This window comes from Scleropages formosus, chromosome 10, assembly GCF_900964775.1.
Source record: "Scleropages formosus chromosome 10, fSclFor1.1, whole genome shotgun sequence".
Taxonomy (NCBI): Eukaryota; Metazoa; Chordata; class Actinopteri; order Osteoglossiformes; family Osteoglossidae; genus Scleropages; species Scleropages formosus.
Window position 1 is genome coordinate 531,847 of NC_041815.1, and position 246,725 is coordinate 778,571.

At 42.7% G+C, this 246,725-nt stretch overlaps 7 protein-coding genes across 16 annotated transcripts; 5 read left to right on the forward strand and 2 right to left on the reverse strand.

Moving 5' to 3' along the window:
- The first annotated feature begins 2,973 nt into the window (after positions 1-2,973).
- Positions 2,974-11,025, forward strand: rhbdd1 (rhomboid domain containing 1). 5 transcript variants are annotated; one of them, XM_018732070.2, is made up of 7 exons: positions 2,974-4,002; positions 6,322-6,769; positions 6,963-7,095; positions 8,351-8,439; positions 9,831-9,884; positions 10,024-10,140; positions 10,701-11,025. In XM_018732070.2, the coding sequence occupies exons 2-7, from the start codon at positions 6,340-6,342 to the stop codon at positions 10,820-10,822; spliced, it is 945 nt and encodes a 314-aa protein (XP_018587586.1). In that variant the 5' UTR covers positions 2,974-4,002; positions 6,322-6,339; the 3' UTR covers positions 10,823-11,025. The 5 variants fall into 5 exon arrangements, with proteins under 5 accessions (XP_018587586.1, XP_018587585.1, XP_018587589.1 ...); XM_018732069.2 differs by having other exon boundaries at positions 2,974-3,576; XM_018732073.2 differs by having other exon boundaries at positions 2,974-3,576; positions 10,728-11,025.
- A 4,278-nt stretch (positions 11,026-15,303) lies between these two features.
- Positions 15,304-84,963, reverse strand: col4a4 (collagen, type IV, alpha 4). 5 transcript variants are annotated; one of them, XM_029255914.1, is made up of 47 exons: positions 84,745-84,963; positions 83,941-84,137; positions 83,656-83,698; positions 71,590-71,661; positions 64,778-64,912; positions 64,612-64,656; positions 64,107-64,223; positions 58,089-58,157; positions 57,909-57,944; positions 57,640-57,702; positions 57,520-57,555; positions 51,846-51,887; positions 51,608-51,688; positions 51,483-51,527; positions 48,036-48,098; positions 47,734-47,778; positions 47,395-47,448; positions 47,217-47,277; positions 46,888-46,992; positions 46,559-46,714; positions 45,811-45,819; positions 45,088-45,338; positions 43,801-43,870; positions 43,610-43,716; positions 43,146-43,329; positions 42,816-42,884; positions 42,619-42,726; positions 42,315-42,533; positions 42,017-42,178; positions 41,611-41,778; positions 41,364-41,507; positions 40,429-40,536; positions 37,712-37,893; positions 37,405-37,468; positions 37,117-37,191; positions 36,162-36,269; positions 33,292-33,399; positions 32,094-32,165; positions 29,698-29,826; positions 22,347-22,454; positions 21,516-21,671; positions 21,192-21,299; positions 18,894-19,031; positions 17,355-17,471; positions 16,589-16,777; positions 16,043-16,326; positions 15,304-15,899 (listed from the first exon to the last, which is right to left on the reverse strand). In XM_029255914.1, exons 2-47 carry the CDS (start codon positions 83,985-83,987, stop codon positions 15,642-15,644), a joined length of 5,010 nt encoding a protein of 1,669 aa, XP_029111747.1. In that variant the 5' UTR covers positions 83,988-84,137; positions 84,745-84,963; the 3' UTR covers positions 15,304-15,641. The 5 variants fall into 5 exon arrangements, with proteins under 5 accessions (XP_029111747.1, XP_029111745.1, XP_029111744.1 ...); XM_029255912.1 differs by having other exon boundaries at positions 84,659-84,963; XM_029255911.1 differs by having other exon boundaries at positions 83,941-84,140; positions 84,659-84,963.
- Positions 84,964-86,597: 1,634 nt separating this feature from the next.
- On the forward strand, positions 86,598-146,904 carry col4a3 (collagen, type IV, alpha 3). The gene is made up of 52 exons (XM_018732119.2): positions 86,598-86,999; positions 103,083-103,139; positions 106,658-106,747; positions 107,027-107,071; positions 107,289-107,333; positions 107,477-107,539; positions 107,661-107,714; positions 107,907-107,933; positions 108,073-108,147; positions 108,260-108,322; positions 108,408-108,443; positions 108,640-108,687; positions 110,250-110,324; positions 110,888-110,932; positions 111,105-111,167; positions 116,624-116,668; positions 116,788-116,841; positions 116,933-116,974; positions 117,175-117,256; positions 117,357-117,392; positions 117,588-117,752; positions 117,870-117,962; positions 119,525-119,620; positions 119,814-119,884; positions 121,218-121,406; positions 121,506-121,674; positions 122,030-122,122; positions 122,293-122,397; positions 122,477-122,571; positions 122,675-122,825; positions 122,900-123,013; positions 125,913-126,080; positions 127,429-127,518; positions 127,649-127,783; positions 127,949-128,047; positions 128,348-128,437; positions 128,992-129,128; positions 131,284-131,410; positions 131,928-132,008; positions 132,996-133,097; positions 133,197-133,244; positions 133,478-133,663; positions 135,108-135,238; positions 136,829-136,901; positions 138,329-138,400; positions 138,521-138,643; positions 139,284-139,382; positions 139,545-139,757; positions 140,445-140,622; positions 140,746-140,860; positions 141,189-141,361; positions 143,905-146,904. The coding sequence occupies exons 1-52, from the start codon at positions 86,913-86,915 to the stop codon at positions 143,981-143,983; spliced, it is 4,992 nt and encodes a 1,663-aa protein (XP_018587635.1). The 5' UTR covers positions 86,598-86,912; the 3' UTR covers positions 143,984-146,904.
- Positions 146,905-148,098: 1,194 nt separating this feature from the next.
- Positions 148,099-149,569, forward strand: sst1.2 (somatostatin 1, tandem duplicate 2). The gene is made up of 2 exons (XM_018732112.2): positions 148,099-148,239; positions 149,363-149,569. The coding sequence occupies exons 1-2, from the start codon at positions 148,099-148,101 to the stop codon at positions 149,567-149,569; spliced, it is 348 nt and encodes a 115-aa protein (XP_018587628.1).
- A 7,991-nt stretch (positions 149,570-157,560) lies between these two features.
- On the forward strand, positions 157,561-159,707 carry sst1.1 (somatostatin 1, tandem duplicate 1). Its single transcript, XM_018732111.2, has 2 exons — positions 157,561-157,809; positions 159,155-159,707. Exons 1-2 carry the CDS (start codon positions 157,672-157,674, stop codon positions 159,359-159,361), a joined length of 345 nt encoding a protein of 114 aa, XP_018587627.1. The 5' UTR covers positions 157,561-157,671; the 3' UTR covers positions 159,362-159,707.
- A 38,550-nt stretch (positions 159,708-198,257) lies between these two features.
- Positions 198,258-213,334, forward strand: masp1 (MBL associated serine protease 1). Of its 2 annotated transcripts, none has more exons than XM_018732089.2 (12): positions 198,258-198,380; positions 198,751-198,850; positions 199,188-199,469; positions 202,059-202,236; positions 202,338-202,469; positions 204,893-205,089; positions 206,424-206,571; positions 206,668-206,786; positions 208,739-208,817; positions 211,578-211,715; positions 211,785-211,859; positions 212,199-213,334. In XM_018732089.2, the coding sequence occupies exons 3-12, from the start codon at positions 199,311-199,313 to the stop codon at positions 213,065-213,067; spliced, it is 2,094 nt and encodes a 697-aa protein (XP_018587605.1). In that variant the 5' UTR covers positions 198,258-198,380; positions 198,751-198,850; positions 199,188-199,310; the 3' UTR covers positions 213,068-213,334. The 2 variants fall into 2 exon arrangements, with proteins under 2 accessions (XP_018587605.1, XP_018587603.1); XM_018732087.2 differs by having other exon boundaries at positions 199,247-199,469.
- Positions 213,335-216,883: 3,549 nt separating this feature from the next.
- ostn (osteocrin) lies at positions 216,884-222,096 on the reverse strand. The gene is made up of 5 exons (XM_018732105.1): positions 222,028-222,096; positions 219,143-219,241; positions 218,082-218,323; positions 217,288-217,399; positions 216,884-217,125 (listed from the first exon to the last, which is right to left on the reverse strand). The coding sequence occupies exons 2-4, from the start codon at positions 219,239-219,241 to the stop codon at positions 217,315-217,317; spliced, it is 426 nt and encodes a 141-aa protein (XP_018587621.1). The 5' UTR covers positions 222,028-222,096; the 3' UTR covers positions 216,884-217,125; positions 217,288-217,314.
- Between the last annotated feature and the right edge of the window lie 24,629 nt (positions 222,097-246,725).

Here is a 246,725-nt window from a genome sequence, read left to right on the forward strand (position 1 = left end):
TTTTAGGTCAAAATTCAATGCGCTATGTATGGTGCAAACCTACCGCTGCCCATGCCTCAAAAAACACCATCCCTATACTGAAGTGTGGTGGTAGCAGCATAATGCTGTGGGGAAGCTTTTCATCTGCCGGGACTAAGAATCCTGTCAAGAATGATGGAAGAATGGAGGGATGTAAATACAAGGAAATACTGGAAGAGAACCTGTTCCAGTTAGCTCAGAAACTGAGGCTTGGGAGAAGATTTACCTTTCAGCAACGGGACGATCCAAACCACAACGGAAAGACAACCCTGGAGCAGCTCAAAATCAAAAGTGAATGTCCTGCAATGGCCTAGTCAAAGTCCATTGTCCCACGTTGTGTGCCCACTGAGAATCTGTGGCACTTTCTTTTTCTGATTGCACTCCAGAAGCAGCATCCAACCAATCTGAATGATCCGCAGATAGTCTGCCTGGGAAAATGGTATAAAATCACTCCTGAGCAGTGTACAAAGCTGGTTCAGACTTACCCCAAAAATCTGTTATTTTGAATTAAGGTGGCTCTGTGCTGACCAGCTGGCCCCTATCTTCACAAAGATCTTCAACAGATCACTGGAGCTGTGCGTAGTCCCTTCTTGCTTCAAACGTTCCACCATCATCCCCATTCTGAAGAAACCTAAAATCACAGGACTTAATGACTACAGACCTGTCGCCTTAACTTTGTGGTCATGAAGTCATTTGAAAGACTGGTGTTGGCTTATCTGAAGGACATCACTGGACCCTTGCTGGACCCCCTGCAGTTTACTTATCGAGCAAACAGGTCTGTGGATGATGCAGTCAACATGGGACTGCACTACATCCTGCAACATCTGGACAAACCAGAGACTTATGTGAGGATCCTGTTTGTGGACTTCAGCTCGGACTTCAACAGCATCATCCCATACCTCCTCCTGTCCAAATTAATCCAACTCTCTGTGCCCACCTCCATCTGTCGGTGGATCACCAACTTCCTGACAGACAGGCGGCAGCTAGTGAGGCTGGGAAAATTCTCATCCAAGACTCGCACGATCAGTACTGGCGCCCCCCAGGGATGTGTGCTCTCCCCACTGCTCTTCTCCCTGTACACCAACGACTGCACCGCTAAAGACCCCTCTGTCAAACTCCTGAAGTTTGCAGACACCACACTCATTGGCCTCATCCGGGATGGTGACGAGTCTGCTTACAGACAGGAGGTCCAAGAGCTGGCTGTCTGGTGCAGTCATAACAACCTGGAGCTGAACACACTCAAAACAGTGGAGATGAACGTAGACTTTAGGAGAAACACCTCAGCATTATCCCCACTCACCATCATGAATAGCACTGTGGCAACAGTGGAGTCATTCAGGTTCCTGGGCACTACCATCTCACAGGACCTGAAGTGGGAGTTCCACATAGACTCCATTGTGAAGAAGGCCCAGCAGAGGTTATACTTCCTTCGCCAGCTGAGGAAGTTCAACCTGCCACAGGAGCTACTGCTGCAATTCTACTCCGCAGTCATTGAGTCTGTCCTCTGCACCTCTATAACTGTCTGGTTCGGCTCAGCTACGAAGTCAGACATCAGAAGATTACAGCAGATAGTTTGGACTGCTGGAATAATCATCGGCACATCCCCCCCCCAGCTCTCCAACAACTGTACTCGTCCAGAGTCAGTAAAAGGGCTAGCAAAATCATTGTAGACCCCTCACATCCAGGCCACTTCCTCTTCGAACCTTTGCCATCTGGCCGGCGCTGCAGAGCACTGAGCACCAGGACAGCCAGGCACAAGAAAAGTTTCTTTCCTCAGGCCATCTACCTCATGAACAGCTAAATCCCCCCTAGAGAATAAAGCAGTGCAATACACAACGCTATTTATATTTATAATTATATCTATTTATCACATCATATGTCTTACTCACATTCCCTTGCATTTGTATAGAACATACCTGTACATACATATAATGTCTAGTGACTATTTTTGTATATTGTGTACTTTATTTTTTTATATATATTTTTTACCTTTTATTCGCATATTCTATCTTCTCATCTGTGTCTTGTCACTGTCATTCTGTCTGGGCTGCGGAAGTTTCTGTCATCAAGACAAATTCCTTGTATGTGTGAACATACTTGGCAATAAAGCTCGTTCTGATTCTGATTCTGATTCTCTACCACATAATAATGTGTCGGGGTTAAATACTTATGTAAGCAGCGTTTTTCCAGAATTATTTCTTTTAAATCCTTTTCACAAACTATTTTTGCTCTGAAAATAAAATGTTAGAACAGCAAGGTGTAAAAGAAAAATACAGTATGTGTTTGTATCTTTTGAAATCCAGAGAATGGTGCTAACATTCAATACTTTTGCAAGGCACTCTTTATTTTTGTTGATTTTATCATTACAGTTTGGTTTTATCATAAGGATTTAATGAGGGATGATCGGTTTTAAATTATTTTTTGAAGAAGGCAAATTGTCATGGATGACGAATGGAAATCTGGTTAAGTGTTGCACAGTTAAGGCATACTGGACTCTGTCCTGGTATGTCCATTCTGACCCACAGATTTAAAATTATACCTGGAAGACACAGCACATTTCGGCACACTCAGTGCCAACAAGGTGTTGTGATAAAAAAGTCCAGAAAGGACCCTGGTGATCTAACACATGCTTAGTATTGTCCCTTGCAAACTATTTAAAACAGGTGCTATTGAGAAAGCCAGAAACAGCTACTCCGGGAAAATTAGTAAGGTTTGACAATTGCTTTATCATGTATACAAAAAAGAGACACAACTTTTCTTGTAGATGGATTTCCATGATGCTTTATTGATATATAATAACAGCAACAATAATAATTATTATTAAAACTGTAGTTAACTGAGAAAGTGTCGCTCTCCATCACAATTTCTAACGCTTCACACGCTTATTTATATCTAAATATACTTAGGGAACTTGTGCTCGCAGCATGTTGATGACGTTGTGATGACGTACATTAACCGGGTCTCCTAAACCTTTCCAGTGTAATGTTAATGGAGGTGTTGCGGTGCTTTGATTTAGGCGCTTGACGTGTATTTTTTTTTTTTTTTTTTTTTGCATACACTCTGTGTGTTTGTTACTTTTGCGCACCACTGCTAAACTTTACTGGAATTCCACTGACGAATGTGGACTACTACTGGCCGTTGTGTGTGTGCATGATCTGTGTAGACCTGCTGCTTATATTTTGGCACATTACTTCTTTACGAGCAGAGTTAGTTATTAGTTTACATAACTGCGATGCAGATAGATCCGGTTTTACATTTCAATGATCCAGTTGTGATCCACTGTTTAACAGTATATTTTGTCGACCGCCGCACTCGTGATGTCAGTTACGGTCACGTGACGCCGTATCAGTTTAACTGGGAAGAAGGAATGACGAAGTTGCTTGCAATTTACTTTTAGTTTTAAAGCGACGCGTGGGACAGGTGCGCTGTGTGTCTTATTGTCGCTGCTTCTAACAACCGAGTGTGTAGCGCTTTAGTTTCCGAGGAAAACAAGAGGAAAGAAGACTTTTTAGCTCGTGAGGCAAGATAAAACAGTCCCGGTCGCGGATCTGTCGTAAGGTATTTTTTCTTTCAGTGTAAATACATACACTGTCAGTGTAATATTTTTACGAGAATCCGCGTTAGTTAAGTGGCCTAGACTAAGCTGAAAGGCGGACGCAACAGAGACTTGTGAGTTGTTGAGCAATCGGAGAGAATACTCAACTGGCGGGACTCACAGCGTCTAGGTGGACAAGCGAGACATGTCACATGCCGTGTGTCCCTGTGTGAGACTTCTCTCTATGTGGACCGACGTTTGTCGCTATGAAACGTCTTTCTATGTGGACTCGTGTCCCTGCGAGACATGTGGATGTGTATCTCTGTGAGACACATGCCTCGTTTACAGGACAGATGGGCTAATCTCGACACACCGATGCCGCGAATTGTTGACCCGAACATATGGACTGAAACGGATGCCATCGCTGTTTCAAAAGTACCAATAAGCAAGTAAATGGCAATTAATGCTGTTGCGGCACAAAGTGATCTGCTTGCGTGGGAATTTATGTGGACTTGCTGAGAATGAGCCCATTGACTGCGCTCAATTATTTCAGGGTCCGCATCCAAATCTCTTCTGTTCTGTTGTGTTGGTATAACGGACTCTTTGTTTTTCCCGGAGATCTATGTTGCTTTGGAGAAAAGTGTCTCTAAATGAATAAATGTAAATGATGGAGACTCTGCTGCCATTGCGTGAAGTCAGTGAATGATGTCAAAGAAAGGAAAATTATGTTTCGCATCTGTCTCAGTTCTGAACGATGGCGATAATGCGCCAAGCTGTGTAGCTTCGTATACTGTGCCATGAAAAAGTTCGGCAAACCTCTTATTTTCTAGATTATTGAACAATTTTTTTTTTTTTTTTAACCGATTTGGTCAGAATTCCAACCAAACGGATAAAAGAAGCCCTTGTATGCAATGGGAAAAAAAACTTATTTTTTCTACAGCCATACCAAAGCACCACCAAATTCTTTCTTTAGTATGAAATGGTTATTTCCCCTTTACAGGTAGTAGCTATTTGCACCACCTTTAGCTGCAGTGAAACACTTGCTACAGCTGTTGACCAGGTTGGAGGAATTGCAACCCACTGCTCCTTAAAAACAGCTTTAGGGCTCAAAATGCTCGGGTTCGAGAGGGAGGGACTGGGAGAAAGGAATCCAGTCCACTGCGACGCTCTGTTTCTGTCCAAAAAACACCAGCTGTTGCCTCCCGCCCAGCCCGCAAAGCTGTCCAGCATTTTCTGGCATTTACGTTTATTAATTTAACAAATTCCCTTCTCCAAAGTGATGTTCAACACAGTAAACAAAAACGCTTTTCACCAACAGAGAGACTCAGACCTGTGATTCTCAAATTAAAGTCACTTAGTCCAATAGCACTGTTTTTGCCTGCATACATTATACAAGTATCTGCATATAGAATCAATGAGGAGCCCCTACTGCCCCATAATTTACAAGCTTTTCCGGTAGCAAACCATCTCTTGGTTCCAATGAAGTGTGTAATTAAGGGAGCTGCTGTACTGTAATCGGTGGTTGTGATTGGTTGAGATTTTGCATGTGGAAGTAAGTGCTTATTATATACAATTGTTGGTTTTGTCATCGAAGAAGTGTGATAGTGTGAAACTGTACAATGTCTATATTAAAGGAGAGGAGTCCATCCATCACCACTGAAACCCTACTTGCACATCAGAGGTCATTATTATCAGGGTAATGTGGAGATTAATGCAGTACCTTTAGACAGAAAGTAGCCAGGCATGTACCCCTGAGTAACAGGAACCTTTTGAGTTTGAGCCACCAAGATTGTCACTCAGAATGTCTGATACAAGCATCTGGTAAAAGATATTGTGCAGAATGAAGTACCTGTTGTGGAAGTAAAATGACAGAATGAATAAAACTGCTGTTGTACTGAACCATAAATGCAGAACAATGGCATTTTTCATTGTATGTCACACTGTTCTGTTAGGGCTGAGTGTATCCTCCCAGCTTGTTTCAGTGTTCTATCTGTGAAATAACTACAGCAGCTATTACTAAAAAGTGACTGACATTATTTGTTTTTCTGGATTAAATGGTTGGCAGAGAAAAGAGGTGTTGTTCTGAATTCCTCCTTACAGCTGAGCATGTCATTGACCAGGCATTTGACACACACCTCCACACCGTGGCCCTGGAGGACCTGGTCCTCTGCGGCTTTCCCTCCCGCCGCTGCTAGTCGCGCTGAATGGATTTGCTGGCAAATGCCTGGAATCGCAGGCCATGAGGGCACAAACAGGCTTTGTGAGCGCACGTGTTTGTGTGCCAGTCGCGTAGCTCCGCTCCCGCTCACCCCGGCCTCTGTTTGCTTTACGTGGGAGCTGCTGCGTCGTTGGCGCGTGCCGTCTGCTCGGCACACAAGGGCCAGCTTTTGCAGCAGCCCCCAGGAATGCGGACGCGCTGTGGAAGTTGTTGGGGGAGCGGAACAGCTCCCACCTTTGTTTGCATTGTGCTCGGGTTCATAGCGGCAATCGATAAGGTCACGGGAGGAATTTGAGATGCATGTGGGAGCTCTTCCGGCATGATTCCTACAGGCAGAAAGCAAGCATCCATGACACCCACAGGTGTGAGGGGCCACTCCAGCTTAACATCAGGGCGCATGAGTGAGAGAGGACACTTCTCAATGACGTGCAGAGTGATACGTTTACTTGCATTCCACCAGTATTTACTGAAAACAAGAGTGGTATTTCCATTCCCTGTTGTTACATCTTTGAATGAGCTTGTTTTCTCTCTCCTTTCACTGGAATTTTAGGTGGGAAGCCACGGCAGGATGATCAGACAGAGACGGGGGCACTTGGGCCTGCTTCTGCTGGCTTCGCAGGTCTTCCAGGTGGGGCTGGACAACATCCCCCCCGTAACACTGGCTGTGCTTGCACTGAATGTGTACCTCTACTTGGTCCCCTTGGGGTCATCGTCACAGGCCTGCATCAGCGTGGAGCAGGCCTACTGGCGGGGGGATTGGCGGCGTTTGCTGCTTTCCCCCCTGCACCATGTGGATGATTGGCACCTCTACGTTAATATGGCCTCACTTCTGTGGAAGGGTGTGCACCTGGAGCGCCGGCTGGGTGGGCACTGGTTCGCCTACCTGATCGTCACGTTCTCCTTGCTCACTGGGGTGGTCTACCTGCTGTTGGCTCTGTGCCTGTCTGAGCTCACCCAGGACTACTTCTACAGCATGCAGTGCGCTGTTGGCTTTTCAGGTATTGTGTGCGTGTGTGCGTGTGCGCGCGTGCAGATTTCAGTCTCAGCTTCCTTATCAAGCAGTTTTTACCTGCTTTATCCGAGAGGTAATGTTGCGTGATGATGAATGCTTCAGGATCCGAACAAAAGGAAAAAGTTAACGTTTCACCTTATGGTTTTGCAGTCGCTGTTTATTTGTGCCTTGTTTTTCAGGAGTGCTCTTTGCCTTGAAAGTGGTCAATAACCATTACAACCCAGGTGGAGTGACGTACGTCATGAACATACCTGTATCCAATAAGTTTGCCTGTTGGGTCGAGTTGGTCGCCATCCATGTTTTGTCTCCTGGGTGAGTTGAATGAGGGACTTGGTCTCTTGTTGTGCCAACAGAACAGATACCGAGCTGTGGAGCTGCTCTGTTGCAGACTGCAGAATGAACGGGCCACCGAAATGTTTTGGAAGATATGAGCCCCTGACTTTGTTTGCCATGCACATATTTGTGCTCACAGCAGGCCTGTCAGTTCCTGCCTTGAGGCTCAATAATACGAAAGCGATCCAGTAACTTATTTGCCTTGGAGGAGTCTGCTCTTAGTCCTCACTTTTGGTTTCTTTCAGTTTAAAGATGTAATGTTCTGTGGATATTTGATATGTTTTTACAATATTGCAACATGGACTCAAGATCACAGTAGATGTGCAACGAGCACAGTAAGAGCCACAGACTTGTGGTCATCACATGGTCATGGTGCTACTGGTCCATCTAATAATGCTCACCTTGGTTCTGGTCTGTCACTCATAAATGGCCTGTTTTGGCAAAGGCTTACGGTTTGTCAGCAGGGTTCTTGGGCTAAAGGCCTACTGGTCTTACAACTACCTTTTAATTAAAGCCAATTCAGCTGTCCCAATAATGACTTAAATAAAGTAATAACTGCTCAAGAAGCAGTGTGCTTTGTTGCCCGTGAGGACTGGAGTTTGACCGCTCTAATTCACAGCATGTTACTTACTGGTAGCTCCTTATAATCCTGTTGATCTGCCTAAAAAAGTCACAGCGTAAAAGCGGGAAAATATCTATTTTATTTAGTAAAAGTACAGACACTTGACCAAAGAGGACCTAGATACACGGAATGAATTTGATTGATTAGCGTTTCAGTGAAAAACACTTAGCGTGACAAGACTAAAGGGAGGCTGGATTGTTGAAGTCAACTTCTTGAGGTAGTGAGGAATGAAATGACTTTTTTGTGCACCAACCATATGAACAGAAATAGACTTATGGTACATGAGGAGAAACCACTTTTTTCCCAACCGGCACAGAGTACAAATTAGACAAACGTGTCTGTGGGCCACTCTTTCTGTTTCTGTCTCTCTTGGGAGCAGCCAGTGGGCACGTCACAAGTGTGTGAGATGCTGGTGGGTGTTAGAAGATGCTCATCCGGTGCACAAGGTCTGTGATTACAGGCGAGCGGAGATGAGTATAGAGTGTGTGTAATTATAGTGCTCACTGGGGACAGAAATGCGGCGCGCACACACACAGGTTTGTGCATGCTTGGTGTGTGTGTGCGTGTGTGTGTGCAGGCACTCAATAACAGGGTGGGCCTTTTCTCTCTCAGTACATCTTTCCTTGGACACCTGGCGGGCATCCTGGTGGGACTGCTCTATGTGAAGGGGCCTCTGAAGATCGTCATGAAGAAATGTGCAGGTCTGGTAATCTGTTTAAAGCAACAGGTTCTCGTCATTTTATTGACTTTTGTTGGCTCTTTGGGGGAGATGCAGTCAGAGTTGACAGGAATGAGGAGAGACACACGCATTAGCTGAAACCACTCGTCCCAAGCGGGGTCGCGGTGAACGGGAGCCTAACCCGGCAACGCAGGGCGTAAGGCTGGATGGGGAGGGGACGCTCCCGGGACGGGACGCCAGTCTGTCACAGGACACCCCAAGCGGGACTTGAACCCCAGACCTGCCAGAGAGCAGGACCCGGCCAAACCCGCCCCGCCCCGCCCCCAACATGAGGAGAGATGTTTAGATGTTTCAGAAGAGGATGGGCTGCACATGCAAGTCGCAAATAATGAAGCATGAGCAGATTACTGGGATCTGTGACTCTTAAACCGCTCTTCAGTGAGGGAATCGCAGAAGGGGAGCCGCTGTGTTTTCGCGGTCCAGCAGAACAGCCTTCTGGAGAACATACCTGAATCTTTTGACACGAGACACATTAGCACTGAAGCCCATGCTGCATACACACCATGGACAGACCGAGCTCTCAGAACTTGCATAAAATAAAGTAATTCATGACAGAGGGCAGTTATACACTTAAATGAACTAATTCATGTACTAATGATACTTATAGAGCTGCTTGAAAGTCTGTGAACTCTATAGGGATGGTCATTATTTTGTGTACAGGAATAAACTAAAATCAAAATATCAGATTTTTAGCTTATGAATAAATGTTGATGATTTATACACCTGACTACATACCTACTTGGTTTACCCAATACAACTTGGGGTTCACTTATTTTTGCACCTGCACTGCTTCCATGTTTCTGCTACACACATGATTTCCTCTAAAGCAACAAATGAAATTGGTCATTACACACCTATTGTGTCACATGAGGAATAAGGCGAGATACTTTGTCACTATACGATGCAATGAAATTCTCTTTGGCAAACCTCAGAAGAACAGCAGCACAAAGAACACTTGATACAAACAAACAAACAAATATTGCTGCTGCTTAAATAACCATTTTGTGGTAAAACTAAGGGACACAAGGGCTTCACATACTTTCAAGCAGTGCTGTATATCACATGCATACATACTTCCATTCAACCCTTTAAGCTTTTGTTTCATGCTTTGCATAGTTCTGTTGTCTCTGTGGTGCATTTTGTTTCCTGTGGTGTGATTGTGTGTTTTCTGGGGTGTGCTGTGTTTGCAGTCTGAGGAAGATGGAGGACTTCTAAGAGAGGCAGCTGCTTCGCTTTTTAGTGTCTGTCCAGTGTATGAATTCTGTGCTGATCAGCTGTGGCCCCCAGGGTGGGGATTTGTTATACCACTTTAAAGTGTGGCAAACTAAATGTCCTAAAACTGTATATTTCCAGGTTTTCTGACGTCACATGGGTACAGTTCAAGACAGCAGAATTACAGTTTCTCAGGTATGATTTTCAGTTGTGCGCGCTTCTTTCTCATGATCATGAACTGGTGCTGTTTCTTAGTTTTTCTTTCAACTTCTTAGCGTGTAAAATGTCTTTTTAAACACTCTTGCTCATATTGTGTGCACATGTGTGTCTTCAGGATATAGCGGCTATTACACTCACAACCAGCCAAGCTCCAGGCTCCATCAGTACACTGCTGGACTGTCTGAGGAGCAGCAGTATGAGGCCGCCATTAGGGCCAGTCTCAACAACACAGGTGAGCCGTCCTCCGCTGCAGGAGCGGCAAAGTGCCGCTTGTTGTTTGTACGTGCCTGTGCGCGCAGTGTGTCCACCTCCGAATATTTTCTCTGCCTCCCTTCGAGTACACAACCCACTGCTACCAAGCCAGATACCTGAAAGCCAGAAGGCATGTTTTCATGGTACAAACTGTGTAACCAGCATTTTGCATACAGTGTTTTCATGCATTTCATAAACACTCCTCAAAAAGACTGTCTTTAATTTTATGGCTAAATTTATAGGGGAAGAAGGAGGTGGAATGGTTAGAAAGAATATGGGTTGGTAGTCTGAAGGATTCTTAGTTCAAGTTGTCTGTGGAGGTGTGCCGCCCTTCTCCTCTCGATTGTCCCTGTAAAATATGCAGTTGAGTAAAATTGTACGTATTTTTAGTAAAGTGCTTAGACACAAAAAAAGAAAAATAACCTTTGGAAACATCAGTACAAGTACAGGCACTGAGATGCAGCTGTTTTCAGCACAATAATGCTGTGGACATGAACCATTAACAGTTATAATAAAAATAACAGAATGATTTATTCTCAGGACTCCTTTCTCGATTGTCACCTGCAGGAGGCACCACTCAGAGACCACATGAATTTAACACCCCTGCTGGGCCAGACGCTGCAGAGGAGCTCCGACAGCGGCGACTGCGGAGGTTTCAGTGATCAGTGAGCGTCACCTGGCGGCAGAAAACAGCAAAACGACACCGCCATTGGGGAAATGTCTGGCCTTCAGATGGCCATGGGAATGTTACCAGAAGACTGCTCGCATACAGGATGTGCCACTGAAGGCCAACATAGTGTTGCTGGACTGATGTTTACATTTGCTTTCTTTTGAGTGGAATGATTAATATCAGTGGTGCCTTAATGAAATAGATTTAATGATCCTCTGAAAATGAGACCTGCTCAGGCTGTATGAAGTGCCACTGAACAGACCTGCCAAAGAAAGGAAACTTTTATATTACATCTGTGCAGATGGATACATTATGGCTTCAAAAAAATTAAGGGCTTTTGACATATATTATTATATGAATCTTAAGTAGGAGGGTAAGTCAAAAAGTGTCTGTGATAATTTATATGTTACTAGACTGTTAATATTGCAGATACTGTTTAACTGTATATTACAAAAACAGGCTATAAAATTATCCCTTTAGTGTTATTTTAAGGATGTACTACAGGACATTTTCTATGTCAGAGACAGAAAATGAGGAAGTATTTTGTGCTCTGTGTGTTTTATAAGAAATATTTTTTTAATGTGCAGTAAAATGTTTTTTTTTCTATTTCTGAATGTATCACATGGGATACAATCAGTCTCACTGTTATTATATTGTTATTTCTGTGTTCATTTATTGATTATAGAGCAACAAAATACCTGATATAACTTACGTTCTTCAGGTGATAAATGCACTATTACAGTGGAATATGGTAAGTGCTTATACATGGCCAGCAGCAGTGTAGTTCTAGCAGATTGGATCATTTCTTAAATTGAATCTGTTGAATCCACCAATAGTTAATATGTTTGGTGAATGGAAAACCAGGAAGATTGTGGAAACAGGAATGTTCTGTTACCTATACAGATGCTTTTTGATAAGGTGGAGATTTGTATTTAATTCCTTGTTAATAAATGTATCTGCACAAGAAACAAATAGGTATAACTCATTTTGTAAAGTAGCAACCTTGTTTTTTAAAGTTTTAAAGTGTTCTGTATAATGTACATAGGTTAATTAATGGTGAGTATAGTGTAAGATTAATACTATTAATTTTTCAAGTACAGTAGGTGTTTGTATTACTTTGTATTCCAACAGCCTCTTTCCAGCAGCCCCACAATTCAACACCCAGTAACATCTTTAATGATGAGTCTTTGTGTTTGGAATTAAAATGCATTTATTTGATCTGCACTAAATCTGCATAAAGTAAATGTAGAATAAAGGTTATTTGGTTATAGAAAGCTCAGTGTTAGCAGAAGTATTATCCTATAAGGATTAAAGAAATGCCTGTGGATTCATCCTGAGTAATAGCACATGATTTAGCTGTTTTTTTTTTTTAATGACTGCTGATTCAAATACATTTGCTTTCTCCACTAAAACACACTTGATTCTGACATGGCTTTTGTTTCTATGGATGACATGCCAGCATTTCCCCCTTTCATTTGTTGGCCCGGTGGTGTAAAATTCAAGCCTGCAGGACCAGCGAACTTGTACAGTACTAAGGGAAACCCCAACATGAGAAAGATTAGGGAAAAAAAATGAATGCAAACCCTTTTTAAAAAACAAAAACATCCTAAATTGTTGATACATTGAAGAGGAGGAGTTACACATACTATTTTTCAGAAGTACCATGTACTTTGATCTATTAGGAGGGAAAAATTAAATTATATGGTAACATTACTACCATTCTACACAGTTATGTGTAAAAATGATTTTTTTTGAACTTGTAATTTAAGACTAGTAGTTTTTTTTAAAAAAAAAAATAACTGGGCAAATAATTTTTTCACATTCTTTGTCTATCATACCTTTGACTTTGAGATGCCACTGTCATTAACATCTGAATTGTCTATTTTATGTAAATTCATAATAGTAATGCTAGATTAATACAAAATTAGTTTACATTTGTTATGCGTTATTACTGTTTACTGTGGACTGTGGTCCTTCTAAAGCAGACACACTATACAGATCAATGTCCACTTTGAAACTGCTTATGCAATCAACAGATAGTAAATGAAAATGACAAGAATTTCTGTTTTTCCCTGCGGAAGTGTCAAGTGTTCACTTACAAATAGCACCAACAATATTTATATCTAAATAAATACTTCTCAGCATTTACAGTAAAAATAAAAAGCTGTCCTGTTTTCTCGACAGTGCAAACATTTACAGGCAAGGCAATGTAATGCCACTCTCCAAAACATTATAAAAAACATTTAAAGGCTGCTGTTTATGTTTAAATACAAAAATTATACGTGGTAAATATAAGTTGTAATGAATACCGAGTGTTGGTTCACTATGACTGCAGTTTAACAACTGGCTGAACAGAGCGTATGGTATTTGTGCGTAATTTAGGTTCGTTTTAATTCTGAGACTATTAATTCTAACCCATGTAATAAGGCCACATTTTTCACACAAACCCCTGATAGTCACACTCTAACAAAGTTCTAAATACACCAAAATGACAAAATTTTGTTCCTTGAATGTTGTACCAGAGCTCTGTCTAATGTCCCACCGAAAAGGTCGAACGTACTCTGTACTCTCAAAGGGAGACGCAGTTCATATAGTCCTCTTTTTGGTCACCTATTCTGACCATGTATAAATAACAGATGCAGTGCACTCACATAAAATGTTCTATTTTAAAGAGCTAACATTTAAATGTGATGGCATAATTAGCAGGCACCCAGCTCACTGAACTTTCTATGTGTTTGAAAATGTGAAATATTCTCTGGTTGTGGTGTGTATCAACAGCACTGATCACAAGGAACTGGTGAGGGTCATACGGCACCTGTGCGTGCTACTACCTCAAGGTGCTGCACTATACACCGATCAGCCACAACATTAAAACCACCTGCCTAATATTGTGTAGCTCCCCCTCATGTTGCCACAACAGCTCTGACCCATCGAGGCGTGGACTCCACAAGACCTCTGAAGGTGTCCTGTGGTATCTAGCACCAACACGTTAACAGCAGATCCCTTAAGTCCTGTAAGTTGTGAGGTGGAGCCTCCATGGATCGGACTTGTTTTTCAGCACATCTCACAGATGCTTGATCGGACTGAGATCTGGGAAATTTGGAGGCCAAGTCAACACCTTGAACTCTTTGTCATGTTCCTCAAATCATTCCTGAACAATTTTTGCAGTGTGGCAGGGCCACTGTCACCAAGGAATACCATTGCCATGAAGGGGTGTACATGGCTGCAACAATCTTTAGGTAGGCATTAGTGTCAAAGTAACATCCAGATGAACGCCAAGACCCAAGGTTTCCCAGCAGAAAAATGCCCAGAGCATCACACTGCTTCTGCCAGCTTGCCTTCTTCTCATAGTGCATCCTGCTGCCATCTCTTCTCCAGGTAAATGATGCTCATGCACCTGGCCACCCACATGATCTAAAAGAAAACGTGATTATTCAAACTAGGCCATCTTCTTCCATTGCTCCATGGTCCAGTTGTGATGGTCACATGCCCATTGTAGGGTGGACAGGGGTCAGCATGAGCACCCTGACCAGTCTGCAGCTACGCAGCCCTGTACGCAGCAAGCTGTGATGCACTGTGCGTTCTGACACCTTTCTATCATGGCCAGCATAAAAGTTTTCAGAAATTTGTGCTACAGTAGCTCTTCTCTAGGATCGGACCAGACGGGCTAGCCTTCGCTCCCCACGCGCATCAGTGAGCCTTGGGTGTCCAAGCTCCTGTTGCCGGTTCACCGGTTGTCCTTCCTTGGACCACTTTTGGTAGGTACTAACCACTGCATACCAGGAACACCAAACAAGACCTGCCAATTTAGAGATGCGCTGACCAGGTCGTCTAGCTATCACAATTTGGCCCTTGTCAAAGTTGCTCAGATCCTTATGCTTGCCCATTTTTCCAGCTTCCAACACATCAAGTTCAAGAACTGACTGTTCACTTGCTGCCTAATATATCCCACCCCTTGATAGGTGCCACTGCAACGAGATAATCAGTTTTATTCACTTCACCTGTCAGTGGTTTTAATGTTGTGGCTAATCAGCGTATATTAAATAGTCTTTTCTACTCGTCCTCGAATTTCGCTCTTAGTTTAGTCATTTTTTGGTCCACTGTAGGCCCTTCACAATAGTTCCATACCTATCAAGAAGCAGAGAGCATCGAGCATGTGGTTCTCCTAGTTCAGTCTTTCTGTTGTAGCTGCAAATGGTGCCATGCAAGAGAACCAAGAACCAATGTGAAAAGCCAAGCAAACCCTACTTCTGGCAACCAGATCCTTGCAGGTGTGTACAAGACCACTGAAGGGTACTGTGGTAAGCCAAGACAGCCAGACTAAGTGAAACATTCCCTTCCTCAATAAAGCAGAGCATTCTTTACCCATGAATGGTGATCTGAACTATACATTCCAGTTATACTGAGAAGAAAGGAAGACATTTTCACCTGTCAAACCCACTAAGGTAACATTGATTCTGAACTCGCAAGCTAAAAGAAAATGTGTTTTCAATAATTTTAAGAATTCTTTTTATGAGGAATAATTTTTAAAGGCTAGAAAATGGATGCAATCTGGCTTGGGAAATGGATGGATGCATGAATGGATGGATATCTGGTCAGATAAGCCTTACTGGATAAAAGAAATTTAAGGAAAGCGTACAGTGCCTCTTAAACAGCCTGCAGGTATGCTCATACAACTAATGATTATGTTCATATACTTTCAAGTAACCAATCCGGGTGTTCCTGGCCTCTTAAGAAATCAGCATGCATTTTCAGTGCAGTTCTCACAGGAATGTGGCCTGGCGAGGGCCTACAGTCGAGGGGGATGAGGCTCACTGTCGCATGCAAACGTGGCACTGGCTAGTGTGCTGGCGTTGCTGCTGCTCCTTTTTGAGTATATAGGAGGTCAGAGGACGAAACTGCTCCCTTTGGTTAACATGAGTCAACCAGAAGCTATAGGCTGTTGTGAAGAAGTGGCAGGTGCCACGAGCCCCTTGGCATTCGATGAAGGGTTGGGTGCGGAAATCCTTCAGACAGCTTCCAGGTGATGTCAAGGACTGCCCGCCTCCCTCATCACTGCCACCAGTGTGCTGTAACACATAAAGGGAAGAAATTATTTGCAACAGATGACCACCACCCTACTTCTGTCCCCATAAAGAATGAATACCCTATCCACATGGCATTTCTCTCACCACAATGAAATACTACCCCATCTACATAGTGTTGTTCTTACCATAAGGAAGGAGAATCCTGTCCAGAGACTTCTCCAACCTTGTGGGCAGGGTGGAACAGCGCTATCCTGGCTGTGCACAGCAACGGCAGGTGAAGGTGCCTCACACACCACACAGCGGCTGATGTACTTCTTGATCTCGAGCCCTGACACAGGCATCATGGGTATTGCAGCTGCAGTGGCCAGCCAGTAGGACCTGTCATTGCGACTGGCGTAGCTGCAGCTGTCCATGTTGCAGTACGAGAATGGCATGGTGCTAAAGACCCTTAAACATGACCCAGCCTGACCTGGGAAAGATTGTTATCGTCAGTTCAGTCTCATACATACAGTGTTAGAGGGGTATAGTGTTTCTCAAAGATGCTGGATGTGTTTGTATCTAACCAAATCAATGCTAGAGAAGAAACAGTGTCAAGCTACACATTTTTTTTTAATGTCAAGAAACACTTTTGTATTTCAATACTCCATTCTACTTGTTTTTTTGCATCCAGAATCTATGAATGCCTTTGCATCTGGGTGTGTTAAACAATTTCGTGTGCATCATTAACATACCCAGATCCTGTGTGTGTCCTTTCTCCTGTCGTTCCAGGTAGAGCAGACTGTAGCCATTCCACAAAGTGATCATATCTTGTGGGCAAACTGGGACTCTCTCTGACTGGCTGTGCAGCACCAAGAGGAAGCCAGAGTTAACCTTTATCAACTTGCCAGGATATCCAGGATCTCCCATTTCACCAGTAGCACCTGTATCCAGCAAGAAAGACATGATGTACACGCTGCCTATACTTAGAGATATTTTGCATGAATGATCCTTTCAGATGCTCACATTCAGACCATCCTGATACAATAAAACGTGGTGTTTTGTATCTTTACAGCTGCAGCATGTCAAAAATAGCGAGGTTTAAGAGTTGATGATGACAATTACAAGGTGAATGAAAAAATAACAAAGTGATCAAATGCTAAACCCAGCAGCTAAAGACTACACACATATGAAAATGGTTCTACTCTTGTATTTTTTTGAGTCTCATCTGGAACAAAACTAAGTGGCAGAGTTTACTGCACCTCAGAATGAAAAAATGTCAAAATGTATTTTGTCATTACTAACAAACTAAACCCTTGATTTATTATGCAGTTTAGAAAACCATCATGTAACGAATATTTATATCTGCACAAACTGGAGCATAAGCCCCAGCTGTATTGTACTTTAGCCTGTTTTAAACAGCATCAGAGACAGACTCCAGCAGGTCTACTGGAACTAGGGAAGCAGTGAGGCCAGGCCTGCTGACAGACAGTATTGCTCAACTGATGGCTTCAACTGAACCTTGTAACCCTGAGACTCCTCGTTCTCCTGGTTCCCCAGGATCCCCTGCAAATCCGTCCAGTCCTGAAGGCCCGGATGGCCCTAGGGAGCCAGGGGCCCCTCTTTCTCCCTTCAGCCCTGGATGGAAATAGACAATGAGAAAGATAAACTCCAAAGACAATGACAACTACACCCATGAGAGACATTAATTCTGGCAGGAGGGCCAAGATTCAAAGATACTCTGTTTTGCTATTCAAAACTTGAGAGACACACAAGTGAAAAGAGCTTGCAAAAGCATTTGGGTCAGTCTCATGAACCTTAACCAAACAAGATGAGAAAACTAAGTTTCAGTAATGAGAAGCCCTCAGTATTTTTGTTCACAGTTGTGGCAAACATGATAATTTTCAACAATATCTTGTTACAGTAACAAGAATCCATGATGCTATAGGGGTCACAGTGCAAACAGTGACATTTTTAAGGTATAAAAAACGATCAACTTATCTTGTCACCTTCTTTTATCTTCACTTTTGATGAGGCGTCACAGAACACACACACACACACACACACACACACACACACACACACACACACACACACACACACACACACACACACACTGTCTGAACCGCTTATCCCAGACAGGGTCACAGGGGGCCACAGCCTAACCCTGCAACATAGGGCATAAGGCTAGAGGGGGAGGGGACACACCCAGGACAGGACACCAGGCCGTCGCAAGGCACCCCAAGCAGGACTCGACCCCCAGAACCACCACAGAGCAGGACCCGGTCCAACCCACTGTGCCACCATGCCCCCGAGCAGCACAGAACAATCAAACTTAAATCTTGCCTGTAACTATGACAACCATTTGAACAAATGTAATAGTAATTGGAAACGTGAATCTGGACACATTCATTTCACTTAAAATATTTTCATTGTGAAGAGGGGGTGTGGTGGCACAGTGGGTTGGACCAGGTCCTGCTCTCCAGGGGGTCTGGGGTTCGAGTCCCGCTTGGGGTGCCTTGCGACGGACTGGCGTCCCGTCCTGGGTGTGTCCCCCTCCAGCCTTATGCCCTATGTTGCCGGGTAGGCTCCAGTTCCCCGTGACCCCATATGGGACAAGCAGTTCAGAAAATGTGTGTATTTTCATTGTTTTTACAAATTATTTTCAACAATAATTATGCATCATTTCACACTTTAACAAGGTGTTAAGTTGGGATGGTGTTAAAAAAAAACTTAGTGAAAACTAAATGCATTTGATTAAAGAAATTTTAAATTCAGACCCATTATAGTAATGAGATTCTTATTGAAATATGTGAAAATATATACTTTCAAATTATTTTTTCTCTCTAAAAATATGAATGGTCCTAATATAATTTATTTGTTTTCAAAATGGTGTTGAAAACTGGTAGCTTGTTTCAGCTTGTTTACCATTAACTGAAATCACTAGGGATTGTTTTTCATCAGTCCGTGAGGCTGACCCTTTTCTATTTGCGTTCATTATAAAGTGAAGAATTTTGTCATTCTTGAGGGAGATGACACAACTAAGCTGAGTAGCCTCACCTTTTGACCCTTGTCTTCCCAACAATCCAATAGTGCCATAAGAACCTCGGGACCCTGGTACGCCAGCAAGCCCTTGGCCCCCTGGAGGGATAGGGGGTATTTCTGAAAGCATGCAATTCTCACAAACTCCTTTCAAACCTGCAAAGAAAAAACAGATTTTCATCCACTGCTTGCATTGCATATCCCCAGTTCACAGCTTTTGAAAAATAATCCTCTTTCTTGAAATTTCTTGTCTGAATGATCTGAAACCAAAAAAAAAAAAAGAAGCAACCCATCTGAAGTTTCCCAAAAGTCCCTGACCTTTCCCCATTTCTTCTGTATTACCTTCAAGCAAGGCTTTTACTGTATAAATGTGTAAATTACTGTATAAATTTCAAGTAGAATCATGTGCAAATACTAGCATTTTAAGTTGGTGTTTGTACACTGGACAAAGCTAAAAAAGAAAAAAAAAAAAAGGAAGAAATGGATGACAACCACCCAGCACTGGAAAACGTGTTATTGCTAATAAACAGATTATTGCTAATGCTTGTTCTTAGTGTGTGAGCGATTGTCTTGCAATGGACTGGCATCCCATCCATCTACCCTACCCTGTGTCTTTTGCTCCTGGGATAGGCTGTAGACCACCATGACCCAGCATTGGGCAAGCAGTTACCAAAATGAATGAAGATTATACTTATCATTACAACTCTTTCTCTCACCATGCTAAACACATGTCAGCAATTCCAAATATACACTTAATTTATTACTGTTATAACCACTATTCAGGGGGCGCCTTTGCCAAAGGGAACTTACAAAATTATTTACAATTATTTACCCATTTTATGGAAATGAGCAATTAACAATAAACACTCACTCATGCAGTCACACAATAACCAGTTTAAATTTGCAAATTAACTTGAAACCCATGTCTTTGGACTTTGGGAAGAAACTGAACCATTCAAAAGCAACTCATTCCAACATGAGAACAATATGCAAACTCCACAGACAGAGCCAGATTCGAACCAACGGCAAATGCTTCCTGGTGTGACACTGCAGAGTCCAAATGATTAATTCTTTGTTCAGCCAACACCTTTGTCCAAGGCAAACACAATGCCAGTTGTGTATATTAAGGCACATAATATTGTTAACCTATTTAATGCACACAATAACTAGGGACTAAGTATTTATACCAGGTTTAGTGGTACACGCTGCTGCTAAGTCCTGATGCGCAAATGTCTATATACTGGGTGTCCTTTACTCCTGAATTTCATTCTCTTCATTGATTACAATTTTTTATAGTGATTTTAAGTTTAAGTGATTTTAAAAATAGTTCTAACAACTGATAAGGGACACAGGGCACTAGTTTTATCTTGCCACAGTGAGCTCATAACAAAATGCACACCAAATTGTGCTCTTTTCTCTTAAGATGACGGCCTTCTCACGGTTCCCAAAATCTGCTTTTCAAAATCAACCCCCAAAAGCTATATGTGGCACCCTGAGGTTCTGCAATGATATACCTAATGGTGTTTTCAACCCAGGCTTAAGATTTATTACTTAAAATTCATTTCACAGGTACACTAGTGAGCAACTGTGTATTTCCCTCCCTTTCGTATTACCTGCTGGAACATCCTTGCTTTCATCTTTAATAATTACACTCCTTGTTTCCTTTCCTTCCTCATCTGCCTGAGGCACCAAAGTACTTTGCTGGAGCCATAACCTGAGTCATCAGGGATGTCGCAGGGAGCAACTAACCACCGATGCCTACCAGATTGAGGTACCCAAGACCACGAGGCTTCTGTCTGTACCAACTATTTCTGCATTGGCCAAACAAACTGAACTTCATAACAACTAGAGCACCCATGGTGTTACACTAATGGCCAGATGGGCAGGGTAGCCACTGGTTTATTTTCCTTGGCCTGGGAGTTTTTTTTGCTTTTCTTTCCTCAGTTCTCACCATTTCCACATTACAGAAGAGTACATTTTGGTGAGGGCTAGCCTTTCCTTGGCCGTCCTTCCTTTCTGATGGACTAGTGTTTGTTTCCTTTTCTCTCATCGTTAATTTCAAGAACAGTATGGCCTGACTTGTTCAGAACTGACAGCTAGTTGAGAAGAGTACTACATAAAGAAAATAGTGAACTGAATTATACCACTTGAAGCAATAAGGAGCTAAAATTAAAAATGGTTATAGTAAAGCTCTTGCAAGGTCAAAAAGATTATTTTACAGTTTTCTGATTTTAGTATAATAATGCTAACGTTACTAGTAGTGTAGTCTGCCAGCAGAGAATCCGGGAGTTTATGCCAGCAGAGCCTGGTTCTCACCTGGATTTCCAGCCATTCCTTTGTTCCCTTTGGGTCCCTTGATGCCAGGTTCACCAGGAGGGCCTCTGTCTCCTGGGTGCCCCATTAACCCAAGAGAACCTTTTTCGCCTGCGGAACACAGTATGTTATATTGAAATGCTGTAGAAAAACACAACCATAGCCCCATTGCTAGTTCTTTACACATTTTGGCACTTGTTAATCACACTAACCCTCTTGCTGAGTCACATAATAACAAGTATCAAAAACAAGATATTGTCACAAACTAATGGCTTTGTAAGCCATCTCTCACGGAGCAAGCTGGTCTGTTGGACTAGTGTTTATTACCTTTTTGACCAGGTGGACCAAAAGCCCCTGGGCTGCCGGGGAAGCCCTCAAGGCCCCTCAGACCCTGGCTGCCTGGACATCCTGGTTTGCCACCCTCCCCTGGATCCCCATTAACGGGCAAAACTTGACCAGGGAACCCTACTTGACCAGGAGCGCCTGAAATAAACACATACACACCCACATACACACACACAGATTTCTGTCTCACACGAAAACAATTTTTCTTTGCATTGTGCAATCAAAATTTAAACGTACAACTTATGTTTGCTACTGTTTTACATTTTCATAATTTTTCTTAAAAAAAAATCATGTTAAACTTGGGTGGGGTGGTGCAGTGGGCTTGGCCGGGTCCTGCTCTCTGGTGGGTCTCGGGCTCGAGTCCCGCTTGGGGTGCCTTGTGACGGACTGGCGTCCAGCTCTGGGTGTGTCCCTTCTCCACCCAGCCCCGCGCCCTGCGCTTGCCACGACCCCGCTTGGGACAAGCAGCCTCAGTCAGAGTGTGTGTGTGTGTGTGTGTGTGTGTGTGTGTTAAACTTCTGCAATCAAAGTGCTCAAGTAAGAAGGCATACAGCCGAAAAAGTGAATAATGAATCTGTTACACTGGTTTTTAGATTGATAGACTTCATATGAATGCTTGTGCAGGAAAACTATGTTCTAAAAGTACATTATAACTTTTACAGTAATTACAACAAACAGCTCTAGGTAACTCAGACCTTGTCACTGACATTCCTTCATGCTTTCAAATTGTCAAATGAGTTTGATCTTTTTGAGCAATATGGATTGTAAATTCCTGTTTGTCTACCTAACATACAGTCCGATGCAGTAACTCACCCTGTAGTCCGTCTAGTCCAGGCAAGCCAGGTTCTCCAGGAGTACCTTTTCTTTGATTTTTGCAATCCACCCCTGGTGGTCCAGGAGGCCCATGTTGTCCTGGTGGTCCTGTATAGATTGTTAGGTAGTATGGTTGAGCTCACCTCCAAAGCAACCTCTTTTCATAGATCTCGTTTCCTTTCGCAGCAAATAGGCAAACTGGAAATTGTGCCAAATCCATTGTTTCTGCAATCAATGACAGAGCATGGTGGCGCCTCCATGCTTAAGTTAATATCACACCAAACAAATCTTCAGGGTTATGAGTTTGTTAAGACTGCCCCAAAAATCAACTGCAGTATACTGTGCAGCGTGAAACAACGAATGGCTTACAAGAAGAGTGTTTAAACTCTGTTCCACGGGCAGCTTTGGGGCTCTCTGATCACTGCCTGGTTCATCTTATACTGACCTACAGGCAGAAACTGAAATCAGCTAAACCTGTAATAAGGACTGTTAAAAGATGGACTGGGGAAGCAGAGCAGGACTTAAAAGCCTGCTTTGAATGCACCAATTGGAGTGTTTTTGAGGCTGCTGCTACCAATCTGGATGAGCTCACAGACTCTGTAACATCATATATCAGTTTCTGTGAGGATATGTGCATCCCTACCAGGACTTGTTTAACATACCATCCATCCATCCATCTTCCTCCGCTTTATCCGGGGCCGGGTCGCGGGGGCAGCAGTCCGAGCAGAGTACTCCAGACTTCCCTCTCCCCGCACACCTCCTCCAGTTCCTCTGGGGGAACCCCAAGGCGTTCCCAGGCCAGCCGGGAGACATAGTCTCTCCAACGTGTCCTGGGTCTGCCCCGAGGCCTCCTCCCAGTGGGACAAGCCCGGAACACCTCCCCAGGGAGGCGTCCAGGAGGCATCCGGAACAGATGCCCGAGCCACCTCAACTGGCTCCTCTCGATGCGGAGGAGCAGCGGCTCTACTCCGAGCTCCTCCCGGGTGACTGAGCTCCTCACCCTATCCCTAAGGGTGCGCCCAGCCACTCTGCGGAGGAAACTCATTTCTGCCGCTTGTATCCGCGATCTCATTCTTTCGGTCATGATCCAGAGTTCATGACCATAGGTGAGGGTAGGAACGTAGATCGACCAGTAAATTGAGAGCTTCGCCTTACGACTCAGCTCCCTCTTCACCACAACAGACCGGTACAATGACCGCATTACTGCGGACGCCGCACCGATCCGTCTGTCGACCTGCCGCTCCATTTTTCCCTCACTCGTGAACAAGACCCCGAGATACTTAAACTCCTCCACTTGAGGGAGCAACTCCCCCCTAACCCGGAGGGAGCAATCCACCTTTTTCCGACTGAGAACCATGGCCTCGGATTTGGAGGTACTGATTCTCATCCCCGCCGCTTCGCACTCGGCTGCAAACCTCCCCAGTGCACGCTGCAAGTCTTGACTTGATGAAGCCAACAGGACCACATCGTCCGCAAAAAGCAGAGACGAGATCTCGCGGCCACCAAAGCAGACACCCTCCGTTCCCTGACTGCGCCTAGAAATTCTGTCCATAAAGATAATGAACAGAATCGGTGACAAAGGGCAGCCCTGGCGGAGTCCAACATGCACCGGGAAAAGGTCTGACTTACTGCCGGCAATGCGAACCAAGCTCCTACTCCGGTCATACAGGGAACGAACAGCCCGTAGCAACGAGCCCCGAACCCCATAATCCCGAAGTACCCCCCACAGGATGCCACGAGGGACACGGTCGAATGCCTTCTCCAGGTCCACAAAACACATATGGACTGGTTGGGCAAACTCCCACGAACCCTCCAGCACCCTAGTGAGGGTATAGAGCTGGTCCAGTGTTCCACGGCCAGGGCGAAAACCGCATTGCTCCTCCTGGATCCGAGGTTCGACTATCGGTCGGATTCTCCTTTCCAGTACCCTGGCATAGACTTTCCCAGGGAGGCTAAGGAGTGTGATCCCCCTGTAGTTGGAACACAATCTCCGGTCCCCCTTCTTAAAAAGAGGGACCACCACCCCGGTCTGCCAGTCCAGAGGCACCGTTCCCGAACTCCACGCGATGCTGCAGAGGCGTGTCAGCCAAGACAGCCCCACAACATCCAGAGACTTGAGAAACTCGGGGCGGATCTCATCCACCCCCGGAGCCTTGCCACCGAGGAGTTTTTTGACTACCTCAGCAACTTCAGCCAGGGTAATGGACGAGTCCCCCTCCGAGTCCCCAGCCTCAGCTTCCTCTACGGAAGGCGTGTCGGAGGGATTGAGGAGATCCTCAAAGTACTCCTTCCACCGCCCGAGAACATCCTCAGCTGAGGTCAGCAGCGCACCACTTTCACTGTAAACAGTGTTCGTGGAACACCGCTTCCCCCCTCTGAGTCGCCGGACGGTTTGCCAGAATCTCTTTGAGGCCGACCGAAAGTCTTCCTCCATGGCCTCACCGAACTCCTCCCAAGCCCGAGTTTTTGCCGCGGCGACTGCCAGAGCCGCGCTCCGTTTGGCCCGTCGGTACCTGTCAGCTGCTTCAGGAGTCCCATGAGCCAGCCAGGCCCGATAGAACTCCTTCTTCAGCTTGACGGCATCCCTTACTTCCGGTGTCCACCACCATGTTCGGGGATTGCCGCCGCGACAGGCACCGGAGACCTTATGGCCGCAGCTCCGAACCGCCGCACCGACAATGGAGGCGCGGAACATAGTCCATTCGGACTCTATGTCCCCCACCTCCCTCGGGACCTGGTTGAAGCTCTGTCGGAGGTGGGAGTTGAAGACCTCTCTGACAGGGGCCTCCGCCAAACGTTCCCAACAGACCCTCACTATGCGTTTGGGCCTGCCAGGTCTATCCAGCTTTTTCCCCCGCCATCGAATCCAACTCACCACCAGGTGGTGATCAGTTGACAGCTCAGCCCCTCTCTTCACCCGAGTGTCCAAGACATATGGCCGAAGGTCAGAAGAAACGACTACAAAGTCGATCATCGACCTCCGACCTAGGGTGTCCTGGTGCCAAGTGCACTGGTGGACACCCTTATGCATGAACATGGTGTTCGTTATGGATAAACCGCGACTAGCACAGAAATCCAATAACAACTCACCACTCGGGTTCAGATCAGGGAGGCCGTTCCTCCCAATCACGCCCCTCCAGGTATCACTGTCGCTGCCCACGTGGGCGTTGAAGTCCCCCAGTAGAACGACAGAGTCCCCAGTGGGAGCGCTTTCCAGCACGCCCCCCAAGGACTCTAAAAAGGCCGGGTACTCTACACTGCCGCTAGGCGCATAAGCACAAACGACAGTGAGAGACCGTTCCCTGACCCGAAGGCGTAGGGAGATGACCCTCTCATTCACCGGGGTAGACTCCAACACATGGCGGCTGAACTGGGGGGCTATTAATAAGCCCACACCTGCCCGCCGCCTCTCACCTTGGGCAACGCCAGAATAGTGGAGAGTCCACCCTCGATCGAGTAGAGTGGTTCCAGAACCCAAGCTGTGAGTGGAAGTGAGCCCGACTATATCTAGACGGTATCTCTCAACTTCCCGCACCAGCTCAGGCTCCTTCCCCGCCAGTGAGGTGACATTCCAAGTCCCAAAAACCAGAGTTGGCGCCCGAGGTTTGGGTCGGCCGGGCACTCGGCCCCGACCACCGCCCAACTCACAATGCACCGGCCCCTTACGGTTTCTCCGGCAGGTGGTGAGCCCACCGAAGAGCGGCTCCACGTTATGGCTTCGGGCTGAGCCCGGCCAGGCCCCGTGGGCATAGACCTGGCCACCAGGCGCTCGCATGCGAGCCCCCCCCCCAGGCCTGGCTCCAGGGTGGGGCCCCGGTGACCCCATACCGGGCGGGGTAAACGGACGCCTTGCTTTTTCCTTCATAAGGGGTTTTTGAACCGCGCTTTGTCTCGTCTGTCATCCAGGACCTGTCTGCCATGGGAGACCCTACCAGGGGCATGTAGCCCCAGACAACATAGCTCCTGGACTCATTCAGGCACTCAAACCCCTCCACCACGATAAGGTGGCGGTTCACGGAGGAGTTGTTTAACATACAACAATGACAAACCGTGGTTCACTGCAAAACTCAGACAGCTTCGTCAGGCCAAAGAAGACGCCTACAAGAACGGGGACAGAGTCTTGTATAAACAGGCCAAAAACACACTGGCAAAGGAGATCAGAGTGGCTAAGAGAAACTCTGAAAAGCTGAAGATACAGTTTTCAGCCAACGATCCTACATCAGTGTGGAAAGGCCTGAAAGACATCACAAACTACAAGACACCATCCCCCAGCACCGTGTCAACTCAACAACTGGCCAACGATTTGAATGAGTTTTATTGCAGGTTTGATAAACCCTGTCTCACACCCCACACCCATTCAGACCCTCTCTCCACGAATCAATTAACACCTCCAGTAACCCTCACCGTCCCCCCTCCTGCACCTTTAATCTGTGAAGAGGAGGTGCGTCAGGTCTTCATCAAACAGAAGACAAGGAAAGCACCAGGCCCAGACGGCGTCTCACCGGCCTGCCTAAAAACCTGTGCTGACCAGCTGGCCCCTATCTTCACAAAGATCTTCAACAGATCACTGGAGATGTGCGAAGTTCCTTCCTGCTTCAAATGCTCCACCATCATCCCCATCCCAAAGAAACCCAAAATCACAGGACTTAATGACTACAGACCTGTCGCCTTAACGTCTGTGGTCATGAAGTCACTTGAAAAACTGGTGTTGGACTACCTGAAGGACATCACTGGACCCTTGCTGGACCCCCTGCAGTTTGCTTATCGAGCAAACAGGTCTGTGGATGATGCAGTCAACATGGGACTGCACTACATCCTGCAACATCTGGACAAACCAGAGACTTATGCGAGGATCCTGTTCGTGGACTTCAGCTTGGACTTCAACACCATCATCCCATACCTCCTCCTGTCCAAATTAATCCAACTCTCTGTGCCCACCTCCATCTGTCGGTGGATCACCAACTTCCTGACAGACAGGCGGCAGCTAGTGAGGCTGGGAAAATTCTCATCCAAGACTCGCACGATCAGTACTGGCGCCCCCCAGGGATGTGTGCTCTCCCCACTGCTCTTCTTCCTGTACACCAACGACTGCACCGCTAAAAACCCCTCTGTCAAACTCCTAAAGTTTGCAGACGACACCACACTCATCGGCCTCATGCGGGATGGTGACGAGTCTGCTTACAGACAGGAGGTCCGAGAGCTGGCTGTCTGGTGCAGTCATAACAACCTGGAGCTGAACACGCTCAAAACAGTGGAGATGATCGTAGACTTCAGGAGAAACACCTCAGCATTATCCCCATTCACCATCATGAACAGCACTGTGGCAACAGTGGAGTCATTCAGGTTCCTGGGCACTACCATCTCACAGGACCTGAAGTGGGAGTTCCACATAGACTCCATTGTGAAGAAGGCCCAGCTGAGGAAGTTCAACCTGCCACAGGAGCTACTGCTGCAATTCTACTCCGCAGTCATTGAGTCTGTCCTCTGCACCTCTATAACTGTCTGGTTCGGCTCAGCTACGAAGTCAGACATCAGAAGACTACAGCAGATAGTTTGGACTGCTGGAATAATCATCGGCACATCCCCCCCCAGCTCTCCAAAAACTGTACTCGTCCAGAGTCAGTAAAAGGGCTAGCAAAATCATTGTAGACCCCTCACATCCAGGCCACTTCCTCTTCGAACCCTTGCCATCTGGCCGGCGCTACAGAGCGCTGAGCACCAGGACAGCCAGGCACAAGAAAAGTTTCTTTCCTCAGGCCATCTACCTCATGAACAGCTAAATCCCCCCCTAGAGAGTAAACCAGTGCAATACATAATGCTATTTATATTTATAACTTTTTATCACACCATATCTCTTCTCACACTCCCTTGCATTTATAACTAGTGACTATTTTTGTATATAATATTGGATACTATATATTTTTATATATTTTTTAACCCTTATTCACATACTCTATCTTCTCATCTATCTTGCCACTGTCATTCCGTCTGTGCTGTGGAAGTTCCTGTCACCAAGACAAATTCCTTGTATGTGTGAACATACTTGGCAATAAAGCTCGTTCTGATTCTGATTCTAAACATGCACTGATTGTGACAGAAGGGGGCACGGTGGCGCAGTGGGTTTGGCCTGTGCCTGCTCTCTGGCAGGTCAGGGGTTCAAGTCCTGATTGGGGTGTCTTGCGACGTACTGGCATCCTGGGTGCTTCCCCTCCCCCTCCTTGCACCTTGTGCTGGCGGGTTAAGCTCCACCTCGCCGTGACCCCGCTTGGGACAAGCGGTGGTAGACATTGTGTGTGAGTGTGATTGTGACAGTAAGCTTAGCCTGCACTGTGGTGGACCCATATTAGTGCACAGTTTCTCAGCAAATCACTGAAAATAATAGAAGTTACGATACTGCAGCTGAATCACAACATTTTTGGCTCTTAAAAAGTTTATTGCGTTTGTTTAATTTATTAAACTCTACTTATTGCACCTCTCTGTGCTTGCTGCTGTTCATCTTATGTCAGTTCAGCTTGTCAAGAAAGACACCGTAAAAATAGAAGAATTATGTTCCCAAGTGAAATCGCACACCTGTATAACGGCACACCCACATAATGCACCCACAAGTTTGCGGTACCTGTGTTCACCAGTTTACTGGTTCTTACGATAAAGGCAAACAACAAAAAACACAGTACAGCACTCTAGAGTAATTTCTTGATAACCTGGCATTTAAAATTGGGGTGGGGGTTCAGATGGGGGGACGCACAAGTAGCGTTCATGACGAACACTTATTAGAACAGTGGCACACGGGGAAATAATGCTCACAGTCCGAGGACTCCTTTTCCTCAAGGGCCTGTGCCTCAAGCCAGCCCTCCCAGCCTGCTTAGAGTTTCTCCCCTTTTTCATTGCCAAACACAGCCACCCTATTATTTTCTCTGTAAGTCCTCAAGTTGAACACACACACACACACACACACACTTTCTGAACCGCTTGTCCCATACGGGGTTGCGGGGAACTGGAGCCTACCCGGCAACTCAGGGCGTAAGGCTGGAGGGGGAGGGGACACACCCAGGACGGGACGCCAGTCCGTCGCAAGGCACCCCAAGCGGGACTCGAACCCCAGACCCACCGGAGAGTAGGACCCGGTCCAACCCACTGCGCCACCGCACCCCCCTCAAGTTGAACACTTACTTACATTTTTTCCATAATCCAATATGTACAATAAACAAATCACTTAGGTCGTTACTATATATATACACACACACACACACATGGTGTGTGTGTGTGTGTGTAATTCATGTTACATAATGGACAATATGGAAATCATGTTAATAAGTAATAAGCTTCTGTTTTTGTAATTTTTTCAACTTACCTAGAACCCCTTGTTGCCCTTTTTCACCTTTTCTACTGTTTGTGCTTGGTCCGCTTGATCCCGGGGGCCCTCTTGAGCCCTTCTGACCTGCGGGGCCGTACTGACCTGGGGGTCCTTTCATTCCCAGACCTGAAGACCATGGACATCCACTTCATTAAATGATTCTGGGAACTGGCCAACTGGAATTTGCAGGCTCTTAATCATTTACAGGAACAGTCATAAATATACACAGTTACACAGTTACAATAATGTGAAAAAATAAGAATTGTTGACACTTTCAATCCTATGGTTTTACATATTACGGCTTAATTTTCTCATCACTTAGTGCTAACAGTAGATAAATCTGATCTCATGTGACAAATATCCAGAGGTGGGTACAGTAGTCAAACACATTATTCAAGTAAAAGTTATTTAAAAATAATCATTATAAGTAGGAGAAAAGTAGTTCACCTGAATAAAAGTGAAAAGGCATAAGGTGAAAAATACTTTAATTCAAAAGAAGGTTTTTATGTTTTAACCAACTAGCATTTCAGTTTTAGCTACTGGAAAATATATATCTTTTCAAGTAAAATCACAAAGAACTTGTTGCCTTATTAGTGAATAGTTAGCAAACTAGTTACACAACAGGAGAGATGAAGAACTTACTGTAACGTTTTTAGTAATGGATGTGGAGTTACTTATTCATTTAGTGGACACTTTTCCCAAACTCAATTTACAAAGTTAACCTACTGCTTACGGTTATTTACACATTTACACAGCATGGCAATTTTTTCTGAAGCAATTTGGAGAAAGTGTTAATGCTGCATGTTAAGGACAAAAGATATCGTTCTAATTTTATGCCTAAACATACAGTGTGGGCTCACATTAACGATCTGATACAATGCAAATCTTACAACTTTTTTCTTCTGTTTTAAGTACTTTTACTGTGGAACATTCCGTTTAATTTGTGGAAAAATACCAAAAGAAGCTTTTCCAATCAACACCAGGCTCATTATATACATACATTCAGTACAAAGAAAGTCAAATGCAGGATTTTGTTACATATTCTGGTCAGACTAAGGCTGGTTTATTACTATTGGTCCTCTTCTCACATGTGAAGTGCGTACTGAAATTATTATTAATATGTAATAAAATTATTATTATTATGTAATTATGTATATATATATATATATATATATATAGCACAGGACAGCAGATCTAGACTTTGCACTGAATTACTGAAGGATATCCAGTAAATGTACATGCATGGCTCTCGTGAAGACATTTTTCAAATGTTTTTGCACACACACACACACACACACACACACACACACACACACACACACACACACCTCAGTCTCCTGCCCGCTCAATATGACACAGACCACGTTGCTGTTAAGAGTGTCTCATGTGTTACTGCATTTGGCTTTAACTTTCTGTTTTTACCCTTGTAACCATGGCACCAAATCATAAGTGTGATGCAAGTGATGGTGATGCATCAAAAAAAGGAAAACGATCACGACTGAAACTAAAGTGGAAATAATAAAGCCAAAGGTGAAACACCAACGAACACTGGAAAAGTGAACATTAATGTTTCTTTAATGTTTTTTATACTTACACACACACTCCCTCTCCTCCTCCTCTCTCTCTATTATAAATACTGTACTTTCTTTTATCATTATTATTACCATTATTATCATTACATTATATTATTATTACTTTATTGTTATAGAAAAGATATTTTAGTGTATCCAAAAGTGTTTCTTACATGTTTTTCATGCATAGAAAGGTACACGATAAACTACATACTAAGACAAACATTTGACTAACTGACGTTAGACATGAACCGTACCTAACTTTCTGACTTATGTACAAATCTGACTTAAAGACAGACTTAGGAATGGAACTCGTTTGTAAGCAGGGGACTGCCTGGATAGTCATTCAGTACGCAAACAAATTAAATGGCTGAGAATTAAAGTCTTGCCTATCCAGCAAAATGGCACACTTAACATGAGGTGAAAAAAGCCTACTATGCAGTTTCTTTGAAGGCTAACAGAATTTAAGACAATACATATTTGGTCCTATCTGGTTTTTAATAATCACTAGGTCCATGGCAATAGAAACATTCCTATGGCAAGGACATTTTTTTTTTTTTTTTACAGCTTAGGGGCTTAAAGCCAGTCTTGAGTTTATTGCTCTAGAGTAGACTAAACGTAGGATTAATTACAGAGTTTAGCCATGTAGCAGATGAATTTCATCTGTAGCAATGACAGTTTCATCAATGGACACAGCTATGTGCTGAACAATTATAGTTAAAGGCCTTGTTGAGCCAACATCCTCCAGTGTACAGTTCCACATTCTTAATCAAAACGCTACCTGTGATGCAACATGGCTAAAACTGCAGTCATCTCACTTACCCCTTGCTCCCTTATCACCCTTGTCTCCCTTCAGACCATTCAGCCCGTGCAAACCCAAGGGCCCAGGTGGACCTGAAAGACATGTAGAAGTGATTTTTTTTTCTTCCATTTTTATTACTGTATGTCTACTCTTAGATATCAGGGGTTGCCTGGCACAGAGTTTGGTAACTTCATAGCTGCAGTGCGGGGTTTGGATCTGCTCTTTTGCTTTGCGGTGGTGTCAGTATGTTCTTCGCTGCTTGTATAGTGCCTAGGGGAACTGCTGTTTTCAATAGCTTTTACTCCATCTTTGAGTTTATGAGAAATCTGGAGTGTACTCATGCCTTACCAGGCTATGCCCCGACTCTACTCAGATACTGATACAGAATGCTGCTGCACAAGTTGTGTCTGACTTGTCGAGGCGTCCCCATGTATCTCCCCTACTTCTTTCTCTGGAATAGCTTCCTATAGCTGCCTGGATCAAATTTAAGATGCTGGTCATGGCCTACAAATGCATCAGTAGAACTGCTCCCAGTTATCTACAGGACTTGATCATCCGCTACACTCCAACCAAACTGCTATGCTCTTCTACATCTGCCCGCTTGGTGGTCCTGCGCACGAAAATCTCATGGAGGTTTTTAGTTCTGGCTCCGTTGTGGTGGAACGACCTTCCCCTCTCACTCAGAACTGCTGAATCTCTGTCCACACTTAAAAAGTGTCTTAAAATACACCTCTTCCAGACTCACTTCAACCATGATCTCTTAAGTTCATGTAAGGTGTAAGTAAATGTTCATGCTCTATAACTTTGAGATCATGCCTGGATAAACCTTTATGAAGCTATTCCTGTAATGTAATATAACATAAATGTTTATATATATATCTCCAAAAAAAAATGACTAGGATAGATATTTGGATTTTTTTTTCTGCAGCTACTCGTGTGAAGAACATTGGTTTATATGGTGGAAAGAAACAAACTAACTGTGCTTAAGAATCATACATCTGCATCCGTGTCTCTCTGCTAATTTAATGTGCACAATGTATTTTCTGTGAGATGTGCGCCGCTTTACAGAAAAACATCTGCTAAATTAATAAATGTAAATGTACTCCATGTATGGTGTAGTATATACTATAATTTTCTTGTGTATATGAGAAAGTGTTTGTGTCAGTGTGACGGCGAAGGTTTATGTTGGATCTAATCAAAATATGGGTTCCCCTGTACCTGGGAGTCCTCTAGGTCCAGGGCTTCCATTAGGGCCACACTGTCCAGGTGTTCCCAGAGGTCCCTCTGGCCCTTCCTTTCCTAATGGACCTAGAGATCCCATGGAACCTTCCAGCAAAAAGCACAGATCATTAGTTCTTAACAAATCTGGTTTACCATATCTGCAGAGACTGAGATACTTGTTAAAGGAGGGGGGGGGGGGGGGGGACATTGATCAATTGCTTGTGGAGAGTTACTAAGATACTGTACTGCAATATACTTTTTAATGTATACTAAATTCAAAAAATATGTAATACATACAGTAAAAAAGAAGTAAACAAGTACAATATGGGGAGGGTGCGGTGGCGCAGTGGGTTGGACTGGGTCCTGCTCTCCGGTGGGTCTGGGGCTTGAGTCCCGCTTGGGGTGCCTTGCGATGGACTGGCGTTCCATCCTGGGTGTGTCCCCTGCCCCTCTAGCCTTACGCCCTGTGTTGCCGGGTTAGGCCCCAGTTCCCCGTGACCCCATATGGTACAAGCAGTTCGGACAATGTGTGTGTGTGTGTAAAGTGTAATATATATTTTTACATTACTGCCACATACAGAAATAATTAACAGTAGCATATATTTCTAGCAAATGAATACTATAGTGTAGGGGTCTCAAACTCAAAATCTCCAAAGGCTGAATGTAACACTCATGCTCAGCATAGGGGCCAACACAGTCCTTCTACTCATTAATAATGCAACAGGGAAACCAAATTTTATTAAAGAACGATTTTAAACCCTTCTCTTTCACATAATGATATTTGTGCATTATATAGTATCATTCTGAGCTATACATACAGTCATGTGAAAAATTAATTTCACCCCATGGAAAATGTTGCCTTTTTCAACATATTTGGATATGCAGACATCTGATCTTCATTTAAACGGCTGCTGTAGATAAAGGCAACACAAGGAAAATTTGATTTTTCAATCATTTATTCAACAGAAAATTTAACTGATGTAATATTCCTCTTTGGAAAACTAAGTACAGCCTTATGTTGATATACCCAGCTCTTCCTCACCTTTCCACCTGGAGCGTCAGACATTTCTGCACGCACTGCTGCCTGCCTGTCAGACATCTCTGCATGGATGTCTGATCATCACCTCCAACTCAACCTTTCCAAAACAGAGATTCTTCACCTCCCAGCTGGTCTGTCCTCCTGTCACGATCTGTCGATCAAACTGGACAACTCACTCATTTCGCCTAGCTCCTTTTCTAAGAGTCTGGGAGTGACGACTGACTCAATTCTATCTTTCTCTCAGCACATCGAAGTCACAACCCAGTCCTGCAGATACATCCTGCATAATATTCATAGGATCCGTCCCTACCTCACAATTGACTCTGCCCAACTACTAGCCGAGGCCATGGTGACTTCCCGTCTGGACTACTGCAACTCTCTCCTGTGTAGCCCTCCCACTACTGCCATCAATCCTCTGCAGCTGATACAGAACGCTGCTGCACAAGATGTGTTTGACTTATCGAGGCGTTCCCACATATCTCCCTTACTTCTTTCTCTGGACTGGCTTCCTATAGCTGCCTGGATCAAATTTAAGAAGCTGGTTATGCCCTACAAATGCATCAGTAGAACTGCTCCTAGTTACCTACAGAACTTGATCATCCGCTACACCCCAACCAGACTGCTCTAAGCAGACGCTATTCCACATCTATTCGCTTGGTGGTCCCGCGCATGAAAGGTAAAGCACGGAGGTCCTCGGTTCTGGCTCTGTTGTGGTGGAATGACCTTCCCCTCTCACTCAGAACTGCAGAAACTCTGTCTATATTCAAGAAGAGTCTGAAAACTCACCTTTTCCAGACCCACCTTGCCCATGATCTCTCCAGCTCATGTATGGTGTAAATGTTCATGCACCATAACTTCATGATCATTCCCAGAATAAGCCTTTACACAGCCGCTACTCCGGCATTGTTTGTGAATATTTGTTTGTGTGCCTTATTATTAAAAAAAAAAAAAAAAAAAATTGTAGGAAAGTTATCAGGATTCAACTATCTTGCGTTTTATGGAACTGATCAAGCGATAAACATCGGCCCATCAAGTATAAAGTAACAAACTAGGTTTACTTAAGAATCACATCTGCAACCATGTCTCTTTCTTTTACTGTAATGCACAAATAGTATTTTCTATGAGATGTATGTCGTTTTGGAGAAAAGCGTCTGCTAAATGAATAAATGTAATTGTAAATGTAAATGTACCCCTGGTCTCAGAACCTGGTATTGCCCCTTAAGCAGAAATAACTTCTTGTAGTTTTATATAACTGTCTACCAGTCTGACATCACCATGGAGAAATTTTTGACCACTCCTCAATCCAGAATTCCTTCAACAGTGAGATGTTTGAGGGTTTTCTTGCAGGTACAGCCTGATGACGAGGCCATTCCATAACCCTTATGTAGCACACCATGTCATTTGTTCAAGTATAACCTTTATAAAGGAGCAGTGATTAAATGAAGATAAAATGTCTGCATGTCCAAATTTGTTGAAAAAAGGCAAAATTGTCCATGGGGTGTACTTACTTTTTCACATGACTGTATACAAGGACAATAACCATCCACATATATCCATCTTTTCGCTTGCATTGGTATTTTGCATATGTCAGAATACTTTGTTGGCACAATGACACCTAATATTATATTCTTTCATCAGTACTCTTTCTTTGTAAATCAAGGAGGTTGCATTTTCATTATATTTGAGAAAAAATACTCAACAGCCAATTTTTTTTGAAATTGTCTATGCTTTCTTTTTGGACTGAAAGGGCCACACTGGGTTTGTACTGTAACTCAGCCAGTCTGCTAATGGGCCCTGCCTTGGTTCTGGCATCAAGCCATGTCATTACCTGGAAGTCCTGCTGGCCCTACAGGCCCTACAGGACCTGGGGGACCACATCTTCCTGTTGGGCCAGGAGAACCTGGGATTCCGCAATCTCCTGAATCACCTTTTTGAGCTGTTGATTTGAAAAAAACATACAGAAACTTAATATTTCAAATCATCACTGAACATTACCTTATTATTACTATGATTCAAATACAGTACACAGTGGGTAAGTGCAGAGATTAGAGCAGCTATCATGCAATCAGAAGATCCAAGTTGGAGTCACTGCTCCTGCTGTAGTACTCTGCATGAATGGGTAAATAATTATAAAAAGCTACATAAATGTTTTGACTTAGATAAAGACATCAGGTAAGGAAATATTACATCATGAAAGTTTTTCTATTAATCTGTTATATCAAGTATGTAAATATACACATTTAAGTCATACAACAAATAATTATTTACAGTTGGGTAACATAAACTTTATGGTTAAATCACACAAAAATGCATATTCTCACACTCAATTCTGAATGTTCATTGACACCCAAAATGGCATAATTTAAACCCCCAACTAAGTTATACCTTAATGGCTACTGAAGCTCTGTTGTTCACTTAGTACATTTCAGTATGCAACTGTCAGATGTTTTGAACCCAAAGTTTTTACAGAATAAGATAACCTCGTTATACATTACTGTAAATGCGTGATGACAGAAAATAAATGTCAAGTGCTATATTTTAAAAGAAAATAAATGTTGATTATGGAGGGCTCACATATACTATAGCGTACTCTTACAAGAGAATTGACAAGATTCAAAAACTTAAATCTGGTTAACTAAATTAATATAATGTTAGTTACAGTAACTGAAACAACAGATTGTTTGTATAAAAGGGTTTATTGAAGCTACTGGATAAATTTAGCTATATTTCCTCTGTCAATTGATAACATGTCTCCATGAAACTGAAAACAAGGAGACCCATACCACATAAACCAGCATTTCCAGGTGAACCTCTGTCTCCTGGTGGCCCTGGAGCACCAACACTATCGCCTCTTTCACCTGCACATGAGAAGTCTTACTTATCACCAGCTACAGGTTCCTGTCTCAAATAGAAATTCATCAGTTCATCCTAAGCATATTACCATGACTTTTACCATTCACTTCCCTTATACCATATTATCCTTCCTTATTACCATAACCCAATGTCACTACAAAACTATAAAAACACATTAAACGTTGAAACTGTGCAAAGAAGATTATTGGATAACCCACCTTTTGAGCCCTTGGCCCCAGGCCATCCTGCAGTTCCGTGATACCCACTGCATCCAGGGTCACCCTAAGAGAGAAATGAGGCCCAAAGAGGAGGCTGATGAATCTCAACACAATGCAAAGAATGTACCTCTGATAACTCACTCAGTAAAGAATACATGAACACCACTGGCACATTTAACACTGTCACATGACTAGTAATTAGTAATGTATACTATCATTATATCATGACCTCATTGCATGTCAAACTACTGAACTTACAAAAGTGACATGAGATGAGATTTGTAAAACTAGAGTTGAAAAAACTCACGCAGTCTCCGGTGTCCCCAGGAAAACCGATGAAGCCCTTGGGGCCAGGGAGACCAGGCTGGCCAGTTAAACCTGGTGGGCCACACTCTCCCGCTGGTCCCCGAGGCCCACAGTCAGGGCCAGGAGGTCCATGCCTCCCACGGTACCCTGGTTGGCCATTGGCTCCACATTGGCCCTTCTCGCCTTGGATTAAAACGACATATTGAAATAGTAAAAAAAAAACACATACAACCAATTCCACAGAGGAAGAATAGCCAGTGCTATGAAAAAGCATTTGCCCCCTTTCTGATTTCCAGTTTTTTGACAGATCTTTTTGATAGCTCTTATACTACATCAAGGAAGTCCGAGAGAAAAAATGACAGCAGCATTGTTCTCTAATCTCTCTGATGGACAAGGTAAGGAAATCTGCAACAATCACGTGTGAACAATATGTAATCAACCTCCCCCAAAAAAAACATAATTAAAGGAGAAATTAGGATCAACTGTTTTAACAAACAATTGTATTATTATTCATTATTTTGCTGATCCATCATTTCAGAGAAATGTAAAACAAGTTTGCACAATGAACTGCTAATAATGATTTATTCATTGATTCAGCTAGTCAATTTTAATTAAGAAATTCGGAAAAACCTTGATCAAGGGTATTACAGCAGGAGTTTTGATTCAAACATGGGTCCTTTGAGTGGAAGGTGACAGGTCTAACTACTAAGCTATCCAGTGCCTCGATGCAGGACAGTCAAGATTAGTTCTGATGCAAGGTGATCTTGACTGACATGACTTTGAATAACAAACTACAGACACCCATTGACTTACGCAAATAGACTGTTCTTCAACCCATTATGTAAGTCAAAATTTACATATGTCGGATTCCCCCTCCTCCATTCAACAAAATAACATTAATAATTTTTCCATCTCAGTTATTGCACCTTGACGTTTCTTCATTATTATTGTTGTTTTCATGCTAGCTGTTCCTTTCACGTGCTCCTTTATACATGCAGCATCCTTCGCTATCGCGTTTATATAGTCGATACGACTAAACCTGGTTCCCATGCTACAGACAACAGTCTTTGTCCACCTTCTTACTTCCTTATTATTTTCAATTTCATCTCCAAATCGATTGCTGTACGCTTGCGAGATGGTTCTCGTTTTCCTTGAAGTGCACATTTACCACGAAGCATTGTGAATAACAAAAGGGCAGAAAATATGCACCAAAAGCACTACACTAACGAGAGGAGATGCATTCACAGCTCAAAACATGCAGAAATTGGGACGATGCACCTTCTTGCCTTGTCTGGCTATGCCGACTTGCGCTTAACGTATTTCAGATGTTTTGTGTAAGCGCTATCCATAAATGTGTATGCTGGGAATTTTTTACGTAAATCCGGATTTATGTAAGACGAATGAGGGGCGGGGGGCGTGCGGTGGCGCGACAAGTTTGCCTGGGTCCTGCTCTCTGGTGGGTCTGGGGATCGAGTCCTGCTTGGGGTGCCTTGTGACAGACTGGAGTGCCATCCTGGGTGTGTCCCCTCCCCCTCCAGCCTTGTGCCCTGTGTTGCCGGGTTGGGCTTCGGTTCACCAGGACCCCACTTAGGACAAGCGGTTTCAGATAATGTGTGTGTGTGTGTGTGTGTGTAAGCCAAATTTAAGTAAGTAGAGGGGTGTCTGTACTTCCATGAAAAGTCCAGTTAGCAAAATACAGGTTCTTAGAGTCAAATGTAAAGAAATTTCTTGTTTAAATGAAGCTAGGTCATATGGCAAGACAATGACCTCATAAAGCAAGTCAACATCAGAATGGCTAAAAAATTAAACTTATTGAAAAGACTAGTCAAAGGTCTTTGACTGAGATAAGGTGGCAAGAAATAGAACAAGGTGTTCCTGGTTGAAAACTATCAAATGTTGTGTAGTTCAAATTCACAAGAAAAAATACATAACACCTGGTACGGTTGGCAAAATGGACAGCGCTACCACCTCTTGGTGCCTGGGCTGCTTTGTGCAGAGTGTGTTCTCCCTCCCAGAGTCCACAGACGTGTTTCAGGTTAACTGGTGATGCTGAAGTGTCCATAGCATGTGAATGATTGTGTGTGTGCATGGCTACCCTGCAATGGGCTAGCATCCCATCCCCTTCTAGATTAGTGATCAGTGGCTCAGTGATTTCAGGACAGGCTCCAGACCACTGTAACCCTGATATGGACAAGCAATTCTCAAAAGTGAGAAAAATATGTAATAATGCAGAAAATAAGACTTGAGGTTAATACTTTCTATGACACTTTCCCTGCCCATTCTCATACTATACCAAGCAGATTTACATACTAATTTTATAGCTGACTACTCCTAATAAGCTTGTATAAGAGCAAAACATTAACGTTAGAGTTATAATAAAGAGGATTATGAATGCTTACTTTAACAGCAGATGGTATTTTACACGTGATACCTGCCATGCACTAGCCATTGAATTTCAGGTCCATTAATCAAGCATGGAAAATTATGGGCAGCTGGTAGTGTAGTCGTTACAGCTGCTCCATTTAGAGCCAAAGGTTGTAGGTTCAAGCCTTACCTCCAGCTGTAGTACCCTTGAGCAAGGTACTTAACCTAAGTTGCTCTAGTGAAATTACCCAGCTGTATAAATGGGTAAATAAGTATCTTAGCACTATAAGTGTCTTTGGAGAAAAGTGTCAGCTAAATGTAACGTCCTGTGGTGCTGTGAACTACGTTACCTACCTCTGGGTCCAGAGAAGCCATTGGTACCAGGGAGTCCAGGTGGCCCTGTACAACCTGGAATTGCATTCACCTTAGTGTTGCCTGGCTTCCCCATTAAACCCCTACAACCTGAGGAGTGAAATGAATCTTTTCTTATAAAATGCATTACATACCAAATTTCAGTCCATTTATATGTACAGTGATCCCTGGTTTTACAGACTCTCTTTATCCAAAATTTCAGTATAATGGCTCTTGGTTTTTGATAGCCAATTTCAATTACCAGATCAAAAATCAGTGTAACAAAATTTATCTGAACTTATCCAAAAAAACTGAAAACCCTGTATTGTGTGAGTAAAGCATTGTGCAGTAATATACAGTATTGTAGTTAGCATATCTGCATCTAGATCTCATTATCTGTCAGTGTTTGTGGAATCTGAGAGTGTTGCTTTACGAGAGTGTGCCATAAATGAAAGTGTAGGAAATTTGCAGGAATGTCTGTTGGTCATATTGGGTGGGTTATTTAACTGAATGATTGTGAAGACAGCAGAGCAATTACAAGGAAAAGTTTAGCTGATGGTTTTTCAATATTTACACTTATTTTGAGAAGTATGCCATTTAAGAAAGTTGTTCACAAACAAAAAAAATGTGCTCAATGGATTCATGTTTGGTTTATTGTTGATCTTTTGAACAACTGATCAATCACAAAAAGTAAACGTGTTTGATATTGTACTGAAGTTATGGGCTGACAGTTATACAGGTGTTTTACAGTGTAGCAGCAATATCTGTAACAAAATGTTTGGGGTGTTTTTGGATGGGCTCACAATGTATTGTTTTTATTCACTATTAAAATAACAGGAAATAGACTTTCGTTTTCTGAAATTTTGATATGTGTACGTTTTCAAGAGCACATTAATTTGGTAAATTCAGAGGTACCTGTATTTCATTAGCTTTACTACCTTTGTCTCCTTTTTGTCCATCATCCCCTGGGGGCCCAGGTTGCCCATTAAAACCTTTCTCCCCTTTCCTTCCAGTAGGTCCAAGCAGGCCATTCTGCCCTTGACTTCCTGGTGGTCCAGGATTTCCTGGTAACCCACAGAGGCCTACCAGTATGACATAATAGTGTAAATTAAAAAACAGTAAACATTTGCAATGGCCTTCAACACTCCTTCCTTTTCAACCAGAATCATGTACTGAACGCAAAACCTTTCCATCCAGGTGTTCCTGGGTTCCCAGGGTCCCCTATTATTCCTGGTGAGCCTTGAGGTCCAGGGTATCCTGGAAGGCCATGGGGACCATTCTTTCCTGGAGGTCCTTTACATCCATGACCAGGGTTCCCTATCTCCCCAGTCATACCCTTGTCACCACTGCAGCCTTAAAGGCAGAAAATCACATAATCACACATAAATCAAACATTACCATGACACCCACTAAAACAAATTCACAATCTAGTCCAACTTGGACAAGAATGGACACAAAAGTATATAACTCAGTCACAATTAACTGAGCTCTTATGTAGGTAAGTTTAATTAACATTGACGAATTAAACATTCCTAACTCTACTGCCAGGCTAATATGATGACCAAATATCTTATCCTGGGGGTGAACTCACCTGGAGGACCAGTGTCACCTCGGCATCCTTGGGGCCCTGGGGGGCCACAGGAACCACAATCACACCTGTCTGGTGGAGCTCCTTGAGGGCCACACAGGCCTGTAGCTCCAGGCTCTCCCTGATCCCCTTTACACCCTATTGTGCCAGGTTTCCCAGGTAAACCTGCATAAAGTTTATATTTGGGAAAGTTTATATTTGTGTAAAAAATATATTGCTTGTTATTTTTCCCTCACAAACATTCACATTGCCTTTAAATCACCATGAAGGTCATAAAACCTCACAAGACCCTCACTCATACCTTCTAAACCAGGTAGACCAGATGGGCCTAAAAATCCTTTTGGTCCTCGTATTCCTGAGCTTCCCTTGGAACCACAGGATCCTTTGGGGCCTATGAGAGAATCTCCTTGAGGCCCTCGGAGACCTGGAGGTCCGTCTTTGCCTGGAGATCCTGGAGATCCAGGGATGGATGGACCATCAGGACCTTGAGTCCCCAAATCTCCATTCGGCCCTTGCAATCCTGTGAGATAAGACATACATGGCAACACATATCAAAATGAGATATTGTGAAACCCGTGAGAAACACAAAGGCTTCAGTTCTGTACCACAGCTTCCTTGCAGGCCACATGAACCAGCATCCCCACGCTCTCCTTTTGGCCCATCCAGTCCTGGAAACCCACGGTTTCCTGGAGCACCTGATGATCCTGGAAAGCCTAAGTAGGATTGCATAAATTGTTATCATACAGTACATGGTTTCAAAAGCTAAAGAGAGTAAAAAACAATGATAATTTAGGAGACCTACCTAAATCTCCCTCCTTTCCCCTTTGGCCTTGTGGGCCAGGATTAGGGAAGATGCAGTGCAGTGTGTCACCTGAATGACAAATTATTATTATTATTATTATTATTATTATTAATTTATTTATTTTTGATATTCCCACTACTGTTTATAACAAAATAATTCAGGGTAAGTTCTTGGTGGGGAATTCAGCTATAAAAGGCAGTTTTCAGGTTACAAATACACATTTTTGTCCATTACATTACATGCTGACCTTGAGTTCATTTGGTCTCTGAATTCATGAATTAGAAAAAGGTTCAGGCTACACTGTGGGTGTCTCAGAAATATGCACTTTACCTTTGACCCCTTTGGGTCCAGGGGCCCCAGGCATTCCAGCAGGGCCTGAATCACCTGCAGGTCCCCGCTCCCCAATGCAGCCAGGGATGCCATCGCCGGGGGGACCCATTAGACCACACACTCCTTTGTCCCCAGGAAAACCACTAGGTCCTTTGTCACCTTGGGGCCCTGGATAACTGTCTCCCTAAGCAATTAGACATTCAAATAAAAAGATAGTACAACATATTCCAGCTATACAGTACATGTTCACATTCTGAATATTTCAGAAATTATTTTTTCCACTCTTTCAGAGAATTGTTCATACTATTATTTTTATTTTGGATATGTTACATTATTCTGTGTTTTAATTATGAAACCTGACTTCTAAAGAGTTCTGTCACCATTTGACTCAAAGATGAAATAAATTTTATGAAATAAATATTTGAATAAGCTATAAACTTGTAAAAGTCTGCAGCTAGACTTACATTCCTGCCTGGATCTCCAGCTAAACCTGGTTTTCCATCCTTCCCTATTTCTCCAGTGAATCCTGGGTTCCCATGAGGTCCAATGAGACCTGGGTCACCCTTCTTTCCTTAAAATAAATAGTTAAATTATTTTACATTTGACTAGATCATTCTAAGGCTACATGTTTTGACAGTGATAATGATATTCTCACCTTTAGCACTGAAGCAAGAGGGTCCTTTCTTACCCTTTACACCTTTACAACCTGTCAATCCAATTAAACCCTGCAAGAGGAGAATCAAACAGGATAATCCCAATATTCACAATCAAAAACAAATTCAGTCAGAATAACCAAGAAAAACTGTCAACAAGCCAGGGAATATTTAAAATTTCACTTTATGACTACAAGCACCATATGCTTCCAGGTCAGACTGCACATCACTGCAACCCTGAACAAGGACAAGGACAAGTGGTTATTGATAACACATTCTAGCTGAAATTTTATTATGTTGATTCTTTTGGATTTTCCATTCAGTTTTGTTAGATTAAGCACATCTTTCACATTAGTTCATACAATATGTAATTTTTTAGAAAAATATTCCAAATTCTTGAACTTAAAGAATTTTTGCAGTAGGTTCCAAGCACCGAATATTCCAGTACCTTTTAGGGTCTGACACTTTCTACAATACCCTGCTGCCTTCTAGAATCTTCCAAGGGCAGCTATGTTTCAGTGCTTTTCTAGAATGTTCCAGTACTTTGTAGAATGTTCTGACACATGCAGAATATCTCTGTAATTTTTTTAAAATAAATGTCATTTAAAATCCCTCAATATAGTGTTCCTTATACTGTATGTGTGAGCAAAAATTCTCATAAATTCTTGAAAAATTTAATAAAAATGGTGAAAGCAAGATTCTATGGCTAAAACAATTTAGAAGAACTAATGTTACTCTGTTTGTAATCAGTAAACTTCAATCACAATCAATGCAAAAATCCACATAACTAAACTTTGAAAAATTTTGTTATGTTGTGACAATTCACTTATTTAGCTGACACTTTTCTCAGTGTTAAGGGACCTACAAATATTTATCAGTTTCCCAAAGAAATTTAGGGTAAGTACCTTGCTCAAGGGTACTACAGGTGGAGGTGGGATTTGAACCAGCAAGTTTTTGGTCCAAAAACAGCAGCTCTAACTGCTATGTGACAAGCTTCCCCATAATGAACAAATGGATGAATTCACTAAATTATAATTCTTGCTTAGACCAACACAGATCACTACTGTTCTGCAGACTTTGAGACATGTATCATAGATAAGTTAGTGTTCTTTTCAATCTGACTTTCACTTTATCCTACTACTTTTTATTTCTATCTATGATGGTTCAACTTACACACATCTGATATTTTACGATAATAACCGTATGACCAAAAGTCTTGTGGTGCTTGTGAGTATGATGAATGAGAGCTGTCCTACAATGCAAAGCAGGTAGACATAAGAAGTTCTCACTTTTAAACCTGGGACTCCCATGTCCCCAGGGGGCCCACTGCCACCATTCTCGCCCCAGTCTCCAGGGAATCCTGGGTATCCTTTCTCACCCTGCTGTCCTAAGGGACCAGGAAGTCCACTCATTTTTATTGGGGGACCACAACTACATTTTCCAGGGCATCCTTTGCTTCCTTTGATCCCTGCTCTGCCTGGTGGGCCAGGGTCACCATTTTCTCCCAGCAGCCCATGCTCTCCTGAAATGCAGTAATGCCCTGTGGACAAGACAGAAACTTGCCTGTTAGCTCATATTTTTTTCCTTCAGAATGGCTTCCCTCATTCGTAGCACTTTACTGTTTTCTGTTCACTGACCCAGAATACTTTCTCTTTTGTATTATACTGAGTCATCTGAAATGAATACATGTGAAAATAAGACTGAACTATGACTGCAGTCAAGTGCTTTCCTAAGGTTTTGTCTGAACCTGCCATTAAAATCTGATCTGGATTGTTATTGTGCTAAGAAATAGTATAGGTCCAAACATGAAGAACAGATTATGACCCAATACTGATCTGCTCTTCTTGTCCACCTTAACTCATTTCCTCAGCAGGTGTTATAGCTTGTGATTTGATGGCCCTCACTTAAAAACCCCTATGCAGTATTCTTGGCAGAAATAAAAATTAAGGTATGTCATTCATGAAGCAGGCTTAATCTTAATCAAAGATGAAATATTTAAATATTGTACTGACCTCCACAGCCTGGAACACCAAAAAGGAAATGTCACACCAGGAACATAAAAAAGAAAGAACAAAAATTTCATGCAAGTGTTAGTTCTTGAACATACAATAACCATGGATGAACAACATCAACACAAGGCAAACTGCAAGGTAAATTACTTTTGTGAATTTTATACATGAACGAGATGTATACAGTACTAAAGATAAAGAAAGTACAGTACATCCTTTGACAATTTTATGGATTTACGAAGTAGGACATAACTGCTCCCTTTCTCCTGTTGACATTTTTGGTTGAATAAATAATGACAAAGTAAAATATTTTGTGTATTTTTTGTTACATGAAGTTCAATTAATCTAATGTTAGGACTTCATGAGAACTATACAAGGGCTAGTTATGCCTCATATATAGGTAAAACCATAGAATTGACAGACTTTTCTTTCCACATCACTCTAACTTGAACTACAAACTGAGGCAGCCTTTGGACTCAAAGAATCCAAGTTGGAATTCCACCTCCTGCTTTAGTACTCGTGAGTAAATTGTTTACCATAAATTTCTTCACTAAAACTGACCTAGCTGTATAAATAGGTAAATTGTTGTAAGCAGTTCAACACTCTAAGTCCCTCAGAGAAAAGCGTCATCTTAATGAATAATCTATTATAAACTACCAACTATAAATTAATCAATAACAAATGTGCTCAAGTATGTAAGAGAGAGGCTCGAAAGCAGTGGGCAAGCTAGGTATTATGAAAAATTTTCTACCTGGTGGTCCGCGTTGACCTCTGTCCCCCTTGGGTCCACACAGACCAGGGTTTCCAGGTCTTCCAGCTTTTATGCAAGTCAGATCAATTTTCCCCGTGTCTCCCTTCTCACCCTTGGTACCAGGGATGCCTGGGCTTCCACGTTGACCGGTAAGACCTACCAGTGCAGAGAGGAAAAGTTATATTATTATCCCTCCCACAACTACCATTACCCTGTTCCTTACCATCTCCACCTTTAGCAACCCAACTATCACCATCACCATTACCATAACATTACACCATGTGGCCAGACAACTTGTGACAAGGCTATAGTAGTTTGGAGTGCCTCACCAACAACAAATTCTCCTGGAGGCCCTGGATCCCCCTGAAAGCCCATCTCCCCCATGTCCCCTTTGACCCCACATGGGCCAGGGCAACCTGGGTCCCCAACTGGGCCTACAACAAAAAATATCACACAATCCAGTCAGGTCATTTCAGATAAGATCAGTGAGCGAGAAAATTAATAAGAATATTAAACCTTGCCTTCTCAAATATTAAAGCTCAAAAATGTATATCTTGTTTTATTTTATTCCATTTTTTTCCTTTTGCACTCAGATTCTGATGATGAGTTTGCATGTGTGATTCAGGTGTTTTATTAAGTGCTGTCCATTCAGTAGTACCTGTGAAATTCAGGAACACACGTACTGAGCATCCTTTTTCACCTGGATCTCCTTGAAATCCCTTCAAGAAAAACAAGAGAATAAATCATTTCACTTGCAATGAGTGACACTGTAATGGCTTTGCAAAGTTACTGTAAAAACAATTTTTTTTCCCAGTTTTCTCTCTGAACCGGCTAACCTTTGGTCCACCTCTACCAGTCAGACCAGGAAGTCCTGGGTCCCCAGTTGATCCCTATAAACTCAAAAAAGGACACACTTAAAGCATTATTCAAGTCACACACACCTTAAAAAGTCTCTGCACAATAAACCAATAACAGTGCTTGCAAATGGAACTTCCAAACTCCAGGGCAAAAATAAAGTTTTAAAATATACCTATTTTCCTCAAAGTGTACAGAACACGTGGGAAAACAGTGTCTTGTTTTCAAACACCAACTTTATCAAACACTTGCCACTCAGATCTCAATACACATTCATTTGACGGACATCTCGACAAAAAAACCAGAACACTGAAGTGCACCTGTACTCCAGGTTTTCCATATTCACCAGAATATCCGGGTGAACCCTGAGGATAAGTATAAGACATTAATTATTAAGCCTGAATTTAAAGGTGTCCAGATTAGTTTTGATATTTTGGACTTCGATTTTAATGACTTTTTCTCTATGTTTAAAAGATAAGGGATTTGGGATGTTTGGTGAAAAAACAATATTTATGGCTCAGAAATGTACAATTTATTTTTCCCATTTGAAATACTGACAATTAAGCAGTACTTATGAGAATTCACCTAAAGAGCTGATTTTCAGGAATAAAACAACCCTTACTCTTTGTCCAGGAAATCCAGATTTTCCCTTTTCTCCTTTTACCCCAGGAATGCTGTTTTTCCCCTGTAAAAACATAGATTTTCTCATATATACAGCTTTGAATACATACAGACACAAGCAGTGTGCTGATATTGTTTTAATTCTGTGACTTAATGACAACCTCCACAAAAGTTGAGACAAAGAAATCTAAGCAATGGAGCACCAAAATTGCACTATATTTTTTTGACCATAAAAAAATTGCTACAGTGGCATTTCTCACATTTTATTTTCCTGCATCATGAACTGTTATGTCAGTGTTCGTTGCGTTCATTCGATTTTTGATTCGAAATTGAAAAACAAAATGCAAATTACGATGTCTTCATTTTTTGTGTTAAAAACGAAAAACAAATTATGAATTAACTTTGTTTAAAAAAATTTTTTTGCACAAAATGTAAAAAAATTAAAATATGCCTCATTTATAGTTTCTTGCTGTCTTGTTTTTTGACTTTGAGTTATTTTGTTTTGTGGTATTCTTGAACAAACTGCACCTAAATTGATTTAAACCGCGTATAGTCCATCACTGGCTTCATCGAACATGCTGGATTTGCTCTGAGTTATTAATAAGTTAATATGGATCACTAAGTGCTTTTCAAAACTAGCCAGAGAGTGACAGTGAGGGAGGAAGACATGTCCACCGAGAAAATTGTCAGCATTCTTCAGGTGCTACTTCCTAAGAATCTTATTACTGATTAAGTACAGCTGTTAAAAGCACCGTGAAGTTCTAGCTGGCTAGTGGTGATAGAGCATGATGAGATTTACGTTTCATTTATCATATTTGGTATTGTGAGATTTTGATTCCTACACTTCTACACTGTGATTAAACGAAGAGAGAAAATTAATAAACAAGTCTTTTTCTTTTGTGCGTGTGCTCAGAAACAATAAAAAGCCGTTTTTCTAATTTTTCTGCTTTCAATATTAAATCAGAAAACGAATTAAGGCATCGTAATTCACATTTTGTTTTTCAATTTCAAATCAAAACACGAATGAACGCAATGTACACAGACCCTGTTACCACGTATTTTGGGATAATACTTTGTAATTCAAAATAATAAAAAAAAAAAAAAAAGAAAGTGATGGATTTTTTTTGGAGTTTTGTATGATGTTTGGAGAGGTAGTCATCAACACCATGGTTCAGCTCTAGGCAGGGATCTTAACTAGTCTTTCTTATTTACGCCATGTCATAAGTACTCCTGTCAGAGGACTCCAAATGCCAAAATAACAAAGTGTGCATAGAAGTCATCCTGGCTGTCCAGAGGGTGGGTCTGCCAGCCCATGCACTATCCACAACATGCTCAATGGGAGAGACAGACAGACAGGTAGTCCGCTGCCCTGCTCCCATCCAAGAAGCCCTACTGTCCCCTCCCTCCTACAGGACTGTGTGAGCTGCTGACATTTATGTTACATTTATTCATTTAGGGGTTACTTTTCTCAGAAGTGACATACAACTCAGAATAAACAAAAGTGCATTTCCTAATAGATTAAGCGTTTTAGAAACAGACGTGAGGCAATTTGTCCAATCCCAATCTTTTTACCAGTGCACTTCACATGGGTAGTTGCTTATAGTATTAATGTCAAGCTCATCACCTGCCCCATATTACATATGACTCATAAACTCTGAGTAACAACCTAACTTTTAGTCCCAATTAATGTGGTAAATAGTGGGCCAACAGTATTCATAATACAAATGAGGTGTTTGACCGCAAAATGAGATAAATCCATATTGATTGTTTTGAGAAAAGCCTATTTTTGTAATGGTAATATGCTATTTTGACCTGTTCTGATCCTGTTTAATCACTATATATTGAAAAAAAAAAAATGTTGCTGGAATAGAAATTTGGAAAAAAAGATAATTTCTTGTTACTTTTTGCAAAATGAGATAAATCCAGCATAATTTTTTTTCCTCAAATTTTTCTATAAATCCATTCGTGTTTCAAACTTTCCTTTCATACTCATAAATAATGAAACCATTCAAAGTTTGACAAGTTTAATTAGAGAAACAATACTTCTACTAAATCAAAGCAACATAATGTCATTATTAAATCATTCTCATCTTCATTTTCACAGCCAACACTCCCTCATAAAACTGCATTGTCTTCTCATCCACTGATATGGCATCTAAGAGCTTGGTGAATCCCTGTTCTTGGCTTCTGACACAGTTGATACATTTGGAAGCTCTGTAAGGGCAAGATTTGCCCACTGTTTTCCCTTCTCCAGAAGACTGTGGAAGCATCCCTCACCAGCAAAGAGTCTTTAGCCCTACTTTTTCTGACCCAGGTTGAACAGTCAAGACTTCAGTCTCAGAAATCTTAAAGTCTTGCGTTTTTGATTACTGACAACACTGCAGATTTAAAAATCCTGTGCATGCCAGTCCCTGTCATAAATGTGAGCTTTCCATATTTTTCCAAAATGGCACAGTAGTCATCTGGCTTCGATACGGTGTCGCCCTCTCTTTAGAGTCTTGTTGATTCTTCTGAAGACACAGTTAGCCAGCAAAACTGAATACCCTCAACAAGGGAAAAAATGTGAAATCTGTAAATAGCTATAACACTGAAAGATTTCTTAAATCTATTATACTTTGCGGGGGGGTGTGGTGGCGCAGTGGGTTGGACCGGGTCCTGCTCTCCAGTGGGTCTGGGGTTCGAGTCCCGCTTGGGGTGCCTTGCGACGGACTAGCGTCCCATCCTGGGTGTGTCCCCTCCCCCTCCGGCCTTACGCCCTGTGTTGCTGGGTAGGCTCCGGTTCCCCGTGACCCCGTATGGGACAAGCGGTTCAGAAAGTGTGTGTGTATTATACTTTGCTGATATTTAAAATTCTATGTGGATTAAGACAATATTTTTACGAATATAAACCTACAGCTGATCGAGAGATTTACTTACCAAGACTAAGGAGAGCTGCTTGACAGAAGGATTTCTTGACATGTGAGCATGAGGTGATGGGCACTTCTCCGATTCCAGAGTGTCTACCTCTCTTTGTAATCTCTCTGCCTATATTGCTTATCTTTTTTTCTTTGCGTTTGAGGAAGGAGACGTTAATTTACAAAGACCATTAGCGAAGTCATGCCAGTCCGAAGTTACTTAAATGGCACGTATCACGTTTTGCAGTCAAAACCTCTTAAACGTAGTTAGAACAGCTGTCGCATCCATAAAAATGGCTCAGTGAATTCCTGAAGCACTTATATCAAACTATAGTTTCATAAACTAAAGTAAAAGTAACATATATTCCAAATTGGCTTTTATTAAATTCTACACTACTGTAATGAGGGCATTTAAGCCATGCAAATGTAATAGGTTTGTCACAGTAAGCAAGAACACATAAAAATGTAAGCATAAGAGTAATTTGAATTTCTAGCACATATCCGAATTCTATTTAGACCCAGCACAATCACACACTTCACATACGGTTACTCACAGCTGAGCCTTTTTTTCCTGGCAAGCCTGGAAATCCTTTGTCACCCTGAAAATGGAATACTAAAATAAGTTTTGACATAAAGACAGAGCAAATAACAGAGCAGCTACATAGTTGGTCCACCATACCTTGTCTCCTATTTTGTAGTAATCTTCTGGAGGCTCCACCATTTCAAAGGGTCCAGGAAGGCCTGGAGGCCCCTCGTCTCCCTGCCACGGTCATCAGAACACTGTTATTGGTATAAGTGCTGGTAACAACCAAATATACAAAATTACTCTTACAAAGTTGTGGTACTGATACAGTGCGAAAACTGAAAGGAGCACACACTGAGTTCAGGAAGCAGGGCATTAGTGCTGAGTAACTCACCTCTACACCTTTCTCTCCTGGTAATGGCCTGCCTGCAACTCCCTGGGAATAGGTACAAACACAGAGAAAAAAAGACAAAATAAAAAAAGGTAAAATTATAATGTTTACACATTCTCTGTCACACACACACCTGCATGTCCAGATGATCTTCAGCATTCACAGTGCTGTGGAAAAACCTATTAACTCCCTTTCCAGTTCTCTGTTTTTGCATATTTTTGACACGAACTGTCATTAGGTGTTCTTGTCTGTTCCAGTAGTATATGAATAGAGCTGGAAGAAAAAAACACTTTTTTTAGTAATTTCTTTCACCTGGAAAATACTGAAATGTGTAATCATAGATGTAAAAAAGCAAATGACCCCCAACTTTAATCAACCTAATTAAAAGGGTAATTAGCATCAGTTGTTTGTACACAGTACAGAATGATTTGGGCCAACTAATCAACAATTCCCTTTTCACACCTATGATATTGCATTTCATTGTTTTACAACACCAAAGAAATTGTATAAAAATTACTGGTGTCACTATTTCTCACCCAGGTTCCATTTGTATACTTATTAAAATGTACCAACGGATCTCATCAATTTAATGTCAAAAACCTGCAAAAAGAGAACTGAGAAAATTTTTCCATTGTCCTTCCAAATTTCTTCTAAAAATCTAAAAATCCTGTATTCAAGCAAATATAAAATGTACACTATAGACACTACTAGGACACATTTTGTTCTAAATGTTAAAGTTACTTTCACCAGTCATAATCAATAAAAGCTTAATAATAGAAATGTTCTGCATTTTATTTATAGATTTGATTCTTTAAAAATCTCAGATATTGCTATAATAAACTGAAAAAAATACTTAAATAGAGCAATCAGTGAATGCTTAATCTGAATTAGTATTTGAAAAACTGCTATTAACAAAACCATGATTCTGATACAAGAAGTGTTACGCAGAACCAAGGACTTGGGGACGACTGGACCCAAGTGCAGGATCATTTCTCAGAAACCTAGGGGTCAGGCGAGTTCTCATTGTCGGGCACGGGCGAAGAATCAGTTGATCGGAGGTCAGAGTGGGAGTGAAAACCCATGGACATACTTAGGAGACGAGGCGAATGGTCAGAAACCGGGGAACAGGGACTGGGAACGAAGGAGATTGGGACATGAGAGCTAAGGAGAATGGTTGTCTCATTGAGATTCTGCGAGTGTGAAGGAGCAGAGGAGGGTCTTTTAAAGCTGAGTGCTCTAATTGTCATCAGGACCTTGATTGTCTTCAGGTGCTGTTGATTGCAGTGCAGGCATGGACATGACAAGCAGCAACCAGCGATGCAGAAGAAGAGGAAGTGGAAGACTACCACCAGCAAGCGCAAGTAGAATTCAATAGAACTTGCAAGTCAGATATGCTGATAATAATGGGTGACTGGAACACAAAAACTTGTCTCATTGTGATGCGGGCGTGGACATGACAGGACCGCCCTCCCCACAGGTGGCTCCAGCTGCCCTGCGATGCCTGGAAGGAGGGTAGCCTCTGGGATGGGGCACCAGCCTATCCGGGTGCTCCTGATGGAAGTCAGCAATGAGGGACGGATGAAGGATATCGCGGGCCGGCACTTAACTGTGCTCTTCTGGGCCATACCCCCTCCCAACCCACAAGGTAGTACAGACCCCCATGCTGGAGTTTGGAGTCCAGAAGGGTGCAGACAGCATAGGCTCATTCCCCATCCACCTACACTGGAGGGGGCATCAGGTTTCCCCGATTGGCTTGCAGCAGAGAGGTACTGTAGGGCTTGACAAGGAAGACATCAAAAGTGGGGCAGATGAATAAATGAGGAGGCAACTGTAACAGATAAGGGACTGGGGTGATTTGTCAAAGGATCTTGTAGGGACCAATGAACCGGGGCCTGAGTTTCTTGGAGGGCAGCTTGAGATGGATGTCTCTAGTGGACAGCCACACCCGTTGCCCGGGTTGGAAGAGCAGGGTGCAGCAGTGCGAGTTGGCGTGCTATTTGTATTAGCGAACGCTTTGGTGAAGATCTTCCCGTACTGCCCGCCAAGCTGCTTCGCTGTTTCAGAACCAGGAGTCCATTGCGGGGACCTCAGAGGAACCGGGGTGCCAAGGGAACAGGGGAAATTAATACCCAAAGACACACTTAAAAGGGGAGAGGCCTATGGAGGAATGGGACAGGGAGTAATGGCCGTATTTGGCCCAGGGCAGGAAACGGACCCACTTGTTTTGGTCTTGTCTGCAGTAGCTTCTGAGGAAGTAGTGGAGGTGTTGGTTTAGCTGCTCCACTTGTCTGTTAGCCTGGGGATGGTAACCTGAGGTAAGGCTAACAGAAACTCAAAGTCTCTACCAGAATGCTTTCCATACCCTGGACACGAACTGAGGACCTCTGTCGGACACAATATCCTCTCGTAACCCGAAGATCCAGAACACGTTCTGGAAGAGGAGCTCAGCCGTGGCCAGAGTAGTAGGGAGTCGGGGCAAAGGGAGTAGACGACAGGACTTAGAAATTGGAAAACCTGTCCAACTCCACCAAGATTACTGTGTTACCACTGGAGGGAAGTAAGTCTGTCTGGACGTCCACTGATACATGGGACCAAGGCCGGGATGAAACCAGAAGGGGCTCCAACAGCTCTGTAGGGCTTTGGTTCAGGGTTCTAGCTTGAGCACAAACCTCGCACGCCTCCACAAACTTCTGTACATCTTCCCGAAGGGAAGGCCACCAGTATTTCGGGGGCATCAGCTGGACCGGGTTCCTCTGTCTGGGCCGTCTGAAAGTCCTGCATGAACTGCAACACATGGGAGCCATGAAGCAGGTGTCAGGCAGGATGGTCTTGGGCAAGTCTGAGGTCGGGTCCTTGTTGTACAGCTGGGACAGAGTATCAGCCTTGGTGTTCTTGGAGCCAGGGTGATGGGTGATATGAGACAGTGAACTGGAACCTGGTAAAGAAAAGAGCCCAATGGGCTTGTCGAGGATTGAGACAACGGGCTGCTCTCAGGTACTACAGGTTCCGGTGGTCAGTAAGGACGAAGAACAGGTGAGTGGCCCCCTCTAACCAGTGTCTCCACACCCCTAAAGCCAGCTTGATGGCTAGCAATTCCCTGTCACCAATGTTACAGCTGCGCTCAGCAGGCAATAGCTTACGCGAAAAATATGCACACAGGTGTTGCTTGGCCAGGGTTCCCTGTCTCTGCAACAGAACCCCCCTTACACTCACAGTCAAGGCATCCACCTCGACAACAAAAGGCAGTAACGTATCGGGGTGCCTGAGGATTGGGGTGGTTGTAAAACACCTTGAAGTTCTGGAATGCCTCAAGGGTTTCTGGCTGCCAGGTGAGCTGGGACTCTTTACCCTGGAGGAGAGAGGTGAGGGGAGCAGCAAGGCTCCTAAACTCGCGAATAAACTGGTGGTAAAAGTTTGCGAACCTCAAAACCCACTGCAGAGCTTTCATGGAAGTCAGACGGGGCCAATCTAGCACCACCTGGACCTTAGCCAGGTCCAGCTACCCTAGGCAAAGACCCTGTTGGAGACGTCGCTGTCTTCCGGTGGGGATCGGGTGTCCTCAGTCGACCTGCAAGGGTTTTGGAGTTTCCCTCATGGCCGGCTGGGGGTATTGCAGACACTCACAGGCCAGGTTGTCCAGGGTGATAGCCTGCCATATGAATTAGTCCAGAATCTGGTCGTTCCCTCTGGAGACGAGCTGAGAATTCATTGGAGGAGCAAGGGTGACCCCTGGTGGTGATCCAGGGTCTGGTAGTGAAGCTTGCGTCATCTCAGCTCTCTGATCTCTTTCCGGACGCAACGACCGTTGGAGTTTCTGCAGAGCGCTTCTTAGGTGTCTGATCGCTGCTGGGTACATGTTTAAGGCGGAATCTTCTGTCACGCGGAATTGAGGACGTGGGGACGGCTGGACCCAAGTGCAGGATCATTTGTCATAAACTTAGGGGTCAGGCGAGTTCTTGTTGTTGGGGACGGACGAAGAGTCAGTCGATCGGCGGTCAGAGTGGGAGCAAAGATCCGTGGACGTAGTCAGGAAATGAGGCAAATGGTCAGAAGCCGGGGAACGAAGAATAGGGACTGGGAACGAAGGAGATTGGAAGGAGGACGGTTTTCTCATTGAGATTCTGTGAGTGTGAAGGAGTCAAGAAGAGTCTTTTAAAGCTGAGTGCTCTAATTGTCATCAGGCACTTGATCGTCTTCAGGTACTGTTGATTGCGGTGCAGGCATGGACGTGACAAGCAGCAACCAGCGATGCAGAAGAAGAGGAAGTGGAAGACTATCACCAGCAAGAGCAAGTAGAATTCAATAGAACTTGCAAGCAGGATATGCTGATAATCATGGGTGACTGAAACACAAAAGCTGGGGGCAAAGAACATGGTTACATGGTTGGAAAGTATGGACTTGACATCTGCAATGATGCTGGAAAACATTTAGTTGATTTTTGAAAGTCCAATAACTTATTGATTTCAAATTGCTTCTATCAACAACACAAGCAATGGCTGTATACATGGATCTAATCTAATGGACTACACAGAATTCAAATAGTTTACATCTGTGGAAATCAGAGATTAAATGCTCAATAACACCATCTAAAGTTAAACTTGGAGCTGACTGTGGCACAGGTCACCAACGATTGGTATGCAAAAAATTAAATCTAAAGAAGTACAAGCCATACATCAAAGTTCTCAAGTATGATATATTCCACCTGAGTTTAAAGAAGGTCTGAAAAATCGATTCACTGCACTGCACACAAATTACAGGAAATTGTGAGAACTATGGGGACACATCAAAAAAACTGTGCTCAAAGAGTGCGCAAAGTCTTTGTATAAAGTGAAAAAACAGAAAAGAAGGCTAAAAAAACTGCCAAGGGAAAAAAAAAACATTGATCAGGAGGCAGCAGTTTTCACAGAACAAAGAGAGCCACAGTAGTTCAGAATTGGTAGAGGAGTATGATAGGGCTACAGCGTATCTCCATATCTGTTCAACTTGTATGCAGAGCAAATCATAAGGGAAGTTGGTTTGTATGAAGAAAATTGAGGAGTGAAAATTGTTAGCAGAATCATCAACAACCTTCATTATGCTGATGGCACAAGAACACTGGCTGAAAATGAAGCAGATATGAGCCAGCTGCTAGTTAAGAATGAATATGGAAAAGATCATGTCAACTAACAAAGAAACCAACTTCAATCTTAATGTGGAAGAGATTGAAATAGTTGATAATATCCACTTACTTTTGTCAATAAATAATGTGCAGCAGACAAACAGTCAAGAAATCCAATGAAGAATTGGTGTCAGCAGAGCGGTCATGAAAGATCCAGACAAAAGTGAAAAGCAGGAGCGTGTCTCTACACAAGGTAAGTACAGGTGATGGTATTCTCAATGCTATATGGATGTGAAAGTTGGACAGTGAAGAAGGACAGAAAGCATATCGATGCTTTCAAATTACGGTGCTGGAGCAAAATTCTACATATAGCATGGACCTCTTGCAGAACCAACCAATGTTATCTTGAGTAATTTGTAACTTGACCAACAGAAGGAGCCCATGTACACATAATGAAGGTCACACAAACACAGAACAGCATCTAGGAATTTAACTCCCTGCCACTGCAACCCAGAAATTCAATGTACAAAAAGGCAGAGCAATTAACAAGAGTACATGTCCCAGCATAAGATCACTCACAGGACTACCCCTTGGTCCAGGTATACCAGGAAGGCCCTGCAGGTGGTAAACAGAAACACAGTTAGTACAACCCTCAGCAGAATATGGTGGGAATGTTTACAGCGAGGGGAAAAATCTCACTGTAACTCCGTCCATGCCTTTGGACCCTTCGGGGCCCATGACTCCACCATAGCCATCAGGTCCCTGTGAGAAAGAGGATCCTTATAACCAAGTACAAGCATCAGCCACATAGTACTTCTGAACAGGGAAGGCTAATATGTCACTGCATTAAAAGAGAAGATTCAGAACATTGTTCAGCTTTCATTCAGTAAACAGCCTTCAAGTCAAAGTATTGTACAATAAGAAGCAACAGAGTGATGCAGTGTGACAATTAAAAGCATCATACTTACTGGAATACCAGGAGGTCCTGGACACCCTGCATCTCCCTGTTGAACATTAGAAAATATCATTCATACAGGGTGATAAAAGAGAACTCTGTCTAGTTGAATATGATTTATGATGACAGAAACGATAATTAAGAAAGGCTGGAAAGAAAGTGGGGTATTTTTAAAATTATGTTCTGTACTCACAGGAGGCCCAGGGAGGTTGCAGTGACTATATGAAATGTCCCCTTTGGCTCCCTTTATCCCTTTCAAACCCTGCATATTGAAAGAGGAACTGCAGGTGAACTCAATGCACCTTAAAAAGATATGTATGTTACATCTGTCCACATTTACACGTAGAGGGGGGACAACGACAATCGTGCCGCCCTCTTTGTTCTGTTTGTTTTGATTACTATTGTTGGGGTAGTTTCGATTTGGCCTCTCAGCCCTCGAGTCCTTATAAATAGCGTGGAATTTGTTGGTCCCACTCATTGTGCATTATATTTCGAGTTGGAGACTCACTTCTGCAGTTCTCTGTGATTCCAGTAAGTTTATTTGTTTTGCAACCCCGATATCGCGTCACACATTGTTATCGTGTAGTTATGCTGATAGATAAAAGTAATCGGTTTTGTGTTTGTGCAGCTTTTGATTGTCTTTATTTGTTGAATTATTTCATTCAATTTAGGAAAAAACTGAACTAAGAAATCAAGCTACCATACAGCAACAATGCCATTGTTACCTGTTGTCACGTGCACAACTGCACTGCAATCAGCGGTCTGAACCTGGCTCCGATTAAGCACCTGACGGTAATTGGAGCACTCGGCTTTATAAGACACTCCTCAGCCCCTTCTCTGATGCGGAATCTTATTGCGATAACCGTCCCCTTTGCATCAACGATCCTCACCGCATTCCATGTTTTGTTCCCCTTCGTTCTCATCTCATGTTCGTCGTTCCCCCAGCTTCTTACCCTTCGCCTCGCTTCCTCACTTCGACTCACTATCTTTGCTCTCACCCTAATCGACCCTTCACCTGCTTAAATAAAGAATCCTGCACTTGGGTCCAGCCTCCTCTGCATCCTCTGTTCAACATGACACCTGTAAACTGACTTAGAAGTCTTATTTAATCTAGAATGCCCAGGAGGGGTGGGGAGCCACTAGCACTTGGACCCCAAGATGTTTTTTTCTCCCTCGACTTTCAGTTGGGAGTTTTTTGTTCCTTACCTCCGTGGCCAATAGGCGTACTTATAGCTTTATAAAAGCATTGATAATGTATTACGCTAGTTTGTAGTCAACTATGCGGTCATAGTCTATGCACAACTTCACAGTCTAATGTATTTGTTTGTTTGCCTTATGCCTGTGATCAAGCTCTCTGTGTCACTGCGTGAGAAGAGCGCTATATAAAAATAAATTGAATTTGCAGTTTGTCAGAATGCGTGGAAAGCTAAAAACCGTGACCCGCATCGTAAACTGGGTGTCACTCAAGCAGTTTCATAAATCGTACCTCCCTCTTTGTTCTGTTTATTTTGATTACTATTGTCGGAATAGTTTCGATTTGGCCTCCCAGCTGATGTGAATTAGCTTGAAGACTCGAAGTGCAAAGACAAGGGTTTCCACCTACAGGAGTCCACCGAAGGAGGCCTCCACAACTACGTGAGTTCTGCCGTCAACATCGTGTTCCGTGAGGGATCATGCGTTGAACGTGTTGAACATCAAAGTTGTCTACAGCAACTGAACTGTGGGACATCACCATCATCAGAGAGTCAGATGTTTTCCTTTCTGCCCTATCTTCCTCTCTAGACTCTATCTGTCCCCTAACTTCCAGACCAGTACGCCCCAGTTCCACCCCACGGCTAACTGATACATTCCGTGCCAATAAGACCAAAATCCGGGCTGCAGAGCGACAATGGCAAAAGATCCAAGAATCGCACGGACCTGGATGTCTACAAACAACTCTTAGCTACTGTTCACTCTGCTGTCTCCTCAACTAAAAAAACCTTCTTCTATGACAAAATAGTCTGCAACCAAAAAAAACCACAAAGGCTCTTTGCCACCTTCTCATCTCTACTCTGTCTTCTGACGCCTCCTCCTCCATCTTTTCTCACTGCTGATGACTTTGCTTTGTTTTTCAGAGACAAAATCAACACAATCAGGGACAAGTTCTCAGCATCTCCCTGCTCTGATCATGCTGGACCTCCCTGCGAAGTCACGCTCTCAGAATTCAAGCCCCTGTCAGAAACCGAAATCTCCGACTTCCTGCTGTCACACAGAGCCACCACCTGCTCGCTAGATCCAATCCCATCGACGCTCCTACAGACCATCTTCCCACAACTCTCCACTTTCACCTCCAAGATTATCAACTCCTTGCTCTCCTCTGGCTGCTTCCCATCTGCCTTCAAAACTGCTCTCATTTCACCTCTGGTAAAGAAATACTCTCTGAATCCTGACTCAGACCAAAACTACAAGCCAATCTCTCTACTTCCTTTTCCGTCAAAAACTTTAAAACAGGCAACCCGTGATCAACTATCTGAATTCCTCATCCAGAACCATCTCCTCAACGGATATCAGTCTGGGTTCAAAGCTGGACATTCCACTAAGACAGTGCTCCTAGCAGTGTCTGATGCTCTCCAGTTAGCTAGAGCAGCCTCCCTCTCCACAGTCCTCATCCTCCTAGACCTGCCTGTAGCATTCGACATTGTCAACCACCAGATTCTACTCTCCTCTCTTGGTCAGCTTAGGATCAAAGGAACAGCACTAAGATGGTTCAAGTCCTACCTATCTGAGAGATCCTGTCAAGTGGTCTGGTGGGGCTTCCATTCTTCTCCTCTGCCTCTCTCAACTGGTGTCCCACCAGGCTCGGTACTGGGCCCTCTACTCTTCTTAATCAACACCTCTTCCCTCGGCCCTGTCATTGCCTCCCATGGATTCAACTGCTATGCTGATGATACCCAGCTCCTCCTCTCCTTTCCACCTGGAGCATCAGACATTTCCTCGCATTGCTTGCAACTCAACCTCTCCAAAAGAGAGATCCTTCACCTCCCAGCTGGCCTGCCTTCCTGTTGTGAACTCTCTGTCATACTGGACAACTCACTGATTTTGCCAACCTCCTCAGCTAAAAGTCTGGGAGTGATGATTGACTCAAGTCTATGTTTCTCTCAGCATATTGAAGCCAGAACTTGGACCTGCAGACACATCCTGCATAACATCCACAGGATCCATCTTTATCTAATAACAGACTGCACAACTATTTATCGAGGCCATGCTGATATCCCACCTGGACTACTGCAACTCTCTCCTATCGGTCCTTCCTGCTACTCCCATCAAACCTCTACAGCTGATACAGAATGCTGCTGCACAAGTTGTGTTGACTTGCTGAGCTGTTTCCACATACAGTCATTTGAAAAAGAAAAGTACACCCTCTTTGAATTCTGTGGTTTTATGTATCAAGACATAATAAAAAATCATCTGGTCCTGAGCAGGTCTTAATCAGGTAAATACAACCTCAGATGAACAACAACACATGACATATTTCACCATGTCATGATTTATTTAGCAAAAATAAAGCCAAAATGGAGAAGCCATGTATGAAAAACTAAGTACACCTTATGATTCAATAGCTTGTAGAACCACCTTTAGCAGCAATAACTTGAAGTAATCGTTGTCTGTATGACTTTATCAGTCTCTCACATTGTTGTGGAGGAATTTTGGCCCACTCTTCTTTACAACGTTGCTTCAGTTCATTGAGGTTTGCAGGCATTTGTTTATGCACAGCTCTCTTAAGGTCCCGCCACAGCCTTTCAATTGGGTTGAGGTCTGGACTTTGACTGGGCCATTGCAACACCTTGATTCTTTTCTTTTTCAGCCATTCTGTTGTAGATTTGCTGGTGTGCTTGGGATCATTGCCCTGTTGCATTACCCAATTTCAGCCAAGCTTTAGCTGTTGGACAGAGGGCCTCACATTTGACTCCAGAACACTTTGGTATACAGAGGAGTTCATGGTCGACTCAATGACTGCAAGGTGCCCAGGTCCTGTGTATGCAAAACAAGCCCAAATCATCACCCCTCCACCACTGTGCTTGACAGCTGGTATGAGGTGTTTGTGCTGATATGCTGTGTTTGGTTTTCGCCAAACGTGGCGCTGTGCATTATAGCCATACATCTCCACTTTGGTCTCGTCTGTCCAAAGGACATTGTTCCAGAAGTCTTGTGGTTTGTTCAGATGCAACTTTGCAAACCTAAGCTGCGCTGCTATGTTCTTTTGAGAGAGAAGAGGCTTTCTCCTGGCAACCCTTCCAAAGAAAGTCTTTTTCTAATTGTACTATCATGAACTTTAACATTTAACATGCTAACTGAGGCCTGTAGAGTCTGAGATGTAACTCTTGGGTTTTTTGCAATTTCTCTGAGCATTGCATGGTCTGACCTTGGGGTGAATTTGCTGGGACGTCCACTCCTGGGAAGATTGGCAACTGTCTTGAATATTTTCCACTTGTGAATAATCTTCCTCACTGTAGAATGATGGATTTTAAATTGTTTGGAAATGGCCTTATAACCCTTCCCAGATTGATTGGCAGCAACAACTGCTTCTCTAAGATCATTGCTGATGTCTTTCCTCCTTGGTATTGTGTTACCACACACCTCAATGCTCCAGACTAGAAAACTGCCAAAACTTCAGCTTTTATAGAGGTGGTCACACTTGCTGATGATCAATTAATCAGGGGCATTTGATTAGCAACACCTGCCTGCTACTTACCCTCTTAATTCCTATGGAAGCAGTAAGGGTGTACTTAGTTTTTCACACATAGCTTCTCCATTTTTGCTTTATTTTTGTTAAATAAATCATGGCACGGTGAAATATGTCATGTTTTGTTGTTCATCTGAGGTTGTATTTACCTGATTAAGACCTGCTCAGGACCAGATGATTTTTTATTATGTCCTGATATGTAAAACCATAGAATTCAAAGAGGGTGTATTTTCTTTTTCACATGACTGTATCTCCCCTCCTCATCTCTCTGCATTGGCTTCCTATAGATCCCGGGATCAAATTCAAGACCCTATTATGGCCTACAAAAGCATAAATGGAACAGCTCCCAGACATCGACAAAATTTGATAATCCACTACACCCCAACCAGACTGCTGCACTCCTTCACCTCTGCCTGCTTGGTAATCCCTCGCATTAAAGGTCCTAAAGCAACAGACTGAAGAAGTGGAATGACCTCCCCCTTTCACTCAGAACTGCTGAATCTCTGCCCAAAAGAAAGGTCTTAAAACTCACTTCTTCCAGATTCACTTTGCCAATGATCTCTTCAGTTCATGTAATGTGTAAATTTTTGTGCTTTATAACTTTGAGATTATTCCTGTTAAACAACAGATAAACCTTCACGCAGCTACTCCTGTAATGAAATGTAAATGTTTATATAAAAAAAAAATAATCAGGAATGTGGTTAGGAATCGCTGATATTCAGATAATGTCTTGTGCAGCTAGTCATGTGATGTACATTGGTTCATATGGAGGAAGGTAACAAACTAACTGTACTTAAGAGTCATGCGTCTGCATCTGTGTCTCTTTTTACTAATGTAATGCACACATTGTATCTTTGATGACATGCGCATTGCTTTGGAGAAAAGCGTCTGCTAAATGAATAAATGTAAATTGTGATGGTGGTGTCGCACAGTTCAGTTGCTGTAAACAACTTTGATGTTCGACATGTTTGACATATGATCCTTCGTGGAACACGATGGTGATGGCAGAACTCAAGTAGTGGCAGAGGCCTCCCTCAGTGGACTCCTGCAGGTAGACTCCCTTGTCTTTGCACCTCAGTCTTCCCACCAAGAGGCTGCCGCTCCCGCCAGGGGTCACCAGCTGCTATTTAAACAAGGCTAATTCACATCAGCTGAGAGCCCTAATCAAAATCTAAACTACTCTAACAGTGGTAACCAAAAGAAACAGACCCGATTAATTGATCGACTGAGTCACGCCCACTTTACAGTACGGAACACGGAATTCTTAGCTATGCATGCGCCCTAACAAACCACAAATACTATTAAATAAATGAATAAATAAACACAGCCGACAAGTACACAAACACACAACCGATTGCTTCTATCTATCTGCACAACTACACGAGAAGAATACGCGTCGGGATAAAGTGGTAGCAACAAAAGAACTTACCTGAACAAACCCAAGGTAGTTTTAACATATACACAACTTGTCGGTCATGTGCCTCTTACACAGCTCCCTGGCTTCCCTTTCTGTCCATCTTCTCCCCGGAAACCAGTCTTGCCTCTAGTCCCATTACAGCCATCCTTCCCAGGAAAACCTGAAGACCCCCTTGCACCAGGATGGCCCTGAAACAAATATTTCATTTCCACAATAAAGGTATCCACACAATGTAAATTAATAATGGAAAACCCTTTATGCAACTACAAGTGTGACGTATACTGGTTTACATGGTGGAACGTGACAAACTGACTGTACTCTAGAATCGAGCGTTTGCATCCAAGTCTCTCCTTCTGTTGATATAATGCACTTTTGTATTGTTCTCTGACATATACTGTATGTTGCTTTCGAGAAAAGCGGCTGCTAAAGGAATAATTGTACATGTAAATGCAAATAAAGCAGACTAAATGGCTCAGCAGAAAAAACCTTTAATGTAAAACTGACATGACATGAATAATAACTGTACTTACTGGCAATACTATGAAATGTTTCTAAAAAAGAGCAAAAAATACTTACAGGGACACCATCAACACCTGCAAATCCTCCAAAGCCCACATTTCCCTAAAGCACAACACAGAGAGCCAATCAGTTTGTACAGAACATTCCACACAGAGCCAGTCACAACAAAGTGTGTCTCCACAGTCCACCACAGAGAAGGTGAGCAGGATGATTCAGGATTTACCCTTTCCCCTTTCATGCCTGTCTCCCCAGGCAGGCCCTCGAAGCCGTTTTGCCCCTTTTCTCCTTGGGGTCCAGGTGGTCCTTGGGGTCCACGGGGTCCCGGCGGTCCCCGCAGCCCCAGGCTGCCTGGTGTCCCCTGGGTAAAAGAAGAGTATGGACAAACTGAAAGGGACAAGAATCCATCAGTTTTCCTGTAGATGTGGAGGAAATCAGCACCTTCTCTCAGAAAAGCCCCTCCTGCTTCCAAGAGTGCATTACTCTGCATGCCGCTTGCCGCACTTCCCTGGTACACTATGTTTCAACTGCTCAGAGACTGAATGCCTTGTGCAGTACTGGCCACTCTATGGATCCAACTTTGATACTAATCCATCAAAGTATTTTTGTGTCACAACTCTTGCCAATGCCAGCCAGGGTTTAACACGTTGCTGTCACTAGCCATATTTGGGAAAGGGGCCCAGGAAACTGCCCTGTGTTTCCTTTCATGGGTGATACAAGTGAGGGGTTTTGTCCTCCCAGTGACAGCTTCATTCATCTGGGTACATACAAGAACATGCGTGGACTTGGCTCAGTACTCCTCTCCACCCAGTCTTTCACATCACTCGATAAACATGAAAGAAGCAGGTAGTTTGCAGCATGCACATCAGAGGAGGAGCATGCTTCTGTTTATACCCCCAGCATGGCATGAGTGTCATGCTTCAAGGATAATATATGAACATTGTTAAATACCTAATACAAATTTGTAAAATGGGAAGAAAAGAACAGGCTGCACGGTATAGTCAGGTCTGCAGAAAAGGTCACTGGCTCCAGACTGCCCTGCCCCCAGGACCTGTACTCCTCTAGAATCAAGAGACGAGCAGGGAAAATCATGACAGACCCCTCTCGCGCCCGGACCACAGCTTTTTTGAACTGCTTCCATCTAGTAGGTACTACAGATCACTGTGCACCAAAGCAACCAGATACAAAACCAGTTTCTTTCCCCATGCTGTTATGTCCATGAACAGCTTATTGTTGTTAGTCTGTGCAGTACTTTCTCTCTCTCACTTATTTCCTCTCTCATTATTTATTAGATCATGATTTATTCCACCCCTTGTTTTTTTTATTATTCCATCTCCCATTATTTATCCCCCCAAAATGAATCCCTGTATGTATGTATGTATGTATGTATGTATGTATGTATGTATGTATGTTTTTTGTCTACTCTACACTATGAGCCATTGGGAACCGAAGCCAAATTCCCTGTATGTGTGCGCATACTTGGCCAAATAAATCGGATTCGGATTCTGAAAAAGGATAAATGCAAGAAAAAGTATTTTTTCTGCCCTGCTATTCTCTAAATGGCCATATGGGGGCAACATTGTAATAATTTCAAAAACATAACTATAGCCACCACCAAGTCCTTGAGGGGCTCCACAAAATCACAGAAGGGTTGACTGAATAGTTAATTAGAACTGCTCAAGCAAAGGTATTTTCAATGACACTATATCCATGTGAAAACTGTACACTGAAAAATATGGATAGGAAATGCATACAGTAGAATCCTTTGAACTGTGCTGTTGGATGAGATCTTTAAGGACATCGTTGACAGCCAGGAAAACCAACAGATGGATGTTGGATCAAATCATGCCAGAACTCTCATTAGTCACACAAATGGTGAGAATGGGGTTGTTATGCTTTAGACACATATGCAAAGGTTGGGTTCTTTTGCAAAGATGGTAAAGCCTCGAATATCTGGAGGACAAAGCAGAGGCCGACTAGCAACTAAATGCATGGATTCTAATCGCAATTACTAAGGACAGACCACTTTCAACACTAAGGATACAAGTGGGGCATAAGGCTGGAGGGGGAGGGGACACACCCAGGACAGCAGGTGGAGTAGTGGTCACACCTCCTACTGTAGTAAGGTATTCAATAAGGTGCCTACCTTGAACTCTCTCTCACACGCACACACACACTTTCTGAACCGCTTGTCCCATACGGGGTTGCGGGGAGCCAGAGCCTAACCCGGCAACACAGGGCGTAAGGCTGGAGGGGGAGGGGACACACCCAGGACAGGACACCGGTCCGTCACAAGGCACCCCAAGTGGGACTCGAACCCCAGACCCACCGGAGAGCAGGACTCGGTCCAACCCACTGCGCCTCCCCCCCTACCTTGAAGTGATATAGTAAAAATTTCCTGGCTGTATAAATGGGGTATATCATTATAAGCAGCTTAAGTAGCATCATACTGTAAGTAGCTTAACACTAAGTTGCTTTGAAGAAACGTGGCACCTAAATGAATTTTAAAGATGGCACATAGCAACAACAACAGAGCTTTCACTTGGACCCCACATATGCATCTGTGAGGGGAACCTGGTGGGGAAGGGTTAGTAAAGGAGGGAGGAGTTGAGATGAAATACACCTAGTTTTCTGTGGGCAAATTGATCTGTAGATGAGATCCCACAAGAGCTAGAGGGTTATTGTGCAGGTATCCCCCAGACTTATCTGGGTAAAGTTCTGGCAGAATGAAAAAGTAAAGATATTTTATGCGATAAAGGAAAAAAAAAATCTGTACTATTAAGATTTTTCCTGGATTTTAGAGGAAACAATCAAATTATCATAAAATACTGACTTCTGCTGTGAAAATTCATTATCTAACATTTTGTCTTGAATTATCTCCAGCAATTGTATACATGTATGTATGTAAGTTACCGCAGACAAAGGCATCAGCTAAATAATAATAAGTGGGCTCTAATAGGAAATGCTTACAAGCTGGTCTTTGTACCATATAAAGAAAACGAAAAGAAAAATATCAGTAATGTTTTGATTTAGATTCCAGTATAGATATTCTGGAAATGTCTGATTTCCTGGGTATTTTTACTAAAAAAATTTCAAGAGGAAATACTAGAGTGCTTCCACACAAAAGATTTAAAAGAAAACCCCTGTCATCTTCTGCGGGTTACTCTCCTGGCCCCCAAGACCTCAGTGTAGACTTCCTCCGCAGGGTGGTTCCACTGGGAGGAATTTGCGAGTAGTTGTCGAGGGACAGCCCTTGTGAGCCCTGCCGTTACGGAGAAAGGGAAAGCTTGCGGCTGCAGGTTTGGACGGTAGAGGTGTCTACACATAACCCAATGGGAGGGGCACAGGTTGGAAAGCAGCAGTTTAGCTGGGCTTCACAACACTTGCAATTAAAATTCCAAGCTAATCCCCCTCCTCTGTTATATTATAGTGTAAGTGAAACATCGCAGACAGAGAATCGAGGTCATACAGCTGTCCTTCAGCAACATCACACCGGATTATGCGTGCACGCTCCATTCTGTGCCTCGGCTCCACGTGCCATCTCCTCCCACCCATAACCATACGCACGTTGGGTACTCTGAAATTATGTTCCTGAAGTTTTGCTCCTCTGAACTTCAAGACAAGTAAGAGGAACGGCACTTGGATCAGGGGAGTCCATTTGGTCCAGACCAAGATGAGCAACAAGAAGAAGAGCAGTTTGATTTCGGGGTGCATTTGTGACACAAGCAGACTCCAGCATGTTCATTCTATTCGCACAATAAGACTTAGCGAAAAACAATGACTTAAGAATTACTCGACATAGGCTCTAACATGAAGAGCTCTATGAGTTGCTGGCCTGGTGACTCAGGCTCTCATGTGTGTTTAGTGTGTTGACATGGCTGTGCTGCGGCGGGAGATAAAGCGTGCACCAACACGGAGCCCCGAGTGGAAGTGACAGCGGATCAGCACAGGTCTGGCCCCCTCGTCCCGCTCTTTCTCTGGGCTCACGGGCCTGTGATAATTGGACCCCTTTTCTAAGACCTCCGGTGATTCCGTGTCACAACAGCTATTATGTGGTGCGGGTCGAAGCGGCCCACACTGTGCGCTGCAGTTGTGGTCTAGCTGTCCAAATAAAAAGGTTCATGACAGTGGTTCACAAAGGACCTGAAAACAGGCGGAACCCCAGGCACTGACCAGAACCGAGATAGAAATTAACATTATTTGTCAGAGAACTGTCAGCCAAATGTAATGATCAGTGTGATTACACAGCAGTTGTAATAACTCTCTGATGAACGCCATACACAAGCGTGACGAATTCCTCAAATTTTCTTCAAGTCCGTTTCTCAGCTGTTCCGTTTTATGTTACACATTGCGGCCGCCATATCGAAGACGTGTGTTCCAGCTTTGATGTTGAGTGGAGATCACGAACGAGAGCCCAAGAGTAAAGCATGACATTGTGAGAGAGGCAGGGCTCCAGATGTTTATGTGCTAGTTTGCAGGTGCACAGGGCTGGAACCGGTGCTGTTGATGCTATCAGGCTGGGAGATAAGACAAAGACAACGAGTTCACAGAGTCACACAGTCTGACGGCCTCTGTCTGTCTGACACGCACACATGTACAACAATATGAGCTGATTGTGTGATTGTTTTCAGCCAGTGTTAATGCGAGATGCAATGAGACTGAAGAATGGCACTCACAGGTAGCAAACAACAACTCACAGAAGCCTACACAGACTCAATAGAACACATAGAGAGATGTAAAAAACACAACTCAATCATGTCGACCACCAGATGTATGGGCTCACACACTGTATGAGACCCACACATGCAGTAGGCAAGGCTGATGTGAGAATTCGGGGTGGAGGATGGCACGGCAAGCGGACACAGAGCATGGGAATCTGTGAAGGCAGCACTCTGACATATCCTTCTCATCTCCCACAAAGCTTTGTTTAGCATTCATTGTTCTCGCTTGAATAGGGTGTGTTTTTCTTTTCCAAATGTATGTGCAGCCCATCAAAGGCTCAGTTTTCCATGTGCCATATGAAAGCCAGGAAGCAAGCACCGTTGCTGCAAATGCCCAGGTAATGCCCTCCTGATAGCCCTCCATGCTGCCAAAATCAAGCCTGTTGCTCTGCCCACGCTTTGGATAGCATACACACAAAAATCAATTAAATCTTTAATTTTGTATGTTTGACCTTTGGTGAGAACATAAACATTCCACCATTTCTGGTTCCGCTAATCCCCCGCATTCCAAGTTTCCATCCGCTTGGCCTAACTCACACACACACACACGCTTCAGTTGTCCCTTGTATGCATGTACTGCACTAGGAGCACAGTCAGCACACGTAGAGCAGCATGCTTTATGCTACCCACATGTCTTCACAAAATAATGAATGCCACATTTGCTTCTGTCAACATAATTAATCAATCATAATGCATAAGTTATTAAACCTGTCTCTCACATAATGTGGTAATTCGTTACATGAAATCATTCTGCTAGGCAAATTCCTGTTATTAAAGGGTCAAACTATTATTTTTTTTCTGGAAATTAAAAAAATTTTACAGTTTCCAGAGGAAAAACATGATTTTTCACACATCTCTTAGTAATATATTTGCTTTTCAGTTTATCTTCCGCTGCCTTCACAACCTTTTAAAGCACTGCATAGTGTTACTAATAAATGTACAATGCTGGATAATCTTCAGCTGATAACTAATGGGCATTATTTCCAAGATAACATGGAGCCTAATACACTGGTTTTAGCCAGAAAATAATCAGACTGAGATCACTGAGTTTAAAAAAAAAAAAAAAAAAAAAAACCTTTGGGATTGAGACACCAAGTGTTTCTCCGTTGAAAGAAAATTTACCGATACAAGAGTATGATACAAGGCATTGTAGAAAATAAAATACTCATCTTGGAAGAAAAATGATTGCAAAACAGCAAAAAGACTGCCATTATACTGAATAATAATGACTAATGAGCCGATTGTATAAAATAAGGGCACATATTTTCTGAAGCTGTTATAGCGATTTTTCTGTGTAATCTATTGATAATGTGACTGAGCCTATGTGCTTGTGTGTCTGCCTGCAGGAGCATGCCATTCATGTGTCTTGTAATAAGCACACCTGTACATTCACTGCTTATTTCAGAGTCTACTGTAATTCTGCTGTTCGCTTTTACAAGCAACTGTAAATATGTCAGGTTTCTATGAAAAGCACTACTTTGATTCTGGCTTCTTCACTTCAAAAGGGATAAATGTGATTTGGATTTGCTAAGATATGGGTCATGTGTATAAATAACGTAGCAGGTAAATCTTGTATACTTTTGACCATCGACATAGCATATCCACACACTGTAAACATAATTAGTAATTCCTAGGCAAAGGTTGATAAGATGCTGCTGGTATATGGCATATGTGGGCACACAAGATGTGGCTAGACTGGCTGCTGGCCATTGAGGTCACCCAGCCAAAATGTGAGGAAGGACCTCTGACCGCAGACATTGTAAATGTGATCTACAGTGTCCGTAGCAACTACTTTTTTTTTCTTTTTTTCACATCCTCAGTGACCATGGGTCCTTCTAGGAAGCTTCATGTATAACAAGCTGGCTAAAAAAACATTTCTTAAAGATATCATTTTTAGAAAAGTTTATTTTGTGATTTTTATGAAATTTCATAATTTTAAAAACAAGGAATCATAGAGTCCTTCCTCTGATAAATTGCTGGGATTTGATTATATCAGCCATCCAATGGAGTGACATCCTGTCCAATGTGTACCCTGACTAACCTTGCACATTATTCTTACCAGATAGGCTCTGGAACACCACTAACCTGCCTTAGGATAAGCGGTCTTTGATAAGTGAGTTATTAAATCGACTGAGCTGAAATTCAGATCATGTTGGGGTCAGTACAAGGAAAGCACAAAATAACTTCTGATAACATCATGAGGGTCAAGATGAGATTTGGGTAAAATTAAGGTGATATGACTGGTGAAGAAAGAGTGAGGTTAGGAAAGACAGAGAATTTAACCTCTCGCTGTAGAATTATATTTCAAAAGTCTTACCCTGTCTCCTTCGGCTGGGAAACACTGACAGACTGTGCAGTCTCTCCCCCCACATGGCTCCAATTTTCCTCCCTGCAATCCAGCATTAAATGAGTAGTTAACAACTGATGGCATAAACAAAACACATCCTTGCTTCCCAAGAAATGAAAATGACAAAGTGATCTCAGATCCACGATTAGAGGCCAACTGACCAGTGCTGTGGCAACATGAAACCTACAGGATAAAGGTAAATGGAACAGTTTTAAAAGAACATTGATGTCAATTAATAAAACTGCAGAATGCCATGTGCAGAGGCAGCTGACAGATTAGTTTGTAAGAACCGAAGTCTTCAGATCCAAGGGTTGCAGGTTTGAATCTCATCTAATGTTATAATACCTTTGAGCAAGGTACATACCTTAAAATTGCTCTACTACAAAGAAATTACCCAGCTGTGCAAATGGGTAGCTTAACACTACAAGTCGCTTTGGGAAAAAAGTGTTCACTAAATGAATTAACGTATAAAAGCAGGTCCAGTGCCCACAGGTCACCGCAGGTCAACATCATTTAAGTGTCAAGGCATGCATGTGCGTGAGTATGCATGTGTGTCCCAACAGACACGCAGGAATGTAAATAGTGATGAAAAGCCAAGATGAAATGGATCTGGCTGGCAGATCGGTGTGCAATGAGGGGCAACAGTATGGTGCAGGCTATCTACTTGTCTATCAGATAAACTCTGGACTCTTCACCCCCTGCCTCTTAAACTCAGCAGCCATTCTATTCCCTTCCCGCAAAATTCACTGCAGACAGATTTTTTTACCTGTTGTATTATCTAAGCTTTAAAACTGCAAACGAAGCATTCATTTTGTATAATTTTAATCCAGACTACTGGTCTCTGCCAACATTTCACGTGTTGGGGATTTGAATATTATCCTAGTGATCTTGTTCTTGGTTTTTCATTGTCATTCACTCACACACACACACACACACACACACACACACACACACACACAATGTTAGCTGAAAAGTGTATCAGAAGAGCTCAATCTCCACTCATCTCCAAGATGGTGGCACGGTAGCACACAGCGGCCACTTTGAGTCCTCAATTTGTCTCACACTGTTGTGCATTTGCACTTTATGTAGTCCTACGTACTGTTCTGTGTTGCACCATGGTCTCTGGAGGAACAACATTTCGTTCCACTGTATACAAGCTATATAGAGGAATGGCGATAAAAACCACCTGAACTTGAACTCAAAACCAGAGGCTTTATTTTTTCATGCAATATAAAATTTCTCTTGGAGTGGCACAAACTACTGGCACAAGAGTGAAAAGGAAATTCACTAAATTCATAGCCAAAGATGGACATTTGAAAATGCTTCCTGAAGCCTTACCTAACGCATCCGCATACAATCTCAGAGAGAAGTACAAAAGGAGCCAGACCACTACAGTAAGGTTACAGAATCTCAGTAGAGACAACATGCATTTCCAAGAGTTTGTCTGCAACGACAACCACGACCTCAGCAAAGAACCTGACTTTGACCCTGACTTTGTCTTCTGCCATGATCTCGGCTATGGGCTTTGCATTTACCCAGTTTGACCCACCCTTGGCAACAACCTCAGCTTTGAGTTAGCACTGTCTGCAGCCTTGGCAGAGTCTACCACCTCATCTCTGTGTTTTGCCTCATCAGAATTTCCTGTGACCCATCTGGCATCCACAGGTCCATGCCTCCTCCAGCCCTGCATTGGTTATAGTTGTACTTTGATTCACTACATGAAAATAATCTCTGCACTTTGATCCAACCTCAACCATTCTCCAGAGTGATTCCTAAAACAAGATTCCACTTTGAACATGGACCCAGCCAAGTTTGATGTCCAGACTGCAATCGCAGTGCAGGGAAGTCTCCTAGGTGCACACAAGTAAATGCCGTGCAGGCTTTCGGACTCAACGGAGGAGCTGCTTTGCATCCTTCGACACTGAGTTTCTGTGACATCTGGTGAAACATCCAGGTCCTCCTCTGTGCTATCTGCATTAGTGCCAGTAGCTCCGGTGGTCATCCAACCCATTCATTCCCATCTCACCACACTACTCAAGTATGATGGTTCCCCGGAAAGATGGAAAAGATTTCTAATTCAACTCACTTTTTTCCTATATACCTCCTGTTTAAAGCTTGAATTCGAGTAGGAATGCTTTTACTGTTTCATAGCTGCCAGATGCAGTTTTGGAATGGGTGGCAACAATCTGTGACTGTCAAAACACTACTAACACCATGTATGATCTATTCAAAGAACATTTTAAAGTTGTGTTTCATCATGCAGCAGCTTGACATACGGCAGGAAATAGGGTACACCCAACCATGCGGCACCTCACCCCAGGAGACATCCTCCCACGAGCAGACAACATGCAGCGGAATGAGCCCCTGAGGGAAAGGGTATTGTCACTCCTCTCGATAATGCCTTCAGAACCCCTGCTTGAGCATCTGAGTGCAATCCTTTAAATTCGTACAAAAATAGGCAACTATCACTGTAAGGTTGCACAGTCTTGTTAGAGACAACACTTCCTTCCAAGAGCTTCTCTGTCACCACGACCTTGATCTTGACCACAAACATATCTTGTCCAGGAACCTGAGCTCAACCTCTGCTTCATCTTAAACTATGAACACACCCATGGCAGCAACCTTGGCTTCAACCCGGCATCGTCTTCAATTTCAGCAAAGTCTCCTACCTCACCTCTGTCTTCCACTTCATCAAAATTTTCTGTGACCTGTCCTGCCTCCACATGTCAGGCCCACATTGTACTTTCACCCACTACATTAGAATAAACAGAGCATTTGGATCCAAGATCAACCCAACCCTAGAGGGATTCTTGACACATTTGTAAAGCAAACCTGATTATTTGAAAGTTAGACATTTGACCATTAATTTTTATTTTGTAAGTCATTCCCTCAATGTATTAACTGTATGCAGAATTTTAGTTACACAATCTGCAACAGAAGTTATTCACCTCCCTCAACCCTTTTCCATAATTTATTCTGTTCCATTTTAAAATCTGAGTGATCAGAATATTTTCCAATTTATCAAACAACAAAATCATTCATTGCACACACACACTTTCGGAACCGCTTGTCCCATACGGGGTCGCGGGGAACCGGAGCCTACCCAGTAACACAGAGCGTAGGGCTGGAGGGGGAGGGGACACACCCAGGACGGGATGCCAGTCCGCTGCAAGGCATCCCAAGCGGGACTCGAACCCCAGACCCACCGGAGAGCAGGACCCGGTCCAACCCATTGCACCAGGCGCCCCCACTCATTCATTACATTATGAAACAAAAATATTTCATATTTAAACTTTTTTGAAAAAAGGGGGTCACAGTGGCACAGCCGGTAGTACCTTTGCCTCACCCTTAGCCTGTATGTTTTGATGTGGGTTTGAACCAAGCTAATTCTGTGTGGAGCTTGAATATTCTCCCCATTTTTTTGGGCTTCCTGTGAAGTTTCCTGCTCCATTTCATCCCACAGTCAGAAGACATGTTTCAGCTGAATTGGTGACTCTAAATTGTTTGTCATGTACAACCATGCTAGTATTCCCTGCATCAGGGTGTATTACTGTTTGTGCCTGATGCTGCTGGAACAGGCTCCAGACTGACATTCTCCTGCACTCGGCAGATGGTTACTGATAATTACACACACACACACACACACACATTTTCAGAACCGCTTGTCCCTTACGGGGTCACGGGGAACCGGAGCCTACCCGGCAACACAGGGCGTAAGGCCAGAGGGGGAGGGGACACACCCAGGACGGGACGCCAGTCCGCCGCAAGGCACCCCAAGCAGGACTTGAACCCCAGACCCACTGGAGAGCAGGACTGCGGTCCAACCCACTGCGCCACCGCACCCCTACTGATAATTAGTAAATGGAAAATTCTAACATCTAAACATTCACTTTGAAACTGTAAAGAGTTACTTATATATGAGTACAATACTCATTGACCTATACCAATCCAATTTCAATAACCACTTGTCCTGAGTAGGGTCATGGTGAACCACAACCTATCCCAAAAGTATGAAATATTGGGGGGTACAGACTGGATGGGACACCAGTCCATCACAGAGTAGCTGCATATGCACACACACTCAGTCACCCATTCACACACTAGAGGGAATTTATAGTCACAGAGATATAAACACAGAGAGCAGGGATTAAACCTATGTTCACTCGCACCACCAGGCACAGTGAGGCTGCACCACCATTCCATACCATTTACATTTCTGTTATTTTCTGATGATGCACTATAAGAATTAAATAATGTGGGCTGAATACTTCATGAGTTCCTGTATGAGCATAATTTTGCATTATCAATTGATTTTTTTTTTGGGTTACCAGTTTATCTTGTGACAGTTTGGCTGTAGTTTGTGTGGTTTAAGTTTGTATATGTGCTTCAGCTTGCTCACTTACAGCATTTTTCTACAAAAGAACACACTGTTGTATAGCAGACTAAATTATATTAACATGCAGTTATATTAAATTACATTAATGTAAAGAAACATTTTTCTAAAACAAAAAATAACAACATACCAGGCTACATCAGATTTGATTTGCCACTTGGGATGCTGACAGCACTGACAACAATCAAAACACCTTGCTTTTCTAAAACCCTTTCCTTTCACCTGCATTTCATTTATTTTTCTATACAGTATGAAATAGAATAGTACACAAATCTTTCTTGAGATCATAATTATATTACATTTTCAGATTAGACTTTAAAAATGTTGCTCTCCAACTTTAGTTGCTACAATGAACTGAATGTTCCAAACCAACAGCAGTATTATGTTATCACAATCTTTTGTCAATAAGGGTTAAGGTGATTCAGGAACCGTTATCTCAACATTCTGGAAATGTTGCTCAACCACTGTAAATTATGATCTGAAATGGATGTTCCAAACAACACTTGTACTGTCATAATATTTTGTTTACACAAAACACACAGAAGCCTCTATGAGACTGTCATATCACTAAGTTCAGAGCAACTAATACAACAATAAAGCATTTTGGCAGGTGTGCCCAAGCTTTTCCATAAAACCGTATTTATGATGAAAACCTCAGTCTAAGCCAAACAAAGGTATAGTTTTGCAGTTGGTACATCATCTGTCCTTGTTCTGAAGTACCCTGGTGGTGCTATCTTGTGTTCTAACTGAGCTCATAGTAATTATTCTTGAATGTTTTAAAGAATGACCATTCAAATCATGTTGGCTGAGTACTTGCAATAATATTTATGTTATGAAATAGCTACTATATATGGCAAACATATCAGAAAACTCGGTGGCATATTTTGGTTAATAAATTATGGTCCTTTATGTGATCATGAGATGACCAGTGAAATTCTGTTGATTTCGATATTTGGACATCTTACAGTTTTTTGTGCAAATTCTTATTTTTACATTCAAAGACACTTTTGTTAAAACATGCAGGCCATGCCCTGTTTGTTTGTGATTTTTTTGGTCCAGACCACCCTATACAGTATGTAACCAAGAACACACTACAAACACAGTACAAGCACACTGGTAAATGTCCAAGGCAAACTGCAGGCAGGTGATGGACATCACCGGCTTTATTATGACCCAAGTGATTCCGATGGTGATGGTAAAGTTTTGCTGGGGGCTGCAGCAAAACGCAGTGTCATGGCTGAGCAGGTACTAGCATTATATGGCTCATTTTCACTGCTGTCGAGCATGAGCGATTCCGGGGTCCAGGTGTGTGGATGAACGCCTGATTTACAGTACACTGAAGCATGTTCAGCACTTGCCAGCAGTGGTTGCCTGGGGTCACACCAAAGCATTAATCACAGACATGGACAATGGGAAATGCATACAGGAGGCACAAACACCAGCAGAAAACTACTGAAAACAGTGCACATCACTGTACAAAATATTTGACTTACGACGAACATACCTATGACACCTGTCACAATAACCTTATTAAATTATTTTAAAATTCTGTTGTTGGGTCATAACATGTAAAGACGACTGCTCAGTCTGTCGAACAATAACGTTGGCTGGCCACACTGCCACCAGACAACCATATGTCTTATTGCCTTAGTCAGCATGTCTATCAGTAATTGACTTTCATTGACTGAAAAAACTATACCTTTTTTTTAAAGCAATGAATACACAAGTATTCCGGTGGTGCAGAAAAAAAAAAAGTGAAAGAAAGCAGATTCAGAAATAGGTGAAAATCACAGTACATGAAACATGAAAATATATAATTCTATACTGTATTTCCATTATTATTATTCTACATTACTATTACTTTAAGGGGGGTGTGGTGGCGCAGTGGGTTGGACCAGGTCCTGCTCTCTGGTGGGTCTGGAGTTCGAGTCCCACTTGGGGTGCCTTGCGATGGACTGGCATCCCGTCCTGGGTGTGTCTCCTCCCCCCTCTAGCCTTACGCCCTGTGTTGCTGGGTTAGGCTCCGGCCCCCCACGACTAACCAGGAACGCCCGTAAGTTAAACAAAGCCATCCTTTTTGTGACAAACAATAAACTTACAAGAACACACATACACAGACTGAACCACAAAGCTAAAAACCACACTAAACACTTCAAATAACTGGTACTAAACCTGCTGAATACCCTTCTGTGAAGACAGAGATTCCGGACGAGCCCCCAATTATGTTGTGACCCCAAGGATGTCTAGGGGTGTAAAGCGGTATAACATAAAAGGTGTGTCTACCAAGTTACTGTCGTGTCCTCCACCTCGCTGCAATGAGGAACACCTGCCGCGGATCAGGGGACCAGAGCATAAAAGGGGGGCATGGAGCAAAGACAGACTCGGAACCTCGTTCAGCCTTACTACTCGCTTGTGCATATCTTTGACTATGTTCTTTTCCTGATCTCCCTGTCGTTGTTCCTGCACTTCACCCTTTCTCCTGAGCCCAGTTACCTCCTCGTGTCCCACGGTTTTTGGGTTCTCCTGTTAACGACGATCGCTCCTCGGTGACCTATGCCTGTATTCCTGATCGCGACTTTTGGATTACCCCCGATCAAGGACACCTTGGCTTTGCACTTGGGTCTGACAACCCATTTCCCGGTTGGAATCATGACAGTTATGACTTATGAACTGATAAGACAACAAATAAAGTGCACAAACAGGAGTGTGTGTGTATAATGTTTTGGTGAAAGGGAAGTTAACCCAAAACACAGTCTTCTACCACCTCCCTAACTACTCTACTTTAACAGTGTATCAAGAAAAAAAGAACACACAAGTGTACAAGCAGTATACAGGTGATACAAGTAAGGAAGGTAGCAAAATTATCAAAGTAAAAGCAAGATGGTAAACAGAAAGACCAAGAGCACTATCAAAATCACACTACAACAGGTTATTATAAGGGAACTATAAGGGATAGTATAAAGGTTACTATAAGGGAAGCAGTAAGCCTAAATCATGCCAGGAAAATTCTCCATTGCTACAGAGCCATCACAGCCTTTTATAGTAATAGACAAGCATTTAAGCTCATTGATTTGTTTTTGTGTGCACCACACATGTACTTCTTGAGAACAAGGTAAAGGATGACTCTTCTGTCCATATGAATTGTATTCATTCAAGCTGTCTGTGTTCTATAAAAGTACTAAGTTAGGGTATACGCTACTGCTTGAAAGTTTTTTAACACTACATAAATGGTAATTTTTCTTGTGTAAAATATTAAAATAAACATACAAAAGCAACATCTTAAATTCAAAATGAATACATGGCTATGATTTACACATCTCGTTCTATTTATCTACTTGGTTTAACCAAAGCAACTTGGGGTTCACTTATTTGTGCACGTGCAATACTTTGTTTTTTATTCTACACGCATGATTTCCTCTAAAAAACAGATGTAACTGATAATTATACAACCTATTTTGTCAGATGAGAAAGACTGCTTCTTGGCTGGATCCCCGAAGGCAACATGAAAGTCTGCATGTACAGTAAGTTGGAGGGAATCAGATATGGACAAACCTACATGTTCAAGTAGGTTCCTCTATGTGATCTATTTTCTGGACATGTTCCAAGTGGACTAGTGGCTCTCAGTTGTCTGTAGTGTGTGAATAAGTGTGTGTTACTGTCCTGCACTGGACTGGCATTCTTGACAATGGATTGATTAACAGATATTTTACAAATAGAAAGATCCGTTAAACTATGGTCTTCTCCTTGGTCTGACAGACACCACAACAAACTTTCACACTGAAGGAACTGGCTGCCTGTCTGTATAGCAGTATATCTCTACAGTAGGCACAATTATAGATTCCAGTGCTTTGCTCTGCTCATGTTTTTTAAGGCTGATTTTTTTTTTTTTAATATATATGGAGACATGGCTCCTGCAAAATACCACAGAATTCCAGATATATCCCATAAGTGTAGGTCTTTGCCAAATCAATGTCATTATCAATTATTACACCTTCTAAAATACAGTCCTGTCTTTAGGAACAAGAAAGACGTGTCAATCCAGAGATAGCAGTATGCAAAGAAGAAAAGTTTTTACTCTATCTTTTGGAAGTGGGTACTTTGTAATGTGCTGCGTTACCACTGCACAGTAGAAAACATTAACTTTGACTATTCCATCTTCTAGTTCAAAACCATAATTGGAGTGAAACTGTTCAGATTAAAATGACTGTGTAAATAAATTTGGTCTTGTGTGCTACATTTAGCTGTACTACACTGTTGAAATCAATATTCTGTGAAATACTGTAATATTTAGATTAGAAAATGTAAAAGTATGAATGAGCAGGAATGAACGCTTGGGATATGATATGATTTTTGAGCCAGCCTACTGGTTAATTTGGATACTGACAAACGTACAGTTTTGGCCAGAAGAATCACATGTGCATGCATCCAGATAACAACTGTTTTCCTGAAGTGCCCCAGCAACTACATCTCTTGTCTGAACACAGATACCTAATGTTTCTCGTACAAAGGGCAGCAGGAGAAACAGGTCACAGCCCAGACACAACTAAACTGGAAGATAACGGGAACGAGGGCTGAAAAATGTAGTGCGGCGACTGCTCAGACAACAGGGTCACGCAAAGTGTCACACTGTGTTGGAGGAGGATGACTGAATGAGACTATCATAGCTTGCTGCTTACTGGTCTTCTAGATTGCAGGCATTCCTAACTCTACATAAGGAAGCAGACCAGGAAAGGACTGGACCCAAAGGCAGGTCTGCATTACTCTCCTGACAGCTTGGGAGACATCAAAATTCAAATACACATGCAGTTGTTTGTGTATGGCTGTAAAATTCTGTAAGTAAACATCTGTCAGCATGTCTGCATTGAGTGTGAAGTACGTATGGGTCATGTACATGGGTGAGTGAGAAGACATTTACTTATAAACAAACACAAGTATGAGTACAAACACAAGTGAGTTCAGTTGGTAGAGGTACAAGTCCACATCTGATCCAACTGAATTTTATCCCTTACGCCAGAACCAATCAATTCAAACTGAAATACTCAGATGGAATAACTGCTGATGATCCCTCAAATGCTCCTAAACATATGCAGTTGTTGTTGGCTGGAGCTGCCAAATTCCTTTGTGTGTGTGTCTGTATGGGGGGTGGTGTAAACCTGGAGCCAGTCAGGTATGCCAAAGAGATGCACATAGCTCAGTTTGCTTTGAGATTAGCAAGTGCTCTGATTGCTTGAGTTTATTTTGCAAAAAAAGAATGTGCATATCGTCATCTGTAATGTAAGCCTTCAGTGCCCACATACAAGCCTGGAGCAGATGCTATACCCCCGAACACCACAGTAAAACATGTCTACCCTCCCCCCGTCAACCAATAAAAACCATGGATCCTTCACTGACCACTGCTGTCATGCTCCTGTTATCAACTGTAAATAACTAATGCACTGCTACTGATCCTGCATTTTTATGCACCTACTCGAGCGATGAACATCGGTGCATCAAGTGGAAAGTAACAAACTAGGTTTACTTGAGTCACATCTCTGCAGCTATGTCTCTCTCTTAACGTAATGCACAAATTGTATTTTTTGCTGAGATGTACGTCGCTTTGGACAAAAGCATCTGCTAAATGAGTAAATGTAAATGTACTTTTCTGCACCACTCTAGTGTACCATTCATTAGCATGATACTACTGTGCTCCTGCTACCATTAGATGTTGCTATTGTTGTATGCTATTATAACTCACTAAATTTCTGCTGCTGTTATCATGCTGTCATTCATGTGCACACTGTATTGTACACCAAGTACCTAGTAAAATATAGCCGTTACACTCCATCTCACCGTATTTTACTAGCACAATGCCACTATCCAATACCAAACAAGTGAAGTATACTTATGGAATGTGACAGTGCATTGCTCTAGCAAACTGGTTATACTCAGTACCACCACAGTTAAATTTACCCCATGACCCCAGGTCTCTACAGTAACTAATGCATGGCATTGATATGATCCTGATGTAATTTACCCAGGCAGTACTACCAGTCGACACCATCCTACTGTAACTGACTAACACTGGTAGAACTTTAGCAATACTGTGATTTTTGCACACCATTGGTGTGTGTCATGCACAGACTGTTTCTGGATTGCAACATCACTGTACAGTTTATTAGCACAGTGATATCATCCCACACTATGGTAGTAGTTTATCAGTACACTGCAATCAGTCCACATGTCCCAGTCTAATTCACTCGTAGGCTACGCTTTACTCATTCCACACTTTGCAGTGCAGTTCTCTAGTACACCGTGTTCTGTCCACACTTACCAACCTAATTCATAAATACACTGATTATTCCTCGCTGCCATATATAATTCATGAGTACAGATGCTCCTCGACTTATGATTTTTCAACTTTATGGTGAGCTGGAAATAGACATTCAGTAGAAATAGGACTTCGATTTTTTGCCCCCCCCCCCAGGTAAGTGATATGCGGAACGATACTCTCTCGTGATGCTGGGCAGTGGCAGCTTTCCGCATCTCTCAGTCTGCCCTGCAGTTGTGTTTTGTGCATCCATAATATCAGAGAAACACCCATCTGTGTCTCCTGCTACTGGTGGAAAGAAGACAAGGGCAATTACTCTTGAGGAGAAACTCAAGATAATTGCACAGCATGAAGGCGGCAAGCCTGTAATGACCATCACACATATGCTAGGCTATGATGTTCGGTAGGTTAGGTGTATTAAATGTATTTTCGACTTACAATATTTCCGACTTAACAATTGGTTTCCCAGAACGTAACCCCATCATAAGTCAGGTACCACCTGTACTCTGCAGTCATTCCATACCTTCTTGAGTAACTCACTAATACACTACAACCCCTTCATGCCCCAGTGTAATTTACTAGTGGATTAAACTTATTCCACTCCTCCCAGTGTAGTTCACTAGTGCAGTACCAACACATCACAGCAACTTACTGTGATTTATCAGTACCATGTGACTACTGCATCCCATCCATGTAATTCAAATACACTGCAATCTTTATGCTCTATTTAAACATAATTTACAATTCCATGAGCATTTAATCATATTAAACTGTTGGTATTCTAAATGTAAGGCTAATAATGGAACAGCTGGCAGTATAGTAGTTAGTGCTGCTACCTTTAGACCCCAAGGTTGTAAGTTTAAGCCTCACCTTCAGCTGTAGTACCCTTGTGTATGATACTTGGCCAAAATCGCTCCAGTAAAATTACATAGCTGTATAACTGGGTAAGTAATTGTAACCTCAACACTATAAGCTGTTTTGGAGAAAAGTGTCAGCTAAATGTTTTCATTAATAATAGCATCTTGTCAACTTAGGGTACAGAAGCAGGGGAACAATACCCTAGACAAACAGGATACAAGGTTGGAGACACCTTAGATCAGATGTCAATCTGTTGCAAGATTCTTAAAGTAACACAATAAGGACCATGTAGCATTAAAAATTCTCCAGAGTGTCAAGGTAAATCCCATCAAGACATGGAAAAAAAAAAAAAAATGGTATTGGGCTCACATTCATTACAAGTCCTTTTAAACAAATCACTGCTGCAATAACAAATTTATTCAGTTACACTTGACTTCTTCCCACTATTTGTCTTGAAGTAAGAAATTCAGGAACTCACCGCATCGACGCTCTGACCAGCAATGAGTATGGCAAGAACCCACCTACAATCAGAAATCTATTAGGTCACTGGGAACTCCAATTTATTTACCTTCATGAAGAAGCAGGCTAAAAACAGAATCCATTTGCTGTCAGCTTGCCAGTTAATCACTGCTTATATTTAATTAAGTCATGTTAGGAATGATTCCCCAAGAACACTCTTTCCTCTCCAGGCCTTTCAGATGCCACCCTCTGAGTGAAACAACAGCGAAACTACAAATATGAACAAACAAACTCACAAACTCACCAAGAAGGACAGTTATATGTGAAGACCCTTTTGGAAAGGAGCTTCATCTGTGCCGTTCAGGGATTGTCCTGCCAGGGGATGGGTCCTTGACCTGCAGCCTCCTGGTTAGGTCACTGCAGTCCCCTTGGGGGTCTTTTGACACACTGCTGATGGAGCTTTATTTTACTGTTTTCTCTCCAACCAACTTGGCGCCTGGCCTACTGAAGCCAACGATATCACCATTAATAATATTACTTACTTTTATAATTTTTCAACACTTACCCTATCAATCATAGATAGATAGAGCAATCAGTGCTGGAACAACGCATCTCTCTACATATAATATACAGGAGCGCAGATGGACAGGTACATGATTCATAGATACGATGACTGTTGCTGCTGCTGTACACTACACTGAGGTTGCACTGTGGTAATGTAATTATAATTTATTTCATAAACAAAACACGGTGAATCCGAGCATGCATGCAAATAATAAATAAATAAATAGCACGCAAAAATTAGATCTTGATCGCAGGAAACTGTGTTAATGAAGCGCTGGCAGTGGAAAGACGCGTGGAGAGGGACGCGCTCCTGACTGTCAGCAGTCCTCAGATTACGAGTTCGGCGTTCAAGTTCAAGTCCGACACGCGGCAGAGTCAGTGCAACCAGGCTTTAAATCCTGCAAAGAAGTCACTCACTGCTATTGCTCTCCTGAGATCCCAGCAAAACAGAACCTCACCTCGTAAATCCCACCGCGCCCTATGCTGGTTTCAAATCAGTGATGAAAATGAAAGTATTAGAAGAGCAAACAATGTAAAAACACACCGACACACATTCGAGAAGTCCGGCAAGTAGTTACGGTCGAGACTGCCGCTGTCCGTCCGCGTTTACCGTACATAACGAGTATGTGCGTCCTCGTTTTCCATGAAGATGATTTTATCTACTCACGTCCGATGTGCACTCTGAATTACTTCCAAAACCTTTTGTAATCGCTGAAAAAGTTCAATTTTAAATAACATACTACTTTACTATAGTTAAGAGGTTATATTTAACTATTAAAATTTACCACATTCACGGAGTATTACGGTAAGACACCGATGTCACTTTTACTAGGTATCTCTTTGCCTGCTGTCAGTTTGGCTTCAACTCGCTCTCGTAGTTATGTGCATATTCCAATGACTCAAACTGAGCAATGATCCAATAGGCACAAGTTCTCCAGGTGACCCAGCAAACCACAGTAAGTTGAAGAATTTAAAGCAGGCCGAGAATGACCGAGTCGCCCAGGTTCTGCCGTGTTCTGTGACCCGTCCCTAACCCCAACCCTAAACCTAACCCTTGAAACCCCAGAAAATAAACTTCCACTATTCTTGCCCTTTTTAAATCCTTTATTATCTTTGTCCATCTGGGTAATAATACACCATATTCACAGAAGTTATATATATAATGCAGTTGATCTTATACAGTACTAGACAATATTGTATACATAGTCTACCATATGCAACTGTTAGAAAATGTGATATTGCAGCTAAGGTGCACAAGTACTGTGCTGAGTTGATGGCCTCTTGCTATGTTGGGTGAGACAAGAACCAGATCATGATGTGAAATGTCTTCTGTCCAGGTCAGAAGCATAAATGATTCTTCTGTTGTTACAAATTCTAATTACATGAACCACTTTACAAACGTTTAGGAAAGGTCTGAAATTGGCATTGAAAGTGCATAGAAAAATCAACTTAATACCCAGTAATACTTATTGCACCAGGATTATTTTTGCTGTATGTCTTCCTAAATTTGTAAGGAGCATTTATTGATGGGTATATCCATCCATCATCAACAACCGTGTGTCCCAAGTGGGGTCGCGGCAAGCCGGAGCCTTACCCGGCAACACAGGGCGCAAGGCCAAATGGGGGAGGGCACACACCCAGGATGGGACGCCAGTCCATCGCAAGGCACCCCAAGGAGGGCTCGAATCCCAGACCCGCCATATAGCGGGCACCAGCTGAACCCACCTTGCCATCATGCCCCCCTGATGGGTATATAATATATACAAAACAGCAGGGACAGGTTCATATCGGCAGCCTTTTAAGACCAATTTCTATAATGTGTATTTTTCTACAGACAAACATAGTCTGTATCCATCCATCCATCCATCCATCCATCCATTCATTCATTCATTCATTCTACCCCAAGCTATAGTGTCAAAAATGTGAAAAGGACCTTGGGATATGTGGGTTCATTCCTCATTCTTTATTTCCACAGTGTTCAGTACGTACGCAAAAATGTTAAAAAAATATGTCTATATCTAATCTATATATTATAACAAATTTTATGTGGACGGTTTTAAATATCAGTTGATGCTGTTGCAGTTATGTGCCACAGGTTTAATTTTAACGGTATACTTCTACTCCAGCTGTACGTATTGATAGGTATTTGTTATTGATAAAATTGATTGTACATGCACTGCGTGGATTGGAACTTAGCAGCAGCTTCAGGACCAGTTTCAATCTGTAGAATAACCGAGAATAAAACAATTTCAAAAGAAAAGCTGTACCCACTGTACAGGGATTACTTGGACAATTTCTGAACATCTATTATTATATAGAAGATCGCGTGGTCTGCATGAGCAGAGACCGCCCACTGTCTTACCCCTGACATTCAGACTGTTCCTAAATCGATGCGGGTTTGCCGGTGCGCAGCTCTTGCTCCGCTCCAGCTCCTGCTCTTCTGCAACTGGCATCGCGAACACTAGTTCCATTTTCACTTTTCCTTTCTTGTAACTAAGTGTTCGAGCGACCTGCACATTGCTGCTGTAAGGAGGACCACTAGTCCGGACAAATGGAAAGCAAGGGCGCCGAAGACGTGAAGTGAGCTCCGCTTGCTGCACTTCACTTGTTGCGCCCCTTGGGTTTGGCACTGCGCTGTGGACAGCGGTCGGTCCACGATCGACGCGCGTTCTCGCGTGGGACCGTTCCAGCTGAGCACTGCTGACCGCTGAAATGACCAAGCTGAAGCTGCTCGTCCCGAAAGTATTTCTGCTGCTTGTCCTTTCGTGGGGAACCTGGAGACCGGTGTCTTCAGAATATGTAGGTCGACTACTTGTTTTCTATTATATTTCTGAATGACGCACAGCAAAATGTTTCAAAATCATCATGCATGATGATGATGATGATTTCAGGAACGTGACAGGGAAGTATCTGCTTTTCTTTTGAAAGGTGAAAACTGAAGATTATTACTGTGACACTGTAATTTTTTTCCTTCCCACACTCTGAATTCATCCATATTGATTTTTAATATTTTTTAATCACTTAAGTAACCCGTAGGGCAAAATTGGTCAGATATCATCATGTGTTGGTCATGTACAAATAGTTTTGTACTGAATTATAGACTGGAAGGTACGTCGTCTGCAGTTTTGTTTCTTTTCCAGTTTGCATGATTCCGATTTCATGCGGATTGTGGGCCTGAACTTTGTAGAAAACATTGATATAAACATATGTTGTAAAATGACCAGTTTAAGTGAATATTAATTAATCAGAATCAGAATCAGAACGAGCTGTATTGCCAAGTATGTTCACACATACAAGGAATTTGTCTTGGTGACAGGAACTTCCACAGGCACAGCACAGACAGTTTTATAATTTCGCTATTATAGATGTATTTATTTTGGAAGAATTTTTTTCTGAGGTTATTTTCAACGAGAATCCAGTATGTATCAGTTTACTGAAGTTGATATGAATTTTTATGAAATATTTATATTAGTCACGTGGTAAATGCAGCTGTGTCCTCATTGGTCAGTTCCTTCCTAAGGGAGAAAGCCCCTCCTTTCATTGAGCTGCTGGGTGCTCAGGTCATACATAGGCTTAGTAATTCCTCCCTCAGTGTTTCCATTGGAGTTTTGCTGCCCAAGGTGGACTAGATCTGTTTAGAGTGCCTGGAAGGATGGGCCAGATACAGAATTCTATAGATTACAAATATCAAAACATTCATTACAATGCTCTGAAGTCTTTTTAACTATTTTAATCTTTGTTGCGGGTTGGTACAATTACCTGTCTAGCTATGTTTGTCATTTCTGGTATGTTTACATACAGTTGTGACTAACATTTTATCTATATGTGGCTAAGTACCTAAGTAACTGTCTCATAACCATACATATTTGATTTCAATTATAAGAACAACATAACCTGGGGCTAAAGATGGTGCAGTGGTTACAGTTGTTTCCATGCATTCAAAGCGAACCATGTTGGAATCCACACTACTGCCATAGTACCCTTGAGCAAGGTCCTGACCTTGAACTGATGCAATACAAATATTCAGCTATATAAATGGGTCATATGACATTAGCAACTCAACATTCTAAGGTGCTTTCCAACACATCAGTTAAATAGTTAAATAAATAAAAACTCTATCCTGCTGAAATGGATCTTATATAACAGTTACAGGTAAATACAGCCTTCCCTCACATAGCTAATTTGTTGAAAACATTTGTGAGATGATTTTTCATAAATTGAAAATGTAATTATTAGGTGCAGAGGCATTTTTATGCACTCCGGAGCCCAAAATTTAATATCCATTTCTGCTCAAGTATCACCATCAAAATGTTAAAATACTTGACTTTTTTTTATCATAGCACAAGAAGCAAGCAAACAGGGCAGTTTCCTTTCGGTAATTTCTGCAATTAATTATTAATAAATGATACTATCATTCTTGGGGGGGATTGTCCCCTCCAGCCCCATGCCCTGCATTGCTGGTTTTGTCTCCAGCTCTCCACAATCCTGCTCAGGACAAGCACACACACACACACTTTCAGAACCGCTTGTCCCATACGGGGTCACAGGGGAACCGAAGCCTACCCGGCAATACAGGGCATAAGGCCGGAGGGGGAGGGGACACACCCAGGACAGGACGCCAGTCTGTCGCAAGGCACCCCAAGCGGGACTTGAACCACAGACCCACCGGAGAGCAGGACTGTGGTCCAACCCACTGCACCACTGCACCCCCGTGATACTATCATTAATATAATAATTTCTGTATAATATTATACAGCTGTCTACCTATAGTAGCAGCTTTTTTTTTTTTCAAATCTTCTAGGCACCATACACCATACCATACAAATTCTCCTAAACCTAATGGGTGTGTCTGGGCATGACTGTAATATCGAATCTTTTGCATTTTTAAAAGCTCACTATTTTTCACACAGTTAGTCTTTTTATAACAGGTTTCTGAAAATTTTATTTTCTGTGGAGGATGAAAATACTTAATTGGTCAGGTATTGAAAAAAGACAATTCTAAATAACTGCCTGTTGCAGAAAATGTGCAAGTATGGTGCCTATGAAGCACAGAAATTTGTTTAATTCCTAAAATGATACAATAACATATAGGAAAGTGATTCATTCATTACAACATTGTCAAATGTAAGAGTTTTCACCATTTAGAATTATAGGAGTCGTGTCTGTTATATATTAGAGAGCCGATATACACCGACCAGCCACAACATTAAAAACATTGACAGGTGGAGTGAATAACATTGAGTATTTCATTACGATGGCACCTGTCAAGTGGTGGGATATATTAGGCAGCTAGTGAACAGTCAGTTTTTGAATTTGATGTGTTGGAAGCAGGAAAAATGGGCAAGCGTAAGGATCTGAGTGACTTTGACAAGGGTCAAATTGTGATGGCTAGACAACCTGGTCAGAGCATCTCCAAAACGGCAGGTCTTGTGGGGTGTTCCTGGTATGCAGTGGTTGGTACCTACCAAAAATGGTCCGCTGAAGGACAACCGGTGAACTGGCGATAAGGTCATGGATGCCCAAGGCTCACTGATGTGCGTGGAGAGCAAAGGCTAACCCGTCTGGTCCAATCCCACAGAAGAGCTACTGAAGCACAAATTCCTGAAAACCTTAATGCCGGCCATGATAGAAAAGTGTCGGATATTTACTCATTATTTATTCATTTAGGTGATGCATTTCTCCACTGCAGCTTGCAGTATTTGTCTTCTATACTAAGCCACTTACAGTTATTTACCTTTTTATACAGGTGGGTAATTTTACTGAGCAAATCAGTGTAAGGATCTTCTTGAAGGGTACTACAGTATCAGCAGGGATTCAACCTGAGGTGATTGCAAGGCAGCTACTTTAATTGCTAGACTACTTGTTCTACTGGTATATTCTGGAAACGTAATAGTGCCATTCAAAAACACTGCTTGAATAATGGAATGTCCAGAATAACTGTGGAGGAAATGCATTTCTGTCAATATTGGCAGGTTAGCCAAAGATCTGCCATTCTTTCTTTTCATTTGTGAACGAAAGGCAAATAAGCATGTAAGAAAGGTTCGGTGGTTTTCTTCAATGGTGACTAATTATGAAGAGTTCTGAATGCAGAGGTTCATTTCCCTCAAAGAAAGAATGATTTTATAAAAAAATGTTCACAGATGTTGTAGCGCACATATTCAGTCTATTTTATGGCACAGTGAAGTGTGAGACCAGTGCAATTGTCCAGTCAGTGTTGGCTGTACAATATTTGAAAGAATATGCAGACAAATAAGCTCACAGTGCACAAAAAACCAACCAGACCACAACAAAAAAGTGACAAGCACAGAGTAATTCAAAAAAATGAGTAAATACTTTTAAAAATTGCTTTAAAAATCACTGGAAAAAAGCATCTGGGAAATAACGGAATCAATACTTATTATGGTTTTAGGAGGATAACACATAGGTGAGCAACAGCAAGCTGGAACCTCATCAAATTTTAGTACAGTAGGAACTTATGATACGAAGATTACTGTATTCTGTGTATGCAGTGAGGATGCAGCATAAACAGCTGAGAGAACTGGCAAGAATAATGGGAAAATGGAACTGATGACAAATGCAGTTTTTTTGGACAAACAACACAACTATTGGTGTATGATTCTCACAGTCATTGGGTGTACACTTAATAGTGAGTCCCCTGTGGATCAGTGTTGTATTTCTAAAGGAAAGACATGGGTAGGAGACAGGCAGCAGTATAAGTAACAAAAACAGAGAGAAACACAGGGCCGTGGGACACACTGACAATGCAGAGCACATTCACAGGGTGCACAGTAAAAAAAAACTGAAAGGGTTAACCCAGTAACAGTGTGCATATGAACTCTGTTAGTATTTGTGTAAATGGGATAAGGTCTGCACATTTTAGCTAGAACAGAACTTTGTTAAGCATTGTGTGCCGACAGACTAAACATGCTGTCTTGTTTTCTGGAGCTATTATCTAGGGCAGACATTTGTGTCTTGCCTGCTCAGTCTTGTCTCTGGATTTGGCAATGTAGACAAACGCATATCAGCTGATGCTCAGTGGCACAGTATTAGGGTTTACATTTACATTTACATTTATTCATTTAGCGGACGCTTTTGTCCAAAGCAACGTACATCTCAGCAAAAGCACAATTTATGCATTACATTAAGAGAAAGAGACATAGCTGCGGACATGAAAGTCTCAAGTAAACCTAGTTTGTTACCTACCACTTGCTGCACCAAGGTTCATCGTTCAAGTAGGTGCATAAAACACAGGATAAACAAATCATGATACCCTTCTACCAAATTTAAAAAAAAAAAAAAAAAAAAAAATTTTAAGATACACAAATAAGCAAGCAAAAACAATGCCGGAGTAGTGGCTGAATAAAGGCTTTATGTGGTGATGCTCATAAAGTTACGGTGCATGAACATTTACACCGTACATGAGCTGGAGAGATCTTGGGAAAAATGGGTCCGGAAAAGATGAGTTGTCAGACCCTTCTGGAATGTAGACAGAGTTTCCGCAGTTCGGGTGAGAGAGGAAGGTTGTTCCACCACAATGGAGCCAGAACCGAGAACCTCCGCGCTTTACCTTTCGTGCACGGGACCACCAAGCGAGCAGAAGTAGACGAGCAAAGGGGTCTAGCTGGGGTGTAGCGGTTGATCAAAACCTGTAAATAGCTGGGAGCAGTTCTATTGATGCATTTGTAGACAATAACCAGGGTCTTGAATTTGATTCGGGTAGCTATAGGAGGCCATTGCAGAGAAATGAGAAGAGGAGATACGTGGGAACGCTTTGGCAAATCAAACACAACTCGTGAAGCAGCATTTTGTAGAAGCTGCAGAGGTTTGATGACAGTAAAAGAAAGGCCACACAGGAGAGAGTTGCAGTAGTCCAGATGGGAAATCACCATGGCCTGGACAAGCAGTTGGGCAGAGTCAGTTGTGAGGTAGGGACGGATCCTACGAATATTATGCAGGATGTATTGGCAGGACCGGGTTGTGGCTTCAATGTGCTGAGAGAAAGACAGACTCACGTCAATCATTACTCCCAGACTCTTAGCCAAAGAGGTAGACAAGATGAGTGAGTTGTCCAGTTTGGTTTCTGACTTACCAGGATTTTTGTTAATCAGGAGCACTGACACGCAGCACTGACTACATTTATTGGTTGGGCCAAAAAGACCTAGCTATTGTGGCCAGATTATAAGTATTTGGTCCACTATTTTCAGTATTAAAGCTATGCAACTGCTGTAACTCTGGGGCAACTAATGCCAATCTATGTGTACATTATGTATTATTCATTCAAGGAAAGATAATTTGGAAAAGTATTTCATAGCGCATAATCTGCTTGGGACTAGTGTTCCTTTTAAATAAATTTAATTTGCTGGGCATTATGGAGGACAGATGTAGAGGTTTGATTTTATTAGATGAAGAATCCAGATTCTACAACCTGTTAGCAAATCAAGGTCAGCTGAGGTAGGCGGCTTGGCAACTTAAGAACCTACAGGTAATGGGTAAGAAACTGAAACATCAACAAAACAAATTTGTTGGTTTCCATATGTTACTAGGTGGGATGCACAGAGTTTGCAATGGCCATAAGCTTAGTAAGGAGCTCCTCCAGTTCAAAGCTGCTTGGCTGCAGTAATTGGGGGCAGCTGGTGGTGCAGTGGTTAAAGATGCTGCTTTGGGATCCAAAGGCTGCATGTTTAAATCCCACCTCCTTCTGTGGTGCCCTTGTGCAAAGTACCTACCAAAAATTGTTCTGGTAAAATTACCAAACTGTGTAACTAGATAAGTAATTGTAGGTAGCTTAACATTGGAAGTTGCTTTGGAGAAGTGCCAGCTAAATGTAACTAGCCTTGTTCATTGTTAGGAATAATGTTTAACCTATTAAAATGTTTAAAACACTGCTTTATTGAACAGTTTTTCAGAAAAGTCAAGTCACATTCTCATCATTTTAATTAACACAAATTTACAGTTATTTACCTTGCTTCATGGAAGTTAGATCTGATATTTGGACTTTTCCTTGCCATACCGTCTCAACTGAAGCACTCTTGGAAAATACCCAGAGCCACAACAGGAAAGAAGTCATGCTTCATGACTTAATGATCTAAATAATCTAAATGATCCTGTTCTCATAACGATAAACTCATAATGGATTGTACTTGCTCAAAGAATAAATATACACAGGTCATGCCATAACTGAAGGACATGCTGAAGGATAGCTGATGCATGCTGTTATACTCTTGAGGGTATGCAGACTATGCACTTCTACTCACTGTCATTCTTCACTGGTCACGTCTTTCCCTGTACAGCTTAGGTTTTTTTCTGTTTTGAGCAGTGCTGTGGAGTTGGAGTTGTGGAGTCGGAGTCGGAAGTAATTACTGGGTTACTGGAGTCAGAGTTGAAGGTTTTGTGTACTGACTCCGCAGCCCTGGTTTTGAGGCAATAAAGTTATTTTCAGATAATTTACCAGTTCAGTACCCTTGCTGAAAGTGCCTTCTTCTTTTTCCCAATTCTGCTCATTCCTCTAATTTGCAGCCAGTCTAACTTTACTTTCCAACACTGAAACAGTGCACAATGTGGGATGTGTAAAAGATGAGTATTTCCTATTTTGGAACACGATTCCATATCAGCTTTGATAAATACAATAAACCATTTTTGCTTGATTTGTCCGGAAACACAACAGTTAAGGAGTGACAAAAGAAAACACTGGAGAAAGGACGCTCCCTGTAGTCCGTTAACTGGGATTCATTAAAATTCTGTGATGCATGGTGTAAGTGAAAAGGGCAGAGTGTGCCAGATGCATGGCCCAGCATGCTTGTGTTGACAAGGCCTGTCTTGGGGGTGAAAAGGAAAGGTGTTGTTGTAAATATTTTCTATTCATCATCCTTTGGACTGTATTCAGGTATGCCACCATTTGGGATTGCGCCAAAGTTCACACTTTTGCATTGCACTTTTTTCGATTTATGACAGGCTTCCTAATAGTTTTTCTCGCCACCCAAATGTTCGTACACTGTTTTTGTAGGAATCTTTTGAAGTTTCTTCTTTTTCCTTTTTAAACAAGACTGACACAAGAAAGAGCAGGGAAAGGACAAGACAGTATAAAAACAACAGTCCTCAGGATACAAATATTTGCATGAAGACAAGTCATACAGGGAAAAAGAATCTAAACCACAAGGCACAAAAATAGCTTTTTACCAGTGTTCCTATCAACCTGGTGCACATAATAATGGCCTTTAAGATACCGCTGTCAGACATTAACAAACCATTGTCATCTATAATTTAATTTGATGCAATAATACTTGTTTTTTTTAATCCTGCTCCTACTTCCACCTCTATGCCCATTTTACTTTGATATACTCTTACATAACCCTGCAACGAATCGTGCTGTGCTATATATACTGACTGTATACAGTATTATTTGTTAAAATATTGATCCTAACAACTTCTGATGTTGTTCTGCATAGCAAATGTGTCTGAACATCATTTGAATTTATTGTATGTACAAATGTACTGGGTTGCTGTCATCTTATCTGAAAAGATCAAGCTAACTGTAAAAATGCAAATGAGAGGCATGCAGGCAGTGGCTCCTTGTGGATTATGACAGATGTGCAGTCACTGAACATTAATGTTTCCTGTGTAAAGAATGTTCCTAGATGTGGGAATGAAATATTTTGTGTTTAAATGATCAGTGATAGATGTAATATTTGTGTATGACCTACAGTGAGCTTTTCTTCCATAAACAGAGCACAGACCTCATGACCCCTGGCTTTTATCCTAACTCTGTGTGGAATACAGTTTCCTACAGTTTTTTTCTTGCTGTAGCATATTCTTATAGTAATGCACGTGGGCAGAGATACTCCAACATTGCCTTAAAATCATAATCACAGCAGAACTAGTCTGATTCAAATATGATTCATCCCACAAAATAAACAGCATATGCAGTAGTGTATATTTTAGTGAATCTGTGCAGTAATGTCTTGTAGTTACATTTACACTTATTCATTTAGCAGACACTTTCCTCCAAAATGATGTATATCTTAGAGAAATACAATCTGTGCATTATATTAGATATTAGATATATTAGAGAAAGAGAGACATAGTTGCAGACAAGTGATTCTTAAGTAAAGTTAGTTTGTTTTTTTCCACTATATGCACCAGTGTTCAGCAGATGAGTAGCTGCATAGAACTCAGAATAGACGAATCCTGATCACTTTCCTACAATTTCTGTTTTTTTTTGAGATACAATAAACATTTACGTACAATACAGGAGTAGCAGCTGTGTAAAGGTTTATCTGGGCATGATCATTTACACCTTACATGAACTTAAGAGATCATGGGCAAAGTGAGTTTTCAGACCTTTTTCAAATGTGAACAGAGTTTCAGCAGTTCTGAGTGAGAGGGGGAGGTCGTTTCACCACAACGGAGCCAGATCTGAGAATCTCCGTGCTTTATCTTTTGTGCGTGGGACCAGCAACCAGGCAGAAGTAGACAAATGTAGCCGTCTAGTTGGGGTGTAGCACTTGATCAAGTCTTACAGAGAGCTGGGAACAGTTCTATTGATGCAGCTGTAGACAATAACCAGAATTTGATCTGGGCAGATATAGAAAGCGAAAGGGATGCAGTAGCTCAGCGGGTTTGGCTGGGTCCTGCTCTCTGGTGGGTCTGGGGTTCAAATCCTGCTTTGGGTACCTTATAATGGACTGGTGTCCTGTCCTGGTGTGTCCCCTACACCCTGTGTTGCTGGGTTATGCTCCAGTTTGCTGTAACCCTGCTTAGGACAAGCAGTTTCAGCAAGTGTGTGTGAGCTAGAGGAAGCCAGTGGAGAGAAATGAGTAGAGGAGGTACATGGGAATGCTTTGGCAAGTCAAAGACAACTTGGGCAGCAGCGGTCTGTATCAGCTGTAGAGGTTTGATGGCAATAGTGTGGAGGCCACACAAGAGAGCGTTGCAGTAGTTCAGATGGGTTGTCACCATGGCCTGGACAAGTAGTTGGGCAGTGTCATGGTTACAGCTTTCTCTTTCTATAATGGCTTTTAATTTTACACATTTTCTTTCTGCCTCAGTTTTTAAGATGCATTTTTTTGGAGATTGTGGGGCAGTGAATCTTTTCAAAGTCAGATTTTTCAAATAGAGGGGAGTGTTGTGGCATGGCAGGTTCAGCCAGTGCCTGCTGTGTGGTGGGTAAGGGGTTCAAGCCTTGCTTGGGGTGCCTTGCAACTGACTGGCATCCCCTTTGGCCTTGCGCCCTGTGTTGCCAGGTGGGCTCTGGCTTGCCGCAACCCCACTGGGGACAAGTGGTTGGTGAAAATGGATTTTTAGAATGTTGGAGAAACACACACACACGCACGCACACACGCACACACGCACACACGCACACACGCACACACACATTTTCAGAACCACTTGTCCCATATGGGGTCGCAGGGAACCGGAGCCTACCCGGTAACAGAGGGCGTAAGGCCGGAGGGAGAGGGGACACACCCAGGACAGGACCCCAGTCCATCGCAAGGCACCCCAAGCAGGACTCGAACCCCAGACCTACCGGAAAGCAGGACCGTGGTCCAACCCACTGTGCCACTGCACCCCCTTGTTGGAGAAACACTGTTCAAAAATATAGAAATTATTACTCTGAAGGGCTTTGATATATAGGCAGTCCCCAGATTACAAACAAGTTCTGTTCCTAAATCTGTCTTTATGTTGGATTTTGACGTAAGTCATTACAGTTAGGTATGGTGGGTATCTAATGTCAGTTAGTCAAATGTTTGTCTTAGTATATAGTATATCGTGTACCTTTCTATGCATAAAAAACATTAAAGAAACACTTCTGGATACACTAAAACATTTTTAATACAACAATACAGTAATAATAAAAACAGAATGTAATGATGTAATGATAATAACGATAATGAGGATAATAATAATAAATGTTACTACAGTATTTATAATAGAGAGAGAGGAGAAGGTGAGAGAGAATGTGTGTGTGTGTGTGTGTGTGTGTGTAGGTACAAGAAACATTAAAGAAACTTTAATGTTCGCTTTTCCAGTAGTCGTTAGCATTTCAGCTTTCACTTTATTATTTCCACTTTAGTTCCAGTCGTAATCATTTTCCTTTTCTTTGATGCATCATCATCACTTGCATCACATTTATGCTTTGGTGCTATGGTTAAGAGGGTAAAAACAAACAAAAAAAATTTAAGCCAAATGCAGTAACACACGAAACACTGTTAGTAGCAACGAGGTCCGACTGAAAAGAAGGAAGTTTTTGTCCTACCTCGGGCTCACATGCCAGCAAGCCGACGAATCGCAGTAGACGTGCAATGTTTTGATACGTGTTGCAAAGTAGCGCCTGTTTGTTATTATGAATCATTGTATGGCACTCAAATTTTAATATAATAGGCTTTACGGGGGAGTGGTTCCTAACTATGGGTTTTACGTAAGTTGGACATTCGTAACCCGGGGACCGCCTGAAGGATAATAATGTAGACCAACATGCTTATTTCAGTGAGACAAAAGAAGCTGAATTGAGTGTAACAAGATCCTGAATTTGTCATATTCTACGGATGTAGGCATAAGGTGTAAGACATTAGTCCAGTGTGACATGATGTACCCTTGCTTTGCAAACTCGGCATTTGCTGGTAAGGGGTTTAAGTAGTCTGGATACAGTGGGTCCAAATCTGGCCAGATTGTTTTCGCACAGCTGACACTTAATTACACCTTAATTAGGTTGATTAAAGTGTGTGTGGGGGGTGGGGGTTACTATACTAGTTATTGCCAATACTAGTGCCGTTTCTTATTTCTGTCAGGCTCCAAAAACAACATAACTGACAAAAGTAGCTGATCAAATTTAATGTGAAAAAGCTGCAAAAACAGAGAAAATCAAAACGGGAACAAATACTTATTTATATCATTAAACACACACACACACATCATCTAAAACTGCTTGTCCCAAGGGGGGGGGGTGTGTCATGGCAAGTCAGAACCTAACTCAGCAACACAGGGCGCAACGCCGGAGAGGGAGGGGACACACCCAGGACAGGAGGCCAGTCCATTGCAAGGCACCCCAAGAGGGACTTAAACCCTAGACCCACTAGAGGGCAGGACCTGGCCAAATCTGCTGCGCCACCACATCACCCTAGCATTAAACACATAAGAGACAAAACATTTAGAATTATATCTCTGAGGTTGCTCCTTTAACAGAAATGGATCACGTTGCAGTGGAAGTGAACAAAGTATTTAATATGAATTTCTCCAGTAAAGTATCGAGCAACAGAAGGAGTCAAATGGTTAAAAGTGTAAGTGTCCTTAGGAAAAGCATCACAAAAAAATATCATATTTGTAAAAGGAAATGGCGACAGTAGAAGGCCAAAGAACTTGTCTGTCTGTCTAAGGCACTGCACGGCTAAGTGCTGGCAAAAGGATTGGAAGGGGACCCATATACTAGGCTGGACGTGTAATAAAGCACTGCGGTGGAGACAGTTGTGTGTGTCAGGTGCTGTTAATGAGATTCCTGTGCTATCTTCCCCTACTCTTCTCACCAGGAAGTCTGCAGCAGTGCAAAACCACCGTAACAGTCCTGCTCATGGTGTTTCTTTTGAAATACTTTACATTTGTGGAGACATGTAGTCTGGCATTTCAAAACACCTCGAGGAAAGGAGGTGGATCAAAGAGTCCCATCTGCCTTTGCAGCCTATCGGCCTTTGACATGTGCTGATAAGCGCATAAACGACCACGAACATGAGCGAGACAGGCAGTAATACCAATGCATAACACTGAGAGAGACAGTGAATACGAAGAGAACAGGAACAGATCAATTACAGGAGATATGTGGTGCTACAGATACCCCATGTGCCCCAATAAAGTATACAAATGGTGAAATGACAGTATTTGGGATGACATAGTTTACATTCATTCTTTTGAGCTCATGTGATTGAGTAATTCTGCACAGAATATGGAAAAAGAGCAAAAAATTAAATGCACTTGAGTACATTAAAGCAGTGGAGCACAGGAAGTGATGAGATGAGCTTGAGAGGTGGGTGAGGACAGGATGAGGTGTGTAGGTGCGTGAAGAAAAAAGAAATGATCTCCCGTGTTTCCGAGAACCTGCCTGAGCGTGACATCAGACGTTTTACCAGCATGTTGGCTCTGCAACTGTGGAAATGGACTGAGAACAGTTTGTTTTGTTTTGGAAAGGTCTGCATTCTCAGTGTACTTTGAGATATGGTACTGATTCGAAGAATACTTTTGTTCACTAGCATATTAGATTTGTGCTGTGTTTGAACCTGCTGACATCTTCTAGTTGGCTACATTTTGCAGTACATTTATCTCCTAAACCACTTAAAAGATGGTAATCTAAGCCTACATCCTGTGGTGATATGTTCAAGTTTTGATTACGAAGAATTTTAATAAAGCATGTCCTCCAATATAATAGTAATGTCTTGCCGGGGGAATGTCAATAAAGAGTTTGTTTTTGAACAACTGTCTAAATAACAGTGCCTGGCAACATGATGGCACAGTGTGTAGCACTCCTGTCTCACACCAGCTGGGTAGTGTGAGTGTACATGGGTTCGATTCCTGCTCAGTCTGTGTGGAGTTTGCATGTCCTCTCTGTGTCTGTGTGGGTTTCTTCCCACAGTCCAAAGACATGCTGTTCAGGTTCACCCATAGTTTGTGAAAGACTGTGTTTCACTGATATATGGATGAGTCACCTTGGTGAGTTAGGTGTGTAGGCTGATAACACTATGTAGAGTTCATTGGAAGTCACTTTGGTGAAAACTGTCTGCTAAATAACAGCAACTTTAAGTAGAAGAGATACACATCTATATTGGTACTGTAAATACAGTTTTATTGACCCAACAACACATGGTAATATGGCTTTGCTTGACCTGATCTTTTAATTAAGCATCCAGAACTGGGTTTGAAAGATACAGTACTGGATAGGAAACTGGTATATTAAATTATTTCACCAGACTCGGGATATTATCCTGCCACAGTTGACATAACACAGACATATTTATTCTAAAAACCAAGCTACCAAATCCAAAAGTATGTTATGCAATTGATTCACATTGTGGTATTTTCATACACTTATTTTGTAGATATTCTTAACTACATATTGAACTATAGTATTGCGTCTGTGTGGTTATTGCCATAAATGTTTTCACAAATTTCAAAACGGTTATGAAGTTATAAGAAATGGTCTTGATTTAACTACATTATTGGAAATATCTTTTGAACGTGAACAGAAACTACCTTTATTGTACTTGTATGGTGTAACCCACATTAATAAATGATACTTATCTCTGACTGAGCACTGGAAATGTGGCTAAGGTGATGAGAGGAAGCAGGTCTGCTGGTCTTTCTGCTACATGTCCCTATTGTTTGCTGATTGGTATGTGATCTCAGAAGCTATCCTCTACTCATCTGAGTTGTCTGCAGTTATGTTTGAGGTCAAGTCTCTCATACACTCATTTGTATTGTTTCTTGGTTTTTCTTTTGTTTGTCCATGTTATATGTAGATAACTATATGGCAAATGTATTGCACCCTGTGAAATCTCAGCAATTACTATTAATTTAATTGGACCTGTTTACAGCCTGTAAATTATAACTGAAATGTGAAATATTAACGCAACATGTCAAATATCTCATTTGTGATTTCTCAACATCCATAAATCACTTCTGGAGAACATGTTTGTGTCAGAGAATATGCACAAAATGTGTTCCGAAACGTGTCCAGTGCAGATACAGATGTCTTTTTATATTGCGCACTATCCAAAAAGTTTGCCTCCTTGCACTTGAGATAATCTGAAAAAATATGCAACATATTAGCAGTAACAACTGATTAATAAGAAATCTATGGATGGAGAGACTAGCAATTAAGAATGTACAATTTATAAGCGGCAACGAGAAGAATTTCTAGAAAGCATCAAGAGGGAAACAAGATTCTTAAGGCTAGTATAGGAAGGAAAAATAATCCTCTTCACCTTTACATTAGTGATGTGTGAGCAGGTTCAAGAATAATCTGTGGATCAGTAGTGTTTTAATGGTCTTTTATTGTAAGTGCTATTTTAAACTAATGTTCGTAACTGGCTATACGACTACCTCGTCATAAGTCTCACTTTATGGAGGAAAAAATCTGCCAATATCTAAAAATTTCAACATGTATTTTCTGCTTCATCTCAAAGACTCGCTTCTTTTGGGAACAACTTTGCCTCAGGCTTGACCACTGTGTTTGTTTGGTTGTGTAGGCAATGGGTCTTTTCCTGAGAAGGACTGAGAAGGCCATCCCCCATCTTCCTCTTGCTCTGTCAGTGTAGCATGCACTTGGAAACCCAAACAAACGGTGGGGTGGAGCTCTTATCTCAGCACATCTCCTCAATAAAGCTGTCTCACTGTTGGAGCGGTAGCCTTATTCGATCGCATACGAAAGATTCCGTAAACAAAGAGCTATTTTGTTACAAATTCAGCTTAATTCACTATCAGCTAAAACTGAAAAACTAGCAGCTTAAAACTGGATGTTAGACTCTTTAACCTTGTCTAGTATGATATTCTTTGGAAGCAAACTGAGATAGCAGTTTTGGACCGGACATGCCCCAGGGAGGATTTAATTGCATGTAACAGATTTCTTGTGTTTTACAAGAATTGTGGCCCATTCACAGAGATCGGGTATAACCTTTACCCTCACCTGGAGGTAAAGCAGTATACATAAGGCTTTAGGCTTTGGTTTTTCGCTAAAATTGCTAAATATTTCCTCAAATAATTCCGGCCTGATTGGTTTTGAGTGCATTGAAATGTCTGTTAAGGCCACCCATACAACAGTTTAAAGGGTCACATGCATGTGTGTCAGTTACATGTCAGAATATTGAAAGCCATCAGTTCTTTGCAAACACAACAAATGTTCTGTCAGTTTGCCAGTTACTCTTACCAAATACCAGTACCTTTTTCAATTTACAGGTTATTTTGAGAAAGCGTTGAGCGAAGCCATAACAAAATTCCACAGAACTTTTGTGTATGTTATCAATCAAACACTAACCATACAGAACAGCACATAGGCTTACTGTAACATGGTAATCCTTCTACAGCTGCATTCCCTTTGAACATAATGACTTGTTTCCTATTGACTTCACTGCGTGTTGTTGTCCCTTAAAAAATGCACCATGTGAAATCTGAGCAATTACTATTAATTTAATTGGACCTGTTTACAGCCTGTAAATTATAACTGAAATGTGAAATATTAATGCAACATGTCAGTGTGGTGTCTAGTTTACTAAAATGAAACAGCACTTCAGTGTCGTGAAAAAATATATATAATAAAGTGTCATAACAACATGCACTCCCATCTTTTTAAATTAGTGATGTAATACTTATAAGTATACAGTGCTATAAATGGATACCAATGTGAATTCCAGCACAATGTTACAGTGCCATGAAAAAATGCACCCTTCCTGATTTTTTCTATTACTGAACATTGTTAATATAAGGCACTGATACTGAGCTATAGGATGTCTTTAGTTGCAGTCATTGCAGCTAAAGGTGGTGTGATGAGTTTGCAAAGTACAATGGAGGAAATTCTATTTCACACAATGCCAGTTGGTGTTGGATAACTCTGCTCATTAAATAAGTTAAATAAGTAAATAAAATGAATGTGTTATTTGGGTTTATGTAATGCATAAATTGTACTTTTGCTGAGATGTACGTTGCTTTGGACAAAAGGATCTGCTAAATGAGTAAATGTAAATGTAAATTTGTTCACTCAGGCACCCTTTAATATTAGATTTTGGTTAAAAACCTAAAACATTGTGTCAAAAATGTCCAGTAAAAATTTCTCCCTTTTCATCCCACTTAATATGAAGAAAAACAGAATGTGGGTTAGTTTGTGTGTTGACATGTGTCTTACTTTTACAGGCCTGCGGATGTGATGGTAAGTCCAGGTGTCACTGCAACGGAGTGAAAGGCGACAAGGTAAGTCCACCAAGAGTTCCAGTAGATCTTTTGTAAATGCTTTGCTTATTGCTAGATCTGACATTCTGTGTTTGGAATTTATACTGTGATGCAATTCCTATCTGTGAAAGACAGTTATCTCATGTGGTGGAATTGAATTTTTTTCAGTCAGTATAAGCTAATGTTGTATTAACAAATTATGAGATGATGGCATCTTGGCAATAAAGGTCTATGGAAAGAAAAATACTCTTCAATGTGAATTATCATAAATTACACATGTAATTACTATTAGTGCCAATAGAAAGAAAAAAAAGTGTTCCTGAGCCCAAAAATTGTCACCTGTTTTCGGCAAAATATCACCAGATCCAATTCTGCTAAATAAAGAAATGTAAATAAAATGGGCACAGTTACTTTAGTCATTAATGTTAGTTATCATGACACAACATAATAAGGCATACTCCCTTCATTAATTACTCTGTAATACACTATGGCCTGTCTGTCTACACTTGTTTAGCTCTTTCAAATCCTTTGTACTTATCATGTACCATTCAGTTAATAAGGGGGTGCGGTGGCGCAGTGGGTTAGACCACAGTCCTGCTCTCTGGTGGGTCTGGGGTTTGAGTCCTGCCTGGGGTGCCTTGCGACGGACTGGCGTCCCGTCCTGGGTGTGTCCCCTCCCCCTCTGGCCTTATGCCCTGTGTTACCGGGTGGGCTCCGGTTCCCTGCGACCCTATATGGGACAAGCGGTTCTAAAAACGTGTGTTTTGTGTGCGTTCAGTTAATAAACCCTTACAAACCAAACATAAGTATGATTTTATGTTTATTTTAATGCAAAACACAAAAAAGACAAAGACGAAAGAAATCAATGAAATAATGCAAATGTATTGATTTACTTAAGCTGACATTGGATAGTCCAAATACAGTAACTGAGGAGACTAGGAAACAAGGGGTGATGGAAGCTGAGAACTTATTGCAGCAACAATAAGTGCTGCTCAGCTGTCAGGAGGCATGCAAAATCCCAATTTGGTTTTTTGTAAATGCAAAGAAATGCCTTCTAAGGAAAAGTAATGAATGAAACTCCTTGCAAAATCAAATTCTTGTAACCAAAATGGGAGTATCTTGGGATGTGATGGTATAGACAAGTTATACTGACAGCTCAACACCGCTTGGATAATAAGAGGTCAGCACCACCCTGACAGTGGGAGAACTCGTTGTGAACTCTAATGGCCATTGGCAGGATTGACCTCAGCACTTTTTAGAACAGTGCAACTGGCCCAGTATGTTGCTGATGAAGCTCTTCTTTTCAGCCTTGGTATCATGCAGGAGGTGAGAGTCACTGTTCTTGCTGGCTATGAGTTTTCTTAGAGTCCTTCACTGTACTACTTCCTCTAGAGAGTCCAGCCTAACTCCTAGGACTGAGACAGTCTTCCTGATCAGCTTGTTTAGTCTGCTGGCATCACATGTAAAAATGTCGTTGCCTCAGCGTGCAGCAGCATAGAAGACTGCTCCAGCTACAGCATATTGGTGGAACATCTACAGCAGTGATCTATGCACTCCAAAAATACAAGCCTCCATAGAACTAAAGGTCACTCTGGCCTTTCCTAGTACAGTGCCTCAGTGTTCTAGTCCACTCCAGCCTGTTGCCCAAGTGTACTCAGGGAATTTGTACTTCACAAGCATCCACACATAGGCACTGCTGCCCCCTACTGCTTTAATGAGAAAACATTGTTGAAATAATCATCTAATGAGTGCACTACAGGGGGCGCAGTGGGTTGGACCGGGTCCTGCTTTCTGGTGGGTCTGGGGTTCGAGTCCCGCTTGGGGTGCCTTGTGATGGACTGGCATGCTGTCCTGGGTGTGTCCCCTCCCCCTCCGGCCTTACGCCCTGAGTCGCCGGGTAGGCTCCGGCTCCCCGCGACCCCGTATGGGACAAGCTGTTCAGAAAGTGTGTGTGTGTGTGTGTGTGTGTGAGTGCACTACATTCCATTGTCAAGCCTTGCTTGGAGTCTGATTAGTGTCAGACCGTTATCTTAAAGTTCTGGAAAACATAACATATCAGGAAAGAAGGACAATATACTAATGTCAAAAGGCATGGGAAAATGCACTGCACATTAGGTGGAATATGTGCAGCAGTGGAAGCTCAGTATGTAAAACACCTGGTCCATAGATTTTAAACTGGTGCCCTCTAAGGGCACTTTGTGGTGCTTCAGTCTCTCACATCCAGTGGTCTGTCTGGAGGGGTAAGTGCTGTACCACACCTCTGTAGGTTACAGTGTTGGTTTCACTTTTTGAGAGCAGGATCAGTTCTAATAGTGACAGCCTAGTTTTGACTGCTCTGCTCTGTGCACTTTTGATTTATCATAGATCTGCACCTTTCCTTGGTTAACTGTCCAGTGAATTTATTGACAACGACAAGAGGTTGTGCAAGGTCCGATGTTGATATATTTATTTCCTCAGACCAACCCCAGAGCAAATTTAATAAGAGATACAGTCTTATTAATGAATATTAACAAATTTCATGGTACTGTAGAGTCATATTCATTATCAAGTGTAAACACCTACTTTTATAGTTTTAATTTTATTTAATTTGACTAGTTAAAAAAAAATCTTTTGAAACAAAAATCCTTAAAACTACTGTACCCAAGTATTTGAGGGGCTCTTGGCCACGGGGGGAGTGGCAGGCTTGCCCGGGTTCCACTCTTTGGCGTATCTGGGGTTTGAGTTCTGCTTAGGGTGCCTTGCAACGGTCTGGCATCCCATCCTGGATGATGATTGGGCTCAATAACAGAAATCAGTTCATATGTATTAAAAAATTATTTTGATTTTGTTCAAATGTTGGACTTTTTCAATATGTGTGTGTGTGTGTGTGTGTGTGTGTGTGTGTGTGTGTGTGTGTATTTGTAAGGAATTCTAAAACACGAATTGATTTTGCTTTGTCCCTTTGTATTGATCATGTGGGAGAGTTTCTTGGCAGGTTAGTCAATCTGTTCATCCCATAGTTGATTCGGCAATAAAAAGTATTCAACTATTCCTAGTAGACTGATTCAGTGATACCTTTCAAAACCATAACTAACCAAGGTAGTACAGAAGTTTCATGGAGAAGTTTAGCACTCCATTCAGAATCTTACAATCACAGTCATTTATGCAGATTATAAAGTAACAATCTGAAGGAGATGTTTTGGGAAATATATGTAAGTGTGGGATAGGAGTTACAGAACAGATCATTTAATATTAATGATTCATCAGCCAACAAAGGTATTGAATGGCATTGTATTTTTTATTTTACATTACAATGGAAAAGAACTGGGTCAACAAAGGGAGGTAGAATGAGTATGCCAAGGAAATGCAAATTCATACGAGTACAAGTAAATACAACACAAGGACAAAACGTTACAGTATTTCCTAAGGATTTTTCTATCTCAGTTCCAAAAGGTTGGTCAAATCCTCCAAAATTCATAAAAGTTATGATGCAGGTGAAACATTAATTTTTTTAGTATATTCACTAATATAACTTTCTTAAATTAACCATCATCACCTAGGGTGAAAAGGGCTTCCCAGGGATTCCTGGCCCCCCTGGAATTGTTGGTTTCCTGGGAAATGAAGGACCTCCAGGTCCAGAAGGTGAAATGGTGCGTGACTGACATCTTTTCCCTGTTTCACACTGCCAGCCTTCTTTACCTGTTGCTTCAGTACTATAACACACTGTGTTGTTCATCCATTACATGTGAGCTGTAACACAACACTCTGTGTGTATTGTTCATCTATGGCTGTAACGCTGTCTTTTTCTAATATTGTGTATCCCCTGTCACTCTTTTTTCATCTTGTTCATCCATACCTTAGCCTTACGCACACGTTAAACCTTTATTTTACGGAACTCTGAATTTTATATCTTCTATGTGTCTCAACAGGGAGACATGGGAACACCTGGCCTGATAGGACTTAAAGGAGCACGGGTGAGGTCTATTTCTTGTCACTGAGAGTGTTGCAGAGTGTTTAAAGCACTCTGTATAAAGATGCAAATGTACGCTATAGAGAGCAGTGTATCACCGCAATATGTGCCTCTTCAAAGTGTAGTTCATTGATGTTTACAGTGTATTTTTACACTCTCTGGGGAGGATAAGCCCAGGCTGGCTTGGCCATGACTTTCACAATTTGCTGTATGTTTTGCAGGGCCTTCCTGGGAATGCTGGATCCTTTGGACACCCGGGGTTGCCGGTGAGGCCCTGTTTCCCAGAGTATTCTTTGGAGCTCTCTCTCATTTTACTGTAAATGCAACTGTGTGTTTGTAGTCTGACTGATGTTTAAGAAAAGTAGTTTCATACTTCTGTCTGCAGTGTGATTCTTATCTCTCTCTGTAGGGCACCCAAGGAAGAACAGGACCCATGGGATCTCCTGGAATTCCAGGATGCAATGGAACGAAGGTGCTTTCATAAGAGGCCTTCAGTGTCTCATTTCTATCATCTGTAGGCCTGCTCATACACATTTACACTCACAAATGGAAGTTTGTATGGCCACCTGCATAACGGCCTGCTTATTTTCCAGGGTGAGATGGGATTCCCTGGACTTCCTGGTCCAAATGGTTTTGACGGACGTCCTGTAAGATCATTTTCTTTCGATTACCATTCATCTCTGCTTTGCAGCTGCTCAGTTGCTACTTGGTACAGGCGTGTGTGTGTGTGTGTTAGAAGTCATTGATTATGGAATACTATTCCTCTTATATTTGAGATGCTTCACTGGGTAATATCCTTCATGATGAAACCACAACAAGAATTTTGGTTATATTTGCAGGGTATAGTTGGTCCACCTGGCCCAAAGGTAGGTTTTTGTTCCTCTTGTTTTTTCTTTCCCAGAAGTTCACTGGATTTTGATTCAGTCCAGTTTTGTGTATTCTGTAACTGCATTTTATTGTTAGTGCTGGAGTCTGTATTTCAGCAGGTATACTTTGTTCGTACAGGGTGACTGTTCCCAATTACCAACATCTGTACCACCCAAAGGAGTATCAGGTTTACCAGGAAGAAAGGGCCCAGATGTAAGGAATTTAATTTCTTGTCACAGTGTGAAAAACAGCATAGCTATCATTAAATGACTTTCTAGACAGTGTCTGACTTTACATTTTAATTTCTGTTTGTTCTCCGTTTAAGGGTCAGTGTGGGAGATCTGGTCCCCTGGGTCCACCTGGGCCAGTGGGTCCCTCTGGCAGACGGGTAAGAGGGCCACCTGAGCTATGAAAATAGCATGGTAACTGCATGTTCATCTTATTAGAAATTTGAAGTGTTCTTTCTTCCCCAGGGGGTTGTGGGACCATGTGGTGTACCAGGACTAAAGGTGAGACATTACGTATCCTCTGTGTAGTTTTACATATCTTACTGAACTCTGTGTGTGCATATTCGTACCTGTGTTCTGTTCTCTGTGTTGACTTTCTTCTAAACTTGACGTGTAAGTGGGAACTCATGTAGAGCTGTGAATTAACTGATCTGTTCATTGTGGGAGAAATGGCCAATGTTTCTGTTCTTCCTTGAAGGGTCAAGAGGGGAGGCGCCCAAATATTCCAGGGCCCAGCGGGAAGAAAGTGAGTATTTTTTTGGAAGACTTTAGTACCTGCTTTTGTCTTTCGCTTGCATTGCAGCATTTCTGAATAAAAACTGATGTAAATACTTAAACTCGATTAAGATTACAAACATGGTCCTGTTAAATTCATGTATTCAGAAATAAACGCTATCTAGCTATCTAATATGACAGTGTCAAAACTGGTACTGTAGCAGATTTTTCTTAATTTTTGAATAGAGGTAAAAAAAATCCAAAGTAAAGATACAAGCTATTTCTTGTGAAGTGGCAGAAACACCTGTTGCTCGTATTACGAACTTTTGAGGTAAAATTTTTGAAAATTATCCACTTCATCTATTTATATTTCATTTGCTGTTCCTTTTTCTAAAAGTTCTGCAAATAACCCATGCTTCTATGAAACACCATTAGAAAATGAATTCAAATAAAAAAACTCCTGATGCTGATTTTAAATTAGTTGAAATACAGTATTAAAATAAATTTTAATAAATCTATTGTGTTTCAGTCATTTTCAGTGAATTTATATGAGTTTTAATTCTGATGCATTTCAAAATTAATACTAAAATAAAAGCGGCAGACATCCCATACAGTGTGTACCCTGCATGATGCCCTATGCTTTGGGACCACAGGTACTGAGTGAATAGATGAGTGGAACTACACACACACACACACACACTTTCTGAACCGCTTGTCCCATACGGGGTCGCGGGGAGCCGGAGCCTAACCCGGCAACTCAGGAGGGGGAGGGGACACACCCAGGACGGGACGCCAGTCCGCCACAAGGCACCCCAAGCGGGACTCGAACCCCAGACCCACCAGAGAGCAGGACCCGGTCCAACCCACTGTGTCACCGCGCCCCCTGAGTGGAACTATTACAGAATATTTTCTATTTTATATGGCTGTATCTGTAGTTTCTGCCAAATAAATACTTGAATAAGTGGAGAAATATCTGTGTTTTTTAGCATTTACTGATTCTGACTTAGTTGTACAAGAGGCTTTGGGGTCATGAACAAAGAAAAGAAAAAGAAAATGAGTACCAAACAGAATTTTTGGGGAAGTGCCATAATTTTGCCTGTTTTCTTATTTTCTCTTTTCTTGGTAAATGAAGAATTTGTACCCAGGCTACTGAAACCGTGAACAAAAGTGACTATATTAATGTGTGTTAGGTGCAGTTTGCTAAAAATGTTAGAAGGTCTAACAAAGATATGAAGTATGAGATGTAAGAAAGTGATTGTCTTTCAAGGCAATGTTATAGTCGTCTATTCCCAGCAAAAGGCAGTGTAAGCAAAATTTTGTAGTAACACCCAGGATAAACCTGTGCTTTAAAATACTCAAAAACACTAAATAATGATCACATTATAGTTAATATATCAATGTGTAGCAATATAATAATGAATTTTTCATTTGTAAGTATAGATCCATCTCATACCTCTTCCACTGTTACATGTAGTAATCTATATGTTCACACCTGTAGTAACTTCACCATGTACTTGACAAGGTATTACTATACATTGCCTGTGCATTGCTCCTCGACATTTTGTGCTGGATGCCTGACATTAAATTTTGCAGGGTGAGCGAGGTCCACCTGGAGTAACAGGGCAGAAAGGAATAAAGTTGTACTTAGACAAACCCAGAGACCTGAAGGTAAATTATACATCTGTGCACATTTATTTAAACTGTATAACAATATAGTTATTGTCATTAAATCAAATATCTCATTGTTGATATGATTTTCATAAAATAATAAGAAATTTGTAGAAATTGCTTACCTGTACATTCTCAGTTGTCTTTTGTCTTTTTACAATGGCCCACATGCTATAGAACCTAGTTATGTCCATGTCGTAATTGGGGAGAATCTCAGATGTTATCACCTTTACATTTACTTATCCTGATTTCATCATTTTACATGTTATACATGATCAAATAGTGCATAACTCATAATTTAGTGCTTACGTAGTTTTTAAACAAGATAAACGTAGTATTCAGATTTCAATATGTTATTCAGCATTTTTTTTAAAATATAAGATTTTATTTATGTGATATTAACTAAGTGTACTTGCGTTGGGATCAAGAGTGAGGTTAAAATTTTGTATAAGACCACTGAGATTTTTTGTTTATCACTACAAATTTACCCACACATAAAACATTCGGACTATAGAACATATTCAAATTTCAAACGTGTTTTTTCTGGATTTTGTTGGATCCAGGGGGAACCAGGAAATCCAGGAGATCAAGGCTGTCCTGGGGAGCCTGTCAGTAATGTTATTCTGATGCAGCTGAACCCTTCTTATGCTTTGTAGACAATTGTTTTACCCATGTAATTTAGTAGAATTTTGAGTCACAAACTATTTTTGTCCACTTTTACACAGTTTTGTGCTTGTCAGTTTGTATTTTTGATCTCTCTGTGACTTCCAATCTGTATAGGGTTGTGCTGGAGGATCTGGACTGAAGGGAAGGAAAGGTGATCAGGGGGAATGTGGTCTTGAGGTATTATATTTATCCTTTTTTTGTTTTATGGCAATTGATAGAATCAAAGTTACATAAATATTTCTGTTATGGAAGCCAATGATAAAACACTTGTACCTTAAATTTTTAATACATTTGGGGCTGCAAGTGTTAATAACTTGAATTGTTTGTAAGTCCAACCACTGTTTCACAATATAAAATGTTTTTAATGCAGCTTAATCCTCTAATTTATTAATGGGTTAGGTTCTGTTTAAACATCAAATAAAGCTGTAAAGTAAAACATTAGCTCTAAGACTTTTTGCTCCATTTTCATCACCTGCTCATATATTGCAGGGTATAAGTGTTCCTCTATCCACTATCAGAAATTACAGGTAACCCTTGATTTACAAAAGTAATTCAGTTCAGAAAATATTACATATATATTGAATTTTATGGTACCAAGAGCCTTCGGAACAAGAATAGTGCATTCTCAGTTTATTCAAGAACCACAAATCAATTTTGCCAAGTACATTTACATTTATTCATTTAGCAGACACTTTTCTCCAAAGCAATGTACATCTCAGAGAAAAATACAATGAGTGCATTACATCAACAGACTTGTATGCAGACACATGATTCTAAAGTACAGTTAATTTGTCACATTCCACCAAATGAACCAGTGTACACTAAACAAGTAACTGCATAATGATTTATGCATTTTCAACAATTTCTAATCACAAAACTATTAAAAGTAAACATTTACATGTTTATCGTGAACTGAATAGATCAGGGGAGAACCAAGTCCAAAATAGGTGAGCAGTTGTGAGAGGGAGAGGTCACCGCATCAGAGCCAAAACCAAAATTCTTTGTACTTTTCATTTTGTAGTTTTTGTGTGAGGGACCACCATGTGGGCAGACGTGGAGAAGCGTAGAAGTCTGGTTGCGATGTAGCGAATGATCACATCTTCTTAATGTCCGGGAGCAGATCTGTTGATGGTTTTGTAGGGCAAGGAGTCTGGAATTTGATGTGAGTGCTGTTTGTCCATCATTGTGGATGAAGACCTCGACATCTCTATTAATTTGATAAGGAGGTGTCGAGACTGCGCATGACATGGATTAAAGTGAGGGGGATTTGTGCAACGTCAGCCTCACTCTCTCTTCCCAGTTTCCATCTCTATCTAGTGGCAGGACAGAAGTTGAGAGGGCTGAAGATAGGGCTGAGCACAGCCTTCCACTGAATTTGATATAGCTATAGGAAATCAATACAAAGAGACAAGGAGGGGTGATACATGGGAATATTTTGGCAGGTCAGACATAACTCGTATTGACAGAATGCCACAAAGAAGTGGAGAAAGGATCGGCTCAAAGGAACAGGTTATGGCTGTGTGCGACAGCAGGAGGTCTGACATTTCAGTTTCTGACAGGAGATTAAATGCAGAAAGAGTGACTTCGCTGGAGGTCCAGCATGACCGAGCAGGTGGATGGCGAGATCTTGTCCGTGATTGGGTTGACTTTCTTTCCGGAAAACAAGGCAAAATCGTCAGCGATGAGAGAAGAGGGAGGAATAGGAGGACAGAGTAGTGATCACAAAGGCAAAGAGTCTGTGTAGTTTGTTAATTGCAGACTGCAGTTTGTTGTAGAGGAAGGTGGTTTTAGCTGAAGAAACAGCAGAGTGGAAGGTTGCTAGGAGATTCTTGTGAACTTCCAGGTCTATGAGAGTCTTAGATTCTGTCATCATCGCTCTGCAGTCCGGAGTTTATCCTGTTGGCACATAGTATATCAAATAACCATGAGGTGAAACTAGAGCGTGCTGGTCTGGATGTTAGAGAACAGAGAGTCTAGAGAGGAAAACAGGGCTGAGAGAAAGACGTTAGTGTTTTCTGTGAACAGCTCTGTTAATTGTGCAGCAGAAGGGAGAGCACATACTGCGGCAGAGGAGGAGTCGAGACGGAGGAAGGCAAGAGAAATTTAAGGTTCCGATGGAAGGTGACAGAGGGTGCAGAAGAGGGGTTAGTAGTAGTGATGCATGGCTGAAGGACATGACAAAATGATCAGACACATGCAGCAGAATAACACAGAGGACAAGATATCCACAGTTTCGAGAGAAGACAAGGTTGAGGTGACTGTTGCTTTTGTGAGTAGCAGAGGACTGGGACAGAAAGCTGCTTGCATGATTGTTCTTGACATGCAGGTTTATGTCACCCTTAATGTTGAGGACATCCAGGAATTGGCCGGGAGCCGCCTATGTCAGAGGGACGAGGGGTGTGGGAGAATGAGTAGTTTATGGAGAGGGCTGCAGGTTTGGCTGTGTCATCCAGAATTCTGTGAGGGCTAGAAGGTTCAGTGAGAGGTGCGAAGCATAGGCCGCGATGAAATCAACCTTCCTCGCAGCAGACTAGCAGTTCCCAGAAGAGACCCAGTGAGAGGTTGAAATAGCATGGATAAATGGGGATAAACCAAGTTACTGTAGCAGCATGTCCGTCTGGGTCTCTGCTGATGGTGATGTAGTGCAGTTTGGTTGCCGTAGACAAGTTTAATGTTAAACATGTTCCACACATGATTCCTTGCAGAACATGATGTTGATGGCAGAACTCACATACATAGTGGTAAAGGCCTCCCTTGGTGGACTCTTTCAGGTAGACTCCCTTTGAGACTGCCACACCTTGAGGCTCCTGCTACATGTTACCAGAGAAGCAAAACCAAAACTGCTCACGTGATTAGAATCAAAACAATAAAAACAAAGGTGAGGCATGATATAAGGTACAGGACACAATTTGGATAAATACCATTAATACATCACAAAACATCTGTGCTGTTACCATTCAGTACAACGGAGTTAAACAGTTGCTGTCACAGAACACATACATACCCAGCAAGTACTCTAGAACAGCCATTACAACACTGTGGCAAGCAATAACCCCATAACTCCCTAAAATGTTTGCCCGTTCACCTATGTACAGTCACAGATAGTGGCAGCACCGCATTATGGAAGACCACAGTTCCTCTCGCCACCGCTACAATAACTTACTAGTTAATGTATTGTACTGTACTGTATTATATCATAAAACCAAATATTGCCCAAGCTTTCAGCATGATATAGAACATTTAATGATTTTCATACCCTTAATAAAGTCATTAATAAGTATATTTCTAGGCAGTACATTTCGGAAACAGATTGCGTTTTCTTTGCATTCACATATGGATTATTCACTTAGACATTTTTCTCCAAAGCAATGCAAATCTCAGAAAACAATATAAAAGTGCCTCACACCTATTGCTTTTGCTGAGGGCAGTTTTCTGTCTCAACAAGGGATCCACATTTATTGGGAACAGCTTTCTAAAGCTGTGCATTGTTGCCAAAATGTGCATCTATGTCTGAAAAACCATCACACACACACACACACACACACACACACACACACACACACACACACACGAACACATTGACTGAAACCGCTTCTCCCAAGCAGGGCCGCGGTGAGCCCGAGCCTAACCTGCCAACACAGGGCGCAAGGCTGGAGGGGGAGGGGACACACCCAGGACAGGACGCCAGTCCGTCGCAAGGCCCCCCAAGCGGGACTCAAACCCCAAATCCACCAGAGCACAGGCACCGCACCCCCTTGAAAAACCATCAGCTAATCTATTAACAGTAAATCTGCTTATAGCTGGGCTCTCTTCCCAGTTCCATTCCATTGCATTAAAGGGCAGCTGGCGGAGTGCTTTTTTTCCACTTCACAGAAACATCCAGCAGCTACTGACATCACCTCCACACTTGAAGGCCACTTGCTAGCATAGTGGTTACAGCCTCTGCTTTTGAGCGTGAAGGTTGCCAGTTTGAATTGCATGTATTGCTGTAATACCCTTCATAATAGCATTTTCCCTTTCCCTAAATTGCTCTGTTAAAATTATCCAGCTTGATAGATGGTAAATAGCTGTAAATTTCTTTGGATGAAGGTGTCACCTAAATGAATAAACAACACAATGTAGTTGTCAGACACTCCTATGGAGTTTCCTACACTTCCCATAATGCAACACTCTCACATTCCAAACACACCAACAGATGGAAAAATCTGGATGCAGACATTTGAGTCACTTCATGATTATCAAACTCTTAATGAGGTAATTAATGGCTATGTTTCTAGGCAGTAAGTTTTGGAAACAAACGGTGTTTTCCTTATATCCAGGAGACAGCAACAAATATAGTGCCGACAATTGTATATTACTTCACTTCCCCTTCACTTTTTTATAGTTTTTTTTTTTTTTTGTTGACATTTTGAACAAAGAAAGTTTATAAATTGAAGGATGCCTGTATATCACACCCATAGCCTCCTATTTACTGTGATCTGTTCTGGTTTGAATGCAAGGCAATGCCATGTGCTTCCTGTGCATCAGGTGGTATAGAAGAATGAAATAGTGCATACAGTGTAATGTAGGGCAGCATTATGAGAATGTATTAAGAAGTGTTTGGCCTTAAGTACCAACTGCATGTTTCATTTGCAACTGAGGACACAATAAAACTGGCCGCAAGGAAGCAGCTTATTAATTACCTAAACATGTCTGTAGTCAAAAAGCACAATAATAGGCATGTGCCTCTGTTTATTTAGTAGATAATTTCTCTATAGTCTCTAAAGAGAAAGTCTCAATAGATGTAGCTATAATAAACAAAAAATATATAGGAAGAAATTGTTCTGGAAAGGCTTTGTGGCACTGTCTCCCACTGCCCTCTCTCACAGTGATCTGCATTTTGCAGTCAACTAACGGTGACAAGCAGAAATGCAAGCTATTTTTGATTTTCAAAAGTTAAGTTTCACAAAATAGAATGTTGAAGAAAATGCAATTAAAAAGAAATAAACTGAGAAATGTTTATGTCTTTGAAGTTTTGTAGGTACAAGTGTATTGATTAGAAAAATTTTGGAAACACTGTAAGCAATGGAAAGTTTTTTTAAACTAGCATAATCTCACACACGCACACACGCTGGCTGAAACCGCTTGTCCCAAGCGGGGTTGTGGTGAGCCGGAGCCTAACCTGGCAACACAGGGCACAGGGCTGGAGGGGGAGGGGACGCACCCAGGACAGGACGCCGGTCCATCACAAGGCACCTCAAGGAGGACTCGAACCCCAGACCCACCAGAGAGCAGTACCCAGCCAAGCCTGGTACACCACCACACCCCCTCCTACTAGCATAATGATCTTTTTTAAAACAAAAATGTTGCATTTGCCCATGGGATAAATCTCTGAAAACATTTCTTGTCATTATTACCTGTCACCAGACTGTTTTCAAATTAGCAGATATCTACTGAACTGCAAATAATGTAACACAAATTTCAGTGTATGGCCTCTATCCTGAGGTGGCACACAAAACCAGTTGTCTGCTGTTGCGGTCACTATTTTTCCTTCTATTGCAATAATGTACAAACAGCAAGCCAAGCCTCACTGTACACCACCACTCCTGTATAAAAGCTGTGTCTTATCTGTGTCTCTTCCATTCCTCTTTCAGGGAATTGCTGGAAACAAGGGAACCTGTGGTATCTCCGGTCTCCTGGTAAACTTGTTTGTCATTCGTGAACCAAATACAACTGTCTGGTTGACCGGTTAAGTAAGGTGGGGTCTGGAGTCTGCTTTATGGTGCTGGACTGTTTTCACAGTTTCTATTTTATGCAGGGCCCGAAAGGTTGCATTGGCCAGCTTGGACCCACAGGGATTCCTGGTGTGCCAGTGAGTTCAGAGCTGGATGCCATGAATGCTCACCACATTTTTGTGTTCTTTTTATTGGCCTGGTGGTCACTGTGTGGTTGTGTTCTTTCAGGGACATAGAGGTGACTGTGGTCCGCTTGGTCCTCCTGGGGATGTGAGTCAGAAAATATTGTACCTTTTTTATTTAAAATTGCTCCTAATATCAATAGAGTACCACTTTGTAGATTCTGTAATACATAGCTGAAACGCACACACACAAATACCCGCAGTATTTCGATTGAATAGTTGTTTTAAATATACTGATTTTATGTGTTGGTACTGTCTAAGTCTTTGGAGTGCTGTCTGTTTCAACAGTTGATCCAGGTGGCCAGGTGTATCAAAGGATTACCTGGATTTTGTGGGCCACCTGGACCACAAGGTCCACCAGGTCCTTCAGGTATGGCTGACCATCACAGTGGCCTTCGGGAGTCTGTTACCATTTTTAACAAGTAAGTGATATCAGATTTTGTGACACTCTGATGTCTCTTTCTTTTCAGGTCTGAATGGTTTTCCTGGACAGCGAGGCCCACCAGGTGACCTCTAGAAGTTTTTGTTCTTTTCTCTTTCGGAATATCTAGTATGCAAGTATGGATATCTAGTTTCCACATGTTTCTGTAGCACTGCAGGTTGCTCAGATGTCTCCTTCTTAAATTGTCATGCTTTAAAGAACCGACATGAGAGAATACACAGATGCAAGCACCCTTTGCCAATACATTTTTCTTCCCAAGGCTCCTCTGCTCCTGGTCCGTGTGGGTTAGCTGGTCTTCCTGGTTACAGTGGCCTCAAGGGAGAGAGAGGTGACCCAGGCCCCTGCATCCCCGGACCCCAAGGACCTACTGGCCCCAGGGGGCAAACCGGTCCTCCAGGTGACCCGGGACCTCCAGGATTACCAGGTAAATTTTCCTCTCTTCATTACTATTGTTCATGTCTATTACAAAAAGAAGGAAGTACGGGCCATAAACATGAATTCTGTGGCTATAAGGTTGAATGATGTTTAAACTCTGTAATAGATTCTCCAAAGCCCAAACCGGGGCTGCAAGGGCATTCAGGTCCAAAGGGGATACCAGGACCCCAAGGACTGACTGGCTATCAAGGGGAAAAAGGTTTGTAATGGTCTTTTTCTTCTGCTTCTTCTTATTATTAGAGTCATAAACCTCAAAAAATTTAGTTTTACTAAAATCTACAACATTGTTTACTGAAACAATCAAAGTTAAAAACTCAAGCCTCTTGGTTACAACTCAAATTGCACAATCATTTTCCTTCTTGCTACCTCATATTACTATGTGCAAAGTGATACCAAAAAGATGAGGGCAAATTTCCTATGTATTTTAGGGGAAAGATGGGTTGGGGTCATGGTTGCTAACGATATTTGACTAGCTCCTGTACTTGAAAATGCCTAAACATATTGTAGCATACCGCTATGGAGCTACTAGAAACTGGGTCAGGAGTCAGGGTAAAAGGAACGTGCTCTTTATTAAACGCGTACATGTCTTTCTCCAGCAGTCTTAGCAAAGATGCTTCAGACAGTATAAAAGATGCAGAACACTGGAGAATTCCCCTGGGTCACTCCCAGCCCCCCTACTGCACCCCATGGTTCAGGGTCTACCCCCGGAACTCCCCAGGATTCCCCTTTCCAACACTGAACATAAAGAACGACAACCAATCAGCACACAACTATGTACACACATAAACACTAATATTAACTATTTACAGGACGCTGGTATGACTTCCTTCAGCGCCGTTACATTATGTATCTGTGTGTAGTGTAACTGTTATATGATTGCCAGTCTTTTCAAGAACAAATAAATTTAACCTTTCAAAATTTGTCTCCCCCTCTCTACCTGAGTGCACATTTGTACATGCGAATTCTTGTCTAAATCTTCACACATTTGTCACAGTTGTTTTCAGCAGTCCTCATGATGGTGTTCATGTTTACCTATCAATATAGCTACATGGGGGGGCGCGGTGGCACAGTGGGTTGGACCGGGTCCTGCTCTCCAGTGGGTCTGGGGTTCAAGTCCCGCTTGGGGTGCCTTGTGACGGACTGGTGTCCCGTCCTGGGTGTGTCCCCTCCCCCTCCTGCCTCACGCCCTGTGTTGCCAGGTAGGCTCCGGTTCCCCGCGACCCTGTATGGGACAAGCGGTTCAGAAAATGTGTGTGTATGTGTATAGCTACATGCATATGCTTTTTTGAACTTTTTTGACACATTTACATTTATTCATTTAGCAGATGCTTTTCTTCAAAGCAACTTTCAATGAATTCTAGTGTTATCAGCCCACACACCTTATTCACCAAGGTAACTTACACTGCTAGATACACTACTTACAATGAGTCACTCATCCATACATCAGTGGAGCACACACACTCTCTCTGTCACTCACACACTATGCGTGAACCTGAACAGCATGTCTTTGCACTGGGGGAGGAAACCAGAGCACCTGAACAAAACCCACACAGACATGGGGAGAACATGCAAATTTCACACAGACTGAGCAGGGATTGAACCCATGTCCTCTTACACTGCCCAGGTGTTCTGAATCAGCAGCCCTACTCACTGTGCTGCCCAACACAACTTTCTCTATTTTCATAATTGATGCTGTATGACCTCGTTTCTTGATTCTCTTACTACAGATTTTCTTGAATAGTGCAGCGTTCTCTGTTGCAGGTGAAAGAGGTGAAATTTGTTTAAAATGTAACACTGGAAAAGCCCAGCGTGGACCCCCTGGTACTTCTGGGCAACCCGGCACACGTGGACTTGCAGGTAATCATTATCACCTGTAACAAAAAACTGTTTAATTACAAGTGACAAAAATCAGGATTAACAAAACAGGTACGGAAACTAAAATATGTTCAAAAGATAGCATGGAATTCACACTTCCTCTGTTAACACAGTCAAGCATCAAGTTACCATCTGTGTAAATGTAAATTTATTAAACCCAGTTGCTTTGGTGTAGGTGAAGAAGGAATGCCTGGTTCCAGAGGTAGTGATGGAATAAAAGGCATCAAAGGCCCACCTGGTCCACAGGTAAGGCACCATGTGTTAACCATAGAACTACTGTCAGTCTTTTGTACTGCTGCTTTGACTAACCACCAGAAATTATAATGCTACCATACTAATGCTGATGAGAAAAACTGTTAAAAGCACCTTGAAGACCTAAATACCTGAGCATTCACCACCTAAGTACTTTCCATGATTTAATGTGTGAAAAACTGACAATGTCATGAAATGTTATATTATGTATAGTAACATAGATACTAAAGAAGTTTTAAATAGATTTAAAAATTACACACACATTGTCTGAAACCGCTTGTCCCAAGCAGGGTCGCGGCGAACCGGAGCCAAACCCGGCAACACAGGGCGTAAAGGCTGGAGGGGAAGGGGACACACCCAGGATGGGACATTAGTCCATAGCAAGGCACCCCAAGTGGGACTTGAACCCCAGACCCACCAGAGAGCCGGCACAGGACAAACCTGCTCTGCCACTGTTCCCCCCATTTAAAAAAATATTTCTACGAAAAATTTTTTTAGAGGCAGTTAAAACAATACAATGGAACTGTATTTTTAAAAAACAAGTCACTTTACACATTGTCTGAAACTGCTTGTCCCAAGCGAGGGTCACAGCAGACCGGAGCCTAACCTAACAACACAGGGCACAAGGCTGGAGGGGGTAGGGGGCACACCCAGGAGGGGATGCGAGTCCATCGCAGGGCACCCCAAGTGAAACTCGAACCCCAGACGCACCAGAAAGCAGGACCTGGTCAAACCGACTGCGCCACCACACCCCCAATTTAAAAATTTTTTCAACAAAAAATTTTTTAGAAGCAGTTAACACCATACACACACCCCATACAGGGTCATAGGGAACCAGAGCCTAACCCAGCAACACAGGGCATAAGGCTAGAGGGGACACACCCAGGACAGGACACCAGTCCATCACAAGGCACCCCCAAGCTGGACTTGAACAGACCCACCAGAGAGCAGGACCCGGTCCAACCCACTGCGCCCCCCCATTAAAACAATATAATGGAATTCTATTTTTAAAAGACAAGTCACTTTAACATCTTTTAAATACCTGGAAATACTAACACCATGTGTGGGCCCCACCTCTGTGCCTTTGGGCTTTTTTGCATGTTTTTGTTTTTTCAACTAGCACACATAGAAAGAGATAAAATTCTCTTTCTTAAAATTTTTCCAAATTTGACCATGAGTTACTGACAGTGTGCGTTAAATTGTCTCTTACAATAGACGTAACACCATGCTGTACTTTCATTGTTCCTAAAAAGCCATTATTCCTGTAGCATTTCTTTCAAGGTCACTCTCTGTAGGAATTGTTTTTAAAATGTTGGGATGGCCTTAGGGTCCCTCTGGCATTCCAGGCCCTGCAGGCCAATCGGGACCCATGGGAGATAGGGGCATCTGCAATTGCCCAGGAGAGAAAGGAGATCAAGGACCACCTGGGGCCCATGGGCTTCGTGGACCAGATGGTAGAGAGGGTGTCTGTGGATCCCCAGGACCCAAAGGCCAGTCTGGCCCAAAGGGAAGCCTAGTAAGTGTTTATGATCCACTTTTGACTTTGCTGTTTTTCTCAACATCTGTTGATTACACTTAAGCATAAGTTTAAATCTACTAAATATTTTTGCTTCAGGGACCTCCAGGTCTAAAGGGAGAAAAGGGCTTCTCAGGGCTTTGTGGGACCCATGGAGCTCCAGGACAGATGGGACCACAGGGTCCAGTTGGCATGGGGCTACCGGGGGCCCCAGGGGACAAAGGCAGGCGAGGTGTTGAGGGTTTAAGAGGAAGATCTGGACAACCAGGTATTTACGTGTATCATAAGAAGCAAGGAATCATCATTCAGTAGACCAGCTTTCGAGCATGTTTACTTGCTTTACAACCAGCAGTGTATTCCTTACAGCACACTATAGCTTGCAATATAACTTGGTTACATCCCATAACAAGAATTAAAATTTCAGATAAAAACAAGAAAAAAGATGTACACTTAGAGATTCCATCATTTAACCTGTCTGCAATGGAGAGCAACAGAAACCATGCTTTCCTTCCTTCTCTTTCAAATGTGCTCATAACTTTTTAATACATGGGATTTCAGTCTATTTATTTATGACTAAAGCTTTGGAGTGTTCTTCTTTCATACTGTACACTAATTTCTTGAAGGAGAGAAGGGGTCAAATGGAAGAATGGTGGAAATTCCTGGGAATCCAGGACCACCTGGAGAAAAGGGTAAATGTGGAAATCCTGGGCAACCTGGTAAGCAGTGGGGCCTAATCTGACTTGATATGTACATTTCAGGTGAAATCTCAGGCCTCAGTACAGTAGGGCATTGTTGACTTTGTTAAAGAAAACTGTTTTCCCTGTGGTTTTCTAGTCTTTTTGAGAACTTAAGCGTTGTTAAGACCAAGACTTTTGTGATGTTTTAGGTGATCCTGGGTGCAAAGGTGACAGGGGAGATTCTGGTCCCTGTGGTTCCAAGGGAGAAAAGGGGATATCTGTGCCAGGGCCCATTGGACCTCCAGGGATTAAAGGTAAACATTAAAATTAGCCTTGTCATTCAGGAAGTCAAAACAGTGTCCCATAGCTACATATTTACTTTTGGTACCACAGGTGATAAAGGCCAACAAGGAGTTCCGGGCAAAAGCTCTATAGGTTCCCCAGGACGACCAGGACCCTCCGGGGCCCCAGGGATGCCAGGACTAAAGGTTAAAACTGCTCAGCACAGCTATGCCTGATCAGAGAGACAGAGAAATACTTTTTTTCTATGAAGGTCCTGTTGCTTTCTGTCACTCTCTGATTTTTTCCTAGGGAAATGCTAAGGTTGGAAGTCCAGGCCCTAAAGGCCACCAAGGCTCACCAGGGGACGATGGACCTCCTGGGCTTGGAGGCAACATAGGGTTTCAGGGTCCGTTTGGGGTTCCCGGATCGAGAGGACGTGATGGAGTAGCTGGGGAAAGAGGTATTGCACACTGACACAGACTCAATGACAAAAACACGCACTGTTCTTCACAACTTGACTTAATCTCTCCACAGGGTGTAAAGGCTTGGATGGACTACAAGGACCTCCTGGTTTGCCAGGGTGTTGTACTGTTGGACCCGAAGGTCCAGAAGGTTCTTGGGGTCCAAAAGGAAACGTTGGTAGAGAAGGTGTGTCGGTTTTTATTGATGAGCAAGGAAATGCATTTATCAATATAACCTGAGGCAACTGAGCTATGTATTTGTGTTGAATCTCCTCCCAAAACTAGTATTTTGGATACATTTTTATAAATGTCTCTATTATAGTGAATGTGTACACATGACACCATAGGCACTATTTTACTAAATTGTAAATCCATCAATTCCTAATACCAAACCTGATGGAAGCATTTGTGACTCAAACAAACAGGACACATCCGGTGAGCGACACCTTTTATATTCACACGTGTGGTGCGTCAGTGAAGGGAAATGGTGCAGGGGGGGTTTGCTCTTCCATGGTCTGTGCCAGCGTTTGGTCTCTTTCTCTTTCTCATTGGTCCATTGTCCCACAGGTCCAGGACGTACTGTACTTAATTTTTGCTGGGGCAGGGCCCCACCTCCCATTTTTCCCAAATAATGTCCAAGATGCCTTTCAAGTGTCATCCACCTAGCCTAAGGGGGAAAACCCTGTGGATGCTTGGGAAACTTAACGGATCACAAATAACAAAGGATCCAACAAATGGTCTCAGTAACGGAGATCCTCTGCCACAAATTTAGAAATCATATTTTATTAAAACATTCCACCAGGCCATCCATTTGGGGATGAGGACACTGGTGCAAATGGACCAAACCACCAGGTGACCATAAAAGTCAGCTAATGTACATGATATAAATATTGTGCCCTGGTCACTGAGAATGTCCTTCAGGATGCTCACCTTTGTGAACACACAGAATAAAGCCTCTGCCACTGTGTGAGCAAACATATTGCATAGCGGAACCGCCACTGGGTATCGCGTAGCATGATCCACTATCAGCACAAAACGGAACCCCCCCATGCACTGCATTCAAATGGTTCAACGAGATCCATCCCAACCCGATCAAAAGGGACTTCCATGAAGGGAAGTGGACACAGCGGCGCATGCGGTACTGCCAGTGGGTTCATGCACTGACACTCCGAACAGGCGGCGCACCACCGGTGGACGTCATGGTGAATGCCCGCCAATAAAATCAGGCCTGTTAACACCATACCGTTTTATCCTGTCTCAGGTGCCCATCCATAGAATTAGAATGGGCTGCCTGAAACAGCATTTCATAGCTGCCCTGAGGAACTAATAAATAATGTTTCTTTCTCTGTGTCAGGGTCTTGGCACACCTTATAATACCGATCACTTTTTACAAAAAAATTCAGGAAGGTAAGCCGCTGTCTGGGGCGCACACGTACCCTGTTGATTTTCACTAGCTGCACGTAAGCATGACGAAGCGTTTCATCCTGTGACTGTTCAAGGTTAAAGTCACTTACCTCTTCGAAAGGCGGTGTACCTGCGTCGTTACATCTAGCAGCTGCGAAGAGACAGTGGACATACCCCCCCAAAGCCGGGCCCTTTCTTCTTTAGCATGGGAGAGGCATTTGCTAAAACCCATGCGGAAAACAATCCTTGCAGGCGGATATTTGTGTGCGTCCTCGGGCACACACAGAACCTTCACCATATGGTGAGTACATAATTTCCCCAGTGGAACCAGGCTTTGTTGGACAATGGCCTGTTGACACCCGGGTTCGAGGAAAGCTCAGCATAAATCCTTTGGAACCTTACTGGTACACAATACTTCGCTTCCTGACTGAGAGCGGATGTGCCGCCAGTGCTCTCCATAGGACTCATGGCTTCGACGTCCATCACAGGGCATTTCTGTTTGACATGGCTATGCTCAACACGCTGCCAGGACTCTGGTCCCTGCCCTCCGGCCACCTGAACTGTTGTGGAGTAGCTAATTTCAGGGCTAGGGGAAGGGACTTCTGGAACGGGGCAGAGGGGGAAGGGTGGGACAGGGTGCAAACAGGGCAAGCTAGGAAATAGGGTCCGGAAGGCGTCCGGCACCAGGGAGGGATTGCCATGGGTAAAGGGTCCGTGGCATTCCCAGCGGCGGCTAATTGATTTTTGGCCAGCCAAATGGACTTTGCGAGGAACTCAGGGTGGTGACAATGCAGCTACTCAGGCTGGCTATGAATTGTTCCAAGGCCATCAGCTCCACAATCTTCTCCTGCTCCTGCCAGTTGAGTTGCAGCCACCCCTGGTTGGAGTCTAGGACCCTCCACATAAAAAGAAATGTCTGGGCCAGCTCCTCCCATTGCAAGCTGTGTAGATGCTGTTGGTGTTCTTTATGGGTAAGCCCCATACGCTCCATGATTGCTTCCCAGAGGGCTTCATAGTTAGCTGCTACCACCACCGGGATCTGTCAGCCCCTCCCCTATAAGAAGGGTGTGAGCACAGGGCCCATTCGTCTGGAGCCCACCGCAGGCCCTGGCGGTTCATTCAAGAACCTTCAAAAAGGTCTCTGACTTTTCCTCCAGAGCCATGTTTTGGAGGTGAACAGAGGGATGGAGGCCGAGCAGAGCGGTTGGCAATGACTGCCAACGCCTCCACCAAGGCCCTCTCGTCCTCCAGCTAGGCTGCCAGCAGAGCATCTAAAGACTCCTGGTGTTGTGACCACATCCTTTGTAGTACGTGGTGTAGCTGTGCATTATCCATCGCCGCCAAAGGTTCCCGGGTTTAGGCACCACTTGTAGTACAAACACACTGGACGCGTTCTAGTGAGTGACTTTCATCCATACATGCAGTGCGCCTGTCCTGCTCGGCCTGTCACCAGTACAACCCGCAGTAGCTCAAAAAATGGATAAAATGGATTGGTAACATTACAGTGCTATGGTTTTTTTCTGTCTTTTGTGTAATCCCTCAGTACTGATACACTAAACCTGGCTTCCATTCATGCAAACCAAATGCTTTTTATAGCAGATGTATATAGTTTTAATGGTCCAGAAGTATGAGAACAGCTTTGTGCTTTTGTCTGTGTCACCAAACTCTGTTTCCTGTCACAGGACTGAAAGGGATGAAAGGGATAAACGGAGACTGTGGTACCCCAGGAGAGGGGCTCCCAGGTGTACCAGGAGGATTTGGACTCCCAGGATTCAATGGATCCCCAGGGTCATGTGGACCTGTTGGATTGAAAGGGTTCAGAGGACTAGATGGGTTACCTGGAAACCCAGGTAACATAGCCTAGAAGAATGTATTGCTGAGCATCCAACATATTAAAGCCCCAGCTGTAGCCCTGCATACATTAGAATAACTGTTATGTCTTGAACACATTAGCACCTCCCACCTATGAGTACAGTTCTCATCTCCTTTTCTTTTCTTGTATTCGAGCTCTCAGGCCATCACTTTACTAAATGCTGACATAAATCAAATGTAAAGCATTTTATGAAACAATTGATTATTCCAGTTTCACCAAACAGATATCTTCATAGAGTGTCAGATGTTATATAATGCTGTACGCTTAATCACTGTGTTTTATCTTTTTAAGTGTGTTGCCGTACCTGTGCTTTTTATGCTACATACCAAAAGGATTTTGACATAGTTTACTAGTCATTCCTTTTCTTTACAATGAATGGAAAGGGCTTTGCTCCCAGATTTCTTTATTAAACACGTACTCCTTACAATAAATTGACAGTATTAGTTAACAGGAACTAGGGCACTGAAATAGTTCATAAAACTTCAAATTGCATAATTCAACAGATAAACCTAATGGCTTATGCTATCATAGGTCTGCACATATGAAAAAGTAGTAGTATATAATATGTGGCTGTACAGTGGCACAGCAAGTAGCGCTGCTGTCTCACGCCTGGGTGGTGTGAGAGAACATGGGTTTGATCACTGCTCAGTCTGTGCGGAGTTTGCATGTTCTCCCTCTGTATGTGTGGGTTTCTTCCCACAGTCCAAAGACATGCTGATCAGGTTCCTCCATAGTGTGTGAGTGACACAAAGAGAGTGTGTTCCACTGATGGATGGATGAGTGACCCAGTGTAAGTAGTGTATCTAGCAGCGTAAGTCACCTTGGTGAATAAGGTATGTGGGCTGATAACACTACATAGAGTTCATTGGAAGTTGCTTTGGAGAAAAGCATCTGCTAAATGAATAAATGTAAATAATAACATTCATGTATTTATGATACATAATAACTACACAGAGGTGACATAGTGTTGCCTCACATTTATGATTTGGACCAAGGTTTAAATGTGACTGTGTTGTGTGGAGTATTTCTTTACTCATACTTTCTCTCAAAGTCCACAGACACGTGTGTCAGGTGAATTTGTTACTATAAATTGCCTGCAGCATCTTTGTAAATGACTGAGTGAATGTGAGTTTAGGGTCATGGGGTGGTGCTCAATCCAGGGTTTCTGCCCGTTTCTTTATCAAGGTCTAAATTTATTTTATTGTATCTCCCTTGCCTCTTATAGTTCCACTGGATTCTATAAAGAGCTACCAAATTCAATATTTTTTCAGTGTTGACTTCTGCAAGGAGATTTACCAATCAGTATAATTTCTTCTTGTATTCAGGGCCAAGGGGAGATTGTGGACCTCCAGGAAGATGTGGAAATCCTGGGCCTGATGGTTCCCCTGGTCCCTGTGGCCGACCTGGTCCAAAGGGTTTGCACATGCACTGCTTTCTTTGATAACTACCAGTTGTGCTACATACAAGCACACATGCATGTCCCTATATAATTAAAATAATAAATATATGGATGATTGTGATCGCAGATGGGGTGTTTTCTAACAGGAAAGATAGGATGTAATGGGATCAAGGGAGCTCGAGGCTGCCAAGGGTTAGTGGGAGACCCAGGGGAACCAGGACCTTGTGGAGACACTGTCTGCGTTGATGATATCGGGCCACCAGGGGAACCTGGGCCTAGAGGTGTGTGAATTGAACCCCAGGATGACCATCTGTCCATTCAGAGAGCACAGTTCTCCTTTTCAGTGGGTGCTGTATATTAAATGTGTTGGTGTGTGTTAAAAGGTTTATTTTTATGAATTTTAGGTGCTGTTTTCTTGAAAACTTGTTTTCATGAAATACTTATAGGGATACTAGGAAGCACTGGTCCTAAAGGGGAACCAGGAATTTGTGGACTTCTGGGATCCATGGGAAAAGATGGCAACCCTGGGAAAGCTGGACCTCCAGGTGCTCAGTAATGTATTTCATAAATTGTAATCTGTCATTTACTCCACATCAGTGCTGGTTTGGTTTTTGCATGAGGGGTTAATGTCATTATTTCACAAGTCTTTTATATTTCTCCATGGGAGGTCAGTAACAAATGGCCAGCTGAGGTTTCTTATATAACTTCCAACAAAACAAATCAATCAAAGAAAACTGATGTTGGTGTCACTCAGATTTTCTGTAAAATGCCACATTAGTGTAATAGTTTAATCTGGGAACAATCTAATAAAATGGTGTGTGACTGTAATGCATGCATCTTCTCAGGTCCACCTGGTGACCCTGGGATCAGTGGACCCCCTGGATGTACAGGTTTTCCAGGAAATTCTGGTGCTCCTGGAGACATGGGATTGCCAGGTAACCAGTTATAAACGCACACATAGGTCTTGACATGCACAGGGGAATAAAAAGAGCTTGAGCAACATCAGAGCCACCATACAAACATCTCTTCTGTCAAGTACCTCATGACCACATGTAAGCCTCTCTTCAGTGAAAGATTATAGTGCACTCCATTTATTCAACATGTTGTGCCATTGGTTTGTGTTAATGCTCATATGATTATTTTTACATTCTTAAAAATCATTCTTGAGAAAATGGCAACTTAGAAGCCTTACACAGAAATTATACAATTAAAACTACCAAGATAGGTTATGTTATAATAATTAGCACTAATTTTTGCATACGTTGGGCAATGACTTTGTAAAAATATCTAAATATAAATACCATATTATATACAAATAGAAAATTTAACATAAAAAATACTATGATTTCTTTCAGACATACGCAAGCACATGTATATATGTACATGTAGTCTATGTATACAGGTGCAAATGATTGCATTTCATTTAGAGAAATACGTTGAATTATGTAGTTATTAAAAAGTATCATAAGATATTTCATTCTATTTCCAGGTGTGAAAGGAGCTAAGGGGGAGGCTGGCAGCTGTGGAAGCCCAGGGTCTTCTGGGACTCCAGGCATAGATGGACCCAAAGGACAAAAAGGGGAATCAAGCTTTGGGCTTGGCTCAAAGGGAGAAAAAGGAGAGAAGGTTTATACTCAATGCAAAATTAATGTCAGTGCTGTATCACTCTCTCCACAATGCTCAGCTCAGTTACAGATTTCATTGCTGCACCTAGGCAACTGCCCCACTCCATCCAGCCCAGCACCTAGACTTTACATAACCCATGTAAGGAAAACCAGGCAAATTACTAACTAAAAGGTTCCCCAAAGAACACCTGCTATTGCTGGTGAAATAAGTTCTTAATCTGACCCACATATGGTTAACTTTAATGGTAAATACATAAATGAAATCCATGTCTTATCATGTACTGTCAATCACCGGATTCTACTCTCCTCTCTTAACCAGCTTGGGATCAAAGGTGCGGCACTAAGATGGTTTGAGTCCTACCTCTCTGACAGATCCTATCAAGTGGTCTGGCAGAGCTCTCGTTCTTCTCCTCTGCCTTTCTCAACCGGTGTTTCGCAGGGCTCAGTATTGGTTCCTCTTCTTTTCTCCATCTACACCTCCTCCTTCGGTCCGGTCATAGCCTCCCATGGATTCAAATACCAGTGCTATGCTGATGATACCCAGCTCTTCTTTTCCTTTCCAACTGGTGCGTCAGACATCTCCTCACGCATTGCTGCCTGCCAGTCGGACATCTCTTCATGGATGTATGATCACCACCTCCAACTCAACCTCTCCAAAACAGAGATTCTTTACCTCCCAGCTGGCCTGTCCTCCTGTCACGACTTGTCGATCAAACTGGGCAACTCACTTATTTCGCCAAGCTCCTTCACTAAGAGTCTAGGAGTAACGACTGATGCGAGTCTGTCATTCTCTCAACATATCGAAGCCACAACCCAATCCTGCAGATACATCCTGCATAACATTTGTAGGATCCATCCCTACCTCACTACTGGCTCCGCTCAACTACTTGTCCAGGCCATGGTGACTTCCCGTCTGGACTACTGCAACTCTCTCCTGTGTGATCTTCCTGCTAATGCCATCAAACCTCTGCAACTTCTACAGAATACTGCTGCATGAGTTGTGTTTGATTTGCCAAAGCGCTCCCATGTATCTCCTCTACTCATTTCTCTGCACTGGCTTCCTATAGCTGCCCGAATCAAATTCAAAACCCTGGTTACTGTGTACAAATGCATCAATAGAACTACTCCCAGCTATTTACAGGTTTTGATCAACCGCTACACCCCAGCTAGACCCCTTTGCTCGTCTACTTCTGCTCGCTTGGTGGTCCCGTGCACGAAAGGTAAAGCGCGGAGGTTCTCGGTTCTGGCTCCATTGTGGTGGAACAACCTTCCTCTCTCACCCAGAACTGCGGAAACTCTGTCTACATTCCAGAACGGGTCTGACAACTCATCTTTTCTGGACCCATTTTTCCCAAGATCTTTTCCAGATCCGCTTCGCCCAAGATCTCTCCAGCTCATCTACGGTGTAACTGTTCACGCATCGTAATTCCATAAGCATCCCCAGATACAACCTTTATTCAGTCACTACTCTGGCATTGTACTTGCTTATTTGTGTATCTTATAATATTTAAAAAAAATAAATAAAAAATTGGTGGGAGGGTATTGGGATTTGTCTATCCTGTGTTTTATGCACCTACTTGATCGATGAACCTTGGTGCAGCAAGTAGTAGGTAACGAACTAGGTTTGCTTGAGACTTTCATGTCTGCAGCTATGTCTTCTTCTCTTAATGTAATGCATAAATTATACTTTTGCTGAGATGCACGTCACTTTGGACAAGAGCGTCTCCTAAATCAATAAATGTAAATGTAACTGTAAAAAAATTTTGTCAGGTAATACATTTACATTTACATTTACATTTATTTAGCAGACACTTTTCTCCAAAGCGACTTCCACTGAACTCTATGTAGTGTTACCAGCCCACACACCTTATTCACCAGGGTAACTTACACTGCTAGGTACACTAATTACACTGGGTCACTCATCCATACATCAGTGGAACACACACTCTCTTTGTCACTCACACACTATGGGTGAATCTGAACAGCATATCTTTGAACTGGACATTTATTTCTAGTAGCTGATCTGATGCTTTGTATTAGGTTACTCAGTGAAATACTACTTTGATATCATTTCCACTACTATGGTAATATTACTTCCCAAACTTAGTTGCCCTCTTTTGCTGTCTTGTATAATTATCTGTTGTTTTAACACACAGGGTGACCCAGGACTTTCTGGTATAAAGGGGCAGAAGGGAGAGCAAGGTGTCTGCGGAAGCACAGGACCCCCTGGCCCATGTGGTCCCCCTGGACCCAGAGGAAGTATGGGGTCACCAGGATGTCCAGGTTTCTGCCTTTTTACCTCTAAAGTCCCTACAGAAGATCCACTGTCTTTCCCTCTTTTACAAGGAACCTTACTTCACATTATGTGTGTGATCCATTGTAATTAGTGTATCTAGCAGTGTAAGTCACTTAATAAGGTATGAGGACTGATAACACTACATGGTATCCATTGGAAAAGTGTCTGCCAAATAAATAAATATAAACATAAATTATCCAACCCACTAGCTATATCCCTTCTTAATTATAATTCTGGAGTGATGGAAACTGTAAAGGATATGTTTATGGATGTGGAATGCTTATGGATGAGTCACTCATATGTCGTATGCGAATAAATGGGTCACTCAGTTTTCCATGCAAGTGCTGACATTTTACAAATCAATATCTAGGAAACAATAGTACATATTTTAAACACAGGATGAAGTGACAAATATTCATTACTTTTGGTGTTCAGTCCTGAAGGCTGTGACACACAGTCAACTGAACATTATTCCTTCTTTCTCTCTGCTGTCCTCATTCCCAGGAAGCCCAGGTTTGCCAGGAGAGAAGGGATTTGTTGGACATCCAGGTCCCCCAGGACCCCCTGGACCAAGTGGTGTTCCAGGTATATAACTGCATCCTACATTTGTGTTTCATCTGTATCCAGTAACTTAATCTCTGCAGTCCTGTTTAAAAGCATTCAGAAAATACCGTTAACTAAATGGGAAAATGTTTGTATCTTTGAGAATTCCTAACTTAAACATTAGCAATACGAGGACCGAGTGTACATTGTTTCATCAACCTCAAGCTTATTTAGTGCCAGTTGTCCAACAATTCCTCACTTAAGCAGTGCCACGTTAAATATGAAGCAACAAAACCCAACACAAAGCATCTGAAAACAGAGTCCATCAGTGCATTCGTTACTTCTATTTTATCTTTACTCTAACTTAAGTATGGGGGGTGCTCTCTGGTGGGTCTGGGGTTCGAGTCCTAGTTGGGGTGCCTTGTGACACTGAGCTACATACGGTGTATTTCTTAGGTTTATTTGATAGTACAGCATGCTTCAGGGAAGGCAGACTCAAAATTGAAAAGCCTATGAGAACTGGGACATCAAGTTAACACTCATCTACAACATTGTTATTAGTTGTTGACTTAAAAGTCTTTTTTAATCTAGAATGTCCAGGAGGGGTGAGCAGCCACTGGCACTTGGACCCCCAGAGGTTTTTTTTCCCTTGACTTTCGGTTGGGAGTTTTTTGCTCCTTTCCTCCATAGCCAGTAGGCATACTTATAGCTTTAATAACTGCATGGATAATATAGTAATTTAGTATATAGCCAACTATCTGGTTATTTGTCTGATGCCTTTGTTCAGCACTCTGTTCCACTGTGTGAGAAGAATGCTCAATAAAAATAAATTGAATTTAACTGAACTGACGTTTTAAGGAGTTTTTAGCTTGCAGCTAGGCTGTACAAAACTAACGCACGGCAGTTTACAGTTTGCAGGTTAACTGTCTATGGTGTTTTACTGTGTATTTGTGTGCCTTACTGCTTTTTTGCACTGTAGTACATACAATAATTTTTCATCTTATTTTAAATTTTTCCTGACTATCACAGGAAATCCAGGAGGTGCTGGAGATCCAGGACCTGCAGGCCCCAGAGGCAAACAAGGCACTGATGGTTTCCCAGGCCCATTGGGAGAGAAGGGGCATCCTGGTGGTATGGGTTCTGTTTATTACCTCCACTGTACACAGACAATCCATTAGAGCCAAGACTACTGCTCTACCAAAGACAGACCTTGTTATCTCTTTCAAACAGCCTGCTTGTTTGGACCACCGGGACATGATGGACCAAAAGGCCAAAAAGGTGAGTGTAGAATGTGAAACATGTTTTGTCTATCATGAGGCTTGAAGAAAAGTCAGGTGGAGTTGTTAAATGGCTTAAACTGGCTCAATTAGCATCAGGTGGTATATTCGAAGGTGCTATAATTTCCTTATATACCCAGCACTGACACTGATAAATTTTTTAAATACCATTTTTTGTTATTTTATTATCAATTTTTTGTCAGAGGCCTTTTCATATGTTGTACCTTATCTTAGGTTCCATGGGAAATGTGGGTCTTCCAGCTTCTCATGGGCCTCCTGGTCCCAGTGGCCCCCCTGGGAATAGAGGGCCCCCAGGTCCCGCTGGTCAACCTGGGAATGCCGGTCCTCCTGGAGTAGATGGAGTATGTTTTGCTGGACCGAAAGGAGAGCCTGGACAGGCTGGTAAATCTGGACCTACTGGTGAGTGTTACGTTAGAAAGGCACCATAATGCTTCATTTGTGTATTTGCCTGAATTTATTTCCTTGTATCTGCATGCCTCTGTATGTCTCCACATGCAAGGAACTCATAGCCAAATAATTATGAATCTGAAACTACAATTTAAATACTCTCAAGCAACTTCTGAACTCAAATAGTTTCATTTCTAGTTGTACACAGTTTATCATGCAGAAATAAAGTGACTTTAGGTTGCTTTAAGGAGTATATTTGTTGGATTTAGTAACTAAATAATCCAAAATACAGACACCCCTCAATTTACGGGAATAGGCTGTTCTTCAATTCCTTATGTAAGTCAAAAGTTACGTATGTCAGATTCCCCATCCTCCCCTACCATTCAACATAATAACATTAATCATTTTTTCATCTCAGTTATTGCACCTTTACGTTTCTTCATTATTATTGTTTTTTTCATGCTTGCTGTTCCTTTCACATGCTCCTTTTTTCGTGCAGCATCCTTCACTATCGTATTTATAGTCGATACGGCTAAACCTGGTTCCCCTGCTAGAGATGATTGTCTTTGTCCACCTTCATACTTCCTTATTATTTTCAATTTCATGTCCAAATCGATTGCTGTACGCTTGCGAGACGATTTTCGTTTTCCATTTACATGTGTTCATTTAGCAGATGCTTTTCTCCAAAGCGACATACAGTTCATAGAAAATATAATGTGCTCATTACATTTGCAGAAAGAGACACTTAGATGCAGGCGTGTGACTTTTAAGTGCAGTTAGTTTGTTTCTAACCACCATATGAACTGATGTACATCACACGAGTGGCTGTATAAAACTTTATCCGAATTTCGACAATTCCTTCCTCGTATTTATATATATATAAACATACATTATGTTACATTACAGGAGTAGTTGCGTGAAGGTTTATCCATTGATTAACAGGCATGATCTCAAAGTTATAGTGCATGAACATGTACATGTTAAATGAACTTAGTAGATCATTGTCCAAGTGAGTCTGGAAAAGGTGAGTTTTAAGACCCTTTTTAAATGTGGACAGAGATTCACCAGTAAGTGAATCTTTACAGTATACATTTACCACCAAGGCATTGTGAATAATGAAATGGGTAAAAAATATGTGAAAAAAGCACTACACTAACACGAAGAGATGCGTTCACGGCTCAAAACATGCAGGAACTGGGAAGATGCAGCTTCCTGTCTTGTCTGGCTATGCCAACTTTCACTTAATGTATGTCAGATGTTTTGTGTAAGCGCTTTCTGTAAATAATGTGTATGCTGGGAATTTTTTACGGAAATCCGGATTTATGTTAGTCAAATTTACGTAAGTAGAGGGGTGTCGGTAATCAGTGAAATATTATTTGTCAGTTATTTTTCGCCTTTCTGACTTCATATATTTCGTAGATGCCTCATGATCTGTGTTTGTTTTTTCTGCCTACAGGACCCAGAGGCCCTCAGGGGCGTCCAGGGCCCCCTGGACCTGGTTCTAAAGGAGAGAAAGGAGATAAGGGAAACGCTGGGTCTAGAGGTCATCCTGGTGAACCAGGAGAAAGAGGGCTACCAGGCCGACCTGTGAGTCCTCATACTTTCACACACACACGTTGTCTAAATTCAACCATCTTAAGAGGACAAGACCCAAACAGAGTACACACACACACACTTTCCGAACCGCTTGTCCCATACGGGGTCACAGGGAACCAGAGCCTACCCGGCAACACAGGGCGTAAGGCCGGAGGGGGAGGGGACACACCCAGGACAGGATGCCCATCCGTCGCAAGGCACCCCCAGCAGGACTCGAACCCCAGACCCACCGGAGAGCAGGACCCGGTCCAACCCACTGTGCCACCGTGCCCCCAAATCAAAACAGAGTAGATCATGTTTTAATTATGATATGCACATTTTTTAAAGTTCTGACAGAGAAATTACCAAAGATTGAATATAGTCAGGCGATGTCTTTTACAGATTAATACACCACTTTCCTGTTTGCTAACTATCCTGACATGACCCGAGCATTCCAAGCCTTTTCAAAATTATAGATGGCCTGATCTGAAAGCAAATATTAATTTTATTATTGAAGTAAACCATAAACTTGCTGTATTATTAATCTAAATAACTTCCATATCCAATTTCTTGTCAGAGTTTAGCCATATTGCTGAAAATGAAACAAACATTGTTTATGTTATTCTATTAGCTAAGAAAAAAAGCTAGTGCAGGTTGCACAGATTTTTTGCAAACTATCAGCCCATATTGATTGACTCAAGTTCTGAATGAAAAACATACATTTCACATTTATCATTTTTGGTGTTTTAAAATATCTATTTCTCAGTCAGTTTCTGTCTAGCATATTAATATTACTGGATTTCTCTTTTGTATGTTTTAGTTATTTGATGTCATATCCTTTGTCAGTCTGTTTATATCCTACTTTTCTGTTTGGTAGTCTGGTTTTTGGTTTGATGTCTATTTTAACAGATTTTGTGTGTTCTTTTTATTTTCTAATTATTTATTTTTATTGTCTGTGAAGATTCTCAATTATCCAGGTCATGGCATCTAAAAAACCTACACCTGAAGGACAAGGGACATTCTTTTGAGGGTAACAGCATACATATTTTAGCCAGAGAAGACAGATGGTTTGAAAGAGGAGTGAAGGAAGCCATCTATGTAAAATTGGAAAACCCCTCTCTGAACAGGGGAGGTAGACTGAGACACAATTTATCAACCACATATAATACAGTTTTAGCATCTGTTCCCAAAACATTTCCCACCCATTTACACCTTGGGTCTGGCAGTTCTGGCCATTAATGGGTTGTTAAGTACTGCTAATTGTAGAAAAACAGGACACCACCCAGGTTAATTTCATTAACATCCTCCAATTGGCAGGTGATTATTGGGTTGTTACCAGACCCCAGTCATGTGAGTCTCAAATGGGCTCCACCCATAGATGTTCCAAGATTAAAACCAGAACTCCCCCCCCCCCCCCCAGTCTTTTAGAACTGAAGAAGCCACTTGGATGAGTGGTGAAATGGGTTCAAGAAAATTCATGCAAGTCCAGTTGCTGTTGTTCTTTTAGCTTTGTGGGCCCCCCCCCCCCCCCATTTATTTTTTTTTTTTATTGTTCATGCCCTCTTGCTCCTGTTTTGCTTCTGCCAATTAAACTGTTTACAGGGGGAAGATGGTAGAGCTGGACTTCAAGGACCTAAAGGTGAAATGGGTGCTCTTGGAAGGACTGGAGAATTTGGTAATTAAACATTTTTCCCAAAAAAAACCCACTTCCACTGTTATTGTAATGGTGTTATTAGTATTACCATGACATTTTTTTAAAGACTGATATTGTCCAGTCAGCATTAGGTTAATTAAAACATGAACTGCTGCATACTTCATACATTTTTACTGCTGCATACAATACTTCAGCTTCAACTCAGTTATAGAATTCAAAGGTAGTAAGTGTAAGATTTGTGCACTTTACCCTGACAAATATTGATGTTCATTATGTGTATATTATAACAAGGGGGTGCAGTGGGTTGGACCAGGTCCTCCTTTCTGGTGGGTCTGGGGTTTGAGTCCTGCTTGGGGTGCCTTATGATGGACTGGGGTCCTGTCCTGGGTGTTTCCCCCTCCAGCCTCTTGCTTTGTGTTGGCGGGTTAGGCTCCAGCTCTTCGTGACCCCATATGTGACAAGCAGTTTCAGATGGTGTGTATATGTTATAACAGTTTTAAAATTTTGTACAAAGACAGCTTGGCAGGTGACAATGATTCAGCAGAAATTCATTGTGTGATGTTAACTATGCTGTACCTTCAACTTACAAACACAATTGGTCATGCAAGTCCTGTTTATAACTCTGTCACAATGAATCAAATTTGAAAAATATATGTCCAGTTAAATGAGTTGCAAACTTTGAAACCCTCAGACAATGTTATAATAAAATTTAAAAAAAAAAAAAATACTCGTGCAACATTTCCATACATCCACTATGGAAAAACTGCTTGTCTGGTACATAAAAGGGTTGTCAGAAATTCTAGAAGCATGTGTCACGAGGCAGAGTCTAACCATAGATGTGAATACATTGAAGTATTACAGCTTTGCTTTATGACTTTAATATACATTGAAAATGGAAAATTACAGTAAAACACATTTAAAAACCAAAATTCATCCTCTACTCAAGTTTTAATGTGGATTGTTGAATGGTTAATTCCATCAGTATGTTTAACATTTTGCATATGACTTCAGAAAACAGAATGGTGGGGGGAGGGGGGAAGGCTGTTAAAATTAATAAATGGAAATGTTTGCATCTTTGAAAATGAGTATGTTGAATGTTTGTAACACAAAAAAAGCCTGTGGTTTTTTTTTTGTTTTTTTTTTTTTTACATTAAAAAAAACCCTTAAACTCAGGTAAGGATGATTTGATAACTGAATACACACACTGGCTGAAAATTCCCAATATCTACTGCTGCTTGTCCCAAGCAGGGTCATGGCAAGCCAGAGCCTAACCCGGTAACACAAGGCGCAGGGCTGGGGGACACATTCAGGATGAGACCCCAGTCTGTCGCAAGGCGTCCTGAACAGGCCTCGAACCCCAGACCCCCCAGAGAGCAGGAACAGGCCAAGCCTGCTGCACAACCGTTCCCCCTTGGCTTAAAATTGAATGCAAATATTTAATTTCTTAGGTTTGAAAGGGAATCGAGGCAATCCAGGACCAAAAGGAGCTGCTGGAGCGAAAGGCCCTCCAGGACCACCCGGTATGGAGAAGAGTACATTTTTCATAGACAAGTTGATATGCTAAGACCGTCACTGACTCTCATGAAAGTATATGAGGGAAAATTTGTCTCTCTGCTGATTGTTGTGGCCTCCTGGTTTAGGGAGCCCACACAAGTTCTCATCGTCACTGAAGGTCATCCCTGGGGATCCAGGCAGCCAGGGGCCTCCAGGACAGCAGGGGGTAAAGGGCCCACAAGGGCCCCAAGGAAAACCAGGGCCATTGGGTACTGTGGAAATTGGTCAAACAGAGATAATGTAGAATTTTCAAGAACTACACAAACCATTCCTTGGTTTCAGTGCTGATTGCTATGAAGAACTTGCAAGTTATACTTTTGGTGAGGTCAGAGCTGGCAGTAAAGGAAAAGCCAAAAACATGTACCTTTTAAATACTGGGTACTTGATCATTTTAATATAGAATATTACAGCTATTTTAATTCAGCCTTAATTCTCAGGGACCTTTATTGTCATTATTTTCTTGGGCACATGTCCTTTGGCCATGTTTTCCAAACAGCATGCATGATTCCCTTGTTATGGGACAGCAAGAAGCATAGTTAAGGCCACAGTCTTATAACATGAAGATTGCTGTCTCAGATCCCAGAGAAGCCCCGCTAAAGTAACCCTGAGCTATATCAGTTACCCGAATTGTTATAACAAGTGTTCAGCCATGTAAACTGGAGAAAAAAATTTCAGATGGAAGCATTAGTTAAGAAACAAGTAATATTGCCACTAGTGCAACTTCTAATAATAATAATAATAATAAGAATGTGTACTGACTTAATTAGATCATGTCTTCTACCAAGTAACTAGTTTTTAGTAGGTAGAATTTTACTCTGTTGACTGTCATATCTATAAATACTCTTGCAGGACCACTAGGACAAAAGGGGGAGACTGGCAGAACAGGAGAACCAGGCTTTTCAGGTTTTTCAGGACAGAAAGGAGAGATGGGGTTACCAGGCCTACAAGGTGAATGTGACAGTAAACATCTGGACATTTCTGTTGTCACTTTGCTTTCCACATTGCTTCCACCTGCTCTGTACCACTCACACTTGGTTACAGTACTCTAAACATCTAATATATATTTGTTTTTGATATCAAGGGTTTAGACTTGTGTCTGTTTCCAAAAAGGGCCACCAGGGCTTTCAGGCCCCCCAGGCTTCAAGGGCATCCAGGGACCTCCGGGCAGTTACATTCCAAGCACGCTCAGTGACAGCTTCCTGTTTACTCGACACAGCCAGAGGGCCACTGAACCCACGTGTCCAGAGGGAAGCACCCAAATGTTCTCTGGGTACTCCCTCCTCTTTGTCAATGGCAACAACATGGGACATGGCCAGGACTTGGGTATGAAGTAACTGATATGTTCCACATCTTGATCTAAGCATCATTTGGTTCAAAAAACCTAACAATGCATAAAATATACAGAACATATAGGAACATATAAAAAAAACATGAGTGGGTGAGCACAGCGCTCCTGTTGGGATGTTAGAAATGATCAGGCCATGAACACATCAGGCTGTAGATTCTTTGTCCATCTTGTAGACCCTCACCAAAGTCTTGAATCGAGTGGCAATAAAGCATAACTTACTACATATACAGAAAATTATATAGCCATTTATATTATTTCTTTATTTAGCAGACACTCATCCAAGGTGAATCACAATGCTCGATACACTAGAGTACATTAACATTCATCTACATTCTAGAGCACATTGTCACTCACGTTCATGAACACGCACATGCATGCGCGCGCACACGCACAATGTTCATTTCGGGTTCACCTGAAACACGTCTTTAGTCTGTAGGAGGAAACTCAAAGTAACATGACGAGAACATGAGAATTCCTCGCATACGGAATGGGGATTAAACCCACATCCTCTCACACCATCCAGTTGCTCTGAGATACAGTAGAAGAACTAGTCACTGTGCCGCATGCCAAGAGAATGTATTTGCTGCTTTCTCTGTGTACCTAGATATGGTAGAGTATGAATGTAAATGTCTCAGTTTTGAAAACCGTTGTTGCTTCCTCAGGTACCCTTGGCAGCTGCCTGCCTCAGTTCTCCACCATACCCTTCCTGTTCTGCAACCCCAACAGCACCTGTCACTATGCCTCCCGCAATGACTACTCCTATTGGCTGTCCACAGATGAGGCCATGCCTGACAACATGGCCCTCATTTCCACAGAAATGCTAAGACCATATATCAGCAGGTATATAGCTGGCTCTCCTGTTTTACTAAAATATGACTTTACTGCACCCTGAAGTGCTGTAGTCTGCTTTAGATCCCTTTTGGTTGCCTTTGGGATTGTGAACAATGGTATGTTGTCCTATAGGTGCACAGTATGTGAAGCCAGAGCAAATATCATTGCTGTTCATAGCCAGTCCACTATAGTCCCAGAATGTCCACAAAAATGGCGATCTCTTTGGGCAGGTTATTCCTACATAATGGTAAGAACATACCGACCAGAATTACAGCACGATATGACAAAGGAGCACAACTTTGACACAACAGAGTACTAACACAGAAAGATGTCACTGAATATTATGCAGAGATGCTATTCTTGTGAAAAATGGTGCTGTATTAAAGCAACTGTTAGTGTAAACATCAGTGTTTCTCAGCTTTCTCATATTTTCATGTTGAGATGAAGAACCATTATAGAGAATGTTTTACAATCAAACAAAAGCAGTCATGTGTTTCCTGAACATTGGTTTCTATTTAGACTGTGTCTGCGAAAACACTTGCGGGAAGTGCTGATCATGTCGTGTTTTTCTCCAGCAAACTGGGGCAGGGTCAGAGGGCTCTGGCCAACCCTTAGCCTCCCCGGGGTCCTGTCTGGAGGAGTTTCGTAAAGTCCCCTTCATTGAGTGTCATGGCAGGGGCACCTGCAACTACTATAGCGACTCCTACAGCTACTGGCTGGCTGCACTCGACCCTGCCAACATGTTCTCGTGAGTCATTTTAATGTCCACTATTAGACGATTAAAAATCTTTCTTGCAAAAACAGAACATCCCCTCAGCTTGGTACAAGAATCAAATTAAGGGTCTGAGTAGTCAAAACTCCTGGTATATTTGAAATTAAAGCAGAAATGGGGAGAATATACAAGCTTACTGAAATATTTTTATTTTTTGTACCATTTTTTGTTTTAGCAAGATGCTTTCATCAGTATAGCTGTATATTGTGCAAGCAATGGCGTATGTGCAATTCTGAGATCATATAACAGATAATGATGTCATCCATAATGGACCAACAGAAAAAAGGCAGAGATATGCACGTGACATGGAAAATATCACTTTAAACAGAGTGTTCAAACAGAATGAAAACCTAAAGCATAAGGCATACTACCTGCTATACTACCTGCCTAGAGAGTTTACCGCTGTGCTGCGGTGTACATTCCACCTGGCACTAACACAAGGAAAGCTCTAAACGAACTCTCCGGGGCTATCAGTGACTACAGACAGCACACCCTGACAGATTTATCATTGTTGCCGGGGCCTTTAACCGCGCAAACCTGAAATTAGTGCTGCTAAAATTCCACCAGCATGTTGATTTTGCAACCTGTGGTACAAACACTTTAGACCTTGTTTACACAAACATTCCCGGTGCTTATGAGGCTGCACCCTGCCCCCACCTTGTCTGCTCGGACCACATCACTGTTACGTTAATCCCAGCATACAGACCATTCCTGAAACGTGCCAAACCAGTCCTGAAACAGATGAGAACCTGGTCTGAGGGAACCATCTCAGCACTTCAGGACTGCTTTGAACACACAGATTGGAATATGTTCAGAGAGGCTGCTACATACCACAACACCACAAACTTGGAGGAATAAACAGAATCAGTGACTGGCTACTAACTCCCACCGACCAGGTACTTTGTCTGTCTACAGTAGACGTCAAGAACATGCGCTCACTTTCCTCTTTGACTCTTTGGACCAGATATTCCAGGTTCTTTTCACTTTCCCCATGCAAAGTCATATCGTCGGCATATCGAAGGTTGTTGATGTTCCTCCCACCAATTTTCACACCAGTTGGTGATTCGCCCAGATTACATCGCCTCATGATCGTTTTAGTGTACAGATTGAATAGGGCAGGTGATAGTATGCATCCTTGTCGGACGTACTACTTAATACTTATTGCTGCTACACTACAAAATGATTTACAGTTTACAGCCCATTTACTGTGAATTTATTGTCCTGTGTATCTAATGTGGGGGGTGTGGTGGTGCAGTGGGTCTGGCTGAGGCCCGCTGTGTGGCGGGGCTGGGGTTTGAGTCCTGCCTGGGGTGCCTTGCAGTGGACTGGCGTGTCTGGGGTGTGTCCCTTTGCCCTCCAGCCTTGCGCCCTGTGTTGCCAGGTTAGGCTCCAGTTTGCTGCGATCCTGCTTGGGACATGCAGTTGTAGACTGTGTGTGTGTGTGTGTGTGTGTGTGTGTGTGTGTGTGTGTGTGTGTATCTACTGTTCTGCTTATTTATTGTCCTGCACTCATCTCACACTGTTCTGTATTTGCATATTATGTAGTCTTGCATACTGTTCTGTGTTACACCATGGTCCAGGAAAAACAACATTTTGTTCCACTGTATACAAGCTATATAGAGGAATGACAATAAAAACCCACTTGAATTTGAACAACTGAAAAACATGAATTTCAATATACAGGTGGTCCCCAATTTACTATGGGCTTATGTTCTACAAAAGCCATCATAATTCAAAAATATCGCAAGTCAAAAATGCATTTACACCTTAATATACCTAATATGCACCTCTGCATGACAGACTGGGAGATGTGGATCACTGCTGCAACCAGTATCGCGGGAGAGCACTGCGCTGCATATTGCTTGCCCGGGAAAAAAAATCAAAATTCTAAGTACAGTTTCTACTGAATGTCTATCGCTAGCTCACCATCGTAAAGTCGAAAAAATCGTAAGTCGGGGACAACCTGTAGAAGAAAGAGAACGTTTTAAAATTTCAAAGATATTGTGTAAAAACAGCATGGTCTGGTCACTTTTACCTGGTCTGGTCACTTTTACCTAGTTCTGAACTGAAGGCAACTATTAACACAGCAAGAAACCTTTACATGTATTAATTTAGTTGATGCTTTTTCCCAAAGCAACTTACAGTGTTAAACTATTTACAGTTACTTACCGATCTAATAACCTAGCTGGGTAATTACCTCAAGGGTACTATAGCCGAAGGTTGGAATTTAACCCGCGATCTGTGAGTCTGAAGGTAGCAGCTCTATACACTGTGCGACCAACTGTTTAAGAGTTTCAAAAAGTTTTCTTGAAGACACTGTCTTTGAAATCTGAAAGTTTTCTATGTAATAGTGAATACTGGGCATGTAAATTGAAAAGAGATAAATGTCATTCATAAAAGTAAAAGTTTCGTAAGTGATGGTAAAGCAATATGGGAGAGCTCCATTTAACACAGTATCTTCTGTATAAGGACAGTTTGCTGTTGATTTCATCTTAAATTTGATTTTATCTTACTTACAGGAAGCCAGCTGCTGAAACTCTAAAGACAGACCTTCCTGGAAGACTTATCAGCCGCTGCCGAGTTTGCTTGAAACAATGAAGACTCATCTCTGACAAGTGGGGAGTGATTTTGATCTTGCTGTTTCATACACACCAGCAGGATAGATGGACAATAGGACGGCAGAGGAGCACCGAAGAGACAAGTCTGCTGATGAGACTCCATCCAGTCATACTGCTCAATTCAAGCTTTTATTTTCTGTGAGCCATTGAGAAAATGTTGTCATTACAATATTCAAATCAGAAAGGCCATTTCCTTTCAGTTTCTGATTAATTTTGTAGAGCTTTGTTTAATTTTGTAATATGACCTCAGGTAATAAAATGCTCAATATGTCCACCCTTTGCTTCCCAGTCACACTCATCGGTTCAGCATTTTAGGGTTTGTGCTTCATGTCCAGTGTGGAATTCACCACAAGCTACCAGAAATGGTAGGAGACATGTTAGAGCTGTTTGCACAAACATTTATGCATGTATAGTTATTTTCAATTATCTGCTATACTTAATGAAAAGGGTCCAGTGAACCATTTCCAGAGGATTGGGGAGCAGGACAAAGAGATGCATAAGCCAAAGTAAGTTAGAGGGACAGTTGGCCCAAGAGCAATTCCACAGCTGGGAAGTGGTCAAATGGTGGTTTTTATAGCTAAGTGTTCCAACTGAGGTTGGGTGTTATGTGCTTTACTGGAGCTAGTTGCTGCTGGTTGAGGTGCAGGCATGGTTGTCACAACTCCAAGAGATGGACTGTACAGAGGAAACGGGAAAATAATTTAAGCAACATTTCAAGATGGAGCGACTGACATACAACTGAATTTCAGATACAGCTACTTGTTTAGATGTCTTTATAACAGCAATAATTTTATTATACAATATTTACATTATTTGTTAATTTTATCTAGTGATTTTTTTTCTCATATTTACATTTTCCCTTATTCACTTTCCATACAGCAGATAATGTACTGAACACGGAGCGGGTGTTACATCTGAAGAAGAAAATGACATAGAAATAGACAAAATTTGTCTCTTCAGAGATGGTGTTTCAGCCCACAAAGTAATAATATTTCAACTGGAGGAAATATGTTGGATTCATCTGAAAATTTAAGAATTTACAAAAACAAGTTATTCAGTTCTGCTTTTACGAGTGGCACATGATAATCCATCGGATCTAGCAGAACCTGTTTGATATTTCAGGAGCCATCCTATCACTATTTCATGCCAGGAGGTCCTTTTTTAAATACTCACTTTTGGATCAAAAATTTGGAAAGAGTGATAAAACATCTCCATCTGATGGACATTTTTAGCATTGCAGATTTAGATTTACCAGTTATTTCTGTTAATAGGCTTCTCTTTGGCAGATTTATGAAAGCTTTGCTCTCACATTAACTAGTTTTACCTGTAGTTTCTGAAAGGTGGATGGACCTGCTGTGAGATGGAGGATCACGGACTTGGAAAGATGGATTGAAGTGAGGAGGTATAGGGTGTGATTAGCAGAAATGTATGCAGAAAAAAAATATGGTTTTATCCATTCAAACTACAGAAAGTGGAGCGGTTCTTCATCGATGGTACTGTATTGGACTAGAACCTTAAGGTTAGAAATTTATGTGTATCTTTGCATATCTCAATCACAATGCTACTTTTTGTACTTGACCAGTCTATCTGTACAGAGTAAGATATTGAAGTAAAATGACAATGGGCAAGAAATTGAATCCCTCAGATTATGAAATATTTCCATTCCTAAAAACAGTGAGAATACCAAAATTTCAGATACCAATAGCCAACATCCCATTATTTGAAATGGAAAAAATAATAATGCTTTATCAACCCATTTGAAATCCCCTAAGTAATTTTCCCAAGTATGACTAAAATACTCTAAAACACCTATATAACTATCAACCCATGATTTCAGCATGATATAAATCATTTACATTTATTCATTTAGCACGCTTTTATCCAAAGTGACATAGACCTTGAAAAAAAATACAAAAGTTGTATTGTTGGCGAGTGCCATGACCGCTTTGAGCAGTAATCCCAATAACACCTAGAAGTCCTGTTTTGAGCCACCTGGCAGAAATCAGCACACCTGTTCCCAATGACACAATTGCAGAACAAGCTATAAAAGGCAAGCAGGACGCTTACAGAGTTGGAGGTCCTTGGTCAGTTCCCTGAGAAAGAGGAATGCACTGTGCTTTCTCCTAACACATGTCCACTTCTATGCTTCCACTTCATTATTCCCTGGTTCTCCTGTCACCGTTGACTGTTTTCAACATCCCCATTCCTTCACCATTGAGCCTTTTGAGGCTTGTTGTTGACCATTCTCTTTTTGTACTACAGTACCAACTTCTTGGAGCGTGTCAAGGTCCCACCACTGCAGATAAATTCTGCACTTTATTCATTACACTTTATCTCTCTTTAACATCCGGAGAGACAGATCTAGATGCAGACATGTGAACCAATTCATGATTATCAAACAGTTGGTAATTTGGTGTGTTTCCAGACAGTATGTTTCAGGAGCAAATTATGTTTTTCTAATATCCAGTAGATGGCAAAACATTAAATAATGAAATTTCTTTAAAAAAAAAAAACAAACTGGGAACTACAGTGTGTAACAGAGACCAGCTGCTCACATAGCAGTAATATATACACATAAACTATAACTAGTTGTGATTGACCAGTTCACCAGAAAAGCATGTTTTTAGAATGTGTTGAAAAAAATACACATGATAATGTGAAGACCATGGAAACTACACACAAAGACAACATGTCTGAAGTATCCCAGCAACCAAATTATTTGTTTAATTTGCAAAAAAAATTGTGTTTTAGTAATAATTAAATTATCAAAATCACTGTAAACATTACAATGCATTGTGTACAAAAAAGTACACTTGAAGAAATACAATCATAAAAACCTTTGTCTGTTTAATCAGATAAATGTTTACTGGAATGAAATACACTTAACCTGCAACTTCTTAAATAACCCCAATGTTGAGAATATGGTTTATATGTACATGTTGTTTCAAATGTGTTTCTTCCTCTGTTTAGTCTGTAAAAGGGAAATAAGTACACTGATTAAATTGTGGTAGGTCAAATAATGAAAAAGAAACTGTTCCTTTTACTTGTGAATTGTTTTTCATTTAAAATGTCAAAATAATTGATTTATTTCATGTTTTTTTTTTTTATTATTGATTATACTAAACTATGCTGAAATGCTTATAGTTTTACAAGTTATAGTTGAACATGATTATAGTTTTACTGCCGTAGTTTTACAACAGTAATCTTTTAACTGCTTAAGGTGCACCTAACAATGTGGCCAAAAGAGAGCAGTGCAACACTACAACATGTGCTAGGTAATATTGTTCACATGCATTTACAATGTGAATGTTCAGTTTGAGGCTGTCTCCATAATGAATATAGATCAAATTTCCTATCCAACATGTTTTCCTCTACAACTGAAAATTGAGATTCATTAAAGATGTATCAGAGACTAAAGCAAAATTAGCAGCACACTATTTCCTGCAGCTATGAATTATGTATGAAAATGCTGAATACTCAGTGCTCTCTTCATGTATGAAATGGAGCAATATGAAGTTTTTTTTTTTTTTCCCAGTCATTCCTATTCTTGTCATGTGGATATATTCTTACAACATTGTAACCCTTGGTTTGTATAATTTTCCCTAATTTCAACCATTTTTACAAAATGTAATTATGTTGGAAAATTGTGCATCATAATTATTCTCCATAAGTTCCATTAAAAGGACTAACATCCCCAAATTCATAAATAGGACCTCTGATGTCATTTTTCTTACTTTTTCTGGCTTTGTTTTTCAGACATTCCTGAGTTGTATTTGGTTTAGTTTAGAAGACAGGCTCACAACTCTGCACAGGTTAATTGAATTACTGGGACTGCTTTCACAAGTCAATAAACTGTGTAAGCATCCTTTGTGACTAAATGACTGAACAAAGAGAGTCCATGAGTCTCTAAGTGCTTTATGAAATAAAATGCCATCATTGCTGGGCACCCACTGGGAGGAGCTACACCACTTGTCAATCATTCTTTTCTATTGTCGAGAGACAGCTGAGGTTTAAAAGGGTCCTGACAGTGGTCTAACCAGCGAACCTCCAGCAGCAATCCAGACCGCTCCACTTCAGACCAGCACAGGCCCCATCATGAAGATCTGCCAAATCCACTGCACCCTGGTACTCTTGGGGCTTGTTCTGGGCCTGTTCTGCCCCATCGCTGCCTCACAACCAGACCTGCGCTACCGAAGCTTCCTCCAGAGAGCGCATGCTGCTGCCATGAGCCCACAGGTACTGTCTCTCCATTACCACGGTAGCACAGCATATTACCACTTTGCTCACAAGTAAGGCAAATCACTGTGGAGTCATAGGTGGGCCTTATATTGCTGTGAGCACAGAGATGAGGTACACAGCCAACAGGTTATAAATCTGCATAATGATATAGGGGTGCCCTTTATTTACATGGAGATGCAATGAGGTCTGGAGCAAGAATTTTATTTAATTTTTTCAGGTTCAGAGAAAGGTATGAACACCTTAACTGCAGATATAAATGGTCTTGTTTGTCAAATATTCATCAATGCTCTGTGTCCTCCGACAGCCAGTGATGTGTGAAATATCAAACAAATACAGTAAACAGTGAAATGACTGTGGCTAGGAATAGATTATGGGCATTACTGTATCTGCAGAGCAGGATGATTTGAAACAGATTTCTGTTCTGCTATTTAAACTAAAAACATTATTATTTATTTTGAAGAAAAAAGAAAGCATATGTCTTAACTGAATAACTTTACATAGTAAGAAAAGGGCATTTGAGTGTAAAATGGTATTCAATTTAAATACCAAATATAAAAATGAGTAAAAATTATAACCATCAATCCATTTTTACTAACTGCTTGTCCTGACCGTGGTTGTGGGGGTCCAGAGCCTATCACAGAAACAATGGGGGAAAGGCAGAGAGGGGCACTTTCTAGGCGAGATGCCAGTCCATCACCGGGTAGCCGCACACACACTCACACATTCACACACTACAGACAATTTAGTGTCACCAATAAATTATAACCAACAAGAATAATAATTCATGAGCAATTAAAAAACAGACAAAAACTATACTTACACCCAGTAAAAGGAAGGAAATGGGATACATTTTTACATTTACGTAAAGAAATCTGTCTGCTGTGTATCTATTTGTCTCCATGAGTGAGATAAGCAGACAGTGGGGGCATAGAATAACTATGTCTGTCAGTATGCAAGAGCTGGTGTGTGTGTGTGTGTGTGCCAGTAGCAGATCAGCTGTAGATATGTGATTTACAGAACAAAATCAATTAGAGAGTGATTGAGAAACTAATCTGTGCGTGTATGTGTAATATGCATGTGTGCATGTGTGTCATTTGCCTCATTTTTCTCCCATTGTCAGGACTGGAGCAAGCAAGCAGTGGAGAACCTCCTGTCCCAGCTGGCCCCTCCGCAGGGTGAGGTCCCCCAAGGAGAGGTATCTGCGGCAGATGAAGGGGAGGAGGTTCGTGTGGATTTGGAGCGCTCTTTGGACCCCAACAACCTGCCCCCACGTGAGCGGAAAGCTGGTTGCAAGAACTTCTACTGGAAGGGCTTCACCTCCTGCTGAGATCTCGCTGAGGCTTAAACTAGCTGTCGCAAAAACACCACACAAATTCATCATATGTTGTACCTGAATAATTCATACAATAAAGCGAAACGCTTAATTTGATTTAAGAAGCGTGTGGCCTCCTGGTTTGTTGGTGACCCAGAACACACACACTGCAGAAACCAAAGTGTGACATTGATTGGATTTTGCGATATCTGAGATCATAGGGGGCATTGTGTGGTGACACCACAAATGCTGATCAAAAAGGGTCCCTGGTGTGATGACACTGTGGGCACAATCCAAAGGAGGGGGAGTCTTCGTGCTAATGGAGCAGCAGCAGGCAACAGTTGCAAGAGCTCCGCTCGCCGCGTACGGCTGATTAAGTAGGCCTCTAAGTGAGGACTAATGGGGCAGCTGATGCATTTTTCATTAGAGCCTCATTGCTTGTGAAAACAGGAACACCTTCTACGTGCCTGCTCCCCTGGGGTTTGTCAACAGACAATGTGGAAAAAGCAGTTAGTCAGCAGTAATTGTTATTTAATTATGCTTTTGAACAGACCAAATATTCATACGCTTCTCTGCTGTTTCATTTTCAAGCATGAAAAGCGGCTTTGTCAGGCGTTAAAACATCTCCTTGATGTGGTGTTTACCGAGCAAAGGCATTGCATGTGTGGTGTGTGTGTGTGTGGTGCGAGTGGGTCCGTGTGTATAGGTGTCTTGCTAACCTCACTGGGTCAGTAATAGTGTGAAAGAGACCTTGTGGGGATGTCCTTATATTTGTTTTTAAGGTTAGGTTTGCTATTCAAAAAAATATACAATTGGTGAAAGTATCACCCGATTTTATTACCTTGTAGATTTTTTTTTTTCTCTTTTTGAGGTGCAATTAGGAATCAGCTTTTTTCTTAATGTCAATGTGTGTCAATTTTCTGCCTTAACAGCAGTGTGAATATTCCAGTTTTGCACTGTTTTGTTTTTTTCGGTATTTTATTGTAAAACAAGATTGCCAGCAGTGAAGAATGGAAATTACCATAGTGTAATGTCATGGCATGAGCTACGTTGTGTTACAGCTATTGCAGTGCAGCACATCTGGGTCACAGAATACCAACATTAGTGATGTTCCAGTCAGTGAAAATCTCTTCAGTTGTATAGTTCTGCATGTGTTTTTTCTTCCAGTCTTCTCTCCTGCGATGTTTACAGAAGAGGGTCGGCATCTCTGAGCGCTCCCGTCTGAGGAACCACATGGAATTGTTTCTATTCTTCAGTCATTCAAATGCCAAGCTCATTATATCTGCCATTATTTCAAAGTATATAATTACTTAATGTCTATTGTAAATTTCCCACATACTGCATCAGTGTGGGGGTGCGGTGGAACAGTGGGTTGGCCCGGGTCCTGCTCTCCGGTGGGCCTGGGGTTTGAGTCCTGCTTGGGGTGCCTTGGGACGGACTGGCATCCTGTCCTGGGTGTGTCCCCTCCCCCTCCAGCCTTTCGCCTTGTGTTGCTGGGTTAGGCTCCGGCTCCCCGCGAGCCCGTAGGGGACAAGTGGTTTCAGATGATGTGTATGATGTGTGCATCAGCATGGCACCTCTCAATCAGCTGGCTGTGCTGTTTGACACAGCCAGGATATAGGATCACATACACCTGTATGAAGTGTCTCACCTAAGACAGAATGAGGATGTAATAGGAAAATAGAACCATTTACCTTAGCAGACACAATACTGTAGTATTTTGTAGTGTTGCACACATTTTGTTGATGATTTTTAGACACTGCACTTTGTAGTGAATCCAGGTGGCTCAGTGTTTCTTAAAGAGACATAATTTCTCACATTTCATTGATTGTCAAACAATAGCTTCCCGGTTTAAGACCCGAAGGAGCACTACTATCCATGGGCAAGGTGCTTAACCTAAACATTGGGTTCTATGAGTGATCACTTTGGATAAAAGTGTCGGTTAAGCAACATGATAATTATAATCATCTAAGACTCTAGTTCTAATGGCCTGCCCCAGAAGCACATATGTATGAACAGTATCTCTCTCCACCCGCATTCCCCCAAACCCTCAGCACCTCCTCTCTAGAACAAGTCAACAAGGACCTGACAGCTCTAGGGCCATCTTCATAACATTGATGAAGAACACGCCATTCTCATGCCAGTGGGGAGGAGGGTCTCTGCATTAATTTACTTGCACAAACTACCAAAACACATTAGTTTGCCTGTTCAAGCACAGAATCCTGAATACATTGCATACTAGGATGAAAACTGTTATAAACTGTACACTCACACTTACCCTTTATATAGTAAATACTGCATGAATGCCTATACAACCTTGAGCATCGCTATACACCAGCATAACCACTGAGATCTTGATACACTACAAAATATCCTACATAATTTCCTCTGGTGCATAACACAGTACATGCAAACCACATCTTCACAATAGAGTCAACAGTATAACACACTGTGCACTCCAGATGTTTTTGTACTGTACAGTATAGGGTTGAGAAGGCTGATTCAGACATCAGCAAGCTGCTTCAATTAAACGAAAGACATAGATTTGACACAGGAAAACAATGACACATAGTGCTGCCATGTCAAGCATCATAAGTCAAGGATAACGACAAGTTATGTAATTTTCTATGCAACCAAAGAGCTGTAGAGATTTACATATGTTCACTGAAGAACCACACACAAAGCTCACAAAAGCCATCAACAATTTCATACGATATTGCAACAATCACACTCACAACTACAAAACGCAACTCAGAACGAAGGTCAGGCATATAAGCCAAACAACTGGAGAAAATCTTGAACACTGAGGTTCATCCCTGACATAGTGAAACCTTCGTTCCTAAGAACGAAGCTCACCAGGCTGCCTTCAACAGGGCACGATTTCCTTCATGCAGTAATTTGGATGTAATTGTTTGAGATTCCCTGGGCCATGACAATGTTTCTTCATTGTACATAAGCAGTAATTCTGTGGTAATCAGTTTCCAGAAAATAGCACTGTGATTCACTGAATTTATTGGAAAAAAGTGATGGTAAAGAACTTAATTGCTTGTTGGTCACAGAACTGGATGTGAAAATTTTCGTCTGGTTGTGGTAACAGCTTTGTTAACCCTAATTTAGGAATAACAGGAGGAGACAGAGACTAAACAGATGCTAATAGTAAAACACTTACATGCCATTTTCATGTTAGCATAAGAGATAAAGAAAATAAGAAAATAATGTAAATTTAATGATTGTTCATAGCCAACACAACGTAATCGAAGCAAGCACAATGGACTTCATGGGTAGTACTGTTATCTCTCAACATGACCTCACTCTATGTAATATTTGTAGCTTGTTTACAACATTGCTTTTTTCTGGGCAGTTTTCACTCCCTGAAATCCATAGATGTAGAGTATGAATGAACATTTAATTACCATTAATGTGTGATTGAATGCCTCGTGACGGACTGTCCAGGACATACCCTGTCTTACACCCTGTACTTCGTGGTATACTGTAGGCTCTACATCACGGCACCTCAGCGGGATAAACATTTATCCAAATGGATAAACAAGACAGTGGCATTTCACTCTACCAAGTTAAAATCATGTGATCAATAACACGGCAAGGTTTTACCACAAACACACTGTTTCTTTCCAGGGTACAACTATCACATGAAATTTGAAGAAAAGAAAACAATAAAGAGGGAAGAACGAGACAATGGAATAACATACAGCAGAGAAAAGCATGGAAAAAGGAGACTTACAGTGTTAGTCTACCTACAATGTATGGCTGGGTAACTTCTACTGAAGTCGTTCAGGATAAGTACTTTGCTGAAGGGTAGTGCAGATGGAGGTGGGATTGAAACCTCCACAGTTTGAGTTTGCAGGCAGCAACTCTAACCACTATGTTATCAGCTGCCCACATTTCTTCATTTTCATTTTTCATTGTCATAGCAATACAAATGAAAGAAACAATCAGATACCAAAAGACAGCATCTGCGCTCAAATATCTAAACAGTCAGTCTGCTTAAGAAGGAGGCTCCACCAATTTTTCTCTTCCTAAAACAGTTGAACCTGTTATAATTTGTTCATATCACTGAAGTCAAATCCTTCAAATGTAAAACAAAACTGACAGGGAGGAAATTCTCCTAATTGTGCTTTTTCCTTTTGAATTGGCCACATGTGCTGGTTTGATCTAGGATGGTGACAAGAAGTGTGCGGCATGATTTCATAACAGTTAAATTTTGTAAGAATCCATATTTAACCACAGTACTGTATCATAAAAATGTATACTTAATGTATATTTAGATACTTCAGACAGAATTTTCTACAAATTTAAAATAAAATTGCTGTTTTGACTAATATCATTTTTTTTATATATAGTAGCATTTCAACTGGTTCATATGTCTGTGTGTGGCCGTGCATGTAGCTTTCTGTAAATGTGTGCAAGTGTGTTTTTCTGTATGAGACATACAAAGAGCCAAGACAACTGTAACAGTGATTATGGAACAGTGGGGCTGCAACTTCTCAAAAACTGCAATGGTCGAACTTGTGAAATATTGCAATAAAATCATGACTCTTCACTCTAATGCTCAGCATAGTTAGAGTGACTCCTCACCTTTCAAGTGCAACCTGGACCAGAAACTCTCTGTTTGGAACTTGATGACACGATATGTTTGTGAATTGTCACTTTTTCAATAAAGTAGTTATCAGTAGCAGCTACATAATACAACTGTCTCTTGATTTATTTGTGGTTAAAATATCAAATAAAGCTCCAACAGCACCCAGGAGTTATAAAAACCTTGGAAGATAGTTGAATTAAGGCTGTCCTACATCCTTGTTCTGTTAGAGTGCTTTTTAGTGCTGGCCATATAGAATTGGGCTGCTTTCACTCTGCAAGAGACAGAAAATTTAGAAAACCAATGTAGAAACCAAACATAGATGTGGTGGTGCAGTGGGTTTGGCTGAGTCTTGCTCTCTGCTTGGTCTAGGGTTTGAGTCCTGCTTAGGGTGTGCTGTGATGAACTGACATACTGTCCTGGGTGTGTTCCCACCCCCTCCAGCCTTATGCCCTGTGTTGCTGGGTTAGGCTCCAGCTTGCCCTGACCCCACTTGGGACAAGTGGCTTCAGCAAATGTGTATGTGTAAATAAACAGAAACAAAATATTTGTATGCTTGACAATTTGCAGTTTACCACTTCATTTGGACAATAAAAGTATTGAAGATAACTACATTTTTCTGGCATTATAATAGAAATATCAAAAATTAAATGCAGCATAATAGAGTTGTATGAAATGTACAGTTCTACAAAATGAAACACTGTTCTGTTTGCTTGGGTAATTTTTAGGGAAATAAATATACATAGGTGGGGGACTGTAGTTGTGTATTGCCTACTCAACTCATTTATTTCAGTGCAAGTGTTTTCAATGAAAAGTTGTATAGCTAAAATTAAAAAAGCACAGGGTAATTACCTATCTCTTAAATCTCTTCAGTTATTAGATGAACAATATTGGACATAACAAATGGCTTTAAATTAAAAACTCAAATATCTTGCACCAGGAGGAAAAACTCTTGTTGGTTTATTCAGTTTGTTTGTCATTCTGGGATTCTAAAGGATGTGAAATGTTTCTGCAGCCTTTGCTGATGGAACCCATAACCTGGACTGGTACACTGACCTCTCTTTGACATCATAAGAAACACAAAAATACACAGTTATATAATTACAACCCACAAACACACTGTTACAAACATACACATACAAACACATACAATGACAAAAGAATATTTACTTCACATAGAATACTGAACACTAGTCCCTAGTAATGGCTACTGAAGTACAACAAGTGATGAAAATTAAGTGTACAGCTAAGTGAATCTAACTTATATACAGTACTTTACAGTATACAGTGTGGGTTGTGTACTCAACTGCAAGAGTTACAACAAGCTGTATTGGGTGGGATTTCAACTTTTGGATATGCCTGGGCCATTTTCTGTAAAATGCTCATTGTGAGGTTGTGGTCATAAGCTGTTTATTGTGTAGTTATTTCCAATAAGAAGTGGGTAGTGTGGTCTTTGAGTTTGGGCTGCAGTGTGGAATAAGAGGTATTGGATATATGTTTGTACTGAAATGGATGGACTCACTGAAATCAAGCTCCTTACAGTAGTGAACCTTTTGGATAAATGGACAGAACTGGCCTGACATTTTTTTATACAAGCTGACTGATTAATATATGAAGAGAAATATATCTTGCTGGTATTATTCAAACAACACATTCTCATTTAAACTTTTGTATTTGTAATTTTAGGAATTAGCCTGAAGATTAATGAAAAATTTGTTCAGTCAAAGTACTAGAATTGGGAAACAGAATAATTACAGAAAGCCTTGAGACATATACAAAAGAATTTAAAGACATGTAGCAGATGGATATTTCTGCCCTTCTCGTATTCCTCCCCAGCTGAGTTCACGGCTCATCTTCCCTCTCGTTTGGGGCTCTGCTCTCTCATAAGAATGTAAATTATGTCTTAAAGCCTCTAATTGAAGAGAAATGCTTTGCAATTTTTGTAGTTTGTTTGTTTCAGCTGTATATGGGGTATTGTGAGGCAGTACGATGCTCAGGAATTATACCAGTTATGAACTGGAGTTTTTTGGGGGTTGACTGCAGTGTGAAAAAGCTGGAAGTAACTGGGGACTTATTGCACTAATCTAGAGATTGGGGACTTGGACATTGCTCCATATCTATGAGTGAAAAGGGGATTGATCCTTCTTTTTGAAAATAGGGTATAATAAGACTTCCTGTGAGAAAAGGAAATTGTTGCAAATGGATGAATAGAGCATATTCTGTTTTTGTGAGGATGGGAGCAGTTTTTTAAGATACTGACTTACATTTGATTCTTATCCACATTGTAGGGGATTTTGTTCCATAGCTGTAGAGGAGAATGTTCAAGAAAGACCAACATGAGAATAATTTATTCATGGGAAATAGCTGTGACTCACTTATAGAAATATGAGGAAATAAATATATGACACACTGGATACCTAAAAAATCAGATGTGGTCATTCTTTCAAACAGAATTATCCCATGGCTTAATGATTTTAATTAAACTGTTTATAGAAAAAAAAGCTTTATCAGACATCTTGGAGGTTTCATGCAAGGCAAGTGGAAAAGGGGAAGCAGTTCAATTACATACACTACCAGCAGAGACAGTGTAATGAAATATAATTCCTTTTTGCATTCTCATATTGTCTAATTTCTGCTCAAAGAATGCCTGGTGGGACGAAGCAGAAATAGTATGGGGCAGAGGGTCAGGTACTAGATCTCCGCAGAGTACTGTTAAAGGGTTTTAAGGGAATAGCGGCTCAAAAGAAAGTAGAGAATTCAACCGTCTACAGATCAATCTAGCAGCACAGTAGAAAGGAGAGAAAACAGAGCCCATTAAATGAGTCATTTTCTCATCATACTGTATTAATACTGTCAATTCATAATCTTTCTTTCTCCAGGCTTGGATCGATGACCTGAAAAAAGGTGTATTTCAAATATTATCAGTACAGATGATTATTATGGCAATCAAATACATTGCAGAGAAGTAACAAATTCTCGGGTAGCGGGGGGCCAAAAATACTGCCACCAGTTCTTAGTGGTCTTAAACACAATCATACGGGGCATATTAGCCTTGTTTGAACATTAGGGGGACATCCCCTCTTTGCTTTTTTGTGGTATATTTTATTGTTTAGTTTTACATAGAGATTTATGCTGATGATTTAGAGAGAAAAAAAAATTTGAACAATCAATGGCCTTGCATGTACAAAAATAACTTGTGCACAACATACCCCATGTAAGCAGATTTCTTGTGCGGTTAGGATAACAAGATGCAGAGCTAATGATCATTTATCTTTTTTATTTCCGAAGGAAGCGGCAATTAATCTGTGGAAACTTTTGTCGTCGCATCACTCAGGATCCAAAGCGGCGTAAAGGCGCTAAATGGAGCCGCGCCTCCTCTCCAACTGACGTCAAATGAACCGCTTAAAAGGTGCGTTTGGGGGTCTTGTGGAGCACAAGGACCCACACGTCCACACGTCCACCAGTTACTTGACATTTAATCCGACCATCCAGCCGTGTTTGTCGCTCCCGAGACAGAAAGATGCTGTCGAGCCGTGTCCGCTGCGCGCTGGCGCTCCTGTCCCTGGCGCTGGCCGTGAGCTGCGTGTCCGCGGCGCCGTCCGACCTCAAACTGCGCCAGCTGCTCCAGAGGTCGCTCCTGGCACCGGCCAGCAAACAGGTATGCGGATTTACCTACCGAAACAATGCTGCATAACCGTCACTCTCACTGTCTTTCTTATTAAGCTGCCACCTTTGTCCACGAGGGCTTGCAATGTGACATGATTCGTAACTTTTACAATGATTTGCCGTGTAGCGTGTTACCTTTACTGCATCAGTTCAGGGTAAGCGCCCTGTAGTAAGGGTAGGAGGGGGGTTCCTTCCACGATCCTTCAAAACTGCGTGGCATGATTATGTTATTCCATCTGTCAAGAGTCTTCAAACTTAAAGCAAATTGCTCATTATATTTACATACATTTACATTTACATTTATTTAGCAGACGCTTCTCCAAAGCGACTTCCAGTGAACTGTATGTAGTGTTATCAGCCCACACAGCTTATTCACCGTGGTCACTTACACTGCTAGATACATACACTACTTACAGTGGGTCACTCATCCATACATCAGTGGAACAACGTGATTATCAGTTAGATAGTCGAGGAGTCTTAAGCTGAGGTTGTCTGAAAATGTTCAAATCATATTCACACCTGCAATGGCAATAATGACATTTCACTGCTGATTTAAAGGCTTTAAAAAGACTTTGGCTTGTTTCCGGTTGAGAGCTCTCCATGGTGCTGATGCGATCGCGATCGGTATGGACCCCCCCTGGGAACTGAGGAATCTCTTGATATTTCACACACTTCAAGCCGTCAGGCAGATGTTCCCTGTAGGTGGTGATAATGTTTGAAACAGCCAAACAGATAGTAAATGACAGCAGGTGTCGGAGCTTCCTTCCTTTAGTTTTCCACATACATATATATATACACAGGGGGAGCGGCAGCGCAGCGGCGCAGCAGGCTTAGCCGACTCCTGCTCTCTGATGGGTTTTGGGTTCGAGTCCTGGTTGGGGTGCCCTGCGACGGACTGGCGTCCCGCCCTGGGTGTGTCCCCTCCCTCTCCAGCCTTGCGCCCTGTGTTGCCGGGTTAGGCTCTCACACACACTGCTTGAAACCGCTTTTCCTAAGCGGGGTCGCGGCGAACCGGAGCCTAAGCCAGCTGGACCTGGAAAACCCGCTGCACCACCGCGCCCCCCCAACATACCACCCCGCTTGGATAGTGTCAGGTTTTCATAGTAACATAGGATAGGGTCCATTATAGACAAGCGTAAACACAGATGGAGCGCACGTTCAAATGGAGATTAACACTGCCAACTTCAGTATTTTAAACACTTTAAAATAGAAAAACAAGTACAAATGAACAACAACAACAATAATAATACAACTCAGGTGTTGCAAACATCAAACCAAGCGTACCTTCCATATCTGTACACTCGGCTGAGTGCTGCTGTGTGACTGTCTTGCTCCAGGACCTGACCAGGTACACCCTGGCCGAGCTGCTGTCCGAACTGGCACAGGTGGAGAACGAGGCGCTCGAGCCCGACGAGCTGTCGCGCGCTGCCGACCAGGAGGAGGTCCGTCTCGAGCTGGAGAGAGCCGCCGGTCCCGTGCTGGCTCCGCGCGAGCGCAAGGCGGGCTGCAAGAACTTCTTCTGGAAAACCTTCACGTCGTGTTAACTTATTTCTCAAAACAAAATACAAAACAACAACAAAAAAAAATTCCCACACCATTCGCAGTAAACACTTGTAATTTCTATGTATTGTTTGGTTTTCAAACATTTTCGACCAACCTCGAACGAGCGCGTCACATAAAGATGTGTATATAAAATACGAAGTAAATAATAAATGTTTCATTTGAAGATTGTATTGATAATCGTTTGATTTAACTATTTGTTTTTTCAAGGATTCTTCGTTGCAAATAGTATTTTTAAAATATGCGATTCTGTTTTTGAGTCGTATTTATGTTTCCAGACAGATGCCCTATTTTAAATTGTTTCTTCAATAAAACTTGTTTCAGACTCCAGTGTACTGGCAAAAAGTGTTCTTTACAACTTCAGGTACTGTCAATGTACTGTAAAACACGTTAAAGAATCAAACTGACACAGAATGCCATCATCATATATTCATGGACAGTCAACGGTGGTTAGAAGTGGTGCCTTCATGGTCCTTGATTCGAATCCTCTCCTGCAGCAGAGCCCTTGATCAAGTTACTTTGAGTTACTCTGCTTAAAATGTACCCGGTGAAGCACTGTAAAAGTTCCTCATTAAACTTTTCCTGGGGAAAGCAATCAACTAAACAAAAGTTAATAACAACAGCGATGCAGAGAAGACCCACGTCACCATTGTTACAAAGCCAGAAATGACGACATTTCAAGCTCTTTTGATTTCTTTCCTTAGCCAAGAAACACTCAGATGCACTGAAAGCTCCACTGTGTCAAACATGAAGGACTGTGGGAGAGCTGCTCTTCTTTCGTCATTTATAAAGTCCCTTTATTAACTGGCAAGAGACACGTACCTCTTGGCGCATCATCACCATCACATAGTTGGTCCCGATTTAGTCGGCTATGAGTTAAAGTGCAGCTTTATTGCAAAATTTCTGAAAAACATATTGACTGGGTATTTGGTTAGGCCACACACTGCCTCAAGACAGCAGGAAGTGTTGTGTTTTCAACAGTGGCCTTACAGTCTGAAGGTACCTGGTTTGAGCTCCCACTCTTGGTGTAGCATGCTGGCTCAATCTACTTTCCTTACATTACTGGAGGAAAAATCCGGCATTCTGTAAATGGTTAAATACACACACACACACACACATTTTCAGAACCGCTTGTCCCATACGGGGTCACGGGGAACCGGAGCCTACCCGGGAACACAGGGGCGTAAGGCCAGAGGGGGAGGGAACACACCCAGGACGGGACGCCAGTCCATCACAAGGCACCCCAAGCGGGACTCGAACCTCAGACCCACCGGACAGCAGGACTGTGGTCCAACCCACTGCGCCACCGCACCCCCTCTAAATGGTTAAATAATTTTAGAATTTTGATTTTCTGGTGCAGTGGGTGGGGGGTGCGGTGGTGCAGCGGGTTTGGCCTATGCTTGCTTTCTGGTGGGTCTGGGGTTTGAGTCCCGCTTGGGGTGTCTTGCGATGGACTGGCATCCCATCCTGGGTGTGTCCCTTCCCCAGCTTTGCACCCTGTGTTGCAGGGTTAGGCTCCGGCTCGCTGCAACCCCCACTCAGGATGCATGTGTGAGAGATTTTCTGTCTTGGACAGCTGTCAGATAAATAAAGGTTTATTAGAGATACTACCATTTTATTTATTTCTACAAACTGTTTTGCTGCCTTTTAAAAAAACTTAATACTTGCTCTTAGTCAAACAAACATACTCCCTTTAACTGTCTACAAAATATTTAGATTTGGAAACAGACAATAAAGAAGTCTTTGTCTGTGTATGTGCGTGTGTGTGTGTGTGTGTGTGTGTGTGTGTGTGTGTGTGTGTGTGCGCATGTGTGTGCATGTGTGTTTATCTGTGTGCGCACAATCTCCACGTGACAGGGGAATTTGAGCAAGCAAGGAATGCAGCTTTGACATCATTCCTAGTTGGTATCTTAAACAGGCGAGTAAAAATTGACAGGACGGGTAGGCTGCAGTTAGAGATTAGGACATTGTGGAGAATGGAAAGTGCATTGAATAACCTGGTGCTTATTAGGGACTTCGGTTAAGAAGCTTTTAAACAATTAGCATTGTGAGAGCAAGATGCTGTCAGTTGAGGGAAAAATTGTCACTTCTCCAATCCTCTAACACTGTATGAGAAAGGAAAAAAAAGGTCTCCGGGAGGTTCTGTGTGCCCTTGTGTGTTATCTCCACCTGCAGCCCACACCTCAGCAGCCTGTTCCCAGCCTGAAAGACAAAGTGTCGCGGACCTAGATCCAGGGGTTACTATGCTTTTGTGTTCACTAGACCGAAATCTAACGCTGACAACGCTGGTTTAGTGAATCCTGATGTATGTCTTGTTTTCTTTAGAATCATTTCTCCGTGACATACAACTCACAAGTGAAAATTCTTCAACAGCCCAGAATACATTAACTCCTGTTTGTGCTTTACTTATTTGTTTGGAAATTTACTGGCAAATGTTTTGACATCTCCACAATAACCCTGCATGAAGAAACATGAATTCTCAAATGCTGCTGACAATTATTTGTATATTTTCATTCATTTTAAATTTAATGTGATGTAATTAATTTGTTCAGGCTGATTCTGCATCACTCTGAATAAGAGCATGAGTTAAATCAGTAAAATGCTAATTTAATGTAAGACACATAAGCACAAATTATTTGTCTGATTCCATTTACTCAGGACAATGTAACTATTTAAATTATTGAATGTCTAAACAATGTGAGTGCAAGCTAATATAAGATAAGGAAAATGGCAACCGTCGAGCAATAGAAACAGTGAACATTTTTGTCATAAGCGCAGATAAGCTATATATCAGACGAATAGCGCCGTTCTAATGGGAAGTGACAGGAATCTAGAGAAGATCATTGTATTGAGGAAATGCAAGGCAGCAACAGGAGAAAAACTGTGCTGGACTAACTGGAGAGCTTATATTGTCACTGTTTGTGCTGAAACATTAGATTCAGCTTGTTAAGGATTAATGAACTGCAAATATTTCAGGACTCCCTAGATTCAGAAGAAATATAAAACCAGTTCAGAGAGAAAATTCAATTAAATTCAATTCAATTTACTTTTATAGAGTGCTCTTCTCACACAGTGGCACAGAGTGCTGAACAAAGGGATGAGACAAATAAACAAATACGAGAGTTGGCTATAATCTAGAGTACTAAATTATTTATACAGTTATTAAAGCTGTAGGTATGCCTATTGACCACGGAGGAAAGGAACAAAAAACTACCAACTGAAAATCAAGGAAGAGAAAAACCTCTGGGGCTCCAAGTGCCAGTGGCTGCTCACCCCTCCTGGGTATTCTAGATTAAAAAGACTTTTAAGTCAATTTAGAACTACTACTAATTGTAGATGAGCGTTAAGCTGATGTCCCAGTTCACATAGGTACATCTCTTCCATCATGGCAGTTGGTATCAGCTTCAGTCGACTTGGGGTCCCTCCTCAGGTCTTATCATAGGGAAATAATGCTCAGCAAGAAAGAAATTGCTGGTAACTGATGACTTGATGAAATTAAAGTCGGTAATATACAGGGAAATACAGAAGGAAAGCACAGCCAACAAGAACTATACTGGTTAGTGGTTTGCCTGAGTGAACATGTAAGTCTTTAGCCAGGATTTAAAGGTTGAGACAGGGGATTCCTGACAGTAACTGGCAGACTATTCACACTATTCACTATTGCTCTATAGCTAAAGGCACACCAACCTACTGAGATCTTATTGATCACAGGTACTTTAAGGTAACCCACATTGAATGAATGAAGACACCGTCTTGAAATATAAGAATCAATAATCTCACAAAATGTGTGCAGGAGCAATACCATTTATTCCCTTATAGGTCAGAAACAGAATTATACAATCAGCTCTAAATGTAATCGGGAGCCAATGCAATGATTTAAATAGTGGTGTTATATGGTTGTACTTCCTAGCTCTAGTAACAATTCTTGCAGCAGCATTTTGTGCCAACTGTAGCCTCTATACAGTCTGGTATGGACAGCCTGGTAATAGAACATTACGATAGTCCAACCTACTTGAAACAAAAGTGTGAACCAATTTCTCAGAATTTTGCCTACATAGGAATCACCTCAGTTTAGTTATATTTCTCAACTGAAGGAAGCACAAAGTGGTCAGTGTAGCCACATGAAACACAAATTACAGGTTTCCATCCAACAAAACACCCAAGTCCTTAACACAATCTGTACACTTGAAGTTTATACCGATGGTGGTAAAGATTGGTGTGAATATGTCAAGAGTTTCGGCATCACTGCTCACCACAGGTGCCTCTATTTTATTGGTGTTTAGAGATAAAAAAGTATTACTCATCCATAATTTTTTATTGGTAAAAGAGTTTGCTAAAGACACAACATGTGATGGGTCATCAAGCTTAAACGAAACATATAGTTGGATCATTGGCATATGAGCGGAAACTTACATTATGTTTGTGAATTGTATCACCCAATGGTAACCTATGAAGTGAGAACAATAATGAAGACACATAGAGCCCTGAGTGAGACCATATTGAAGCATAGACAAAAAGGAAGGGGCACAGTCAGCAGATTTCAATACAAATTGTTTACGCTCAGATAAATACGAATGGAACCACTTCAGGACAGTACCTCTTAGTCCAAACAGGTTTTCAAGTCTACTGAGTAGGATGCTATGGTCAACAGTGTCAAACACAGCACTCAAGTCCAGTAACATGACAACAGAGATATGACCAGCATCACAGGCAATGAGAATATTATTAACAACACGGGTGAAGGCATTTCCAGTGCTGTGACGGCATGGAAACCAGACTGAAATTTTTCAAATATATTATGATGATTAAGGTATTTTACAAATTGTGAAATATTTCTAAAATATTGGATAAAACTGGGAGATTACAGATAGGTCTATAATTACTTGGGTTATTACAATCAAGATCTGATTTCTTTAGGAAAGGTTTAATAACAGCGACTTTAAGAGGGTTCAGAACACAGCCATTAAGTAATTATGTGTTTCCAATATTAACAATAGGTTCTGCGAGTACGGAAACTGAGACTAAGTAATTTAGTGGGGATTGGGTCTGAAGGACAGGTAGTACCTTTCACAGAGCAAGTTAGCACAGTGATCTCCTGTATAGTTATTACGCTGAAGCTACTGAAACGGTGCGGACAACTACTAATATTATCATCGTCAAAACCACTTACATTGGCCAGGACTGAAATAGAGAGAACGATGGATGCCCAGATATTCTCCAATTTACTGATAAAAAAGACAAAAATTCATCATTTGTAATAGAAGCAGAATTACATTGTTTATCTTGCTGTTTACCAATTAAGTGAGAGATGGTGTTAAACAAAAATCAAGGATAATTCCGTTTTTCAAAAATTAACTTAGCATAATATTCGGATCTGGCATCAAAAAGTGCTTTCCTATGTTTTTTAGACAATCGGACCAGACTACACAATAAATGTTCAGTTTAGAATGCCATTGCGCTCTAATTTACGAGATTATAACTTCATTTAAACCTTTTCATAGTCAGATCAGCATGAATAAATGATACAAAACTGCCCTGTGTCTGAACCTTGACAAGTGAAAAAGGCTTAGCTGTGATGAAAACCACAAGGGCTGCATTAGCTTCCAGAGGAAAAGACAGGAGAATAACAGCAGTATGGAAAGTGGGTATTAGCCATATTCCTAGTGTTATCATGTCCATGACCTCTACCGAGGCATTAGGAAAAGCATGTGGTTGACATCAAACAGCATCTTCATGGCTGGGGGGGTTCAGGATGCCTATCCCATAGTAATTTGAAAGCCTTCCTGGGAGTCATACCTCAGATGCTTATACATGTGTGCATTCTTAATGACTTTCACCATGGTGTAATCAGAGACTTCAGCTGTATTTGGACCGGAATCCACATGAATCTCCAAACAGAGTTCCAGGGTTGCTTCTGCAGGAAGCATAAAAGGAGCTACAAATGATGGCAAACTCATCATGGGGTTCTTTAATGAAAGAGAAGAGAAGAGCTATAGTGGCAAAGTGTGTGAGAAAATAAATGACATAAACATCTTGTTGGCTTTGATCAAGGTGTTCTGAACTATTATGCAAACACCTTGTACTGAAGGACAAGGCCTCCCTGGAAAATGCAGGCTTGCAAAGAAGCAGCCGGCGTGGTGACTTTCTACCAGTGCAGAAATACAAGTTCTTTGGAAGCTGCTTTGGAGAAAAGCATCTGCAGAATGAACAAATGTAAATGTCAATGTAAAAGGAATGAACGGTTTTAAGTCTCTGTCAGATATTGCCCAATTTGAATTTTTTAAAGGAGAGTAATGAATCTGGCCCATCATTTACAAGAACTCACTTCATGCTGGTAAATATAGGACAGTTTGATGACTAGAGCAAAACAGACACAGGTGGGGCAAGAATATGGTTAAAAAAAACATTACAAATCATTGGGCTTAAATAAGGAAAGATGAGAGGACACTATCAAAGAGGCAGAAGTTGTTTTTCAGGACAGCATAACTAACTGAAGATCATACCTTGAGACTGGTGTAAACATTCTAAGAAGTATCACAGAATTCCTTAGTGAATGTATGTGAATGAATGTGTGTTTGTTTGTGTATTTTTGTCTGTCTTTGCACGGGAGTATGGGTGTGTGCGTGTGTGTGTGTATGTAGCTAATGCTGTGCGCATGCGTACATGCATATCTGTGTATCCTAACAGCTATAATAATCACCTTAATTTCCTACTTGTTAACACACAATAAGAATTTGACTGAGATGTCTCCCCTGAGCATCCATCAGAAGCCTTTATGCTGTGGAGTCTCTCACATCTGTTCCTTCTCTTATTACACATCATGCAAGTGCCGACATCCGCTGCAAAGCTTTTACCGCAATTATGAGGCCTTCAAGTAATTTAAATACCATATATTTATTCAGAACTGTCTATTTAACTTCATCAAAAGAATGAAAAAAGAACTGAGGACTAAGTAGCTCCTAATCATATATTCATATGGAACATAGCTCACTAAAATGGCAAATTCTCTTCAAGTGGCTGTTGCCGATTTGTGTGTAATGCAGTGCAGATCTCGTCATAGAGGGCATCCCAGCATGCCACTTGCACATTTGATATTTCCTGTCTGTTATTAATCCTGAACAGGTCCATTTTAACAGCTACATCTTTGATACCTGGCTTTGATAATTGAACATTTATGTTTGTCTCATTCAACGTTCACATTTTGCAAAGAAAAGCTACTGAGTTAACCCATTGGTACCCAGTGAAGAAGTCTCAAAAGATATTTAAAAGACATTCACCTGCATGGACTCAGTTAAATTAAGAAATAACAGCTACCACGAGAGCAGGGGTTAGATGTGGGAAAGTATATATAGTCACATATACATTTGGAGAGTGGAGGCTTTGTACTGTGTCAAGGATATTTGCACCATTTAAAAGGAAATGTACTGTACAAGGTAGTTTGATGGTAAATGTTTGCTTTGCAGGTTCAATGTTAAAGGCTAGTTTGACAAATCATCACTTCCATGTGTTAAAAACAGAAACACCAAGGGGCAATATGTTGAAAGACTGACTGGCACCCCTTTTACAGCTATCACGTCATCATCAAACAATCTTCCTCCACTATATCTTTATTGTAATGCAATATATTTATTGTAATGCAATGCATCAAAAACATATGTGGTTCAGTCAAACACAACTGTTCCTCTGTGTTTATTGATTCACTGCAGTTACAGTAATCTTTCTGTCCAGACATTTTCAAATACTTATCAACATTTAAAATTACATCTGCATATATTTTCAGGTGATGAAAAACTGTAGTTTTGATTGGATTGTCTGTTCCATATTTGATAATTAAAATGTACTTATTACTGAAATAGTATTTAAAACAGCAAAGCAAATGTCTTAAGAGACAGAAAGTTATGTCCTGAAGCCCTGGCATACTTGGCAATTTGTGAGCACAATGAATCCTATAAAAACTTATAGAAATAAGACGGATGGTTTGCATGACTGTTGCATTATTCCCTTGTCCATTGATCGTGGTGGTGTTCATTTTGCTGGACTCTTGGGATAAGAATGTTATCTCACTCGTCCACATGCAGAATTTCAATTTAAAATTGATTGGAATTTAGACACATGTGCATTTAAAAAAAAGGTTTTGCCAATCCTGATCCACATCAGAACTTCAGCTGTACCACTGAAGTGGCCAAATTAACAGCAGCAATTTTATTTTCACCATGTTGGCTAATGTTATAAATTAGTTTATCAGTATGCTTATTTTAACAAAAAACCATACCCTGCAATGGACTGGCATCCTGTCCATGGTGTACCACATCACATCCAGGAATGACCAGTTCACAGCATGGTTCAAATAGATTCTTGAGAATACCACTGAAGTACTGTCATTCGAGTACCTTACAGTGGAGATCAGCTAAGGGAAGCAGACCATGGTAGAATATTCCTTGAAGTTCTGCACATTAGCCTGTGTCAGTCGCTGAAATGATACTGCACTCCTTGCCAGTTAACTTTAGGGATGAAACAAGCACCTTCAGTCTGTGCTTGCCAATATGAAAAATGAATACCAGAGCACCAAATTTAACCAACCCTTCAGTCAGACAACCTCATCCAAGCACACACAAGGAGAGGGAAGGAAACATGTTCTAGATCTCCCCCATGGAGCTAATAGAGACACGTTCAGGAGGCAGGGTTCTGGAAAAGTGCTTTTTACTTCAATTCAATTCAATTTATTTTTACAGAGCACTCTTCTCATACAGTGACACAGAGCATTTTAACACGGGCATAAGGTAAGAAAAACAAACACATCACATCAAAGACATTTGACCACTAACTATAATATAATGCTTTTATAGAGCTATTAGTATGCCTACTAGCCACGGAGGAAAGGAACAAAAACTTCAACTGAAAATCAAGGGAGAAAAACCTCTGGGGGTCCAACGGCCAGTGACTGCCCACCCCTCCTGGGCATTCTAGATTAAGTAACAGTTCAAAGCCAGTTTACAAGTAATAATGATAATGTTGCTGTATGGTAACTTGAATTCCCAGCTCAGCATGGTATGTCTCGTCCATCATGGCAGTTGGTCATCATCTTCAGTCGGCAAGGGGGTGCGTCTGTGACTGCCCGCCGGCCTCCTCAGGTTGTATGTAGGGAGACAATGCTCAACAAGAAGAAATAGTTAGAAATTTGTAACTTAAACAAGTAAATTTAACTTGCATTGGTATAGAGGTGGAAAAACACAGAAACACAGCCAAGTGGAATTACATTTCAAGGGGAAATGACTGAGTAAACATATAAGTCTTTAGTCTGAATTTAATGACAAAGGAAGACAGGACATTTCTGACAGTAACTGGTAGACTATTCCACAGTTTAGGTGCTCTATAGTTAAAGGCGTGACCTCTTACTAAGGTCTTACTGATCAGGTAATTCACATCCAATGAACAAAGATATCATCCTGGGACATAAGAATCAATAATCTCACAAAGGTAAGCCAGAGCAATGCCATGCACTGCCTTATAGGTCAAAAGTAGGATTTTATACATTTTCAGAACCGCTTGTCCCATACGGGGTCGCAGGGAACCGGAGCCTACCCGGTAACACAGGGAATATAATCAACTCTAAATGCAACAGGGAACCAATGCAACGATTTAAGTACCGGTGTTATATGGTCATACTTCCTAGTTCTAGTGACAATTCTCACAGCAGCATTTTGTACCAGCTGTAGCGTGGATACAGTCTGGTATGGACAACCTGATAATAAAGCATTACAGTAGTCCAGCCTCCTTGAAACAAAGCATGAACAACATTCTCAGCATCCTGTCTACATAAGAATCGCCTTAATGTAGCTATGTTTCTCAACTGAAGGAAGCACGACTTAGTCAAAGAATTTACTTGAGATACAAATGACAGCTTTGCATTCAACAGGACACCTAAATCCTTGACACAATCTTTATGCTTGAAACTAATACGATTTGTTGTAAAGATTGGCATGATTATGTCAAGAGTTTTTGCATCACCACCCACCACAAGCACCTCTGTTTTACTGGGATTTACAGAAAAAAAAAAATTTACTCATTCATAATTTTATACTGGTAAAACATTTACATAAAGACACCAAATGTGATGGATCATCAGGCTAAAACGGAACATATAGCTGTGTGCCATCGGCATGCTAATGGAAATTCACATTGTGTTTGCGAATAATGTCACCCAATGGTAACATATAGAGTGAGAACAGTAATGGCCTCAACACAGAGCCCTGTGGCACACCATACTGAACTCTAGTTTAGACCGAGGGGGTGCAGTCTGCAGATTTCAGTACAAATTATTCATGGATTGCTAAATGCGAGTTGAACAACTTCACAGCAGTACCCCTTAGTCCAACAAGGTTTTCAAATCTACTCAGTAGGATACTATGGTCTACAGTACTGAATGCAGCACTCAAGTCCAGTAACATGAGAACAGAGATATGACCAGCATCACAGGCAATGAGAATATCATTAACAACACCGGTGAAGGCGGTTTCAGTGCTGTGATGGCGTGGAAACCAGACTGAAATTTAGAGATCTGAAGAATAGAGATCTGACCAGCATCAGAAGAGATGAGAATATCATTAACAACACCTGTGAGTGCCGTTTCAGTGTTGTGACCAATGCAGAAACCAGACTGAAATTTTTCAGATATATTATGATGATTGAGATATTTTACAATTTGGAAAGCTTCAATTTTTTCTAGAATTTTGGATGAAAATAGTAGATTGGAGATGGGTCTATAATTACATGGGTTATTACAATCCAGATCCGATTTCTTTAGTAGAGGTCTAATGACGTTAATTTTAAAAGCTTTTGGAACACAGCCATTAAGTAATGACGTATTAATAATTTTGACAAAAGGTTCTGCAAGCGCGGAAACTGCAGTGTTCAGAAGTTTAGCGGGGATTGCATCTAAAGTACAGGTAGCACCTTTCATAGAGCGAATTACCAGGGTAATTTCCTCTGCAGTTATTACGTTGAAGCTACTGAAACGGTGTGGAGAGCAACTAATATTATCATCATCATAAGCACTTACACTGGCTAAGACTAAACTAGAGGGCACTATAGATTTGTGGATATTCTCTAATTTATTATTGAAAAACAACATAAATTCATCATTAGTAATGGAGGCAGAAATATAATATCAAATCACGTAGGCTTCCGCGGCTGTTGTCATTAGACTGGAATTTAGCATCTTCCGGAGTAGACCGTGTCATCATAGAAACTAGTCCCAACGTTTTGTTTCCTATGTTGGAAACATCCTCAGGGTTCTGCATCGTAAACCATTAAGACGTTGTCTTCACGGATCATTGATGTAGTTTAGTAGGTTGATTGAGGAGTTCAGGTATTTATAGTAGTTGGCGGGCAGGGCTGTAGTCAGCGGGGGGTGCAGTTGGATCGTGTATCTGCCGGAGGGCAGGGTCGTAGGTAATAAGGGGTCCCATTGTCAGCGTGTAGGCTCCCTTGAGGGGCTGTACCAGCCGGGGGCTGTTCATCTATTGGCTGCTCAGCTTTGGGTTGGTTTGATGAATGGTCCATGGTGTACCTGGTGGAGATAGATGAGATTAGTGGAGCCCATGTTCGTGACAATTTGAAACCATCTTCTTTGTTGAAGTTGTCTGGACACTTTTCTATCTCTTTGGCTTCTCTAACCAATCTGCTCCTGTAGTTGGAGACTGATGCCAGTACCCTTGTTTGCTCAAAGTTTACTAGGTGACCAGTCTCTAGTGAGTGCTCCGCTACTGCAGACCTGATGTCATTGTTTTTGGTTGCCCTGATGTGTTCCTGTAGGCGGGTGGAGATGAGTCGTCCTGTTTGCCCTACGTAGATTTTGCCACAGCTACACGGAATCTCATAGACTCTATTGGTTTTTAATGGCAGTTTGTCCTTGACTGTGCCTAGCAAACATCTCGTATTTTTTCCTTGGTGAAGGAGGTCTTGATATCGTGTTGTTTTAACATTCTGCTGATCTTATCCGTCGTGCCTTTTACATATGGGAGGTAGGCTGTCCTTGACGGTTCAGCTGTTTTGTTTTGCGTGGAGCTGGTTGTACCTTGGTTCTCAAAACGGTGGATGACTTTCTTAACTTTACTACAGTTGTATCCGTTCGCGAGTAGTGCTTGTAAAAGGACCACCTTTTCTTTCGTCCATGATTCTTAATTTGTATGTTTTGGCTGCAATTAATACTTTTATTTAAAGTTTTGAGGCCCACATTGGACATGGCACAAGAAACCCCATCACATGAGAAATGACCACTGGTACCAGAACGAGTAACAGACCCATCAATACACACAGCTGCTAAAGGAGATGACCCATGGCTGAGTCAATCCTGCAGCTTACAGGCCAAGTTCTGGGACAGAACAAATGAACCCCTCCAGTAGAGGTGTACACCATCACATGTGAAAAACCTGGGCCAGAAATCATCCCAGTTATTAACAAACGATATGCGATTAGAGCGGCACCACGTCTGCAACCACCTGTTAAAGGACAGCAGTCTACTGTAGACTATGTCCCCCATGAAGAGTATAGGTAAAGGACCAGACAGTATTAGATTATGACATTTCTTTCTGGCTTTATTACACATAGAGATAAAGTGGCTTTTAACACCTCAGACTGCTGGTAACGAATATCATCACCACCAACATGCACCATAATAGTCAATGCGGCATTATCGGCCAGAGAACTGACATGAGCCTCAATGTCGGACACTCGTGCACGTGGGAAACACTTCACCTTAACACCGATTCCCAGACACCTGAACCTTAACATTTCGGATAGCTGAATCTCCCAAAATAAGCATATTATTATTATTATTATTATTATTATTATTATTATTATTTTGTGAGCTACTTAGAGCCAAAAATCTATTTTGGGATTGGACGGGAGAACCCGAATCAGGAAACGAGTTTCCGTGAGAGCGCTCCAGGGTACCCGGCTTCTCAATAGCTATATTGGGGCCTGTAAGTGTCGATGCCGAGTTTAACACTATGCAGGTATCAGGACACACCAAGTCCAACCAACTCTCCGTTTCTCAGATAGAAATCAAATTCTTAATGCGCTCTTCTAAATCGTGGACTTTCTGTACCAAGTCATTATTTGTCATGCATTTTGAACAAAAGAAAGGTTTGACAATGTCAGCAAGCGCAACTACATACACACACATTGATGGAAACCGCTTGTCCACAGAGGGTGGCGTACCGGAGCCTAACCTGCTAACACAGGGCGCAACGCTGAAGGGAAGGGGACACACCCAGGACGGGACATCAGTCCGTCGCAAGTCACCCGAAGCCGGACTCGAATCCCAGACCCACCAGAGGCCAGGCACAGGCCAAACCTGCTGTGCCACCGCGCCCCCTTCAGGTGCAGCTAAGCAATACATATTACATGATACACAACACATAATTGTGCTATCAGACGATACATTCAGGATGGAACTTACAGTATGCTGAACAGGGGCTCCATTCTTTCGTAAGACACCAACTCTGCTACCGGTGTTCGACTCTTCGCTCTGGATGCTCTGCCTCGCCCTGGACGCTTTGCCTCACTCTGTATGCTCTCTGCTTTATTGACCGTGTACATATCTTTTAAAAGCAGACTTGACAAAGATGCCACAAGACAGTATGAGACAGTCTGCTGAACAATTGAGAGCCCCCCCGGTCACTCTGACCCACACCCCCAACAATGGCTGGAGGGGGGGTCACCCCTTGAACCCCCCCAGAAGCAGACAGAGCATCAGTAACATTACAACCAAAATGGAACACATGACTATGTACAAGAATGGACGCTAAAACCAACTATTTACATGAATTTACATCAGCCCCTCTTAGCGCCGTTACATTGCCCCCATTTTAGGAGTCATCCATCATGGCTACCCACAATCCTTCCAATACCAAGTCCCTAAAGTACAGAGGCAACCTGCACTCTCTTCTGGGTCTGTGTGGAGACAGTGAGTCCGCTGGACCTGGTGGACTTGCAATAGAAGGACTCCGGTAAGTGCTCCTTGGGGCAGTAAAGGGTGAGCCTGTCCCTCTGCAGTACTACGGAGCAATGTCTGAGTCCCATCTGCACCTGTTAGACGACGACTAACAGTCAGCCCAGGATGACATAGGGACCCACTCAGCTGTCAGAGACTATGTTTCCGCCAAGGGTTGTAGACCCACACTTGATCCCCTGGGTTCAGGGGACGCATCCCTTTGATGCAGTCCAGCGCATTGTCTATGCGTGACAGTGGATACGAGTCCTGCTTGGTCATAGTATTTAGGCAGCGGTATTTTGGACTAGGATCATCAGCCCAGACCAGGGGCTGCTGGAGGGTGCTATGATGCCTGCCATGGCTCTCAGTAAAAGTTCTTCCTCCGTGTTCTGCCTGTTTGCCAGAGTGAGACGATACGGTCGCAAGCCGATGGGGGTCATGTCACCTATCTCAGTGTTGTTCTGCATCAATCCTCATCCCTGGCCGTAAAAATGTCCTTGAAGGCCTTCATGAATTCTTTCAGTTGATTGCCCTGCCACAGCACCCCCACCCCTTTGAGTTTCTCTGCATAGGGTTAGATTGCCTCATGGGGTAACTGCCCCGATCTCACTGTGTGCCCGAGTCTCTCCATTCACCATCGTACCGCACTGAGGTCCATCCCCACAATGCATGCATCCTGTATCTCCATGAGCCAGAGCTCGTGCTCCAGCTGCAGGCATCGTCTCCCCTATATCTCCATGGTTTCTCACGTGACCATACACTGGTTGACTGACACCTCAGTCCATCCCTCGGGAAAGCATTATACAGTTCCATGAGGGAGATTGTCGCCCTAGTATCTAGAAGAGCTTTGCAGGGTATGCCCTCTACAAGGCAGGGCAGGCAGAGGCAATAGAGCAGCCCCAGATGAGCCACTGGGAAGATAGGGCTGCTTGAGAGTGGATGTGGTCACAGGATGATGCTCCCCTCACGGTGCCACGCCTCCGGCATTTCCCTTAGATGAGATGGGGGCAGGCTGTCTGCAGTGATGTTTTTGGTGCTCTCGCTTCTTGCAGCGCCAGCAGACAATGAACTTCAGTGTTCACCCAGGTCACCATGAGTTTCCCTACTCCCCACAATGGTTATGGGGTCACCCCTTGAACCCTTCAGAATTCCCCAGGGGCTGAGAGCAACAGTCACATTACAACAGAACATAGGACTATGTACAAGAATTGACACTAACACCAACTATTTACAGCAGCCCCCCTAATTACTGTTACAATCCACCATTTCAGTCCAGTACACAGTCCAAAGATATGGAATTCATGCAGGTCTGAAGGGAGCATTTGATACAGGAAGAGAAATGAAGCCACAAGGAATGGCTCTGTCTGTACTGGTTATCACTGTTAGGTTCCCTGTCCATATCAATCAGTATATGCGATCCCAGCAGCATTTTCTATTGTGAGTGGCACTCCTAATTCTGCTTCCTAGTTATTTGGAAATTACAGGTGATAATACCAGCAGTAGAGGAACTGGCCAAGGGGCCCACTCACCCTTTTTTTTTTTTTCGCTGGTTTTATGAACTGCAGAGTCACAACACCATACAGTTAGATACAGATAGAGTACACTGAGAAATTGCAAATATGTCCACATTTATACAGTGAGGGCTCAGGGTCAAAAAGTTACATTATATCACAGGTATGATCATGTAACACTTTCTAATAACTCCAGCAAGGTGACCACAATTTCCAGAATTCCTTGCAGGTCGCATGCAAATCACATGTTAATTTTTCAGGTAGGAGAAATTTAAACACTTCAGACATCCACAAATTTGCAGAGGGAGCATCTGCTGTAGACCACAGCATTACAACACACACACACACACACACACACACACACACACATTTTCAGAGCCGCTTGTCCCTTACGGGGTCACGGGGAACCGGAGCCTACCCGGCAACACAGGGCGTAAGGCCGGAGGGGGAAGGGGACGCACCCAGGACGGGACGCCAGTCCGTCACAAGGCACCCCAAGCGGGACTCGAACCCCAGACCCACCGGAGAGTAGGACTGTGGTCCAACCCACTGCGCCACCGCACCCCCGCATTACAACACATTTCTCAGCCAAATGTGTAAGAGTACTTAAACTTGTATTTTACTACATTGCCAGAATAAATGTATCAAAATGCCAGGAGAGACTTTGCATTTACAACACAACTGAGATGTCCCTAAGAACATCTTCTGAAGATGCACTGGAGTGAGGAAGATTTTGTGAATTAACTTGAAGATTTGTTTCTGGATGCTGAGGAAAGTGCCATTTTTCATTCTTATCAACCACAGAACTTATTATCTGGTTTCCAGGAACAACAAAGCAGATGCTCTCTCCTGGTTCTTCAAGGCATCCTGGGATTCTCCTTTCCCAGAAAACAGTCTCGGCTGCTTGCTGGATTATTGTAACAATCTAAGAAAGTTCCTAGATGACATCAAGGCCACAGAGGCTCTTGAACAAGATCCTGGTATCCAACCCCCCAACAGAGTGTGTTCCATTATCTGTAAGGTCCTCTTTGCTGCACTGGTTATACAATGTGTTAAGTACTACGCAGCAGGTAGTGAATAAAACAACTATCACAACAGATAGTTACATACCACGGAACAAGATGGTATGGCCTTGATAACAGCCTCAGATTTGTCCTCAGTCAAAGGTGCTGTGACAGTTACCAGCAGGCTTAATTTTACCCCTTCCCATTCATAACAACCACTGGTCTTCTCTAGATTTCATTACCAAAATTACAAAAACTGAGGAGAGCACAGTCATTGTATTTGTTCAGTTAATTGTTTACTTTTGCAGGCCTGCCATCTTATTCTGGCCTAATGCCATGGGAAAATTGAAATAATTTTTCACCGGACTTATCTTTTTGGTCTTCCTGAGTTCACAGCTGAAATGAGTATAGAAGGTTTTTGGCCTAAACTAGGCATATCCATTGTGAGAGAAAAATAAGAAGGTGGTGTAAAAATGATGGTATGCATTAAATGTACAACTGATGTGTTTTGTAACTGCTGCAGAAAAAACATTGTGTGAGAAGCAGGATGTACCAAAATTGCAAGGGGTAACCGAAACTGGAAAACAAGAAAATAAACAATGTTGGCATGTTGAGAGATAAGTTGAAGGGGTGTAGGGTGCTTGCTATATGATGCACACAAGTTACTTTTGCTTATAGGAAATAGTAGATAAGTAAGTAAATTGGAAGCACACACAAGCTGAGCACGCACTGATCACACAGAAAGAAAGCCAATGAGAAATGTTATGTATGCATTCTGCATTTCTGGAACAATATATTATTATTATTATTCTTATTATTATTTCTCATAGAGTGCTCTTCTAACACAGTGACACAGAGTGCTTTAACACAGGCATACAGCAAGAAAAATTGATACAAACAAAGAAAACAGTCAACTAATGGCTACCATAATGAAGAAATTATAGAGCTATAAGTATACCTACTGGCCACCGGGGAAAGGAACAAAAACTCCCAACTGAAGGTTGAAGGAGAAAAAACCTCTGGGGGTCCACGGGCCAGTGGTTGCTCACCCCTCCTGGGCATTCTGGAAAGTAATAATTTGTAAGCCAGTGTGTAACAAGTAATTATAATTATGTGTGTGTTGGATGCTCGGGAAGACTCCCTAGACTCTGACACAGGGGATGAGGATTCTCCCTCCAGCTGGAGCGAAATGAAGTAAGATCTTCTCTCCTATCTCGAGTCCTTTGAGTTGTGTCAAATTTATGGGCTGAATTTGCTCTCAAGTCCCATATTTATGCTCTGAACCTCATTCCATTGCATTACATTCTAGGGTACCAACTACTGTTTCCTTGGGCCCTGATCTCTAGTGATGTGTCCACAGTGTATGACTGGTAACAGAAGTTGTTTGGAAATCAGTCTACATATCTCAAATATGTAGTAGGGTCCCAGAAGAGGTAGGCAGATTGACAATGAAGAAAAAAGTACTATATGTACCAGGTTAATGTCATGCCCTCCTCCGCGTAACAAGGATCACCTGCAGCTGATCAGGGAGCAACCGCATAAAAGGGCGGTCCGGAGCACATTCAAACACAGAACCTTGTTCAGCCTAGATCATTGCGAGTGTGCTTCCCGAGTTCTTACCTCTCCTGTTCCACCAGTCCTTAGCCCTGTTCTCCCGTCTTCTCTTGCTGGACCTCACGGTTTCCACAATCTCCTGCCTGACTCACGGATTACGGCTTTCGGTTTGTCCCTTTGATTACGTTTGTGCCTCAGCGACCTTCGTTTTGTCTTGTGAGCAAGGTTTTTGGATTCCCCTTTAGAACCCCGATGCTCCGCGCTTGGGTTTGACGGCTTCATTCTGGTTTGACACCATGACAGAAGGTTTTGCCTTCCACGTGGACCCAGCGGAGTCAGAGCGCATTCAGCACACATTTGCCTCACTGGGAGCGCTGCTGGATGCTCATGAGCAGACACTCGCTCGTCTCTGCGATGCGCTATGGGATCTGCTCAGAGAGTCACGATGTGAGGAGAGACCGCCGTGCACCGAGCATACCATAGGTAACGCCCCCTCAGTTCCCTTCCAAGATCTACGGCTAGCCATTCCGGCCAGGTATGACAGCATGCCTGCACTCTATGCTGGGTTTTTACTACAGTGCGAGCTCATCTTTTCCAGTCTGCCACAGGTCTACAGCAGAGATCTGAGCCGGATCACATATCTGGTTTCTCTCCTGACTGGGAGAGACTAGCAGCTCCCTGGGTCATTATGAGTATTTGGTAATGCCCTTTGGTCTCGCAAATGCACCTAGTGTATTCCAGGCTTTTGTCATTCACGTTCTTGGGGATCTCATCAACAAGGGCGTCCTGGTCTATCTAGATGACATCCTCATCTACTCCCCTACCCAGGAACAACACGTGGAGCTCGTCCATTGGTGTTGCGCCGATTGCTGCAGAATCACCTCTTCGTGAAGGCAGAAAAGTGCCTGTTCCACCAACCTCAGGTCTCTTTTCTGGGGTTCATCCTCAGTAAGGGTGGCCTGGCCATGGATCCAGGAAAAGTGCAGGCTGTCCTCAAATGGCCGAGACCTACCACCGTGAAGGCCCTCCAACGCTTCCTAGAGTTTGCAAATTTTTACCGTCGTTTCATTAGGGATTTCGGCACCCTTGCCGTCCCACTTACAGCCCTGACTTCTGCCAAGACAGCGAGCCTTTCGAGGACTTGAAAGGTCGGTTCACCTCAGCTCTGATCCTTTGTCACCCTGATCCGGACAAGCCATTTGTGGATGAGGTGGACACTTCTGAAACCGGGGTAGGAGGCCGGTTGGTACCCCTCCCAAAACTCCCTACTGCACTGGAGACAGCGAAGCTCCTTTTTCTCCACATCTTTCACCTCTCTGGCCTCCCTGAAGACATCGTATCGGATCGAGAACCCCAATTCACCTCCCGACTGTGGAAGGCCTTTTGGAGCAGATTAGGAGTGTCCGTAAGTTTAACATTAGGGTACCATCCCCAGGCAAACGGGCTGGTAGAACAACTGCAGCAGGACATAGGTCGATTCCTTGCCAGCTATTGCTCAGAGAAACCACGACAATGGACGCGCTACCTACCATGGGCTGAATATGCACATAACTCTTTGCCTCATGTCTGAACAGGATGTTCTCCGTTTCAGTGCATATTGGGCTACCAGCCTCCTTTGTTTTCCTGGCATCCGGGCTCCAGCGACGTCCCAGCTGTCGACACCTGGTACTGAGCTAGCGCAAGAGTGTGGCATGTCATCCAGTGACACCTCATTCACAGCCTGACCCAAGTAAAGCTACAGGCTGACCGCCAAAGACGCCGTTCGTACCCGGACAAAGAGTCTGGTTATCCACCAGGGGCCTCCGGAGGGTGTCCCTGTCAGAAAAACTCAGCCCTCGATACATAGGTTCCTTCAAAGTCCTTCGCCGCATGACTCCGGTCTGCTACCGCCTCCAGCTGCCACAGCACCTGAGGATCCACCTGATGTTCCACGCCTACTTTTTGAAGCCATGCGCCACATCCCTGCACCAGCAACTCCTGGACTCGCCTCCTCCGCTTCCCCTGCAAGACGGCAGGGCGCCCGCATACACGGTCTGGGAGCTGCTGGATTCCCGTCAGCGAGATGGGCATCTAGTGGACCGGGAGGGTTATGTGCTGGAGGAACGATGCTGGGTGGCTGCCTGCAATGTGCTAGACCTGGACCTGATCCGTGATTTCCATAGGGACCATCCGGACCGTCCCACACCCGGTTTTCATGATCTCCTGCCTGACTCACGAATTCCGGTTTTCGGTTTGTCCTTTTGATTACGTTTGTGCCTCAGCGAACCTCATTTTGTCTTGTGACCATGGTTTTTGGATTCCCCTTTTGAACCCCAGCGTTCCGCGCTTGGGTCCGATAGCATCTTTCCGGTGTGACACCATGACAGTTAAAATAATGGCAAAGCCAAAAAGGATTTTATCTAAAAAAAAATAAAAAACAAAAGAGGGAAGAGGCCCCTTCTAAATAGGCAAACTAAATCAGGCACTGAAACTCACCAGTGAAACTGGCAACACCCAACACTTGGAGGTCTTCATGCTCCCTCATTATTCTCCCTCCAAATGCCTTCAGACTTCCAGACCAGCTTCTTAAACATCTCTGTTCATAGGTTCCCAAGTCAGAAGCAACTGGTCATCATTAACCTGGCAATGGAGCAGTAGGTAGTGGAAAGCTGTCCATTAGTTTCAGTCCTCCCTCATGACATGACTTCACCAGCTACCGATTTACAATGTTTCATAAACAGTTAATGTCCCTCAAGTCTTCTGTGATTTATTTTCATCTTTCATCTCCCCTACTCAAGCATACAGCGTAAACTACTGAATAATAGTAATAGTACGGTAGTAAAGAGCCCAGGAGCATAAATTCTAACCTTGAAGGTTTTGCATTTATAAATCCCATGTAGGGCTCTGATGTAGTGTTGCTGTAGTCCTGCACCATATAACTGCTCCAGTAATATTCACCTGTATTAATGATTAAACTTGCGATTCACTGTAGAAAAAAGTGTCAGCTAAGCAGCACAACGATTATAGCTTTGTGTCTTGAGCAATCATTTTTCTTCAACCATTATATATAAACTCTTAAACTCTTGCTTTGTGACAAAGACACACATTACTGAATTTTCATGTGCAGACCTATGACGAAATGGTAATGAGGTTGTCTCTGCAGAGAGCAAAGAGCTCAATCAAACACACAGCATGCCCTTATGATGTTGGAAAACACAGCGTAAAAACGCTGGCCTGTGTTTATTTTCATCATTAAAAGGCCAGTGGAGTTTTTCAGGGACACCAGTGACTGATGAAGCCCCTTCAATGAGCAGTAGGGGGCGATATTTCAACCCAGCACAGGAGGTCCCTACTTTGGACAGATGTCCTCACAGAAATGTTTAAACACACTGCTTCACTTTGGTAGTAAATGTTTAAACATGTCCTTGACCTTCGTTTAAAAGTAATTTTTCCCAGTTGCTTGAGTTGACTGCACAGCTATTATTTTATTGCCGGAAGAAGCTAATATTTAGTGTTATTTAAGGAGATGCTAAATGCACCACATGCATGCTGTCTGAAGCTGCTTGTCCCAAGCAGGGCTGCAGTGAGCTGGAGCCTAGCCTGGATATGCAAGGCATGAGGCTGGGGGGGATGCACCCAGGGTGGGATGTCAGGTGGTTGCAGGGCACCCCAAGCAAGGTTCAAACCCCAGACCCCGCAGAGAACAGGCACAGGCCAAACCTGCTGTGCCACCACACCCCCTGCTAAATGCAACTTTTTTTAAAATTTGCTTTTCCCTACATGAAATTAAAGCTAAAAATGGAAACTCACAACTCCTGCCTATTCGCTTGGTATCAATATCATAGACAAAGTAAATATACCATAGAAACGTTAAATCTCATGTCCTTATGCAACTGCCAAACATTTTAGATCAGGTGTTAAGCCTATGGTTTCTAGCATAGTTTATGTATTTTTTTAGATGCTGCAATAAATGTGTTGGGTTGAAATTAGAGTAAGAATGTATGATTTCTAAATTTCAGATATGCCTCTTCAATCATTATTTCTGGTTCTGAAAGCTTAAAACAAAAATACATCAAAAATATATCAGTTTAATTAAATTTTATATACGATAATTTATCTGGTATATTTGTGAACCTGACAAAGACAAGCAATTAACAAAACTGAGATTAATATGTTATTTCATGTTATACATGAAAGACTGGGGAAAATGGGAGCGCACACCCAAGTTTAGCAGAATAGTTGTTTTGTTCCTAATATGGACATTTTTCAGCAGGATGCCTTCATCAGCTTATGTATTACACACATAGTGACATACTATAACCAGTTCTGAGATCACGTGACAGGTAATGACATCATACTTCATGGACAAACAGCAAAGGTAAACAACACAAAACTGTGGAAGTACCACAAAGATTTTCTGCAACATCTGAAAAAAATATCGGTATACAAAGGACTGTATACCTCTTGCTATAATGTAGTTGGTAGTCAAAAGACTGTCCACATCACCATCACTAGTCCACCAGCTTGTCCTCCGAAAAGCAAGGCACCAACATAGATTGGTCCATTAGCCCAGAATTCAAGCCTCTGCAACCAAGAATCTAACTTGTTGTTTATACCTGGCTCAGCACATTTTCTGTTATTTTCAATAATGTTATTTCTATGCAGTACTACTTATGTGAACTACTGAAGTATGTGAAGCCCTTGTGTTCTTTAGTTTTACCACAAAATGATTATTTAATCCCGCTTATGATGACCATTAAATCAAGGTTCTCATTTACCCCGCCCAGTGTGGGGTCACCGGGGCCCCACCCTAGAGCCAGGCCTGGGGTGGGCTCGCATGCGAGCGCCTGGTGGCCAGGTCTATGCCTGACTCAGCCCGAAGCCAAGACATGGAGCCGCTCTTTGTGGGCTCACCACCTGCCAGAGAGGCCATAAGGAGCCTGTGCGTTGTGATTTGGGCGGTGGTCAGGGCCGAGTGGCCGGCCGACCCAAACCTCGGGCGCCAACTCTGGCTTTTGGGACTTGGAATGTCACCTCACTGGCGGGGAAGGAGCCTGAGCTAGTGCAGGAGGTTGAGAGATACCGTCTAGATATAGTCGGGCTCACTTCCACTCACAGCTTGGGTTCTGGAACCAGTCTTCTCGACCAAGGGTGGACTCTCCACTATTCTGGCGTTGCCCAGGGTGAGAGGCGGCGGGCGGGTGTAGGCTTATTAATAGCCCCCCAGTTCAGCCGCCATGTGTTGGAGTCTACCCCGGTGAATGAGAGGGTCGTCTCCCTGCGCCTTCGGGTCAGGGAACGGTCTCTCACTGTCGTTTGTGCTTATGCGCCTAGCGGCAGTGTAGAGTACCCGGCCTTTTTAGAGTCCCTGGGGGGCGTGCTGGAAAGCACTCCCACTGGGGACTCTGTCGTTCTACTGGGGGACTTTAACGCCCACATGGGCAGTGACAGTGACACCTGGAGAGGCATGATTGGGAGGAACGGCCTCCCTGATCTGAACACGAGTGGTGAGTTGTTATTGGATTTCTGTGCTAGTCACAGTTTGTCCATAACAAACACCATGTTCATGCATAAGGGTGTCCATCAGTGCACTTGGCACCAGGAAACCCTAGATCGGAGGTCGATGATCGACTTTGTAGTCCTTTCTTCTGATCTTCAGCCATATGTCTTGGACACTCGGGTGAAGAGAGGGGCTGAGCTGTCAACTGATCAGCACCTGGTGGTGAGTTGGATTCGATGGCAGGGGAAAAAGCTGGACAGACCTGGCAGGCCCAAACGCATAGTGAGGGTCTGTTGGGAACGTTTTGCGGAGGCCCCTGTCAGAGAGGTCTTCAACTCCCACCTCCGACAGAGCTTCAACCAGGTCCCGAGGGAGGTGGGGGACATTGAGTCCGAATGGACTATGTTCCACACCTCCATTGTCGGGGTGGCAGTTCGGAACTGCGGCCATAAAGTCTCCGGCGCCTGTCGCCGCAGCAATCCCCGAACACAGTGGTGGACACCGGAGGTAAGGGATGCCGTCAAGCTGAAGAAGGAGTTCTATCGGGCCTGGCTGGCTCATGGGACTCCTGAAGCAGTTGACGGGTACCGGCGGGCCAGACGGAACGCGGTTCTGGCAGTCGCCGTGGCAAAAACTCAGGCCTGGGAGGAGTTTGGTGAGCCCATGGAGGAAGATTTTCAGTCGGCCTCAAAAAGATGCTGGAAAACCGTCCGGCGACTCAGAAGGGGGAAGCAGTGTTCCTCCAACACTGTTTACAGTGGAAGTGGTGCACTGCTGACCTCAACTGAGGATGTCGTCAGGTGGTGGAAGGAGTACTTTGAGGATCTCCTCAATCCCTCCGACACGCCTTCCGTAGAGGAAGCTGAGGCTGGGGACTCGGAGGGGGACTCGTCCATTACCCTGGCTGAAGTTGCTGAGGTAGTCACAAAACTCCTCGGTGGCAAGGCTCCGGGGGTGGATGAGATCCGCCCCGAGTTTCTCAAGTCTCTGGATGCTGTGGGACTGTCTTGGCTGACACGCCTCTGCAGCATTGCGTGGAGTTCGGGAACGGTGCCTCTGGACTGACAGACCGGGGTGGTGGTCCCTCTTTTTAAGAAGGGGGACCGGAGATTGTGTTCCAACTACAGGGGGATCACACTCCTTAGCCTCCCTGGGAAAGTCTATGCCAGGGTACTGGAAAGGAGAATCCGACCGATAGTCGAACCTCGGATTCAAGAGGAGCAATGCGGTTTTCACCCTGGCCGTGGAACACTGGACCAGCTCTGTACCCTCACTAGGGTGTTGGAGGGTTCATGGGAGTTTGCCCAACCAGTCCATATGTGTTTTGTGGACCTGGAGAAGGCATTCGACCGTGTCCCTCGTGGCATGCTGTGGGAGGTACTTCGGGATTATGGGGTTGAGGGCTTGCTGCTACAGGCTGTTCGTTCCCTGTATGACCGGAGCAGGAGCTTGGTTCGCATTGCCGGCAGTAAGTCAGACCTGTTCCCGGTGCATGTTGGACTCCGCCAGGGTTGCCCTTTGTCACCGATTCTGTTCATTATCTTCATGGACAGAATTTCTAGGCGCAGCCAGGGAATGGAGGGTGTCTGTTTTGGTGGCTGCAGGATCTCCTCTCTGCTTTTTGCGGACGATGTGGTCCTGTTGGCTTCATCGAATCAAGACTTACAGCATGCACTGGGGAGGTTTGCAGCCGAGTGCGAAGCGGCGGGGATGAGAATCAGCACCTCCAAAACCGAGGCCATGGCTCTCAGTCGGAAAAAGGTGGATTGCCCCCTCCGGGTTAGGGGGGAGTTGCTCCCTCAAGTGGAGGAGTTTAAGTATCTCGGGGTCTTGTTCACGAGTGAGGGAAAAATGGAGCGGCAGGTTGACAGACGGATCGGTGCGGCGTCCGCAGTAATGCGGTCATTGTACCGGTCTGTTGTGGTGGAAAAGGAGCTAAGTCATAAGGCGAAGTTCTCAATTTACCGGTTGATCTACGTTCCTACCCTCACCTATGGTCATGAACTTTGGATCATGACCGAAAGAATGAGATCGCGGATACAAGCGGCAGAAATGAGTTTCCTCCGCAGAGTGGCTGGGCGCACCCTTAGGGATAGGGTGAGGAGCTCAGTCACCCAGGAGGAGCTCGGAGTAGAGCCGCTGCTCCTCCGCCACGAGAGGAGCCAGTTGAGGTGGCTCGGGCATCTGTTCCGGATGCCTCCTGGACGCCTCCCTGGTGAGGTGTTCCGGGCATGTCCCACTGGGAGGAGGCCTCAGGGCAGACCCAGGACACATTGGAGAGACTACATCTCCCAGCTGACCTGGGAACGCCTTGGGGTTCCCCCAGAGGAGCTGGAGGAGGTGTGCGGGGAGAGGGAAGTCTGGGGGGCTCTGCTTGGACTACTGCCCCCATGACCCGGTCCCGGATAAATGGAGGAAGATGGATGGATGGATGATTATTTAACGAGAATCAGTTTTTCTCATGTGACACAATAGGTGTGCAATAACCAATCCATATGTTTCTTTAGAGGAAATCATGTGTATAGTAGAACAATGGAAGTAGTGAAGGTGCAAAAATAAGTGAACCCCAAGCTGCATTGGTTAGTATAATCAGGTGAGTAAATCATAATAATTTTTTCATTTCATTTGCTGATTTTTAGAATTAAGGCTTAGATTTTACCAGTTGTTTTATAAGTTAATTTTAATATCTTATACAAGAATAACAACCATCTCTATAGGGTTCATATACTTTCAAGCAGCACTGTTGAGAAACAAACTTCTTGACATTACACAGTTTTTCTTTGTTCATAAATTGTCACCCTCACAAGCCAAGCAGCTGCACTTGAAGGTAATCAACAAGGCCAGGATTAAAGGCAGCGCCGTCCCTGCACAGGGTTGTGGAATCCTGCAACGCCTCCCTGCTCGGCTTGTGAATTCAGTGATTCATCCCCTACACCCTGTTCCTTGTTCCTGTTTTCATGTGGCTTTCAACCCCTCCTTGTTTACCCGTCTACTAAGTATTGTCTTGCCCCAAAAACGACGTTTGAGCCCCGGAAGACCATCACCTGTCCCTGACCACCGATTTCATCTGCCCCTGTGTTTTTGTCCCGGAGTCAACGCACCTGCACTTGGGTCCAAAAAACCTACCTCCTGTCTCCAGGTCTTGGCGCTGACATAAATAGAGCTCGTATACTAATTGAAATTGTGCACCAATGCTTCATCTTATACACCAACCAAAAGGTAGCAAGTAGTAAGAGCTGCCTTAAGTTTCTCAACACCCTGCTTTAGCTCTGACCAATTTTCTTTTTTTTAGAGGAGTTCATTTATTTATTAGTATTATTTACAACAGGTCATGAATACCCAGGGGACTCGAGGCTACTCAGTGGGAGAGGTAGACAGAGAATACAGGCAGTCCCCAGGTTACAAACGTCCAACTTACGTAAAACCTGTAGTTATGAACCACCATTCCCCCCGAGTAAAACCTACTGTATTAAAAATTTGAGTTATGTATAATAATTCTACTTTGCGACGCGCATTAAAACATCGTGCGTCTACAGCGGTTCGTCGGCTCATGGGCTCATGACCACGAGGTAGGACAAAGACTTCCTTCTTTTCAGTCAGACCACGTTGCTCCTAACAGTGTCTCTCTGTGTGTTACTGTATTTAATTTTTTGTTTTTACCCTCCTAACCATGGCACCAAAGTGTAAGTGTGATGAAAGTGATGCTGAAGCATCAAAGAAAAAGAAAACGATCACAACTGAAACTAAAGTGGAAAAAATAAAGCGATCGGAAAAAGGTGAAATGCCAATGAACACCGGAAAAGAATTAGGCTACAGTCGGTCAATGATCGGGACAATTTCAAAGGACAAAGCAAAAATAATGGAGCATGTAAAAGGCTCTGTCCCAAAATCTCTCTATCTCTATTATAAATACTGTTGTAACATTTATTATTATCTTTTTCTATGTCTCTCTCTATTATAAATGCTGTAGTAACATGTATTATTATTATTACTAGTATTACATCATTACATTATGTTATTATTACTACATTGTTATATTAAAGATGTTCTCTTTCTTGTCTGAGCCCAATTGACCATGAACAAAGAATACCAAAGGTGCCAAAGACACTGGCTTCACTCGCACATCCAGTGGTAAGGTCCAATGTTTAACCTTAGCTCATACTGAGTATTCAACCTATTCCCAGTCCTTTGCAGCACTTCCCCAGTTAACTGTGATGATCACACATTACAAACAGTTTTCACACACACACACACACACACACACACACACACACACACACACACACACACACACACACACATTTTCTGAACCGCTTGTCCCATACGGGGTCACGGGGAACCAGAGCCTAACCCGGCAACTCAGGGCGTAAGGCTGGAGAGGGAGGGGACACACCCAGGACGGGATGCCAGTCCGTCGCAAGGCACCCCAAGCGGACCTGGTCCAACCCGCTGTGCCACCACACCCCCATGAACAGTTTTCAAGTGTCTAAAATTTACAACTTGACAGATACACTATTTTCCAATAGCGTATTACACTGTATTACAAGGTTATTACAAGGTGCCTTGTTTTTATATGTGCAGGAGAAAAACCTTTTCGTGATCCTGATAGTGCTTTCTCATAATGTTGTTCCAATAAAATCATTGTTGATAAGTCCTTTACATTTATTCATGTAGCAGACGCTTTTCTCCAAAGCGACGGACATCTTAGCAAAAATACAATTTGTGCATAACATTAAGAGAGACATGGCTGCAGGCGTGTGATCCTTAAGTAAACCTAGTTTGTTACTTTCCATTTGATGCACTGATGTTCATTGCTCTAGATGCATAAAACGCAGGATAGATGAATCCTAATAACTGCCTGTCATTTTTTTTTCTTTTTAAGAAAAAGGTACACAAACAAACAATCACATACAATGCCGGAGTAGCGGCTGTGTAACAGTCTATCTGGGGAAGATCATGAAGTTACGGTGCATGAACATTTACACTGTACATGAGCTGGAGAGATCTTGGGCGAAATGGGTCCGGAAAAGGTGAGTTTTCAGACCCTTCTTGAATGTCGACAGAGTTTCTGCAGTTCTGAGTGAGAGGGGAAGGTCAATCCACCACAACGGAGCCAGAACTGAGAACTTCTGTGGTTCACCTTTTGTGCACAGGACCACCAATCGAGCAGAAGTAGACGAGCAAAGGGGTCTGGCTGGGGTGTTTTTAACCTTTAAGTTAAAAGCTATGCAGTCACATACAGTATTATTAATACAAGGTTATTACCACCACTGACCGTAAGGGCATTACGACTGCTAAGGAAAGATCCTTGTAATATATTAAAAGTGATGTTTTGAACAAGCATTTCTCTGCTAGCAGATAGTGGTGAGATGATAGCGTTACCTTCTCAGCTTCTGTTACCTCTAGTTTGCTAATCTTATCTATTATAACTGATAATAATGTCCCCTATTTGTACTATCCAGTTTTTTTGAATTATATTTACATTTACATTCATTGATTTAGCAGACAGTTTTCTGAAAGCGACTTCCAATGAACTCTAAGTAGCATTATCAGCCCACATACCTTATTTACCAAGGTGATTTACACTGCTAGATACACTACTTACACTCATCCATCCATCAATCAATTTTTTAATTAAAACATTAAATACATTTTATTACATACATTAAATACATAAACATTGAATATAATGTACAGAGTGAACAAAATAAGAGAAACACTAAACGACACACTTATACCAAGGACCTAATAAAGATTACGGCCACCCTTCTCCCTCAGCTTCAGTCCTTTTTTGGAATGCTGTCATGCAAGTCCTGAACTGTGTGCAGTGGGATGCTGCACCATTCTTCCAGAAGAAAAGCTTCAAGTTCTTTGTGAGATGAATGATGTGAAGATTTACTTTGCCCTCTGTGCTCCAGAACCTCTAATAAATGTTCAGTGATGTTTGGATCTGGAGACTGGGGTGGTCATGATAGGCGTTTGACTTCACCCTTCTGTTTCCCAATATGTACAGGTCATTATCATCTCAGAATACGGGAACACTGCAAGGGAACAATTTTTTGATCGCAGGATGCCCTGGTCCTGTAAAATGACCTCATATTCCTTGGCTATTATACAATCATGTAGAGCAATCATCAGACGAAATGACTCCCACGAGTTGGCTGCCCATACCATTGCTGATTGCCCACTATGTTTAACAGATGGCAAAAGACATTGTGGGTTGAAGGCATCTTTTGGCATTCTCCAAATGTAAACCCATCTGGGTGTAGGAAATAGTGTGAAAGATGACTCATAAGACCATATTACTTTTTTCCATTGCTCAGTGTTCCAGGTTTCAGGTTAAGGAGCCATAAATTGCCATAAATTCCAACTTTGCAAAGCTCATGACGTACAGTGTTTGTTGAGAGCAGGTTACTTAGATGCTAATTTAATTCACTGGTTATTTCTGAGGCTGTAGATTAGTGGCATTTAGCAACTATGATGTGAAGTTGACACCACTCCCTGTTGGTGAGCTTTGACTTGCAACCACTGTTCCTCTTTGGATATATAATTTATAAACTGTTCCAGTTGACTTATTAAACAATTTTTCAGTTTTTTGTAACCGATTCACTTGCAATTCAGGCACCAACTCGTTGGCCTCTTAGGAGCTCTGTTAACAGTCTTATCATGCTTTGAAAAGTGATATATTAAGGTGTTAATTGTCAAACCTCTTTCATAGCTGGCAATATTGCTAACTGGCGATCAGCTTAATATGACTCACCTTTGCAGCTGTTTTTTTATTGTGATTTAGTTACTTCAGAGTTAAGTTTAAAGTTTCTCCTGTAGTGTTTCCATAATTTTGTCCACACCCTCTACATGTATGTTGTGTTCATGAGATTTTTTTTTAAGTTACAGAGTAATTATTAAAAGAAACTGCCTTGTTATGTTCGGTTACAAAAACTGATATTTATAATTGTAGTAATATTGCCCATTTCAGTGTTGTTGGTGATATTTTTTGATATTTGATTTTAAATTGGTGTCATTTCTGGGGTTCAGCAACGCATACAATTTTTTACCATTGAAACTAATAGAGCCTTCAGAGAATTCTGCTCACCTGAAGTCTTTTTCAGGAGCAAATTGCTTTCATAGACAGTAATGATCAGAACCCATAGTCTTTCACTCTACCTGTTCTTCCACCAGGGTAAGGATATACACACACACATACTGGGCAGCCTGTGATCAACTGTTTGATTTTCTCACTCGGAACAGTCCCCTCGATGGTTATCAGTCTGGTTTCAAAGTTGGTCACTCCACTGAGACAGCCCTTCTGGCGGTGTCTGATGCTCTCCAAGCCGCTAGAGCTACCTCCCTCTCCTCAGTCCTCATCCTCCTCGATCTGTCTGCAGCATTTGACACAGTCAACCACCGGATTCTGCTCTACTCTTTTAACCAGCTTGGGATTAGAGGTGCGGCAGTAAGATGGTTTGAGTCCTACCTATCTGACAGATCCTATCAATTGTTCTGGTGGAGCTCTCTTTCTTCTCCTCTGCCTCTCTCAACCAGTGTCCCGCAGGGCTCAGTATTGGGTCCTCTTGTTTTCTCGATCTACACCTCCTCCCTCAGTCCGGTCATAGCCTCCCATGGATTCAAATACCACTGTTGTGCTGATGATACTCAGCTCTTCCTTTCCTTTCCACCTGGTGCATCAGACATCTCCGCACACATTGCTGCCTGCCTGTCAGACATCTTTTCATGGATGTCTGATCAACACCTCCAACTCAACCTCTCCAAAACAGAGATTCTTTACCTCCCAGGTGGCCCGTCCTCCTGTCACAATCTATCGATCAAACTGGACAACTCACTCATCCCGCCTGCCTCCTTGGCTAAGAGTCTGGGAGTAATGATTGACGTGAGTCTGTCTTTCTCTCAGCACATTGAAGCCACAACCTGGTCCTGCAGATACATCTTGCATAATATTTGTAGGATCCATCCCTACCTCACAATTGACTCTGCCCAACTACCTGTCCAGGCCATGGTGACTTCCCATCTGGACTACTGCAACTCTGTCCTGTGTGGCCTTCCTGCTACTGCCATCAAATCTCTGCAGCTTCTTCAAAATGCTGTTGCATGAGTTGTGTTTGATTTGCCAAAGCGTTCCCACGCATCTCCTCTTCTCATTTCTCTGCAATGGCCTCCTATAGCTACCCGAATCAAATTCAAGACCCTGGTTATTGTCTACAAATGCATCAATAGAACTGCTCCCAGGTATTTACAGGTCTTGATCAACCTCTACACCCCAGCTAGACCCCTTTGCTCGTCTACTTCTGCTCGCTTGGTGGTCCCACGCACGAAACGTAAAGCGCAGAGGTTATCAGTTCTGGCTCCGTTGTGGTGGATCGACCTTCCCCTCTCACTCAGAACTGGGGAAACGCTGTCTACATTCAAGAAGGGTCTGAAAGCTCACCTTTTTCAGCTGCTACTCCGGCATTGTATTTGCTTGCTTGTGTATCTTATAATATTTAAAAAAAAAAAAAAATTGGTAGGAGGGTATCAGGATTTGTCTGTCCTGTGTTTTATGCACCTACTTGAGTGATGAATCTCGGTGCTGCAAGTGGTAGGTAGCAAACTAGATTTACCTGAGTCACATGTCTGCAGCTATGTCTCTTTCTCTTAATGTAATGCATAAATTGTTCTTTTGCTGAGATGTACGTTGCTTTGGACAGAAGTGTCTGCTAAATGAATAAATGTAAATGTAAATATACTGTCTGAAACCATCCATCCATCCATCCATCTTCCTCCGCTTTTATCCGGGGCCGGGTCGCGGGGGCAGCAGTCCAAGCAGAGTCCTCCAGACTTCCCTCTCCCTGCACACCTCCTCCAGTTCCTCTGGGGGAACCCCAAGGCGTTCCCAGGCCAGCCGGGAGACATAGTCTCTCCAACGTGTCCTGGGTCTGCCCCGAGGCCTCCTCCCAGTGGGACAAGCCCGGAACACCTCACCAGGGAGGCGTCCAGGAGGCATCCGGAACAGATGCCCGAGCCACCTCAACTGGCTCCTCTCGATGCGGAGGAGCAGCGGCTCTACTCCGAGCTCCTCCTGGGTGACTGAGCTCCTCACCCTATCCCTAAGGGTGCGCCCAGCCACTCTGCGGAGGAAACTCATTTCTGCCGCTTGTATCCGCGATCTCATTCTTTCGGTCATGATCCAGAGTTCATGACCATAGGTGAGGGTAGGAACGTAGATCGACCGGTAAATTGAGAGCTTCGCCTTACGACTCAGCTCCCTCTTCACCACAACAGACCGGTACAATGACCGCATTACTGCGGAGGCCGCACCGATCCATCTGTCAACCTGCCGCTCCATTTTTCCCTCACTCGTGAACAAGACCCCGAGATACTTAAACCCCTCCACTTGAGGGAGCAACTCCCCCCTAACCCGGAGGGGGCAATCCACCTTTTTCCGACTGAGAGCCATGGCCTCGGATTTGGAGGTGCTGATTCTCATCCCCGCCGCTTCGCACTCGGCTGCAAACCTCCCCAGTGCACGCTGCAAGTCTTGACTTGATGAAGCCAACAGGACCACATCGTCCGCAAAAAGCAGAGACGAGATCTCGCGGCCACCAAAACAGACACCCTCCGTTCCCTGACTGCGCCTAGAAATTCTGTCCATGAAGATAATGAACAGAATCGGTGACAAAGGGCAGCCCTGGTGGAGTCCAACATGCACCGGGAACAGGTCTGACTTACTGCTGGCAATGCGAACCAAGCTCCTGCTCCGGTCATACAGGGAACGAACAACCCGTAGCAACGAGCCCCGAACCCCATAATCCCGGAGTACCCCCCACAGGATGCCACGAGGGACACGGTCGAATGCCTTCTCCAGGTCCACAAAACACATGCGGACTGGTTGGGCAAACTCCCACGAACCCTCCAGCACCCTAGTGAGGGTACAGAGCTGGTCCAGTGTTCCACGGCCAGGGCGAAAACCGCATTGCTCCTCCTGAATCCAAGGTTCGACTATCGGTCGGATTCTCCTTTCCAGTACCCTGGCATAGACTTTCCCAGGGAGGCTAAGGAGTGTGATCCCCCTGTAGTTGGAACACAATCTCCGGTCCCCCTTCTTAAAAAGAGGGACCACCACCCCGGTCTGCCAGTCCAGAGGCACCGTTCCCGAACTCCACGCGATGCTGCAGAGGCGTGTCAGCCAAGACAGCCCCACAACATCCAGAGACTTGAGAAACTCGGGGCAGATCTCATCCACCCCCGGAGCCTTGCCACCGAGGAGTTTTTTGACTACCTCAGCAACTTCAGCCAGGGTAATGGACGAGTCCCCCTCCGAGTCCCCAGCCTCAGCTTCCTCTACGGAAGGCGTGTCGGAGGGATTGAGGAGATCCTCAAAGTACTCCTTCGACCGCCCGAGGACATCCTCAGCTGAGGTCAGCAGCACACCACTTCCACTGTAAACAGTGTTCGTGGAACACCGCTTCCCCCCTCTGAGTCGCCGGACGGTTTGCCAGAATCTCTTTGAGGCCGACCGAAACCTGTCTGAAACCTCTCATCCCAAGTGGGGTCGTGGCAAACCGTAGCCTAACCTGGCAACACAAGTCGCAAGGCTGGAGGGGGAAGGGACACAACCAGGGTAAAGATATAGAATTTATTATTAAATCAACAAATTTAATCTGAAACTGCATACATGCAGGACAATGATGAATTCACACACACATTTTCAGAACCACTTGTCCCATACAGGGTCACGGGGAACCGGAGCCTACCCGGCAACACAGGGCGTAAGGCCGGAGGGGGAGGGGACACACCCAGGACGGGACGCCAGGCCGTCGCAAGGCACCCCTAGCGGGACTCGAACCCCAGACCCACCGAAGAGCAGGACTGTGGACCAACCCACTGCGCCACCACACCCCCATGATGAATTCATTCCTCTCTTAAATTATGCAGCTCTTTTATCTTAACATATTAGGAACTTTAAATGCCTTTTCTTCTTAACTCTTGCATGTTTTTCAAATCATCAGTGTTTATTCCTTGAACTGCTGGTTTGAGTTAGTAAAGATGTATACCAAAATGTGACTGTCATCAGGAGCTACAACTGTTAAAAAAAAAAAAAAAAAAAAAACTTTGGTTAGTTTACGTATATATCTCTTTCTGCAGCTTTTTACATTTGATTTACAATAGTATGTTCCCTGAACATAACAAATATTAATTAATTGCACTCTAGGAAGCTATAATAATAAGAATAATTACTAAAAAACACACACACACACACACATTTTCAGAACCGCTAGTCCCATACGGGGTCACGGGGAACCGGAGCCTACCCGGTAACAGAGGGCGTAAGGCCGGAGGGGGAGGGGACACACCCAGGACGGGACGCCAGTCCGTCACAAGGCACCCCAAGCGGGACTCGAACCGCAGACCCACTGAAGAGCAGGACCTGGTCCAACCCACTGCGCCACCGCGCCACCCTACTAAAAAACAATGTCACAATAATGCAAACATTGTTTAATCAAGTATTATTTTTCCTCCCTGTTGTATTGCATACAGGACAAAATGAAGTAATTTCTCACACCTGAGACTGGGGTAAGGCAAAAACTATTAGAGGTGACCAAGACAATTGGCTAATCTCAGTTGCTTGAAGATTGTTGTCTGTGATGACCATAGTGATGAACCATGATGCTTCACAATCACAGTGATCAGGAGAATGTGGGCAATTAAGATAGGACATAGCGCCTGTGGGGATTTATTTGAAGATGCTGGTGTGAGATTGCGGAAACCTCATTATTCACCCTTCCCCTTTGTCTGAATGGCTCACCCCAGGGGGCATGCCATGTGATGTGTGATGCCAATGCCATCATATGTATTGCATGGATTGTTTAATTGTTAGTACAGGGACAAGACATGGTGGCTCAAGTGACTACAATGCGACAGGAGGAATAGTGAAAAATAGGAGCAATTCTGTGAGAGAAGAGCAGCCTGTGATGGAGATGTACAGAGAGGCACATTTGAAGAATACTAAAGCAGGGAAGAACTGAGTTGCATCATGTGTTCCACTATGCAGAAGAGGAAAGAGCACCAAAGGGACTGAATACATGAAGGAGAGATTGGGAGGCAGCGGCACACAATGGCAGCTTTTACACCTTTGTTTTAAAGGCGGTCATTAACCACAAAAGACACAAAGCCTCCCAATTCAGGGCAAAATGTGGAAAATAGATTTTGTCACCAAAGATAACAGGCAGGGGACACCTTGGCAGCCACCTACGCCCTGTAGTCATGGAATAGCCTTGTTCAGCCCATCTTGAAATCCACACTTGTTGTCTGTGATGCAGATTGTGACTGGAGAGCAGTGAACTCAAAGCCACCCTTGTTCATGGGGATATTCTAGTGTCCTTTTTTTACGATAAATTTATCATGGAACAGCCTCTCAAACACATACGATCAACGTTAGAATCACTCAGACACAGCTGCAGGCATACTTATGTATGCCTCCTGTATCACTCACAGTTGCCCATGCCATCCTAAATATGTCTATAGTCACTGGTACAGTCACTGCTACAATCACTGTAATAATTCTTGTTCTTCTCTAATGAAGATCTTCCAATTGCTCAATAATGTTATTAGAAATTATAGCTAAAAGTATTATGATTCCATGTGATTTGTTTTGTTTTGAGCAAACAATGAAAAGTGTGAATGGTTCATTGCTCTGCGAGTGTAATAGCAATTTATAAAGATTTATATCAGCATTCAATGATTAGAGAAAGGCGATAATGATAAGAGCACATCTTTAACGAGCCAAGAGCTGTGGAGCAGAGTGTTTCAGAGGGGGGCAGTCTAAAACTCATTAAATCCAATCCCAACTTGTTTTTTTTTCTTTTGTGGTATAACTTATTTAAGTGCATCATAACTTCAGTGCTCTTATGAATAACGCAGTTAGAGATGCCAGGCACACTTGTTTTCTCCTACTCCCTGTGTCATTTCTTGTTCAACCTCCTTGTCATCCTTGTCTGCTGGGCTACAGGTTTGAAAACTAATAGATAAATCATAGTACATGTCATTGTACGCCATCTGCAAAAATATTAGAGCTCGTTTTCCCATAGAACTCAGTACGGTGCAACATGATGCCAACCATGGCGACACATTTATGACAGAAATGAGGCTAGGCCTACCAACACCACCAAAATCCAGTACTAAAGGCAAACTCAAGGATATATAATTTTGTCCTGTGCTAAAACCCCAAACAGAAGAGATGTGTTACAGTGTGATGGTAAAGAATGCCATCTAGTGTCACGGATTCAGTATAAACATGGTGTCATGCTGGCAGATGGGAATTAGTGACGGACTCAAGTGCAGTGCTCATAGTACTTTATAGAGGGTCAGGAGAAAGAAATGGTCGGAGAACAGGCACGGGCCGATCGATGAGCATACGTTGTCCAAAGGAGAGTTACAAGAATCGTCATCAACAAGGCAAGGCAAAAGATCATGAACCGGGGAAGCAAGAACGCAGGGAACAAGGAAGCAAACAGGAACAAAGCGCTGCAGTTTCTCATTGAAGTTCCGCATTGATGAGCTTCTGGGGCGCTCTTTTATGCTGGGCCCCCTTGATCAGCAGCAGGTGGATGAGGGCCTGATACATGGAAATAAGGCTGGAAGATAATAATAATAATAATAATAAATGCTCTGCAGTGTACCGAGACATAGAAAACAATCAATTAACATACACAGAAGTAACACCACACTCATCCAGCATGTACAACCATTATGTAGCATACTAAATTGTTACAGGGGCTTCTCGGTATTTTGCAGCTTTCCCTCTCCAAAAAGCACCATGGTACATTTGTCCGGTACAGGTATTGTTCAGTGTAGGCAGCCACTATGACATAATTGTCAATTTCTTCTGTGAGCACTTTCCCTATTTTTGAGAACTAAGTGTTCCTTATTTCTTTCTAATTTTCACATTGAATGATGAAATGTTATTATGACGCAACATTGTTCTGACCTTTATTAGATCATAGTACAATGTGTCCTGGTTCTATCCAGGTCTGTCTGAATGTCCGATCTCTGATGCTCATTACATTCCACTTCTTACATTGCACCACTCAGAAATACAAAGCCTTCGAATCCAACTAATTAGGCAGCATTTTAATTGTGGCTTTTAATTCAAAGAAATGAATAAAAGGTGCATATGGAAATGTGGACTTGTGAAGCTGGTACCCTAATGGAGGAACTCCAAATAGTGCTTTTCAAAGCTCGGGTTCCTCCTCTCATTGCAAAAAGCAGGTCTCTCCAGTCTCTCGTGAGCACCAGCCCGTGAGGATGGAGAGAACTGTCTCAGTAGCAGTGACAGTAACTCATAAGATACTTGTATGTACTTCCCAAGAAGCTTTTCTCAAAAGGTCAGTTATTTAAAACAATCAATCCAAGGTCAGAATCGCAGAATCTATCGACCAAGTTCGGTGACACGTTCGTTGAAACAAGCGGACGCTGCCGACGATCATTGCTTCGCACACGTAGCGACATCTAGCGGCGAACATGTGCAAAGACACCCAGCGTGAATATCGGTCCATGAATCCGCAAAAAGCACGAGAAACTGCAACTTTTTCAGAAACAATGAGAACGTTTCCTCTCACGTGGACCTATGCTATTTTTTTATTATTACTTACAGTTAAGTATTTAAAAAATGTTTTATTTAAAGCTTCTAGGCAAGCTTTGCTGTAATTCCTAATGTGAGAGACAGACAGAGTGAGAGACAGAGACATTACATTTGATTTGACATGATTTATTCAACAGATGCTTTTCTCCGAAGCGACTTTCAATGAACTCTGTGTAGTGTTATCAGGCCACACACCTTATTCACCAAGGTGATTTACACTGCTAGATACACTCAATCATGGGTCACACATATGTCATGTGTCGGTGATGTTAGCATCTGGTCCGGTTGGGTTTTACAGTGAACTTGTTTAAACTAAAGCAATACTTTCACTGCCTGCCATTGTTTAATAAATCCGGACTGGTGGTATTACAATATTTCTTTTCGTTTACGTTGGCATAGAGATGGCGGTAAATGATGATGGTAAAACGTGCTTCTTCCTGAGTAACCTGGGGTGGACCGTTTCAGCTTAGCTGTCCAATAAAAATATGTGTGTCCAGCTTTTGTGGAGTTTTCACGGGCGGGTGGACATTCGCCCGAGTCTCTGGTCACCGGGGCGACCGCATCGAAATAGCTGCACAGTTGGTTAAAGGCCGAACACAAAGACACTTTTGAGATCATGTGAGAAAGAAAGTGCTGAAGTTTCACCACCGGCGGCGGCGGCGGCAGCGGATCTGAGCTCCGTTGAACCGCTGCGAGAAAAGAGAAAAGCTGCGCTGGAGCGAGACGAGAGCAGCCGCCACGAGACACAAGAACAAAACAAACAAACAAAAAAAAAGGTTTATGGGCTCAGAACTCGGAATTTAGACACAGCTTCGATCACATGAGTAAAAAGCGCTTTCTCTCTGTCTATATCTCTGTTCCTCTCTGTCTGTCTCGGCCTTGCTGTCTCTTTCTCTCTGTTCCTCTCGGTCTCTCGCTGTCTTTTCTGTGTGTCTCTCTCTGTCTGTCTCTGTCTCGGTCTTTCTGTCACTCGCTCTGTCTTTCTGTCTGTCTGTCTCTGTCTCAGTTCTGTCTCTCGCTGTCTCTTTCTCTCTCTCTGCCCCACCTCTCTGTCTCTCTCTCTGTCTCTCTCTTGGTCTTTCTGTCTCTGTCTTTGTCTGCCTTTTTCTCTCTGCCCCCCACTCTCTGACTCTCTCTCTCTCTCTCTCTCTCTCTCTCTCTCTCTCTCTCTCTCTCTCTCTCTCTGAAACACAGATGTGATGTGAATGCTGATCAGCACTGCATGCGGGATCCACGGACAACAACCCTCATCAGGTTCCTCACTTTAATGCCCTAAAAGTTCCGCAATGACTGGGTGAGTCGCTTCTTTATCACTATGGAAACAGTTTCTATCCCTCATAAAGTGGGACCAACGAAGTAGAGAAAAACAGCACCGACTGACTGCACAATCATTGCTTTTGTTTCTTCCTGCGCAGAAGTGTCATCTTTGCTCCTTTTCCGTCAAAAGTTGTTCTGCTTTTTGCTGTGTTTTAAAGAAATGTGTTAGTTTTCCGCTTGTGGAAATTCAGCTTGTGTGGGAAATTATTGTGATACTGTGCACGCACTTTAATCTAGTAAGTCCCATGGGACCTGGTAGTTAGATGTAGTCCCAGCTGCACGCGATTCACAGCAGGCACTCGCACTCGGCCCAGCTGACAGGTGACCGGTGACAGGTGGTGGTGGATGATGATCGCTGTGCCCCTGTGTCCAGAGTCATCTGTGCCCTGCTGCTGTTTGCTCTCCTGCCGGGGGCTCCAACCATCAGCCTGAGTGACATGTACGGGAGCCTGCAGTCCCCCAACTTCCCCGAGCCCTATCCCAAAGAGTCCCAGCTCACCTGGAACATTAGTGTTCCCAGCGGATATCAAATAAGACTCTATTTCATGCATTTTGACCTGGAGCCCTCCTACCTCTGTGAGTACGATTATGTGAAGGTAAGACTGCATGAACTCACCATTTCCACTAAGCACTGCAGTTTGGAGAATGTTTTTCATGTGTTACTATGTTTGCCCAGCAGGTCATTCCCCTGCTGTCCTGAGTCCTGGAGCAGGGGCTGGGGGAGGGGCACTTTGTTTCAGTCATGACAGCACTCTTGTGCACAGCCTATACCGGTACTCCTTGACTCCTTGTATCAGGAGCAAACAACAGGGTGAACAACAAGGCAGTGGCTACAGTAGTGGTTAGGCAAGCTCAATATCCTGATTATCTCCAGTTAATCAGCCAGCTGTAATATAATAATAATAATAATAATAATAATAATAATAATAATAATAGGGTGGCACAATTGTGCAGTGATGCCTCAGCTCCTGGGCCATGGGCTATGATGTGGTTTCAAATGGGCCTGAATTGTGTCGAGTTTCGACGTTTGCATTGGTTACCTCCAGGTTCTCCAGTTTCCTCCCACAGCCCAAATACATGCGAACTCAGAACCAGACAAGAAGTCCATTTATAACTCTTTCGTTCATAAGTCCAACCACTACCTTACAATTAATAAAAGCATTAATACAATTAATAAAAGTAATACTGATTTCCTTTGGATTAGATCCTTTGGAAACTTCGGATAAAGCTGTAATAAATTAAAAATTCACTGTAAGACTCTTATTTATTCCATTTCCACCCACTCATCTAGTGCAAGGTTGTTCTAGTGCCAATACCTTAAATATAGGGAGTGAGGCAGGAAACATGGAGGATGGAATGCCTGTCTGTCACAGTATACTTTCTTTTATTTTCTTCTATTAACTTCTATTAAACAATATGTACAGCATTTGTCAACATCTGGCCACTTTCAGTTTTTCAGTGTGTCAATGCTAAATAATAGATACGTCCTTTCATTTATTCTGTAGGAATGTTCTGTAAAAGTCTATTTAATTGTAATAAAAAATTCACTGCAAGACTTTTTAAACATTTTTATTGACAAAGTTACACTGAAATTAAAACTAATTTTAATTACTAAAAATTAAATGGTCATCTCTACAGTTCCAGACTTCGTTCCAATTGTTGATTCATATATTCCATAAACATATCCAGTGTTCATCATGTACCTTGCTCAAAGGCACTTAGAAACACCACACACAGGCTGTAAACACTGGACAAGCCAGTTTCCAGTCCCACATTCCTGTTTCAGTGCTCCTTACTGCCAGTTAATGCCAGGATGTGGAAATGCAGATGTGGTTCGCTCCACAACAGACAAATTTTAAAAAATAAACAAGTTAAACAATTACAGTTAAAAATAGTGGTTTCGCACCATTATCCTGCATCCTGGAAAGGTGGTTGATGATAATGAATGAATGAATGAATGAATGAATGAATGATTGATAGATAGATAGATAGATAGATAGATAGATGTGTTTGTGGGGGTGTGTGCCATAGGTGATCATGGGCCTGGTGTGGGTAAGAGTGTCTGTGCCAAAATATTATTTTTGCCAGACCAATAGGTCTGTGCTCTGGGTTCTCAGCGAATTTAGAATGCTGTGTAAATATTTGCAATTATTTTTACATTTGGCCTAAATGTTGAATGTTTTCAATAGCCTGTGCATAACAGAACTATGCGGGTCACCCAGACAAGTTAGCCCATTAGTTAATGGAGCAATGAGGGTAAAGTACTGCATATACCTGCTCAAAGCAGTGCCCCACGAGCTGTCAGAAGCAGTTAGCAGCACTGCAATGATCAGCTGTGTGAACGAGACCTACGGTGGTTTAACACAGGCCGTGTCTAACAGGCAGGGCGTCACCCAGGAGCTGGAGTTAATAGCATTCATCACACATGAGCGGCTTCAGCTCTACCAGTGCTCAAACCGTATTCATATTCAGATCCCCCCCGCAGAGAGCCTCACAGCAGCTGCTGCACACAAAGGGCACACACCAAAGGGCAGGGCTAACAAGGGGACGGCCGTTCCCACAATTCACCACTGTGTTCGCGTTCCCGCTCCTGCTGTGCGCTCCCGTGTGCGCAGCCTGATGAAGAAACTACACTTTCCAATGGACAGTTAGAGATGTACACGTGACATATACACCCTCGCAACAGGTTTACATTATCTAGCATGCCATTGGCCAGATAAACGCTACTGGCCAGGTAAACTTGCAAAATCTGTATACTGTAATGAAGACAATGAAGCGTTTGTGGATATGCTATGAGAAGTTTGCCTTGTGTTGAGTCCCCTCCCCCATCTGCTCACTGGCATTAAGGAGCTTTTTCTGCTCTCCTTGAGACAATAGAGCATCTTCATGCCCAACACCCTGCTCAGCACCAAAACAGATGGAACTTTCCCTTCAATCCATTCAACGTCCTCTTGAACCCCTTCATCAAACTTACCTCTATTAAAGGAGCACTTTCCCATCAGCAATAATCTCTTTAACACCTCACCTGCAATAACTGTCCTTCACCACCGTCTCATTAACCTCCTGTCACTGCTTTAGGCCATTGTGCTCGTGTATCAGTCCCTCCGCGCATCATCTTTTCCAGCACACTCCACTTCCGCCGCGTTTCGTGGATTTAATGTGAAAAGAGGATGTTTAATTTTCAGCTGGAGGCTGAGCTGGAAGTGCTGGCCACGTTCTGCGGACGGGAGGACACAGACACAGAGCATGTCCCTGGGGAGCAGGTTATCATGTCTCCCGGCAACACACTAAGCCTCACGTTCAGGTCCGATTTCTCCAATGAGGAGCGATACTCTGGCTTCGAGGCTCACTACAGTGCAGTGGGTAAGAACATGTTCCAGGAGCGGTCTAGGGAATCATTCACAAGGGAGCCCCACTCAGTCATCAGACATGCTGTGCGTGATTGACACACTCTCCTCTGGCAGATGTGGATGAATGTCAGGACAAGAATGATGAAGATCTGGCATGTGACCACTACTGTCACAATTACATTGGTGGCTACTACTGCTCCTGTCGCTACGGTTACTTGCTGCACTCAGACAACAGGACATGTAAAGGTAATGTTAAAAATGTGAGTTACACTGGATTACTGATCTAGTATCCACTCTGTGAGCAAGTAGCAGTGGCCTGTGTTGTCAACCCTTCAGTAAGGTGCAGATGTGTTATCTCTCAGTGATGTTTTCTGTGCAAATCTTACCTGATTAGTTGAGGTTGCATCCTTGGCATAACGTTTTGTGTGCGCTGGGAGAATTTATAGTTAAACTAGTGTACATGCCAGAATGCCAAAGAAGAAAATCCTGCCAGCTTTATTTGCTAATACTCTGAAAAATGTGAATCATTGTGTTACAAACCTGAAGTCACTAGAGTTCAGATGTTTTGTGTTAAATAGAGCTGGACCATAATCCGATGGGATTTGATCCACAGAACAGGCTACTGTGATTCTCCCCTGTTGCTGCTCCACTAAGGCTTTTTTCACAGGCACAGTTTCTCAAGGCTGCAGTAAAATTCTCGGCAGCTGTACTGTCTCATTTCTGACGTAACAGATTTGCCCGGGTTTAATTACTCGTTAAAGTAAAAGACATTAATGCAGTGGCACACACATATAAGAGTTCTTACCAGGTACTGTACTTGTACTGGTCATGGCACACATATGCAGGCAATTGTGTGAGTAGAGCCAGATGTGTGTAAGCCAGGGGTCTTCACAGCTGGTCATTACTGGCTGTACAATATGGTGATTTTTTTTTTCTGGCTCAGCGTACTTACTCAGCCTTGATTGGGATTTCCATTGAATGTATTTTGAAAATTAGACAATGCTAAACTGAAGGCATTAGTCGATAGTCAACATTTTTCATTTGTGTTTAGTTACATGAATGGGAGAAAACTGGCCTTCTGGTGAAAAATTAGTAACATTTTTAAAATTATATTTACATTCATTAAAAGGAACAGTAATGCTTTTTTTTTTCCAATTAATACACAACCATTTATTTTAATTAGGTCTCAGCCAACATTACAGTAATTTATAGTTTGAAAACATCAATGTTACCTGAATCCTGCAATGTGCTGAATAAAATTTTTCAATCAAAGTTCAGTAATGAAGAGTTCAGAACATACAGCCTACCTTGTGGCTAACAGGGATGACGGAGTAAAGGCTTCTGGTGTGAGGAATCTAAATGGCTGATGATAGCACATGTGTATGAGTATGTGCAGAAGTGCAATCTGTGAGTTGGATCCTGTATAACCATAATCAGGGAACAAAGTATTGCTGTAGTACAAAATTGATGGTAGGGCATGAATTGGCTACAGTGATAACAACTAGGCAACCTGTTAACTCAGACATGCAGTACAAAGACCTGTCAAGTAAAGTTTAAGAACATGAACTGATCGAAACAAACCGACGTTCCTTCATGTTCCTCAGCCTACTGTCCCCGCCCCCAAGTAAAGTAAAATTACCCTCATCCATCATGCGTAGAGTTATGCTTACATTGCCTTGCACAGTTTCTTCTTTGACCCTACGTGTGTATTTTCATACCTACTGTATGACTGTTGTCTAAACCACTGTAGTTACTAGCCTGTGGTCCCCGATCCTATTCTGAATGAAATGAAAAGGAAGTTGTTCCCATCCTGGACTGCTCAAAGTAGCTCTACAGCAAATGTTCTTCAAACGCAACACACACACATTATTCAATTTACTGCACACGTCTCCCATGTGTGGTCTTCGTTAAGTGTTCATGCCTGGCATTTTGTTTGGAAACATGCTGTAAATGACATGGGGATGGTACACAGTAATTTCACATTACCCCTTCTTGCTTACTTTAGAATTAGTAAGGACTGTATAAACATAATCAAGAATATTTAATTATTAAATTAAAACAGACACAGTTCATGAAAAATTATCGTTTTTTGTATAAAATTGTTTTCCAGTATGTATGTTAGGATGATATCTCCCCAATGAAGTGCTCATTATTCAGTTAATATTCTGTAAGCTTTGGCTTGTGTAGTAACTTTTCACATGTATTTGTGTGAAGTATTAAAAATGTGTGTTTTGCATGGTATAGTGCAGATGGCTACGTTACAGGGTCATTGTTAAGGGCCTGCTTTGCATCTCCGTACAACACTTCCCTGTCGAACTGATAACAGTCGGAAAGGAATGTAAATATTTTGTTAACGCAATCTGAAAAGTGAAAAATGTGCATATAGTTTAGACAGTTCAGTGTCCCAGTATTCACAGTAGTCTTTTTTGGCTTCTTCATTGACTCAGCATGATCCACCCTCATGGACTAGGGGCATCTAATATTTAGACTTGTTATATATTGTACGTTTATGATTGCATTGCCTCCTGCTTTTATTTATGAGTATATTTGATTCCAAAGTTCATGTGCATGTATGTACACTATTGACTATATGCCATTAGATGTTGGATTGTGAATTTAACCGGTGTGATCGTGCATCTATCTGAAACAGCTCTCTTCTCCCACTGCAGTGGAGTGTGCTGACAGCACTTTCACTGAGAAGACAGGGATGCTATCCAGTTCTGACTTCCCGAACCCGTACCCCAAGAGCTCTGACTGCGTTTACCGCATCGAGCTTGAAGATGGTTTCCTTATCAGCCTGGAGTTTGATGACACTTTTGACATCGAGGATCATCCTGAGGTCACCTGTCCCTATGACTACATAAAGGTAAACTAAGCCATACTCATGCAAATCATATAAATCAAAGAGCAGTGATGCCCTCCCACCTCCATACACAGCTAATGGGACCACTTCAACAGTTTTCCCCTTCACGTGGCACACAGCTACAAACGAAAAGCATCTGAGGACAAGGAATGTGCAGTTGCATCTTTGCGTAACCCGTCTTCTGTTTCAAACCACTGCCTTTCCAGGAAATCCTTCTGCAGGGGTCAGGCAGTTGTAATTCATAACATAACTGGTATGAAGTACAAATTGCCTTTCATGTGTTTGCCTACTTCAGAGACTGGAGAAGAGCGAAGCTTCAGTCAGCTCTGGGTGAGGCATGTGGTGCAGGGAACTGCAGCTCTGCCTTAGATTAGTGCTCTTTCAGGGCTCACGTGAGAAAATGCAGAGCGATCTACATAAGCACGGATGAAAAGCTATAAAAATACTCTTGTGTGTCCCAGTGATGGCAAGCAAGCCGTGTTCTTTCCGTGCTGCAAGCTTATAAATAACTCTCATGCCTGCCTTTCAGCAGCCAAGCTAATAATAACTGACTGGTCAGTAACCAGACAGACAAAAACACGAGAACAAAATTGAGAGCACCTTGTTATTTGCCTTGGTAATTAATGTTGTTATTTCTGTTTGTTTATTAGTAACTCGGTTCAGGTTGAATTAGACAGCTTAAAATATTATCCACTTTCCATACAGCCAGGGTGAATGAAGTTCATCACAGACCTGTCTGCAAAGTGCAAAGATCCCTCTGTGAGCTTATGGTTCCGTGTTTTAACTGCTAAACCATCCAGCTTGCTGCAGCCTTATGGAAATTCCAGATTTTTTTTTTTTACGTAAAATACCTCAAGTTATGGTGCTTTTCATTTTTTTGAGTAAGCATATTCAATGTATTAATTTATTGGAAACAGAAAAAAGAAGGATGTTCGTATTTCTTCAGTCCAGTAAGTTCCTTTGTCTATATACCAGGGCAACACACTGAGTCACAGCAGGGAGGAATGCAAAATGTTTCATGTGAAAAGATAACGACTGTGGTAATAATGAAAATTATGTTGACGAAAACAATGAATATGGCACTATTAGCAATGTTTTTAAGGGTTAGAAGCATGCAAATGAATGTGTTTGAATTAATTATGAGAATTATTTATGTGACAATTATGATTTCTTCTGGCAAAGGCTGAACGTGATGAATGTGTCAGCGATGATGAGAATGACAGTTGTGAAATAAAAAGTGGCAAAATTAAGAGAATTACCACAAGACTGAGATGACAGACAAAGAAGACAGTTGTGAAGATGATCGTGGACATGAAGATGACAGGCCTGGTTCACAGATTGTTGCTGGTCAGAAGGAGTTTGGTCCATTCTGTGGTGACCGGTCCCCAGGGAGCATCCAGACAGGAAGCAACAGCGTTCAGATTCTCTTCCACAGTGACAACTCTGGCGACAACATTGGCTGGAGACTCTTCTACAGAGCTTCTGGTGAGTGTGCCTACATGGGCTCCAGGTAAAACAGTCACTGCAGTTGATCAGTGGTGTTCAGATCATTGACCATCCATCCATGGTTCTCCTCAACAGGCAATCAGTGTCCAGCCCTGCAACCGCCAGCCAATGGCCAGATAGAGCCTGTCCTTCCTCACTACTCCTTTAAAGACCACATCCTGGTCACGTGTCAACATGGTTACAGAGTATTTATGGTAAGACTGGACAATGATGGAAAAATGTGGACAGACATTCATAAAGATAATGTGGACTGTAATAGCAACATGTGTGCTACTGAGTCAATCCTGACTCCTTACAGATATTTTCATGACAATGGGGTTTTGCTTCCTTCCGAGAAGCAGGGGGGTGGGAAAGTGCGCAAGCATACAAACTCCAGACACTCCAAGCAGGACTCAAACCCAAGAGCTACCAAGCAGCTCAGGAGTTGTGAGACAGCTGTTTTACCCACTGCTCCTCTTAGCAGTGACGACAATAACAACAACAACAATAATTCAACTATATGTTCAAATCTCAGATGTAAAACAGTTTAAATTTGTACTAAAATCAAAAGCGTTAACTTGTACCAAAGGCATACAGCAGGCTTGACTGTAGTGTTAAGAACAAGACTGTGTTCATGGAATATTAAAGGTGTAACAGACAAGGTATGGGACGTTAATGTCAACAACCGCTTGTCCCGAACGGGGTCGCGGTGAGCCGGAGCCTATCCCGGAAACACAGGGCACAAAACAAGGTATGGACAAGAAAAAACTATGGAGGGCATATTTTCTGATGGGTTAGGAGCTTTACAAGTTGCAGGGTAAATTTCCTTAAGTAGCATTAATAATGGTACCTGGTAGTGCGGTAGTTAGTGCTGCTGCCTTTGGCCCCAAAGATTGCAGGTTTGAATCTCACCTCCAGCTGTAGTACTCTTAAGCAACATACTTATCCAACTGTATAAATGAGTAAATAATTGTAAGTTCCTCTTGGAGGAAAGCATCAGCTGAATGCATAAATATAAGTTAAACTAATAATGCAAAACAGTAAGTAGTAAAAAATTGATAGTTGCGGTTATTAGGAACAGCAGAAGTGTTTGTTTCTCTTTCATAATTCATTGTAGTAAACCAGCTTCCCTTATTTGGCCACCTTTACGCAGTGTCACAGAGCTGGCATTTTAGCATGTTAACCTTTTACCCTTTGACCCCAGTGTCAGAGCTGACAAACACAAGGATGCATTCATTGACTTCCACCCCTAAACAAAATGCTATCTTCCAGTTGTTTCAGTGGTTTACTGCAAAAGTCACCTAACCTTGTTGAGTAAAGTGGAATCTTTACATGTCTGTTTTGCTTTTAGTGGTACTATTTATTTTCCATAAATGAATTTAAACAATTTATGTGTACATCTATTAATTTTCTATTTTCTCATCACGGGGGTACAGAGCCTATCCAGGAATCACTGGGTGTGAGGCTGGGGAGTGGGATATCTGTTTTCAGAAGGCAATGGCCTGATGGGAAGTAGGGAGTGCTGAGTACAAGGAAGTGTTTTTCTTTGCTCAACTGGAATAGGACAGCACAGGAATACAGTGAAAAACCACTCCTGGAGCTGTCTGGTGCACATGGTTAATCAGTTATCTCTGCAATCAGTGTTCCCTCCAGTTTCTTAAAAGGCTGTGTGTGCAATAAACTCCTTAAGTGTAAAAAGAAACAGCATCGGTGAAAACAGCAGGACAAAGGCATCAGCGGTATGCTATATACTGGCTTAATAAGATCAGACAGACAGCAGTAAATTTATATTGGCTGCACACACACACACTTTCAGAACCGCTCGTCCCATACGGGGTCACGGGGAACCGGAGCCTAACCCGGCAACGCAGGGCGCAAGGCTGGAGGGGGAGGGGACACACCCAGGACGGGATGCCAGTCCGTCGCAAGGCACCCCAAGCAGGACTCGAACCCCAGACCCACCGGAGAGCAGGACTGCGGTCCAACCCACTGTGCCACCGCACCCCCTCATATTGGCTGCATGTTACATAAAATTTTTCATGATTGGAAAACGAAGGCTTTATGTGCATCTAGTTAATGAACCATGTGCCCACACACAGGTGCACATCCTAGGGGAGCATTGCTCCCAGTGCTGTTAGTTACACCCCTACCATGCGTTTTCTTATAGAACGATGCAGAAATGGAGCACTATCAGATTGTCTGCGGGAAAGACGGCACATGGAGCAGCAGCATGCCCACCTGTACAAGTAAGAACCTGAAGGGTCTCTTTTTGTGTTTCTACCCTCTCTTGACTGTCTGCAGTTTCATGACTACTGTGTGTGTTATTGGTACCTTGAGTGACAGGGAAAAACCACTCCTGGAGCTGTCTGGTGCACATGGTCAATCAGTTATCTCTCCAGTCAGCGTTTCCTCCAATTTCTTAAGAGGCTGTGTGTGTGCATCCTAGACAATGGAGCTGTATCAGTGTGAAGTTTTACTGTTTCTTCACAGTGTCACGAATCCTTGCTATGAGAGATGGGTCAGTGTGTTTTCATGTTCTTATGTATTCGATATGAGAGCTGGCTGCATATCACGGTGCCCAACTGTGTTTGAGTGGTCAGTGTGGTGAGTCTGCTTGATTTGTGAGAATTCTGTGGAAAGAGGTGAGGTGATGTGATGCGATATCACAATGGACTCGACATAGAGGTGCTGTAAGAAAGTGACGTTGTGCTGTGCGTTGAGTAGAACAGTGAGTGAAACATGAGGTAGTATGATGTGCTCTCTGTTGTGATACTCAGTTCAGCGTAGTAAAAGCTGTTTAAATTTCTCTGGCTTGACATAACTAAGACAGCAATGCAGTTTTGCCATTTCTATGATTTTTCTTCTGAGTGCACTATACTGTGTCTCTCCACTCTCTCCCACGCCTTTGTCTTCCCTTTCCCTCCCTTCTGTTACCTTTCCAGAAAAGGATGCAGAGATGAGTCGCCTACCACAGCCGAGTATCATCACAAACCATATACTGCATTAACGGTTCTCAAAGGACAAATAGCGACTACTGTAGATCCTGGAGTTATAAATATCAGAGTCTGGACTAGTAATGTCCTTTTCAGGAGAATACACAGCGGTTGCTATGAAGAAGTGAACAATATGAATGGTGCTTACCCTGTATGCAACAGGCAGGGTAGCCCTGATTCGTGCTCTCTGAACTATGGTCCCACCCCCTTAAATCCTGCTGTGTGCTTTCTGAGCCTTGTGTGAAAATCGCGTCCCTTGCAACCTTTCGCCTGCCTTTTTTGACCACACTTGGCCTTAAAAATTCATTCTTTTTGCGTACGATACCATGTACCCTATGCCCTCTACCCTATGTCCACCCTGCGACCCTTTTCTTGACTGCAGTTGCCTTTACTCTAAACCCTGCTCAAAAGTGAAGATTGAAATGGTTGGGTATCTCGAGTATCATAGTGTCTAGGTAATAGCTTCCAATGAACACATCAGACCTTCTTAAACTGAATACTTTTTGCTCCCAAATAAACAATTCTCAAAGCCCTGTGAGAACATGTCCTTCTGAAAATTCTTTCTGAGCAGGTTTGAAATATGTGTGTACAAATGTGGCATCTCTCTTTCTGTCTTGTCCCAAAACTCAGGGAGCTGAGTAAGTAGACATCTAGCAAAGAAAATACTCTCAAGTGAGAAAAAAGTCTTTATGATCTGGGAATAGTACATTAGCTAAGTAGCAGTAAAATCTACAACAGAACACTATGAGATGTGAGAAACCATTATCGAAGAATACCCTCAGATCATAAGCAGTTTGTGCACTGGAAATGAGGTACTGTACAAGCTAATCCCTCCCTTGTTCAGCTGTTGTCATCCCAAAATCTCATCCCGTTAGTTTAGTCACATATTCCACCTTCACAGTTCTGATACAAACAGCTTTAGTTACTTCATCTTCATATATAAAGACATGAGCATTGTGTCGAGGTCATTTCCATGTACAGATGCTCCTCTACTTGCAATGGTTCAACTTACAATTTTTTTGAAGTTATGATAGTACAATAGCGATATGCATTCGTTAGAATCCATACTTTGAATTTTGAATTTCGATCTGTTCCCACGCTTGCAATATGCGGTGTGATACTCTTTCGCGATGTTGGGCGTTGGCAGCGAGCCGCAGCATCCTCTCAGCCACGCTCACAGTCTGTGTGGCGATCACGCAAACGACTGTAAAGAACCAATACTTTTGTTGAAAGCATTTTTTTTAATTTTATGTTTTCAACATTCAATTATAAAATAGGCTTTGTTTTACTACTGCCACCATGACCCTATCTGGGCAAGGGGGATAGAAAATGGATGGATGGATGGATGGATGGATGCCTTTGTTTTAGATAAATTTGCCCAACTGTAGGCTATGGTAAGTGTTCTGAGTATGTTTAAGGTAGACTAGACTAAGCTAGGATGTTCAGTAGGTGGGGTACTGTATTCTTTTTTGACTTACAATTATTCCACTTACGATGGGTTTATCGGAACGTAACCCCATCGTTAGTTGAGGAGCATCTGTATCATCAGTGTCCCACAGTGTTTGTGTACGGAGTTACGCTCACCTCTGTTCTGCTGATATACCAAAGAACTGGGAGATTGCTTATTAATCAGGGCTGGTTTTTAACTGAGCTGACTAAGAACCAACTGTTACACCTTCAGCTCATGCCAGGCTGATGCCTCCTACTCATGCCAGCTTGAATGTTGTATCAGCTGGTTGCGGATGGCTTAGCTTGTGCTGTCAGTACACCGTGTTAGTGAAATGCCACAGACAACAGAAACCTGATACTGGCCGTGGTAACCATCCCCTCAGTGGGAAAATAATCTGAGCTATTGTAACGTGCCATGAAGATGTACCTGATTTTATTTGGGTAAGGTGGTGCGAAAGGGATGGTAGTGTAGTCTGGGTCTTGAACTTCATTGTGACAATAGTGTAGCATTTATGTCCATCTCTATTTCTGTTTTCATGCTTGTGTCTCTGTCTTTAATGGCAGTGGTGGACTGCAAAGCCCCTGTTGAGATTGACAAGGGTGTTGTGGTCTTTGAGACCCCCAGCAACAGTACCTTGTTTGGCTCCAAGATTCACTACAGCTGCAGAGAGCCTCTCTACCAGATGCACCCCAAGATCAACAGTAAGGCCCTTTTTGGTGAGTTCTTCTCATTTCTTGTCACAACTTTCTAACAGCCATTCTGTTACACAGGTACCTATACCTGTGGAGTAAGGGGTGAGTGGACCAATGAAGAAACTGGCACCAAACTTCCCTCTTGTCTTCCAGGTGAGCTCCCCACATCCGATGATCACTTTGCCACTTGGCATCTTTTAACAAACATCTTCAGTTCATTATGTGAAACTTCAATATAAAAAAAAGAGCATTTACAGTAAAATTTTCATCCAGTTAGAGGATTCAAACTAATTAACTACTGGTAAAGAATCTATAGATTTAATGAATCTTCAGAGGTAATTTCTGATACCGTGAAGCATTTACATGCACATACATGTACACACAGCTATGTGATTCTATGCTTATGGCCTTGATGTATGTTTGTGTGTAGAAATGTGTGCATGAGTTTATTATTCTGTGCACGTGTGTCTGTGTATGCATGTGTGTTTGCAGTGTGTGGGCAACCGGAGCAAGCCTTCCCCGCCCTATTGAAGAGGATTGTGGGGGGGCGCAGTGCATCCCCTGGTCTTTTCCCGTGGCAGGCATTGCTACTGGTAGAAGACGTCTCACGGGTCCCGGAGGACCGCTGGTTTGGAAGTGGGGCTTTGCTCTCTGATTCCTGGGTCCTGACAGCTGCCCATGTCCTGCGGTCTCACCGTCGTGATCCCTCCGTGATCCCCGTGTCTCCAGAGCATGTGAAAGTCCACCTAGGCCTCAACCACATCCAGAGCAAACACCTGGCTATCAACCGCTCCGTTGAGAGTCTGGTGCTGCACCCTCAGTTTGATCCCCGCAACTACAACAATGACATTGCACTGGTGAAGCTGAGTGAGAAGGTTCCCATGAGTCCACTGGTCCTGCCTGTCTGCCTACCATCACCTGACCCTAACCGTTCGAGCCTGCAGCCCAACACACTTGGCTTGGTCGCTGGATGGGGCATCTCCAACCCCAATGTGTCCATGGACAATGCCCTGAGCTTAGACCTGGATGTTGTGACAGATGTCCTGCAATATGTGAAGCTGCCAGTGGTGGCACAGGAGGAGTGCCAGTCAAGTTATACCTCTCGCTCTGGGAAGTACAACATTACAGACAACATGTTCTGTGCAGGTTTCTTTGAGGGGGGTCGCGACACATGTCTGGGCGACAGTGGAGGGGCATTTGTTATGGCAGACCCTCGTACCGGGAGGTGGGTTGCTCAAGGGCTCGTGTCCTGGGGGGGCCCGGAGGAATGCGGAAGCCAGCGGGTCTATGGTGTATACACCAAAGTGTCCAACTATGCTGAGTGGCTGCAGAGTCATCTGAACTTGGACCAGTGGTGGTAACTACACCTCTGTCTCCACCCTGTCCAGCATTTCCAACCTGCCACCATCAGTAACTCTCATCACCTGTCTAGGTGTGTTCCAGCCATGCTTTTGTCGTCGCAACAGGTGCAGTCTTTAAACTCAAGCTGTTTCCATAATACACAAAATTTCACTCTCCCATATAATTCCATATCCACTTGTATCCCTTTACACATTATATCAAACTACTTCCAATAAATCTCCTGGTTCTGGCATATAAAACTGTTAAAGGCAGTGCCAACAGAGCACAGCTGAGCTCTTGCTTTAAATTACAATGTATTTCTGACTGTTCAACTTTCAGTCTGGAAGCATTATCCTTTCAGTTCCAAACTGTTTAAATTATAGTGGGTATCAGTATCATTTATTACATTTGGTCTTTTGTTCAATGCCTCTTTTTTATTGTTTTATTAAAGGAATGGTTTATAAAATGTTTATTTTTTATTCATGAATAGTAGATATTTCTCCATTGTTAAAATATTCATAAATATTTTTGTAGTTTTTGTAGTAATTAGTTTTGAACTAATTCTATTATTTTTATCCTGTTGGTATTGTCACATAAATATTATCATACTTTTTATTGTACCAATGCACTACTTTCTCTAAATTCTACATATCGTCAGATACCTTTTACAAGAGTTATTTATTTAAATTGTTAGCTTAAAGACGGGATATTTGTTATATAAGTCAAAGAACAAACTTCATTTAAAGTGTGTATCTGACCAGAGCACTATGTAAACTCTAAAGTGTTTGTTCTTTAGTTGTGTTGTGCAATTGCATTTGCACACTAAAGGACTGCTAGATATGTAAGACGTACTCTTGTAGTAAAAAAGATATTTATTCTGAAAATACATTATATTTTGGGTACTGGTTCTTGGTTTTGTGTTTATCTTTTAATACCCTTCATCCATTGTGGATACACATTGCAGGGGATGATTAGTTGACTGTAAGTTCCCACCTCCATGTCCAGCAGAGTCATATTGTGTAGGAGGACAGATCACCAACAAGAGGAGGACACATCATCAAGAGTGTTGCCTGCAGTTTATAATCTCATTTTTGCTACTCTCTGGTCACGATGTTTGGCATATTTTTTACTATTCTTTTACATTTTAATCTTGCCATTTTTTATTGTCTTTTTCATATTATACTCTTCTCCTTTTTGCACAGTTATTCATTTGTTTTTGTTTACAGCTTTTTAAAAAGTTAAACAATAAAGTTTTCATCATTTAAATGGTAACATCTTCGCCATTTGTACTGAACACATGAATGCCTGTGGTATTGTTCAGCATATTGATCTGTGTGTGTGTGTTTTCAGTATTAGTGCACAGATTGCCATGTATAAAGTGATTGGTGTCTGAGTGTCCAGTGTCCATGTCCTCTTCCACTGCAGTGTGCAAGACAGCTCGGTCTGACACGGTGAAACTGGCCAGCCGTTTGCGGCAGAAGAGGGCTGTGATCCAGAGCTTTCCCTTTAGCCACCCTGCTCTCCAGGCAGAGCCTGCCATCCAGTGGGGAGTCTCTCGTTGGTGAGTCATTGAGCCATTCAGCCCACCGGGAGTCCCAGACCCCTGCTGTGTTTTTTAATGTCTCACTTTTTTGCTGCACGAGTCTCTTTTTCTCTGTAGTGTACTGCAGGATGATGACGATGCCAGTGTTATGTCTTTATGAAAGCTGAAGACTGTGAGGTCCACCACTAGGACTGTTGATGGCATCAGTGTTAACATTTACTATTGGATACTGGACTTGCTACAGCAAAGCTAAAATGTGTTATTTCCAGATACAGTACTGGAATTCACAGCATATTGGTAACAACGAAACATAAATATAATGTGATTATTGCCTCTGGGCCTGAAATAAAAAGCCAGGTATGAATAAATTTCTGCTTACTGTACATGTAGTATATGATTCATTTTTTACAGCTTGCTACAGAATGAAGTGATATTGAGCAGAACCTATTATTTCCTACAGTAGTATACTCTACACCTTGTCGTGGTAGGCTGCTTTACTGTATATCCACTCATTTATTCTATTTATGCCATAAAGCAGTGAAGTCATTATTTCCATGATTAAACTCATTTAACCAATGTAAACCCTCCAACACAAACAGCAAAACAAATTATTTCACTACGCTGTGGATGTGGCTTAAAAGATACTCATTATTTTGGTACAGTGCTGATTGAGAAGTAGTTTTTTTATAGCTTCCTGTTTATCGTTGTCTTGCACTGGGTTTTCCTTTTTAATTATGTTTTCTGAATTCTCATCGAATGTTTGGTTGTGGTGGCGCTCGACTAAAATGTAAACAGTGACACCCAGTGGAAGAGCTCGGCAACTGCAAGGAAACGCGAATTTTGACAATGTCAACTTCTCTCACTTCTCCTTACATGTCCTCAGCAATGGTGTCACTAGGGGGGTGCGGGGGGTGCAGACCGCACCGGGTGACACCAAAATGAGTGTTTAGAAAATTTTTGTGCAGTGTTTCAGCAGAAATGTATTATTTTTTTGAATACAAAATATACCTGCACTCTAGTTAGTTAAAAGAACAAAAACATTTTTTCATAATAAAGCCCGGCTGACATGTATCAGTATAGTTACAAGGATAAAACTCTGTGCTCAATTATTTTTTGAACCTTCTGCACCTTGCTCAGAGCTCTCATTATTGCAATGATGCTTGAAATCACATGATGTCTTATTTTCATTGCCACTGCTGATTTTGTCACATCTACGTTTATTTATTTTGCAGACGCTTTTCTCCAGAGCAACTTCCGTTGAACTCTACGTAGTGTTATCAGCCCACACACCTTATTCACCAAGGTGACTTACACTGCTGGATACACTACTTACAATGGGTCACTCATCCATGCATCAGTGAATCATACTCTCTTGGTCACTCACACACTATGAGGGTATCTGAACAGCATGTCTTTAGACTGTGGGAGGAAACCAGAGCACCCAGAAGAAACCCACACAGACACAGGGAGAACACACAAACTCCACACAGACTGAGCAGGGATCAAACCCATGTCCTCTCATACTACCCATGCATTGTGAGACAGCAGCACTACTCATTGTGTCACTGTGCCACACATTTTCTGATATTTTAGCTACAGTATTGTGATAATTAGTATTTGTGAACCTATATCAATAATGTTAAACATAATTTTGATGTAGTTCTTAAATGTTTTAACTCAGAATTCTATTGTTTCCTTACCAAATTTTCACTTTAAACACATGAAACTATGTAAATGTAAATACTTTTAGCCTGTGCGTACGATATTGTAATTCAAAGGTGTAATTTTAACTTTGTTTGATGCTTATGTTACTGCTATTGCCATTACATTCAGGTATATAGGGGAACTACGATTTACAAATAACATTAGTACAAAAAACATTACTAAGGATTCTGTATGGTCTGGTATGGAAGGAGGTCCATGGGGGGGGGGGGGTGACACTATGAGTTACCACACTGGGTGACACCAACCTTCGTGATGCCATTGGTCCCCAGTGACCTTGTACAAGCTCAGTGCTCTTGAACCATTGCGGCATCTTTTCCTTTAATGTCAGTGTTCGAAAGAAACATTTCTTGCAGCTAAATCCAAAAGTATCTTTCATATAGCTGTGGAGTTAAGCAAATGTGCAACAGCAATATTGTTGTTTTATGTGGATCTTGAAACAGAAAGGCAATGGACACAGTTTCCATCAGTATCTGACTCAGGCACAAACAAGTTCTGAATGATGATGATTTTAATGTCAAGGCTAAGCCTTCAGTCAGAATGAACAAGTGAGTATTACAGGAGCTGAGAGGCAAAGTGCGCTGGACACGCAGGATGAGTATGGGGGCATGTCCTGAAAGCAGCATGTTCTGTGTGCGGTTTGAGCTTCCCCTCACGGTACCCCCACTGTACAGCACCACAGGCCCTCCAGAGCCTGCGATGAGCTTGGGCGAGGGGGTGTCTACATCTCAGTGAAACTACGGTGACGAGTAAAATGTTGCTATGGAGAACTGGTAGCATTTTTCCATCCATCGTGGGACTGTAACGGACCGCCTGAAGACAGAGGAACAGACCATCAGAACAGCCACGTAGATCAATTTCAGTGACGTCAGTCTGGGTAACTACAGCGGTCACTTAGTTTAAGTGTCTATTTATGTCTCTGTGGTGGTGTTGTTCAGATGTGTTGTGATGGTCAAGATAAGGGCCAAGGCCTACCTGCAATAGGGGAGGGGGAGTCTCAGTTTAGCCTCGGTTGCTGGGGAGTCGGCCGACTCCAATCCGGTCAATAGGGACGCTCACGCGCCTTCTGGGAAGTTCCACTACTTTCCTGTTATGGGATGTGTAAAGATCAAGAGCATAGTTGCTTCACAGTTTGCAACACAATCTTCCTGACCTGGAACCTAACCTGCCTGATCTGCAGCCTCAGCCATTATGCTACCTGCTAACGTAGTTCTGTCTACAGCCAAAAACCAAATTTACCACCCACCTACTAAATCATTTGTCAAATATCAGCTTACGCAATGTTCTTCAGAACTCACCACAGAGTCCCCCTTCTGAAATAAAGGCTTTACAAAACTTCTATATTAGCACCCTGACACTGGTATACCCACCCAGCGATGCCATTTAGCAGGACTTTAGATCACCGATACAATGGAGAACATGGCCTTTTTTTGTGCTTCCTAGTCTGTTCTCCTAAGGAAAACGGCAGGAGAAATGATGCTTCGTGATAATTTATAGCATTTTACAATTATTCTGCTTTAAATTATTTTCACTGCAGCAGACTGGCATCCCCTCCAAGGTCTGCCTCATGCTCTATGCTTGTGCGACAAGCTCCTGACCACTGCGATCCTATTTTGGACTTGCACTTTATTGAGGGAGGATGGATGGATGGATGGATGGATGGATTTCAGTTCTGTAATATCTGTACTACAGGTTCAGCAAAGGAGTGTCCTGTTATAAGACAGCATGGCATTGGCAAAAAGCTCCACTCTATTTCTCCACCTCTTTACCTCCTCCCTCCCTCTTCTGTGTGATGTCTCTGCTTGGTCTTTGCTTCCATGGTACCAACAGATAGGCGGTCCAAAGGCGTGTTACCCCCAGGGAAACTTCTCTTTCTCTTGGTCTCAATGACATCATTCTCCAGGTGTGCTAAGTGGTCCAGCAATCTGAGCTTGTGTGTAAGGTCACCTGCAGACTTCTCAATGTTCCTGCTCAAGACACCAGAATCTTCTTGCACCAAAGGGTTGAGATACTGCAGGAAAAAAGACTGTGTTTCAGCAAGAGCCTTGACGCTCACCTCGATGCACACCTACTGACACTTTGGGTTACACCATGAAACTAGAACCCACAAGATTTCAAGGGTACATTGCAGTTTGACTGGCACAGCATTCTGGACCACATTCTGTACCAGGAAAAGCTGTGACAGGCATCACATAGGCAGTGGAAACTAGAGAAACCCCTGAGGTTGATCTGATTGTGTGGGAACTTGCGTGACTCAGTGATCGTCAGCAGTAGGTTGATGAAATAAATGAGCATATCGTTCTCTCTTCAAAACCTTCAGGCCAGTTTTTCCCCTGTCAGTGCAAGAGAAGTGAGCTGATTCACGGCTGCTGAGGTTGAGTGACGGTCCATCGTCTCTCGGACTCTATCAGATCAAGGAAGGGAAGTTGCTCTGTCCTGCTGAGTACAGCCAGAATCAACAGAGCACAGGGCTGCCTTCCACCAAAAGGCCATCCATTCGACTCATGTTTTTACTTTTAATTTTTCTGCACTCAAGGCCATTGCTGACAGTTATGAGAGGAAAAGAATCTGTTTGTCTGTCTGTCTGACTAATGGTTAAGGACACAGACCTTTTTTGGAAAGGTTCCTGTTCAAGTGTCAGGAGAGTCCTGCCTTATTACCCCTGAGGCACATTCTCTACCTGAGTTCCTCCAGTGCAGCGTCCAAAAGTTGGACTAAACTGTTTCCTATGGGTAAAATTGTTTGGGGGTCGCTGTGATGTAACGTACCAAAGACCCACGTGACCTTTACCTCCCACCCACAGAGCACTGCCAACATTTCAAGGTCTCACCTCTGGTGCTTCTGGGCTCAGTCGGTAGCTGTCTGCACCGCAGTGAAAAAGAGCCATGGCGAAGAGGCAAGAGAGCAGCACGCATCTGCAGGCCAGCATCTGAAACAAACGTCCACAAACTCATTCATATGTGTGTGCAGTTGCACAACTGGCCACGTGTGAAAATGAAAGAGAACGTATGCACTGTATGCCTTCCACTTAGTGCCATCAGGCACAGACTGTGGTGTTGAGTTTCTGTGATAGAGAGCTCTGTTTACCTTCACCCCGCCCCATCTGTGAAAATATCATCAGACGTTCACACACCCAACCCTGAGAACCAGAGAGAATCTACGTCCGCCAGCCACAAACCTCATCCCCTCCCTTTACAAAAACACATGACATCAGGACAAACATTCAGATGATATGTAGTCTTAGCCTAACCCTAACTCCAAGCTTGACCTTAATCATAACCCATACCTGAAAATGAACCCAAATCATAAAGTAACACTGACTTGGTCTGTTTCTTCAAGGCTACAGGAAAAACACAAGCTCTATAGTGGAAGCTGGTAGTGTGAGCTTCATAGATTGGCCAAAAGCGCTATGCATGTGCATGTTCAAAATGTTCATTTCCATTTCGAGGTCGTTATAATTAGCACAGGTAATTTACAAAATGCACTTCTTTCGGACTCCTGATCTCCTAACAGCTACGTAAATTTGCATCACACCACCTGGGATGATGGCCTATCCATTTCCTACCTGTTTCCTACGTTTCAATTCTAAAAGCAGTTGTTTGAGTGATGTGTTCCAGCAAGGCGGCAGTATCAGACAAATGAGATGTGCTTCCATAACTGTGTCTGTGTCTAAAACACTTTGTTTTATGCGGAACGTACTTTCGTGTGCTCAGAATTCTACGTTGCTAAACGAATAAATGTAAACGCAATTAAACCACTTGTCCACTGCAGAGTTGAGGTGGTTCTGAGGCTATGGTGAAAACATACGGCTCAAGGTAGAGTACACCTTGGATAGGATGCCAGTCTATTCCAAGGCAATCTTTCTTTGTCTCCCTCTCTCTCTCTCTCACACACACACACACACACTCAGAATGCAGGTAATTTAGAGTCACCAATTCACCTGAAACATGTCACTGAACTGAAAGTGGAAATCAGAGCACCTGAAAGAAACACACCAGTTACATAACGTATAGATTTCTCCATAATGTTAACAATCACAGCCCTGCAATTAGCAATAGTCCACAGTATCAACAAACACAACTAAACTTTCAACAGTCAGTCTTCACAGTCAACAGTAACAGCTACAATGTCGACAGTGACTGCTCCACAAGGTCAGTAGTCACTACTGAACACTATCAACAGTTACTGATTCATAGTGTCATATGTTACTAGTCAATATTGTCAGCTGTTTGCCGTTATCACTTTTTCACACTGTAAATAGTCACCAATCACTTTTCACCACTGTGAGTAAGCAGTACTTCATACACTATTTTTTATTAAGTAGGACACTACATTGGTAAAGTACGGATTCTCAACAAAAGAAGTGGAATAAAACACTGAATATGAACAAACTTGTGAAATTACATGGATGTGTATGTCTTATAGAATTATATGGAATCTACGATGTCCAGGAGAGGGGCGGGGGCAGCTACTGACACTTAGACCTCCAGAGATTTTTTTCTCCTTTGACTTTCACTTGGGACTTTTTTGCTCCCTTCCTCCGTGGCCAGTAGGCATACTTACAGCTTTAATGGATGCATGGATGATGTGTTATTCTAGTATATCGTCAACTGTCTTATGCCTTTGTTCAGAGCTCTGTGTCACCGTGTGAGAAGAGCGTTCTATAAAAGTAAACTAAATTTAATATAATTGAATTATATGAGCCATATTTGTTATATACAGATGAAAAAAAAATCAGTACTATTTTGAAATTATCTTCACGCTATAGGACGGGCATCATTTAATAGGAACATTCTGTATGAGTGTAGGGTGGGCACCACATTAACTGTAAGAACTCAGTTTGTATATCAAAGGCTGTAAAGTTCAAATTCAATCCACTCATGTTGAACTCTTCAGAAAGAATATTAATCAGAATAGTTTCAATAAATGCAAAGCCATACAAATTAATACATACTAGGTAAATAAATAATGAATATAAATTAAATAGTAAAAACATAAATTCTATTCCCGGTACTTCCAAAGGCAGAAATTATGTGCAAATTTTAAAATCACCTAAAGAACACAAAACTGATTTTTTTTGAAAGCATATTGTACGAAATTATGACAATGAATAAATAAACATGCATGTTTAATTAGTTATGGTATTTTATTCCATCATAAAGAGTTTTTTTTTTTATCAATGCTGCAAACACAGTAAAGTGCATACTTTTTCAGGTGACTCGAACAGAAAAGTATAATACATCCATGGCTCAAAACTAATGTAGTAATATATATTACATATTATAAAAAATACTATTTATTATATACATATTTCCATTTATATAGCATCTTAGATCCCCTTTCATTGTTTTGCTTGCAAAATGTATTGTCTAGCAACATGAGCCCATTTTAGAATGCACTGATAAAAATAAACAGTCCAAGTCCCCAAGTCAGCCTCACACACACTAACACCTCTGCACTCCAGCGTACAATCTCCCGAAGACACTTTCCATAATGCTGCTCAACTTACAGTAGCTGATACCCCCAAACCCTTGTGACAGGAGGTAGACCAGTGGAACCAAGTTTCAGTTGCGCTCACATTCCTTCACATGAACACACACACAATGTCTCACGCCTACATATTTTACATACATAGCATAATGTTTCGCATTATCACGCAGTGTCTCAGACTCATTCTCATACATGGACATGACAAACATCAGGAATGAGCTGTACCTTCACTCAGAAGTCTGGAACACACACCAAAAATTACAGATCTTGCAAATTCTCACGCTTCACTTTTCCTTCCCTTTGCTTGTTCCTGGTGTGGACTTTCCCACTTTTATAGGCTCTCCTGGGGAACCTCCACTCCAATCGTTGCTAGCGATGACTCTGACATCATTCCTCTCCGTTTTCCGCTGCTCTGTGACCCAAACCCCTTTCCCTCACACATTGTCCTCACCCCCCTGCCTGAAGCTATTACCTGCTAATAGGCATCTGGAGATTGGAGCAACAGCTGGCCAGCCAGCTAAGGGCGGGGTACTGCCCCTCTTAACCCCCTCCATGGGCCAGTGGAGTTAATGTCTCAGGAACAGACACAAAGGTCAGATCCCGTGCTCAAGTGTACTATTGTAGCGACGGTCTTAAAGCTACAGATTACTGACGGTGTTAAGCACTCGTATGTGGATCCCACATTTTCCCTCTCTAGTCCCTACCCTTTGACCACTGTCTCAGTCTGAACCAAACTGAGATCTCGGGCTAAACTAAACTCATCCTTTCCATTTCACAGCGGACTCAGCTCACACAGTCCAGGCCATCTTCAGATTCTATCCTAGGATCTTAACAAAAATAAGACAGTTACAATCAACAGTAGGGTTAGGTTTCTCATGGTGTGAATGAAGCACTGAGCTCTCACACAAATTAGTTTGGGAACTCTCTGTGTACTACAGCTAATTGCCCTTTCGAAGCCTTTAGATATGCTCTTGACTTTTTCACACACTATATTTAAATGCAAGCAGACCACCCACTCCATCTTTATTGGTGCAGAGTTGGATTAAGATCCCAGCAACTCTATGGAAAATAACATTATGACCCTATATTTAGACCCCCGATCCAGCAGGATCATCGCATGTCAGACTGGGTTGAAAGTGGTCATATTTCTTGTGTCTGTAGTTGTTAATAAGGCTGGGAGAAACATGGTTCTACACACAAACAGGTGTTTGTCTGTTTTGTTTCTATGTGCATTTCTGTAGAAAGTTTTTCAGGTTTTTCCAGGAAAACCGAGACACAAATCTGATGTACGCATGTGAAGGTACAGTTGTATAAAAATAACACTGAGGACAAACATGCAGTATGGTTCTGTGGATATAGGTGTATATATGTATATGCATGTTTATTGTATGTACATTTACAGAAAATGCGTACTATACATATTGTCTGTAAATACAAAAGAACAGAATTTTGTTCCAGCAAAAAAAGATTATTAATATTGATTAATCATCATAATCATGTCTTAATACTAATACTGATTAATACATTTTTCTTGATACAATAAAAAGGTGATTAGTACTGGCTACAGTTTACATATCTTGATACAAATAAAAAACACAAAGCAAATACAACAACAACAACAACAATAATAATAATAATAATAATAATAATAATAATATCCAAGAGTTTAGGAGTATATAGCACAATACAAAGAGTGGCTTGTCAGATCTAACTGTACATTCAGGAACATATGGAAAAAACTGCTCTGAAACAGGGTTACTGTACAAGTCCTGCTAAGAAGCCTTGGTCTTTTCTTCATACACAGGAGACTGGGCCTTTATTGTCACCCCAGGCTGTCCACAAATGTCTTCACACCAGTTTCAGGTATGCATGTAATGGATCTACATCTATTTAACCTTGAATGAGAGGGGAGCGAAAGGGCTTGCTGTAACTACTGGGAGAGCTTGGTGTAACACTCTTTGACCCCTCAGTCAGAGGACTTTGCCTTTTGGTGCTGCAGTTAATGTTCTGCCCTCCATGACGGCCATTCAGTTTCTACCATAGGTAGTCCCCTCTAGAGTGCTGCAATCTTCATGAGCTATTCCCTGGGTTAAAGTGATGAATAAAACCCATAAATTAATTCTGAAAGATGCCAGAAGTCACATTAAGCAATTAAAGAGCTACAGCAAGGCAGTTCAGAGCTAAGGAAAGCTTGAATTACTCTTTCAGCAGCCCAAAAAAAATCCAACCTTCACTGTTACCCTGAAAGTGCATCCAGTGATAACACAGAAGCCAGGATACAAAAATGAACTAATCTCAAGTAGTTGCCACAGCAACATTTTTCTGCAAAAAGCCAGTGAATGTACATTTGTGAACGTATTTGGGCATCATGGGTGAAACCTGCTTAACTAAATCTGTATTTGTGTGGGAGGGGCGTGGTGGCGCAGTGGGTTGGACCGCAGTCCTGCTCTCCGGTGGGTCTGGGGTTCAAGTCCCGCTTGGGGTGCCTTGCGATGGACTGGCGTCCCGTCCTGGGTGTGTCCCCTACCTCTCTCCAGCCTTATGCCCTGTGTTGCCGGGTAGGCTCCGGTTCCCCGTGACCTCGTATGGGACAAGCGGTTCTGAAAATGTGTGTGTGTGTGTATTTGTGTGTTTTGTTGAATCTGTTAGTCTGCAGGCATCAGTATGCATGTGTTGCATGACATCAATATACAATGGACCATAACTGCCTGTCTGTGAGTACCGGTCCTGAAATCCACTTAGCCTGTGAGTTCATGAATGTGCCTGTGTGTTACCCAGAAGGGGAGGATGACATCAGATGAGGTCTGAGAGGGCTTTTGAGAGCTAGATCAGGAAGACAGATGATTTGGTGTGGAAAGGAACTGACTCTAATGGTTCTTCATTAAAAAGCAGTCCCTGGCGGAAGTTTCAGCTTGTGTCTCCTTGACGATGCTCTTTATAGTGAGGAGCATTCGGTTCCCTTCTACCCAAACATCCGTGACTGGCCTGCACAGGCGTGCTGGGAAAGGTTGTGTGTTTGGTTACATCTGATGGCTTTCCCAGCAGCCTTCTCTCACACGGTGCACAGCTCTGCTGTCCTCCTTAAGGCCTCAGAAACACAATTCATTTACATCCACATTTTTTCATGAACCTTGCTGTCCAGTTAAACCTTTTCTGGTACAATACTAGGTCACATGCCTTTTTCTCACTGCTCAAGGACATGTGTTAGTACATGTCTGAAAATGTGTGCCTGTGTCTGTGTGTCCCCCACTTTACCTTACCATCCAACGTCATGGTAGTAGAGAAGCATGAGTGGCTCCCTGGACACAAGCCCAGCAAACTTTCAGGAGAATAATCAGATTCTGGTCCTTGCCACTGCAAGCTGGCCATGTAAAGACAGCTCTCCTGTCTTTGCTTCCATTGTGCTAATAAAATCACTTAAGTTGTCATTTCCTGATTCTCCAGCGTCCCTTCATTCCATGTGTAAATACAGCAGGGCAGGAGGGAGAGAGGTGTCTTGTGCAGGGAGAGAATAATCTAGTCATTGTGAAAGCACACCTGCATTAATAATGACATTACTAATACTTTCATAATGTTGGAAAATCTGTCCTCGTTCTGGATCCCAGCTTGTTCCTGTCATTAACCAACACCATCCCAGGTGGGTGATGTCATATGTCCCACCTGCCATTGCTAAGAGGCAGGTCTGCTTGTGGGGAATTGGAGTCACTGGTAGACCATGAGTTCCCACCTTGCAGTCCAGGGTCAAACCAGAACTACCACTATTAGGGTCACAACCCCTCATCTTGTAAAACGTCAGCGCTTCCAAATCCACCTTTGTAGCTGGAAAAACCAACACCCGATGATGGAATAGTTAGAGTTACTTGTACTTTCATTTCCAGTAAAAAACAGCAAAGAGGACCGCTCCGCCCCAGGCCTTATGGTCTAGCCATTGTTATTGTAGCAGTTGCGATTGTAATCATGAAACGTCAATTTTCACGCAATCAAAACATTGTGTGTTTCGTTTCCTGGTAGCAGGCTGTTACATTTTATGGGTTACGCTCATCATTGCAGCTAAGCCTGGTCCACTAGGAAGTCTGCACACTGCGCCGTTTCCCACGACTTAGAAGTGATGCCAGCAAAGGCGTATCTGGTCATCTCTGTTTGGAGCCATCACGTCCTCTGCTGAGGTGAGCCGACAAGGGCAACGCCAGCCTGCAGCTGTGTGGATCGACACACAGAGAAACCTGATAGCAAGAGAATGACTGTTCTTTTGTTTAAAATCTCCTCTGCGGCCGATACAGCAGAATGTCTTTTTCAGAGTGTTATTTTAAAGTTAAGAGCAATTCCATATGTGATTCTTTTGCAGTTCTATGCCGCCATGGTGTACAAAAGGTGGTCAGTAGCCTGTGGACTCCTGCCACTGGCTTTAAGAGACCTTCACTGTGTCATTAAGAGTAAGGTCTGTAACCAAACTCACTGAATGAGGGCACCGTCAGTGTACTTAGCTCTTACACTAAGAGGGTAGAAAGTAAATAATGTCTTACTGTTTCTAGCATGCAGGGGGTGCGGTGGCGCAGTGGGTTGGACCGCAGTGCTGCTGTCCGGTGGGTCTGGGGTTCAAGTCCCGCTTGGGGTGCCTTGTGACGGACTGGCGTCCCATCCTGGGTGTGTTCCCTCCCCCTCTGGCCTTACGCCCCTGTGTTCCCGGGTAGGCTCCGTGACCCCGTATGGGACAAGCGGTTCTGAAGATGTGTGTGTGTGTGTTTCTAGTATGAAGCATTCATGAGTGATAATGCCTAAAATACATCTACGAAGCTGTGTAAAAGACTGTTTTATAATTGACCATCCCATATACATTATTGTGATGGCAGCCATGTAACACAGCATGCTACAGTGAGCAGTGTAATTGACCTTCCTGCAAATCCAGCCCTGCATGTGAACATCTTCTAGCCATGTGGTGCTGCTGTGTTGACAAGCTTTTGGGGCATGTGACACAACAGCGCCACATAGCAGCCAGTCCCTGAACTTGTTGACCATACCATGTATGCAGTTAGTCTACTTTCGTTGCTGTTGGCCTATATCTCTGCTTAAAATGGTCAATATTGTACTCAGAGTGTGAAGTGGTACCAAACTAAGACAATTCTGCAGACAGTAGGAGGAATGCAGAAGATTTTTTTTGTTCTTGCTGTGTCTACTTCTCCCCACACCTGCTGATGCTGCAGCTCACCATCATTTTCTTCACCGTGGGCGTGATCACTCTTATGTACTTTTTCCACTTTTTAAGATAATTGGCTGAACCTATAAGCGGTTTTGGCTCCAGGGTGCTGAAGGAAGAACCCAGTAGAGGCAGGAGACCCCCCCCCCCCCCCCACTCTCCTGCTGGCTGTTTCCACGGATACATCACAGATAAAACTAATGCCCCTCTCCTCAAAAAGACCACTGGGAGGAAACTGGGCTCTGCTCTCACAACCGGTTGAAATATACAATTTCACCAAATTTAGATTCAGGTGTGATTTAAATTAGGCATTGGGTTACATCAGGAAAAGGGAAGGCCTTCTTCACACAATTCCTTGCTAGGTTTGAGTCTGTCTTTTCCCCTTGTTTAGAAACCGACTGCAGTAGTGCGTCATCGGAGCCCAGTGAGGCATGTGATTGCTCTCATTAGTGGGTAAACAAATGCTGCGCTCTTTCTCCCACAATCCTGTGAGCTTCCTACGCTACAGCAATATACTTTCAGATCTGTGTTTACCAGCATCTCCATAGTGAGCCCCTAGTGCTAAAAAGCTCCAGAGGAGAGCAAGATTTAGCTATCATCGTGTGTCAGGAATCATGGATGTATAAGAAGTTGGGCTGATTGTGGTCTTGGGTGTTCAAAGTTTCAACCTGAAGACTCTATCACAAGCTAGTCTAAAAATGCAGATACTCACTGAGCAACCGAACAGTGACCCTGAATCTCCACACACTGTCTGAAATCGCTTGTCCCAAGCGGGGTCGTGGCAAAATGGAGCCTAACCAGGTAACACAAGGAGCAAGACTGGATGGGGAGGGAACACACCCAGGACAGGACGCCAGTCCGTCACAAGGCACCCCAAGCGGGACTCGAATCCCAGAGCCACTGAAGAGCAGGACACGGTCAAACCCACTGTACCACTGCACCCCCAGGGCCCCACCCTGAATCTATCCACTCAGAAATGCCTCTTATGTTTATTTAAATTAACCCCTTAGGGCTTTTTGGGGAAACAATAATGTCTGGAATATGAAAACAAGAACTCTATTGTGTAGGGTGCGCTGAGGGCCCTTGGGGTTTCTTGAATTGGTAACTGGCCTTCTCTGAGCCCTCCTCAGTTTTTGATCTGATAAATATAGTTCTTGTTCTAATTGTATTTGCTTGATCTGTACAGTCTTGGTATAGTTTTATGAAAGAATGGTGGTGCTGCAAAAAGCTAAAAAAGACAATTTTCTATCATGAGTAGCCTGCTGAAATTTCCTTTCCTTGAGCACTATGGTTTCCTGTAGTCAGTTTGATTTATAAATGGGATGCTGCTGTGCAGTGTATTTTTGGTCTTTCCTAATTCTTGTGAATTGTTTCTCTATATTTTATTTTTTCAGATATGTTGTTGCGTTTTCTTCTCTACGTACTGCCCTAGATTCCCTAACATGAAGCAGTATGTGAAATACTACTTATTGAACTGGACTTGTGTTTAAAATTCAGAAATCTCTGTACCAAAACATTAGCTATGTAAGTTGATTTGGATAAAATGGTTTGCTAAACTAATACAAAATTCACTTATGGTGCATCAAACATGAATGCACCTCCTGTTTTTCCATGTTTTTTCATTCAGGGAATCTGCAGCTCCTTTAAGAAGTTATATCCTGCCCAGTGAGAATTCCATGCGTGACAGATACATCAGCAGGTGCGTCAGCTATTAACAGCCCCCACTCCCATTTCCTCCTGTCTCTTCATTTGCAATGCAAATTATGAGCACCGTGCATTTAGCACTGCGGATGCATATAACTGATAAAGGCACAGGTCACAGCTGAGACAATGAGGTGGAAGCACAGCAGGTGCAAATGGTTTATTTATAGTCATATGTATAAATGGATTCAGAAATTATTTTTTAACACTTTGTAGACCGTGACATTGACTGAAGACAATCCAAACAGTGCTGGGATTAATCATTTTCAATTATTTCTGGTTCTTTGGAGTCTCAGTGATGGTGCACATGCTGAAAAGACCCTTAGTTGTTCTTGCACATAAGAGCAAGCATAACAAGCTGCAGAACTAAGCAGCCTATCCACATAAAGTTAATTTAATCCAGTCAAAGAAATCCTACCCATTTGATTCATTTTGGTTACTTCATCACAAAACTTGTTTAGCCAAATCAGATATATTTTCAGATTCATCAGATATGTAGTTGTGTAAAATGTGTGTCGGGCTGTCCAGTGACAAGCAGAAAGAGGCTGTTTTAAAACCAAGAATAGTTTCATGGCAATTGGAAAGACAGTGGAAAGCACAGATAGACAGAAGTCTCAGCAGGTAAGGCTGGCAGTCCTGCCTGTAAATTTTTACACAGAAGTAAATTATTGAAAGTTTTGGATAGATCGGGTGAGATATACCCCGAGGGGCATCCAAGATCTTAGGGGTGTGAGTAACCAATGGAAACTAGATTTGTACAAACAAAGATTATGGAATGCATGTGCAGAAAAGATTATAAGAACTCACAAGCCCCAAAAGATCCACCAAACCAAGACAAAACACATATCATATCAGGTATCATAAGAAACAGGTATCACCCTTGGTGAGATGCAGGACCAACCAGGCCAGAAGGCAACCCACAGCACCTGGAAGATCTAGTGGTACAAGTCCACTTCATAAACAGAGCAGTAAAAAGGTGTTGAATAAAGTGGCCTCAAGCCAGTAAGTGGAAAGGGTGGTGCCAGGTCGATAAAGATACGTATAAAATGCTTGAGGAATCAGTGAAGGGTGAAGTTGAGAGGCCTGAGATTATGACAACCACTCTCATTAGTTTGCTAACAGAAAGCTGTAGCACAAGGCATAAGGACAGAAAACTGCAGGCATTATGGCGGTGGTTTAAAAAAGCAAAAAAAAGGAGGATTGACTAGCATTGGTAGAGTTATTCCTTGAAAGAAACTCATGTCTCTTGGGAAGGGAGACTCTCATAGGAGAAGCAGGAAAATTATGGCCAGAAAGTAGGCAACTTTTCTGATTAATTCCTTTTGGTTCAGTAGACAGCTGATGCAGCAAAAATGTAGTAGGTAGCTACTCTGCTCCAAGGAGGAAACAGACTACCTCCAAACCACATACAGAGATTCCACAAGAGACTAAGAGCTGGGACATCCCAAGGCCTCAGCAGAACTGCAGAGTTCATTGACTACCTTGGATGAGAAGGAAATTACATGAAAGAAGTGGGAAGAGATGCTAAGGAAGGTAAGAGCAAGCTCAAACTAGGACCCCAATGGAGTCCCCTACAAGGTCTGTAGGTATTGCCCAAGCTTCTTACACAAGCTATGGAGGATCTTGAAAATAACCTAGGGAAGAAGGACAGTTGCACAGTAGTCAAAGTATGCTGAAGGGGTATGGAGGAGAACTCTAACAGGATTGATCAGTTCAGAATTATCTTTCTAGTTAGTGTACAGAGGTAAGTTATTGAGTATTGTTACTTAGCATTTAACAACATTCCTCCCGAAGAATGCATATATTGAAATGTTATAGCAGAAAAGAGGGTTCCCAGGATACTTTGATGCTGAGATCATACTGCTGTACTGACATAGCTAATTATAGAGGCACACGAGAACAAGGGAGACTTAGCAGTGCTGTGGTTAGATCTCACAAAATCCCATGGATCAATGCCACACAAGCTGGTGGAGATAACATTAGTGTAGTACCACATCCTGAGTAAGATTAAGGGTCTCATTCTGGATTACTGCAGTTATTTCAGTATGACGGATAAGAGGGATACCATAAGAGTAGCATAAGCCAGAGAAGAGAATAACTGCAGGCCATGCTATCTCCGTGATCCTGTTTTTTCTGGCCATTTACATGCTTGTCAAGTTGGTAGCAGTAGAGTGTAGAGGCCAATGCATTAAGTCTGGTGTCAGGCAACCGCCCACAGGCCTTCATGTACAACCTGGAAGTGACAAGAATATCCATCCCAGGATGTTGGTGGATTTTATGGGCACTTGAAAGGCTAATCTTGTGGGCTTGGATCAGTTTCAAGCAATCAAGTCACAATCTCCAGTTCCAAGGCACAGAAAGCCTTTATCCAGTTTTGAGAAGCTAGTGAAAAGGTTAGATTAGTTCTTTTCAGTAGCTTAAGGGACACAGTGGTTATTCAGGCAACATACCAGGAGTTGGAGAATTGGTTAGCAGTAGTGTATAAGTCAGAACTTCCACACACACACAATGTGTACAACCACTTGTCCCGAGTGGAGTCATGGCAAGCCAGAGCCTAACCTAGCAACACGGGGCGCAAGGCTGAAACTAGACGGAACACAGCCTGGATGGGACGCCAGTCTGCTGCAAGGCACCTCAAACAGGACTCAAATCTCAGATTCACCACAGAGCAGGCCCCAGTCAAACCCGCTGTGTCACCGTGGTCCCTTGTCAGAACTTCCAGGAAAGTTATAAACACGGGTATATTGGTATCATCCTGCCATGAATTCTCCAGCCCCTTCTGGTTTAGAAAGGCTATTTATCAGCAGTCAGGACCATTGACAGATGGATAAGATGTTATATATATATAAAATCTCCCTCTCACCCCCCAATAGGGTGATGTGTCTGTCTTCCTCAAGCTCGGGTCCTCTACCAGAAGCCTTGGAGTTTAAGGGTTCTGCGCAGTATTTTAGCTGTTCCTAGGAGTGCACTCTTCTGGACAGAGACTTCAGATGTTGTTCCCAGAATCTGCTGGAGCCACTCTCCTGATCTGGGGGTTACAGCCCTGAGTGCTCCTATTACCACTGGGACCACTCTGGACTTCAACTTCCATATCCATTCCCATTCTTCCTTCAGCCCTTGGTACTTCTTGATCTTCTCATGCTCCTTCTTTCTGATATTGCTGTCACTTGGGATTACTACATCTATCACAATTGTCCTCTTCTCCTGCTTGTCCACCACCACTATGTCTGGTTGGTTGGCCAGCAACTGCTTTTCATTCTAGAAATTGAAGTCCCACAGGACCTTACCTCTGCTGTTTTCAGCCACCTTTGGTGGTGTCTCCCATTTGGACTTGCAGAATTCCAGTTTGTATTCTGCACAGATGTTCCTGTACACTATCCCTGCCATTGGTTATTCCTCTCAGTGTACGCTGTCCCAGCTTACATCTTACACCCTGCTACTATGTGCTGGACTTGAGTCCTGTCTGCTATGGTAGACCCTGGCCTCTGTGGATCTGGTGCTTATAGCTTGTTCTTGTGCTGCCATGATCAGAGCCTCTGTGCTGTCCTTCAGGCCGGCCTTTTCCAGCCACTGGTAGGATTTCTTGATGTCAGCCACTCCCTCTATCTGTCGATGGTAGAGTCCGTGGAAGTGCTTGGTCTTCCATGATGTCTCCTCTTCTTCCTCATCACCTTCTGTCTTCTGGTGCCTGAGGTACTCACTAAGCGGTTTGTCCTCGGGGACCATCTTCATGATGTATTCTTGGATGCTCCTTCTTTCATCCTGCTTAGTGGCTCTGACACACACTAACCCTCGGCCCCCCTCTTTTGCTTATCGTACAGTCTCAGTGTGCTGGACTTCGAGTGGAACCCTCTGTGCATCGTGAGAAGTTTTTGTGCCTTTATACCTGTGGCATCTATCTCCTCCTGTGGCCCACTTAGTATTCCAGCTGGGTATCTGATGACTGGTAGGGCATACATGTTGATAGCTTGGATCTTATTCCTACCATTGAGCTGGCATCTCAGATTCTGCCTTACTCTCTGGAGGTATTTGGTTGTGGCTGACCTCCTTCCTGCCTCATTGTGGTTCCTATTGACCTGTAGGATACCCAGGTAATTGTAGCTGTCCTGTATGTCTACAATTCCACCTTCTGGTGATGCCACTCCTTCAGTTCTGATCACCTTCCCTCTTCTTGCTACCATTCAACAACATTTATCCAGTCCAAAGGACACCCTGATGTTATCATTGTATATCCTGGTGAAGTGGAGCAGTGAATCGATTCTTCATTCGCTCCTGGCATACAGCTTATACAGGAGGTGGCTTATGGTTACTCCACTTCTGAACTTATGTCTATATCCACTCTTTGCAATGCTCTGACTGAGGAGGTTCAGACCTATGCAGAACAGCAGTGGGGACAGTGGATCACCTTGGTATATGCCACACTTGATGGTCACTTATGCGATGGCCTTGGAGTTGGCTTCTACTGTTGTTTTCCAGAGCCACAGTAAGTTCTTGAGGAAGGCTATCAGTGTCCTGTTGGTCTTGTATAGTGTCAAGCACTCCAGTATCCATGTGTGGGGCATTGAGTCGTAGGCTTTCTTGTAATCAGTCTGAGCTGTGCTCAGATTAGTCTATCTGGTCTTAGAATCCTGGGTGATTGCTCTATTGACCAGTAACTAGTGCTTTGACCATCTGCTGTTAGCCAGTCTGGGTGAGACCTTGATGTTAGCAGCTCATTCATTTGTGGGCCAAGCATTCATGGAGTGCAGTTAGCTTCTTCAACCAGTAGGTGTGGATCATGTCAGGTCCTGGTGATGTTCAGCTCTTCTCAAATGAGACCGGCTGTTGGATGTCTGCCTTTGTAACAATGACTGGTTCTTGCTTGGGGAAGTCCATGGCCTCACTTGTGGACATCTTGCTGTACTTCTTTCTCATCCAGGGGATGTGTTTCATCACACCCTTCTGCACCTCTGTTAGCCAGCTAACATCTCTGTGGGTTTCCTTGATCTTGGCCTCCAGCCTTCTTCTCCATGGGGTCACTCTCTGCATCTTGCAATCTTGATCTTATAGCCCAGCATCTCCAGGATTACTGGTGTAGTGGCATACACAAGCTCATTGCTTTCTGTTACAGTAGTAGTGGGGATAGTGATCAAGGCTCTATTACATCTGTGATTTTGTCAGTCAGATGGGGGAGTTGGGTCCAGGGAGTGATTGTATTCAGTCTGGCCATGATTGTTGTGGTCAGCTCAGAGAATTCAGCTGTCATGGTTGGTAGGGTTCTATCAGCTGGTTCTGAAACCTTGGTCTCCTCCATTAGGGATAGCCCTTCATTTCCATGCTGCTAAATGCCATGGTCATTCTTTTTTAGTCTCTCACTCTCTAGCTGTGACAGAAGCCTCCTTCTATTGATGTTTGACCATTCAGCTACTAGGTGCTTCTTGGTTAGTGTGGATGTTGGTCTTTTGGTCATCCATAGTTCCCACATACAGTGCATGTAACCCCTCTCCTTGGATCTGCTGTTATAGTAATAGTCCAGCAGTTACATTTTCTTAGTCCATGTCTATGAATGTTGTGTTCCAGTAGCCCACTAATCATCAGCTTGTTCTGGTTCCCCAACACCTGATGCAAACCTTGTTAATTCAAGGGATGCCCGAGCTGGTATGGCTTCAGTTATACTTCTCTCGCTCATCTGGAGACTCACCCTGACCAGGATTCAAACCCCAATCTCCAGGACCAAAGTCAGTGACACTACCTCTAGGACATCCATATACAGAGCATATATAAACATTTACATTACTGTGGCATGCCCGGGCTGATGGAGATGGGGGGAGGAGAGAGTCCGGAAGAGGTGAGTTTTAAGAGTCATTTGAATGTGGACAGAGATTCAGCAGTTCTGAGTGAGAGGGGGAGGTCGTTCCACCACAATAGAGACAGCACCGAGAGCCTTTGTGCTTTACCTTTTGTGCATGGGATGACCAAGAGGACAGATGTGAAGGAGTGTAGCAGTCTGGTTGGGGTGTAGTGGATGATCAAGTTTTGTAGATAGCAGGGAGCAGTTCCATTGATGCATTTGTCTGTTATAACCAGGGTCTTAAATTGATCAGGCGGCTATTGGAAGCCAATGCAGAGAGACAAGGAAGGGAGATACGTGGGAATGCTTCAACAAGTCAATCACAACTTGTGCAGCAGCAATCTATATCAGCTGTACAGGTTTGATGGCAGTAGTTGGGAGGCCAAACAGGAGAGAGTTGCAATAGTGCAAGAGGGATATCAACATGGCCTGGACAAGAAGTTGCGCAAAGTCTGTTATGAGATAGGACAGACTGGATGTATCTGCAGGTCTGAGTTGAGGTCTGAGTTGTGGCTTTGATATGCTGAGAGAACGATAGACTTGAGTCAATCATCACTCCCAGACTCTTATTTGAGTAAGTAGGTAAAATGAGTGAGTTGTCCAGTTTGATAGAGAGTTTGTGACAGGAAGACAGGCCAGCTAGGAAGTGAAGGATCTCTGTTTTTGAGAGTTTAAGTTGTAAGTGGTGATCAGACATCCATGCAGAGATGTCTGACAGGCAGGCAGCGATGCACACAGAAATGTCTGATGCTCCAGTTAGAAATGAGAGGAAGAGCTGGGTATCATTGGTGTAGCAGTGGCAGTTGAATCCATGGAAGCAATGACAGGGCCAAGGGAAGAGGTGTAGATTAAGAAGACTCGAGGGCCCAGTACAGAGCCCTGTGGGACACCAGTTGAGAGAGGCAGAGGAGAAAAATGGGATCCCTGCCAGACCACATTATAGGATCTGTCAGATAAGTAGGACTCAAACCATTTTAGTTTGTTCACATTCATTCACGTTCCCAAAACCTAGTCAAGGTTGTCTTCTGCCCCCACAGATTTATTTTAAAACTTTAACTGCAATATCCCACAGAACACCAACATGTACAGTGACTGCAATAATTAAAATGCTCAAAATGAAATGAACTATAGATTACGGCAGATAAGTCATGCAACAGTCTAAGGAAACAATTGAATACACTCCATTGTTTTACTAGTGATGCAAAGTACATCAAGCATCTCACTTTCATTTGGTTGTGCACTGAGAATCTCTGTGTCATGAACAAGACTCAGAAGCAGAGCTAATAGAGCCAAGTGTCAAGTTTTATTTAAGAAAATAACAAACCATGGTCGAAGACAAAGCAGGGGTCGACAAGTGGTAGGAAACAAACTAGGTTTGCTTGAGACTTTCATGTCTGCAGCTATGTCTCCTTCTCTTAATGTAATGCATAAGCTGTACTTTTGCTGAGATGTACATCGCTTTGGACAAAAGCGTCTGCTAAATGAATAAATGTAAATGTAAATGTAAATGTACCTATGTCTTCGGTATTATAAACAGAAAGCGTGGTTATAGGCGTGCATACTCTGGTGACATTCTGTAGCTTCCTGGTGATGGCTCTCTCCAATTTACAGTAATCAGCCACAACATTAAAACTATTGACAGGTGAAGTGAATAACATTGATTATCTCATTACAAGAGCACCTGTCAAGGGGTGGGATATATTGGGCAGCAAATGAACAGTCAGTTCTTGAATTTGATGTGTTGGAAGCAGGAAAACTGGGCAAGCATAAGGATCTGAGTGACTTTGACAAGGGCCAAATTATGATGGATAGACAACTGGGTTAGAGCATCTCCAAAATGGTTATTACCATTATTATTATTTATTTATTATTTATTATTATACTTTATTGATCCCACAAGGGAAATTATTATGTTACAGCAGCAGAACACAAGTCAGATAAATACTTGCAATATATATTTTAAAAAACATATAAAAAAAGTGGAAAAATACAAGTTAAAAATACAAGATGAAAATATAAGTATGTACAATTATGTATACAGTTGGAAGAATAAAAGAATAAAAAGTATATTAAATAAATAAATTAAAACAGTATGTAGTGCAACAGTAAAGTGCAAGTTGTACAAAACGGTAAAATAATCATTATGAAGTAGTAACAAAATGAACTAACAATAGTGCTGAATAGTTCATCTGTCACACAGAGGTGAGCTGTTGTACAAAGTTATTGGGAAGGGTAGGAATGATTTCCTGAACCGTTCTTTACGGCAGCGGAGCTGAATGAGTCTTTTAGAAAATGAGCTTCGCTGTCTCTGCAGTATGCTGTGAAGTGGGTGGGAAGGAGTGTCCATGATGGAGAGCAGTTTGTTCAGTGACCTCCTATTCCTCACCGACTCAAACGTCTCCATGTTCTGTCCAATGATGATACCAGCCTTACGGATGAGTTTATTCACCCTGCCTGCATCTCTGGCATTGATGCTGCTCCCCTAGCAGACCACAGCAAAGTAGATGGCGCTCGCAAGAACAGACTGGTAGAAGATCTCCAGCATCTTGCTGCACCCATTGAAAGATCTGAGCTTTCTCAGAAAATAGAGTCTGCTCATTCCCTTCTTGTACACAGCATCGGTATGGTCCCTCCAGTCCAGACTGCTGTTCAAGTGGACACCTAAGTACTTGTATTTCTGAACAGTCTCAACCTCCTCCCCCAGAATCTTTATGGGTCTGACTGCAGTTCTTGTCCTTCTAAAGTCGACGACCATCTCCTTGGTCTTCCTGACATTTAGGAGCAGATGATTCCTGCTGCACCACTCCACAAAGTTATCCACCAGGTCCCTATACTCCAACTCCTGTCCATCTCTAACACACCCCACCACTGCAGAGTCATCAGAGAACTTCTGCAAGTGGCATGATTCAGTATCATACTGAAAATCAGAGGTGTACAGAGTGAACAGGAATGCTGACAGGACAGCTCCCTGTGGCGCTCCTGTGTTGCTAACCAAAACATCAGACAGGAAGCTCCCCAGCCATACAAACTGAGGCCTGTCTGACAGATAGTCAGAGATCCAGGAGACTGTAGATGCACTGACACCCATCCCCAGCAGCTTCTCACTCAACAAAAGAGGTTGGATAGTATTAAAGGCACTGGAGAAGTCAAAAAACATGATCCTCACAGTGCTGCCACTACCATCCAAGTGAGAATGAGCTCGATGCAGCAGATAGGCGACGGCATCATCCACACCCACATGAGGCTGATAGGCAAACTGAAGAGGGTCCAGACTAGGTTTCACCTGTGGTCTCAGCTGCTTTATCACCAGTCTCTCCAGTACCTTCATAACATGTGATGTTAGGGCAATTGGTCTGAAGTCACTGGGGCCAGATGGGATGGCCATCTTTGGCACCGGTACTAAACAAGATGTCTTCCATAGCACAGGAATCCTTTCCTGCAACAGACTCAGGTTGAAGATGTATTGCAGGATGCCAGACAGCTGGGCTGCACAGGACCTCAGGACCCGGGGGCTGATGTGATCCGGGCCTGCAGCCTTGCCTTGGTGGAGTCTCTCCAGCTGTCTTCTCACCTGGCCGATGGTCACATTCATGGGGGTTGGAGTTGGGGGGTTGTGGTCAGACATGCACTGTGGGGGGTGGGAGTGGGTACGATGCAAGGCATAAGAGGGTGACAAAGAGGGTGTGAAGACTGGTCCGGTGTGGGGAGGGCCAGCAGGGGGTCCAGTACTGAACCTGTTAAAGGACAAATTCAGCTCATTGGCTCTGTCCAGGCTGCCGTCCTGCTGGCGATCTTTGATGTTATATCCTGTGATCTGCTTCATGCCTCTCCACACATCCCTCATGTTGTTCAGCTGGAGTTTATTCTCCAGCTTTTGTCTATAAGAGTCTTTACACTTCCTCAGTGCCACCTTCAGTTGGCGCTGTATCCTTCTCATCTCGTCCTTGTCACCAGACCTGAAGGCTCTCTTCTTTTGGTTCAGCAACCCCTTCAGGTCATTGGTAATCCAAGGCTTGTTATTAGGAAACCAGCGTACTGTCCAGGTTGGAATGATAGTGTCCTCACAGAAATTAATATAGTCCGTGATGCAGTCAGTGATGTTATTGATGTCGTCCCCATGTGGTCTGCAGAGCACATCCCACTCTGTTGTTTCAAAGCAGTCCTGCAAGACCTCACTGGCCTCCTGAGTCCACCTCTTCACATTCCTTGTGGAAATAAGCTGCCTTTGAACTCCAGGGACATACTGAGGTGTTAACAGGATAAGATTGTGGTCTGATCTACCAAGTGGGGGCAGGGCAGTGGCGGTATATGCATCCTCAATATTTGCATACAATAGACCCAATGTTTTGTTTTCCCGCATAGTGCAATCAATGAACTGATGAAAAATTGGAAGAATTGAGTCCAATCTAACATGATTAAAATCTCCAGTAACGGCCACAAAAGCATCGGGGTGCTGAGACTGTAGCCTAGCAATGGTGGTGTGTACCGCGTCACATGCCGATGCCTCATCAGCTGATGGTGGGATGTAAACCCCGACCAGTATGACGGAGGAGAACTCCCGTGGTAAATAATATGGACGAATACTCAAAGCTAGGAGTTCGGTGTCCGGCGAGCAGAAACGTTCCCACAACTCGTCCATCTTATTTCCCAAAGACCTCACGTTCCCAGTGATGATCGACGGGACAGATGGTTTAAATCTCCTCCTCTTTGCTCTTCTCTTTGCACCGGCTCTGCACCCACGGCGTCTCCTCCTGAGCTCCTCCGGGATAACAGGCCTAGATCCGGGCAGGTATCCTGTATACGAGAGCGCTAGCAGCTGATCGCGTGTGTACATAGACACAACGCCACTCTGCTCAGTACGGGCCCCCATTACAAAAGTGAGGAAAAACAGCAATACGGTCATTAAAAAGTAATAAAAGTAATAAAAAGTAATAAAGAAATAAAAAAAGTAATAAAAAGTCAACGATCAATTTGACAAGCAACAAGTTTTTAAAAAAAAAAAAAAAAAAAAATCTAACGAGCTGCTGCAACAAGCTGCCACTCGGCTGGCGCCATATTGAGATCCAATGTGGTTACTACTTACCAAAAGTGGTCCAAGGAAGGACAACTGGTGAACTAACGACAGGGTCATGGGCCCCCAAGGCTCATTGATGTGTGTGGGGAGTGAAGGAATTGTGCAGGAATGGTTTGAGGAACATGACAAATAGTTCAAGGTGTTGTGACTTGGCCTCCAAATTCCCCAGATGTCAATCAGATTGAGCATCTGTGGGATGTGCTGGAAAAACAAGCCTGATCCATGGAGGCTCCATCTCACAAATTACTGGACTGAAAGGATCTACTGCTAACGTCTTGGTGCCAGATACCACAGGACACCTTCAGAGGTCTTGTGGAGCTATGCCTCAATGGGTCAGAGCTGTTTTGGTGGCACAAGGGGGACCTAGCCAATATTAGGCAGGTAGTTATAATGCTGTAGCTGATCGGTGTATACTTCCTCTGCATTCTGTTCAGGTGTATTTGCCTTAGCTCTGGGAGGTGCTTGTGGTAGGCGTGACATTACCCCATCCTTACAGGCTCTATGGGAGGAGGTGAAGTCCCATCCCCCCACTGTCCCACCCCCCCACTGCCCCACCACCTGCTGCAGTGACATGCAGTGGGGCGAGTAGAAAGACACACCTACTGGCCCAGATGATATGTCACTCTGCACCATTTCCAATCCGCATGCAATTTCTGGAGTCCCACTACCTGACGGAGGTGGACATGGGCTGAAGTCTAAACTGCCGATCCCTGCCAGTGCCAATCATCCATCATGGAGATTTTACTGGGTATTGGGTTCTAAGAGAACAGTAGCGGCTGGTACCCTAAAACACACTGTAAGGGGGTCAGTGCCGTGGATGAGTGCAGGAGGGAGATCTGGGCACATTCGTCCCACAGCAGTAACCTGGCCCAGTCCACTTGGTTCTTGCCACAATAACTGCAGAGAAAGCAGGCGATTTCTTGATTGAGGCATTCTGCTTCCCCGTTGGTCTGTGGATGGTAACCAGATGTGAGACTTACCTCCATGAGAGATCAGGGAAGGGTCAAGAATGTCATTATGCTGGAACCCAGTAGCATTCTTCCAGGCCCAAGCCATCCCAGTCTTCCAAATAAAGCAGGCAAAAATTGCAAAAATAAAATCGATATCAAACATTTTTGTTTTGACTAAGCAAAGATTTGAATAAAAATTCCTGAAATTCTTTATTAATGAAATAAAAGACAGATAAACTCCTATAACTTGTTCATTTCTGGGGCTGGCAAAAATTAGATCATGCAGATTACCTTATAGGCATAACTCTCCACAATTTTATGATACTTAACATAGGCTGTTTTGTGTTATGTGAATTGTACAGTATTATAAATTTGTCTATTGGATCCTGGCAACATTGTCTAATAGATAATTACAAAAAAATACAAACATATACTATATAGTTAAGGGGGGATGTGGCGGGGTGGTCAGTTTGTCATGTGGCTGCTGTCTGGTGGGTTTGGGGTTCAAGTCCTGCTTGGGGTACTTTGTGATGGACTGGCATCCTGTCCTGGGTGTGTCCCCTCCCCTTCCAGCCTTGTGCCCTGTGTTGCTGGGTTTGGTTCTGGTTTGCTGTGACCCTGCTTAGGAAAAGTGGTTTCAGTCAATGTGTGTGTGCTATATAGTTACAACATGTATCACATCACTAACAATTGTAGAATTTAAAGTTCAGCTGGAGAGGTGATTTTCTCAATATTGTGGAACTATTTCACAAGGTATGGGGGGCGCGGGGGCGCGGGGGCGCAGTGGGTTGGACCGGGTCCTGCTCTCCGGTGGGTCTGGGGTTCGAGTCCCGCTTGGGGTGCCTTGTGATGGACAAGCGTCCTATCCTGGGTGTGTCCCCTCTCCCTCCAGCCTTACACCCTGTGTTGCTGGGTTAGGTGCCGATTCCCTGCGACCCTGTATAGGACAAGCGGTTCGGAAAATGTGTGTGTATTTCACAAGGTCAAAATCTGAACATTTTTGGTTATATTTCAACATACCACTGATGATTTTAACAGTTAGTACACACACACATTGACTGAAGCCACTTGTCCGGGGGGGGTCGCGGTGAGCCAGAGCCTAACCCGGCAACATAGGGTGTCAGGCCGGAGGGAGAATGAATCATTTTGGGGGATCATTTTGAATTATTCTGTGGGAGTAGCTCATAATGTAAAATCTGGCATGTGACTCTGTGCAAGAATAACTCATACTGGACAAAATACTGGGTCCCAGCTCAATTTTGACACTTATTAAACTAATACTAATACTGTTGGGTAATATGAAAACACATTAAATCACTTGCCCAAAAATTCTATTCATGTCTGTTAAAATGATAACAAAATTTCCTTTTAAAACAGATTTTTTCTAACAAAACTGGTTACATGGGTTTATATGAAGCAGGATTTTCCATTCAACTTCTTCATTTTTTGTTAGTCATGTACATTTACCTCTGTAGATAACATAAAGTAGAACTCCCTTATCATGGACACCATTGGGACTGTGCTTAGCTGCCCGAAATAGAGATGTCCACAGTTTGGAAATTTTTAGGTTATCTAGCAACCGGTAGCACAACAATGGGACAAGGATTACTAGGAGTTCAGAAATCATGCTTATTTAATAAAATTGCAATATTTGAAGTAATTCAGCTTAATTTCACACACACACACAGACTGAAGCCACTTGTCCCAAGGAGGGTCGCTGCAAACAGGAGCCTAGCCCAGTAGCTCAGGGTGCAGAGCTGGAAGGAAAGGAGATACACCCACAATGGGACACCAATCCATCACAAGGCACCCCAAGCGGGACTCAAACCCCAGAGCCAAACAGCAGGCACAGGCCAAACATGCCACACTACCATACCCCCAATATGTTATCTGAAAAAAAAGTTGCTAAGATTTGATATTGTATAATCTCAGTAAAGGGGCGGACGGTGGAATGGCAGCACAGTGGCAAAGTGGGCTTGGATGGGTCCTGGTCTCTGGTGGGTCAGGGGTTTGAGTCTGCTTTGGTTGCCTTGTGATGGATTGGCATCCCGTCCTGGGTGTGTCCCCTTCCCCTCCAGCCTTGTGCCCTGTTTTTCTGGGTTAGGCCCCGGTTTGCTGTGACCCCACTTGGGACGAGCAGCTTCAGACAGTGTGTGCGCAATTAGAAATTCAAGTTTCATTAATTATTGCTGCTAGGCTTTTTGATCTCTTAAAACAACTTGCATGAGGCAGGTGAAGAAATGTCAGAGGGAAAGCTAGCCATGGGTAATGGAGGAACGAAACCATCAGGCACTGTACTCTAGGGACTGATTTTGAAGGTGACGCTGGATTACGATTTTCCACAATTTTTGATCCTCCAGACAGCACATCATGAGACATTATTGATTCTTTTAACAGTATACCTTCCGCACCTTCACCATTATATGCAATGATTCTCTTCTTAGCAGGGGGACATTTCAATGTGGAATTGGCTAGTTTCATCTTCTTCTTAGCACTGTACTTTGCATCCCTCTCAGCTTTCTTGCCTCGAGTGTCAATTAGGTGAATCTGAGCTTTTAAGTGTGCTTTTTTTACTCTGGCAATCTGTGATTTTCTTTCAGAGAACCTCAGCTTCTTCATACTTTTCACACTGTATTTTAACCTCAAGCTGCTTGCCATAGATCTGAATATCAGTTTCTACCCCCGTGAGACTTCTTTTACAGTCATTTAGAGAATTTTCAAGAATCATCTGATTTGACTGTTTTCAAGGCCTAGATGATTTGTTGCCATTACTATGAGATCTGCTTTTTGCCTGGCTGAAACCCTTTTTGAATCAGTAACTCTCACTGACAGCCTGACGACCAAGTTTCAGAAGGTCACCCATTTTACCATGTGCCATCAGATAAGTAGGGTTTTTAAGCGTAATTTGTTCACATGCATCATTCACCTTTTTTGTTATAGCACTTGTTCTTATGGGGGTGGTGGCGCAGTGGGTTGGACTGGGTCCTACTTTCTAGTGGGTCTAGGGTTCAAGTCCTGATTGGGGTGCCTTTTAATGGACTGGTGTCCTGTCCTGGGTGTGTCTGCTCCCCCTTCAGCCTTATGCCCTGAGTTGCTGGGTTAAGCTCTGTGACCCTGTATAGGACAAGCAATTCAGAAAGTGTGTGTGTACATGTACTTGTTCTTACCTATTTCTATGAGCATTCTGGTTTTCTTTTTGACTGTGTCTTTTATTTCCTTTTCCTCCTTTTGTTGGAACAAACTGGAGCCAATCTCTGAAGTGACACTCATTTTCATAATCTCTGAAAGACGAATTTACCTCCTGCTTGTTGGAATGGGCATCAATGGTTGTAACGGTGTTAATTGTTAAGCTTAAGGATTTATTGTATTTAGTTTGTTTCTGTTTCAACCATATAGTGTTATTTACTACAGCACACTACAGATCACGTTTCGTCTGACCTACTAGTTTACTTGGTAAGTTTTTGGACAATCGAAAAGGGAGCCTAGAGTGTTGCGTTAAGGACGGGTTATTCACGTGGACCAATTAATAAAATTAATAGAAAATCAGTAAATGGAAAATAAATTAAATAAAACACACACATTTTCAGAACTGCTCGTCCCATACGGGGTGACGGGGAACCGGAGCCTACCCGGCAACACAGGGCATAAGGCCGGAGGGGGAGGGGACACACCCAGGACGGGACGCCAGTCCGCCGCAAGGCACCCCAAGCGGGACTCGAACCACAGACCCACTGAAGAGTGAGACCTAGTCCAACCCACTGCGCCACCGTGCCCCCACCTACAAATAAAATATAAAATGAAATAATAAATTAACAAACTCACTACATACTTGATTAATAAAATAAATTAATAGGCCTACTAAAATTAAAAAATACAAAAGGAAGAAAAATTTTTAAGGAATTTTAAAAGAGCAATAAGTAATAAAATACTTCATATTATATCATAAAGTTCAATCTTAATAATATAAAATAAATTAATTATAAAACAAATTGTAAAAATTTAATTTTGATAATTAAAATATTTAAATAATTAATCAAATAAAGAGGAGAAATATAAAGTTTACTTTTAATAATTTAAAAGGAAATAACTCAATTATTTAAAAAATTTAATATTAATTTTATAATTTAAAATAAATTCAATAAAAATTAATATCTTAATTAACATAAAATAAAATTGTTAAAAATAAATAAAAAATGACATTTATAAATAAATCAATTTATTGTTATTTAAGAGTTTCAATTTCTTGTCTCTAGCGGCAATTCCAGCTCTGTAGACCAAACAACACCTACAACTGCTTGTCCTGTGAGGGGTCACGGTGAGCCGAAGCCTTACCTGGCAACACAGAGTGCAAGGCCAGAGGGGGAGGAGACACACCCAGGACAGGATGCCAGTCCATGACAAGGTACCCCAAGCAGGATTCGCACCCCAGATCCACCACGCAGCAGGCACTGGCCAAACCCGATGCACCACCATACACCCCCAGCTCTGTTAAGCCTTCCAAAAATAACAAATAAATAAAGAAATTGAATTTTAATTAAAAACCAACGAATCACACAGCACGGTGCACCCAGGCCTATCCGTCACTTACTTAGTTACGTGTTCCGACTATCTGCGACTCGCACAGTGTTGAATCCACATAGATAAGGTATGGTTATGACAAGTGTTTTAATTGTGAAATTTGTCTTACTGCTGAAATGGGGGCACGGTGGCACAGCGGCTTTGGCCGGGTCCTGGTGGGTTTGGGGTTAGAGTCCTGCTTGGGGTGCATCCCATCCTGGGCTTGTCCCCTCCCCCTCCAGCCTTGTGCCTTGTGTTGCCGGGTTAGGCTCCGATTTGCTAAGACCCTTGGGATAAGCAGTTTCAGACTGTGTGTGTCTTGCTTCTGAATAATTTCCTGTTAAAGGCCAAATCTGCCTTGCTTTTATAGTGAGTACAAAGTACAGTTCACGATTCAATGGTAATTTGCTTCCTTGTAAATCTTGTTCGTCAAAGTTTCATCTTCAGAAAATTTTTAAAAAGTCAAGATTCATTTCGTTCGTACAATTCCTCAGTGAAGATTTGGCATCGAGTCAACGTTGAATTCTTGTCGGTGCTTGAGGGGGTTGGGTTCGGATTGACGGGTGGATTAATATCACAAGTAGAAAACCACACCTTCTGGCCTTGACAACTTGTCACCCTACACCGTTTCCATTCTGCATGCAATTTCTGGGGTCTCACTGCCCAACGGAGATGGACATGGGTCAAACTCCAAATGGCTGCATTCCGCTAGTGCCAACCATCCACTACAGGGACATTACTTTGCCTTTGGTTGTCCCCCACCACGAGAACATTACTGGGCTAAGGGTGCTTTCACAAGACCAAAATGCATGACCCTATATTCATAGTGGCCCAGGGAAGTGTTAAACCATGTTTTCCACTCCTCCCATTCCCAGATTCTGATGAGATTATAAGCAGTATACAGGCCCAGCTTGGTGAAAGCTGTAGAACCATCTACCTGTTCAAGTGGCTCACCTGGACAATAAAAACTGCTATGCGAGGCTATTATTTGTGGACAATAGCTTGGCATTTAACACTCTCATCCCGACCAAGCTGGTCCACAAACTACTAAGTCTGGGACTGAGCGCCACATTGTGCAACTGGATCCTGGATTTCCTCACCAACAAACCCCAGCATGTGTGGATTGGCAGAAATACCTTCTCCCCACTGACCCTCAACACTGGCACTCCACAGGGAAGTGTTCTGAGCCCGGTGCTGTATTCTTTACTCACATATGACTGTGTGGCCAGGCACAGCTCGAACACCACAATAAAGTTTGCTGACGATACTACCATTGTGGGTCTGATCACCAACAACGATGAGAAGGCCTACAAAGAGGAGGTGAGGCTCCTGGAAGAGTGGTGCCAGGACAACAACCGTTCTCTCAATGTCTGTAAAATTAAGGAGCTGGTGATTGACTTCAGGAAACAGGATACGGCTCATGCACCCATCTACACAGGAGGGGACATTGTAGAGAGGGTCAACAGCTTCAGATTCCTAGGGGTCACCATCACTGCCAAACTCACATGGACTGAGCACATAGCATCAACCATCAAAAAGGCCCATCAACATCTCCACTTCCTCAGGCATCTGAAGAACGCCAAGATGTCCACTACAGTCCTCACCACTTTCTACAGG

Coding starts and splice junctions, on each gene's coding strand:
- col4a3 (XM_018732119.2), top strand. CDS start 86,913: ATGACCAAGCTGAAGCTGCTCGTCCCGAAAGTATTTCTGCTGCTTGTC. Junction 116,669..116,787: donor GTGGTATCTCCGGTCTCCTG/GTAAACTTGTTT, acceptor TATTTTATGCAG/GGCCCGAAAGGTTGCATTGG. Junction 133,664..135,107: donor TGGTAAATCTGGACCTACTG/GTGAGTGTTACG, acceptor TTCTGCCTACAG/GACCCAGAGGCCCTCAGGGG.
- rhbdd1 (XM_018732070.2), top strand. CDS start 6,340: ATGATCAGACAGAGACGGGGGCACTTGGGCCTGCTTCTGCTGGCTTCG. Junction 7,096..8,350: donor ATCCATGTTTTGTCTCCTGG/GTGAGTTGAATG, acceptor TTTCTCTCTCAG/TACATCTTTCCTTGGACACC. Junction 9,885..10,023: donor GCAGAATTACAGTTTCTCAG/GTATGATTTTCA, acceptor GTGTGTCTTCAG/GATATAGCGGCTATTACACT.
- ostn (XM_018732105.1), bottom strand. CDS start 219,241: ATGCTGGCCTGCAGATGCGTGCTGCTCTCTTGCCTCTTCGCCATGGCT. Junction 218,324..219,142: donor TGAGCCCAGAAGCACCAGAG/GTGAGACCTTGA, acceptor TTTTTCCTGCAG/TATCTCAACCCTTTGGTGCA. Junction 217,400..218,081: donor ACAGAAGAGGGAGGGAGGAG/GTAAAGAGGTGG, acceptor ATCCCATAACAG/GAAAGTAGTGGAACTTCCCA.
- sst1.1 (XM_018732111.2), top strand. CDS start 157,672: ATGCTGTCGAGCCGTGTCCGCTGCGCGCTGGCGCTCCTGTCCCTGGCG. Junction 157,810..159,154: donor TGGCACCGGCCAGCAAACAG/GTATGCGGATTT, acceptor GTCTTGCTCCAG/GACCTGACCAGGTACACCCT.
- masp1 (XM_018732087.2), top strand. Junction 205,090..206,423: donor GTCCCTATGACTACATAAAG/GTAAACTAAGCC, acceptor CCTGGTTCACAG/ATTGTTGCTGGTCAGAAGGA. Junction 206,787..208,738: donor ATGGTTACAGAGTATTTATG/GTAAGACTGGAC, acceptor GTTTTCTTATAG/AACGATGCAGAAATGGAGCA.
- sst1.2 (XM_018732112.2), top strand. CDS start 148,099: ATGAAGATCTGCCAAATCCACTGCACCCTGGTACTCTTGGGGCTTGTT. Junction 148,240..149,362: donor CTGCTGCCATGAGCCCACAG/GTACTGTCTCTC, acceptor TCCCATTGTCAG/GACTGGAGCAAGCAAGCAGT.
- col4a4 (XM_029255914.1), bottom strand. CDS start 83,987: ATGAAGCTCCTTTCCAAAAGGGTCTTCACATATAACTGTCCTTCTTG. Junction 42,179..42,314: donor TGGTCTACCTGGTTTAGAAG/GTATGAGTGAGG, acceptor AACTTTATGCAG/GTTTACCTGGGAAACCTGGC. Junction 19,032..21,191: donor AGGAATGGCTGGAAATCCAG/GTGAGAACCAGG, acceptor TTTTCTTTGCAG/GTTTGAAAGGAGTTTGTGAG.